Source organism: Mirounga angustirostris, unplaced genomic scaffold, assembly GCF_029215605.1.
Source record: "Mirounga angustirostris isolate CCGP_5_RB_7025 unplaced genomic scaffold, mMirAng1.0.hap1 SCAF_15, whole genome shotgun sequence".
Taxonomy (NCBI): Eukaryota; Metazoa; Chordata; class Mammalia; order Carnivora; family Phocidae; genus Mirounga; species Mirounga angustirostris.
In genome coordinates this window covers 60,222,541-60,476,750 of record NW_026991723.1, presented here as the reverse complement: position 1 = coordinate 60,476,750, position 254,210 = coordinate 60,222,541, and the positions used below count along the sequence as shown (strand labels likewise).

Genomic DNA, 254,210 nt, shown 5'->3' with positions numbered 1-254,210 from the left:
AGGGTTCCTATTTTGGGAGATTAAGTGCTCAACACTGACACACGGCAATCTAAACCCTAAAGATCCGTTCTTATTACAAACACCATTCAGGCCCCAGGGAAATACACTATCACATTGCCCTATTTCCTTGAAACTCACTCAGTCTGGAAATGTTGTATTTCTGTACCTGATGATGCTGGAAATGGACACTGTTACAGAAATCAGGAAAGACTGAATGGCAGAAGAGCTTAGGTGATGGAAAAAGCCTGTTACCTTGTTAATTCCTTTCCAGCACAAAGCATGAATGTTATATTCTTACACAACAAAATATCATTTCCCTACTGAGCCAAGCATCCAACTTCCTGCTTCTCTTCTAGCTCCAGTCCCGTTCCTGGAGGTACTATTAGCAGGCCATTCACAACCACTGTACATGGTGGCTGAAGAACATGATGCCATACTCAACACTTCGTATTACTCTCAGATCTACACAGAATGTGCATGAAGCATGATATGAAGTATTTACCTTGGCAATCATGTGGATGTTCAGTGATAGCATGCCAAGTTTTATTTTCATAGAAATGTTTAGTAAGATTTAATTAAATTTTTAAAAATAAAATACATTTACTTAAATGGCGTTACTATACATGGGTTATAATTTGTATTTTATCTTTCATTTTGTTAGATAATTATGACTTCTTTAGAAGAAAAATAACTTCTAGAAAATGTATTTGAAAAATTTTTTAATTCTTTGGTTTTTATGTTCACTTTAACTTACGCTTATTTTTAACTTACACTGTTGGAAGGAAATATATTCAAATCCTGTATACTTTCACTACAATTACATTTCATGTTTTAATTCTTTAGAGTGGGGTTGACAAACTTTTACTTAAAGGGCCAGAGGGGTGCCTGGGTGGCTCAGTAGTTTGAGTGTCTGACTCTTGATTTTGGCTCAGGCCATGATCTCAGAGTCTGTTGGGCTCTGTACTAAGCACAGTCAGCTTGTTCCTCTCCCTCTGCTCCTCCCCACAATCTCTCTCTCTCTCTCTCATACATACATACATACATACATACATACATACATACATACATACATAAATAAAATCTTTAAAGGGCCAGAGAGGGGGCGCCTGGGTAGCCTAGTCAGTTGAGCGGCCAGCTCTTGATTTTGGTTCAGGTCATGATCTCATGGTCCTGGGATCAAGCTCCACTTTGGGCTCCACACTTAGCGGGAAGTCTGCTTGAGGATTCTCTCTCTCCTCCTCTCCCTCTGCCCCTCCTCCACACTCACACGAACACTTTCTCTCTCTCTCTCAAATGAATAAATAAATCTTTAAAGGGCCAGAGAGTAAATATTTTAGGCTTGTAGATCATACAATTTCTGTCACAAGTACTCCACCCTGATGCTCTAACATTAAAACAGTCATGGACAATATGTAAAAAAATGTGCATGGCTATGTGCGAATAAAGCTTTATTTGCAAAAACAGGCAGTGGGCCTGTAGGTCATAGTTTGCCAAACTCTGCTTCAAATCATCACTGTCAATGGATTCCAAATTTGTGAAAATCTTGATAACATAATTATTGAATTTCGCTGAGATGAAAGCAAAAAAAATAAATTTTATGAAATACATAACTTATGAATTATGTATACTTTGATTTTATTATTCATTCAGACATTGCCAGCTCATCAGCAGTATACCCAGATATATTTAGTCATAATTAAAGTCAATTGTTTTCGGTGATTTGTTGATTTTCAGTCATATAAAAATTATAGCTTGACATATATTCTTGATTTTGTCATTTCAAAGGTGTATTCCTGTCAAGGCGGGAAGATGAATATATGTCATTTAATAGTACGTTGGCTTGAATTACAACTTGTAAACAGATAAACATATGGTAGCTGGGTCTCCCTTTGTACTCATGTCCTGGACTCTGCAACAACTGGGAGTAGCCTGAGCCCTTCAGGAAGGTACAAGCTTGGCTGGCTTTCCCTTTCACCATTTTGACCTTCCTGCTTCCCTGAAACATAGACATGATACTGGGAGTTTGGCTACCATCTTGTGACCATGAGGAAGAGGCTAAGTAATGGTAGAAACTTAGGCCTAGGGGCGCCTGGGTGGCTCAGTCATCAAGTGTCTGCCTTTGGCTCCAGTCATGATCCCAGGGTCCTGGGATCAAGCCCCACGTCTGGCTCCCTGCTCCGCGGGAAGCCTGCTTCTCCCTCTCCCCCTCCCCCTGCTTGTGTTCCCTCTCTTGCTGTCTATCAAATAAATAAATAAAATCTTAAAAAAAAAAAAGAAAGAAAGAAAGAAGCTTAGGCCTGACACCACTGAACCACCAAACTCAGTTCAGAAACTACCCATCCCCAGACCCTCACCATGTGAAGAAAACCAATCACTATGTGGTTAAATCACTATTATTTGGGTTTCTGTTACAAGCAGCCAAACACAAATTCCAAAGACATAAATCCCAACTGGGAGGCAACTCTCCCTCCACAGCTTTTCTGATGCATCCATCACAGATCCCACCACAGTCTGGTTTGAAGCACAGCACATTCATTCACTCACTCATTCATTCATTCACTCATTCATTCATTCATTCACTCATTCATTCATTCATTCATTCAATAAGCATTTACAAGCACCTATTCTGTGCCAGTGCCCAGAGTAGTTCTGGGCTACCATAAGGAACTGGAGGGTAATACAGGGAGAGATCATCATAAGGAATTCACAGCTTGGTGATGGAGCTGAGCATGGAAATAATTACAATGGATCCTTGACTTCGTTAAGACATAGGTCCACATACACACACCAGAAGCCCAGACTAACGATGGCCTAAACAAAAAGAAGTTTATTTCTCTTGTACATAAAAGTCCCGGCTGGTATGGCAGCTCAGGCTGTGAAGCTGTCAGGGGCCCAGGCTTCCTCTTTCTTATTGTTCTGCTGTCATGGGGTTCCCTCGTGCACCTGGTCCAAGATGCCTAACCACCTGCCCATATGCTAGCCAGCTGGAAGGGGTAGGGGAGAACATGCCCCTACCCTTTAAGGGTACAACCTCCAAGGTGCACACATCCCTTATACCCCATTGGGCAGAACTTTATTACACAGCCATAACTAGTTGCAGGGAGGTCTGAAATACAGTCTTGCTTCTGGGCAGCCATGTGCTCAGAAAAAACTCAGGTTTCTATTATATGGAAGAAAGGGAAGTCAGCCATTTCTGCCATACTTTCCAAAATGGTGCCAAACCACAAAAATGATGAACTCAAACAGGTAGGCTTGTGACTTCTGGAATCACATTCCCAATAATACACTGGTATTTCCTCTACTCACTCCCCACTACTACTATTTAACTGTCTTTTGAAGATTTCATTAAAGTTTTGTTTATCTGCATTTATTACACCAAGAGTGCTCACACATACACACAAAACAGGCAAAAAATAAGACGGTTTTTGTTTTTGGGGGGTTTTTTTGAAAGAGAGAAAGAGCATGCCTGAGGGGGGTGGGGTGGGGGGACGCAGGGCTTGATTTCACAACCCTGAGATCATGACCTGAGCTGAAATCAAGAGCTGGATGCTTAACCGACTGAGCCACCCAGGCGCCTCAAAAATAAGAGTTTCTATCACTTAAGTAGAGGCATTCCCGATGTGATGAATTGAGAACACCAAACTTCAGGGACAATTGGACAATTGGACAGCAGGCAGTCTGCTAGGTTCAGTCACTAGCTCAGTATCTTGGTTCAGCATGCTGGCCCTCACAACTCAGGATTCCAATCCGTGGCTTTCATGGTCTTCAGAAAAAGCCAACACAGTGAGTGTTATGCCTGTGAGTGCCACAAATCCTGTGAACTGAGGTGAGGGTAATGATAAGTCAAACAGTCCATTTTAATGTTGCTATTTTCATTAAAAGGACTTTTTAATGTGGTATTTTTACCAGCTCATTCTGAGCTGTATCAAGATGTAAAAGCTGTTTGTTTTCGGTGCAAGCCCACCTTTAATCCCACCCGATTTCTCAGCCTCAATCCACTTCTTGCTTCACTCCTTCCTCACTCATCACTCAACCGCAAAATTTATGACCATAGCAAATGGCCCATAATAAATGGGCCCTAGTAAAATATCTGTAAATCCACCAGTCCTCTCCCAAGGGAGATTTAATAAAAAGGAACTCAGATAAAAATACTCATTAAGATTGAAACAGACTGATAGACAGTGCTTAATTTATAATTAATACATGAGAAAATTATGGTCTTTCTCAAGGGTATTTGAAAATATTTTAGTCTCACAATTTTTGGCCAGTATCAAAATTGTTCCATTAGTTCTCATATTTTAGTAATGCCTGTGGTAGGTTTTTCTTTATACACAGAGATCATATTCTAGGTCTCTTTGGGGTTGGTCCTCACACTGGCAAATTTTCAGATGGCTTTGCTGGGTTGACATTTTTAGTCACTACTTTTCATTTTCCTTTCATGACCTGACCTAACATGGGTAGAAATAATGAGGTTTAGTGGAGTTTATTTTTGACAACTTTGGTGGCTTTAAATAAGTGTCTTTGACCTAATTTAAAATGGTTGCAGATTTTTTTAAAAAAAATTTTTTTTTTTTTTTTTTTTGAGAGAGAATGAGAGAGAGAGAGAGAGCATGAGGGGGGGAGGGTCAGAGGGAGAAGCGGACTCCTCGCTGAGCAAGGAGCCCGATGCGGGACTCGATCCCGGGTCTCCCGGATCATAACCCAAGCCGAAGGCAGTCGCTCAACCAACTGAGCCACCCAGGCGTCCAAAATGGTTGCAGATTTTAAGGTGCATTATCTACTAAAGCATCAAATGGAACCACTGGGTCATTAGTTGCCACAACAGAATCATTTGAGCTGCAAAAGAAAAATACAAACCACTTCTGTTCACTGCTTTTAACTCTTCCTTGGCTAATGTCTTTTATAGTTCTTTTGCACTAACTATAAAAGATTTTCAGTATTTAAGAAGACTGAATAGGTGGATCTAATTGTCCTACTCCAAAACTATCACCAGAGATACTCAGTTTCTTCATCTATAAAAGGGACTAATAATGGCACCTAATGCACAGTGTTTGAGAATTATATTAAGATATGTAAAGTGCTTAGCATGGTGCCTGGTACATAAATGCTCATTAAGATGACAGCTATTGTTGGGGCGCCTGGGTGGCTCAGGCGTTAAGCATCTGCCTTCGGTCATGATCCTGGGGTCCTGGGATTGAGCCCAGCATCAGGCTCCCTGCTTGGCGGGAAGCCTGCTTCTCCCTCTCCCACTCCCCCTGCTTGTGTTCCCTCTCTTGCTGTGTCTCTCTCTGTCAAATAAATAAATAAAAATCTTAAAAAAAAAAAAAAAAAAGATGACAGCTATTGTTATATTGTTGTTATTCTATAGGGCAAAGGGCCTGAGTCTGGACACAAGGAAATATTAGACTGACCCAGACTAAGAAATCCACCCCAGAAAGAAAGGCCTGTCCCCTCTAAAACTGTCAGAGACATGCATGAATAGTAAGGACTGGGGGAACTGCTCTAGACTGAAGGAGACTAAATGCAACATGTCAGCCTGGATTGGTCCTGGACCAGAGAGGGAACAGAGACTTTGTTGGGTCAGTTGACAACAATGGGAGTTCTTTGTGCAACTAGTCTTGCAACTTTTCACTGAATCTAAAATTATTTCAAAGTGAATTATTGTCATTAAAAGGTGTCTGCATATTTCTTCATGCCTTGAGGAGGCAATGGGTTAATGTACAATTCCCTCAAGGGAGTGACCACCAGCCTCCACATACCTGAAGCACTTTCTTCTGGGGACTCCAGGTAACATGAGATCATCAGACAAACTGCAAAATATGAGTGAGAACACTTCCACTTCTGTTCGTAAGGATTAACTGCCACAGAAACTGCCCTCCTAACCTAAACAACTAAAATCTTTTTTAAAGATTTATTTATTTAATTGAGAGAGTGCAAGCAGAGGGAGGAGCAGAGAGAGAGGGAGAGAATCCCAAGCCGACTCCCCAGAGCATGGAGCCTGATGTGGGACTCGATCCCAGGACCCTGAGATCATGACCCAAGCCGAACTCAAGAGTCAGACACTCAACCGACTCAGCCACCCAAGCGCCCCTTGCTGCTCCAGTTTTTAGCAATTTCCTTTTCTAGGTCTTTGGAGCACCTTGATAGGCCCCATTAAGAACTACAAATGAAGCCTAAAGAGTTTCTCAAATGCAAGTCTTGTCACCTTGAAATTCAGGACTGTCTTATACACTCAAGAAACTGCTCCCCCAGGGCTGAAATTCCTCTGCTGCTACAGAATGATTTTTATTTTGACCTGTTGCTGTGATAAATTACATTAACACATTTACTAATGTGAGCCATCTTTTTATTCCTGAAATAAAAAACCAACTTGGTCATAATATATTATTCTTTTAACATATTACTGGATTGAACACTATTTCATTTGGGACTTCTGCCTCTATGTTCTTAAGTGTGTAACCAGTTTTTTGAACAGTCTAAAGTCAGCAGAGTATAAACATAAAATGGTTTTATGTTGGCTACCTGGGTGGCTCATTCGGTTAAGCGCCTGCCTTTGGCTCAGGTCATGATCCCAGCATCCTGGGATCAAGACCCACTTCAGGTTCCTTGCTCAGCGGGCAGCCTGCTTCTCTCTCTCCCTCTGCCCCTTCCCCTGCTTGTGTTCTCACTCTCACTATCTCTCTCCCTCTGTCAAATAAATAAATCAAATCTATTTAAAAAATTATTTAAAAAATGGTTTTATGTTTTGGTCCAGTTGCTTACCTTCAAACAAATTCTGTTAAATCTCTCCTTTCTGCCCCATAATGACATTTGAACAGACCACAGGGCTTTCTGGTCACTTTCTGTTACCAAAAAGTCCAGGCCAACCTATTACCGGTTTTAAACTCCAGTTGCAGCATGGGTACTCTGCATGTGCAGGTCAAAGCATGTCTAGAACATTTTCTTAACCAAGCTAAGAAAAATGCAAAATTTAGATAAAACCCCACAGAAAAGCTTCAGAAATGTGCAGACACCTACAAATACCTTTTGATCCTCTCCATGGCCAACATGAGTTACAGAAAGTTGAGCCCATCCAGAATGCCTAGAAACAGCAGATGTCCTCTGTCAAGAACAAGGTGGTGACGGTGGCCTTGGGTAGGTGCCTATCTATAGAGTACAAGGACAATCCACACCAGGTCAGCAAGAAGTTATCAGAAGTTATAGGTCTCTCTAGTCCACCAACCACCTAAGGAGGAAGCAAGTGATATGCTCTGAAATAATCCATGCCCTGGCTGGAAACAAAGCAAAAGTATTCACCATGAGCCTGGACTTGGGGGTCTCCACTCCATGGAAACACATTTGGCCTGCTCAGCCCTCCAGAGAGGTGACAAAGAAAGGAAATACTCCTACATGCTTATAGCAAGGACTATCCTTGAAAACATACTAAGTGAAAGAAACCAGTCACAAAAGAGACCACATATTATATGATTCCATTCATACGAGAGTCCAGAATAGAGAAATCTATAGCAACAAAGAGTAGGTTAGTGGTTGCTTAGGGCTGGGGGACAAGGGGATAGGGGAAAAAAGAGGAATGAGAGGTAAAGGGTACAGGGTTTCTTTTTTTGAGGTGACAAAAATGTTCTAATATTTCCTATGGCGAGGGTCACACATATCTGTGAATTTACTAAAAACCACTGGATTGTACATGCTTTAAATGGGTGAAGTGGATGATATGTAAATAATATGTCATTAAAGCTATTAAAAAGAAAGAGAGAAAGAGAGAGAGAGACTGCCAACTAGACTGTGCAAGAAACACAATGCGTTAGGTACAACAGGCCTCTATTTGTAGTTCCTTAGGTGAGATGTCTGAATTCAAAATGGCCATCAGATCCATGCAGTAGGCACAGATGGGAAGGTTTGAATCAATGGCCATAGACAAGAAGCACAACCAAATCCTCAAAAGTATGGGAGGAGGGGATAACTCCTGGGGTACCCATGCATGAAGACACCTCCCTCACCCCAGGTGACAGGCTTTCTCTTTCTGTCCTCTTCTCTCTGGGAAGAACTTACTTTGTTCTGGTCTGGGGACAAGGAAGGGAGACAGAAGGACTGACCATCTCTATAAAAACCAGTAACCTTGTCGGCAAGTAACTCCCTGTGGTAACAAAAGGGCCCTTTCTTAGAAAAGGACTCTGAAGTCATGCTTTTTTGAGGATTTTCAATATCAGAGCTTCTTCCCAGTCCTGGCTGTGCTGCAGGCCCCCAGACTCCAGCAGTTTCTCTGCACTGGGAGTGAGTACCCAAAACTTCAGAGCTGGAATTTCTTTCTTTTCTTTGTCCCTGGTTGGAATGGAGACTTGCTGAGGAACATGAGGTCCCTGGTGACCCTCACCCTTGCTCCACTTCCCTATGCCCACTGGGAGGAGGCCTGGGTCCTGCCATGCTTTAGTCCTATGAATGGCAACCACAAGAGAAAAGAGTTTATCCAACACAAGAATAAGGTCACTGCTGGAAGAGTAAAATAGTGTGAGTAGAATAGTCAAATGATGGGTTTTTAAAAAATATTTATTTATCTATTTTAGAGAGAGAGTGAGAGCATGGGGATAAGAGTAGAGGGAGAGGGAGACAATCTCAAGCAGACTGCCGCTGAGCACAAAGCCCAACGTACGGCTGAATCTCATGACCCTGAGATCATGACCTGAGCCAAAATCAAGAGTTGTACACTTAACTGACTTAGCCACCCAGGCACCCCTCAAATGATGTTTTTAATAGCCAATGGTGATCTAGGAGGTTTTAGTCTTCTCCTGTCCTTCCATTTCTATCATATTCAGCCCCACTGCAGACCCTACTGTTAAGAGGCCAGGCTAATTCCCTAGTCCTAAAAGGCCTGGGAGCAGCAATACCCCAATAGCAATGAGCATACCTAGCGTCCGGATCTTGGCTTCTAAATACTATTCTCTGCTGAAAGGAATAAGACTCCTTGGAGAAATAGCTGACTCCAGGTTTTATTTAATTTTTTTAAAGATTTTATTTGAGAGAGAGAGACAGACAGAGAGAGCAAGCAGAGGAAGGGGCAGAGGGAGAGGGAGAAGCAGACTCCCTGCTGAACAGGGAACCCAACACGGGGCTCGATCCCAGGACCCTGAGATCATGACCTGAGCCAAAGGCAGACGCCTAACCGACTGAGCCACCCAGGCACCCCAGTTATATTTAATTTTTTTAAAGTATTAACTCACATTTTTTCTAATATCAGTCAAGAGTAAATCAGTACTTCCTGAGTCCTCTTTGCCTCTTCTTTGAGAATATTTTTAACTTTTCATTGTTTTGGACCACTTCTACAACTTCTAAGATTTTTCTCTGTTTAACAGGTACTTGCCCCCTGTCCTTTGGTACCAGGGCTTCCCCACTCAGTTCCTAAGTTTGCTTCATCTCGTGACAATCTTGAATACTTCTCCAAGTTCCTTATTCAAAAGGGTAATAGGTGGTATGTTTTTAAACCCTTGCATATTTGAGGGTATCTTTTTGAAACTTCAAACATTCAGTGTAACTTTGTGGGACATCAGATTATTGGATTACAATCTTTTTCTTTATTCTTCTGGAAACTCTGTAAACATTCTCTATTGAAATTGAGGGCAACAAGAATTGGAGGTCAGTCTGATTTCTCTTCCTTTGTAGGTTTCCTTTTTAGTCTGTGTGTATACTTGCAGGATTTTAAAAATCCCAATTCAAATATTTTTGTGAGGTGTCAGGTATAAGTGCGTTTTCAGCGATTTTTGCCTGGCACATATTGATCTCTTCCAAGTGGCACTCTCTGGATTGTGTAGTATTCTCTTATCTATTGGATGATGGCTCTCTCTGGTACCACTCTCAGAAGCATGGAGTATCTGCACGGTGCCTCTTTATTCTCTGGTCTCCATACCTATAAACTTTCCTCTTGTCATTTTAATTTCCCCTTTTCCCTGTGTTTTTGATGAGATGTTTCGACCTTGACCTCTATAGCACTGATTTAATCATTTTACAGCACCAATTCTATTCTTTAATCTCACTAAGGGATTAATGGTGAGTTTGAATTTTGTGATTACATTTTTAGTTTCTCTTACAATGTTTCCTTTTCTCATTAATTCTCTTTTCATTTAATCTTTTTTTTTTTTTTTTAGTCTCATTCTGTGGCTTTTTAAACAATGTCTGTCCCTCTACTCCTGTGGCTTTCTGCCTTTATTTCATAGGGGCTATATATTCTGACATATGTGAATGTTGAGTAGGATTTTCCCTATTGATCCAAAGTTGATGTGAAGACCCATTTTAGGACAAAGGGCTAGGTGCCCATGTTCTAGTTCAAGGGATGCGGCCCGCATAAACCTCATGATTTGATCCTGTGAATTCGACAGTTTGGGGGCTACAGGCCACTCCTAGGGTTCCTGAGCAGACAGCTGGACCTGCATTCCTGAGAATGCTCCTCCAGAAGAATGACAAAGCCCCAACTCCCAGCTTCCCCCCCTTCCCTTGAACCTGGCAAAAGCAGACCTGTCCAGAGCCCAGGAGGCTCCTTTTATAGGAAAAAGCTCTAGGGCTTCACCTAGTCAACACTGTCCCTGGAGGGGAACTCAGTCTTTTCCCCAGCTTCAAACTCCTCCCGTTTCCTCTTCCTCCCCAGCACGTCTTCCTTGTCTCAGCCTAGGAACAAAGACATTTGAACAAATCCACAGGAACATGCTAATTGACAGACAGGCCAGGTTCCTGTTGCCCTGAGGGGGTCATAGGCTTGTTGAGTACTGCCAGGGGAAGAGGAGAAATGAACAACTTAGCAATAACACTGGCTCCTGTATTTTAATGTATTCAAATATGTCCCCTCAAGGAGTTTGCAGGCCCTCCAGGGTACAGGGAGTCTGAGCTGAAACAATTTCTCTTAATTGCTGAAGCAGACACCCAAATAGAATCCTGGATTTGAGATTCCCATATGGAGATTGGCTCACTCTGGTTCCAGGGTTGACGAAAACTCCATTGTAAATCAGGGTCTGACAAAGTGGGTCTTTCAGAGCACTATTTCCACAGAATGTTAATAGGTATTTCTGAAAATAAGGTTCCAGTGAAAATAAATTTGAGATATTCATAGTAAACAGTAGCAGTTTCCTTTCTGCAGGACTACTTGGCGTCGTGCATACTAATTGCTTATTATTCAGTCACTCATCCTGCATACACTGAGCATCTATTGTGTACAAAGTGTTGTGGAAACAGGTGAGATTTCCACATGGTCCATGCCTGCAAGAAGCTCACAGCTGAGCATTCCAACACCGTATTACTCAAATCGTGGTCTGGGCCAGTAGCTGCAAAACCAACTGAAAATTTGTTAGAAATGCAGACTCTCTAGCCCCACCGCCAGAACCACAGAATCAGAATCTGCATTTTAACAAGTTCCCCAGTGATGTTCATGAAGTTAAAGTATGAGAAGCCCTGGTGTCATGCATTGTTAGGAGCGAAAAAGAACACAAGTAGAGAGAAAGCTGGAGGCCTTTTACTGTGGAGTCCAAGTACAATAGTGGCAGCAGAATTCAGGAGGGGCATATTGTCCTCACTTCAGAATGGACACAGTAAGGCTCTGGACAGGAAGACTAAGGAGGACACAATTCTATTTTGGCATCAGTATTGGCTGAGGTGGGGTTCCACTTTGAGGAAAAGAAAAACCCGAAGTAACAGGGACTTACATAAGATAAAAATTTATTCTTCTCTTACTTTTGAGAAGTCCAGCAATAGGAAATACTGGGCTGCTATGGCATACCACAAGATCAAAGACCCATGTTCCTTCTATCTTGTTAGATAGATATCCTTCTACCATGCATTCCAAAAGTCAGCTTACGGTCCAACATGGCTCCAGGGCCTCCAGCCACCACAGCTGCATTCCAGCAAGCAGGATATGAGAAAGAGGAGCATTTCTTCCTACTTTTAAAGACACTTCTGGGGCACCTGGCTGGCTCAGTCAGTAGAGCATGTGACTCTTTATCTCAGAGTTGAGTTCAAGCCCCATGTTGTGTACAGAGATTACTTAAAAACAATATGTTAAAAGAAATAATAATAAAAGTAAAGGCACTTCGTTAAGGTTTATACACCATCTCTATTTACATTCCATTGTGTGAATACATGAGGGACACTCTCAAGGAACAACTTGGAGAGAATGTGAATGGTGGCTGAAAACCTAGCAGAATTTAAGTTATTATTGTTAATATAACCTCCTTTTACCCACAATGAATGAGGACCAGGAAATTCAGGTTACACTTGTTTCTAGAATCAGAGAGAATGAAGGAGTTGGAAAGTTCTCCAACTCGGGTGCTTTGGGAATTGGATGGGGTCATCCTACTCAATGGTGCCAGTCATTTCTCAATTTCCAAATAATGTAATAACATTAAATTCATGGAAAGAATTTTCTGAATTTAAATCTTATTTGATACATTTTCCTTAAAACTCTAGTGCTTGTAACTGCTTATCTACTTTTGAGTGGAGATGTTTACAAAATAAGTGAACACATGGCAAATGGTGAAATGAATATTAATAAGAGAATAAAATTGCAAGTTCAACAACTTTTCCATGAGCATATGGTTTTTACTCTATTTTGCATGGAGAAAAGAGCCATATTTCCCTCAGGTAAACTGTTTCTCTGGTTCTCATTTGCATGTTGAGATTTCCCAGTGAACTACAAAAGGTATAATGATGTCCAGACACTCCATCCCTGAATGGAGTTGAGGTCCCCTCTCTAGGAAAAGGCCAAAGATGACCTTTGATGATAAAATGACCCCATTGTCCTCTGTGGCCCAAACCAGACACCTGAATTCATGTCAGCATTGCCCTCAGTTCCTACCCCAGACCTGCTAAATCAGATCTGCATTTTACCCCAACATGGTTCATGTGCACATTAAAATTTGAGAAGCACTGTTCAAGGAAAGGAGGGATTTAAGAATGGGGTTGATCACAAGCACGGGGTAGGGGTGCATTAGGCAGGAATGTTTCTTGAAGCTGATTCCTGGAAGCTCTGTGTATGTATGTGTGTGTGTGCAAACGTGTGTGTCTGCACACAGGTATGTGAAATAAACAAAGAAACACCAGGTCTTGATTTGCCTGAAACAGCCAAGCTAAATAAAATGCTTTTTCCTCAATACACATGTAAATACTTTCTGATTCATTCATTTACATACCACAACATTCTCACATGCATGCAGTAGCATACATTCACACGCAGGCACACGGTCCCAGGCACACCTGCCCACTCACCTGCATGTACATGTTCACATGCATTCACACACAGACACCCAGGCCTGGGGTAACAGTGACGGTGCAGCTACTCACCGGTCCATTTCTCAGGTGTGATAGTGTGCCGCATGTTGGTACCCTGGCTGGTATGTGGCTATCTCCAGATCCTTCTGTCCAGATTGCTGGAATTGTGATGAGCTCTGTCTCCATCTGTAACAACCCATTTCCAGAACAGCCTCAGGATGAGTGAATCGCCGCAATATTTATCATCTTGCCATGGGATGGCTTCTGTCTCTACCCTATCTCCCAGCATGTGAGTCGTAGGACCTCCTTTTTGACTTGAAAGGTATCTTAAAGATCATCCCTTCTGACCTCCTTAATGTACAGGAGACTGACGCCCAGAGAAGGATAGGGATTTGCTCAAGGCCACCCACAAATTAGAGGCAGAGCTGAGCTTGAACCCTAATCTAGGGCCAGGGCCCCTTCTACCCTATGCCCCCCTCTTCCCAAGCCCTGATCTTACTACCAGTCCTTCCTGGCAAACTAGGTCAGGAACAGCACAAGATAGTGGCTATAAGTGGCCATGAGCACCCAGTGACACGTTGGCCACATAGTTAAGAGGGGCCAAGAGGTGCTTCTGCCCAGCCTGTGAGAAATGCTCCCACCCCATTGCCCTCATTTCCCCATGCAGGCCCTTCAAATGAATCAACATTCCTAGATCCCCTGGAGGTCAGGGAAATGGAGCCAGGAGAGGAGAGGGATAGACAGGCGAGGCAGTTAGAGCCCCAGCAACTCCTTTTTCTAGAAAGTAAATATGGCTCAGTCATTCCATAAATATCTTCTTTTCTCCTCATGCCTACTGTCTCCTGCCAGGTCTCATTCTCTCTGCCTGGTGTTCAGATCCATGACAGGCAGAGGGGTACCAAGAGGAATCAGACCTGAGGCTACAACAACCTCCCAAACCCACCACTGCAACCCAGTGTGGGAAGAGCTGACAGAACTCATGGGGGGGGGGGGGGGGTAATTTCCAAAGTAGTGGATACCCAAGCAAGTCTGGCAGAATTAGCCCCAGGAGGAGGGGCATTCTAGAAAGAGGGAGAGTAGGCACAAAGGCCTGTAGGGGAGAGTGCTTTGATCCATCATTTAGCATGCGTGGGGCAGAAATGCAAAAAGAGGGGTCAGAAGAAAAGACCACAGGGACCATCCCGGCAGGAGGAGGGCAGCACTGAGTAAGGGCAGCCTGGGTCCCAGGAGCCATCTGGAAGTACTCAGGCTGCCGAAACAAAACACACTAAGAAACATGCATGACCAGTCCTCTTAGAACCAAAGGGGAAACTGAGGCCCAAAGAGAGGTGGAGACAGCCAAAATCACATTGTGGGCAGAAGCAGTATGAATGCCAGGAACTCAACCCCTTAACTAACAATCTGATTATTAGGTCAAATCCTTCCTCATTGCTTGCAAGTTCTGCCCATCCCAAGCTTGGGTATCAAAACATTCCTAGAAAGAGTAGTAAAGACACAAGGTTGTGGGAGAAGCTTTTCTTGCTGGAAAGAGCCTGACAAAAGCAGAGATGGGGGCCCAGAGAGACCGACAGCTGAGCAGATGTTGCATGACCAGGTGGGGGCTGGATGCCTTGAATGCCCAGGCATCTGCAAGGAGCCCTGTGACCCTGGGGTAACATGCCACCAGGAGCAGCTTCAGTAGGACACCTCCTCTGGCCTGCCTCCCTTTTGCATAGTCAGGGGAGACCCCACAGGCCCTCCAGCTCTGAGACTAGGTCAGACACTGAGCTAGACGAAGCCTCCGGAGACAGAACAAGCAGCTTCAGGTCCTGCTGAGTGTGTACTTACCAGGAGAGTTATCTCAAGAGAGAGGAAGCAATTATATTTAGTATTTTCTGCCCCATACATGATTCAGTTGAATAAAGAATGTCACCTTTGCTGTAAAAATCAATTGTAATAAGGAAAACACTTCTACATTCAACAAAATCCTCGGGATGGGCAAGCATTAATTAATAATGCTCCATCTTTTCTATCACCGCTAACCCCTATTCAACAGGACATAGGGTCAAAGAATTCCCAAGGTGGGAGAAACAGGAAATACCCCTTGGGGAGGGAGCCCTGTGCTCTGGTATCAAACCACCGGCTAACCTGGGGCGGCACCAGCAGTAGCACAAAGAGGAGGAAGGGAGCAGGTTATCCCAGAAGAAAGGCAGAAGAGACCATGCCAAGGTCCAGGCGAAGCCCTCAGCTGCCCAGCTCAGCAGAGGTATCAGCAAGGGGACCCAACACAGAGCTCTGCCCCCTGGGACTCAGTTCCTCCATCTGTATAATAATGAGGTTGTTGACCCTTTCAGCTAACGTGTTCTGTGACTCGGAATCTAGTCTGGGGCTGACAAACTACAGCCTGCACACCAAATCAGGCCCACGGCCATTGCTGCATAGTTGGTGAGCTAAGAATTGTTTTTACATTATTAAAGGGCTATAAGAAGAATAGAAAATTGCAAGGAAAGCTATGTGACAGGAACTGTATGTGGTGGGCAAGGCTTAAAATATTTATTATCTAGCCTTTTACAGAAAGTGTGCTGATTCTTGATCTGGATAATTTTGGATCTGTGCTCCTGCCCCATTAGAGTTCATAGAACTCTCTGAAACTCTTTGGGATAAGCCAGAATTTCTCACTGGCTATGAAATCATTGTTTAATACTCTCTCCTCCGCGGTCCTGTAGCTCCAGGAAGGCTTGCTCCAGGGCACTCCTAGGCCTTGGCATGTAACAGATCTTCAGTCTGAATGAAGCCCGCGTTTCTCGCATCCCTATAACCTATACACAGCACCTCTTAACCTGCACAATTACTTTTACATAACGTAGACCGGAACCATAAGCTTATTTTATCCAATTAACCATCACTGAGGGCTTTACTAGGACAAGGTTCCATACTAGGTTGGTGCCCAGGCCTGGCTCTTTCCACCAGGAGCTTACAATCTCATAAGAAAAATCAGACATGGACACAAATAACTATAATACAAGCTAGACCATGATTCATGCCCCAGAAGAAAGTTAGAGAAAGTGAAATGCACACACAAAAGGGAGAGGCAATTATATCTGAACAGGAATTAACACTCCACTAGATAAATGGGCAAAAAACAAGGAAAAGAGAATTCACAAAAGGGAATACATTCTAATAAAACAAATATATGGGAAAATCTTCAGCATTACTAGTAACCAGAAAAATACTAATAAAAAGTACAATGAGATCTCTTTTTATGATTATTAAAATAGTAAAATATCTATTTCAAGTCATAATGCCCAGTGCTCTCAATGGTACAATGAAACGACTCTCACACACTGCTATGAGGTAGGGGTAAAATTGAATAACTCTTTGAAATCAATTTGGTAATAATATCAAATATAAAAATGTATAAACTTTATGATCCAGACATCCCATTTCTAACAATTTGACCAAAGAAAATAATTCAAAATAAGGAAAACTTTATATGCTAATATATGAGACTACTACCTTAGCAGTTATTTGGAAGCAATATAAAACCTCACGATGGAATTCTCTTCCCTGGGTCCCTTTTCTATACCAGCTACGTGACTATTTAAGGATGACTCACATTAGTAGAATAGGACCCTGTCCCTAGAAACACAAGAGGAGTCTCCTCCTGAGAAAGAGGGACCAGTGTCTCGTGGGTGGCTGGACTATCCCAGGTAAAGTTTGGGCACGGTCAGTGGGTGTTTTCTGCCACATGGACAGGAAAAGCAGAGGAGGCTGATCAGCTGAGGGAGGAAGGAAAGAATGAAGTTCACACAGACACAAGATACACCTTATAGCATTTGCATCCCTGTCCCAGGGGTCCCCAAAGCCGAGCCACTTGCCTACCGTTGGCCTCTGTGAGATGCCCCAATACCCTCTGCACAAAAATCTTTTTTCTGCTTAAGCTACTTTAGGTTAAGTTTCTGTATGTAAATATTAAATATTGCAGTGAAGACTATAGACGCAACATGGGAGAAAAGCATTTTGACTTAATAAGGGTTAAAAAATAAATCGTTTACATTACAAATGTGTCGCAAACTCAAAATTTGTGGACCGAAAAGGTAGAAAGGAATACATTAACATGATAAAAGTTTGCCAGCAGTGGGATAGAAGTGATTATTTTCTCTATTCTCATACTGCTGGATTGCTTTTCCTAAACTTCAAACAAATTCTGAGGAGATGAGTCATAGACCAACACAACTGTGATGTTGACTGAACAGTGCTTGTTGCCTGGACAGAGGGCAGATATGGGGCCTTGGAAACCAAGGGAAGGATATTTTTATTATCTCCACTGAGAGATCAGAGAAAACACCATGAAGGAAGCCGTATGTGAAATGGGCTTTTAGGTGAGAGGGAAAATTGAGATGGAGAGAAAGTAGAATTGAAAGCTTGGAGGCGGAGAGCACCTCGTTTGGGGAAAGATGTACCAATCTCTATGGCAAGAGCAAGCCAAAGCCAAGATCAGTAGGAAATCAAGCTACAGTGCATAAGTTTTAAAGGGGTGACCTTCAGCCCACATCGGCCCAGTTGTTTTTTATTTGGTCAACAGTGATCATGCGTTTCTAAATTAGTTGCTATGCCTCTCATCTCTAACCCAACTCCTCTAAGTTCTGTTTTGTGATGCCAGACCTAGGATGCCTATTTGGCTTGGCCAGTTGGCACCTTCGAAGCCCCTGCCGATAGGGGGCGCCAAAGAAAGACCACATGGTGGAGAAGTAAGGGATACACACACCACAGGTGGGAGCCGTCACTGATTTAGCTTTAACTTATAAGGTTGACTGTTCACATACCATGTGATCCAGCACTCCCACTCCAAGGTATGTCTTTGAGAAACCCATGTGCATTGGGAGACATGCCTGAGGATGTTCACAGTGGCATTATTCATGATAGCAAAATATCCTTCCCATAGCAGGAGATGTGGAAAGGGGAACAGGACAGACAATGCTGGACACTCCCTTCTTCAACCCCCAGACCCCAGAGCACAAAGCCGCATGCCCTCCCCTCCGGCCACTCAGAATAACCATCGCTGCTCAAGGAGGGTCTCAGTTTACTGCCAGAGGATTCCAGAAAATCTGCTTCCTTTCCCTAATGAAAAATTAAACAAAACAAAAGTGTGTCTTTAGAAACACAGGCAGGTTCCTCCCTAGGTAGGGAGCTATGCAGGCTATAGTGAAGCCTGGGAAGAAAATGCTTTTGTTCCTTCTGGAAAGCCCACAGGAGCCAACAAAACAAGACACCAATTAATTTTTCAATAATATAGTCTGTTAGATATCCAGTTTTAGCTAAATCCAATCTAGCCTGCTTTAAAAGAATAAGTCTTATCTCCCCATTGCTTAAATGCAAACTAAAAGGATAGAAATCTGCATACAGCAGGTAAGTAATGATCTTCAGGGTGGCCGGAAGAAGTCTGTCTCATCAGTGAGAGAGCTGTTGAAATGCATCACAGGGTTTTGTTTTGAGTCCTGTGGTTGGCTCAGGAATGACCCCAAAGATATCCAGGTCCTAATCCCTAGAACCGGGGAATGTCACTTGATAGGGCAAATGGGGCTTTGCATATATGCCAGGGAGGCTATCCTGGATTATCTGGGTGGGCCCTCAACGTGATCACAAGTGTCCTTATAGGAGGGAGGCCGAGGCAGACTTGGCACAGAAGAGGGGAAGGCAATGTGACCGTGGAGGTGAGCTTGCAATGATGTAGCCACAGGCCAAGAGATGTCCGCAGCCACCAGAAGTTGAAAGAGGCAGAGAGCTGGGGCCTCCCCTGGACCGTTCTAGGGAATGTGACTTAGCCCTCTAAGACTCAGTTTGAATTTCTGACCTCCAGAAATTTAAGAGAATAAATTTCTGTTGTCTTGACCCGCTAAGTTTATTAGAGCAGCTATATGAAACTAATACAAGCCAGGACACTATGACTTCACTGGCAGCAACCTTCTTTGCCTAAGAGACTTGAATAATTGGGTGCCCCCTGACTTTTCTGTAGGGTATAAATAATTTGTGTCTTGGAAGAAGGAAAGATGTGAAACTGAATAGGTGAACGGAGGTCAGATCATGAAAGACCTTAAATGACAAGTTAAGGACCTTGGCTTACCCCCAAATTCTGTAAAGCAAGAGGTCTGGAATAGGGAAAAGGTGTGAGCAGATTTTTAAAAAAATTTTTTAAAGATTTTATTTATTTATTTGTCAGGAGAGAGAGAGACAGAGCATAAACAGAGGGAGCAGCAGACTGAGGGAGACGGAGAAGCAGGCTCCCCGCTGAGCAAGGAACCTGATGTGGGGCTCCATCCCAGGACCCTGAGATCATGACCCAAACCAAAGGCAGACACTTAACTGACTGAGCCACCCAGGCATCCCCAGATTTTTTTTTTTTTTAATATACCTTAGCTCTGTAAAGAAAGAAATGGGAGGCAGCAAAATTATAAGCCAAGACACAGAGAAGCAGCTGTTTCTGTCACACAGGAAAGAGAGGAGGATGGCAGGTCAGGTGAAGGGACACTCATGAAGGCCTTAGACCCTGGCAGAGAAGAGAAGAGTGGCTTTTATAAGAAGGGAGGTAGTGGCCGCAGGTCATTTTCAAAAAGGACAATCCAGGTTCTGTCTGGTTTGGGTGACAAATACAAGAAAAGGAAGGCATTTGATCACACCTCCCTGCATGTATTTTTAAATGGCAAAAACCAACCAAATTATTCACTTACAAAGAGAAAGTCTTTTAAATTCCAAAAAGACCAGTGCAACTCTGGTTGGTGCCATGATCAGTGAAAGCCAGCTTGCACCCTCCCTTTGAGCCAAATTTTGAGAAGCATTTCACATGGGGCCTTTGTGTGATCAATGCAAGTGGGACACAGATGTGGGGCTTTTATAAGGGAGGTGGCCTGGTAAAGAGAAAGATCCTTGAGGCTGGAAGGCAGGAACTCCTGGGTTCAGTCCTGGCTATTTTCATTAGCTGTGTGGCTTCAGACAAGTCCTTGCCCCTCTCTGGGCATGTCTTCTCCTAGGTCAGCAGTGTTCAAATGGGTGGCAGAGCTCTGGAATTCTGAAGAGGTGCCTAGGGCCCATAGAGGCCTGGGAGTGGGTAGGGGGTCCCTCTCCTGACTCCTGGAGGGGCTGGTCAAATGTGATAATATTTTGTTTTCTTCCTTCAGCTGACATTTACTGACCCCTCACTATCTGCCAAGCACTGTTCTAAGTTCCTATCTGTATTACTTATTTTACAGATGAGGAAACTGAGTCACAAAGAGCTAAAATGGCTTGTTTGAGGTTGCAGTGCTCCCAGAGGACAGAGCTGGGATTTAAGCCCACGCAGTTTGACTCCAGGGCCTGTGGTTTCAGAAGCTTGCTTCACGTCCCCAGTTATTCTCTCCCTCCTCTGTGCTCCCACAGTCCCCTGGTTTGTCCTCCATCGCCCCTGTGGTAACCCTGTCAGACTCTTCCAGGGCACACTGGGAGCAAATTGAAGTTCAGGACTGAGTCAGGTTTATCTCTGTCCCCCCAGAGCACACAGTCTGGCCCCATAGGCTTGGCTCTTGGTGACCACTACTGAGAGGCTGTCCAAATGAAGATTTAAATAGGGAAGGAGGAAGCCCAGCAATGAGGTGGCTCCTCTGCCCACTCACTGGGCACCAACTCTGTGCCAGACCCTGTGGACACAAAGAGGAATCTGACTGGGCCCCTGACCTCCGGAAGCCCAGCCTGGCCAAGCAGACAGATCCAGAAGCTGATAACAGAAGCCCTGTATACTATTGTCTAGCGTCACCCAGACAAACCCTGCATTTCACTGGCGAAAATAATAACGAGATCACAGGAAACCTGCCTGTGCCCCTGACAGCCAGCCTTCTCCCCAGACCCGGAGCCCGGCTAGTCGTGGGGGAGGGCAGGTAGATGGCTACGCTGGCCAGCAGCCTCCACCCAAAGGGCCCTTCATTCCTCCATTCAGCCAGACGCAGGCTGAGCAGAGCCAGAGCTGGTCCTGGAGGGCTCAGATGAGAGAGATCAGACACGGTCCCTGCCCTTGAGGACTTCATGGGCCAGTGGGCATGGTGAGCTGCAGACATATAACCATCCTACTAACACACAGGACTCAGACACAGGCAAAGCACCTCCAGGTGCTAGGTGGGGGTCACGGACTGGCAGATCACAACTGTTAAGCATGCACTGAACCAAACCTTGATTTTACAGAGATAGACACTAAAGGTCAAACTGGGGAAGGGGCTTGTCCGCAGTCACACAGTGGTCAGTGACAGAAGGAGGACAGGAGTCCATGCATTCTCTCTTCACACCCCACCCTTTTCACCAGTTTGGAAAGTAGAATTCTTAACGACTCAATACATGCTCTCCCCAGCAGTTGCTGAGATTTTGGAACAACAGACAAAAGAATTCAATGCTCCCATTCCCCACACCCACCCCCTTAGCCCACAGGGACAGTGGACACACTCCTGGGGTATTGCTGCTCTCATACCCAGCTTAGACCAGGCCATGTCTGGGGAATCACATCCTGCTCCCAGAGCCCCAGAGGCTTGCCATCTGCTTGGGTGCTGACTGCCCCCAACCCACACTGCTTGCCTAAGCCCCTGGGCTGCAGTTCAAACCTCTGGGGTAGGCCCAGAGAAGCTGGGATTGTGAGGCACTTTTGTCCAGGGCAGGGAGTGGCGGGGAGAAAGAGGAGGTAAAGGGGAAGAGAGGGAAGGAGGAGGAGAAGGGGACTCCTAATTGCTGAGCACCTACTGGGTACCAGGGGTAGCACTAACACCTTCCCAAGTGTTCTCAATTCATCCCTACAACTCCTGTCTGGGAAGGTAGGATGACCTATCCTTCAGACAAGGAAACCAAGTCAAAGAGGGCCTGCAAGAGTCACTCCTGGCCAATCACCAAGCTCTGGAAGGCAGAAGGGCATTCGGCATCACCAATAGGGCCTGTAGGACTCACAGTCCATTTGTGAATACCATTTCCTGTAGCTTCATTCCGTAAATCATGGCCAGGCTTCCTTCTCCAAGTGAATGACAGCTGCTGATAATAGTAATAGCATGAGCAGTATAAACAGTGGTATCACTGGAATGGACAGAGGCTTCAGGTTTCAGACTGAACCTGAAAGCCCTGGGGCTCTGGGGAGCTACCTCAGGGCTCAGGGGCCACTAGACATGGTGGAATCAGGCAGGCTATCCCTGGAACAGAGCAGAGTCTGGAGCAATTCAACTAATGCAGGGACCATCCTAACAAGTATATACTTAGTGAATGTCATAAAAAGGTGGTTCTTTGATTATATCAATATCAATTCAGTCAGCTGTCCCCCATGGTATTCTAAATACCCACCCCCATGCAAAGGGTCTAAGGGGTCTGAGTGTAGGGAAATGCCAAATATTTTTGCTCATTCTCTGTATCCAGCACCCCTAGCACAGAGCTAGCCACATGGTAGGTCCTCAATAATTTTGCTGGATGAAAAAGTACAATCAGGCAGGGCTCTGACCCCGCCAAAGGAGCTCCTCTCTTTTCTGGTCTACATCACTGGCTTCTATGTAGGTTTTCCTTTGAACAAAAAAGGTTTTTTAAAAATATAATTGAAATCCAATGACCTAGTTCATGCTCCTCCTTTTATAGAAGGGGAAACCGAGGCACAGAAAGGCAGAGGGACTTGCCCAAAGGCACAGAGCTCAGCGGTACAATCGAGTTCCCACAGACTCGAGCTTTCTTCTCCATGCTGTTAGATCATCTTCCAGGATCCTGAGACTATGGAGCCAAGAGAGGGGCTGGGCTGGGCTCTGCTGGAGCTGCAGCCTCCGGCTGCCTGGTGCCAGAAATGCAGGGAGGGTGAGGCTCCTCTGATCGCTCCCGCTACTGGGAACAGATCTTAAATGCAGTCAGAGGTGGTGCCCAAGATTTATGCACCAGGATGTTTATCACTGTGTTATTTATAATATTGGAAAATTGGAAATGACCTAGAAACAGGTTAATAAATTTGCTACAACCTTTTAATGGAATATAATGCAGCTAAATTCATCTCTTTGGAGACTGGTAAATGGTAAGTTAGAATCCAGGCAAAATACAGTCCTCTAAATACAGCTGACACCAATTTTAAAAAATATATATATTCAGGGGGGAAAAAGGCTTGTCAGACTATATATCCTAATACTAAGAATGGTTATTTCTAGGGATGTTAAAGGGGTGGTTAATGGGTGATTTTTTCCCTCTTCTACATATTTTTCTGTACCTAACAAATTTTTTTAATAAATAAATTTTACCCTTAAAATCTGAAAGGAAAAAAAAAATTAAGATTCTCTGACCAGGGCCAGACTCTCATCCTTTGATTCACAAATACCACTCAACATTTTGTTTCAGACCATTGTGTTTCCAGACAATAGAAAACGTCTCAGCTTTAAAGCACACAGATGCCATTTTTAATCCATTTCACGAGGCAGTCATCATGTATTAATAGGATCCTTCTTAATTGCTGAACCAATTATTAGAAATTCTGAAAATGTTGTAATACATATGGTGCATTTAGAAAAGCGATTTAAATGTTCAAGCTTTAAAACCCCAGAAGGTACTATTTATTTCTTTTGCACTCTGTAGATTGTCCATTGCCTTCTAAGAAGGAATCATGTTAGTTCTGTCCCCTGCATAGACCTAACGGTTCTTTTTTCTTCTAGCTGACCTTATGACTGGTGCTAATGGTCCCTGGTACACTGTGTGACTTTGAACAAGTCACTTGACCTCTCTAGGCTTCAGCTTCTCCCTCTGTAAGAGCTTTTCCAGCTTGAGATTCTTAGCCTCTCAGTTCCTTGGCAATAGCCAGGGGAAAGTGACAAGATAGAGATTTTCAGCCTCCAGACTGACTCCTTGGCCAGGTCCTTATATGGTAACCCTCAAATGCTGGGTCATTGATTTCTGCATCCAGATTTCCAAGCATTTCAGAGAAGCAGCATCCGTCAGGAGCGTTGCTAAGATAGATTAGGCATCCTAAATGGGGAAATCATTCTGATCTAAATCTTTATGGGCTCCCAGTGCCTCATTAAACGTCCAAGCCCCGGAGGCTCTGAACCACAGCTCCTCCTCCCTCACAGCCCTTCAGGAGGAGTTCTGATTACCCCATAAATTACATGGTGTCAGAGGGTATCTGCAGGCCCTTCATCTTCCAATCCAGCTGCCAACATTTTTATGGGATATGGATCCTGCCAGGCTCAGGCTCTCCTCCATCCCCATGGTTACCAGGGAGGGCCCAACAGAACGTCTTCCTTGGAGCACTAGCTCAATCTCCACCGATGTTTCTCCCCTCCCAGGAACATACTAAATTCTCCTGAATGGAGAGTTCTTTCTACCAGAAGCCTTTGTTGTCAGCTCTCCTGCCAAAATGAGGTCTAGGTGGCTCGTGGATCCTGAAGCCTCAATGAAACTGAGCAAGCCACTTTCCAGACTTGTGAAAAGCCTCACTTCTCATCCTCTTAGGATCTCAAAGGGGCTTGCCCAGCAGCCAGAATCCCTATTAGGATCCCAGTCTCAGAGCCAGACACCAACCAGCCAAGCACTATAATGGTGGAGCCATAAAAACACAAAGTATAAAGAAGGCCAAAATCTCAGGTCACCCTTGCCTAGGCTCAAAAATCTTTGTCTCTCAGCTCAGTGAGGCCTGCTATTGATCCCCATGCCTGGAATGCCTCCATCTCACTCCTCTGGCCATTTAAGTCCATTGCCTACTGTCTTATTTGGGTTTTTCTAGATGTAGACCCTGAGACAAGGATTCAGGTGTAAATATACATTTGGAAGGTGACTCCAGGAAACATGTGTTGAAGAGCAGGAGGTAAGGCAGAGAAGGGAAAGCAGCCAATAAAGGTGTGTGGTCAAGCTTCAACCCACTGGGGAGCTCTGGGGCTCACAGTTCTCTATCCTCCTCCTCCCTGGGCAAGGTTGCTGGGGTATGCACACATTATTGGTCACTGGTTGGAGGTTGCTGGGGAGGACACTTTTAGTTCTCTGGCACTTCTGGCCTGCTGTGGGCTCTGGCCAGCAGGATAAGCCTTTGGGCAAAGAGCTGCAGATACTGACACTTGGAGACCAGGTGTTCATCGCAATGGGAAGGGTGATACAGCTACTACAGCTGCTAGAGGTGATTTAGCTGCTATAGCTACTCAGTTGGCAGGCAGCTCACCTCCTCTAGGAAGCTGTTCTGGCCGCTGCATCCTGGGCAGAGTTAGACCAGCTTCATCCCCTTTTGTAACCTTGCCTTCCTGTGAAGAGGCAGGGAACATGTGGACACTGGGCCCCAGGGAAGGAAGTGAGTGCCCTCACAGCCAGTGGCTACGGAGACAGGACTCGCCTGCTGATGACACCAGGTCTGATGGTCTTTCTCCACCTGGCTGCCCTTTCGTTCCCAATACTGAGGTGATACATTTGCTCCCTCAAGAAGATTTGGGGGAAGCCAGAGATGCATGCTTCATGATGCACCTTTATTGGCTGCCTTCTCTTCCCTACCTTACTTTCTCACCCTGCACATGTGTTCGCTGGGGTCACCTTCCAAATAAACTACTTGCACTCAAACCCTTGCCCCAGGTCAACCTCTGGAGACCCCAAACTAAGAAAGCAGGCAATGGGCAGAAATGGTCAGAGAGGTGAGAGGGGGGCACTTTTCTGAAGAAGTCTAGATAGCAAGACTGAATAATATAAAAATGTCAGTTCTTCCCAAATTAAATGCTCTGCTTAATACAATCCAATCACAAACATGTGGGACATTTGGAACTTAGTTTTAAAAAGGAATTTTTAAGCCAGTGTATCAGTTTCTTGTTGCTGCTATAACAAATTACCACAAACTTAATGGCTTAAAACAGCATGAATTTATTCTCCTATGGTTCTGGAGGGTCAGAAGTCTGAGATGAGTCTTAAGGAGCTAAAATCAAGGTGTTGGCAGGGCTTCTTCTTTCTGAAGTCTCCAGGAGATAATTTGCTCTTTGCCTCCTCCAATTTCTAGAGGCTGCCTGTATTCCTTGATTTGTGGCTCCATGGCCCCAATCTCTGCTACCATCATCTTCTCTCTCTGCTATTCCTGCCTCCCTCTTATAGGGAGCCTCATGATTACATTGGGCCCATCTGGATAATCCAGGATAATCTCCCCATATCAAAATCCTTAACTTTATCACAACTGCAAAATCCTTTCATCAGGCAGGTAACATTCATGGGTTCCAGGGATTAGGACATGGACTTGGGGGATGGGGGTACATTATTCATCTTACGACTATTAGATTAGACAAACAGATGAATCAGAATTGCTAAGAAACTTTTGAAGAAATAACAAGTAATGAAGGTAAACTTGCTTACCTGATAAACTATAAAACTCTAATAATTAAAACAGTATACCATTGGTAGAAAAACCAATAGTAATACAGTGATATAGAAACAAATCTAAATATGTTAAAGGTTGGTTTAAGAAAAATATGGTAAATCAAGTGGAAAAAGAAAGAAGTGATTATTAACTATATAGTTCAGTTGGTTAATTATGGGAGGACAGATGGTTTCCTTATAACTTAAACTGAAGGTAGATTAAAGAATATAAGGACACCTGGGTGGCTCAGTCAATTGGGTGTTGGACTCTTGATTTTGGTCAGGTCATGACTGCAGGGTCCTGGAATCGAGCCCCATGTGGACTCTGTGCTCAGGGGGGAGTCTGCTGGAGAGTCTCTCTCACCCCTTCCCTTTACCCCTCCCCCAGCACACACAAGCATGCACAGTCTATCTCTCTCTCTCTCAAATAAATAAATCTTTTTTTTGAAGATTTTATTTATTTATTTGAGAGAGAGACAGAGAGAGAGAGTACGGGGGAGGGCGCAGAGTGAGAGAGAGAAGCAGAATCCCCGCTGAACTGGGAGCCCGTCATGGGGCTCCATTCCAGGACCCTGGGATCATGACCTGAGCTGAAGGCAGACGCTTAACCAACTGAGCCACTCAGGAGCCCCAGTAAATAAATCTTAAAAAAAAAAAAAAAGAGTGTAACGTTTAAGAGTTCAACCAAATAAAGTAGTAGAAGGAAATATAAATAAAAGATATTTACTAGCTTTCAGTATTAGAAAGGATTTTTCAGTATAAAAAGAATAAAATTCCTAAAAGAAAAGATTAATGAATTTGACTACATAAAATTTAGTCTCTAAGTCAAATATACTATTATATGAATAGCCAATAAACACATGAAAAAGTTTTTGATGTACTAAGTCATCAGGAAAATGAAAGTTATTATTATGAGATACCACTACAAGCCACTAGAATGACTAAAATTTATAAAACTTCATCAAATGTTGGCGAGAATATGGAGAAATTGCTGATGGGAGTGTAAAATGGTATAATCACTTGAGAAAATAGTTTGGCAGTTTCTAAAAAAAAAAGTAAACATACACTTACTCTATAATCCAGCAATGCCATTCTTAGATATTAATCTAAGAAAAATAAAAGCATGTCTACAAAAAGACTCATAGAAGAATGCATTATTCATAATAGCTAAACACTAGATACAACCCAAATGTCATTGGACAGGAGAATGAAGAAACAAACTGCGCTATATTCATACAAAGGAATACCACTAAGCAATAAAAGGAACAAAGTGCAATCTCGCCTAAGAGATTGACTTGATAATCTGGTATCAGTTCCCCAAAATTCCCAGTACCTTAGAAAATAGGGGTTATTCTGATAAAACATTGCCTTATTTTCTTTGTGTAAGAATGTGCTGTCAAGGGCGCCTGGGTGGCTCAGTTGGTTAAGCGACTGCCTTCGGCTCAGGTCATGATCCTGGAGTCCCTGAATCGAGTCCCACATCGGGCTCCCTGCTCAGCAGGGAGTCTGCTTCTCCCTCTGACCCTCCCCCCTCTCATGTGCTCTCTCTCATTCTCTCTCAAATAAATAAATAAAATCTTTAAAAAAAAAAAAAGAATGTGCTGTCAAATGAGTGGAAGAGAGGAACAGGCAGTCCAGAAAAGTAGAAATGCAGTTAATTAACAAACATATATTAAAACATTCAATGTCACTGCTAATAAAAAATACAAACAAATTAAGGTCCTATTTTTTAACCTATAAAGTTAGCAAAAAAGTTTTTATTAACAATACCCAATGCTGGTTAAGAGTATAATGAAATTGGGGGTACTATATATTGTACTGTCCTTTGAGAAAGCAATTTGACAGGATGCATCAAGTCATAAAAACATCCACACTACTGACCTAGCAATTCATCTTCTGAAAGGGAACATTAAAAAAAAAAGTCTAAAAGAAGAAGAGAAAAAGGATCTATGTACAAAGATGTGCACAGTCATTTGGAAGCAGCAAAAATAATCCATAAGAATATAGTTAAGTAATTAGGGCACACACATAAGATGAAATATCCTGTAGGCTTTAAAGAAGTGTGACTCCATCAAAATGGAAAAAGCAATTCACCAACAAAATGATCAGCCATCCTCATGATTAAATAAACGCAATTAGAGCAATAGAGATACACCATTTTTTACCATCCAGATTGGCAAAGATTTAAAATTACATTAATGTCCTGTTGGTGTGGGGCACGCTATTTACTGTTCATGGGAGTGTAAATATTGTAACCTCTTGTGCATGTGTGCTAGCTATCCAAGCATACAGAAAAATATGGGCAGTAATAAAATAAATATCTGTGTATCTCCTACCCAAGTTCTGAAATATTAACATTTAGGGGACTTCTTTGAAGAGCAACTTGTCTTTATCTCATTTGAAAATGTATATACTCTTATATACCATAATAATTTGATTTAATACTATGTATCCTCTTTAAATGTATATTCTGTGGTATACACCAAGAATTCCATTGCTAGGAATTTAATGTACAAAAATAGTTCCACCTGTGCACAGATGAATGTACTAAAAGGTACAATGAACTATTCTTATTATCTAACGATAATAGATTGGAAATAGCAGTTAAGTCCACAGAGTAGAGAAGTGGTTGAACAAACCCCACCCCATCTCCCCTACAGAACTCCATCCTGCTCTTGAAACAGAATGAGCAATCTCTACATATGCTAATAAAAAAGTATCTCCAAGATACAGCATCGAGTGAAAAAAGCAAGGTATAGAACAATATGCACTGTACCATCCCACGTGTCTATTTAAAAATATATGCATATACACAATTATATATGCATTACAAGTTTTTGGAAGAATTCCCAAGAAAACTGTAAAAAGCAGTTACATCAAGGAAGGCAGCCTGGGGGAAGATGGAGATTTACTTTTCATCTTTTATTCCTTTTTGAGTTGTTTGCATTTTGTTTTACTATATACATGTGTCACTTTTGTAATTTAAAAACTAATTTTAAAAGATAAGTATAAATACTACAGCCAGATGAGAAATGTTTATAATATTAAGTGACCAAAGCAAAAAACCAAGCTAGAATGTGGACTCTGAGGCTCCAGAGCCTTGTCATAAGTCTTGCCACCTGCTACCTGCCTCATGCACTAGAAGTTCACAGTTCCCTCCAAGCTTTTGTGCATTCTGTTCTCTCTAGCTGATCCTAAAACCACTCTCATCCCAGTGCAATGTCTCTCTCTTTTAGTCCTAGAACACTTCTGCCTTGTGCTTTGCTCCCCTGTTCAACTGTGATTGCCCAAACTCCCAGGCTGCTCGCAGCTCAGCCCTCACAGGCCAAGGCATGCAGGAAACATCAATGCGCATTCTAAAGAAGTCCCTGGCTCACTGTTTTCTGGAGATAGTTCCCAACACCCTGTAATCTGGGCCATGGGTGGGCACCTGACCCAACTCAGGCCATATGGAATCCTTCTAGGGATGTCCCCAATTGAACCTGGAGAAAGGGGAACCATCACATCTCTTGGAGCAAAGCTTTGAGCTGTGGGACACTCAGTAGTGGTCAGCACTGTGTCCGCTAATAAGAAAGAAGCCATTAAACAGTGGGGCTGACACATAGATAAGCAGAGATGAAAGATGGAAGGAGGTTCTTGGCTGTATTCAAGTCCCCATATTCCTGAATTCAATGGGGACATGATTTGTTGACATGAGAAAGGTCTTTCCACAATTTAGTGACATGGAAAAGCCCAGTGTCTTCCCAATAACCTCCTTTCTCCTTTGGCCTTAGCTTGTTTAAGTTGAGTTTCTGTGATAACCAAAAGCATCCTAATTGAATGAACCAAATGCTGTCTGATATTACCTCTTGCTGTAAGGAATCCTGAAGTCAAGCTTGGTAGACCCCCTGTAGGATGAGGCCCCATTATACCCCCTCATCTGCCTGGGGCAACAAGAGGCCCCAGCCATTGCCCCTGTTCCAATCTCTCTCCACCTTCCCTTCTAGAGACTTCCATGAAATCCCAAAGGATCCGTACTGACAGGGGGCTGCCTGTCCACCCTCCTTGGTTCCAGGAGCACAAGCCCAAAGGGGTGGTGTACTCACTACTACTCACTCCTTCCCTGCCCAGACTTTGTCTTGGGACCTCGCACAGACAGCCTGACCAGCAGAAGGGCAACTGGGAGGGAGGCCTGGGGTGGTTTCCATGCCTAAGCTTGGGTGAGGGTTATGGCTTTGGGGAAAGCTTTGTCTCAGAAGATACACTGTACAAGCCAAGAACTGCTCTAAAGTCAATTTGAGGATTCCATCTCAGGGCTGCCTCTCTAGCCCCTTATCCTTAATGAGATGAGACAAGATAAGATAATGGCCAAGAGATAGCCTGAAGCCCTGGAAAACCCCTGGCTGGTTCAGAAGCCTCAGCCTCTAGTCCCAGCTCTGTACCGACTGGCTGACCGGCTGTGTGACCAAGCTTCTTCCCCTCCCTGGACCTCTCTCTCCAGGCTGTAAAATGACGGGGTTGGGCAATTTCTAAGGACACTTCCAAATCTGATGTTGGTGGACGCCCTGTTAGATGGAAAGGGAGAGGGTACAGGGAATCCCCAGGGGTGGAAGAAGAGAGTGCAGTACAAATATCAGGGGTGTGTAGACTAATGGCAGCCTGGGACCCCCATCCTAGGCATAGCCTGAGACCTGCACCTGCCACCCTGCCCAAGCCCCTCAGCTCAGACAGCAGAGTGCCATGGGATGAGATGACACCCAGAGATGAGGACTCATGGACAAGTTCTCTAGCTCCAGCCACAGAATGCGGGTCCCTGCAACCTAAAAAGGCATCTTTTCACATGCCACCGTCTCTCCTCCTCCTACGTCATCTTGGCCCCTTTGATGGTAGAGAAAAGGGCAGGATGACAGGGGACAAGTCCAAGAACAAGCACCCTTGAGGGAGGTTTGGGAATGGGGGAGGGGGCAGAATCCTTGTCTGTGAGTCAGGAGACCCTGGTTCAAGGCCCAGCTCTGCCGCTGTTCTGTGTGTCCCAGACAGTCCCTTTTTCTCCAAGCCCAGGTCTGTCCTCTGCACAACAAGGGGTGAGACCATATGACTACTAAGGACCCTTAATATCTGACATTTTGTCTTTTTGGGAGCTTCTACTCTAGTAATGATTCTGGGTCCTCATCCTCCCAGGAATGGTGCAGCTCAATAAGCTCATAATCTCATTTACCAGGGGCATTTGATGACCAGCCTGAGTAGAGACAGAAACAGTCCTTTACATTCAACTTAGAATCTTTAGCCATCCAAGGGTAGCCAAGGAGCCTTACAGATGAAACCCTGGCCTCTTCCCAATGCCAACCCTGCCACCATTCCTATCTTTAGGAGACAGGCCACATCTTTTATAGGGCCTGGAAAAGTGGGCTCAGAGGGCTTTGGGCAAAAATAACCACCTCCCTGCCCCTGGGAAGTTGTGACCCAACGGAGTAGGCACCTGTGCTATGGAAAGATGCTGGGAACTAAGAGTCAGCTGTGTGGCACCCAGGGATAAAGGAATACTTGGGGTCAGGAAGGCAGGGCATAAAGAAGGGGAGTAAAATAAATCACTGACACATCCCACTGGATGTTTGCTTGTGGTCTCCTGGCTTCTCTGGACCCAGAGCAGGAGAGCTTCCTGGTGGACCCCACGTAAATTCTCTGAGTAAACAACCCCGCATTTAAACATAGGCCCCAAGGCAGCCCACACACAGATGAAAATGGTTTGTGGATTGTCTCTACTGCACCTTCACTCTATATAAATAGATGAAGAGTTGGTTTTACCCCCACTAGGCCCTGTCCTCTAAGACTGTGACCCTGCCTGGGAACTTACTATGTTCAACCACCAAGATTATAGGACAAACTGTTACTGCAAGTTGTCTACCCTAATACATTACCAAAGCAAACAAGTAGATCCATCTTTGCTTAACTTTGGGGGGCCTGAGGTTCTCCCTGGTATTTTGAGGTCCCACTCCTCTAGGAAGTTCTCTGTCCACTCTGGCCATACATGTCTATACCCAGCATAATCCTCCCTCACCCCCAGCATTTCATCACCATCCTCCAGGCCCAGTCTTCCCTCTGCAACTCTTCACCCCCCAACCCCGCCCCTGAACCATTAACTAGAGCCATGTACATTCACTGAAAGTCTGAAGTCCCAGCAGGGAATTACCTTACAGAATAAGAAAACCATTTAAAATGAAATATCAGGTTTCACTCTAGCTAAAGCTCATCAGCCAGACTTAACCATGGGGAGAGCCTTATTGCTTTGGTTTTTGGTAAGACTCCAGCCTCCCTGTGCTTATTTATTCATTCAACAGTTATTGACTGTGCACCTGCCATGCCCCAGGCATCCCTTTGAAGTGCTGGGGAGATGCAGAAAATAATGAAAAGTCCTTGCCATTACAAAGCTGCCTTTTTAGTAGGGACAAAAGACAACAAGCAAACAAATAAACATACAATATGATGTCAGAATTAAGAAAAATTATTCAAAACACGAAAGTAAGTCCTTTTCCACTATAGCATCGTCTAACGAGCTGCCTAATGTCCTCTAACTTCTGAGGACGTGTTGTCCAATAGGGTAGCTGCTAAAATTTATGGTGGCCATTTAAATTGAAAAGTTCACTTATTAACTTGATATGAATTAATGAAATATATTTAATATAAAAATTATATATTTACAAATAACATTTATGTCATATTAAATTATATTTCATTTATTTCTACTCTATTACATAGTATATTAGTATATACAGAAATATAATATATATCTAATATTTCAATTATATTTATTGAAACTTAATTTAAATAAATATTAAAATTCTGGGGGTGTCTGGGTGGCCCTGTCAGTTGAGTGTTTGATTCTTGGTTTCGGCTCGGGTCATGGTCTCAGGGTTATGGGATCAAGCCCCAAGTTGGGCTCCATGCTCAGCAGGAAGTCTGCTTGAGGATTCTTTCTCTCCCTCTCCCTCTGTTCCCCTCCCCTGCAAGTGCTCTTTCTCTCTAAAATAAATCTTAAAAAAAAAAAAATTCTATTTCCCAGTCACACTGACCATATTTCAAGAACTTCCTAGCCACATGAGGCTAGGAACTATCATGGTGGATGGCCCAAATATAGAACATTTCCTTCATTGTAGAAAGTTCTTTTGGACAGTGCTGTTCTAAGAGAGTAACTTTTGTTTGACTATTTGCTATTGATTAGGGCCCAGACTCTAAAAGGTGAAATGTTGACTTAAAGAAGATGGATAAGCTGCAAGTGATTTTTGTCCAGCAGAGATGCAAACGATTTCTGTCTGGAAGAAAAGATAACCCCAAAGGCTAGTTTTATTTTGCTATGGGACATTAACCAATTTGGTATCGAACTCTGCAATCTTATTCTGGCACTCTTTTTCCATTGATTATATGTATCAGTTTCTCATACCCCCTTTGAACCAGCTTTGTCATCCTGCTGATACCCTCACTAATGAGTTAAATAAATCACTGACACATCCCACTGGATGTTTGCTTGTGTGAGAGCCAGGTTTTTGACTCTGTAAATTATACTTTGTTTGATACCAGGTAACGATTAGGGCTCGAAGAAAAAAAGCAGAGTGAGGAGATAGAGAGCAACAGTGTGCAATTTTAGCTAGGCGGGTCAGGGGAGGCCTTCTGCGGAGGTGACATTTGAACAAAGACTGAGTGAAATGAAGGAGCAGGCTGCTTGGAGATCTAGGGGTGTGTGTTGCCGCAGGGGGAACATAAGTGCAAAGGCAGGTGTTGAAGCTGCACTGTACTTGGTGTTTGAGGTGAGTGGGAAGCTAGTGTGTGTGGAGCAGTGTGATCCTGATGGGTGAAGAGCTATGGGAGAGTCCAAGGTAAGGATTCTGGATTGCATTGTACAGGTGGGGGAGGATTTTAAGGTGGGACTATAACTACTCCCTCTCATACTCCAGGGGGAGTGTTGAACAATGTCCTTTGTGATCCACCCTGCTGAGACCCTTCCTGGGTGGGAGGGATGGAAACTCTTCACAACATGCTAAGCCACAGAAGGCTCACTAGTAACAATGTGGGTGGACACCCAGAGGTGTGTGAGGCTGTGACCTGGGAGTAATCTCCCCTCACCACTCCCGCTCTCCTGCTTTAGCCCCGCACACCTCTGTGTCTCACCTAAAGGCTCTAGAAGGAGCTTCTCTAAACAAAGGAACAATTTTCTTTAGAAGACTTTGACAGACCTCCAGAAGTTTCCAGCTTTCAAAAGAGCAATTTTTCTTTTCATTCCCAATCGGTAAAGCTGGGTTTTCATCAGACATAGTTGCAGGTCTATGGCTTCAGAGAGCTGGTGAGTTTGTTAGTACACGCCCAAGGATTTGGGATGATAAGGAAATAAAGACAGGAGGATCAAAGGGACCCAGTGCAAATGGGAGATTACAAAAAGACATCTAGATGTCTCTGTAAGGTGGAAGAGCAGGGGCAGAGGGAAGTTGTGGTTGGGGAGTGAGTGAGATGTCACAGCTAAGATTTCAGGGGTGGGGAAAGCACTGGTGAGTGTAGGTCCCAGCACACACGCACCTGCATCAAATCCTAGCTCTGCTACTTAGGACCTGCACGTCCTTGGGGTTTAGCTGGTGACAGCCCTCGCCGACTCCTGCCTCTGGCAGGCAAATAATCTACCCTCCCTATGCTAGTTTCCCTGAGTACAAAACGGTAGAAGAGTGTTCCCTCAGAAGGCTTGCTGGAGCATCAAATGAGATAACATGTGTGGAGGCCTTAGAACAGTGCTTGGCGTGAGGCAAATGTGCCCTAAACACTAGCTGCTCCTATTGTTATAAAAGATGATCCCAGGGGTGCCTGGTTGGCTCAGTTGGAAGAACATATGACTCTTGACCTCAGGATTGTGAGTTCCAGCCCCACGTTGGGAGTAGAGATTACTTACATACATACATACATACATAAAATAAAAGATGATCCTGGTACTGTGTGGCTGAAGTGGAGTGTAAATCCGGGGACACTGAGGTCACCTAGGATGGTGGTGGGAGTTAGTTGGAGAGTAAGAGTATTGAATTGAGTGTTGCCTGCCAGAAGCGAGAGTTGGCTAAGACTATCACCAGCTAGACCTGAAGACCTGACCTTTAAAACTCTTCTTTCCAGCTCATCTTTTAACTCAGGCAAAAGACCCTATGGGCATGACATCCTGTGATGAAAATTGAAACTACCCCTCAAGCAATTATAGCCTGAAGGAAGAGCTCTGATGGCCCAGACCATCTAGACCAGTTTGAGCTAAACCCGTGACTCACGCCTGTGTAGATGGACCATGGAGTGACCTTCTATCTCTTCCAACATTACCAACAATACCTTTACCTCATTAAACAAGCTTCATTTACATAACATACAATTTATATGTAGGCATGATTTCTTAAGGTGTGTGGGTGACCTTATGCCCACCTCTTCATAAAATGACAGGGCTTCCCTATCTAAATATTCATCCTAATGATGAAGGATAGTTAGAAGGCAGGCAGGCAGGGACAAGGGGCCCCCTGCCCTAAGAGGAAACCACCCTTAAAAGGATTTTACACCACCCTGGAAGGAGCCCTCCACCCCTTCCCATGTGATAGGTAGGTGACAAAAACCTGATTGGATGACAGGTGCATGGAGGGTTAATCAGATTAAAACAGCCTAATAAGCCCATAAAACCCCCTAGATTTAGAAACTCTGGTGGCAACCCCCTGGGATCCTTTCCCTCCTCAGGAGCTTTGTACTATCACTTTGCTATGGCTCAATAAACCTTGCTTTGCTGCCTACCACTCTGTCTGGTCTACCTCTTCATTCTTCGAAGTGGCGTGACCAAGAACCGTGGGCACCAACAGAGAAAAAAATCCTGTAACACTAATCCTAAATAAAAGGAACCCATTCACCCTTGCTCAGGGGTCACAGCTGTGGAAGTTATTCTCCATGATTTCCTTATTATATATATAAACTATAAATAAAGTTTACTTTGTGTGACAATTCCACCTAGTATAGTTTTTATCTGTGACTCACCTTAGTTTGGCTACAAGGACTGTGTCAGAATGGCAACCTGCCTGCCTGGGCACTCCCCAGGGTCATCGTCCAAGCTCCAACTCCTGCTCCCCTCCTCCTCAGCAGAGCCCAGAGTGAACCCTAAGCCTCTAAGAAGCCCTCAGGGCCTCCCAGGTTTATGGAGTCCCAAGAGCTTTACATGTATCACCACCTTTGGTCCTAATAGTCCTGAATGACAAGTATGACCATCCCCTTTTCACCTCAATCCAAGGCCCAGGGGCAAGTTGACCAAAGGCTCAACAGGCGAATTTTCTTCCCTTGTTTTAATCAGAACAGCCTCCTTTTTGTTGGTGTCGATATTGGACTTTCTTTGAAGATGTTGCTTGACAAAAGGATGCCTAGTTTAAAAAGTAAACAAGGAAGGAAGAACTGACAAGACCTAGGCTTGATTATCTTAAAAGGGGTCTTAAAATTCTGACATTTTTGGCCCCCAAACTGTGCTGAAACCTTCCAGGTAACCCTCAGTTTCAGTGGGACCCAAAGAGGTCTTTTCCCCCAAGGTCACTGCTAACTATGCTCCTTCTGCCTCACATAGATCATCCTCAAGTAAGCAGAAATGCTGGGTTTCTGGGAAGAGAGAAGGGGTGGAGCCAGAGGGAGCAGAGAAAAGGAACCTGATCTTGTTCCTCTCCAGATCACTCTTACTCATTGAGATTCCACAGCAGGCTGCATGATACACTTCAATAGCTCTACTCAGGAATTACACACAGAACACAAAGATCCAGCAAAGTTTATCTGCCCACCCAGGAGAGTCACAGGACAAAGGGCAGGCAGAGGGCGAGCCCATTCTGCTCCACCCCACCTCACCCCACCCCAGGTGCCACTTCCCTTCCTCCCAGAGAGGGCAGGGCCCTCATCTCTGCTGATGAAACAATCTCCACCCTGAGGCACCTTCATTCCATCCTCAAACAGCTTCCTCCATCTGGAAGGAACTGTCCTTCTGAGCTGGAATCCTCTCAATTGCTATCTCTGAGTATAAAGATGACCTTACTCTCCCATGTTTATGTCTAAGACGTAAGATTGGGTTAATTTAAATCTTTTCTTCTTTGTACTTTTTTGTACTTCTTGGTTCTGTTTAATTAGGAGGCATTGCAAATACAAAAGCAATAAAACTATTAATTTTATGTTGATTTTGTTTCTTATCACTACCTACCTACAGGGTTCAGGAAGAGGTTGCTAATCCCCGGCCAAGGAGAACTTCTATCTCTTCCGAACCCCCAGAGCTCTTAACTTTCCTTCTTCCACATCCCTGAGCATTGTCTGTCTGCAGCTTTAGTGTTGAGTCCAGATCATACCTCCTTCCCAACCAGACTGTAAGTGCACTGAGGACCAAATTGAGTGATTTGTCTCCACTGCCCAACTCCCTACCTCAAATCCCTCCATCAACCCCACACCATTTCGCCTTTCAACAACACAACTATCACCACCCACCACCATCCATCAACATTATCACCACTACTTCCACCACCATCACTACACTCACCATCACTAACATAACCACCACCACCCATCACCAGTCATCACCACCACCATCAATACCACCAGCACCACAACTCCACCATCACCATCACTACCACTATTACTCCATCAACATCACAATCACTACTGTCCACCAATACCACCCAACAAAAACAAAAACACCCATCACTACCACCTATCACCACCAATACTACCAACTCATCATCACCACCCATGACCATTATAGCACCATCATCACCAGCACTCATCAACACCACCCACCACAAACAAACATACCCCCAACTACCACCATCAATGCCACCCACCTCTACTACCATGACCGCTCCTAAGCATGTGCACCATGAATGGTTGGTTGGTTACATGAGTGAACTGAACAAGTGTGTATATGAATGAATAAGTAAAGGGATAAAGAAAAGACAGCCTCAGAATGTTCGTGAAAGGACCATTTGGTGATTTGTGGTATGTAATGTAGGTAGATTTATACATCTCAGCTTTGTCTTTTTTTTTTTTTAAGATTTTATTTATTATTTATTTGAGAGAGAGAGACTGAGAGAGAGAGCACATGAGAGGGGGGAGGGTCAGAGGGAGAAGCAGACTCCCCGCTGAGCAGGGAGCCCGATGCGGGACTCGATCCAGGGACTCCAGGATCATGACCTGAGCCGAAGGCAGTCGCTTAACCAACTGAGCCACCCAGGCACCCCTCAGCTTTGTCTTTTTAACATCCCTTTCATCTCCCTGATTTGCCCCTCTCTGCTACCTTCTTCAGCCACTGTCCAGTATCTTCTAAAGCCCAGGCATGGGGCAGCCTCATCTAAGATAGTTCTGAGGTGGCTGTCAAGGCTTTGAGATAAAGGAGCTTAATGTCTGAGTTCCTGGTGAATGAAGTGAAGTGTACACCACCATCACCACCATGGGAAGATGGTGATAAAATGTGTCACCAGCTGCCTCTCAGCTCCTGGGGTGATGAGGTGGGGCTGTCCAAGTAGCTCTGGATAACAGCCTAATTTAAAGCAGGGGAGGGGCACCTGGGTGGCTCAGTTGGTTGAGCATCTGACTCTTGATTTCGGCTCAGATCATGATCCTGGGGTCATGGGATCAAGCCCTGCATCGGGCTTCACACTCAGTGCAGAGTCTGCTTGAGATTCTCTCTCTCCCTCTCCCTCTGCCCCTCTCCCATTCACATGGGTGTGCTCCCCCCCCAAATAAATAAAATCTTTTTTAAAAATAAAAAAATTAGGGGCGCTTGGGTGGCTCAGTTGTTAAGAGTCTGCCTTCGGCTCAGGTCATGATCCCAGGGTCCTGGGATCGAGCCCCACATCGGGCCCCCTGCTCAGCGGGAAGCCTGCTTCTCCCTCTCTCACTCCCCCTGCTTGTGTTCCCTCTCTCGTGCTGTCTCTGTCTGTCAAATAAATAAAATCATTAAAAAAAAAAATTAAACTGACCTAAGATTCACAGAAAAGCAGACATATTTTTAAAAAATAATAAAAAATAAAAATTAAAAAATTAAATTAAATTAAAAAGTGGGGGAGAAGAAGAGAGAAGTAGTATCATCCAAAATCAAATTCTGGGGATGCTTCTGGGGCATTAGTTATTCTTACTGGCTAAGAAACCTCAGTCTTGTCTTCCCAACTTCCCTCCCTGCCACTCAGCATGCAGCCTGATGCCCCAGGACATTGCCAGAAGCCAGAAAATCTTGGTTCTACCTTCTAGCTCCTGTTCTAGCAATGACTTTCTGGATCTCTGTCTCCCCATTTGAGCAATGAGGAACTTAGGAAAAATGTGTCTGGTGTCCCTCCGGTTTTGATGGTCTGTGATTAAACATTTCTACCAAGAAGGTTTCTTTGCTGGACAAATCAATAGGTGGAGTTATTCCCTTGATGGATAATCCCTTTCTGTTCACATCTTTGACAGCAGACATGATACCAAAGTAAGATTGGGGGGTGCCTGCGTGGCTCAGTCATTAAGCATCTGCTTTGGGCTCAGGTCATGATCACAGGGCCCTGGGATCGAGCCGCACATCGGGCTCCCTGCTTGGTGGGGAGCCTGCTTCTCCCTCTACTGCTCCCCCTGCTTGTGCTCTCTCACTCTGTCAAATAAATGAAATCTTTAAAAAAAAAAAAAAAAAACCAAAGTAAGGATTGGGAGTGAACATCAAAGAAAAAGGGATAGAAACCTTTATCTTTAGGTCCAATTGCTCCATTGGTCATGAAGTTCAAAACTAGAAGGGACTCGGGGATCATATGATCCAAACCCTGGCGTGAAAACCTGCTCAAGACCCCTAACCAGGCAGCTGGGGGGTTGGGCTCAACCCCCCAAACCAGGGCTAGAGTTCCTGCAGCCCCAGGAAACCTGGATGAAACTACCAGATCAACCTCAACACTTTCTCAAATCCTTCCTCCTATACACATAGCTGCTGTAGCCCATACACCACCGGAAAAGCTGAAGCCCCAGCTCCCAGAAAGAAGTCTTGGGACAAAGGCCTCTGGGGCCAAGTCATCCTATAAGCCTCAGAGAACTCAAGGAGAGCAACAGCTATCCTCACCTTTGAAGCATTCAAAGAAGAGAGAGAGAAAAGTGAGAGTGTGGCAACCCCTGAGCTATATGATAAGCCCAGTAAGGAGTCAGGAGCAAATGGAGGCAGAGGGAGAATAGAGTCCTTGTCACAGAAGTCAAAGGTGGAGAAAGTTTCCAATCACATGTCAAGGTGAGCCTTGAAGTCGATCCAGAGTGTCTTGTGTGTTAAATTCTTTTGTTTCTATATTTTATATATATATATATATAATATATATAATATATATATGGTTTTGGGATTTTTTTGAGAGAGAGAGAACAAGCGGGGGGGGGGGAGGGGTTGCACAGAGAGAGAAACAGACTCCCCACTAAGCAGTAAGCCCGATGCAGGGCTCGATCCCAGGACCCTGGGATCATACCTGAGCCGAAGGCAGATGCTTAACCGACTGAGCCACCCAGGTGCCCCTCAGCTGTTAAATTCTTTTGAATTTATTATTCTGAAGGTCAGCTTGTGTTGCATTTCGTAGTACTTTCTTATAAAGTTATATATTAATTATAGCTGGATTTATAAGTGAAATGTCTGGAAGGTTGTTATCTGAAATGTTAACAGTGGTTGGCCTCTTGGGGATGGTGTCTTATGGTGTTTTAAATTTATTCTTATGCTTTTATATATCACTTACATTTTCTACATGCATATTTATCAACTTTATAATCAGTAAAATCCATAAAGCTTTTTTTTGACAAAAAATAAAACAAAACAAAACAAAAAAACCAGGCTATGTTGAGAAAATGCTGATAAATAATTTCTTAAATATTTTCTGCTTACATGAAACCAATATCATTTTGCTAGTTGCTCCCAAGGGGGGAAAAATGTCCAATTAGCCAAGTGATCACAATTCAACAGTTATTTTTTGAACACTGAACAGGGCCCTGTGCTAAGTAAGCCATGCTGTGTGAAAGAGAAGGACATTTAGGGCACAGTTCCTGCGTTCAAGGTTCTTTTGATGTAGCAAAGGATCTCAGATGTGTAAATAAATAACTGAAAGCAAGGCAGAACAGAAGTCTAGCACAGAGGCACCTGCAAGACGCTGCACAATCCCCAAGGAAGCTGTGATTCGCCATTGAGGGATTCAAAAAGACAGGACAGCTTTGGAGTTTGGTGTTGAAGCTAAGTTGGATTTCACTGTGTGGAAGAAAGGAGGAAGGGGCACGTGCAAAGGCAAAGGAGGCACTTGTGAGCCCTGCCCCCCTTTACATCCCTCTCCACCTCACCTTCCTTGCCCTAGCCTTCCTGAGCTGCTACTTCTGGGCACAGGCCCACAGTTTCACACCTTCGTGCTGTCGTTCACCTGGAATGCCCCTCTCTCCCTCACTCCTGCTATTCTGAGCCTCCTGTTCCTGTCACTCTTCCAAGAATTCTCCTAGACTGAGCAGGCTGAGTTCAAGGCCTCCTGCCTGTGCTCTGACAGCATTCTGAGTCTGTCTCTATTGTCACACTCTGTACCCTGCATTGTAATGATCTGTTGGGTATTTGTTTCCTTCACCAGACTGTGAGCTCAGGTGAAGGAGGGGCTGGGAGCCTGGCGCAGAGCACTAGTGCTCAGTAAGCACTTAACTGAATGGAGCACACGCTGTAGCTAGTCTGGGAAGCAGGGATGAGAGGCATAGCTCCGTGTGCCCAGCACACTCCCCCACGCTCTTCTTCTAGGAGCCCACCCTGCCCTCCTGGCCACGGAGTTGGGTCAGCGATGGCAGCTGGGCCATTTATCACTCACCATGCCCCAGATACCAAGGATGCAGGTGGCCCAAGCCAGACCAATCAGGGCCCTTCCCCAGTGCAGTCAGGAGGAGGCACACTTTCCCCACTGGGGAGTTAAGCTGACAGTGCCCATATTCTTCACCATGGAGAGAAAACCTGTCTGCAGGAGAGAATGAAGCCATCACACCAGACAAGCAGGAATGGGTGGAAAGCAAAAATGGTGTGATGGGAGTTACTGATGGAGACCCTGGTTCCAGTGCTTGAGATACCTAGAGCTAGCCTGGTCCAGGCAGGTCTTTCTTCCTTATGTGTCCTATCCTGGGATCTTTCAGTAAATATCTTTGTGGGTATAAGCTAATTAGGTTGGGTTTCTGTCACAAGAGTTTCTCTGTTCAGTGCTGGAGTCCTCAGCAATACATACAGCTGGAAAGATTAGCTAAAGCCAAATTAAGAAGGATTCAAGTATTATACAAGGGGGTTTGGAGTTTACACTGTAGATACAGTAATGCGTAGTCAGAGACTCATGAGAAAACACCAGCAACATGTAAGTTTTGAATTAGAGGGAGAGACGAGACAGGAGGCCAGTTGGAAATGCAAAACAAAACAACCCCCATATATCACAGAGGTCAAGGAGAGAGAAGATTGAATAAAACCCTGGTTTTGCTATGTAGGGAAGAGCAGCGAGGCTTGTGATAAATGGGGAAATAGGGAGAAAGGTGGTCATGTTGAATAAATAGTCATTTCTGAAACACTGCAAATAGCCCCGTGTGCAAACATTAGTCACTAATACAAATGGGATCTCAGGGGTTTTATAAACAAGTGAGCCATTGCCAACACTCACATCTGGCAGACGATACATCCATCATGTGTAAATACTTCACGTAGCATCGATTACCCTGATCAGTTTTAGGCATCTATCATCTTCCAGGCCAACAACCCAGCACAGAGAAATTACAAAGAAATAGAATGTCCTGTTCATTCTACAGCTACAGCTGGCTCACAGGAAAACAGCGAATAAATCCGTGGCAAAACTCAGGTGGTTTCACGGCATAAAGAAAAAAGCTGCTATTTTGTTTGTCCGTAGAATTATTTCTTAAACTAGATCAAGATCTTAAACTGGATCATCATTTTCAAAATTCACTATGAAAACCACCCTCATCGTGGGAGGAAGAAAGATCAGTAATGATATACAAGAAATATCGACAACAAATGCCTAAAACCAGGAACCATGGTCATCAAATCTGATACTCCAGCCTTCTTAAAGAAAGAGAAAGTAAGACAGGAAAGATAGAAGGCAATAAGCAGTTTAGGTTTGATCTTATAGGCAAAGGGTATTCATAAGAGGTTTTTTTTTTTTTAAAGATTTTTATTTATTTATTCATGAGAGACAGAGAGAGAGAGGCAGAGGGAGAAGCAGGCTCCCAAGGAGCCGGGAGCCCGATGCGGGGCTCGATCCCAGAACCCTGGGATCATGACCTGAGCCGAAGGCAGACGCTTAACCATCTGAGCCACCTAGGCGCCCCCATAAGAGGTTTTTTAAGCAAGAAGATGACATGGTCAATATGGTTCAGAAAGAGCCTTTTCTAGAGGTCCTGGCTCAGTCGGGAAGAGCATGAGACTCTTAATCATGGGGTCATGAGTTCGAGCCCCATGTTGGGGGTAGAGATTAAACAAATAAAACTTTAAAAAAAAGAAAGAGACTTTTCTAGGTGGGCATGGAAGGCAATGAAGTCCCTGCAAGCAGGGAAAAATGTCTGCAAACTCATGATTGTCAGTCAAGAGAGATGATGGGGGTTGGAGTGGAATATGAGTGAGGAGCCATCAAGACAGAGGTGGTTGCTAAGGCCCTGAAATGGGGCAGGAGAGAGTGACACCGGCATGTGCTAAGGAGGTGATAGGAAGGAGCCACTGATCACTGAGTCCTGACTGGGCGCCAGGTACTACACTGGGCATTTTCTGTACATTATTTCACTTAGGTCCTCAAGCAATCCTGCAGGGTAGCTGTGGTTGCTGTTACTATTTCCAAATTTACAAATGACAGGAGACTCAGAGAGTTTAAGTAGCTTGCCTGAAGCCACGCAGGTCTTTTGGACACAAAAGCCTGTGTTGTTTTCAATTTAAGATATCACCTCCTGGGATACAGTATTTATCTATCTCAACTTCATGGGTAGGAGCCGAGTTTAAGATTTAAAAATTGACTAACACTCCCAGCTGGTGAGTGCCCAGTTTTGGAAATGCTCTCATTCTCCCTCACCGCCCTACCCAGCTGATCTGTTAAATGAGCCTTTGTTCTGCCACTTTGTGTAGCTCTCATCCTGTTCAGTGTTAAACCAGAAAGTCTTATTGGTTGTGCTTTAAAAGGGACCCTAAGAAGGGCTGGGGGGAAGTGGAGCTCGCGGGGTGAGGATGGCTCTTCCTTCTGCCAGGAGGAGCCTCACCACCTTTGAAAATAATTCTCCCAAAGTCTCCTAAAACCCCAAGTCTCTACCTAGCAGCCCCAGCCTGCCGAGGTAATTTCCAAAGCCCCAGCCTTGAAGGCTCACAAATCCTCCGTTCATGCTCAGACATATAAATTGCATTAGTGGAGAGGAGAACTATGCGTCTGGTGGTATGATCTATGAAGAAGAGAAGGCTCTGGAGCTCAAGTGCACACACGTGAGCACACTAGAGGCCTGGCCCATATCCAGCAGAGCCCAACAGGAAAGCTGGGCCTCTCCAGCCCTCTCCAGGCTGAGATTAAAAAGGAGCCCATTTCACTCTACAGTGTCCTAGTTGTGGGGGAGACAGATCTCCCACACTAGCAGGCACACGCACATACACTCTAGGTCATTGTCACTGGAATTAACAAGTTTGCTCAACAGGCCTGGCTCAGAGGGTCTGCTGGATCATATGGGGCAAATATCTTTTCCTGCAGACAGTCCAAAGAATCCTGCTTTTTATCTTCAGCACTTCCAGCTAGTAGTTTATAAGAATTCCAAAGAACGAAATATTTTTCAATCCATTCACATTTATCTTGAACTCCTGATCTGTTTTAGATCCTGTGCTGGGTTCTAAAGACCCAGAGATGAACTGAAAATGGTGCCTACCTCAAGTTCTCAGTCTACAGGGGAAAGCAGACAGTGAAAGAGGTCAAGGTCTTAACAAAAGGCCTCTGGGAAGATTTGGAGGCAGACAGACCTGGGATCACATCTCAGTTTTCAAGCTTGCTAGTTGTGTAGCCTTTGGCAAGTCATTTGAATAAATGAGCCTCTGTTTCTTCATCTGTAAGTTAAAATCTATCCAGCAGAGTTGGTATACAGAATACAGGATTGACATAGTATCCATGTGTGTACCATAGTACCCATGTGAGAGTTATCCTGAGGTTTTCTTGGACAGGACCTGGTGATTGACTGATTGATTGATTGATTGGCTTAACAAGGCAAGGGGAGGAGTCTAGGAGAAAACCTGTGTTCAAATTTATGCTAGATTGGGGCAGGGCCTTCCCTGCAGAGGTTGAAATAAAGGAGGGCTAGATCTGAAGATACAAGACCTTGCCAGCTCCAACATATTTTTGAGAGAACATCATTTTGGATGTTGTGCAAAACACTTTGGAATTCTCCGTACTTGGCCCTTTAGGACTGAGTGGGGAATCACTACCTATAGACATGGGCCCAAGCTTGCCTACATGGACACTCAGCCTATTATAGAGGTTTTGTCAATGCTGAGCTGAAGGCTACCTCCTTGTAGCTTCCCCCAATGGGCCCAGCTCTTCCTTTGAAGGACTCACAGACCTGCTCTCTCTGCTTGCAGACAACCCATGTCCCTTGAGTCTGTCCCTCTTCGGCTGAACAGCCCCCAAATCCTTCACTTGTTCTAACACAAGTTTCCTGGCTGCCCTCCCAACCCAGACATACTCCAGGACACAAAACCCCAGGAGGGTCTGGTGCAGTCCAGGGTGCATGGAGCACTTACCTCCCTCCATCTAGACATTGCTCCACCATTAGTGCAGCCTAAGATCCTCTCAGCTTGAGATCCACCGAGGGTGGCCCCTCATGCTTCTCATCCATTGCCATCAACTCAGTCCCCTGAGCCCTCCTTTCATTTACCTCTCTTGAGCCAGGGTTCTGCACTTGGATTTTTAGCTCCAAGAGCAAGACTTGAAATTGAACCTGGATAAAACCTACCCTGCTATGGGGCCATCTAGAAGACAAACCAGTTGGAAACTGGAATGCAAAGAGCTCCAGCCAAGTTCTTCTGAGAATTTAGAGGCAGGTAAAGGGGAGCTGAGATGGTTCTGGCCCCACTCTAGCCTCAGCTCCTCTACCTTCCATATGGGCATGATTAACATCTGTTTCCTGCCAACCCTGAAGAAGGTATCATACCTCATGCCTCAGGAGCGACAGACTCTGAGACATCAACTCATACATCCCTCTGCTGTTGGACGACACCTTCCCCAACCTATCTGAATGGAAAATCCTGCAGAAGCTATGATGTGCAAGCGTCTCCATCACATGGCTCTATGGCCTTCTCAGGGCAGAGCACCCTGGTGGCTGCTGGGGAACTCTGGCCATGACAAATTATAAACCTGGGGATTCAAGGCCTGGAAGAAGATCCCTGAGCCAGTCAGAGACACAAATTGGCCACCTCCCACCCGCAACACCTCAAAGTCTTCCCCCATCTCAGCAGCTTGCTCTGTAGAAACTCTGCCATCTCTCTAAGAAACACAATTGCACTGTTCACAGCCCCAAAGCCCTATCCAGAAGATGATTAAAGGTCTAACTTGCTTAGTTGGCCCCTTATTTTATTTAACATTTGGCCCACCGGAAAAATAAATTCTAAAAACAGAGGCAGGTGATGTTGCTGACCATAGCAGTGATCTAGAAGACAAATCTCAGGGTTATTTTTCTTTAAAATTCAATTCATTCTGATTCACCAAATACCAAATACAGAGTTCAAAATAAAGTGAGATCCAGGTGTGCCTGGGTGGCTCAGTCAGTTAAGCGTCTGCCTTTGGCTCAGGTCATGATCCCAGGGTCCTGGGATTAAGCCCCATGTCGGGCTCCCTGCTCGGCGGGAGCCTGCTTCTCCTTCTCCTCCTTGCTTGTGCTCTTTGTCACTATCAGTCTCTCTCTCTCTCTCTCAAATAAATAAAATCTTAAAAAATAAATAAATAAAGTGATCCAGAGTGACATTAGCAAAACGACACAGTAAGGATCTCCAAAAATCCTCTCCATACGAGCAATGAAAATCCTGGCAAAAATTGTCAGAATCAACTTTTTCTGTACTCTGACAATTAGCCAAAGGCTTGCAGCAATCCAGGGAGTATGTATCCAAGAAAACATATGTCCATTCAAAGACTTGTACATGAGTGCTCATAGCAGTATTCCTCATAATAACCCAAATGTGGAAACAACCCAAATGTCCATCAACTGAGGAAAAGATAAATAAAATGTGGTAAATCCATACAACATAATATTATTTGGCCTTAAAGAGGAATGATACATGCCACAAAAGGATGGAGTTGAAAACATGTTAAGTGCAAGAAGCTAGTCACAAAGGCCACATGGTATATGATTCCACTTCTATGAAATATCCAGAATAGGCAAATTCATAGGGACAAAAAGTGGATTCGTGGTTGCTAGGGGCTGAGGAGTGTGGGAAATGGGGAGTGATGCCAATGGGTATGGAGTTTCTTTTTAGGGTGATAAAGATGTACTAGAAATAGATCGTGATGATGGCTATATAATCTTTTGAATTTAATAAAAACCACTGACTTGGACACTTTTAAAGGGTGAATTTTATATCAATAATACCTCCATCTTTAAAAATACCCAGTAAACTAGAAATACAAGCAAACAATAAACATCAACAATAGAAAACAAAGTATATGCGTTCCTCTTCTGTTTAAAACTCTTTAATAGGAGTGCTTGGCTGGCTCAGTCGGTAGAGCATGCAACACTTGATCTTGGGGTGAGTCCCATGTTGGGCATAGAGATTACTCAAAACTCTTCAATAATTCCCAGTTGCACTTAGATTGAACCAGACCCTAATGACCCTCAGCCCACATCAGTCTCCCTGCTATGAACTAAAGCCACCCCTGTTCTGTTCTGGTACTTGTGCCCTCTACCCAGAGCACTCTTCCCGGCAGGGCTACTCATTCTCAGTCATCAGGCCTCAGCTCACAATCCCCTCCACCAAGAGACCTTCCCTCCCTCGTCACTGCCTCACCAGCCTGTTTGCCTACTCCACAGCCTTCGGGTTAATCCATACCCACCATTTACGACTTGCTTCCTTGTTTGTGATCTTTCTACCCAGCCTAAAAGACAAACTCCATGAGGGACTCTGCCTGCCTCAGTCACCACACCACAGGGTGGGCACTCACTACATGCTATTTATAATAAATAAGTGACATGTCCTCTAAAGCTCATTGTCATTTGGAATTAAATATTTTCTAATATTTTTTTATTCTTAGCAATATATCTCTTTCTGAGAGAGAAATTTAGTCCGACTGGTCCCTTGACTAGGATTTTTTTTTTTATTGAAGTATAATTAACATGCAGTGTTATACTAGTTTCAGGTGTAGAACATAATGATTCAACAATTCTATACATTACTCAGCGTTCATCAAGGTAAGTGTACTCTTAATCCCCTTTATCTATTTTCTGAATCACATGAAAGATACTGATTCTCTATTGGAATGTCTCAGTAACTGCTGTCCTACCGGCCACATTAGTAGCTTGCGAGGCACCAGGAGGGGCTGCTGTTTGACAGGACCCTCACCTTCCTGGCAGAATGACTTATTTTTCATGTGAGTGGCACAGATTGAAGTGAGTAGGCCTGGGACCCTTCCCACATTGCTGGATGCCCGGGTTGGGCACAAGCCATGCTTTGCCTTGCAGGCTGCCGATACCGAACGTGGGCTGGGAGGAAGGGCTTCTGCTGTGTGCTGGTCAGGGAAATCCTCCCAGGTAGTCTCCAAAGAGTTTTTTCTTAGCTGGAATTGGCCCCTTCCTCAACCCAAAATTCCATGAAATTTCTATACAAATGTCTATTTCTCAAGCATGTAGAAGATACCCACTTAGATTATTTCCATATTTTTTCACTAATATCAAAAATACTTCTTTCTGTACACCTCCTGAGGCACATGTTTTTGCATTCTTATTTATTTCCTCTGATACATTTTTTAAATAAAGTACTGAATTAAAGAGTAGTCATACTTTACAATTTAAGACATATTACCCAGTTGCCCTCCAAAAAGGTTGAACCAATTTATGCTCCTTCTAGTGTATATAAAGTCTTATTTTTGAAGGCATTTCTCAAGAATTTTTTATTTCCAATTCCTACTTCCCCATTTTTCGCTTTTTATGGGTATTGAAAGTAGACTCCCTCTCTCACCAGGGAAATTTAGTGGAGGAGAATCTGCCCTGGAGAGTAGCAGAGTGGGTGAGACTAAGGGTTCTCACCTCCCAGGCACATCCTGGGGTATACAGAACCGTATCTCAGGGGCCCTCCCCAGGGGTGGAAGTATCCTGAGTCACGCACGGCTACTCCAAGTGTCCACGAGAGAGGGGAGGCATTCCCACTGACATGAGGCAGCCTTTGTGCAATCCCCTTAAACATTCCAGACTCCTCCACAGAGCTGCCTGGGGAGGAGTCATGCCAGGTCTTTCTTCCAACTGTTCTCTCTGTGTCCTTCCCCACCTCCCCATGCCCCCAGCTCTGTGGTTATGGTTAAAATTGGGCTCATCCTTAATCAAAGGCGGACTCAAGCAACAAGAGAGTATTGCTCTTCTGCATCAAAATGGCCAAGATTTAAAAAAGAAAATAGTGTTGGCAAGATAGGAGAGCTGCTCTGGTGCTAGTGGGAGTGTGATGATGGGTCAACGGTATCCAAAGCCATAGCAGTGTTTACACTCTTTCCCCAGGAATTACACTCCCCAGAATCTGCCCTCAGGGAAGACACATACATACAAAGATGCTCACCCTAGCGTTATTCATAGTAGCAACAAATCTGCAAACTACCAAGATATCTGATGATAGTGAAGTGGTCTGAAGAAGAACAAATCTGAAGAACAGAAAACTGAACAGCCATTCATTATTATGTTTTTGAAGAATATTTAATGATAAGGGAAAAAACTCTTGACATATGAAAGGAAAAGAAGAGAGTGCTGCCAAATTGCATCTATACAATGATTTCAGTGTCATTAAACTTAGGTAAGAAGCCAGGAAGGTTATTCACTAAAATGTTCACAGTGGTTTCTCTGGATTAAGTGTGGCTATATAATTATCTTCCTTATCTTTTTGTGTATTTACCAAATTTTCTTTTAGGAGAATACATTATTTTTTTAAAACATTTTATTTATTTATTTGACAGAGAGAGACACAGCAAGAAAGGGAACACAAGCAGAGGGAGTGGGAGAGGGAAAAGCAGGCTTCCCGCTGAGCAGGGAGCCCGATGCGGGGCTCAATCCCAGGACCCTGGGATCATGACCTGAGCCGAAGGCAGACACCCAACGACTGAGCCACCCAGGTGCCCCGAGAATACATTATTTTTAAATTGGAAAAATATTAAAAATAAAAAATCCTATCATTGTCCAAGGCTCAGCTTAAATTATACTTTTTTCTGGAAACACTCCCAATGGATGTGACAAGTGTTTCAAAGATGTGGCTCTTAACATGACAAGTTCCTGTAACTATCAGATCTGGTCACTGAACCTTAGCCCTTGCATTTCTTTTGCAGACTCATCTCAGTCTGTCTTGCTTTAGAATTACTTAATAAAGTGCTCACCTGCTGCCCTCTCCCCAGCTTGTCTTCCAGATGGGGAGCAGAGGGACAGGGACAAAGTCTCTTTTTAGGTCCTGTTTTTCTTTTTTTTTTTTTAAGATTTTATTTATTTATTTGAGAGAGAGAGAATGAGAGACAGATGGCAGGAGAGGGAAGAGGGTCAGAGGGAGAAGCAGAACCCCCACTGAGCAGGGAGCCCGATGTGGGACTTGATCCCAGGACTCCAGGATATGACCTGAGCTGAAGGCAGTCGCTTAACCAACTGAGCCACCAGGCGCCCTAGGTCCTGTTTTTCTAGGGCCAGGCACAGTGAATGTTTACTGTATTTATTGAATGTGATCACATCAGATTATCCATAAAATAAGAAATTCTAATTGGATTCAGAAGATCGAGGCCACTGGAGCTCATACTCCAAGATAAAAAGATGCCAAGATTAGGGTCAAGACCTGTGCTTCTCACCTTGGCCTATAAAAAGGGCTCAGCCAGCCTCTGGGCATCTGTACCAACAACAGGCCAGCCCTTGCTCACCACTCCTTGTACACACTTGCTGTCTTCCTCAGTCTCTGGGCCACACCAACTTCCAGCTTCGGGGCCTTCACACCTACTCCCTTTGCATGAAAGCTTTGTCCCCTTCTAACCAGCCACCTCCTTGTTACCTGGCAAGCTTCAACTCTATATAGGCTGGTTTGGTCCCTCCTAATAGCACTTTCTTCTTTTCCTTCTTGCCCTTTTCCACAATTGTCATTCTGTATTTGTGTGAACATTTGCGTTATGTTTCTCTTTCCTGCTTCACTAGAATCTCCAGAAAGCCAGGTCTATCTTGATCATGCCTGGTCCCAGCATCTGGCACAGAGCTTGGCACAATCACGAGCTGAATGAATGAAAGGAAATAAATGGCACGGGACGGGCCTGGCCCTTAGTAGGCATATTCCCCATTTCCCTCCTTTCCCAGATCCCAGAGCTGATCCAGCGCCCTGCACTTAAGCTGCCGATGTGGCATCAGCATTAGAGCCAGCTGCGGTGCAGAGAGGCTAAGAGGCACACAGGGTACACAGTCTGTTGGTGGGAGCGTGGGCTCCAGAGCCCAGGCTCCTGATCCTTGACACAGTGCTCCAAAGAGCTAACACGTGGGGTTGGAGGCAACCCCAGGCCGGGATCTGTTTTCCTACCACCCAAACCCCTTTCAGGAACAAGTCTTGCTTTGGCAGGAGGGAGCAAAGAAAGGCATTCATACCACCATTTATCACCAAGGCAGGGAAACCAGAGCTGCGTGGGTTTGGATCTAGCTCAGTGCAATAACAGTAATCCCTTGCATCTTTACACTGCATTGTCATTTCCAAAGCACATTCACTTTTGTTCTCTTGTTTCAGCCTCACATGAGTCCTGTGAAGACAGGAAAGCAGCTGATCAATCCATTTTATGCATGAGAAACACAGAGGTGTGTCAATTTGCGTAAGGCCACAAAGCTGGTCAGTGGAAGAGCCAAGCCTGGAAGCCAGGCCTCCTGATTCCTAGTCCAGAGCTCTTTCAGTATTTCCAAATCTTTGTTTGTTTCATATAGCACTTTTTAAATCAACAGCATCAGGAGGGTGGGGGGATGGGGTATCTGAGCGATGGGTATTAAGGAGGGCACAAGTTGTGATGAGCACTGGGTATTATACACAACTAATGAATCATTGAACACTACATCAAAGACTAATGATCTACTGTATGGGGGCTAACTTAACATAATAAAAAAAAGAAATGTATTAGCATAAAAAAATAAATAAATAAATAAATCAGGGGCATCTCAGCGTTGTTGGTGATTTGTTAAATGGCTGAGGGAGGAGCTCCTGGGGTGGTGGGTGTGGCTCCCATAACCCACTGTGGCCAGGCCCCAGTTTCCATCACCCCAATCATGTGGTCTGGATCTCCGGCTCAACATTCCTTTCCTAGTCCCTCTGCTCTGATGAAGAGCAAATACAAATCCCGTATTCTTGCCTCCATGCACAGCCCCAGCAAAGCAGGCAAAACAGGGATGGGGAAGTCCAGGGAGTATTTCTGATGGAATCAGGACCAGGGATTATGTGTATCACAGAGGAAAGTGCAAACACTTTCCAGTTGAGAAGAACTGGGGCTGTGAAACAAACAGAGAGAGAAAAGAGGGTGAGGGTTGGGATTCAGAACTCCAAGAATCGGATATAGAGTTCATCAGGAAGAAAGAATGGGGCCACCTGGGTGGCTCAGTGGGTTAAGTGGCCAACTCCTGATTTCAGCTCAGGTCATGATCTCAGGGTCATGGGATCGAGCCCTGTGACAGGATCCGTGCTCAGTGCAGAGTCTGCTTGAGATTCTCCTCCTCTCCCTTTCCCTCTGCCCCTCACCCCATCTGCGTGTTCTCTCTCTCTCACAAATAAATTTTTTTTAATTTAAAAAAAAAAAGAACAAAGAATGATATGTTGGGAAAAGCCCAGTGTGGACATTAACTTCTGACTTCCAGTTAGGTTTTCACGCTATAACCTTAGAGGAGTCACTATACCTCTCTGGGCTTTAATTTTCTCATTGTGTGGGAAGAGGGTAGGGTCAAGATGTCAAGCTTCCAGTCTTCCCAATTTGTTCTGACTGACCCCCAAACTCTCACTGTGACAGTTCCCACAAATACCTTACATGAATGAACAATCACTTAGTAAAATATCTAAAGAAAGTAAATTCTCACTATTTGGGACACCTTAGAACACAGTGCTTAAGAACATAGGCTCAGAAGCCAGATCCCTGGATTCAAATCTAAGTTTTGCCCTCCCTGGGTTCAAATCTAAGTTTTGTCATATCTGTGTGACCTTGGATAAGTTACTAATAAACCTCTCTGTGTATCAGTTTTCCCATATTTAAAGCAAAAATAGTATTTGTACCATTGCATAGGGTTGTTAATGCAGATAAAAGGAGTTAATATAAGTAAAGCACTTAGACTAGGGCCTGAAATAGAGAAAACATTCATTAAGTGTAATTTTTTTTTTTTTAAGATTTTATTTGTTTATTTGACAGAGACATAGCAAGAGAGGGAACACAAGCAGGAGTGGGAGAGGGAGAAGCAGGCTTCCCACCGAGCAGGGAGCCCGATGCAGGGCTCAATCCCAGGACCCTGGGATCATGACCTGAGCCGAAGGCAGCCGCTTAACAACTGAGCCACCCAGGTGCCCCCACTAAGTGTGATTCTTATCATTACCCAGCAAAATCTGGTACTCTTCATTCCACTTAAGTAAAATTTACTGATAACTAAAGCTTTCCCTGGGCCAAAATGTTAAAAACTATAATTATTTTGGATATAAATTAAGAACTACAATAATTTTCAATGTAAATCTTTCTAAAATACACTTTAAAATATTTTGCTTTCTTAAACAGTATCTATTAATTATGTTTCGTCTCCTCTCTTGACACAAGCTCAGCAAAAATAGATCATTTGTAGACTAGCTCACTTCTCAAGACCTTTCTAGTCTAAGTTCTAAGATCTCACATGTAAAATACCTGAAGAAAGCTCACCTCCATACTGGGATGGCTTGTGATATGCCCTGTCCCAGCCCAGCCCGCTAAGGTGAGATGGTACTTGGCATTCCCCCATGGAGGGCCGTGTTCTAGGAGCCCAGTGCCTATACCTGTCCCCTTCCAGCTGTGGCACCGCTAGACTCTCTAGGGTCTTCTTTGGCCCAGCTCCAGGATTGATAGCAAAGTTATGCTCCCAGGCTCCTGGGCTCTCTCAACGTGTTGAAACCCAAGCCCGTTTGGCAAGAAATTTGGCCCCAGTGGTGCCAAGGATGGCAATTTGCCCACTGCCCCACTGTGTGCTGGGCTTGGCCTGAAGGTTGGAGCTTGCTTCCCTTCTACCTAGTGTTTAGGTCACACCAGGAAGGGACCACGAGGCCTCCTGGCTTCCCCTGTGGCCTTAGAGAAAGTTTCTGGCAAGCCCATGCCAGCACCCTCAGTCCCTTTGAGGAGAGGTCCTGACTGATAATGGGGAACCAGTGATGGTGTGGTTCCTGTCACTGGCAGAAAACCCTTTAACACCCAAAAGGGAGAATCTATGATTTTTCTTAATTGGGAAAACTCTGCCTCTTGAAGCCCTACCTGAAGTAAGGTTGGACTTGAACTCTTGAAACTTGATGGATGAAATCTCCCTATAGGTCCACAGAAAATGCAGGGGGATGTCCCTGCTGAGGCTTTAGGATAGGCAGAGAAATGTGGTCCAGATGTTTGTCCAAGTTTCCTAACCTCTTTCGCGTGATTGGTTTTGTTTTGCTTTTTAAATGCTCAACATGGTATCTGGTATATAGCAGGTGCGTAATAAATATTGTGGATTCTTCCTCCTCCCTGAGCCTTCCCCACCCTATGTGCCCCAACACACACACACACACACACACACGTACGGACACATGCATACTTGTGCCTTTCCCAACCAGGGCCTTGGAAGCCTAGATTCAGTAGGAATTAGGAAGTATATAAAGGGACCAATCCACTCGCCACCATTGCCCCCATTCCAAGTGGGACTCCCAACCCCCACCACACTACCAAGAAGAGCCAAGAGCCCACTCCCTTCTCCACCCCAGATAAAGCAATTATTCTGAACAATTATTGAGCACTTCCTCTGTACCAGGTGTTGTGCTAAACACCTTTCATGCGTTATTCCACCAGCACAGAAGCCAGGTCAGGCCATCCTCAGGGGTCCAGATGAGGGGGAGCTATAAAGACTAAACTAGTCTCCACAGCCCCAAAGTCCAGTTCCTTTAGACAAGACTGGCCCCAAACATCCCCAGGCATCTCTTGCTGAGCCCGGAAATTACTGAGAGGGTGCCTTTACATTCACTGCTCTCCCACACTCCACCTTTCTTTAATCTTCAGATTATCATTTAGATTTTTTTTTTCCTGAACTGATATAACAGTGGGGTTTGTTTGTTTTTTTTTAATTATACAACATTTACCAAAGTCATTCTTTTGTTGCCTTTTGCTGGTTTATCAACTTTGCTTTTGAGTTGAGTTTTACTGATTTTGACAAATTGGAAACACAATAATAGCTTTCTAGTTCTTTCATATAGAGACCCTCAACTAGGGAACTTGAAAGGAAAGGAAATTATCCATTTAAATAGACCAGTTGTTTCACCCATCAGCTCCCCTTCCCCTTCTTTTTTGTGTCTCTATACATATTAACATAATTTCATAAGACGTCTCTAAGCAGCGTTTCCATTGTAATTAACTGCTTTTCACTCAAAGTGACACATCTAAGAAGTGAACTAGCACAAAAAAAGATATATTTAAGAAATTGAGAGCTCAGTTAACTTTGCTACTGATTGTTGTGGAAATGAAGAGCTCTTCTTCAGAAAAAGAGGGACTCTCAAGTATTAAAGTTTACCTCACAGAAGGGGAAAACTACAAGAAACAGACCAAAATGTTATCAGTGGTTGCCTCCAGGTGATGGAATAAGGGATAAATACTTCCTTACTTCTAATGCTTTTCTGAGCTTTCTCATTTTTTTTTTTTTAAAGCATGATTTGTTTTAATAACAAAAAAAAAAAAAGGAAAAACACACTCAGTGTGATGACTGCTGAGGGGCAGGCATACCTAACAAGTCATTCCTCGGCTCTCATTTCCTGTCTTTTCCTGGAGAAAATGTCAGGATGGAGCAGGGAGGAGGGTATGTCACCAAGAAGTCCTTGTCCCCAGTGAGCTGATGGAAACTCGGAAGTTGCACAACTTGGCCAGAGTCACAAAGTCATTGGCAAAATTAGAAGAGTTCTCAGTCTCTAGGTTATCAGGTTATCTGCCCACAGCGTAGTGGTGTACTTTCCCCATTGCTTGATTCCAGTGAATGATTAGAGGTTATGTTAAACCATTCCAGAACCACAGCTTCCTCATAAGCAACAGGTTTGAGGCACCCTCACACCCATTAGAATGGCTATGATAAAAAATAAATAAATAACAGAAAATAATGTATACTGATGAAAATGTGGAGAAACTTGCTGGGATTGCAAAATGGTGCCATGGCTATGAAAAACAGTAGAGTCTTAGTGCGCCCGGGTGGCTCAGTTGTTAAGCGTCTGCCTTTGGCTCAGGTCATGATCCCGGGGTCCTGGGGTCGAGCCCTACATTGGGCTCCCTGCTCCGTGGGAAGCCTGCTTCTCCCTCTCCCACTCCCCCTGCTTGTGTTCCCTCTCTCGCTGTGTCTTCCTCTGTTAAATAAATAAATAAAATCTTTAAAAAAAAAAAAAAAAAGTAGAGTCTTCAAAAAATTAAAGACAGAAATACCACATGATCCAGCAATCCAACCTCTAGGTATATATCCCAAAGAAATGAAAGCAGAGACTTGAAGGAATATTTGACCACTCATTATTCATTAGTATTCATAAAAGCCAAAATATGAAGCAACCCAAATGTCCGTTGACAACAATGGGTAAACAAAATGTGGTATATACATACAATGGAATATTCTGCAGTCTTAAAAAGGAAAGAAATTCTGCCACATGTTGCAACAACGGATGAAACTTGAGGACATTATGCTAAGTGAAATAAGCCAGTCACAGAAAAATTCTGTATGATTCCACTTACATGAGGTACCCAGAGAAGTAAAATTCATAGAGAAATAGAAAGGTGGTGACCAGAGACTGGGGAGAGGGAAAGGGAGACACAGAGTTTCAGTTTTACAAGATGAAAAAGTTCTGGAGATCTGTTTCACAATAATGTGAATATACTCAACACTAATGAACTGTACACTTAAAAATGGTTATGATGGTAAATTTTATGTGTTTCCTACCACAATTAAAAAAGAAGACGACGACTAGGTTGATGGTATGAGCAGGCCACTGTCTGCTGTTTCCACAGACTTGAAGAGGAAGTATTATGTTACTATAATAATCTCGGCAGTGCTCCAACTTGGGTCTATAATCACCCTCCCATGGAGCACATTGGTTCCTTTGTGCAACACACGTGTCACACACCCATGGCAAGAGCCAGGCAGAAGTGCACCATAGAAGAACGGGAGCCCAGGAACCAAGAGGATACCGGCACCCAGCCCATTGACTCCTAGCTGAGAGCCCTGGGGAAAAGGCAGGATTGGCCTTAGAGTCCCACTAGTCTGAGCCTCTTAAGAGAGCAGAGGGTGGATTCTGCCCCTGGAAGAGGAGGGCTGTGGGGGCAGGAAGCTAGGAAGAGAGTTACAGTGAAGCCCCTGCAGAGATGTAGAGGGTTTGCAACATATGGATTGATTTCCAAAGCAGAAACCCGGAGAAATCAGTCCCTTCCACTGCTGAGCTGCCTTTTGTTTTTAAGTCACTGATGTGCCTAGGTGCGTCTCTCAGCTTGCCTCCTTAATATCTCCCTGACTCCTCCAGCTTCTGCTCTCCTAACATCTACCTTGGGTTCCCCTTCTTATGTCCTCCTATCATAATACCTTCTTATGTCCTTCTATCATAATACCTCCTATCATTTACTACCTCTGCTCATGCATTCCTCCATTTGTTTCTCTACTCTTTCTTCTCTTCATCTATTCCTTCAATGTATTACAGAGATGAAGAGCCATACTGCCTGGGTTCAAATCCCAGCTTTGCCCCTTACTTGTTGTGTGATCATGGGCAAGTTACTTAGTTTCTCTGTGCCTCCATTTCTCCATCTCTGAAATGGAAATAAAAATGGTACCTACCTCAGATAGTTAGTCAAAGATTAAATCCATGAAAAGTGCTGAGAACCATGTCTGGCACATAGTCAGGACTCAAAGCAAGTTACCTATGATCATTCATTCGCTCATTCATTCAGCAAACATTCAGAATACATACTATACATGAGTGCAAGCGAAACTACACTGTGGGCCATGGGAAAAATAATCTAGATACTGCCCTTGAGTTGCCCGCAGCCTGGAGGGGGAATCAGGCTCATAAGCAACTAAATATAAACCAAAATGGTAAATAAAATGTAAGGGGCAAGGGGACAGAAAGGAAGGAGGAACTGATTGAGAGGGAAAGTCTTCTAAAAATGTGGCATTTGAACTGGACCCGTAAGACAGTGTAGGATTCAAAAGGTGAGACTGGAGGGAGTCTCTTTCTGGTGCAGCTTGAACCTAGAAATGTGTAAGTACTTGGGAAATGAAGAGAAGTGCTGGTGTCTCTGGGGTAGGGTTGCCAGAGAAAATACAGGACACCCTGTTAAATTTGAATTTCAAATAAACAACATATCTAAATTTTTAGTACAAGTATGTCCTAAATATACCAAAAATTTATTTGCTATCTGAAATTCAAATATTAACTTGGGGTCCTACAGTTTCATTTGCTGAATCTTGCATCCCTACCTTGGGGTGGGAATAAACCTTTTCCAAACCCTATGCCCTGGGCCTGAGCTCTGTGTCACCTACCACCCCCTCCCGTCACTTATGTATGGCCCACCACCTTCATGACTCATTTGTTATTGTTGACTCCAGGCTTTAGAGGGACCCTGATGAGCTGTCAGCAAGCCATTCAGTACCACTTTGTTATTAACAATCAACGGCCCCATCCCCCAGACAGAGATGAATGGAAAAATCCCACATTTGTTCATTTTGTTGAAGGTCACTGTGTCTGCCGTTCTTATGTTCTCTTCTTTATTTTTCTGAGATCACATCTCTTTTTTTTTCTTTTGAGATTCGTGATGGAAAGGAATTCATTCCCTTCATGGTTGTTGTAAAGATAGAGAAATAAAAAAATGCCAGCCTAATGAAGTATCTGAAGACTGTGGCACTAACTGTGAAATGCACCTAGGGGACCTAGGTCTTCACGGTGGGCCCAGAGTGTTACAGGCCAGTGGCAATTTGTGCCAACTCTTTGGGAGTCTCTCTCTGTAGCTTCTGCCCAAGTGGGGCCTTTAAAGCTTCAGGTGAGCAGCAGTGGGTGAAGCGGATGGTCCCCTGCAGAAGAGGAACCTGGTGATCTGCATCCAGGTCAGAGGCTGGGGAAATAAAAGGCGGTCCTCAGGCCCCTCCCCTCATCCATAAAACATGCCGCACAAAGTCATTTCACGCCCCAGCATCTGCCTGCTGTTCCAGAAAAGTACACCGATTCATCTCTCTCAAAAATGTTTATGGAGAGAAATTATCAGCAAGAGAAAACAAATTCTCCGGTGAGATATTGTCCTTTGTAAGATACCTGTTTCTGTGGAAACATTGACAATGGGTATGGTGTCTGGCTTGAATGTGGTATGCCTGAGAGAGCTGGGAGGAGCCCGTCCTTACAAAATGTCCGGAGTAGGGGGATTCTGCCACCTCAGTGCCTGCCTGTATGACCTGGCTTCCAGATATGGCTACAGTGAATTTTCGGAGATTAAAGGAAAGTTGGAGGGGGCATCTTTTTCTTATTGATGCACTCAAAGCTTGCTCAGGCTCCCAGACCAGGAGACATGAAACAAAATATAATAACTGAAAGAAACACCCCCCCCACCCCCGCAACTCTGTCTCAGCTGCCTCAGGCAGGAGGGTTTTATTCATCAGGTACCACACACACAGGACTGAGGATATACAAGCCTTTCAAGAGCCTAGAAAAATGCTCGCACCTCGCATACATTCTTGTTGACTCCAAGATAAAAATGAAAATTCCAAAATCAAAATTTAACTAAATGCCCACAAAATACAGTATTATGTCAACTCCCTAAATTGTTCAATTTGGTAGCCATAAAAAGTTTATTATATTTAAAAACAATTAGTGGGTCCTTTCATTTCAAGGAATTCCTAACTATGTACTATGATTTCTGAGAAATCATAGCCACTGAAAATTAAATTAGCAAAATTATAAAAACACCCTTAAGATTATTTTAAAGCAAAAAATAATTGCATTTACAGTGGAATGTGTGCTATGACATGGGGGGGTACATCCCAAAATTAGCCTGTTTAGCTCTTACAATGGTCTTTGAACAGCCCTGGTCCCAGAGGTCAGGACCCATCAAAAGTTTTAAAGAGAGCAGGTGTACACAAACAGGAGTAAATGAAGTGTCTTTATGGCCAACTGAGCTGCTTTGTTCACAGAACCCAAGAGACCATTCAAGCTGGAAGGATTCCTGGCCACCATGGAGCCCACTACAAAGACAGGGTTGGTCTCTGAGTCTCCAGATACCAATTCTCTTTGTATAAGATGAGACACCCAAGGCTCAGAGAGGAGAAAGTCATCCCCTAGTCATGCAGCAAAAGCATTTATCAGGGCTGAGGACCTACAACCTTAGAGATGGAACTCCAAGACTCCTTCTTTCCAGACTTTACCCTTACCACTCTACCATGTTTGGATTTCCTGCTTCCTTTGCCAAGGCACTGAGGCACCCCCTTGTCGTTAAGAGAATATCTAGATCTCTTAAAATTTCACTCACTGCTTTGATTTTGGAGGTTCTGATCATTCTTAGATGCCTGTTGATGTCCACCATCCACCTGTTCATCTCTTGGCTTTCCCATCTCTGGTCCAGGCACCCCCCTTTCCAGGACCTCTGCTGGGGGGCCCACCTCATCCTGTACAAGTTACTTAGACCAAGAGCTCCTTTCCAGCGGGGCTCAGCCAGCTGACTGGTTGGCTAATCGAGCTGCCATATCTATAGCTTGACACCTGGGCCGTACCCTCTGCCGCCCTCCTGTGGCCGCTAGGAGAGGTGCACTGCTTGGGACTCGGTCCATCCTTTTGTGCCAAGCAATTTGAGCCAGCTTGATTACTCTTTCTGGAAAGGCTTCCTTATTCCTGGATGGCTAGTACCTGGACAGCATTCCTCTCCTCCCCTCCTACTCCTCCAGTTAACTGCCCATGGCAACTTCAGCCTCTCCACTGAGCAAATCAATCCATCAATTCCCAAGTATCAACTGAGCACCATAGGGTGATAAACCCGGGGATGGGGGATGCAGAGAGGATCTAAGATGTAATCCATGGCCTTGAGGAATTAGTTTGCAGTTAATAAAAGGAGTCAAAACACACACAAAAAAAACTAAAAATAATTTTATATTCAACTGTTCTGTGCCAAGAACTTGAAGAATTCAGAAATGGGGTGAAGTAGTTATGGAGGCCCCTGGAAAGAGCAGATTTGAACTGGTATTTGGAAGACAGGAAGTATCTTGAAAACAGAAAAGTATACGGGCACCTGGGTGGCTCGGTCGTTAAGTGTCTGCCTTTGGCTCAGCTCATGATGCCAGGGTCCTGGGACAGAGCCCGCATCGGGCTCCCTGCTCAGCGGGAAGCCTGCTTCTCCCCGTCCCATTCCCCCTGCTTGTCTCCCCCTGCTTGTGTTCCCTCTCTCGCTGTGTCTTTCTCTGTCAAGAAAATAAATAAAATCTTAAAAAAAAAAAATTCCTATATGTCTTCTTTACTCTCATTGTACTACCACACAACTCCTGACACGAGATGTGTGGGTTTTCCACATATCAAGAAATTCTGTGACACCAGCTGAATATCCCACAATTTAACTCAATTCTGACACTACCTGGAGATAGCATCAGATCTTACAGGTTAAGTGTTCAATCCCACAAGACTGCCTCCCCTGCCCCACTTCGGATGCCAATTCCAAGTCCAAGTTACCTGTGCTTCTGACTCACCAGTTATAACTTGGAGGTTCCCACAACCCCCTCCTCAGGTTTGATTAATTTGCTAGAGCAGCTCACAGAACTCAGCAAAAGTTAATTTATTAGATTACAGGTTTATTACAAAAGGATATAATTCAGGAACAGCCAGATAGAAGACATGCTTAAGGCAAAGTAAGTGGGAATGGGTGAGGGGCTTTCATGCCTCTCTCCCCACATTTCCACATTCACCAACCTGGAAGCTCTCTGAATTCCATCTTTTTGGGCTTTTATGGAAGCTTCATTACTTAGGCATGATTGATTAAATCATTGGCCATTGGTGACTAATTCAACTCCAGCCCCTCTCCCCTTCCAGAAGGGAGGGTGGATCCCGACGGTTTCAGGGCTCTAATCACTAGGTTGGTTCCCCTGGCAACCAACCCCCATTTTTAGGGGCTTTCCAAAAGCACCTCATTAACATAAACAGGTGTGGTTGAAAAGAGCTCACTGTGAATAACAAAAGACAACACTGCACTTTTATGCTCTGAACACTTAAGAAATTCCAAGGGTCTTGGGAGCTCTGTGCTAGGAACAGGATGAAGACCAAGCATATATTTCTTATTATAAATCACAATACCACAAGAAGAAAAGGAAGAGGAGTATTCTAGAAGGAAGCAAAGGACATGAGAAATAACAAACTAAGATAAAAGTTATGGCTAAAATAACATTTCTGAGACAAAATGGAGATGCACTCCCTTCTTACGTCATCTCTGGGTATGCGTACCACTTTGTTAGTCCTCTTTGTATAGCTCATACCACATTCTGAGTGTGTAATGTTCACATGTCTCCCCCTGCTATTCATTAGGACCCTTTTGGTTTTAACACAAATCAACTTAAATTGGCTTAAGCAAAAAAAGAAATGTATGGATTAAAATAACTGAGAAAGACATGGATAGTACTGGCAAAAGGTCATATAACCAAATCCAGGGCTGACACAATCTTATCATCAGCTTGCTATCTCTCTCTGTCTCCTTCTCCATCTCCAGCTCTGTTTTTCACTCTGTTCTCATCTTTTGAGGTCCTCATTCTCTCCTACCGTATCTGAGTTTCCTCCAAGTCAGGAAAGATGGCCTCTACAGTAAGCAGTTTCATATACTTCCAGCTGTGACCACAGAAACCAGAGAGTCCTCCTCACTGGCTCCATCAGAAGAGTCCCAAGGAAAGACATTCACCAACCCAGCATTCCTTCTACGCTCTTTCCTATATCGCAGGGTTTAGAACCCTGGGAAGTACATGTCCCAGAATCCCTATCTACAGATCCTAGAGTAGAACACTTGAATAAGAAACACTTGACAAGATGTGGAAGGCAGAATAAGGCAGAAGCCAGATTTTTGCCCCTCTGGCAATGTCAAACTTTAAGCTTAGGCAGACGTGACATTTTGCAGTGGCTTCTGAGTATTTTCCTGAAAATCCTGGGCCTTGGGATTGAAGGCAGCTGTGATCATCTCTACTGGTTTCCCAAGTTTCTTCAAATTCCTATCTATGAAAGCTAGTGACAAATCTGGTGATCTTCGTTGATCTTTGTCCAGATTTTCCAATGATTTTGTAAGTATGTAATTCCCTTTATTTTGTTCGGTAAGATTTTATTTACAAGTAATCTCTACATACAACACTGGGCTCCAACTTACAACCCTGAGATCAGGAGTTGCATGCTCTTCTGAGCCAGCCAGGTGCCCCTTAATTCCCTTTATTAAATACTTCCCTACTTTAAATTCCAGTGGTTCCTGTTTGTGACCCTACCCTAACTGATACATGTGTATATACCCAGCAGTGGAGGAGAGGGAAGGGTCACCACTCTAATGAGGGAAAAGAAAAGATGTGTTAGCAGCCAAATCAAAAGCAATCACACTTCCCCATGGAAAACAGTGGGATGCTAAGTTCAGGTAGGTGGGATGAGATCAGACTATGGAAGGTGTTGAATATCAGGCATTCAGCCTTGATGTATTGAGGAAGGAGGCCAGGTGAATATGATAGCAAGGAACACATTTTAGGGCAACCAGTAGTAGGCAGTATGTATGGGACAGATTAGGGAGTGGGCAACAGAAAGGAAGCAGTAACCATAGAAGTGCCCTAGAATGAAAGAAATGTGAAAGCATGGAAAAAGGTGCATCTCAGAGATGTGCTGGAAAAAAAACAGGATATTTTGAGTTACATTTAAGGTATTTTGGTAGATTGTATTTAAGGTCAATCAGCTAGAGATCAGAGTCAGGACTTCAACTTGCTTCTCTTGCTCTTCAAAACCTGCATTCATTCCTCAAAGTTATGCTGCTTTTCTTCCTACCACTAGTCCTTTTAACAAGTCAAATGGTCAAACTGTATCCTCTCACCTGGCAAGAGACTGTAGAGGACAACCAAATGGCATATCTTTTGTCCCTCTGACATGAAGCCCTGAGAAGAATACAGTCATGAGGAAACAATCTGACATAATAATACTCATTAGAAAAGTGGGGGAAAAAAAAAAAGGAAAGAAACAATTCGACAAATCCAAATTGAGGGATATTCTGCAAAACAATAGGCCGGGTCTCTTAAAAAAAATGTCAATGTTATGAAAGACAAAAAACAAAAAACTGGAATACCATTCTAGATGAAAAGACACTAAAGAGATGTAATAAGTAAATGCAGTGAGTGATCTGGATTGGATGCTGAAAAAAAAAAGCTATAACAGACATTGTATAAACAATTGGTACAGGGTGCCCGGGTGGCTCAGTCAATTAAGCATCTGCCTTCGGTTTGGGTCACGATCCCAGGGTCCTGGGATTGAGCCCTGCTTTGGGCTCCCTGCTCAGCAGGGAGCCTGCTTCTCCCTCTCCCTCTGCTTCTCCATGTTGGCTCATGCCACAGATTGGAGCTCAGAGACGAGCCAGAGCTTCTTGTGCTCTGTCTCTCAAATAAATGAATAAAATCTTTATTAAAAGAACAATTGTTACAGTAAACCAGATATTACATAATAACGTATGTGGTAAAATGTGGGGTGATGATCAGGTGGAAGCCAGTGGTGAGGGCGGTAAAATGATTTACCCAAGGCAGAACAAAGGAGATAGAAGTTTACTGAATGCACTGTAAGGGAGTGGGGGCAGGGTAGCAGAGGAGAGACTGTCTGCAATGAGGCCATGGGTGGGGGCTATATTTAAAGAGGGAAGGTGAGTGGGGCATCTGGGTGGCTCAGTCAGTTGAGCGTCTGCCTTGGGCTCAGGTTGTGATCTCGGGGTTCTGGGATCAAGCCCTGCTTTGGACTCCCTGCTCGGCGGGCAATCTGCTTCTCCCTCTCCCTCTACCCCTCCCCCTGCTTGTATTCTCTCTCTCTCTCTCAAATAAAGAAATAAAATTTTTTTTAAAATAAAAATAAAAAAATAAATAAAGAGGGAAGGTGAGGAGGTATGGGGATGGAATTCTCCCTTTTTCAGTAACTGTGCCTGGTTGTAAGTAGCCCATTGGTTAGTTAGGGCCTATGGATATTTTGACGTGGGTCGCATGATGGGCCTGTCTTCAGCCAGGTGGTCGCTGTGGGCCCTTCTACCTTTATCGAATTTCCATTGCTCAAGCCTGTTGTCTAAAAGCGGCCTCTACAGTGTTTTAACGTTAAACTTACCAAGTATGATAATTTTATTGTGGTTTTATGAAGAATGTCCTTTTTCTTTAGAGGTGGGCTGAAATATTTAGGAGTAATTCAACACAATGCTTCAAAATTCTCAAATGGATTAGTAAAATCAGATAAGGGTGCAGAGGTGGCAAAATGTTAACAAAGAGTCTATAAGGTTGATTGTATTATTCTTGCAATTTTTCTGTAGTTATGAAATTTTCAAAAACAAAAAGGGAAAAATTATAAATGCAGTCACTCCTCCCAACCCCCAAGAAGACAAGTAAAGAGGAAGGCCTTTAAGTTGAAAGACCTGAGTCTACCACAACTAGCTGTGTGACCTCTGAGTTCTCATCTTCTCAGCTGGAAAATGGCAGTCACCACCTATTGTGAGCGTTTCTGCAGGACGCTGGCAGATACCATTGGTGGGATGCCCAGAACACAGTTAGTGTTCACATTTGTTCTCCCCCCCTTTCTTCTGCCTAATCTCCACTTCTCAGAACCCAGTAGATTTGCTCAGGATAAATAAGAACAACCACGTGTGCTGCTGAGTGCACAACTGAGGCTACACGTCGCCTTGCAGGGACACACCACAGCCAGCCTGCCTACCTGCCTGAGATGCAGGCTGGCTGACCCTCTGAACATCAGACCACAGGAGCAAAAGTCAGAAATGCCGCCACCACAACTTGTTGGCTCATGCCACAGATTGGAGCTCAGAGATGAGCCAGAGCTTCTCAAAGTGGGGCCCCTGGCCCATCTCAGCCGAATCAGCTGTGGCTCATGTAAAAACGCTAATTCCTGGGCCCCACCGCTAGGATCTAAGTCAGCTTCTCTGCAGTGGTGTTGGCAATGTACGTTCTAAACACTGTTTTCTAAGTGATTCTCAAGTCTGAGCACCACGACCCACACAGTGGCCATGGTGGATGTGCTACTATACAGCAAAAGTCGTCCACTGGAGAAGTGAATCCTTGTGTTTAGAGCCTAAGTCCACAAATGGGAGCAAATGGAAATACAAATAGAATTATACATAGAGATAAAAGCGGGAAACTCTCTGGGTTTTGCTAGGTCCAGACCCCAAGAATATGAATGAAATGCTGCTCCAGCCTTGGAGGTGAAGTAAACCCACAGTCCAGAGCCCCCAAATTCATCACTGTCTTAACTTTAGGACCAAAGGGATCAGAGTGGGCTCTGAGGACTGGTCAGAAGGATCTCTTTCATTCACCATGACTCAGGGAAGCTGAAAAACCAACAGTTCCCTCCTCTGCACAAGTACAATAAGCAATGATTCTACAGCATCTTGTAAACTCCAAGAACTCCAGAAATTCTAGTGACCTGGGGCTCACTTAGATTCTGCCCCCATTCTGCCAGTGCCTCTCCAAGCTGTGCCCACAGGCCTTACAGGACTCTGTCTGGGTATGATAGTTCTGTAGGATGCTACGTGGGTGAAAGAAGCTGGCACCTGGTTTCCCTGTGACCTGGTGAGGACTGGTTAGTGGATGTTTAGAGTTTAGAAGGTGGCTGGGCTCCTCTCTCTTTCAGCCCAGGAGATCAGATCTTTTGGCCTCGAAAAGTTCCCCTCTGATCTGGAGAATCCTCTATTCCAAACCAGCTCCCAGCAAGCATTTACCCTCAGGGTCTGAGTTATTTTGGGAGACTTAACATCCTGCACTCAGCCCTAGGGAAGGGAAGAAATGGACAGACAATTGGGCAGTCTCCACCCCCACCCCACCCCCAAACCCAGACAGATGACAGACGGCCATTTGCAACTTTAACTCTTTCCTGGCTTTGGCTAAGACCAATGCATCCACTCAGGAAAGCCTCAGATGACAGCATGGTGACCATTTTAATTCAAGAAAAAAATTGTAGTGGGAGAAAATTATGCATGGAAAGTGACTTTTAAAAATTGTCTTTAAATGTTACAGCTAAAGTGAGAGGATGGAAATTGCATCAAAAGAACATTTTCTGTGTAGGTTCTAAATCACTTTCCCAACCATAGGGCTTAAAGTAATATTTCACCTTTTCAGGAACTCCGAAGTTTATTTTGGAGATGAGGAGAATCAGATTAAACTCCCCAGATTTACAGTTTTACACACTAGCACAAAGTCATTCACATTAGAACCCAGGTAAGTGAGATCTTGGAGGTTTCAATGTTTGCTGCCTCTACGCCTTCTTTTTCAGTTCTTCCCTACAGAGCGCAAAGCTCTCATGGCAGAGCTGGTCAGTCTAATATCCAGCCTTGCACAGGAGAGGTGTTCAGTGGAAGGAAGGGAGAAAGAAAGACAGGAAGGAGAGAGTCTGGAATGATTCTCAAAGGGTGACAAGTGCCGTTTTGCATATAGAATGTCTGGACTTTCTCAGTGGTGTGCTTTATTAGGGTCTGAGGTGATAACTCATACTTAAGAACGGTGATTTGTGGGATTTCTATTGGATTCGATTCCACACACAGTCACTCAGGGCCTAGCATTTGGCAGGCACTGAGCAAAGCCTGGGGGTGGACAGAAATGAATAATGCACAGCTCCTGCTACCTGCCCTCCAGATGTCTCTCAAGGACAAGACAGTCACATATCCTGGGTACCTGGCATCCCAGAAACAAATAAACCTGACTGTGAGACCCCCAGAGAAAACCTGGTGGTGCTAGTAGGTTTGCATTTAAGTCCTCCTCAATTGCAGAAAAATGATGCTCTGTTCTTGAACACTACTTGCCTCTTACAAAACAAAGCAAGGATAGACTCCCTTCTCCATCTCTGACACCCGCCTCCTCCAGTCTACATCAGCTCTGGCCTGCCCTGGTCCCGGTTCCTCACAGAAGCAGTGTGACTTGGCCTAACCAACCCTGGAGGTATCCCTGATTTCTCACTGCCCCCAGCCTCTTTGGGACCTGGACTGACCTAATGTACCACCCACCTGTGGTTTCTTCCTGCCACACTTTCCACTTTCCCCTTGCCCATGGGCTCCACAGCCTCTTCGGCTGGGCCTTTACGTTGCCTGACCCAGAACTTTATGCCCTCAGACATTTCTGGTCCACATCTGGCTCTTCCTGGCCTAATTTGTCTTACTGGCAATAAGCTCCAGGTGCCAATGTAGCCTTCAAGACTGCCATCAGACTGATAGTTGGGACTGAAAAAGTTACTGCACCCAGTAGGTTCACAACCTCCATAACTTATGCTGCAATCACCACAGGACAGGTGATTTGCATCACTGCAAAGCAATTAGCTGGAAAGCAAATTAGTTGAAAATTTTCTAAGGAATTTTCAAACTGGCTTTCAAACTTCAGCTATAGCAGAATTACCTGGAAACAGGCTTGCTGGGCCACAACCCCCAGTTTCTTTCTTTTCTTTTTTTTTTTTTTAAAGATTTTTTATTTATTTATTTGACAGAGAGAGACACAGCGAGAGAGGGAACATAAGCAGGGGGAGTGGGAGAGGGAGAAGCAGGCTTCCCGCCGATCAGGGAACCCGATGTGGGACTCGATCCCAGAATCCTGGGATCATGACCTGAGCCGAAGGCAGACGCTCAACGACAGAGCCACCCAGGTGCCCCAACCCCCAGTTTCTAATTCTGAAGGTCAGGAAGTCAGAATGACAATTTGTATTTCTAACAAGTTCTCAGGTGAGGCTGATGCTCTGGCCCAGGGACCTCACTTTGAGAATCTCTGCTCTAGTCCAGTGGTTTTCAAGTTTGGCTGCACACTGGACTCACCTAGGGAGATTGTTTTTCTTTAAAGATTGATCTGGGGTGCCTGGGTGGCTCAGTCAGTTAGGCGTCTGCTTTAGGCTCACGTCGTGATCCTAGAGTCCTGGTATTGAGCCCTGAGTCTAGTTCCCTGCTCAGAGGGGAGTCTATGTCCCCTCTTCCTCTGCCGCTCCTGCCCCCCCACCACTGGTGCACACGCTCTCTCTCGCGCTCTCTCTCTCAAATAAATAAATAAATAACCTTTAAAAAAAAAAAAAGGTTTTATTTATTTATTTACAGCGCTTGCATGAGCAGGGGAGGGGCAGAGGGAGAGGGAGGAGAGAATCCCAAGCAGACTTCCCACTGAGCGCAGAGCCTGATGCAGGGCTCAATCTCACAACCCTGAGATCATGACCTGAGTCAGAAGCCCAACCAATTGAGCCACCCAGGCACCGCTGGGAGTTTTTTTTTTATTAAAAAAAAATACAATGCCTGAATCCATCAGAAATTCTGATTTAACTGGTCTGGAATTCAGACTGGTCACTGGGTACTGTATAAGTTCTGTAGGTGATTATAATGTTCAGCCAGGGTTAAGAACATCTGCTCTTGTCCATTTCATTAGCAGAGGCTGGGTTAGGGGTTGGGAGCCTTTTTTATCTCGCACATGGACAGATAAATATAGGACACCCAGTTAAATTGGAATTTCAGATAAACAACGAATAATATTTCACTGTATGTCCCAATTATTGCATGGATGTCCTTTTTTGCTATTGTTTTGTTTTTTCTAGATCTGGCAACCCTACCCTTAGACACTTCCATAACACAGAATGGGAAACAATGATCTGCCAGCTCCTATTTTATAAATAGTAACACCAAGTCACATAGGAAGTCAGAAGAGGGCCGGGATAAGAACTCAGGAGTCTTGACCTCAGTCCAGAGCTCTTTTCCTTCCATCACACTTAACTGTGCTAAAGACACTTGTACCCTTTTCTTGTTAGGGGGTTATTGTCAGTTGCCTGGAGGTGACTTCAAAGGAGTCAGTATGATTTACACCCTCTCTGCTCCTGTGCCAATCCTCACCTCCACCCCCCTTTCTACTGTTGCAGGTATCACAGAGGTTGTCCTAGGATACGGCCATTCTCAGAGCCATATCTTAATGGCCACCTCAGGGAGGAAGTGGACTGGAAGTGGCACTGGTCAGAGACAGCTGTGAGCGAGAGCCCATAATTGGGTAACACAAGGACAGGTGGGATTTGGCACAGGCAAACTACAAGTAAAGCATGTTGGGAGAGGCCCACTTAATTCGCAGAGACACTCGGAATTAGTTGTAAATTCTCTGGGAAGAGATCAAGGCAGCGGCATAAACAGTTCAATTAAACTGTCGGCTCAATGCTCAATGTGTGGTAATGGTCAAAACACAGCCTTTAATCTAGATATAGAGGATTATCTTTGGACCCATAATGAGATTCTTAAGATTAGTTGTACCTGAGGTGGAGAGAACAGAGCTGGCTCAGTGACGCACAGATAGCCTCGAATGTCAGCATGACCAGGACTCTTGTGAAAGGGCTACCTGGATGCCACAACCTTCCTGGAACCCGCTCTGGATGCTGGGAAGACATGCATAAACCTCATTCGGCTTCCTCTGCTTAAGAGAACAGCCTGGGAACAGAACACCAGAACACATCTGCTTCAAAAACTCAGCAAGTCTGCGATGTTCCCACCTCCAGACCAAAGTTAATAGCCACTAGCACCAGGTCCAAGGCAGAGATGCCAAGCTTTAGCCCTCTGCCATTCTGCCCTCCATGATTAACTATTCACGTTCACTTGTTCATTTGACAAATACTTATCGTGTGCCTACTAGGTGTCAGGCAGTGTGCTGAACACTGTAGATATGCAGTGACCAAAAGCAAAGATCTCTTTCCCATTGTGGGGCAAGACAATAAACAAGAAAAATAAGTAAAATATGCTGTGCATGAAATGGGTCTGGGTAACATTCAGAAAAATAAAGCTGGGAAGGATAGAAAGTGTTGAGTGGGAACAACCATCCTAGATATGGTGCCCAGGGGAGGCCTCACTAAGCATGTAACATTTAAATACAGACCTGGGGCACCTAGGTGGCTCAGTCGGTTCAATGTCTGACTTCAGATCAGGTCATGATCTCAGGGTCCTGGGATCGAGCCCACGTAGGGTTCCCTGCTCAGGGGGGAGTCTGCTTGTCCCTTTCCCTCTCCCTCTGCCCCTCCCCCTGTGTAAAATCTTAAAAAAAAAATAAATGAATAAATACAGACCTGAAGGGAGTGAAGGATGAGCCATGCGGACAGCTGAGGGAAAGCATTCCAGGCAGAGGAAATACAGTGCAAAGGCTCCAAGGCGAGAGTGTTCAAGGAATACCAGGAAGAGGCAGCCTGGCTAGAGCAGGAGAGAGGACAATACAAAATGAAGTTAGGAATTTGAGGGGACTAGGTCATATAAGGCCTTGTGGGCCTCTATAAGAATTTTGGCATTTATTATTAGGGACATGGGGATTTAATGGGAGATTTGAGCAGAAGAGGGACGTAATCAGATTGAGTTTGTTTTTTTTTTTAAAGATTTTATTTATTTATTTGAGAGAGAATGAGAGATAGCATGAGAGGGAAGAAGGTCAGAGGGAGAAGCAGACCCCCTGCTGAGCAGGGAGCCTGATGTGGGACTTGATCCCAGGACTCCAAGATCATGACCTGAGCCGAAGGCAGTCGCTTAACCAACTGAGCCACCCAGGCGCCCTCAGATTGAGTTTTAATAGGATCACTGGCTGCTGTGTTGAGACAGAAGCAGGAAAATGGGTAACAGATGCCTGTGATGATCCAGGCAAGAGATGAAGGAGTGTTGGGCTGGCGTGGAAGCAGTGGAGGTGGTGAGAAGTGGTAAGATTTTGCTTATTCCTTGCTGAAGGGTTGGATGGAGCAGGAATGAAAGAAGGATGTCAAGGATGACTGAGAGTTTTGCCTCAGATCTTCTTGGAGCACTAAGGACTCCCAAATCTATGATTCCAGTCCAGATTCCTGCCCTGGGGCCCAGCACACAGCAGGAGACTGACATTACCATTTGATGACCTGAACTGAAAGAAGTAGAGGAGTCTGTTGTTTCTCCAGGCCTCTATCAATGACATAGCCTACCTCCAGATACTGGAAGGAGGATGCAGGAAAAAGAGCTGCCATGTCCCCACCTTGGTCTAAAGTGAGAAGTTGAGACAGGGCAGAAACAGAAACAGGGCCATATGGAACCCTTCCAATAAGAAAATCAGGGACAAGGGCCGGGGCAACAGGGGGGTGTGGAGCTAAAAGTAAAAAATGGCAGTGATGGGCATAATGTTGGATTTGTGGTATCAAGAGACCGGGTACCAATCCCAGCTGTGCCTCTTGATTTAATCTCTTCCTTTCAGTCATCCATTTTCCCTCTGTGAAGTGGGGTGACTGGCTCTGTGAAAGGACAGTCTGTTCAGCTCTGACTGCCTGTAGTGCTCTGATCCTTTCCCTACAAGTTCCTGTCTTCTTCAACCATTTGACATACTACTTTTCCAATATTGTCTTTAGGAAACTTTTCTGTTTCCTTTTAGAATGATTATTTCTGAATCTGTCTTGTAAGGTGTGTCTCCACCAGCTCCCAGAGGAAAACACCTGTGTGTTTTTGCCTGCTTGAAGTAAATACTACCTTAGTCCAGTTACCCCATCTGTAAACTGCGAATAACACCAACTTGCAGGGCTGATGAGTAGGGTTAATAATATACGGAATGTGTTGGGGTTGAGCAGACACACAAGTGCTCTGGAAGTTCTTGGCATAATACTATAGCATTACAATAATTTTGGCTTGCAAATTATACCCCAGCAGAGGCATCACATGGAAAAGTGGGTCTAACCCCATGGTCTGCTGAAAGTGAAATGGAAAAAATAAGTTGTGAAATATAACTTCTCTTCCTAAACCTTTGGAAAAGGCAGAGATAATTCTTCCATGTGCAACCCACATGCAGGGAACAAGCTTCCAGACCCTGGAGAGGACTTTCTTGTCCTGAGTGGCCTGGCCTATGGCCAGTGTCTAGCTGCTCCTCCTTACTGGGCCTACAAGCAGAAATGGAAGAGAGGGAGCCAGAGAGGATTTGAGGTTGGTTGAGAAATAGGGCTTACAATGAGGATGTACTTGCCTTTTGGGTTTTCTTCTATTTGGGCCTCCCTTACTTGCAGAATAATTGTTTATACAGCAGAGGAGTGATTTAAAGGGTAATTTGAGATATTTAAGTTTAAGGTTACCCAAAATAAACACCTTAGCCCAAGTCAATTTCTGGTTCTTCCACCATTCCCCAGACACATCACTCACATGCACACACACACACACACACACACACCCTAGATTATTTCCTGAGAAATGCCAAGTACGTAGATCTCAGGCAATGAAGGGGCTGCGTAGATGGTGTCTGTGACTGTGGGGGTTATAATGGTGGGTTTAAAAAACTTAACTTGCTCATAGAGGATGACAGTCCTGTCTGACCAAAGAGGGAAAGAGCAAATGGCTTGATTCTAAAAGGACAATTTGCAGTCAATTCCATTACATCAGTGTGTGCGGCTGAGTGGACGGAGCACAACCTTCAGAGGAAGACCCAAGTTGGAGTCTGGGTTCTGCCCCTTCCCCACTGTGGCCTCAGGCAGTGAAGAGGCGACAGCTCTCAGGCGCTTCTTGTCTGGCTCTCAGACTGAGAATGTGACCTCCACCACCAGCGAGGCTAGGGCTGTGTCCCCTCCGAGAGCCTCTGCCCTTCTGCCTGCCCTAACAGGTCCCACTTTTCCTACGGGGATACAGAAAAAGACTCCCGCCAAAGCCCATCTCTTAAGACACAGGTAGCAAGTGGAGATAATTAAGGACGCGGGCTGTCGTCCTATAAGTCAGCCTTCCTAGAGAATTCCTGCGACTTCGGGTCTCAGTTCTCACACCTTAGGGTAAAGCATATTCTGGGGTTTGGCGGCCAAACTCAAAGGAGGACCGGCTCTAGTGGCAGTTACCTCTTTTCCAGGCAGCTCTTCCGGCTCCACCGGGAGCCTTGCGCCTCCCAGGAAAAGCTTCACTGGGTAAGCTGCGCCCCTGCCTCGGTCTCAGTTTCCTCAGCTTTGGTTAATAATCAAAGCACGATCTTAAATTGCAAAGTAGAAACTGGTGGAAATGACATCATTTCGGCTCCACCTGACCGGGAAGTGGCAGCCCGGCCCACCTGGGTGGCCGGCCCTCCTTTGGGCCTCAGGTCGGCGGTGCGCGGGGTTAAAGCCCCGACTTCCTCAGAGGTGAGAAGGTGAGCCAACGTCCTGCCTCCTCTCAGCCGGGCGCTGAGACTGGTGCCGGGCCGGCCCGCCGCCCCTCCAGGCCGCTTCCGTCAGCCGGACTGCTAACACGCTCATTGGCAGAGAGACTCCTCCGAAGATCAGGCACGCGGGGGCTGAACCGGAGTCTCCGTCCCTTCAAGAGGGGTCGATAAGGCACCCTGTCCCGGAGGGGCCCCAGGGCCGCACTTTCTTCGCGCGAGTCACACTGTAAACTAGCAATGTCCCGGGATAATTCACCCCCGCGCCCCGCCCCCAACAGTGGGTCCCTGAAGTGCACAGCGCGCGGGCACCAGGAGATGCGCACGGGTCTGGCCCCTGCGCGCGGCGGGCTCACGCTGGCAACCTCACGCCCCAGGCGCCGGCGGGCTGCGAGCGAGGCGGGGCCAGGAGGGCCGCCGGACCCCGGTGCCCTCAGGCGCCACCCCGGGGCTGGCGCCGAGGTGGCCGCGGGTGGTGGCGCGTGCTGAGGTGGAGAGTTGCGCCAGCTGAAGACCCAGGCACGAGGAGGGCGGGGCTTAGGCCGCGGTCTGGCGGCCGGGCTCGTGGGGGGCGGGGCGGGGCCTGCGGGGGCGGGCTGGGGGCGGGGCGCGCGCGCGAGCCCAGGGAGGGCGGGGCCGCGGCGCGGGGCGGGTTCTGGCGGCCCGGGTGTCACACACGCGGCGGTTCGGGAGGCGGCGGCAGCGGCAGCGGCAGCTGCAGGCGCCGCCGGGACGGGCACGGGCGCGCGGCTCGGGCGGGCGCCGGCTGCCTCCCTCCGTCGCTCGCTCGCTCTCCCTCCTGCTTGCTCGCCGGCTGCGGGGCCGGGCTCTCCCAGCGCTCTCAGGAAGGAAGAAGGGGGGCCAAAGACGCCGACAAGTTCCCGCAGCAGCCGCAGATCCCGGCCCAGGCGGAGGCTGCGGCTCAGACGGGGCAGGAGAGCGCTCCGCGGCGGAGCGCACGGCCAGAGCGTCCCAGGCGGGGGGCGCCCGGGCCTTTCGCTCTCCGCGGGGCCGCGGTCCGGGATCCCATGAGACGCGCCCGTGAGGGGCGAGAGATCCGAAGCCCGGGCGGCGAGAGGCAGAGGCGGAGGGCGGTGCTGCAGCTGCTGGAAGCCGGGATCGGCCGGCAGGAGGCGGCGGAGAGAACTTGAACTTGGCGTCGAGAGCGGGCGCCCCGGACGCCCCCCGCCGGGGCCGGGGCGCCGAGAGACCTGGGCCGCAGCGCTGCTCCCCGAATGGCCGCGGCGGCGGACCGGGCTTCCGCGCCGCGGCCCTAGGCGGCCTCTCGCCATGGCCAAGTGGCTGAACAAGTACTTCAGCTTGGGCAACAGCAAGACCAAGAGCCCCCCGCAGCCGCCGCGGCCGGACTACCGCGAGCAGCGGCGCCGGGGCGAGCGGCCCTCGCAGCCCCCCCAGGCTGTGCCGCAGGCCCCGGCGGGCGCCTCGGCGTCCTGCGGTCCGGCTACCGCCTCCTGCTTCTCAACCTCGTCGGGATCGCTGCCCGACGACAGCGGCAGCACCAGCGACCTCATCCGCGCCTACCGCGCACAGAAGGAGCGCGACTTTGAGGACCCCTACAACGGGCCCGGTTCGTCGTTGCGCAAACTGCGCGCCATGTGCCGCCTGGACTACTGCGGCGGCGGCGGGGAGCCGGGCGGGGGCCAGCGAGCCTTCTCAGCCTCGTCCGCGTCGGGCGCCGCCGGCTGCTGCTGTGCCTCCTCCGGTGCAGGCGCCGCCGCGTCCTCGTCGTCGTCCTCCGGCTCCCCGCACCTCTACCGCAGCAGCAGCGAGCGGCGGCCAGCCACCCCGGCCGAGGTGCGCTACATCTCCCCGAAGCACCGCCTCATCAAGGTGGAGAGCGCCGCGGGCGGTGCGGGAGACCTCCCGGGGGGTGCCTGCTCGGGCGGCCGCACCTGGAGCCCGACGGCCTGCGGTGGCAAGAAACTGCTCAACAAGTGTGCCGCCTCGGCCGCGGAGGAGAGCGGGGCCGGCAAAAAGGACAAGGTAAGGCACCCCTTGTTCTCACCCCAGGTTCCTGAGCCACTGCGCGCACGGGGAGACTGAGGCAACGCTCTGGTTTCTTCATTAGCTTCGGGCTAGGACCCTGGGGTAAGGGCTCCCACGCTGCTTCCCAGTTCTTCCCTCTCGCACGCTCTTTCCTCTGGATCCTCGGCCTCTGACACAGACTCTTTTACCTGCTGCTCCTAAAACGTCCTTTCTCTGAGCCCACAGCCAGGTGCCTCCTTCGGAAGTAACCTGACCAGAGCGTCCTACCAACCTTGTCCAAGAAAGACCCAGCCAGCCCGTCCGTCCCCCAAGACCTAAAGTCTGAAAGTCAGAGCTGGCAGGGATTTAGAGGAGCGTGTTTTGTTTTTTGTTTTCTCCCTCCCACCATGCTATAGATGGGAAACTGAGGTCCAGAGCTGGGAAGGGACTCGCCCGATATTACACAGCATTCTCAGCGGCAGATCCGGACCGGCTGTCTTTAAACGTATATATGTAAATCCCTCTAAAAGCCCTGCCCTGCCCCACCCCTCGCGCCAGGTTTCCAAATCCGAGCGGCCTTTTGTACTGGAGCTGCCCTGGGAACCCCCACGCATGCTTTTCCGGTTGAAATACGCTGCCTCCAGGAGCTTTACACTTGGACAAGTCAGTTCCCACCGCCGCGCGCACAAGGGGGTCCGGTCCGCCAGTCCATCAGTTGGAAGGAGACTCACCCTTCCAATCCTCACCTCTTCCTGATCGCACCCCCCACCCCATACAGTCCCAGGAATGAGGGGGACCACTTTGTGACAACCCCCCTAACATATTAGGCCATTTTGATCCCCCTCTTTGAAGCACGCCAATTACAGCTAGACTGGACCCCTCTCTTCCCCCTTCACACTCCTGTTGCACCCTCCCTTCCCCCATAAAATAATACTTGTTCTGTCTACTTATGGTGGAAGGCAGTGTTTTGATTACATCTGAGGCCCAGCGCCCTGTCAGGCTCATGTCCCTCTTGTTCTCCCCATCACCCCCACCTTTTCCCAAAGGTAAACTTTTGCCCAGGCGTGGGCTGGGGAAGACTGAGAGCCTGAGCTCCCTTTAGGACTGGATGTCCAGACAGGAGACAGGCAGGCTCCTACCTGCCAGCTGGTGCTTGGAAAGGGATGTTTTATTTTCTAGGCAGGAGAAGTAAGGGGATGCCCTTCTTTTTATTTTTCTGCCTGGATTTTTCTCTGAGGTCCCACCCAAGAGTATCCCCTCCTCTCTGGATCTGCTAAAGGCAAGGTGGGCGGTCCCTGGAGCCAGTTTGGGGGCACACCTTGGAAGCATGGACTCAGGGTTTCCTACAAGAACCTGGGAGCCAGGTGGCCTCCCAGGTGCTTGCTGCCTTGGAGGAGGGGGATATCTCTCTGGGAGCCCCCAGGATCAAGGGCTTGTGGTTGATCTGTGAGGGAAACACCAAAGAGGCTCCCTGCTGCCTTATATGTGGCTCAGGTTTGGCTAGGGGCTGGCTTGGGAGAATCTGAAGTTCCTGCATATGGTTGGTTTGAGCAAGGCCCTGCCTCTGAAGATGGAGAGATTCCCAGCAAATGGTGCTAGACTCCTGGGCCCCCCTTGTTACTCCACAGCTACCTTCCTGGTGGGCAAATCTTTCCCTCCCACTGCTTTGTAAAGTTTTCTTTTCTGGCTTTCAAAACTTTAGTAGACTTTTTTTTTTTTCCAATTACAATTAAGAGTATTTCAAATACTGAGGAATAAAATGTCTTATAGCTAGAATGTCAAGTGTATTTGAGAGTTGGCTTTGTTCACCATCAAGTTTGTTTTTTTAAGATTTTATTTTTAAATAATCTCTACACCCAGTGTGGGGCTCAAACCTACAACCCCAAGATCAAGAGTTGCATGCTCCACTGACTTAGCCAGCCAGGCGCCTCTCACCATCAAGTATTTTTTATGGGTCTTTCCTGTGCCCTCCCCTGCTGGGTGCTGGAGCAGTCCCTCATGAATTTTGTGGCCCAGTCTGCAGTGTGGATGATGAGTGTTGTGATGGGGGTGCTGTTACAGGAGGGCTGAGGTGGGAGTGGTCAGGGAGGGCTCTTATTGTGGGGGAGGGGCAGTGACTGTGGTTGGCTCCCGAAAGAAAGCCTGGCACTTGAGGAGATGCAGATAAAGTGCCTGTGGCTGGCATTGAGAGGTTAGAGTTGTGCAGGACCCCAGGGGAACAGCAGGGCCCAGGTTAGGGAGGACCTTATAAGCTAAGCACAGTGAGGGCAAATGAAGGGATTTATGGGGTTTTTTTTTTGTTTTTTTGTTTTTTATCTCTCTTGGCTGCATTTCACTTACTGGGTTGTGACTTTGAGCCCTTTGATCTTTTGAGAAATTGTTCTGATCCAGAGACAGGAGTTTCAGCTACCAGATGTTCTTTCTAAAGAGGAAGAGGGGAGGCAGCCACAGAGGGTCACACTGTGCAGTGGTTCTCAAACCAGAACTTGGAGGGCTCTTTAAAACCGATTCATCAAGCCTGCTGTGGGTCCTGAAAATGTGCATTTCTAACAAGTTCCTAGGTGATCTTTTGCTGCTGATTCTGCTATCACACTTTTGAGGGCCGTTATGTAAGTGACTTCTCCTTAACCCTTCCCCTGGGTCTTCTGGTTGGAACTGCTTTGGGATGCAGAGACTCTAGGTCCTCTCCTCTCTGCCCTGTGTGGGGCTGTCTCCTCATCTGGGGCCAACACCCACCCCCCATTCCTGGTCAGGCAGTCTGAATGCAGCCTGGTTTTCACATTATTTTCGGCCAGACAGCTTTTGGAAGGCCAGGCATACTGTATAGATCCAGGCCTGAACACCTCGGAGCCTTCCTTCTACCACTCACCCATGGATCCAGGAAAACCCACTTCTAGTACCCCGCTTAATCTCAGACCCAGCTTCCTTTTGTCAATTGTCAGAGATAAGACAAGAACCCATAAGGCTGGGCGCCTGGGTGGCTCAGTTGGTTGGGCGACTGCCTTCGGCTCAGGTCTTGATCCTGGAGTCCCGGGATCGAGTCCCGCATCGGGCTCCCTGCTCGGCAGGGAGTCTTCTTCTCCCTCTGACCCTCCCCCCTCTCATGTGCTCTCTCTCATTCTCTCTCTCTCAAATAAATAAATAAAATCTTTAAAAAAAAAAAAAAGAACCCATAAGGCTGATGAATGCCTCGGCCACACTCCCACTCTATGTGCCAGGCCCTGTATTTGTTTTTAACATCAGGCCTGAGTTGGGAGTTACTGTGGTGTGGGGTAGAAGCTGTTGGTCCACAGATCGTCTTTTCACTGCCTCCAGTGCCACCTCCCACTGTGGTTTATCTTTGGGGGCCCTGCCTCGTGCCTCCCTATGTCACACTGAGGCATTATTTTATTCTCCCAGTGAGTACACCCCCTCCTCCCGAGCATCCAGTCTTGGGCATTATCCCTTTCAGAATCATGTGAAAGAGGGGGAAGGAATGAAGGCTGCAGAAGACTAGTCAGTAATCTCTGGCCTAAGTCTCTGGACGAGATTGTCACACACTATCTTCATCATTTGTTTCCCCGGGGTTTTGTCTTGGGGAATTTTGTGAGGTCTTTACCGAGGAGGCAGCTTTGAGCTGGATCTAGAGATGGAAATGGAATTTCAGTGCCGGGGAAGGGGCCGCTACAGCCTGCAGCAGCACTTCTGTGTCAGGGCTCTGTGTACATGTGCGGATGTAAGTTTGCGTGCATGTACATGTGTGGGTATGTATGTGTGTACATGTACATACAGAACTTCAGTATGGAGTGTGTTCTTGGAAACCAGAGCTTTCTTGCAGTGGGCCTCCATTGGGGAATGAGAGATGACATCAAATAGGTGGGGGGCTGAGTTTGGACCCCACAGGGAGTCCTTGGAACTGGTGAGCCGAGAAAGGGACGGACTCAGCCATGATTGAGCTGCCACAGTGGGGGATGGGGTCAGTGTTAGGGGACAATTAGAGTCCAGGTGAGAGACTGTGAGGACCTGAGCTCCCAGGAAGAGAGAACAAAACTGGTCAGTAGAAATATCATTCCTTCGGGTTGTCTTTATAAAAAGTAACCATGACAGAAGAAGCCAGTAACTTACTTGGTTGGTCTCCCTTTGTGCAGCCGAACAGGTCTCATCCCGTTACGTTTTCTGCTGAAGTCTTGTTTCTTTTATCATAATTAAGTAAATGTTTCCACCACAACTGAGAAAGTCAAGATGCATGATGACATCAGTTTCCCGAGTTTTAAATACATGCTAATGTGTACCAACACTTTATATTTTGTCAGCATCCACAGGGTTGAGTTAAATAACATGTTTCCTAAAGAATAATATCATGTCTAACCTTTTTTTTTTTTTTTTAAACATTCAGCAAACAGTTTCTGAGCAGCCTGCTAGACAGGGGATATTCAGAGAATAAATGGTGGCCAGCTTCAGCTTTCCAAGAAGGAAGATTCTCTTTTGCAGTTGAACACTAGCTTCTCAAGGTCTAGTCTGGGAGACAGATAACCGCCAAGGAGACCTAAGGAATGCCAAAACAGAAGTGTGTGCAAGGGGCTGGTAAGGCCTCGACTCTGGGAAGTCCAAGAGAGCTTTCAGGAGAAGGCGACATTTGAGCTGACTCTGGAAGGATGAGTGGGAATTTCCTAGGCAGGGATGAGGGGGGAGGGCTGTCCATGCAGAAGGGATAGAACAGCTTGTGCCAGGGCCTGGAGGCTTGGGAGGGAATGGCTGGAGGCTCAGCAGAGTAGGTGTGGTGGGGGCATTACAGAGGGAGGTTGGAGTCAGAAAGGGAAAAGAGTGTCTTATGTGCCTTGCTGGGGAGTTGTAACTGGTCTTTTGGGCCTTTTCACATGCAATCATTGATGTATGGCTTGATTGAAGCCCGAGTCAAACATGAGTTGTCAATTTCCATTTGGTTAATGGACATATTCTCAAGTTCTTAGAAAGTAATTGATGGAAAAGGTAAGAGCCAAAGTTGGTATCTGTGGTTTGGCTTGGGATACTTTCTCCTTTGAAGTCCTGTCCCTTGAAAGTTGTGCGAGAGAAATGCCTATCAAACTCGGTTTTTTCCATTGATTCCCCAGTAGAGAAATATTCTCTAGGCTTCATGCTAACCACTTAATTGGTCATTTAATCCTCACGGTCACTCTAGAAGAGGTTTAGATACTGTATCCGTTAGCTATTGCTGCATAACAAATCACCTCAAACTCAGTGATTTTAAACAAGGGGTTGGCAAACTTTTCTTAAAGGGCCAGATAATGAATAATTTTAGGCTTGAAAGCCAGACAGTCTTCATCACAACTGTTCAACTTTGTCCTTGCAGCTGGAAAGCAGCCATAGACAATATATTAAATAAAGGGCATAGCTGTGTCTGAATAAAACTTTATTTACAAAAACAGGCAGCCAACCTATGGTCTGTAGTTTCCAACCCCTGCTTAAAATGATAAGCCTTTATTATTGTCCACAAGCCCACGCATCTCAGTTTTCTGGTTTTTCTAGTCTCAGCTGGGCTCACACATGCATCTGTGGTCCATTCAGGGTGGATGTGCAGCCCTGCTGATCCTTGCTGGGCTCTCTTACCTGTTTGCAGGTAGCTGGGTTAGGATGGTCTTGACTGAGACAATTGGATTCTGTTCCATATGGTCTCTCAGTCTCCAGCAGGCTAGCCTTGTTCATATGATCATGGCAGTGTTTTAAAAGAACAGAAGCCCATAAGGTTTCTTGAGGCTGGAAACTGGCACACTGTCCCTTCTGCTCCCTTTGTGTTGACCAAAGCAAGTCACAAGGCCAACCAGGATTCAAGGAGAGAGGAAGAGTTGCAGAGTCGCATGGCAAAGGGCAGGGATACAGGCAGGCCATTAATCAAGGCCTTCAGTTTAATCCCATCTACCACAGGTAGTATTGCCCTTACTTTATAGATAAAGAAACTGAGGTTTCAAGGTTAATGATTTGCTTGATGTCCCACAGCTACCAAGTGACAGAACCAGGATCATATCTGTGCGATCTGAATTCCAAGTTTATAGGCTTTTTTTTAATCAATTTTTCTATTTTCCATGATTTAAATGGAGATAGTAAGGCTCTGATATTTACTGGAATGTGCGTTATGTGTCTCCTCCCTTCACTTAATGTTCCTCTTCTTGCACCCCTCTGCCTGAATTCCCACCCCTTTCAGTCTGGGCTTTGGTGGTCCCCAGAAGAAGCACCAGAGCTGGCTTTTCTCTCTCCCTCCCCCATCTGCCTCTGAGTTCCATAAATGAGATGTTAATGCAGCCCTTGAATTATTTTATAGAGAAATTCTGCATGCAGAGTTGGCACTTCCCAAGGGACAGCTGCACAAAACGTGTGTCTTGTAACTGTCACGTCTTCTCATTGTAACACCAAGCATTCCCTCCTCCAAGGATTGGTGAGGCTGTGCATGCTGTTTTAAGAAAAAACGAAAAAACTAATGGCACCTTGGACTTATCAACAAGGAACCTAAGTTTCCTTAAAGGAGATCAGGTGACCGTCTTCTAATCTGACAATCTCGGAACAGGACTGATTTCCCCCAACTTAACCCCCAAGACTTGACCTCGTCCTCTCCCCACCCCCAAAGCATTTCTGACCCATAAAATAGGTGTTAAAGGGCAAATCTGAAACAGGTGTGGCTTCCTCTGGTCATTTAGCAAAGCTCAACTTAGCCTGTGTGAAACACTCCCCTGGGCAGTTTATCTTGGAGCTGACTTTTACATCTTGTGCTGGGAGAGCCAAGAGGTAGTGGCCTGTGGGAGAAGGGGGAGGTCAGGCTTGGCCCTAGAAAATAAATTGGGATTTATAGCTTTGAAGCGGAGAGCTGGGATGCTGGCTGGCTTGATGGTAGCACCTGTCGGCATTCTGAATGGTGGCCATGGGTTTCCTGTAGGATGGAGACAGAGGGTGCTGCGGTCTCTGCCGCCCTGACTTTATAACTTCTGTTTGGCCTGTGTTGACTGAGGAATTGCCATATACAGGCGACTCTCAGGAGCTGTATGGGTACAGGGATGAGCCAGGGGGTCTGTAGTGCCTGCCCATAAGGAGCTTATTGGTGAGGATACAGGAAGCAGGTGAGAACAGAGATCTGTATGGCAGAATTTATCAATAAACAAAGTGGTGTAGGTGGGCTGAGAGCCATCCTGGCACAGAGGCTGTTCTGGGCAGAACCTTGGTTCCATGGATCCAAAGGAGAAGCAGGGTAAGGAGGAGGAGGGTGGAGGTTTGTTGTTTTGTTTTGTTTTTAACAGAGAAGCAGAGAAGTCTTCTTGGAGGAGGAGGCATTTGAGTAAAGAAAACATCGTCATTTCAATTGAGGGAGCTTTCCACATAGTAGTATTAGCCAGTGCTTCCATTACACATACTCAGCCAGGCACTATTCATTGTGCTTTATATATGCATTAACTCTTACTCCACACCAAATCGTTGGAGGTAAGTGCTGCTGTCATTCCCATTTTACATACGAGAAAACTGAGGCACAGTGCTGTTAAGTAACTTGTCTAAGGTCATACCACCATACCACCTGGCAGAGGTGAGATTCAAAACTGGATCCAGAGCTTTGTTTTTGGCCACTGTACCATCCCCCCGTCAGGCTGCACAGTCTTCAGGCTCATGCCTGAATTTCCTCTGCCTTACTTGTGGCAAGACTTACTCTTTATATAGCCTTGTAGGAGCAACTGATTCCTACATTTATGTAAGTATTTTGTAACTTAAGGGCATTTTTATACCCCTAGTTAATTTGCTTCTTAGAGTCAGTCTGTAAGGAAGGTGCTATAACCCCCATTTTGCAGATGGAGAAACTGAGGCTCTGGGGAGGAATGGAGCCTGCCCTGCTTCACAGCAGGTACTGGCTGATCCACTGGCCAGACTGTGGACCTTCTGTTCTGAGCCCGGTGCCCTTTGTGCTGCGGCTGTGGAGGTAGCTTGGCCAAAGCTCCAGTCCACAGGAAGGGTGACAGCCTGATTGATTTCCGGTTCTTTCCATGTTTTGATTCTGAAATACTTTACTGAGACCATTAAGGAGCATCGACAGAGGACCTTGCTTCCACAATGGAATTTTCCTTCTCTTCCTGTTTGGTATTTTCCAGTAATATTTCTATTAATGTTTCACTTTCAGAGGCACTAGCTTCCTGAGAGTTTTTCGCTTTCTCAACTGCTGAGCCAGGAAGAATTGAATTTTCCTCTAAATCATTCAGTTCCTTTCCATTTTCTCCAAGGGGAGCCCTCTCTGGATTTCCCATTATGCTGTAGAGGAAGGATCCTGGAGGTGGATCCAAGGGATGGAGAGAGAATTAGTCAGGGCCCTGGGGAATGACTCACGCCCTGTGTTTTCCAAGCAGGACTTAAGAGTAATGGTCAGAAAGGGGCTTCCCAAGGTCCATGAGGGGAGAAGTGACTTGACAGGTGGGTGGAGTGGGGAGAAGTGGATATTGCTGGCCCACTGCTGGGCCTTCACTTGCAGTCTGGACCCTGAGTCTTCAGCTGGACCATAAGAGCTTATACCAAGACCTCTTCCCCATTCATTCATTCAACAGACATTACTGAGCACTGCTTTGGTGCCTGGGGATACAGCAGTGAACAAAACCAATAAAAATTTGTGCTCCCTAGGGGCACCTGGCTGGCTCATTCAGTAGAGCATGTAACTCTTGAGCTTGGGGTCATAAGTTTGTGCTCTCCTGAGTTTGCCCCCTCATGAGAGGAGTCAAGCAAATGTAGTGTGTTGGATAGAGAGTATGAAGAAAGGTAAAGCAGGATAAAGAGGCTAGGGTGGGCGTGAGTTTGGAGTGGTGCTGTTTTCGATGGGTTCTCAGAGGGCTTTGCTGAGGATGTGACAGCAGGATTCCCATGGCTCCAATGGAAGGGCATTCCATACAGGAGGAGCAGTGAGGGCAAAAGCCCGAGGCAGGAGCAGGCCCAGGTGCTTCAGGGAAATGAGCATGACTGGGCGGAGCAGGTGGGAAGTGGGCCAGGGAGGCTGAGTGTAGTGGGCCTTGGGGGCACTGGAAGGGTCTCTCACTTGAAGTCTGGGTGAGACAGTGAGATGAGAAGTCAGTGGAGGGTTCTGAGCAGAGGAATGACCGGCTCTGACTTCGGTTTTGAGAGGATGACTCTGGCTGCCTAGTGGAGAACAGCCTGAAGGGGGTGAGCGGGGAGGCCAGCTGGGGCACGTGTGGCTGCTGGAACAGGGGCACTAGTGGGGGGTGAAGAGAAGACACCGAGCTCAGGACGTGTTCTGGGTAGAGCTGCAGGCTTTCCTGACAGATGGATGCAATGTGAGGTGTTGGGGGGGTGGTCAAGGGTGACCCCAAAGTCTTGGCCTGAGCAATAGGGAGGATAACTCGTCATGAGCCAAGATGGGAGGACAACAGAGGAGCAGTCGTATAGTTCAGCCGGTGGGGTTGACCCAGCAGCTCCGTAGTCCTGGGGCGAAGAGCAGAACACACTCTGCCCTCCAGGGCCATGAGGTTCCTGAGAACCTGAAGGAGGCATGGGGGACCTCTGTCCCAGCTGGGGAAAACCACCCTACGGGAGGTGGGTTCAGAGGAAGGTGCAGATGGGGCATCCTGTCCACAGTGGTTGAGATCAGAAGGGGAGCACTGCTGCTGGGTGCACGCAGGTGTGGCCAGAGCCTGGGGCTCGCCTTGGTGTGACTGCTGGTGATGGAAGACGGTGGCAGGGGTTGTGTGTGAAGGGCCTTGGCTGCCACGGGTCTGAAATTGCCCCAGTTCTCCAAATTTAAAAGAGGCCACCTGCTATGTTGCATGCCTGAGCTGGGCACGACAGGAGGGTAAAGATGAGTGCCAAGGTTAAGTTTCCAGGGACAGGGCTGGAGCCTGCCTGCTTTGCTAAGCAGAGCGTTTCATTGCTGAGCACTTGTGATTGTTAGGAAAGTTCTCCCTTACATGGGGCCCAGCAGTATGTGGGCTACAGGGAGGAGACAGACAGAAGTAGGAGGAATGGGACTTTCCTGGTTTCTCAAAGCCATGACTAAATTCTGAAAATGAAAATGTCCAGAAAGTTCTTTACAGTGAAGCTTCACTGTTTTTTGGATGTGCACTCCCAGAAAGCCAGACAGCCCCATAATCCCTCTGGTGCATTCCAAAGCCATGCATGTGATTTGGAGCCTGGGTGGCATTTGGGGAACGGTGCAGCCTTTACCTGCCCTTCTGTGGGGGGCACTTGTGAGTTGGCTGTGTTCTCAGGTAGTTCCTCAGAACCGCAAGCTTGGATTTTTTGATATGTTTCAATGTTTATATCTGTGAACTACCCCCCCCTTTAACAAAACTAAGACAAGTTTGGTATAGAAAATGCAGATAAGCAAAACTAAAATAGAAACCAACTTTAATTCTATAATTCAAAGAAACCATCGTTAACATTTCACTGTTTTTCCCTTAGCCTTTTTTCAATGCATATATATACATTTTCCCCACAAAAATTAATAATATTGCATGTATTTATTCTTTTTGTTTAAAGACGTGGAAAAATGTCTCCATTATCTTAAACATTCAACAACAGTAATTTCATGTCTGTGTAGTGCTCTGTTCATACATTTAAGCTTTCCGTAGTTGTCCCTAATTTAACATTGCTCTAATGAACATCTTTGTTAACTGAATTCTTAGCCGAAGTCTGTGATGGTTTCCCTGGGACTGAGTCCCAGAAGGAGGATTGTCGGGTAAGAAGGGAAAAATTTTGGTACGTGCTTTCAAATTGTATCCTAGAAAGACTTCACACATTGGCGCCTGTTTTACTCTAAGCCAATTTAGTTTCATTTGCAATTTCTTGAGTTGCTGGTGCCTATGTGCTTTGACCATTTCTGTTTCTTTTCTAAAATTGTATACTTAAATCTTCTATCCAACTGCAGGATTTATCTTTTTATTGAATTGTAAGGGCTTTTTGTAGATTAAGGATGGCAGCCCCTTTACCTGCCATTGTGGGATACAGAATATTTCTTAGAGATGTATAATTTGCATTTCGGTTTTGTGTTTGGTGATTGTTGTTGCTTACAATGAATTGTTTTCTGTTGTTAAACAACTCTCAATGTTCTTCATGATTTCTTGAGTATGCTGCTTAGAAAAGTCTTCCTTACTCCAATGTTTACCTGTATTTTATTCTTCTTTTTTTTTTTTTAAAGATTTCATTTATTTGTTTGACAGAGAGAGAGACAGCAAGAGAGGGAACACAAGCAGGGGGAGTGGGAGAGGGAGAAGCAGGCTCCCTGCCGAGCAGGGAGCCCAATGCGGGGCTCGATCCCAGGACCCTGGGATCATGACCTGAGCCGAAGGCAGATGCTTAACGACTGAGCCACCCAGGCGCCCCCTGTATTTTCTTTTAATACTTTGATTTTTCTTTTTCTTTTTTTTTTTTTTAAGATATCATTTATTTGTTTGACACAGAGAGAGAGACAGCAAGAGAGGGAATACAAGCAGGGGGAGTGGGAGAGGGAGAAGCAGGCCTCCTGCCAGGAAGGGAAGCCCAATGTGGGGCTCCATGACCTGAGCCGAAGGCAGATGCTTAACGACTGAGCCACCCAGGCGCCCCCTGTATTTTCTTTTAATACTTTGATTTTTCTTTTTTTTTTTTTTAACGTAGGAATCTTAATCTGTTTGGAGTTTGATTTCAGGGTATGAGGTAGGGTTTTAATTTTGCTTTTCTGAATGACCAGTCTGTGTCTGGACATCCTCTCCTCGTTTCTTGCTCTGTGATCTATGTTTCTCCAGGTGCCTATTTAGGCTTAAATATTTTGACTGTCTCGCCATGACTGCGTTTAGGTCTTATCAGTTATTATGATAATGATGATTTCACCTTGTCTTTATAAAAATGACACCTTCCGTCTGCAAATACCCATGCGCTTATTACACATTCAATTCCTGACACCTGAGGGAAGTAACTGAGTATTAGCACTTCATCTTTGGATGCCAAGCGTGACGCCGTGGGTGGGGTGAGGCCAGGAGAGCCCCAGCTCACCTCTGATGGAGGCAGCGTCCCCGTCCAGGATCAGGGAGCTGGATATTTGTATGTATTTGGGTTGACCACTTTCTGTGTTCTGCCCTGCATGTGTGACCTTATCTGGGTGTGTCTGCTTCAGCATTCACACAGTGACTTGTGGAGAAAGGGATGCAACGTTTCATCCGTGCAGCAAACATTTTTCAGATACCTACCATGTTCCAGCGCTGAGCTGAGCCCCGCCGACATTGAGAGACGAGTAAGCCCTGGTGCTCTCCCTCAGAGCCCAGGAGGGACATTGGAAAGGCCAGGGCTCCCTCCAGTGCAAGACAGAGTTCAGGTGTGAGGATAGAGAGGCAGGTGTAATGAGCCCACAATGGGCGTAGGCACTAGTGGAGCTTGCTGTGAGTAAGAGAGCTCAGTCTTGGGGGAAGGCTAAGACTTGAAGGTGTGGCATGTGAGGACTACATTATTTTGGTCACTTGCATGTTTTTCATACCTGCCAAAATCCATTTCAAGCGGTATGAATTGACAGGGTTCTCCCCACACCCCCAACCTTTCCTGTCCCCTTCAGTCCAGGTGTCCTGTGTCTTTAATCAGCAAGAGACCCTTTCTGAACCCTTGCTGCATGTTCCCCTTTTTCTGGCTCAGGCCATGTCAGGGTAATCCATCTTGCAGTGTCTGCTGTGAGGTGACCTTAATGAATTGGTGTTAATGGTACAAATTAAGTCCAGGAGTATTCACAGGGAATAAATCAAGAAAAATGCAGATTTTTGAACACTGAACATTTTTATGGTTCTAAGAGGCTGAGGTTATCTACCTAATTCACTGTACTGTGTGTCACACCACATCACTGAACCCTAGCCCAGCCCTCATAATGCATTAGAATCACCTAGGGAGCGTTTTTGAAAAATTTCATTTCCCCGGACTAACTACCACCATGGCTCTTTGGGCATCAGTGTTTTGGGAAGGTCCCCAGGTATTCTGATATACAGCCAAGGTTGAGAGCTGCTGTCCTGGACGTTAGTTTGGCGTTCTGGGGGAGTCTGGAGGTCACTCAGTCCAACCCTCTGGCATCCACGCCTGAAAACTTTAAGTGATAAGGGGATTAGTCACCTCCCAGGCCACATAGCCTACCCACTCCTTCGCACAGCTGGGCTTGCAAGGGCTTTTTGCTGTTTGCTCCAGTTTAGCACAGGTTTGTTGAGTACTTGGTGTTATGGGACCTCTGCTCTGCTCTGCTTCTGGTTTAGTTGGACTCTTTGAGGTCAAGTAGAACCAGTCTAACCTTAGTTCTTCCACATGATGACCCTCCGATGTGTGAGACCCTCAGATGTGTGATTGTATCTTCAAAGGCAGAGGGAAGCTGCAGGTTTTAACAGTTCCCCATAGAGCCAGAATCCCAGCCAGGACACCAACTGCTAAGGGCAAGGACCCTCCAGTATCACGAGTGTGGAGGGCACTGATGGATCCCAAGTCTGGGAGATTTGTGGGCAGGAAGTGGCAGGCTAGACCAGGTTCTGAGCAGGTGGGCTGAGGTTAGCACTGAAGAGTTAACCGTGCCAATGCATGACCCAGTGGGGAGCAAGGTTGGATTCCCAGGTGGATTCGGGCGGGGGATCTCAAAGCAAAGAGAGTGGAGGAGTAGATTCCAGGGGAGGATGTAGGATCTTGCCACCCAGGACCTCAGGTCCTGAGCAGGCAGGAAGTAGAGTAGAAGTTGCCCAGCTGAGAGTAGCATGGTATAGGGGGCCAGGCATTCTCTGTCCTGGTTCTTTGCCCTTTGTGGGGGCTAGCCACCACAGATGCCCAGAGCTGTTGATTTAAACACTGTGGAATCCTAATGGTGTCCAACCTTGGTGGTGTGAAATGAGCATCCACTTTGGGGTCAGAAGTCTGGATTCAAACCCTAGCCCTGGTGCTTGGAAGCTTAGTAACTTGGGACAAGTGATTAACTTCTAGGCCTGGAATGCTGGGTTTAACAGTAGTAGAATGGCATCCTGATCGCTCAGTCTGTGCCTTGTAGCTGTATACCACTTTCCATGTATGTTCCTTATGGCAGGTCTTTGATGTGGCCCTGTTAGAATCCCCTTTTTAAATGTGAAATATTCTGGGGATGAGGTCCAGGGGTAGTATATAGATAGGGTCATTGTGGAGCTTTAACGAAATCATTTGTTTAAGTGGCTGAGCACAATGCCTGGCGTGTAGGAAGGGCTTTATGAATGTTTTTATATTCTTTTGGCCACAGTCTATCCTGGGCCTCAGCCCAGCCCAGAACTCTGGGCTTCCTGTAGTCACAGTCAAGCCAGTGGAGCTGCCCTTTCTAGTCTGAAGGGCGTCCTCAAAAAAGTGGCCCTGCCCTTATCTTGATGGTCACTTTGTGTTGACCCATGATTCCCTGCAGTGGGAGAATAAAAACTCCCTGGACCATCACCCAGTTGTAAGTGCTTTATGTAAATTAATTCACTGAACCCCACAGCACTCCACTGCTAGGAAGTAAGTTCTATTAAGAGTCTTATTTTACAGATGGGGAAACTGAGACAAGCAAGGTTTTGTTGTTTTTGTTTTTGGTACATTGTTGTAGGTCGTAGGTGACACAGCTAGTCAAACTGCAGATGGGGGCTACATAGTCTAGCTTCTGTCGACCCTTAACCTCTCTGCTACACAGCTATAGGGAACAGTGAAAGAGGTCACTTCCATAAAACCTGGTGGTCTCAAAACTGTGATGCCAGAGCCATTTAAAACCCATAAAGTTGGGCGCCTGGGTGGCTCAGTCGTTAAGCGTCTGCCTTCGGCTCAGGTCATGATCCCAGGGTCCTGGGATCGAGTCCCACATCGGGCTCCCTGCTCGGCAAGAAGCCTTCTTCTTCTTCTCCCACTCCCCCTGCTTGTGTTCCTGCTCTCGCTATCTCTCTCTGTCAAATAAATAAATAAAAATCTTTAAAAAAGAAAAAAAACCCATAAAGTTGATAAAGTGTCTGGTTTGGGCCAGGCACTCTTCTATATGTGTTCTCAAGATGATGCTGCCGAAGGAACAGTGAGAAGGCTCTATGAAGGAGGTGGCAGGAGCGGGGTCTTCATGGGAACGGAGCACTTGGATATTTAGACATTGGTGGATGTGAGGAGAGTGTCTTAGGAGGGGCACTGTGAGGGGTCTCAGGTGACTGAAGGAGAGGCTGTGAGAAGGTACAAGGGGAAAAATGCTGCAAATGGGAGCCAAGGCCAAGTGTCAGGAGTCCTGAGGGCCAGACCACAGAATTTGGTCTTTATTCTGTGGGTAATGAGAAGTGGTAGAGCAGGGGAATAACAGGGTCAGATCTGTGCTTTAAGAAAAACTGTGTGTCAGCAGCTTAAGAGGACTGGTTAGAGTGGGGAGGGGGATGCCTAAGCAGAGCCTGCAAGTGGGGACCCCAGTTAGGAGACCTGGAATGCCTTAGGCAGAGGCAGTTAAGAGCCTAACCCCTGTCTGCGTCCTTAAGCCATGAAATACTGTGACTGAATGCTCAGGCAGCTTGCAATGACACTGGTCAATGGAGGAAAATTGAGCCCTTGCCAAGGGGACAGGTTTTCCTGGATCACCTCATCAGCAGCTGAGATGCCTTGTGTGGGAGTTTGTGAGTTACATGGTCCGCCAGAGCATCTGTCCACACTCTGTCAGTCAGACAGATCTTGTGCCTGGGGTCCCTGGGCCTGGGCTGGGAATGGAGGTATATCTCCACGTGTGGTCCTACTGGTGAGCGAGTCAGGCAAGGAGGCCTCGAGTGAGTCCGACAGCACCTCAGCTGGTTGTTTCTGCAGAAACGTGGAGCAGGCAAGGGCAGAGCCACCACATGGGCAGCCTGTCCATGAGGGAAGCTGTGCAGGTGAGGGAGGGGGGGAGTGGGCAGTGTTTGCTCTGAGGGTCCACAGAGCTAGCCCCCCAGCCTGGGACTGAGGCTTAGCTCTGCCGTTGGATGGCAGCACCTCACAGAGTTGGAGGCATTCTGGGACATTGGGGCAGTCAGTCAGAAGGCAGAAAGAAGCTACGGTAGAGCTGCTGGTGGTGTGGCTAGAGCCTTCAGAAGAAGGGAACGCTGGGGCTCTGGACGCTGCTGGGATGCTGACCTTTAGAGGACGTCCTCCACAGGAGAAGCTCTTTGAGAAGCAGTAAGTGCTCAGGAGCCATCAGGTCCCCAGAGGGGAAGAAGCATTAGCCTTGATGAAGATGTTTGCTGGGCTCAGTCAAAGGGCCCCCTGAGGATCCCTGACCAATTCCTTCCACATTCAGTACTGAGTCAGAGAGCCCCCTGGCCAGCAAAGCGTGCTTCCCGAGCCCAGAAGAGATGCTTTGTAAATAAAGATCCAGGAATAATGTGCTATCCGTCCAGCTCAGGGGGCTCGTGCTGCACGCATGGGGCACATGCTTGGGGAATTGGACTGTCAGTCAACTCCTGCTTGCTGAGCTTCTGTGGGGCTCGGGATCCATGTGAAAGCCATCTGTGGTGTGACTGCAAAGTGACAAGATGGTGGGAACTGGTGTCATCACTTCCTAGTCACCCACAGGATGGCTGAGAACATTGTCAAGGCTCAGATCACACACACGGGCCTTGGGCCTGAATGTTGTCAGAGTGCAGACACCAAACCCAGGCATGCTTCTGGAGTCTTGCCTTCCTTCCCCTTGTCCTACCCCATTCTGATTTTTGTCTGCACCCTTGATTCTGATTCTTTATCACCCACACACTAGGATAGAAGTGGGCCTGGTTTTGAAAAAGCTGAGGAACTTCTCTCTATCCTTTGTTTTGAGGAGGCCTTAAAGATTACTAGACATGAAGCCTACAGAGGAAGCAGAAATTGCTGAATGTGACAGCTCACAGAGGGATGCTGATTAAGCAGTTTGGAAGTAAGAAGTTGCAGTCAATGGATAGGGGTGAGGACTCATTCTTGTGAGTTTTTTTTCTGTGTGTCTTTGTTTTTTTGTTTTCTTGTTTGTTTTTGCTTATGTCCTATTCAGAGAAGTTCCTCTCCTCAAATTAGAAATGCCCTTTTTATTCCTGTTTGATCCTTTGGGGAATGGTTATCCCAGAAAATCTAGTAACCCTGTGCTCTTTTTTTATTTTTTAAAGATTTTATTTATTTAGAGAGAGAGTGTGTGAGCAGGGAGAGGAACAGAGGGAGAGGGACAAGCACACTACATGCTGAGTGTGGAGCCCGGTGTGGGGCTCGATCTCACAACCCTGAGATCGTGACCTGAGTGAAAATCAAGAGTCAACCAACTGAGCCACCCAGGCGCCCCATAACCCTTTGTTCTTGATGGTTTCTTCTGGTTTTACCTTTTTCTCCACAACCTTGTAAGCACTGCAGAGTATTGCGTTCCTTCAACAGTTTGAGGTTCTGTTTGCACTCAAACATTTCTTACTCTGAAGGTAAATTTCAGTTGCACACTTTCATTTTATTTTAGACATTCCTGATGGCCACCTTATAGTTATGGATGGGAAAGGGACTCTGATACCTAAAGGGTACTGAAACAAAACAAGAAGTTTATACATTCTTGTCTTCCCCAACCTTTTCTTTAAAAATTCAAAAAGGGAAATTGGGTCTTTGCTTGTAGGAAGAAGCCAGGCTTCCTTAGAAGATATGTGTATTTGCATTTCAGAGGCTTGTTTGAATGTGAAATCTAAGAACATCTTGCCTTCACAGTCTAAAAATCAGAGACAAGTTAGTTAGATTGTCATTATCAAGTTTATTCCAATAGCCATTAGGGGCATGGCATGTTCTACTCCTTAGTTCTTTAGTGGTAGAAGAGAATCGTCCCCATTGCTGAATAAAAGAAAGAGCCCTTTTGCTGAAGGACTGTGGCATTTCCCTGCATTGGTCTGCGGCTGGATGGTCAAAACATTGACAGGCATTGACAGGTGGATCCAACCAAAATTATAGGGTGTGTCTTTTTTTTTTTTAAGATTTTATTTATTTGAGAGAGAGTGCGCGCTTGCGCGTGCACAGCAGGGGGAGGGCAGAAGGAGAGGGAGAAGCAGACTCCCTGCTGAGCAGGGAGCCCAACCTGGGACTCAGTCCCAGGACCCCAAGATCATGACCCGAGCCAAAGGCAGACACTTAACCAACTGAGCCACCCAGGTGCCCACATAGGGCGTGTCTTGGGGATTTATAGCAAGCTGTGTGTGTTACAGATTGTCATGCATCAATTTTATTTTTATTTTTTTAAAGATTTATTTATTTATTTTGGAGAGAGCGAAAGTGAGCACGAGCAGGGGGAGGGGCAGAGGGGGAGAAGCAGATTCCCTTCAGAGCCCGATGTGGGGCTCAGTCCCACGACCCTGAGATCATGACCTGAGCAGTAATCAAGAGTCACTCAACCAACTGCACCACCCAGGCGCCCCTCACGCCTCGATTTTAAAATACCTGCATAGTACCTGCTCAAACACTGCTATGAGAGAAGCAGTATAGGGCAGTGAAGGAGCACTGCTCAGGCTTAGTCTGGATTCAAAGTTGAGGGCCTGTGACCTTGGGCAAGTCGCTTAACCTCTCTGAGTCTATCTTCCCATCTTTAAAATGAGAGCGCTTATCCTTATCATGAGGTTAGCTCTTAAGGCTGCTGTGAAAGGACTCAATAAATTAGAGTTGCCCTAAAAATGTTGTTGACTTGGTTCCAGGTCAGAAAGAGTGACAGCAAACAGTGAGGGAACAACACGGAGAAGCTGAAAAGTTGCTGCTCTGTGACCCAGTGTTTCCCCTCATAGGAATTGATCCTAAGGATAAAGTGAAGAGAGTCACAGTGATTTAATTACCAGTAACCTACAGCAATTGGGAAAGCGAAAAACTGGAAATCCCCTAAATATCCAACCACAAGAAATGGCTAGCTTGGGGCCCGTGCACGTAGTGGAAAGGGACGCAGCCAACCAAAGCTGAGTTGAGTAACTCCTCTGCGGAATAATCAAGCGGGGAAAGGCTCAGAGAGAAAAAAACTAAGTATTTGTATTCTTCCACTACCCCATTCCCACATAATCTGTAGAAAAAAGGCTGTAAGTAAATAGATCCAAATGTGAACAGTGGTCGTCACTGGAAGACTGGGTATTTTTCAGTTTTTAAAAACAAACCTTATGGGGCGCCTGGGTGGCTCAGATGGTTGGGCATCTGCCTTCGGCTCGGGTCATGGTCCCAGGGTCCTGGGATCGAGTCCCACATCGGGCTCCCCGCTCGGTGGGGAGCCTGCTTCTCCCTCTGACCCTCTCCCCTCTCATGCTGTTTCTCTCTCGCTCACTCTCTAAAAAATAAATAAAATCTTTAAAAAAAATAAAAACAAACCTTATTTAATTACAGAGGACTTTTTTTTTTTTTTTTAACAAGCTAATGCTATGTCAAGCACAAAGGGGAATGGGAAGGTAAGCCAACGCAGGCTCTCTTCCTCTCAGCCCCTCGTCTGAATGAGTTGCTGAACGTCAAAGCCAGGGCTGAGAGTGTCTCATTGTGTTGGAATGTGGGCGATGAGGATCACAGGAAGTGGTGACAAGCCCTTTGTTCTGTAAGCTCACCAGGCTTGCTCGGTGCCAGAGCTGGCCCTTGGTGTTCCGTCGGGAGATCGTCTGTGCCCGTGGTCACAGCCTTAGCCCGGGCAGAGACCTGCTACCGGACTGTGTCGCCAGGCACAGGAAGCCACAGCTGCACACCTCTCACTTAACTCGCGCTGCTACACAGGGCTTTTCCACGAAGGGAGAAGGGCCGTTGTGGAGGGATTTACTGGCATTATTCCCAACTCGGGAAGGTGTGGGGATTTTCCCTTGCCCCTTTGGAGGAAATCTACCCTGACTGCCTCTGAAAGCCAGAACCTGCTTTTCGTCTGCTTCTGCTGCTCCCCTCCTATTTGTCTGTGCTGTGTTTACAACTGTGGTCAGCTGAAGGAGTTAGCCAGGAGAGGGGACTGTTCCCTCGGGCTGGGAATATTGCTACTCCAAAGGCAGATTGCAGTTTTTCCCCTCTGTTAATCTCCCTGTAGGAGGCAGGCAGAACTGGGCCTTGCACATGACAGGTGCCCAGTGAAGCCTTGCAATCTTGAAGGGTTTCCTGTATGGAAGGGTGGGCGTGCGTCCGTGCTTGTGGGTAAGGATCATGGAATATTGCAACAAGAAAACATCTCGCTTTCATGCCTTAAGATTGTGAGCTGCTTTTTTTTTTTTTAAGACTTTTATTTTTTATTTTTAAGTAATCTCTAACCCAGTGTGAGGCTTGAACTCACACCCCAAAATCAAAAGTTGAAGGCTCTACCAGCTGGGCCAGCCAGGCGCCCCAAGCTGCTTTTTATTGAGCACCCATTGTATGCTGTACTCTGCTGGGTGCTTTAGGTACATCAAATCACTAATCCTCCCAGGAGCTCACAGGGAGGATGTTGTCCACTTTTCACATAAGGAAACAGACATTCCCATCTTACTGGATACCAGGGACTCTACTACTTGAGAACATGTACTCATTTTGGATAGACCCCTGAAGCTCCTGGCTCAGAACCTGGAACACTAGCTGCTCTGGATGAATTGAATATCAAGGGTCCATGGCTGAGTGACTTTGGATAAGTCCCAGCCCCTCTCTGGGCCTAGTGTCTCCATGTATAAAGTAACCAGGTATTCTCTTCTGTCACAAGGCCCTGTATTTTTCAAAAACTTGCCAGGACAGCCATCCCCCTCCTGGCCCTCCCCCCCCCCCCCCCCCCCCCCCGCAGGTTCCTGTGGAATGCGGTTGGTCTTGTAAGCGGTAGTCACAAGCAACTGAGGCTTTTTTACTCTCAGGCTGAGGCCCAACCATCAGATGACTGTTGTCCCCAATTAATAAGACACATGAAATAAAGTTGAGCAACTTTATAATGAAACCACATGTCTCACTGGAGTTTCAATTCATCCAGCATTTAAGGCACGCGTCCTGCCCCTGGCAAGCTCGCATGTTTCATTCCTTGGCATGATGACCCACCTTTTCACCTGAATTGGTTTAGAAAAGCCTTGGGCAGTTTCCAGAAATTAAGTCTAGAGGATGGAAGGTTCACCACCCCAGGATGTTCAAAGAAATGTGTGGCCTCCTGTGAGGGCCCCACTCAGAGAGGAGCCCAGAGCAGCTTTGGGAATAAGTACGTTGCCTCCCATGGTGGTCACTTGTTCTTGGGTGTATAAGTTCCCATGTGTCTCATGTAGGAGCCAGTGAACTTTCTGTAGAGAGCCAGCCGGTAAGTATTTCAGGCTTTGGGGCAACACAGTTTCTGTTGCATCTGCTCATTTCTGGCCTGGTAGTGTACAAATGGCCAGAGACAGTGGATAAATGGCCAGGTGTGGCTGTGTTCTAATAAAACTTGACTACAAGGGGCACCTGGGTGGCTCAGTCATTAAGCGTCTGCCTTCAGCTCAGGTCATGATCCCAGAATCCTGGGATGGAGCCCAGCATCGGGCTCCTGGCTCAGTGGGAAGCCTGCTTCTCCCTCTCCCACTCCCCCTGCTTGTGTTCCCTCTCTCGCTGTGTCTCTCTCTGTCAAATAAATAAATAAATTCTTAAAAAAAAAAAAACTTGACTACAGAAATAAAACTTTGCAGACCTCTGGTCTAAAACCTTAGGCACTGGATGCCCGGATGGCTCAGTCAGTAGAGCATGTGACTCTTGATCTTGTGACTTTGAGCCCCACATTGGGTGTAGAGATTCCTTAACAATAAAATCTTAAAATAAAAAAATCCTAGGGACATCTCTTCATAATCACAGCCCATGTTCACTTATTCTGTGTTTGATACAAACCTGTTTTGACCTCCTGATTGTATGGAAGTCCCCTCCCACCGCTTTGCTCTTGCAAGCTGTCTCTGACCTAGACACACCATGAGGTCTTTGATCATTACTTAGTTGCACAGAAGTTGTCCGCATTCTCATGTCAACTTTTGGGGGTGCCTGGGTGGCTCAGTTGGTTAAGCGACTGCCTTTGGCTCGGGTCATGATCCCAGAGTCCTGGGATCGAGCCCCGCATCAGGCTCCTTGCTCAGCAGGGAGCCTGCTTCTCCCTCTCCCTCTGCCTGCTACTCCACCTGCTTGTGCTCTTTCTCTCTCTCTGTCAAATAAATAAATAAATAAATAAATAAATAGAAGTTTTTTAAAGATGCACCATGTTTTCCTACAACTGTGTTGTCCTTTGTAGGATCTCTTTTTGTATAGTCTGGCTCGTTATTAAGGTTTAGGAAATTAATACATTGTCAGATTGCTTACTGTTACGGCTTTTTCAAATGCTATCAGAAGAAAAACCCCATACCTGACATCCCACAGTGCTTAAGTCTTGACTCTTCTGGTTGATCCTTCCATCTCCTGTCTTTCAAAAGTGACTCAGGACATGTCATTACTTAAACACTCTGCATTGGCTTCTATCATCTCTAGACTCATAGCATGAAGTTCAGGCTGACCCTTACCTCCCTGAAAGGCTTCCCATTGCTCCATGTTTCCTGGCCTGCCAGTTGGAAGCTCTTGCCTTCCACCAGAATTTTACCTATGTGCCCCTCTATCTTCACATGTATTGTACCTTTATCCTCTTCATCCTTCCCCAACCAGCTCAGCTGTCATGCCTTTGAGGAGGCATTCCGATCTCCCACGCTTCCTTCCTTTATGTACCCGTGTCCATGCCCCTGGCAGGAGCAGTCACACATGTCACGGCTCCAGGAGAGCAGCAGTGAGAACACCTCATGAAGCCTGGAGTGGGCCCAGGAATGTGTGTCAGATGAGTGGCCTCACAGAAGCTGATTGAGGATCCAATGTATCAGGAAACCCCGGGTCCCCAGACCTCCACTAACTCCAGCGTAGGGCAACACCCCAAATCCCAGTGCCCTCTGGAGCAGCCAGCACACTCTAAATGATAGGCCTGCGGGGGACCTCCCAACAGGCAGAGTGACTTTGGTGCCCACCTTTCTAGTGTGGTGGTGAGATTTACAGGTGAGTGGGCAGGTGGGCCTCTGGGAAGAGCAGCTTCCTCCCACTTCAGGGGCAGGTGGGAGCGATAACAGCTACGAAGTATTGAGCAGCACCTCCTGTAGGCAGAGCTCTAAGCTAGGGGCTTGTGTGTGATCTGCACAGGCTTCGGGTGGTGGGACCTGGGGATCCTTCAGCTCCTTCAGCATCATGCCCAGCATATATATAGTAGGTGCTCAACAAAGATTTCTTGAATGAATAAATGAATTAGACCAGAAGGAGGTTTTCCTGGAAAGATTTGTGGCCCGATTGAAGGGCACAAATGCCATACAAAGGAGTTAGTTGAGCCTTCATCCTGTCGGGAGTGGGGGACTCAAGGACAGGTTTGTGCAGGGAGGGATGTCTGCACATGTGTCGCGCTTACCCCATTATCTCCCCTTTCCGGTGTGGCTGAGATGCCAGATAATGAGCTGTTGAGCTGCACAAAGCTTCCTTGTGCGGGAGAGAAGGCAGGGCTGGCCTTGAAGCCAGTTGGCCATCGGCCTCCTCCCTATAATTTATGTGCAGTGGCAGGTTGGAGTGGGCTGCCAGGCAGAGCCAGGGCTTGCCTGCCTCTCTGGGTCGCCGCCTCGGCTTGCTGGCTCCAGCGTGGGGGCCGTGGCCCTGACGCGAGGCCTGCCCCTCTGAGCTTTCCCTGCTGCCAGTGTGTTCGGGGAGGATTAAAGGCACCTGCCCCAGCTCTTCCCAGGACTTGCTGACTCAGTTGATGGTTCCTGTGGTACCAGGGGACCTTCCGTTTCTGTCCCCACCACCATTCCCACTACACAGTCCCAGCCTCGGTCACCTTGGGCTTCTCCTGCCTAAAGGCAGCTGGCCACTCGGCTAAGTGGTTTTGCCCCTCTGCCCCCAGAGACCACTTTTCCAGGGAGGACAGAACTCACTGTTTTCAGATGGAGAAATGCACAGTTAAGATGTCAGTCCCTGGAGTCAAAGTATGTAGAACAATTAGCTTGTTCATGGGGGTGGGGGGAGGGGGGAGGATCAGCAGCTGAGTTCCTGCACGTGTACTGGGTGAGCCCCCTGGCGCGGGGACAGTGGGGCCTGTAGAACAGGGCATTGTGGAGTAGGTGGAGAGGAAGAAGCTGGGAGGCAGGGCGGCAGACACAAGTCTTTCCGCCGCATGGCAGAATGGTCAGGGTTAGGGGGCATCTGATTGATTCTTGGAGTGGGATCTGGGCAGGCTCCTCTGAGGAGGTGGGAGTAGGTTTCAGTCTGTCCCTGAAAAGTGGCTGGGAAAAGAATGAGTACTCCAGGCAGAGGGCACAGCTTGGCGCAAATCATGGAACTGATGGGAAAGATGTGGGGTTGGAGGGGCGCCTGGGTGGCTCAGTCGTTAAGCGTCTGCCTTCGGCTCAGGTCATGATCCCAGGGTCCTGGGACCAAGCCCGCATCAGGCTCCCTGCTCAGTGGGAAGCCTGCTTCTCCCTCTCCCACTCCCCCTGCTTGTGTTCCCTTTCTCGCTGTCTCTCTATCAAATAAATAAATAAAATCTTAAAAAAAAAAAAAAAAGATGTGGGGTTGGAGCTCATAATGAGAACAGGTGGGGCTATGGGTGATCTGGCAGAGGGAGGCATTGGAGGGGCCCCAAGGGCCTGGCCAAAGAGTGGTGTGGTTCTAGAACATTTGTAATGGGTCTGAGGAGCTCCTGGTTGGGCCTCTGATATCACAGGGATGCAGGGAAAAGCTAGGGCCTGGCCCATAATGGGAATTAACAGGAATTTGATTTCTAGGCTGGGCTGTGTCACCCCAGGAAAGCCCATGCTTGGCCAGGCTGGAAATGAGCCCCTGCTGTTCTGGCTGTGGCATCTGCTTCCTTGGGCTGGCCTTGGAAGAGCCTGTCACAGTGATTTCTGAGGGAAGCCAACAGATGGGCAAGTTGGAAATGCCTCTCCCGCTGAGGCAGATCCTTTCTTCACTCCCAGCTGAAGTTGGAGACAGGGAAGCACTGACCCCTCACATGGGTACTTTATAGTTTGCCCTGGGCCCTCACGTTGGTATTGTCTCAGCTGCTCCAGGAGGCAGAGAGAGTGGGCCTCCTGGGTAGAGAAGAGAATTGTTGGAAGTCACCCAAAATCAGGGAGCCCCCCTGAGCAGGGCTGGGCCTCCCCTACTCCCAACGCAGTATATTAGTCATCACACAGCACAGTCCCTCAGTAATTAAAGGGCATGTGCACAGTTTGAAGTTGAGGTTTGCAGTTAAATGACAAGTGGAAGATAATGGGTGATTTCCCTGATACATCATACTAAGCTCCTACTTTGTGCCAGGTGCTGTGCTAAGCTCTTCTTTGCTTCATTCTGGCAACAACCCTTGTGCGTTGTTGTACTTTCATTATCCCCGGTGAGGAGACCCAGGCACAGGAGTGTAAGTAATTTGTGCAACACCCCAGCACAGGACAGATGTGGCATTTGAGCCCATGTGGTCCCACCAGTGGCCTGCTTTAACCCAACACCCTGCTGCCTTTGTGAGGCCAGACGTGGGCACGATCCCCTCGTCTGCCTCTGCACTCCTAGCATGCTTTATAATTAGAACAGACTGCAGCTCCTGCTAATGACTTCCTCATGAGATCCATACTCAGAAACTCAGGAGAAAATTGAAGAATGAGAAAGGAAATAGGTAGAGAATGAGGTTGTTTCCACTGAGACCCAAAGCACTATTCATAAAAAGTGTGTTTGAAAGCTTACTGCGGCTGGCTACGTTTTGGCAATCCATAGGCTCCTACTGTTAACTTTCTCCTCTGCTGTGCTTTGTGTGGCCCCACCTACAACCCTGTTATGAAGGACAGCCGACATTACATGCCTCCAGCAGAAGCACAACTCTGATCTGGTTCCTTGGCTTCTCAGAGTCTTCGGTGACTTCCCACTCACTGCCTTCTGGAGTAATGCTGAGTTGCTGTAACCTGGCTGTAACCTGGCATTCAAGGTGGTCCCTGTCTCCTTTTCTTGCCACTCACTGAATTTTCACTGCTCTGCAGCTTTGTCCATGCTCATTCCTGAGGCTGGCATGCCTGTCCTCCCTCCCACCACCTCGTCCTGCCTTGCCAACGCAGGTTCAGCCAGATCCTGTCCTTCAGCAAAACTCAGTCTCTCTCTTCTCCCCATCTGTGGGTATTGCTTTTGGGCCTTGCTTGTGTCTGCCTGCCCCACCTCATGTGTAGTGGTGTGGTGTCATGACTTTGTCCCACCCCCATACAGAGCTCCTTGCTGGGTGGTAGACCCATCTGTATGTGTGCATGATGGGAGCTCCTTGCTGGGTGGTAGATCCATCTGTATGTGTGCATGATGGTGGGAAAGGCAGCTCAAGCAGAGCCCTTCCAGGCAAAGGTAAAGTGATTAGTAGAAATGGCCTTCTAGGTATCAGGCATGAAGAGCCAGTTTCTGATTGTGTAGAAAAAGAACAGAGCACCCAGTGGTGCCTGCACTTTGGCCCTCTGTTCCTGGCTGGAAGAAATGAAGCTGTGGCCTTTTAGCCCGGGGAAGAGAGGACTTGAATCAGGACAAGTGTCCTAAGACCTCATCTGTTCTAGTCCCACCCGGTACCAGGTCCTTGAAGTAACTTCCCTATAAACATCTCTGGGGCAGGTGTCTTCTGTATCAGCCCTGTCCCCTTTCCCCAGTATGGCTGCATTCCCATCCCCCCCACCACTCCCCCCCCATTCCATCACCCCTTGTCCTGCTGAGCACGTGTTACCCCTCCACTTCAAAACACTCACATGTTCTCCATTTCCAGTAAAGCCCCAAAGCAGAGCCCTCAAAATCCACCCCCAACTCCATTTCTACATATCTTGGCTGTACACCCACCACACAATCTCTCCAGTACTCTGGCCTGGTCTCTTTACCGCTCCATCCCTCACTTGCACACCGGCCTCCAGGTGCCTTCCACTCTTGTTCCCACCAGAGCCCAGGGGAGAGCTGCCCGCCTGGCCACTCTCACTGGTATAGAGCACAGTGGCCAGGACCCCAGAGTGGTCAGAGCCCATGGACTTGTCCCTTCTCTGCAACCTGGCTTCGGTGATAACGGTCTCATCCATCTTTGTGTGGTTTCACACACATGGTCTCATTCCCTCCCAACAGCCTTCAGGTGACAGTCTCTCTCTTTTCCCCATGAGGCTGCTGAGATTTGCCCAGGGTCAGATACGCAGCCAGCCGGCGGCCCGGGCAGGACCATGACCTAGCCTTTCCTGGCTCTTCGTGCCTGAAGCTGGAAGCTGGAAGTTCAGCCGCTGTTTGCATTTCTCTGAGGGAACTGAGGCTCTGGGCAGGAACTGTGGGGGTGGTTTGCGAATTTCTGAGGACAAATCACAAGTCTTCAAGGAACAATTGCACGGTAAGAACGGGGCTGCTAATCAACACTGCTGTCTGTGGTACAGCTCTAGAGTGTGGCCTCAGAACCCGAACCAACAGTTCTGGCTTAAAATAGAACTGTGGCTCTGGGGATTTGCGGAGGGCAGGAATTCCTCCTGCTCACCCCTCTCCTTTCACTTGTAAGCCATCTTGGAGAGGGTTTGCCCTATCAGAACTGTGTCCCTGTGCACGGCCCCTGCCAGGGCTGGCGGTCGATGGCAGGCAGGCCCCAGGCTGGTAGGGGATGTCTCAGACTTAACAAGGTAGTTGAGCTTCCCTGAGCTATTCCTTACACCAGAGTTGTTTCCGGACAACTGTGGGTTGTGTGGTCAAATTAAAGAGGTTGCTCAGAAAGCCAGACTGGCATCTACAGGAAGTAGGGATTACAAGGGGACCTCGTGGCTTTGTGACCTCTGCTCTGTAGATGGGGGAGGGCGCCGGCAGGGAGGGGCAGAGGGTTGTAAAATCAGAGGGCTTGAGCCAAGAAGCATGGAATCCATTCCTTCACACACTGCTTTGCCACAAAATAGGATGCAGTCCTTGGCCCCGGGCCATGACCCGTTTTCTTTGGATCTAGCAACCTTGAAATCTGCTGTAGCACAAACAGGCGAATGACGGAGTAATAAAGTCTTACACTCCGCTTTCTCTTGGGCTTATCATTGAAAGTGACACTTTTTGTAAAAGAGCCCATTTTCTGTTTTCTTCTGATTGAGCTGCAATGACAAATCAGAGTAGAGTTTTGAATTTCTTTTTAAGACTCCAGTCACCTGGTTTGGGGACAGTCTTGCAGGCATGCAAGAGCAAGGTGACAGCAGCATTTGAGAGAGCACTTTATCTTAAGGATGCTTTTCATCATTCTAACAACAAACGATCTACATTTTTCGAGGGAAGCAAACCATCTGTGGCAAACCCCTTCCCGCGCTGCATTGTCCTGGGCTGTCGCGCCTTCCTGCCAGCCCTGCCCGATAAGCTTCAGGAGTTTAGAAACCTGTTCTTCACAGCTGACAGTCTGTCTCAAAAACTCCCATCTTCTCCCTCCCTCCAGCCCTTCTCCCTGTGCCTGGCTTTGTTCTCTCTTGGTCAGGCACTTCCTCCCTGGGGCTTCATCTGCCTTGCCCCCCTCTTCTTGTCACCTTCCAGTCCCCACTGCCCATGGTCCCTGCCCACTGTCACTCTCTACACCCAGGTTCTTCTTGTCCCCAGTCAGTTTCCCTTCACTGTGTGACCTTGGGCAAGTTTCTTAATCTTTCTGGGCCAGTTTTCTCACTTGTAAAGTGTATTTTCTCACTTTCTGAGCAACTTTTTGTGTGTTGGGCCCTGCATTAGACACAGGTACTAGAAAGATGCATGGACGTAGGCCCTGCCCTGGAACCCCAGTTTAGGAAGAGTTCATAATGATGGCATGATGACTTCTTGGATCTTTGGGAAGAGTAAGAGACCTCTGACCTGGAAAGAGTGTTGGTTACTGGGGCTCTTGGGTCCGTTGCTTTGACAACAGAACAAGGCCTGCCTCGAGGTGCTCTTCAGTCTGGCTATCCCTTCCAGCCTGGTGCCTGTGCACCCACCCCGTTCTGTGGCTGCTGAGCTCTGGCGTGCTTGGAATGCATGGGCGGGAGCGAGTGGGAGCCGGACAGCCAAACCCAGACTGCAGAGTAAGGGAGGGAGAAAATTCTGGGAGCCGTTTGGAGCTCTCCAAATGTGGTTTGACCCGATTTTTTAAAACTCTTAAACAACTTGTCAGGAGTTAGTGAAACTAACTTTAGTCAGTGGGACAAGAGCCAGATTTTTTAAAAAATCTTGTTAGAGTGTGACAGGATGTGAAATGTCACTTCTTAGCCCCTCGCAGCTATTTGTGAACCCGTGTCTCCCCCTGACTAGCCTGGAACTCCTGCAGGATCGCAGGAGTGTCTGATTCTGCTCCGTGTCCCAGAGCCCAGCATGGGATTTGCCCCAAGGGTGGTCCAGGGAGGCTGAGTGGAGGATAATACAGCTGAGCCCCTACTGTTGCCAGGCACTGAGGTGGGCTCTGTTACTATCCCTACTTTATAGATGAATAGACACTGAAGCACAGAGAAGTTGAGCAAGCTTCCCAAGGTGGCAGAGCTAGAATGTGAACTCAGATCTAACTCCAGAGCTCATGTTCTCAAGCACTGTCCCTTGGAGACTGGGTAGAACTTGAATGTGCAGTGATTAGAGAAGGGAGCACCCCAGGAGGGCACAGCTGGGCAAAGACCCATGGCGGGGTAAGCTGAGGGCCATCAACTCTGCATATGGGGGGGCAGGCAGTGAGGGGATCACACTGGAAACAAGCATGCAGCCTTCCCCACCCCAGAGATGAGGCAGGAAGTTCCTGAATGACATGGGGTCTCCTAGACAGGCTGGCAGACAGAGGTGGCTCGCCTTTCAGTAAAGCGGGCCCTCAGCACCTTGTGTGAGCCTGTTGTTCTGTGTCATAGGAGCTGGCAGGGCCCTTCTCAGTGAAGAGAGAGGGCTCTGTGAGGGGTGGCACATAGAATTGGTTTTGCCCAGCCCCTTACTCTCTCTGGGTCTGTTTCACCATCCCTGCAGGGGTGTTGCATTGGTAGATTCACTGCATTGAGCCACAGTCTGGGACAGAGCAGCTGAGCTTGAGTCCTCACTCTGACTCACCGCCTTGGTGACCCTGGGCAAGTTACCCAGCCACTCTGTGCCTCAGTTTGTTCATCTGTAAAATGGGGACACTGTAAGAACCCACTCCATAGCGTTGTTACGGAGTACTAAAAGAACCGAACATAGCCCCTAGTAGCTCCTTTTTTGTATTAGTACAGTAATAATTGGTCCAAGTCCTTGCTCTCTTGATCCCCTGACCATCCTGTGGCTCCATGGAGAGGAGGGAGGATCTGGGGCTCAGAGGCTCTCGGGCCACCCTCAGAGCTCAGGGATGCCTGGGTTTGCCCTGTCTGCCTGAGTGCGTTTGCTCTGTAGACGTTGAGATCATCACTGCCAGTGGCTGCCCAGCCTCAGCCAAGCTCTTGCAACATTCCCCAGGGCTCTGGGGGGTTCCTTGTGCCCAAGTCCTGTGTGGGCAGAGCTCCGGGCAGGCGGCACGTTTTGGCAGGTCTTTAGTGGTGTCATTGGTAAGGAGTTTCCTGTGGCTGCACTTCTTAGGACTGAGGAAATACACTTTTTACAGTCCTCTTTTGTTCCTCCCAGCTGCCAATAAACTGTTTAAACTTTGGTTAAAATGCTGTTTCTCAAAAGTAAGGGAGATGTTTTGGGATTCTGTTCCCGTGTTAGTATGAGGTCACTGAGGTTCAGTCTAGGGAGAGGCTAGGTCCTGTGTATTAGAGTGGGTTGGGTGAATGTGGTTGGTATTTTTCCGGGGTCCTCGTCGTCCTGGAACAAGGGGGCATGAGCTAGAAGGCACCTGCATCCCAAGCTCTGGGATGGGAGTGTGAGCCCATCTGTATGTCTGCTGTGGTGCAAGGGAATGCTCATTGGCTGGGAATCCTTGCCTCTTGACTCACCGTATGACCTTGAGCGAGTCACTTCCCCTGGGCTTGGTTTGTGAAATCCTGTGGATTATTGTGAGATAATAGTGGGATTGTAAGTGCCTCTCTTCTGCTGGAGACCAGTGATTCTCAGTCTTGGCTCCATAGTACAATCACCTGGGGGAGGTTTTAGAAAACACAGATTCCAGGCCCTTACCTCTGACCACTTAAATTGGAATTTGGGATGGAGCTCAGGCATTGCTGTTTGCAAGAGCTCCCCAGGTAACTCTAATGTGCAGCCTGTCGAGAACCATTGGACTAAATCAGAGGTGGGCAAACTGTGGCCCTTGGGCCAAATCCAGCTGTTGCCTATTTTTGTAAATAAAGTTTTATTGCCACAGAGCCACACCCATTTATTTAGTTGTGCAGTAAGGCTGATTTTGCATTACAGTGGCAGTTGAGTGGTTGCCATAGAGACTGCAAGCCAAAATATTTACTGTTTGGTTCTTTATAGAAGAAATTTGCTGACTTCCCTTACTAGACTTTTCCCTCCTCGAGGACAGACACTGAGCTATATTGGTTCTTCTGTCCCCGGTACCTGGCCCAGCATGGGCATTGTCGAATGTGATTCTGTGCTTCTTCTCCCACAGTACCCAACCTGTCAGATGTTGTTGGGAGGCCCTGTCTAGGGATGGGCTGAAACCTTCCCTCCCCTGAGTGGCCCAGGGTCCCCCACCTTGGAGGTGCTGGAGATGCTGGAGCTCACACTCACTTCCTGTGTCTCATCTTCACCTAGATGGTGATTCTGCCTCTCCTAAGGCAGGCTTATCTAACCTCCCACCCTCACGCACTTCTGGGGAATGAGCAAGTTGTACTGTAGAGCAGCACCCTTTGGGCCCTAAAGCCAAGAAGTCTTAGGGGCTTCTTGTGGAAGTAAGAGAAATGCACTTTTCTAAGTTTGGACCAGCTCCTTCAACACTGATTCCCATGTCCTGGGTCTAATGCTTTGGGGTACCATAAAAATCCCAGGAGAAGCATAGAGTTTCCAATGGCAAAGAATCTTAATCTAGGTCCTTCTGCTGGCTGAGTGCTCAACCAAGTTCTTCCTGGAGATTCCTGTGGCTGGGAGCTCACTATGTCTCAAAAGATCCTGTTCTAATTTTTTTTTTTTAAGATTGATTTATTTATTTTAGAGAATGAGAGAGAGCACACGCACAAACAGGGGAGGAGCAGAGGGAGAGGGAGAGAGAGAATCTCAAGTGTTCTCCTCGCTCAGCATGGAGCCCAATGCAGGGCTTGATCTCTTACTAGACTTTCCCCTCCTTGAGGACAGACACCCTGAGATCATGACCTGAGCCGAAATCCAGAGCCAGATGTTCAACCAACTGAGCCACCCAGGTGCCCCCAAATACCCTGTTCTATTTTGATGAGCTCTGTCTGATCAAACGTTGTTCCTAAAAGTGAGTTGAAATCTTTTCCATAACTTCTACTGCTTGGTCCTCATTTTGTCCTCTCTGACCCCACAGAACATATCTCCATCCTGTTCTAGGGATTAACCACCCATCCTGCACCGTGCACACATGCCCCTGAATATTCTCTAAAACATATGTATTCCTTGGTCTCTTCAACTGTGTTCATGAGACATGGAGGCTGGGCTCTTTGTCAGCCTTGGTGGCAGCTCTTGATCTAAAGTGCAGGGCCCAGAGCTGTACGTGATGATGAGTGGCCCTCGGTTTGTTCAGATTGAGGGAGACCATCTTCGTCCCTAGTAGCAGAAGTCATAATGTCACACCACTGTTTACACAGTCAGTGGGCAGGTTTGGCTTTTGGGAAGCTGGGTTAAACCATGTGACAGCATCACTTTAATAAAGGCTCCAGGCAACTGAGACCCCTGGGCTCTTGCATACCCGTGGCAAGTTATGGCATTGTATCTCCCTCCTGCCCCCCCGCACTTTGCTTTGTGGAGTGTCATTGGCCTTTCAAAAGGGCTCTCTCCTTTCCTGGCCTACCCCTGGGGTGTACCCACCCCCGTCACCAGGCAGATGGGAAGTGTGGTCATGAGAGCGCTTTGTGGGCCCTGGGTTTATGGGTTTATCATTGGTCCAGGAATGAGGTTAATATTTTTAATGATGAAGGGTGAACCCCATTATTACTCCAGCTCATTAATCAATGCCAGAACCCGTTTTACCTGTTAGATGCCCTTGGTATGGGGAGTTCATGAATGGGAATCCAGTTTCTCTTTAAAACCCAAGCTTCCTGTCCCCTTCTTAAATCTGGGAGGTGGTTCTGGGGAGGGTGATGGTATTTTACAGAAAATTTGTCTTGGGTGGAAAAGGTTGGGGGCAGCTTTGGAGGACCCTCCCTGCCTTACCATGCCAACTCTCCCAGCCAAGGGTCCAGGGAAGGTGGTGGGAGCTGTTCAGCCTGACCGAGCCAGTCCATAAGCCCAAGACGCCTGAGCTCTGATGGCTCCAGTTATGGGGTCCAGAGTGGATGGGGAGCTCAGGACCACCATCTGTTTGGACCTGTTGCCCACAGATTGGTTGGAGGATGGGCATGACAGAAATGTGGAGAGACAGGGAGTATAGCCAGACCACTTAGGTGGATCCAGTCCTGGTCAGCTGGGGCATTAGTTTAAATGTCTCTAGGGAGTGCATTCTTCTTGGGGGGGGGGGGGGGCATTGAAAGGACCCTTCCCTCCTCCCCAGGCAGGTAGCCCACATTACCTGTGTTATCCCCAAGAAATGGGCATGATGGGGCACCCATAAAGACGATGGGATGTCCACTTTTATCCCAGGAGAGTGCCACTTTGAGTTATTCCTGAATCCCCTTTTAGGCACCATCACCACCAGCACCTCTGGGCTTCGAGGGCCCGTAGGGATTTCAGGCTGGCTGCCCTGACCCAAGGCCTCTTCCATAGACGGAACACGTCCAGTGCCTCTGTGTGTGGACACTTGGTGTTTTCAAATCCAACTGGGCTTAACACTAACAAGATGAAAAATGAACCAACTCTACCATAAAATTCCCTCCCACTTTACCATGAGAAAAATGAGACTTACTTCACAGGCCTTCTTGAAAATAACAGTAACTTAGCGCATGCTGGGCACTGTCCAAGTATTAACTCTTATTAATGAAGCAAGAGGCGAGGTCATGGTCACCTTCCAGCTCTCCTTCCTCTCCTGCGCTGAGTGATGCTTCCATGTGCAAAGGTTTGGGGATGTGGGGAGAGAGGCCCCTGGGCCTCCCCACTGCCTCATTCCCTCTAATGTAAGGACTCCGCCTGTGCAGTTCTGCGCTATTTTTGCTGGTGGTTGTAGGGAGAAGGAGAAGGTGGGATTTTTCTGGCAGGAAGGATGAGGATGAGGCAGTAGGGGATGGAGGAGGAAATTACTGGAAGCGGAACACAGGGTTACAGGCTGCGGGCGGAAGTGGCTGCTTCCCCAGGTGTGGCCCAGGCAGGTTGCAGGTGTGCTGCAGTCATTGGGTGGCTGAGGTAGAGGAAGGGAGCCTTCCAGCTGACTGAGGGAGTGTCAGGGGTGGCCCTTGCCCGAGGTTGGCACATCAGAGCCAAATTGGCAGAGCTCCCTCCTCTTCCTTTCAAACCTCTCTTCAGAGATTTCCTCCTGCTGTCGAGAACGAATCCAGGATATTAGAAACTCATGCAATAGGCCGTGGGTGGCATAGAAGAGCCAAAGTTTTGGAGTGAGGCCTGCACTGCCTTGTGTGCTCTGTGGCCTTGCGGAAACGACCAAACCTCTCAGAGCTTTGATTTTGTCATCTGGAAATGATGTAATTAGCAAGATGAAATAAGACCATGTATGTGAAAGCACATAGTCAAGTGCCTGGCACATAGTAGGTACTTTCTTCATCATCAGCATCCCCTCTATAAGCCTCTTGCCAGTTCTAATCCTCCAGATTAGAGGATTCGCTCAGGCTCGTGGAGGGGCTCGTCTGAGGTTCTTAGGACCCTTGCCTCCAGGAGTCAGTCCCGTGAGCCATGCATGGCTTCAGCATGACTCCACAGAGAGATGTGTGAAGAGAGGAAGCCGGTGGAGGGTTGGGATGTCTCGTGGCAGCTATGCTATCAGCGAGGGGCTGGTCCTCCCTGATCACTTGATTAACACAGCAGCAGTGGATCAAAGTTTGCTCTTGAAATTGATAAGTCTGGGATTCAGTTCCAGATACCTTGGCCTCCCTTTAAGGATAGAACATTTCCGGTAGTGGGTGATTTATGACATTCCCTTTGGAAGGTCATTTTACCATGTGAACTGATAAATTAGGGCCAGTTCGTGCCTGATTCATGAGGCTACTGTCAAGTACCGTGTTGGTGTTTCCTAGAGGCCAGTCCTCAGTGGTGGTCTAGAATGTGCCCTTGGAATGAGCAGGGAGAGGAGGGGAGGGGAGCCGGAAAAGCCAGCGCCCTAAGTCATAGGTGTACATCAACCTAAAGGAGGGCCTGACTTTCAAAATAATGATGGAAGGACTGAAATGCCGCTGTGGTCCAGTGCTTTCCCCAAAAGCATAGTGACCTCCGCTGCAATTAGAAAAGTGAAACGTTAGGGAGTTTTTTGTGAAGTTAGATTCATTCCTTAAAGGATTGTGCTTTATTCTCAATTTCCTTTTTACTATTTAATGTTATTTTTCTTTCCTTTCAAAAATGTCAGTGAGGACAGATGGTAGTTGGGTTTCTTTTAGTGTTGTGATCCTGTGTCTTTTCCGCCTCCCTTTGTTGGTAATTATAGTGGTCTGTGAAATCCAGAATTCTGGCCCCGAGGGTCACTCTACCCTTCCAGTTTTACAGATCGGGAAACTAAGGTCCCGACAGGGAGCGTGACTTAACCAGTGTTGCCCATGTGGAGAGAGGAAGGGATTAGAGTTTGGGCCTCAAGTTCCCCATGGAAACTTCTGGATGTGAAAGACCATCAGGATCAGCAACGTAATTTGTGGGGCCCACCAGTGCAAAATAAGAATGCATGTGGCCCCTTGTTAAAAAATTATGAATAATTTCAAGAATGACAGCAGAGCAGGAAACCAAGTGCAGAGGCCACATGCCTACGTAGCTGGCGCTAGGCACCATAAACATCAGACTCCTGAAGGACTGGCCTGTAAAAATAAGAACGTGTCGTACTAAGCCCAACAAATAGAGTGTTTTGACTGGGCCCTGAAATCGCCGCCTAGAGCATCTCCTCCGCTCTCCCCAGCCCTCTGCTTGGAAGCTTGAGGTCAGAGAAGAAAGCCCGTGGAGGGATTCTAGAGGCGAGGTCTCATAGAACCTGCAGGAAGGAGGTAAGGTATTTATCTGGCTTTCTCTGCGGTTTCACCTGCCCGTGTTTGCTTTGGTAGCTCCGTATCTCCAGGGAGAGGTAATCGTGCATCACTGAGGTCCAGTGGGTCTGGGGCCACCTGTCCCCGGGTTGGGCGGGGGGCGGGTGTTCTCTGACTAGAGCAGCAGGCTGGCAGAGAAGAGCCCAGGCTGGGCAGATAACTGGAATGGTGCGAATGACCAGGGTTCGGCAGCCATGGCCCTCAGGGCCCTGGCTGGACTTGGCTCAGTGGGTTATTTTTGTTTAAGGCAGACTGTGGCCCTTTTCTATTTGCCCATTGGCTGTTCAGAGTGCACGTATCTGACCTCACAACACATCAGGAAAAAGCAAATCAAGGTCCCTGCTCTGTAGGAGCACGTGTGAGTGTGGGCAGATGTGCTTTCGTGGACATCCGTGTGCATGCGTATGGCTGCAAGTGCACCTGCTAGGCATGTATGTCTATGTTTACTTCAGTGATGCTTACCTTTGTTTGGTCTGTGCATGGTTCTAAGCGTTTGACAAATATTAAAACAAGTCTCATAATGACCTCGTAAGGGAAATCTTAGTATTATTCAAACTTTATCAATGAGGGAAACTAAGGACAGAGAGGTCAAGTAAGTCATGTGGCTTGCCTAAGTCATGCAAGCCAGGAAGTGGCCAAGCCAAGAAGTATACAGGTGCTTAGGTAAAAATGTGCTTATTTAGGGGCGCCTGGGTGGCTCAGTCGTTGGGCGTCTGCCTTCGGCTCGGGTCATGATCCCAGGGTCCTGGGATCGAGCCCCGCATCGGGCTCCCTGCTCTGCGGGAGGCCTGCTTCTCCCTCTCCCACTCCCCCTGCTTGTGTTCCCTCTCTCGCTGTCTCTCTTTCTGTCAAATAAATAAATAAAATCTTTAAAAAAAAAAAAATGTGCTTATTTATAGTGCCCTACCGTGAGAGGCCCCTTATGCGCATGGACATTGGGCTTCTGTGCAGAGAGAAATGGCCCAACAGACCCTCCCTGGATTCATTAACTCACTGACTCCTCCAGCATTTGCTTGTACCCCTTTATGCTGTGAGTAGACATGGGGGGTGGAGATGGACAGAGCCAATCAGACCGCCCTGGTGTCGAAAGCTTCGGGCGCTGTGGCAGCGCTCTGGGATTTTTAGGGCAAAGGCTACAGTGGTCTGAAATCATCACATGTTTACCAACTAGGCATCTCTGGGTAGGATACAGCAAGGGGGCCGGGACCATGGAGGGGAGGCTCTTGAGGCCAGAGTGTAGCTGTGGAACAATGTTCCCTGAGCCTGGAAAGCTCAGTGGTCCTGTGTCTACTAGTCCCCGCACTGGGGAGGGTGGCATCTGGGGATGGCCTGTTTCTTAGATTCTGTACAGTCCCTGTTGCATTTGCAAAGCCGTTGTCTGCTGGAAATCCCAGGAGGGAGATGAGATTTCCGCACAGATGTGGAAACTGAAACTCAGAGGAGACCGGTGAGCTGGGCAGGTTAGGGGCCAAGTAGCGCAGGAGCCCAGGTCCTGTTGCTTCACTTGGGTAAACTTGCCAGGTGGGACTTCTCAGCTCACCTCACTCTCTCTCCCTGAGGCTCTTCCCAGCCCTGGGCAGTTGATGCTGTCGGGCCCCACAAAGTCCCTCCAGCCCTCAGTTTGACCTTCTCCAGCTGGCTTGAACCCATATCTGGCCCAGGGCTTCATGCAGAACCAGGGGTGGGGATAGCCACCCTACACACACACAGTAGAGAGGCCAGGGACAGGGCCCCACGAGCAGCCTCCAGTGGTGACTCCAAGATTTAGTTGATGTCTGGCCTTCCCAGCTCCTTTGCCCTTGGTAAAGTAATTCTGATGGGTGCCTTGTGCATGATTTCCCAGTTTCCCTGTTGGATGAAGTTCTACTTGCCCACCTTGGTAGCTGGCTTGATTACCCCGCTTTTCTGCTGCCTTCCCTTCCCTGGCTCATTTCCACACCCCTCATAAGTTTTGGGTCCCAAATAAAGGGTTTGTACCTGAGTCCTGTCTTCAGGGTCTGTGTGGGGGGGGAACCCAAACTAAGGTATATGTGACCTGTGGCATCTCAAAGATGAGAATGGCATCTTTTCCATGTTTTCCAGTGCCTCTCACTCTTACCAGTACAGTGTGCCAGCCATTATGTTATCCTTTGGTCCATTGACTCAGTTTCCTCCTGCCCCAGGAGGAAGATGTTCTCCCAGTGAAGGTGGGCGAACTCAGTTTCAGAAAAGGTAGGAGACATCCTACCAGAGCTCCACAGCTGGTGAGAAGCCAGGAAGCACTGAAGCTCAGACCTCTGAATGCAGTACCACCCTCAACATCCCTGCCTGCCCTGGCTCCTCCCAGCACACCTTGCAGGGGCCCTGCTGCACACTGGAGCTGACTGTGGTATGCAGGGAACCAGCTCTGGAACCTGCCTCCCAGGTTTGGTGAAGCAGACAGGTGTCCACATAGCTGCAATTCAGGACAGGGTATGAAGGGGCCTCACTTAACTCCTCTGCCTGGCACATGCTGGCTGCGTCTCTCCTGCCCTCCCCAGGGAGGGGAACTGATTAACACTGCGCTCCCCAGGAGACCGGAAGCTCCACGAGGCAGGCCTTGTTGGCTGGCATGTTGTGAGGAGGGGGTGCAGGCGGTTGAACAAGCCGCTGACACCAGTACAGACAGGTATGTTGTTGCAAAGCTCTGTGCCCAGTAATTTTCCTGTACATTGGAAAGTGCTGAGTCCATACGAGAAGTGCTTGGGGGTTCAGGGACAGTTTCTTGGCCTAGAGGTCTGCATGTGAGAGTTAAGTGAGGCTTGGTTGCTTGAGGACTTCAGAAGATGGCATCATTTTAAAAAGTGAGTCACCATTTACCGAGCACCCATCATTAAGTGGAATATATGTAATTGGGAACCCTCAAATACGGTGGTGGTAATTATGGCCGATGCTGTGTGTCCTCAATAAAGAGGCAGTAACTCTTGGGGGAGGGCAGCTGTTTATTGCTGCTTGTGTTTTAAAGATGCTCTGGCCTGCCTTGCTGCTCTTGTGTTAGAAATGTGCACACACCATCCTAATGGGACCTACTCAGAGAGAAGCGCCCCTTCCCTTAGTATGGATCCTGGGCCACTGTCGCCCATCACCCGGGCTGCACCTGGGTTGAGCCCCTTCTCCTCTTGGTGTCAGCTCTGGGCACAGAGCTCATACAGGCTGAAGAGACCCCATCACCCAGCTACTCCTGCTCATCTCCATGGCCTGCATGGAGGCCTGACTTTAAAGGTACCGGAGCCCTCTGGACGGCCTTTGGCTTCTAGGCTTTGCTGTTTTGCTTTACATACTTTTCCTGTGAGAACACTGGAGAAGTTGTTCTTACTGTACAGAGTCTTCTATCACCGTGAGAAAGCCTCACGGGCATTCTGATCCTTTCTCGGGAAGGGAGCGGCAAAAGGGCCGGGCCTACCAGGAGTGGAAAAATGACTTGAATTCAGTTGTCCAAAACCAATTTTGGAAACAGGCAGGATAGGTTACCAAATGACAGGTTCTTCTATGGTTGGGATTTACTGGGAGTTTGGTTTTGTCACCCCAGTGACTCATTCTCTTCCTGGATTTCCAGACGACCTCCACAAGCCCTTTCCCTTTTCCAGGCCTCAGTTGCTTCCTCCATAAGACGGGGGAATCCATCAGTCTGGATGATGGGTTGAGATGATGATAGTCACAACTGATGTGTCTTGAGTGCTTGCTGTGTGCCAGGCCTGTTCTACCTCACTTAGTATTGGTTCATTTTGCCTTCATCCTGTTGTCATTTTATAAACAAGGCAGCTGAGGCATGGAGAGGTAAAGGGCTTTCAGGGCCATCCCGTGTCCCTGCTCCAGATGATAATTCTCCTACCCTTCCAGCCCTAAGTGTCCTGCAAAGAAGAAAATCCTGATCTTGATCTTATCCTTCTTTTTTTTTTTTTTTTTTTAAGATTTTATTTATTTATTTGAGAGAGAGAGAGAGTGCGCGCACACATGGGGAGAGGGGCAGAGGGAGAGGGAGAAGCTGACTCCCTACTGAACAAGGAGTCTGATGACTCAGGACTTGATCCCAGGACCCTGGGATCATGACCTGAGCCGAAAGCAGATGCTTAACTAACTGAGCCACCCAGCCACCCCGATCTTACCCTTCTTGATCCAGGGCTGGTCTGAGAGCATTTTCTAGGCAGTGACCCCAAGCCCCAGGAGGAACACTTGTCCCACTTGAGCAAGAAGCTTGCAAGAAAGGACTATCTGGGAAGCTGGGTGGAGGTTGATGGGGTTTGTCAGAGGGCTGGGCAGTGCTGAGCCAGAGCCCAGGGATGGATGATATGGGTGGTGGTCCTTGCAAGAGGCGCTAAGGGTCTTTTCCTGGGGGTGGGGAGAGTGATTGTGCAAATTGACAATGTTAGGAATGATTTTTTTTAAGTTTATTGATTTTTTTTTTTTTTTGGTAATTCTTATACTCAAAATGGGACTCGAACTCAGGACCCCGAGATCAAGAGTCATATGTTCTTCCTGCTGAGCTAGCCAGGTACCCCATGTTAGGAATGATTTTAAGAGAAAAATTAGGTAGCCATACAGGTACTGCAGAAACAGCGTGGGCCTGGGTGTTAGGAAATATTGAGTTACCTGTTTTTGGCATTGACCTTTACCACCCACCCACCCAGGGCCTCCTGCTCCCCAGTGAATTCATGATTTTGAGACTGTGGGCAGTGTGGCACATGTTAGGGTTCCATGTGAGATTTCCTTTACACAGTTACACACGTGGAATTCTGAAACCCACTGGACTACATTATCTCCCAGGGCTCTTTCTGTTCTGACCTCACATGTAATGACTCTGCAGACCCCTGGGAGCTTCTGTCCTCAGGAGGGATGCACTGAATTCTGGCTCTGGCCTTAGCTGAAAGCAATTAAGAAATTCTAGGACTGAGCTATTTTTGAGTTCAAAATAGAACCTTCCACTGCTTGAGAGATGCTGAGAAGCTAGTCCCTACCACTTAACAGCAAGCTTCTGGAGTAAACAGAGGGCTGGGCTGGGCTCCACTCCAGCAGCCTCCCACCCAGGACCCGGAGCCTTTTCCACAGGGTTAAACCGAGGGAGGGTGAGATGTGTGTGTGACTGTGTGTGAGAGAGAGAGGGGCTGAGCAAGCAGGGCCTAAGAGGAGCTGACAGAGGCTATAATTTGAAATGCGTTTTTCCTAACAAGTTGGAGCCTGCAGGTGTCTAGGCAAACAGCTGTGGCCGTGGGAGGGGCAGGACTGGAAAGACCAGTGGAGACCACTTGAAACACCCCTTGCCTCCTGACATGGGGTGGGGGGCAGGTAACTGGCTGGTCTTTAAAGAGGCATATACAATAGAGCACCCAAGGTCTGCACAAAGAAATGAATGATGCCTGCTGGAGGAAAACTGTCCCAAATAACTGAATTAGCAAGTTATGAACTCCCCATCACTAGAAGCACTTGACCTCCATGCATGAAAGAGGGGTTTAGAACTTGGAGGTAACTCCGCATGGCTGAGTCAGACCTCAGAGGAGAGAAAGGAAACCAGACCTAGGTCGGTGTGGAAAAGTGCCACCCACCCCCACCATCTGGTTTCCAGGAGTTATGCTGAATGCATGAATGTAGCTAATTAATCTTCCCCAAATTAATTTCCTTAGCACATCAGAAATGATTTATTGGCATGCCTGTAAGGAGAGCTGGTCTGTGATGGTCAAAGCCAGGGACAGGGAGAGGCGAGCAGGTGGTGCTTGCTAGTATCCCCACTTGGGGCATCCCCACAACCCCGTGTGTGTTACAGCCTAGTTCCCTGAGCCGCTCGAGCCCTAGGGACCAGGAACACACTACTGTCTCCCACCACACAGGTGGGGCAGCCCTGAGCATCCCAAGAGGTTCTCTTCTTCTTAGCAGATGCCCCCGACTAGGAGGTACACCTTTCCCAAAGCATAAAAGGACAGAAAAGGGTTGTTCCCACAAACATTTTTCTTCTTGTGGTTGAGAACAATGACAGCTGTTGTCATGCCCAAATGCGTTTCCTCTGTCACCACTGGGGCCTTGACAGCTTCTTGTCAGGTCTTTGTTTTGTCTTCACTAAATTTCTGCTTCTTGTGGGCAGAGGCCCTCCCCAGGACTTAGCTCCATCCCGGGCACCCAGAAGGTGCCACCGTAGCCTTTTCTTTATAAACTGCTGACGCATCCCCGAACCATCTCAGTGTTTGCTCCTCACAACATTCATGTGAAGCTGAGACGGCCAACGGTCTTGTTCCATGGTGCAGGTGAGTTGCTGAAACTGAGAGATGAAGCAGGTTGCCCAGTTACCCGGCAAGGCTGGGGCCGAGGCAGCTGCACTCCAGAACTCTGCTTGTCTGGGCTGTCCCTGCTTGCTGGCGTCCTTTCTGTGGTGCCTCTGCCTTTTCTGTGTGTTGGCGTGGCCCCCGGCAGCTGCCACAGCACACCCACCACTGGTCAGCCTCGGAGCTTTGGAAATACCGCCTGCCTTGGTCACGTTGGGGTTTCTGCAGACAGCCACCCACCGAGGCGTTTCTCAAAGCTGACCTTCTGCTGTGGGGCAGCTGAATCTGTGCTAAGAAAACTGCACAGACAGGTGATACCCAGTTAGCGGACTTCTGCCCAAAGCAGACACCCACCTTGGCACCTCTGCTCGGACACTGAAGTGATAAGAACTCTGGTTTCCAGGCAGTGTGTCCCTTTAGCGGCTGTTAATGTCCTTTCTGACTCACTGAGCTTGCTTCTGTATAGTTTCTGGGTCTATGCAGAACATTTGTCCACTGCCTCTTTCCTGGGCAGCGTGCTGGTCATTTAAAGCCCTCTCCAGACCCCCAAATCCCTGTTTCTTTAAGGTCAGCTCTTAGTTGGCAGGGCAACAGAGCCTCCATCGTGGGGATATCATGCCTGCCAGGGCCGTGTCATGGTGGATCTCAAAGGAGGACCAGGACTCCAGTCTATCTAATCCCCTGGTGGGGGACAGAGGCAAGGAGCCTTTGGCTCCCGCTGCCACCTCATGCCCTGCATGCCGTTTGATCACCTTCAGGGAGCCCTCTTGACCTCCAGAGTGGGAGAAAGGGCCAGGTTGCCTCGAGTGCTGTGTGGCTGTAAGCCACGACGCATCACCTCAGGCTGTTCTTTTCTGTGCCCCCACACTCTGCAGACAAATGACGGGCCAGGCATGCACCACACTGTATCTTCAGCCAGGTGAGTGGTGTGTGTTGAATTATGATAGTCGCACCCACTGCCACTGTAAGGCCTAGAGAGGACGTCTCGTCTTAGCTATTCCTTAGAGGAGCTCAAATGCATGTGGGCTGGGTCTTAACATAGTGCTCCTGACCTTTCTGAAATGTGCCCTCACTTTGCAGGCATATATAAAAGTGGTGGAGAGAGCCACAGCTTCATCACTTAGCAGATTTCTGAAGTGATGTGTGTCAAGTGAGCCCCAAACTGTTAAGAAAAATAACATATGGTCTTACTGCCAAAACTGATGAGGAAATGGTCCGGCTGGGACCATGTAAAACATTCCCAGGTGTGTTCATATGCAGTTTGCTCTGGGGTAGAGCAGAAAGAAGTCATGGGCCTGGAAAGGACCCAGGACCTCATGGGGTGCTGCCCCCTCACTTCCCAGGGAGGGGAGAGCAGCTTACAATGGGGGAGACTTATCTTGCCTCATCCAACAAGTGGTTGAGCAGGGCCAGTTCGATGCCGCTGGTTCCCACAGGCAGCAGAGCACATGGAGGTGACCTTATGACTCAGGATGTGCCCATGGGGCAGTGGGGACAGTGCGGGTCACCCACTCCTGGAAGGTGATGGCTGTTCCCCCTCTTGTCATTTTTTTTTTCTTTACAGCAGAGTTGGAGTGATTTTATCGGGGATGCTCCCTGCATTTCAGCAATGGCTGCTCTGCGCCGTCCTGTCAGCCCTTTCTGGGGCTGTGCCATCTTCCTGTGCCAAGAGCCCAAAAGCGTCTATGCTTCAGAATATAGAGCCTGGCACATGCTCATGGCCAGGACTGTCGTCGGGCCCAGGTTCCCCTCCTGAGGCGGGGTGGGGCAGGGCAGGGTCTTGCCTGGTGACCCTCTCCCCGCTGCCCAGGCTGTGTTGCTTCATCTGGGGCCAGCCCTCAGAATTGCACAGGGTTGCCATGACCTCCACGTCTTAGATTCTGGAGATGGACCAAGGCATGTTGGGTCATCTCTTACTCCACTTAACCCCCAGGGAAGAAAGCAAGCGAGAACTGCATTTAACATCGACTTCTTGCCTCAGTTTAATGAACATGGCTGAGAAATACCTGGGGAAAGTGAAATTCCAGAGTGATATCTGGAGGCTTAGCTTCAGATTGGTGGGGGAGGGTGCTGGCTCTCACTTAAGGCTTCTCAAACTTTCCTGGTAAGAATCACCTGGGTTACTTATTAAATACACAAATTATTGGGCTAGGAATCTGTTTTTTTAACAAGCGTTCCAGGCCATTCCTGTCTTCAGGCAAATTTGGGAAACAGTTTATCTACTGTACCAAAAATAGCCTATGGGGAGGAGTGCTTTTTTAAAAGTTTAGTTTTGCGTGTAAATACATTAATAAGTTTTCCTTATTTGAAAAATGTGTTAACATTACAGACAAGTCTCCTTTGATTTCCTCTAACCACCCGATCTCAGTCCTTCCCTCGTCCCAGAGGAGGTATCTTCTTAGTTTGTATCTCCCTAGGGATTCCTGGCTTGCTCATTCAGTAGAACGTGCAACTCTTGATCCAACCTTAAAAATTAAAAAAAAAAATAAAGTTTCTATGTCCCTAGACCTTTTCTTTACATTAGATAAAGGTTTCTGTTTTATGTTTCATGAAGAGGTATCATGTTTATCATTCCACAGCCTGCTTCTTTTCCATTCAAAGCTATGTTGTGGAGACATGTGAGTGCATAGAGAGCAACTGCTTTTTTTTTTTAAATCTCCTGAATAATATTTCATAGTGTGGAGCTAGCACGTTTTATTTAGCAGTTCTCCTATTGATGGATATAGCAGGTGCTTACAGTTTCTCATTATTACGTGCTCCAATGAGCATTCTTGCCCGTCTCCTTGCGTACATTTGGGAATAAATACTGAGAAGTGAAATTGCTGGGTCAATCCATGTGCATTTCTGGATTTTCATGGGTTTTGCCAAAAGCTGGCCTTCAAAGTGGCTCTGCCAATTTACCTTTCCGCTGAGAGCGTGTGGAGAGGACCCGTTCTCCCCACTGGGGCAGCTGTCTCACAAAAGCAAACGGCCCTGTATGGTCAAGTGGCAACACCCATCTTCCTCTAGTGCTTCCCTTTGGGCCTGAACAGGAAGACTGCTTCCTATCACAAAGCTAAATTCCCAAGATAAAAACACCCAGGCCTCAGCGTCCTGGAAGGGAGGAACCAGTTTCACAGAGCAGTATGTGCAAACCAGAAAGGAGGCTTGTGGAGCCCACTCCCAGTCTGCAGCTAGCTCACAGAGCCTTGTCAGAAAGGCAGCAGACATGGTGGCATTCTAGAGCCCTCTGGGCCGTGGTGGGCCATTATGAAAGGAGCGTTTGGAGCAGGGCTCTCAAGGACCCCCAGTTTCACAGCTCTTTAAGCCTATGAAAGTCCTTTGGGGCACTGGGCTGACCCAAGGTCTCCAGTTTCATTTGAAAGCAAGAAGAGCCATGCCTAGGGTTTAGCCATAACTCTCCTTTTTTGGAGATGGACCATTGCACCCATCCCAGGAAGCCAGGAAAGCAAACCTGACTCACTGGCTTGACAGGCTCCAACAGCCTGCCTTTCTGCTGCTACCTAGCTCCTTAGCGGAGTGGTGAGACCAGTGGCCTGGGACCCCCTCTCAGCTCTGCGCCTGCCCCGTGAGACCATGAGCAGGCCACGTTGAAGGGGTCCGATGCCTGTCAATCCAAGTTTGAAATCAAGGAAAGCTTCTTTTTTGTGTATGTGGCCTGACCTGCAGCCTGATGACTGGCTCCCTTTTGGTTGAATTGTTCAGTTAGATTGGAGGGCATTTTAAAGTACAGCGGAGTCAGCCCCCGCAGGAACCCAAACCCTCATCTGGGGAAACTCATTCCCTTTCTTTTAACTCAGAAAATCAGCAGCCTCCACTCAAGCCCCCTGCTGGCCCTCCTGACTTGCAGTGAGTCCTGGACAGCTTGGACAGCAGTCACACTGCCCAGTGCTGGTGGCTGGGGCCTGTGGCAAGCCGCTCGGCGCTCTGGTTAACTGCCTGCTCCACTCTCTTAGGACCTGGTTAAACTTTTACTCCAAAAACCAGGACATGATTTTGCGGAAAGGTCAGACAGCTCAGTGAGTGTTTGCCAAGTTTCAGGTTGCTCAAACCTCAAATTCCCTCCCCTCCACCAACCTCACTTTGAAGCTGGAAAGCAAATTGATTAAATATACATTTTAGGAACCTTCCGATTTGCTTCTTAAACTAACAGAATTGTAAACTTTTTTTTTTTTAATGGAAGGATTTTCAACTGTCAGCAGGTATAACTGGAACCATATGTCAGCAGGGACCAGGGGCTTTTCCTGGTTTTAGGATTTGTAAATTCTTATTGAAACGGAAGTAAGCAGGGCAGGCAGCTGGGGTCCCCCTTGACAACCTGAGCTCAGATCTCATTTTAATTAGAAAATACAGATAGTGTCTGCTGAACCGAAGGCCTCCCAGAGCTCCTGTCCCAGGGCGAACAAAGATTTGGTTTATATCCTGCAAGCCTTCCCTGTTTGCAAATTACAGAGCACTTCCGAGAGGAGCTGGAATGTTGATTTCTAGATTATGGAGACTGCAGCCCACTCCCTCCCCTGTCCTCCCCTTCCTCAGCTAATCCCCCCAAAATGATTTGCTTTTCTTGGAGAAATATTTGCTCCCTTCCTAGAATAGACGGAAGCCGTTCGTGTTGAAAAGAGAGTGTAAGGAAATCCAGGATGAGAGAAATGAGAGTAGAGGTCATCTCCAGTGGGCTCGTCGTTTTCTCCATTTGGACTTCTGGTTCCTTGAACTCTTGAGACACAAAACCCTAGATCAGATCAGCCTCTGAGCTCTTCTGATGGTGGTTCACGTGTATAATTTGCTCCCTAATGTGTTCTGCAAATGGTAGAGTAGAAATATCAAATGAAAGACATTGCCAGACCCAGTGCTCCCCCACCCCCATCTTTCCCCTGCCTGGTGTCATTTGAGCTCAGTGAGTCTCAGAAAGGCCACGATGACAATGTCAGCATCTGGAAGTGTCCCCTCTGGGACTCCGAGCCTGACCCACAGCCGTGATGAAGTGGTGGCAGGCGGTGGCAGGCGCTCTGGCCCCGGGTCGTTCACTGATAAGCTTGCTCTTGTTCGGGGAGCGGTGGCGGCTTGTGCCACGCCTCCCATCAACCCCCGGCCACACTCCTGTGACGGGGCTCCTGCCCGCTGTCCCTCCGTGGGCATCACATTCCTGGCAGCTGAAGGTCACTCGCTCACCCTGCCAGGGCTGCCGCCACAAGCTGCCATTTACCAGGCAGACAAAGGGGGATTTTCCCTTCCCCTGGGTTTATAGGCCCCTCAAATGCCTTACATTCCAGGAGCTGGGAGAGAGAGGAGGCTCCTGTGGTTTCTAATTAAACCTACAATTTAAATAACAATTCATGTAACCCCAAGGGTTGAGAGAAATGCTAACCTATCCCCTCCCAAGAGAGGCAGCTGGGTGGCCCAGACTGAGAGGCTGAGGACTTGCCCTTTGCCAGATGTGACCAAGGGGGCAAAGAACTCAACAGAGGTCACAGCGAGTTTGCGGTGGAGCTAGGGTGCTGTGGCAGGGAACGGGTTGGATGGGTTCCTGTCCTATCCCCACTGGTAAGTGTGCCCTTCATGAAGCTTAGGAAGTAAGAAATGGGAGGAAAAACTGCCATGTTTACTCTTAGCCCAAGAATTTTTATCCTCCTCCAGGGAAAATGTGGAACTTTGTCTCTGCAACGTTCAAATCTCAGATTCTGGCATAGTCCTAGGCCTCCCCTCCCTGCCCTGACTGCCTACCCCGAGGTAACCCTGTCTGTTTGCCATGGGACTTTGCTGTATTCTTAAATATGGACAAGTGAGGAGGCCAGGAGAATGACCCTGGGAGGCAGAGGATCTGCCTGAGGGTCTTAGTCAAGCCCCTTCTCTCTCTGGAACTCAGTTTCCCCATCTGTTATAGAAGGCCCTTTCTGGCCATGGCAGTCTATCCTTCCCTGAGCTGCTTTTGTGTTTTCATTGGGTCTGCCTGCAGCCATGGTCATGTTTGCAGTGCGCTGATCTCACCAAATTGTTGTCCGATTACCCAAGGCATGCTTGTGTTCCAGATTCGGGGAAGATGGAACGCTGAACATAATTATCTCTAGACAGACTAGTAGGACTCAGCCAGCACCAGGAGCCTGTCAGCATCTCTAGGCTTTCTGCTATCTCATTTCCAACTTTCCTCCATTTCCATTCCTTTAAATTGAGCAACTCACATTCCCCAAAGACACCCTCCAGGTTCTTGCCTTTGTGCTTCTCTACCCAGATGCCCTTCTGTTCTCACGGGGCTGTGCCTGGAGCAGCCAGGCTGCAGGCATAGGCTCAGAGGCAAGGAGCTCTGCCGGTGTGGGTCTCTCTGTTACCCCTCCGAGAATGGGAGCTCCCCAAGGAAGGGCACCAGCTCTGTTTCCTGTCTCCAACCCCTGCTCCTTGCTGGTATGATGCAGGCTCCATTTATGTTTGTTGGAGCGAAGCCTGGCTGTGAAAGAAGTGAAGCAGAAAGCCAGAGGTGGACTCATACTCCTGCCGTCTTGCTCCTTGCAGGTGACCATCGCTGATGACTATTCGGATCCCTTTGATGCCAAGAATGATCTCAGGGGCAAAGCAGGAAAGGGAGAGAGTGCTGGTTACATGGAGCCCTACGAGGCCCAGAGGATCATGACAGGTAAGCAGACTCGCAACTCAGCAGGGAGGCAGAGGAGACACTCTTGGGTGGTCCCCAGCCAGCATCAGCAGGGGAAGGTTTGTGCTTTCATCGTGGTGCTTGGAGGGCAGTGCTGTGTTGAATCTTCACCGCAGTTCACCAGTTCATGTTTCACCTACATCAGGAAGTACCTGGAAGTGCACAGTGGAAGTCCATGTACACGGTACCAAGTACAGTTAACGAAGTCACCCCCCCCCCAAAAAAAACATGGGGAATTTCTACTGAAGAAAAATACAGTATTTGAGATAGAAAACTTCCCTGGAGCTTCCTAGCAGCCAGGGCAATAAAAGAAGCATGCAGGGTCACCTTGCTTTCAGTATCTAGTAGAAGGAGGTGGGTTAGATCCCTGGGGACAGAATTATCCCTCGCCCCTTACCAGGAAATCTTTGGCAAGTGGCTGGAAGCAGCGTAAAGTCCCTTGGACTATGTGGCAGGTTTACAGAAAATACAGAGACTTTACCCCTGTGGCCGTTTTCCTATTGGCCCCTAACGACAAAACCTTGTCCAAGCAATTGTATGGGATCCAGAAGAAAGTGGCCGTGCGTGTAGTATCCTGAGGGTCTGTTTTCATCAGGATAATGCCTGGAGCATCTTTAAGGAGTGAATGGTTATTAGGTTATCTGCCATCTCAGACAGACCCTGGGCATGAGCAGGGCAGTGGGGAGAAACCACCCATGTGGGTCCTCCTGACTCAGGAGGACAGTCCAGAGACAGAAGAACAGTCGTGTGGGTTGGTCCCCTCTGACCCCACACAAGACAGGCACATGAACAGGAGCACCACATGGGTCTAGAGTGCAGGAAGGTGGCCAGGAGTAGATTGGGAGCCCCTCTGAATTTTGAGGCTTAGTGAATTGGTGCCCTGTGTGTCTTGGGACTTGGGGTACAGATGCCACTTTCTGTGGCCCTTTTACTCTTCACTTGGTGTTCATGTCTTTGAGTACATTCTCTTGATTCATCTTGAATTAGAAGAAAGGAAGCAAGATTGACTGAGTGCTTAGTGTATGCTGGGCCCGTGCTAAGTGCTAGCTCATGGGGCTACAGAGACCTCATAGGACACTTGCTGAAGGATATGGGTACACATTCAGACCCTGCCTCTAGGACTCTGCCTTGTGCTCTCCTGTTCCTGGAGGTTGATTGTCTGACCACCAGTGTGGCCTCCAGAACACTTGGCCACTTTGTAAGGGGCCGAGGCAGGGAGCAATGAGGCCAGACTTCTGTAGGGCCTCATGCTCTCTCCTGATCTCTCCTGGCAGAGTGGCCTCTGTGGGCAGCAAGAGGCAGAGAGCCGGGGCTGGGGTCAGTGCTCCTCCAGTGACTTAGGGAAGCAAGTCTGCTGGTGGGATGTTCTTCACCTCAGGACTGTAGTGACACCCACCCCCGCTGCCACATCCCATCACTTCTGCCAGGCTTGGTGAAACATCAGCTCTGTGGGAGCACTGGGGGGTGCCAGCCCGGGGCCCTGCTCCATCCAGTCTTGCAGTCGGCAGGTGTTGGCCTGGGGTTAAAGGACTGGTGGTTACAAGAGTGCCTTTGGGGCCCTCTGGCACGTTCAGATGTCAGGCAGCAAAGGATCTTCAAGGTCATTCGAACCCAACAGCCTTGTGTGATAGATGGGGAAACTGAGTCTATGGAGGGAGAGGGACTTCCCTGAAGACACATAGTAAGTTGGCAGAAAGGCAAGGTGGCCTGTGCCTGGCAGGGCAGTCTGTGGGGTGGGGCACCGGGGGAAGTGTATATTTGTGCTTGACGCTGGGGGATCCGGGACACGAGGAAATGGCAGGAGCCATCTGAGGCTGGAGCTCTTGCCAGGTTCCAGGCTCTGTACTGGGCCCTTTAACAGACATACTTTTTAAGCCTCACCATGTCCCTGCAAAGGAAGTGGTGTCTCATTTTCCACGTGAGAGAAACAGGACAAGTCACTTCTGGGGTCACACAAGTAGAAGTGAGGGGCTCAGACCTGCATCTGCAGAACGTGGGACCAGGGGGGAAGGGGACCTCTGGGAACCCAGATTTTGTGGACACCACCTGGTGTCTTCAGAATGCAGCTGGTTCCTCCTGGGTGCTGCCATGGACCTCAGTGTTGAGTAGCTGATTAGCCACTTGGCTGGATAGAACTGTCCTGTGGGACTTTGACTTTTTAATGAGACACACCCACAGTGGCCAGGTCCAAGGCAGGGCAGATTGATTTAAATAGAGATCTGTTAAGATCTCATGCATTCTGTCTCCAAAGAGGCATCCTTACGTTTGCTGTTCTGGACTTTCTTCTGAGCTTAGAGGCTATGCCCAAATTTACTCACATTTTCTGTTTCTCAGGAAATAGGTGGTTAAACAGAACATTTTCTGGCTGTAACGACCTCACTACAGCTCCCTTTGACTCAAAATTCTTTGTGTGTAACGTCACTGCGGTGACTGATGGCAGGACTGGGGGGCTGGGATGAGCCAGCGCCGTGTAAATGTTCCAGGAAGCAGCTCACTGAGCTGCCATGAAGGTCCTCGGGGAGAAGGGGGGCAGTGGAGCACGGGGGTGGCACAGAACAAGTTACGTTCCATCTTTAGGGTGACCTTTATTTGATGCCGTAACATTTATGTGTGCACGTAACTTCTAGGAACAGGGCAGGCATCTTTGGTAGATAAGAATAACTCTGCTGGGAAGAGCATGCCCTCTCTGCCCGAGATGGCATGCCTCTGTGTATGGTGCGGAAGGGGCCCAGGCTGGAGTCAAGCAGATCTGAGATGGCCACTTGCCACCTGAATGATCCTGGGCCTCAGTTCCCCTTACAAAGCAGTAGCCTTAGGGCAGGCAGTTGGTCATAATTCTAGCTACTTTGGGCTGCAAACTGGCTGTGTGACCTTGGGCAGCATAGTTCGTGCCTCTGTTTTTCCCTACGTGTGGCATGATGGGTCAGTAATGACAGCAACAGCAGTGGGGGCCACTGCTAGGCTCCCGCACCCGTTGGCAGCACTTGATGTGAATTCTTTTTGTATCCTCACCATCACCCTTTAAAGTGTAGTGCCTTTTTACTGATGCAGAAACTAAGGCACAGAGAAGTAGCCCAAGGCAACCAAGCTGGGTCGTGAATTGTGGGGCTGATTGCCAAGGTGGTGTTTCTGCACTGAGCCCTGGGGTGCCCCAGCTTGATTTTCAGACTGCCTCCCCCCTCCCCGCCCCCACCCCGGGTGGCTGACCTGGTCTGTGATTAACTGATAAGGTTTTGTTCTTGTGTCCTTGGTTCCATGCAGCAGGTGGGGCGTAGAGGGAGTGCTTGGGGAGGTGTGCTTTTGTGAACAGAGAACTCAGCCCAGCCCCATAGGCTGTGGCTACAAAGGAGGGTGGGGAGAAGCGTACCCATTTTCTCAGGTGCTCCTCTCATCTCTTCCCTCTGTCTGCCTCAATTTCCCTCTCCACAGACTCCCATTTGTGTCACCCACAGGAATTAGGTTCTGGCTCCAAGATGGAGGTATAGCTGTCCATAGAACCTCACAACCCAGATGCCCATGAATTGCCTGGGCCTCATTCTCTGCCCCCATTGCCTCTCTCATCCCAAAAGTAGCTTCAGAGTAGCTCCTGAAAACCCCAGGGCTCTATGGAACCCAGTGGGGAAGCTAGCGACCCAGTTCAAGCTTTCCATTTTATAGGTAGAGAAACAGGGGCTCAAAAAAGTCATAATCCTTTAGAGATGCTTTTTATTTTTTTATTTTTCAAAGATTTTATTTATCTTAGAGAGAGCAGGAGCAAGGGGAGGAGAGGAAGGGCCAGAAAGAGGAACAGAGGGAGAAGCAGACTCCCTGCTGAGCAGGGAGCCCGATGCGGGACTCGATCCCAGGACCCTGGGATCATGACCTGAGCCAAAGGCAGACGCTTAACAGACTGAGCCACCCAGGCATCCCTGAGATGTTTTTTTAACCCACTGATTAAATATGAAGCTGGCCCATGAGGCCATGTGTTGCCCATCTCTAGAGGTATCCAAGCCAAGGCAAGACAGCCTGCATTAGGAAATGACAAAAGTAGTTAGGTTACACATGGGTGGTTGGCTCAAGCCACCTCTGAAGTTTAGTCACTGTGCATTGTGTCATCATTAGACACCCAAGGCCAGCCCCACAAAAGGGAGTACCTGAGACCAACTTTGAATAGGAGAGGATCTGGTTGGGGCTGGCAGCTTCCCTTCTCAGACCAGCCTGGCTTGTGCTAATTGTTCAGCCCTAGTTCCCCTTTTCATCTTACTTGGCCCCTCCCTTGAGGTCACATTCTGGCCTTGGCCTTTTCCACGCTACCTGGGCCTCAGATTCCTCCTGTGTCGATTGAAGCGGAAGAATCAGAGGACTTCTAGTGTCTTTCGTGTCCCCAGGTTAACCCTCCCTCCAAAGCCCTACCTCACAGCCCATTCTTACCCTCTTCCCTGAGTCTTCATCTCAGGTTTGAGGGCCAGAGGTGCTTGGAAGCTGCTGATTTGGTGAGAAGGGCTCTGGGCTCCCAATCAGGCTGACTTTTGCTTAGCCTCTTGAGGGCCGCAGCATCCTCTTTGTAAAATAGGGCACGCAACCCTGATGTGAGTCTTGGGTGGAAGAACAGCTTTGCATGTGTGCGGGAGATTGTTACTGGGGCGTTCCGTGCTGTTGAATTCTCTGTAGGGCCCCTGCACACCTGGAGGTGGGCGGCCAAAGCCCAGGACCGTGGGGCAGGTGGAAATCAGGCCCTCTGCAGTGCACTTGGTCATCCAGCCTGGAGCCCTTGCCCCGCCCTATTGTGCCGAGGACTTGACCTTGTCACCTAGGTAGATATTGCCACTGCCTCCACCCATCCATGAAGCAAGGAGCCAGGCCTGGACCCGGGTGGTCAGTGGTGGGTGCACGGAGGAGATGAGTGGGTGAATCTCCAGGAGCTCGGAGGAGGGACGAGGGCTTCTGTGTGAGGTGGGTGGGGGGAGAGGTGGTAGGTGGTGGTGATGAGAGCCGGGGCTGGCAGCCCAGGCAGAGGGAAGGGCCAGAGCAAAGGCATTTGGAGGCGTGGGTTCTTTCTGCTGGAGAGGAGTGGCAGGAAATGAGGCTTTTGATAGGATAATGATTGAAAAACCACATGGGACAACAGCTTGTAAAGACTGATTGGATCATGAGGCCCTAGTGGACTTAAAGGCACAGAATATTTCTCAACCGGGACCCTTTCTCCCCAGGCCTTCAGCCCAGGCGCTCTCAGAGGTACCCAAGGCAGGGGTGGCGACTGGGATGGTGGTCGTTCATCTGTATGGAAGGTCTGGGTGCCAGGCACTGCTCCAAGGACGCAGCCGTGATTAGCTCATTTACTCCTTATAAGGAGCCTGTAAGGTAGAGGTACTTCTGTCATCCCCATTTTACAGACAAGTCTACTGAGTCTCAGAAAGGTTAAGTAAGTGGCAAAAGTAATGCTCTTAGCTGCAAATAAAACACATACATCTGTCCTGTACTCCCAGAGGGTCTGCAGAAGTAACTGGGGATTGTACACTCACTTAGGCCCCCCTTTTAGGTATGATTCCCCCATCATCCTTTATAAAATGTGCAAAGTATCATTTCACAGGATGAATCACATAAACATTAATTGAAAGCATTTTCCCATAATTTTTATTATTATAAGCAATTACACATTAAAAAGTCTTTAGCATGTTTTTATTATTAAATCAACTTTATAGCATAATAAGAGGAATTTAAAAGAAAGCCATTTCACACAGAACCCTGCTGCCTTGACATGGCCATTTTCCTTGCTCACAACTTGCCTGCTCCTCTTTCTTCTCCTATGTGCTAGCAGGTACGTCCAGGTAAAACCAGTCACTGATTTTAAAGGCAAGGTGGGGATAGCCTTCCGTATCTTCTCATCCTCTGGTACAGCCTCTTCTAGTGGCAGTGTGCTTTCTGAGAATGGGGGTATGTACCATGTTCAAGTCTCCCTCCAGCTGTGACCTGTTTTCCGGAGGAAGGAGGTGGGCAGTGGGGTCTGCCTCTGCCCTGGTCTGCTGTGTGACCTGAGGCAGGTTGCTTTCCCTCTCTGGGCCTCCATTACCTCCTCTGAAAAATCAGATTTTGCCTTCTTCCCTGGGTGCCTGCCTTCCCTGGGTGCCATGAGGGCCTTTGTAAGCCCTTCGATTCCCTGCTGCTGTGGTCATATTGGGCTTCTCCATCCTGGTCAGAACTGTACGTCCTCTCACCCCACTCCCATTACTTCCATGTGGCACCAGCCCAGGCCTTGCCAGATGGGAGGAAGAGCTGGTGCTAGCCGCCTCCCAGGAACATGCATGCTGTCCTCTCTACTCTCAGGACAGACAGGGCTGGGAGCTATAGGTCTGTACTCTGAAAGACCCGCAAACACTCCTCAGAGAAGGGGGCTTTTGAGTTTTGATTGGTGTCAGAGAGGCCGATTCTGGCTACCCTACCTCAATTTCCACCGTCCTCATGTGTTTGACGTCATATCTGCCCCCCTGATTCCGGGCAGCACTGTTCTCCCTCTCCTCCTGATAGCTGTGAAAGTAAAGGGCCTTTCTGCTGGGCCCCTGAGTCTGGGCCCTTCCCAGCTCTGCAGTACCTGTGGGCTCTGCTCCCAGAATGTCCATGCACTTGTCTCTTCTTCGCCTAGCCTGCTCTGCACAGCTCTGCTCCCCAAACGATTACTCCCTCCCACCCACCTGCCTCTCACCTTCTGCAGGCCCTTCACTCCCCCACCCCCAGCCCTTCTGCCCTCTCCCCATGCTGTCTCAGGCTTCAGCCTGCCCTGGTGGTTGCAGCAGCTCTCCCAGAGTTGAGAGTTCTCAGGATAGAACTGTCCTTGAAGAGCAGTCCTTTTTTCCCACCCAGAATCATTTTCCTGCTTGAGGCCCAGAGGAGCTTGAGCTGGTCAAGGTTACACATCAGCAGGCTACAGAATGGGTCTCCTGACTTCTAACCTAGGGCTTCTGGGCCTTGTTTTGAAATGTTTTGAAACCTGCCCTTCCACCCTCTCGCCTGGCTTGTCATGGATTGTGCAGAGTTCCCTAGCTGGTCTATCATTTACCAGAATGACTTACCTACTGGACAGGAAGGAGATAATCAAGTGTAAATAGATTTTGTATTAGTCACCCGATGACTTTCCTGTTCTTGAGAAACAGCAGGGCTCACACACCCAGCCCAGTGGTGCTCACCTGCTGAGCTTCCCAGTGGGGAGCGGGAATCGAGGACCCTGAAGCCTGGGTTTCCATGGTGACCACTGGGCCCACTTTGGCAGCCCCTTCCCTATTCTCTCACTCCACACGCACCTCTCCCTTTGACCGCACCCCTCCCCACCCGCCCTACCCCCGCACCCAGAACACACACACTCAGCTTGCCCACCTTTTTAGGAAAATTGGCAACAGGACTGGTACAGGCCTCAGAAAGCTAACAGTTACTGACAGCACACCTGTGTGCCAGACATTGGTTCCTGGTGCCCCCTGTCATGTGGGGGAGGTTGACAAGGACTGATGTCTGTAGTATAAAACAGGCAAAGAGGAGTGTCCCTGCTGGGAGACAGAGGAAGGGGTAGTACTGTCTCCCGAAGACCAGTGTAGACGGCACCGAGTGGTGGCATTGAGCAAGGCCACGCTTAAGGTCTTGACTCAAAATGGCCTTTCCACCAAGTCCTTCCCTGGCCACTTGTCTTAAATTTCAACCCATCCTCAACACTTCCCACCCCCTTTCCCTGTTTAATTTTGTTCCTTAACACTGGTCGCTATTTAGCACACTCTGTATTTTACTTATCTTTTATCTTGTTTATAGTCTCTCTACCACTAAGATGTGGGTTTAACAAGGGCAAAACATTGCTCCCTGCTGGAACCTCAGCACCTAAAGTAGTACCTGGCACAGAGTTGGTGCTCAGTAAGTAGTTGTTGAGTGCATGAGTGTGTTCATCAATGCCAGGGGCCCAGGGCTGGTGTACAGACATGCTGGGGCCCCCTCAGGATCCCAGGGAACTCCCACCCTCCTCAGAAGATTGCCAGATCTGGAAAGTCTGAGTTTAACCAGTTGCTAAATGGGTGGGGAGTTGGGAAGGGAGTCATTTGGCCTTTGGGTGGGAGTCAGGCACTGCTCTGTCTTAGAGACCAACTCTGTCTCCATGCTGGGGGACTGCATGGGGGTGTCTGGTAGTGCCTCTTCTCCCCGCCTCCCTCCCTGGGCGGAGAGCTCCTTGGAAGAAAGGACTGGGCCTCACCCATCTTCATATCTCCTCTGGGCCCAGTAAATATTCAACAGAATGACTGAGTATAGGAATAAAAGTCTATATGGAGAATAAAGAATATATAAAGAAAAGAAAAGGAACAAACAGTAAAAAACTACTCGCTGTTAACAACTTTTCCCATTTTGCCAAGAATCACTTGCATGAAGTCACAGGCCCTTAGTGAACAAGGTGTGATGCATTTAATCATTGAATGGGTGTTTGTGGACATCTGCTGTGTGTTTCTGGGTACATGTTCTGTGTTCTAGGGGTTGTGAACAAAACAAAGTCCCTGTTTTCATGAAGCTTACACTTGAGAATCAAGGAAGGGGGAAGTGTTAGCAAATTGTAATTCCCATAAACTCATTTCTGGAAATGGCTGGTATGGGAAGGTCTGTTTCTAAGGCACTGCTGCCTCTGGTCACAGCAGCGGTAGGTTACTGAGGCCTAGAAGTTAGAGGCTTGCTCAAAGTCAAGAGCAGAGTGGAGATTGTCCCCAGCGCCCTGGCCACCTTCAGGAGGCAGGATGGTCTCCATGGATGAGGGGCTCTGCTTTGGCCCAATGGCTCGCAACTGTATTCCTCTCTTACTGGCTTTGGTGCAGGCCAGGACTCTAGGGGTTGCCGTGGATTTTTCCAGAACAGTGAGTGTCGTCCTGTGCTGCTGGCACCCACCCTCATAGGTGTGAGGGCCCCTAATATCCTCCTGGGGACTTGGCAATGAGGGCCCAGGCCCCCAGGAAAATAGCCCATAACCCCTTTTCTTTCCTGGAAGCTCAGAAAAAAGCCAACATTCTCCCACAGAAAGAAAAAAAGGAGAAGGAACCTGAAATAGAGGAGCTTACCTCCCCACCCCTGCCCTTTGCCTTTCAGAATCCCAGAGAGACATTAAAAGATCTGAAGGCACAGAAACTGTTGGTAATGCCCGTCCGGAAATGGATTCAGGGAGACTCATGTGGGTCGGCAGCCAAGCTCCTGGCACCCTTTCCCCCAGCAGCACCCCGTGTGTGGGGCAGACTGTGGAGGCTGTGGGGAAGCACTTGCCTGTTCCTGAGCAGAGGTGTAAAAGCATTAGGAAGTTGTTCAGGAAGTCATCCCTCCCGGGGTGCATAGGGTGGATTAGAGCGGAGACAAGCAAGAGGCAGAGGGACTGGTTCTGTGGTTGTGTGGCTACAACAGTCATCTAGGCCAAGGGGTGGAGTGAAAGAGCTTGCCAGCCATTGGGGTACAGTGGGTAAGGGAGGGGCCGGGATCCTGGTGAGTGATGAGAGAGTCGGTTACCCCAGAAGGGGAGGACAGTTCTTGGGGAGAAGTCGCTGCATTCAGATGTGGGTACTTGTGCATTCAGGTATTCAAGAGGTCCCGGAGTCAGGTCAGAGAGGGGCCCTGAAGTGCTCCAGTGGCCTGAGAAGAGGAGCTGGTTGGCAAGGGCTGTCCAAGGAGACCACCGGCCCTGGTTCCTGTCCCTCCAGCAGTCTTGAAGAAGGAGATTCAGTGATTTGCCCCACACCCTATTATTTGGCTGATTAATTAGTACCCTCCTCTAACTCAGGCTCAGGCCGGCTTTCTGGAAGCGTATAGAGATGACAGAGGGCTGTATTTAAGGGCACCTTTTGTAGATTATGCCAAGAATCTCCCTAAGGCTCTGGGAGGAAACAGTGTGATTATTTCCATTTTGCAGATGAGAAAGCTGAGTCATGGATGCAGATTGGAACTGTGCCCCATTCTGAGCACCCCCTCTCCCTGCAGGGCCACTGCCTGGCTGTGTGAGGGAGGGATGCAGAGGATCAGCAGGTTTAGTACCCCCCCCTCCCCCGTAGCCCTGCCTTTCAGCTTCTTTCACCTGGCTTGGTCCAGGTGTTTTAATGTGGTATACTGCCTCAGGTTCTTTCCCCAAACAGGCAGCATGAGCATAAATAAAGAAAATGCCACTTCTCTGCCTTCCAGAACCCGGGCTTGTAATTATACCTGGCAACCTAAAAAATGATGCACTGGAAGAAGGTCATCTCCCGGGGCCCACGCTTCGTTGTGGGTCCTCCCTGTTTTAGCTGCCATGACCACTCTTTGTACAATCACGCTGATACAGCACTTAAACTGTGCGGCGGCATCATTCATCTGCCAGACTGGGGGCCCCTGGAGGGCAAGGACCACAGGGCTTAGAACTCTTGCCCCCAGACTGTCGGCGCCCAGTGTTTGAGATATTGGCCCGGACCTTTCCAGCAAAGAATGTCCCCAGGTCAGAACTTGCTGGTTCTGGTGGAGTGTTGTGCAAATGATCGTAAACTCTTCCCTGAAGATTAAAGGCTCTCAGGGACTTGAACTGGGTCTCATTGTCTCCCTAGCCTGCTCACCTCTCCGTCCTTGCCAGCAACTCCGCATGTTCCTCCCTTGGGTCCTGGCCTCACGCCCGCTGGCCTGTGCCTCTGTAGGTTCACACCTGTCACCTTGAGTCCCCATGAAGGGACTGGCACCTGACACTCATGTCCCTGAGCCCCAACCACTGAGCCCTCCATGAAGCCACCGTCTCTAGCATCCCGTTACCAGCCTGGGGGTCCTTTCAAGTCTTGGCACTGTCCTCACTGCCCTCCTGTGGCCCCCGGTGTCGCCACCTTCCCCTTCCTGTCCCCTTCTAGCCGAGTGCCTGAGCCCTGCTCATCCTCAGCTTTCACCAGGCCTTTCTTCAGACTAGCATCTTGCCTGCCAAAGCTGGAACAGCCTCTGCCCTGACCCCACCTGGCTTTCCCAGCCAACAATCGTGGCACATAGTGGGGTCACGGGGAGAGTTTCTCCTGTTGATGTCTTCCTCACTTGGCTCCATCCCCGTATCTTTGCTCACGTTCTGCCTTTCCCTTCTAAAACCCACCTGGCCTGCCAGCTCAGGGTCACCTTCCTTTGAAGTTCTTCTGCATGCTTCTGTCCTCCTGCCCTGTTTCCTCACACTCCTGCAACTCCAACCAGAACCAGCCCAGTTCGCATTCATTCAGGAACCCTGCCTTCATAGCACCTGTCCTCCACTTCCCTGAGGCCCAGAGGAGGCCATTTGTAGGACTGTTTCCATTTCGTTGATGAGAAAGCAGGAGTAGAGCCTCGAGCAACTGCTCTGGTCATGAGGGAGGATTTCTGGCATCCTGGGAACTGTGTTCTGAAAGCCAAGCAGGAGCAGGTCAGGCGGTCAGTGGGGTAGGAGGAGGATCAGAGGCTGAGGGAACTCTGTGGATCTGAGCATGGTGGTGACAGGGATAGGCAGCTGTGGGGTCAGATGGGCTAGATCCATGGGGGCCAGTCCTGCCCTCCCCAGTAACAAAAAGCAGAACCCTGAAGTGGGACAAGGGACCACACTAGCAGCAACTTCACAATCCAGCCAAACTGAAAAACAGCCAGTGGGTGACAGCCTCCCCACCACTCCACCCCATTCCAGCCCCAGCTTCCTCGGCCTCTTCTACAGCTTTATTCCAGTTCCCTTGCTCAGCTGCTTCTGCTGAGTCTTTGCTAAGGAAGAGTTAATGCTGAGCTACCACTGGGGGAAGGGGATGGGACTGGTTGGAGACCGTGTCAGAGCCTAGTCAAATAGAGAAGGGGCAGCCCACCCCAAGTTCCTCTCCCCGCCCTTCAAGGTAAAGCTGAGGAGGTAGCTTTGCCTAGCGTCTGTTGAGGCCCTGCTGTACTGGGAGCTGGAGCCCACCTGGGCCTTGCCCCCAGGAGGGTCATTCTAGTGGGAGGTGGCCATGTGATGTGTAATGGTAGTCAGTCTTTGAGGTAGGTCAGGTGTGGGCATGGAGGTCTGTACCTGGGGGCTAAAGGCGAGGGGATGGTCTGGTCCGCTTGGGTTGGGGGATGTAGGTTAGAACAGACTTCATCTGGAGACTGGGCTGGCAGGGGTGGTAAGAGCAGAGGCGGCAAAGGGGGTGGCCTAGCCCCATGATCTAAGGGTAGACCTGGAAGGAAGAGCTGATGGACTGTCCTCAGTAGGACCCAGGGAGACCCCTGTGTTGTGCTGAGGGGACCTTATCATTGAGAAAATTTTGCCCCAGGACAGGTGCTTCGACCGTTGGCTCACCCACCTCTGCCCCATCCCAGCCCCAGCCCCAGCTCAAGGAAAGGAGCCTTGCCGAATGGAGCCTCAGAGGAAACTAGGCCATGTTGCCTTTATTTTCATGATTTACACCCAGAGATTAGGAGGAAAGGTTTGTTTGTTATTAATGTACTAAGCCTGTTTACCCCCTAGCCTTGAAATTAGTTTTCATCTGGACCAAGATTTGTTATAAATTCCCAAGGCTCCTGGTGCTAATGAAAAGCCCTGGGCTGCCTTTATGGGCCCCAGCCCCATGCCTTGCTCTCGGTCCCAAACATTGGCAGAGGTGGTGAGTCTCTGGGACTAACGCTGAGGTGGGGTTGCCTTTGGTTCCCTCAAGCTCTCAGGCCTCACAGCCTCCGTGGGGGGACTTGATGCCGTGTCCTAGAGGCCCAGGAGCTGGTGCTGCTGACTGTGGCCCACACGGCCTATGGCGCTGTTTGGAAAGCTTGTACTCAGGTGGTAAGACCTTTCCACTCTCCAGGGCGCCTGGGTGGCTCAGTTGGTTAAGCGACTGCCTTCGGCTCAGGTCATGATCCTGGAGTCCCGGGATCGAGTCCCGCATCGGGCTCCCTGCTCGGCAGGGAGTCTGCTTCTCCCTCTGACCCTCCTCCCTCTCATGCTCTCTGTCTCTCATTCTCTCTCTCAAATAAATAAATAAAATCTTAAAAAAAAAAAAAAAAAAAGACCTTTCCACTCTCCAGAAATCTTCCTGCAGAGAGGGAGGGTTGTGGAGCCGGGACTGTGTGGTCACCCCCTTGTCTTATCATGAAGAAACAGAAGGCCTGGGGGCGTGGTGGGGGCTGCCCGGGGTTGCTGGGTGAGCAGTGGAGAGGGGAAGTCCTAGCCCAGGCCTCCCTCTGGTCCCCACCATGTGGTTCCGTAACTGATCAAGGCTTCCTGCAGCCAGTGTCCCCTTGCTTCTGGGGAGTTTGTTACCTATAAATCACTTGTCTTCTCTCCTTCATGCACCTGGGACTTTCATGCTCAGACCCTTGGGAGTTGTCACCTCTGTCCAGTCATGGGAGAGAATGAAGCAGGCCCTTCCCCCACTCCATCCTCTTCTGGGAGCCCTATCTAGGTGGGTCCATCGCTCTGCTACCAGAGCCCCTTCTGGTCTGCAGGGAGTGATGTCTTTTTCCTCTTCCAGGGCTTGAGAGTCGGAGGAAAGCATCTTTGTTTCAGCAAATCTGTCGGTCTATGTATATTTCTAATTAATGCTGTCAGATTAGTTGGCCTCTCTTTAATTTTTTTCAGGACCTCTTCTATCGGTTATATGTGTAGGGTTATTGTCATTACAGTTGATATTGACTTTAACTTTTACTGATGGCAGGGTGCTTTCTTAGACATTAACTCATTTCATCCTCAGAACCCTGGCAGCAGCCTGCCCAAGGTCACCCAGCAGCAGGACTGGGGTGTGACACCCCCCCACCCAAGTCCAGTGCTCGTTTTGCTGTATCACATCAGTCTCTGAGCCAGATCTTTTGGGGAGGGTTCAGAGGGGATTAAAGACAGTCACAGAAACTAAACTCCTGCCCTCCAGAACTCACAGAATGGATGGGAAGTGGTCCTCTTATCTACAGAGGCTTCAGTAGCTCTGTGTGGGGACCTGTTGAGTTGCTTGAGTCCTTGGTGGATGCTGAGGGAGAGAGAGCCCTGTGTGCCGGTGAGCATGTGGTGTTCAGTGGAGCTAACAACCCTCTGGAGCTGGCCAGTCCTTTTTCCTATTCTCAGGTCAGGGATTGCCTGTCGCCTCTGTGTCCCCAGCAAGGGAGGACTGCAGAGAACCCAGCTCAGAGCGTATCTAGCCCAACTCTCCTGGATGAGGCTTCCAGGTAAAAGCATCCAAAGGGCTTGGCCCCTAGAAGCCACCCTTGGCTGCAGGGTGGAGCTGTGCAGACTCTCCCCATCCACAAAGAGCCTTGTGTGTTCTCGAACACAGGGCGAGAAAACCGCAGTCGTGTCTGGAAAGAGCCCTGGGTTTGACACTAGACGCAGAGCTATAATTATCATCTTTAATTACATGACAGTGCCTCTGCCAGGGAAACGTGCTTGACGATTATCTCCTCTCCTGACATGGGTGGTTCTGTCTGCCTTTATAAGTACTGACATAAACATACATGCTCACTTGAGATTTCAGAATTATAAAGGGCCATTCAGAGTTGCCTACTGAGGACCCCTGGCTTCTTTTCCAGGAGAAATGGGCAAGCCAGTGAGCCACGCAGGTGCCTTCTTGCCTGCTGCGGGAAAATAATTACCTCTGAGTTGACTTGATCTCTAAAACTGGAAGAAAAGAATAAACCTTTTCCTGAAGCTTAAAAAAAAATACGTAAGGAGAGCAAAAATCTCTGTAATAGGGCGCCTGGGTGGCTCAGTCAGTTAAGTGTCTGCCTCCGGCTCAGGTCATGATCCCAGAGTCCCAGGATTGAATCCTGCATCGGCTCCCTGCTCAATGGGGAGCCTGCTTCTCCCTCTGACCCTCCCCCATCTCATGCACTCTCTCTCTCACTCTCTCTCTCTCAAACAAATAAAATCTTTTTAAAAAAAAATCTGTGTAATAGTAATATTGTCTTCACGTTGATACACGGAGTAAATCTGCTCTCCTTTGATTTTCACCCCACACCCACCCCCCGCCAGGAGGTAGGCCTGGCATGCGGTCCATCCCGGTTCCATAGCGGGAAGAGGAGGGCTCAGAGAGGGTAAGGGGCCCCCCTTTAGTCCCCGTAAGCCAGGCTTCCACACTCACAGGGCAGTTTTGTGTGGTTCCTTTTGTGAGCTGTACCCCCGATTACTCTGGGCCTCGAGTATGGTGAGTAAAGTTTGGAAGGCAAGTGGTGCCTGTGTCCCCATCCCCAGATGGACGGTACACGTTAGCTGCAAGTTACAGGCAGAGTGGTCTGCTCGGCTTCAGAGCAGGAGCACACAGTGCAGGGGTGTGGAGGCTCAGGGGGACACCTGCCTTTGCCATCTGCCCTCTTCCGCTCTGTCAGAGGCCCCTCACCCCTGCCAGTCTCTAAAACTTAAGGAGTGTCGGTCTGGCACCCTGTCCACCACCCTGAGTCAGGGTGAAGGTCAAGCTGCCCTGAAGATCCATGAGTGCAGGGCCTTCCAACACCCATTTGTACCATAGTCATATGGAGAAGCGAGGGTGAGGTAGGTGGGCAATGTGGAGAATACGAGTCCCTAGCTCTGCCCCTTACAGGCTCTCAGTGGAGCCTAGGGATCTGCATTTTAATACAGGGCTCCATGATTATGGGGCAGATGGTCTCATGGTTTAAGGGGCCCTGATTTAGCCTAGGGTCTCCTTAAATTCCTGATGCCTGGTCTGGTCTGCCAGCTACATCTTCTCCCTGACTTCTTGGCTCATTCTCTTTCTGCCTCCATTGCAGGGGCATGGACATGCATTCTGGTGTCTCCTTGACATTCCCCATGCACATCCTGAGCACCTGGGCCTGTGGAGAGGAGCAGAAACCCCCATCCTGGCAGTGTGGGAGTGAGGACCCAGCTTTGCAAGATCACCTTGTTAGCTTCTCAGAGCTGTGATCTTATAGCTAGAACCTTATAAATCTTTGAACGGACAAACAGAGCAGCCTGGGTGCAGGCTGTGTTATGGTTATGGGGAAGAATCTCACGATCTCAGCAGGTCATCCCAGCTCATCCATTGATTCCTGATTTGAGCGTGGATAAGGCATTTCCCCTCTTGGGCCTCAATGTCCCCATTTCTAACGTCAAGGCTCTGACCTGATCCTAAGGTGACTTTAGCGCTAACCTGTTCCAGTGGCAATGAGACACACTGAAGCACACAGATCCTACTCGGCTCAGAGACAGGAACTCCCACAAACAAAAGCCTTTCATGTGCTGACCGTTGGGTCTGGGTAAGTCCCTGGGTGCCTTTCTAATCAGACCTCTGCACAGCACGTGACACTTGGTGTTGGCAGCTTCCACCCAGCACCCTGGAAACCTGTTTCTGAGCTAAAGTCACACTAGACTCCCTGGGGGATGCCTTTCCACAGAAGACTGCTTCCAAATGGAGCATAATTTCGCTGTGCCTACTTAACAAAATTTTTTTTTCTTACGTATTTTAAAGAGCTGTCATTCTGCACGTGCATCATCCTCGTCAACAGGAACAGCCCTTGAGCTCCTGAGTACCCCATATGTATACCACTGTCTCTCATCTTCATGGGGGACGGCTCTCGGAGAGGGGAGCAAAGCCAGATGGGGGGTTCAAGGACCAAGGAAGGGGCCGTGTGCCATTGCTCCCCCTCATTGTCACCAGATGATTTTCCCAGGCGTGGCCTGCATTATTCTCCTGCTCAGAGACCTTCATTGGGTCCCACAGATCCAAGTGCAGACTTTCTAGGCCTTGCTCAAGCCACACCTCCCTCTGTTTCCCCCCCCTCGCGGGGCCCCAGGGTACCAGGCAGCACCTCCAATAGCTCTCTGCTCTCTGCTCTCTGTGTCAATTCTCAGTGTCGCCTCCTTCCAGGAGCCTTCCCCAGCTCCTCGCTCCCACGGCTCACTGAATACTTACCCTCCCTCTCTCTCATTCCTGTTCTTACTTCTAAGTCCCGAGCCAGCCTCTGTCTCCCCCAGCAGCATGGGCAGGGCCTGAGTCAGTTGGTTCCTCAGAGCCCAGCACAGGGCCTGACACTTGGGCAGAGCTTGTTGAAATGGGATGAAAATGCATCCACCTTAGCCTTGCCTTTGAAGTTGATTTAATGGCTGCAAACATAATAAGCAGTTGGACTTTTGGATCTCCTGTTTGTCCCTGAACAATGAGCCACACACACAGAAAAAGGAATGATGTTGAAGCTATCAGAGCACATGCTCTCCTGAATTTGAAAACAGGCAATGCAGAGATGGTTTGTCTCGCTCTGGGGGGAAATGTGAGTCTCTAGGGCGCCTGTGGTTCTGGGAAGTTTACAGTTTACAGTTTATGGAGCTATTCGTGGTTGGGAAGCTCAGGCCAGCAGGGTAATGGTCTGGTCTGGCCCTGTCCCTAGTGCTTCTCCCCCCCCCCCCCGCCCCCCCCTTCCCTCCTTCCTCCTCCCTCTTAGCTGGTCAGTGGTGCCTTGGAATTATAAATCTGAGATCTTAGAGCAGTAGGAATGCTGTAAATCCCCATCGCCTTCCTCTTTACGAGAAGGCAGGTGAGCAGGGTGTTGCTTTTCACACCTTTACAGGGTGAAGCTCTGCCACAGCAAAATACGAAGTGCCTGTCCCACAGCTTTCCCGCCTGCTGTTTCTCCTTGCTTTGTTGAATTCAGTGGGCACCATGAGCCAGGAAGAGGCATAGCTCATATTCGTCCTCACCCTTGTTTCAGGGCCCTCTGTTCCTCAGCAGGGTCTCCTGCTGTGACCTGGGGTCCCTAAGGCCCTGTTGTCTGTTCTCCCACTTGCCCTTGTCACAGCGAGAACCTTCTGTCCACTGTGGACAAACTGACTATCAGCTTTGGGGTGAAGGAGCAGAGATGCCTCTGTTTCTGTGTGTGGCGTGAAAGGCACAGGACTCCGGGCACTAGACAAGAGGAGGATGGAGCTGGACATCACTACTGGGGCTTCTCAGGTCAGCCACAAAGATGGATGATTTGGGGGGTGTCATGGCAGTACTCCAGGAGAGCCTGGTCCATTCAGTGGTCATTTTGCAGCCCCCATGTGCCAGGCACCAAGGGCACTAACATAAACGGGACCCTGGGAGGCAGCCGTGGACCAGGTCAGGCACCGAAGTGTCTCAGACTTCATTTTGTCGGGTGCAGGTCCCCACCCAGAGATGGCGTGATCATATAGGCTCCAAGGGAGAAGGCAGGAAAGGCTTCCCAGGAGTTGAAGCTTGACCTAAGTCTTGAAAGACAAGCAGGCGGGGAGGAGGGGACCAACATGGTGGCCCTGGGGACCCAGCAGCAGGTTTCCCAGAGGCAGGTGCTCTGGGGGGGTGGGGAGGGGGAGAAGGGGGGACGGCCTTGCCGGGGGAGAGGGAGACAGCTTGTGCCATGCCCAGAAGTGAAGAGGGCCACCCAAGTAGCTAATGTGCCTGCAGCATCGAGGCACATGGGGAGGGGTGCAGCTGCCAGGTTGTTTGACCCTCCATTCATGGAGGGCTGTGCTAGCCCCTGGAAGGAATTTGAGCTTTACCCCGGGGACCGTTGGGAGTTTTTGAACTGTAAACGGCCCCCACCCACTTCCGATCCATCAACTTATCTTTTCCCTAAATCAAATCATCGAGCTCATTAAGACCCCACTGGTACCATGTAAGCGCTGGGCCACTTGGGGCACACAGATGGATTCCATAGAGCCTCTGTTCTAAAACTGAGGTCAGGTTAGAAAGTTAGTCCAGGTAATGAGGTTGGAGACATAGAGTCACATGGCGGTTAAAGCCAGCACTGAAAGAAATGTCTTAAGGCCTCGTATGATTAATTGACATATGAATTGGACGAATAATCATTGCTAGAGTGGGCAGCAAAGGGGCAAAGCCTAGCCCTGAAGGCCTTTGGTATTGAAAGGAGGAGCTGAAAAGAAAGGTCATTGCTGGTCAGAGGGGTGGGGAAAGGGCTCTGCCCTTGGCCCAGGGCCTGGGCACAGAGTGACGTGCTGATGTTTGTGATTCCAATTCTGTATAGCATTCAAGGGATGCAGAGCTAGCCATTGTTGAAGAGATGAGAGTTTTATTTTTTTTTTTAATATTTTATTTATTTGAGAGAGAAAGAGAGCATGAGCTGGGGGTGGGGGAGAGGGAGAAGCAGACTCCCCACTGAGCAGGGAGCCTGACGTGGGGCTCGATGCCAGGGTCCCGAGATCACAACCCGAGCGGAAGGCAGATGCTTAACCGACTGAGCCACCCAGGTGTTAGTTGAATTAAAGAACTATTGCAGTACTTAAAATAAGGCTATGCAGTCAGGACACTGTATGCATTAATCACAATCATGGACTCTGCACACAACCCAGGCCTTGGGATCTGGTTTAGGGACCCTCCATTCCGGGCTGGCCAGGCTGCAAGGCCATCGTCCCAACATACTGCTGCTCCACCTTGAGCAGGCTTCCCCTGGGAGCCTCAACAGGGCTCAGAGGTTGTGAGGAGAACCAGAGGTGAGAGCCTGGGACAGAGGTGGGCTTCAGAGCCTCCTGAAAATCGAGATGGTCAACCAAGCCTGTGGATGGGAGGTCACCCTGTGTCTGCTCCCACTGGGAAACCATGGCTGGCCTTGGGCACACAGAATGGCAGCAGTCAATTCTAGCTTGGACACTTTTCAAAACAGCCATTTCAGGTTGTCCACCAGAAAGAAAAATCTTCATAAAGCACCCCAGTACGTATTTAAAACAGCAGGAGCTTTCTGGTGAACCCTGTAAAGAGAATTAGTTGCAAATTAAACCCCCCAGGAAACAGAATGATTTGACCTATTGTATAGAACTGTTGGATGTGAGCCAATTAGATGTTGAAAGACATCTGCCTAAGATGATGATTTGGCTCTTAGAGTAATTGATCTTAAGCCGTTCCCTCTGGTAGATGTAAGGGAGTGCAACTGAGGGTCCTGACAACAGCGACCTTCTCTCCACAGAGTAGATATGAATGACAGGAAATTAGCCGGCTCCCTTTCGGTGTATAACTAGAGCCCCTGCCTGTGCTGTGGGTTTTCTCAGTACATTTGTTCTCCTCTTGATTTGAGCGCCCCTCCTCTCTCTGCTACTCCTGCCCTGTCCCCCCACTCTATTATTCTGACCATTAATTGTACTCGACATTAAACCCGAGGAAGCCTTCTTTCTAGTGGAGACGAATGAGATTTTAGTGGAACTTTGGTGAGTGGAATCTCCTCTGCAGGCTCCCTGAGGTCCTGTCCTGCCTCAGGCTTGGAGCGCACTCTGACCGCTGCCTTTGGAGGGGCCTTCTCCCAGACCGCGGCCAGCGCCCAGCCCCTCTGAGTTGGTAGTGAGACTCAGCACAGCAGAGCCTTCTCCCAGGCAGCGGGGGCAGGTGGCTGACACATCCGGCCCAGAGGCCCACAGGTTTAAACACCAGAGGAGAGCTTGCACTAACGGGGAGTCGAGAGATTCCTTGAGAGGCTGGGACCTCTGGGGAGGCGCAGCCTCTTTGTCTCACTAGGAGGACGAGCGTGTGGAGTCCCCAGTCATGCGGCCTGTCGCTGGTGCCTCGTCAGGGGGACGTGAGTGAAATCTGAAGTGCGTGTCTGCGAGGCGCGGCTGTAACGTGACAGCTGCCGCCTCCCCCCACTCCTTCCCGGCTCTTGCCGCCCCCACCCCGTTTCCGAGCAAGGAAGCCTGTCTGGCAGCACCAACTCAGCTGTCATACCACATCAGTTTTTGTAGGTTCCCAGCTAGTGGGAGAGTGCCAAACGCGAGCAGATGATCTACTTAATGAAACGCTCAGGAAGAAAGCTTCAGTTCCAGTTATTAGGGGGTTTACACATGACATAAAGGCACTCCTTTTCCCAGAGCCTTTGCGAATTGTTTGTGGTAGGTGCCGTACAAAAACCGTGTCATGTTTCTGAACCCTGGAATCCGATCGTGCCTTCTCAGAACCCTGTCACATATTGCGGGGTCCTTCCTTTTGGGGGGCAAACATTGCAAATATTGAGTAGCGAAATGGAAGTTGATTCTATTTGTTCAGCCTCGGTGAAAGGCACAGTATACGACTGATACTACAAAAGAAAAATGAAATGAGACGTCTCCTTGTGGACATAAACCAATTGAATAGCGAGTCATTTATACCAGATGTCAGCTCAAAATCAGGCCATGTATCTATCTGTGCACATGTATGTGTATGCTGCTCTAATCTGTAACATCTGCATAGGGTTTTATGGTTTACAAGGCTCTTTTATATCCTTTGTCTGGTTTTATTTTATAACAGCCCCATGGAGTTGGTATTAGTATTCTCCCCACCGCACAGCTGAGGCCGCCAGGGCTCTGCTGGGACAAGGCACTCCTCACAGGGTGTGAGCTGGTAAATGGCAGGGCCAGGCTCAAAGTGAAATCTCCCAAGTCCGGTTCCAGAACGTGCACACCAGTATACAGAGCTGCTGATGTCTTCGGTACCTGGGACTGAAGCACGCTGTGTTCTCGGGCAACCTAAGAAGTTAATCATTTGCATTACATCTGCATTAACCCCAGATGGTCAAGGTGTGAAACATACTAGAGTGAGGGGTGGGGCAGAAGACGCTTGCACAGTGCTCTTCGTTTGTTATTCTTACTTGGTGAGGTCTAAGCACATCATTTGGCTGTTGAGAAGCTGGAGGCCCAGAGGGGTTGGAGGACTCACTGAGGTCACCCAGGTCAGAAGGAGCCATCCGATCCCGTGGACACTGTACTCTTCCGTGGTATTGGGTTGCCACAACCATATAGAAGTATAAAATGGAAATACATTTTATATGAAGAAACAAAATGGAAAGGGGGTGATTCAGTAAGTAAATGAACTGAGATCAGTGGGCCATTTTCCAGATGAGAAAGCAGTGAGGAGAGGCCCGCTTGGGGTCTGCTAGCAGTGAGCTTGAGACAGGCTCCTACCCGCCCTGCGTGGGCCCCCCCCTCCCCTCCCCGCCCTGCCTGAGTTGGACCCGTTGCCTCCTGGGTCTCGGCTTCAGACAAACCTTTGGGTGCTGAGTTTTCTGTAGGTCTTTGAGCTGGCAGGTAGGAATGCTCCGGAGGTTGATCCTGTTCTCTATCGCCAGCTTCACAGTCGGAAGAGAACCTTCCATTCCATAGTGCAGCAACCCTCCCTACCAAGTGAGACTGCAATCTCAAGCTCATATCAAAAGTTCCATATTTCTCTTTTTTTTTTTTTTAAGATTTTATTTATTTATTTGACAGAGAAAGACACAGCGAGAGAGGGAACACAAGCAGGGGGAGAGGGAGAGGGAGAAGCAGACTCCCTGCCCAGCAGGGAGCCCGATGCGGGACTCGATCCAGGGACTCCAGGATCATGACCTGAGCCGAAGGCAGTCGCCCAACCAACTGAGCCACCCAGGCGCCCCAAAAGTTCCATATTTCTCAATGGTGAGTCCGCATTAGGACTCCCAGTTATTTTTAGACGGGAACTTGATATTTTCTGTTCTGTCCCACTTTGTTTTCCCGCCTAGCTGGGGTTATATTTTCTGTCTAGCAATAATTTGGAACTGCCTTATTTTTAGCTTTGTTTTTCTTCCCGTGATTTGCTTTCTCTTCCAATTTAGTACACACTCAAATAGGCTTCCTTTCCCACTCCACCTTCCCCAGTTCTCATTCACTGGGTCACAGAACCTAATCCAAAAGGCAAGTGCTCAGCCTCATCACACTGTAGGCAAAAGCAAGAGGAAGAATCTTCAGCAAGCCCTGAGTAGCTGCTTGTGACCTGGGCTTGCTGCTTATCACTTTATGAAAGCTGCTTCACCTGTCACTCACCCCATGTGTCCCTGACTCCCTACATGTGTATGCACCTGAGAAAAAATGCTTCCGGCCCCTGCATCCCACCCACCCCCACCCCACCCCCACAGAAAAACCTGCCGACCAGAGTGAAGGGGGTGGGTCCGAGGGGCTCCGGCATTAGGCTGCTAGAGCACCTCACGTGTGAGCATGTAATTCTGTGCATGCGTGTACGTACATAAATGTACACACAGCCACACACATACCTTTATATACTCTGGTGCTCCTTAGGCCTTGTCTGCATTCTCGAACCAGTAACATTTGACTCTGGCTCACGGCCACTTCCCTTGCCATAAGACCCGTGGTTGTTACAGCACATTGCCTCAGTTTCCTTCATTTACGCTGCCCTGGCCCGCGTGCAGTGGCAAGGCAGCACTGAGAATCCAGTTTAAAACTTGCGGAAACAGGCCCAGGGAGACCAGACTAGCCCAGCCCCAGGCATGAGATAAAGACCTGGGGCCTCTGCACACCACTTGGTGTCTCCCAAGCCTTTGACGGCGCCCTGTTGCCTCACCACTAAAATGCGAGCCTCTTAGGCTAGGAGTACTTTGAAAAGGTTGTGTTTTAGGCTGTGAGCTTCTTTAGGGCAGCCACCAGGGTTGATTGACCAACATTTCCCCATCATCCGGCAACACAAGTGCTCAGGAGGGTGAGGGAGTAAAAGAACGAACTAGTTAAACTAGTTGCCGTATCTGGTCCTCCTCCCTCGTGCCCTCTAGCCCCGGGGATTTCCAGAGTCTCAGCTCTCAGTCCATTTCCCAAAGTACGTTTCTTGTGTTGGAATCTGGAATCCTGTGGATAAGAACTCTTGTACTGCTTGTAATCCCTTCTGATCCCCTCGGCAAGGAGCCATCTTTTAGGAAGCAACCACTTCTGTAACTGGGCATCAAGGTGTAAACCCCATTCGTCCCTGAGCACACCCCCCTCCCCAAAGGGCAACCTGTATGCTTATCACCCATCGGGTTGATTCGGATTCACAGCTTGCTGATCACAACATTGGTTGACGGGAATTACCTTGACTTGTGACCTACAAGGATGGATAACAAACTCCCGGGAGAGTGGGGACCCCTTGCAGTGAAACCATGGGCCCCAAAAAGCGATCAGACCTACTCTCGCAGCTGTGTGTCTTGAGAAAGCTTTCATCTTTTGTGATGCCCAGACTGTAACTGCAGATCTTTCCTGCGTCTTTAAAACTCAAGTGCCTCCGTGGACGACCAGGGCTCCGTTTGGGGGTCACGTTATAATTAAAACACACATCTTAGAGTGAAAAACCGAGACAGAACTTCCTCTGAACTGTATTTCCTAAACTTCAAGTGTGTAAACATGACATGAAATGGAAATTGTTTAGAAACAGTCACAAAAGCAGAAGCTGTTGATCTAAAGCCTGTTCCACCGGAATGTTAAGTAGAAGATGAGGGAGTCCCACAGCCGGTGCTTCCCGAAAGCAGCAGGGAACGAGTGATAAGGACCATGTGCAGGGGCTCTGACGAAAGCAGATGTGGCAGATCCCAGCTCCCCGAGCAGCCCGAGTTACCTGCTCATCCCGATGCCCCCCGTTTCCTCATCTGTCCTGGAAAACTCCTGGCACGGTGCCCGGTGCAAAGCAGACCTCAACAAGTGTCATCCCCACCACCACTAACAATAAAGAGGACGGTTGCACGTGCCACATCGGCACATGAAACTTCCTTTTTCAATGTCTTCAATTTTTAAAAAACTTTAAATTAAAAAAATTTTATTACATTAAAGAAATAATATGCTCTGTGTGAGAAGATTCAGCATACAGGCAAAGAGGAAGTAAAAGGTGAAATCTCTCTCCAGAGACAAAGATTGTTGTTAGTAACCTATGTATTCGTTTGGCCTTCACCCATTCGCTTCCAGAACTACACATCTCTGCATATTACAAGCATGTTTTCTACATAAATGCTCTCCTACTAAACATTGTTCTGTGTCACAGACCTTGTCCAAGGTCATCCGTTGTTTTTGTCTTTTTTAAATATTTATTTATTTAGTTATTTGAGCGAGAAAGGGCGTGAGCGGGAGGGGCAGGGAGAATCTCAAGCAGATGCCAAACTGAGTGTGGAGCTGGACTTGGGGCTCGATCTCACGACGCTGAGATCATGACCTGAGCTGAAACCAGGAGTTGGATGCCTAACCAACTGCACCACCCAAGAGCCCCATGAGGTCGTCCTTTCTTTTGAGTGTGTTTCTATTGTGACTGTGGCACAGTGTATTCCATCATTCCCCTACTTGTAGACTTTTAACTTATTTCCAGTTGTTTGCTCTTATATTCTGAAGCAAACACCCATGTGTATATACTTCTGCACAAGTGTCTGGGTATTTCTGTAGGATCGATTTCCAGAAGTGGAACTTCAAGCTATGGGATCTTTAATTTTTGTTATGTCCACCGATTTTATCTCTGAGAAGGCCATTTCCAGTTTCTGCTCCCTCCACCGGTCTATGAATAACATTCCTTTCCTCAGGTAGACAAATATTTTTTAAAAATTTTTTTTCTGTGCTAAATTATGAATTTGCAAAAGGCGCTTTGTTTCTGTTCCTTCAAGCAGTATTTACAGAGCATCTGCAGAGCCAGATTCTGTGCTAGGAATTGCAGGGGATGTGTCTAGAGGGATTGGAGTTGAACTTGGCCCTCAGCAGCTGGGGCGGGCATGGGAGCCGAGCATGCAAATGGGTAGAACCATGGTAGAGAGTGCCAGCGTCCCTGGGCTGACTGCTGACGTTGAGGATGCGGGGCGGCAGGGGCGGGGGGAGTGCTAAGAGACCTCAGGGACCCCTTCCCAGCTTCTCGAAGGCAAGTGCTAGCGAGAGGGTTGGGTGCACGTTTTAGCTGCCGAGCCGCCACTAGCACCCTGAGGGGGTTCAGTACATAGTGCCCCAAACTGAGCAGACACCTGGGACTTGGGGCTGTGAGCAGCCGTTGCAGGCCTGGGCACCCCGGAGGGAGCCAGGTGGGAGAGGCAGCAGGGGTGAGGTGGCTGTCTCCACCAAGCATCTCAAGGTGCCTTTGCTCTCGTGTTCTCCGCGTCGATGGCACCTGTGTGAACACGGTATGGAGTCTCTGGGGACACCTTTCTCGGGTCCTGAGGAGGGGCTGTTCTTGTGCTTCCCAGCACAAAAACATTCATTCTGCAGATGTTCCTTTCCAAATACTTCTTGGGATGGCTGTATGGATGGTGTGGGCTGTAGTAGCTGCTCAGTGGAAATCAGTGCTTGAAAATAATCCTGGACAGTGGCGGTTTTCGGGTCGCCAAGTCTTGTGTGTAGCAGCACCCACACACCTTCCCCTGGCCCACTTTTCTTTCAGACAGAACAAAAAACACCTCCTTGGGTTGCTGTGCTGTGACACCAAGAAATACAAGATGTGACAGTAAAGTTGTGAAGACCAGTCAGGTGGGAATCATGCTGATTTCTCACTCTGACTTTGGCAAGTCCCTTCCATCCTGGGTCTCCCTTTGCCCTGTTAAACGGGGGCTCTGGCTCTGCCTACCAGGATCTGTCTGCAGTTCAGTGGTTATATGAACCCAATAACAAAGGGCTTGGACAGCCAGAAAGTGCTATATGGAAGGAGGGAGTCTTGCTGTTGGTTTTTTTTAAATTGAATTTGGGTTGACTCCTGGGCCGGGTAGGGATCCCTGCCAAAATTCCTGGTCTCACAGTGGCAGGATTCTCATTGCCTATTGTGGTTGAATTTTGGAGGAGTTTGCTGGAAGTTAGTTAGGATGCTAAGGTCAGGGACCCCACACACTGGTAGGATGGGTACTCTCGTTTATGTCCCCTTCTTGGCATGCTGAAGCCACAGCACTGGAACAAGAAGCATGTGTGAACATCCACGCTTACAGAAAAAGACCGAGGGACTCTGGGGCCAGAAAGGCCTCCAGGATCTCTGCATCACCCCCTCCCACCTCACCTGTAGGAATCTTAGCCCCTATGGATCAGGCAGCTGGCCAGGGTCACACAGTTGGTGAGCGGAGGCCAGGCTGGTCCCAGGCCGGCCGCCTTATCATCACCATCCAGAAGGCTGAGGTTGTCTAAGTCCCCAGGGGGATTAGTTCCTCTTGAAGCAGTTCCAGATTGACGAAGGCAGAGAGCTTGCCAGATCTCAGCAAGTTGCTTCCGGCCAGGCAGCTGCACCGGGCACGGGGCACAATGCCAGCAACACCCCTCAGCATGAGGCAGTGACCCCCATGGCTGGCTTCAGGGCTGCCACCACCACCAGATGGGTACGGGTGAGGTTTGACCAATTTGGCTACCAACCTGGCATGTGGCGAGGGGGGCTGTCAGGTAAAGGTGGAGGGAAGGGTTGTGCCTGGAAGAAGTCTCTGGCTCTGCCCTGGGAGGCCGGCACCCTGTACCTTGCTCAGGACCAACCGGACTGGAGCCAGCAGCCTGTGTTGGCCACCCCTCTAAAGATGAGGATGCACTTGAATACCTCTTTAATGGGCATTCTTCTTCCTCATGACACCTCTCTGTGCTTTCTTTTCTTTTCTTTTTTTAAAGATTTTAAGAGAGAGAGCGGGAGCGGTGGGGTGGGGGGTGCGACGGAAAAGGGAGAAGCAGGCTCCCCACTGAACAGGGAGCCTGATACAGGGCTCCATCCCAGGACCCTGGGATCATGACCTGAGCCAAAGGCAGACGCTTAACTGAGCCACCCAGGCGCCCCCGCCCTGTGCTTTCTGCTTAAAGTGCCTGACCACAATGATTACTTTAGGGACCTGTGTGTGGTCCTAGTCCGATAAAGCCACAGGGGACAGACTTTCTGAGATGATCCAGGTACCCTTCTTAGTGAGCAAACCAATGACCAGAGGGAGGAAGTGGCCTGCTGGCGTCACTCGGCCCCGGTGGAGCCAGGACTCCGCAGCTTCCCTTGCTGACCTGAACTCATTCATGCGATTGTGGACCCAGAGGAGTGCAGGGAGCCCCGGCTTGGCTTGGAAAAGCAGTGTAAACAGTTGCACAGTTCAGAACATGGACTTTGGACCCAGACTGCCTCCATCACTGGCTTGCTGTGTGACCGCCTTGAAGATGGTGATGTCATGTGGTAGAGCTCTTGTGGGAATGAAACAAGGAGCCAGATGCAGTGCACCTAGCCCAGACCCCACACACAGCACGCACCTCCGCACAGCCTGCACCCGGCACTCAGTCCTTCTCAGAATGCGTTGTGAAGAGTGGAGCCTTTGAGACCGAGGATGGACTGATCAGCTCGCCTGACCTGCAGATTTCTTACCAGTCAGGTGGGGAGGGAGCTTGGGTTTGGTCATGGTCCTTCCAAGACTTGCTCTCTGAGGTTCCATGAAAATGGGCCGGAGACACTGCTCAGCTGAGGGATGTAGCCGTGACTGGTCTGGCATGAAAGTCTGTCCCCTGTGGCTTTATCACATTAGTGTGTGGCTGGAGGCCTCTGTGGAAGCTGGGACCTCACTGCACCCAGCAGACTGGAAGATTGCACGGCGGAGGTGGGGGTGTCGGGCCCTCTTTATAAGTACTGTCCTTCAATACCCAGAGGACGTAAGATGGGGCTTGTGTCTGCCTCCATTTGCTGAGGCCCCAGGTGGTCCCTGCAGGGCCCTGGCCTCTGTCTGCAGCACAGGGGTCAAGGGAAACCTGCCCCTCTCAGGATTGACTTGAGAATGCTAGTGCCGCCCTCACCTCTGCCCCTCATCTGGTGGAAATGCTTGCGTTTGGGTTGTTTGCAGAAGCATGTCTGTCTTTCTGGAGCACTGGGCATCCTCTATCCACTTCTTGAAAGGGCGGAGCCCTAATTGTTTGCAGGGTCAGACCCTCAGATCATCAGCAGCTGATTGCCTCACCCTGGTATTTCCTGTCAGCTTCTGAAAAAGGCTTTTTGGGTAAAAGTGCAAACCTGCTCAGGGCGCCTGATCCACTTTTTCCAGTTTCCTGCCCTTTCAAGTATGCACCCCTCCTGGCATTTAGGGGCCCTCCGTAGCCCAGCTCCAGTCTCTTTATCTAGCCACTGCCTGTCCCTTCTTCCTCGTGAGCACCGAGCCCAGGGCAGCTCACAATATGTGGCTCTACCTCAGAACCCCTCGAGCTTTCCTCTGTCCACGACTGCTGGTGCTTGACATGCCTGGGATGCCCTTCTCCTGGTACCCCTCATCTTTACCTGTCTGTCCTTTCCTTGACTCTACCCAGGGCTCACATTCACTGTCTGTGAGACCAGGCAGATCCCTGGCCCTTGAGGGGCCTTCTTGCGCTAAGACTTGAAATGCCATCTCCCTGCAGGTTTGCAAAGTCCCTGGGACAGCATTTGCTTTCTGTCTCCACGAAGCTGCCACTGTCTGTACCAGTTTAGGGTACTTGGGGCCCGTTGGAATTGGGTTGGTCCCAGCTGGGCCTCTGAACCTGAGCCTCAGTTTCTGCATTGTAAAATACGGTAGCCCTTGCCTCTCTCTGCCGTGGGGATGAGGAATGATATACAGCCAATGCCCTGGTCTGTGCCTGGCCTAGGCAGGTGCTCAGTAACTCATAACTGTTCATCACTCAGTGCTTATGGATGTTGGCATCCTGATTCTCCTGCTAAACCATGAGGTCTGGTGGGGGACGGGAAGGAGCCTTGTCTCACACCCTGTGAGTGTTCAGCATTTGGCCTGGGGCCCACCTTAGTGCACAGTAAGGGCTCAGTGGATGCTAGAGAAAGAAAAGCAGACAGGCTTCCTTGATTGCCTGTGAATTTGGGTCTTGCAGTTAACGTGGAGTCAGAAAGCTGTCTCTTGAGGAAGTTGCCGCTCTAAATGGAGACTTGTTTATGCACTGCTTTGAGCCCAGGAGCAGCCAAGATCCTGGAGCAGCAAGTTCGCCTCAGTGAGTCTCCACAGGGGATGGCGACAGAACTCTGGCCTACAGCCTCTCCGAGGCCTCGGCACGCCAAAGCCGTCCCTGGAAGAGCGCAGGGTGACAGGCAGGGCTGAAGGACTCAGCCGTTATTGCAGAGAGGGCCTGAGAGCTCTGGGAGGAGGCCCACGTGGCTTTTGAAATCATGAGGGAAGCATATGTGGGTTACCAGGTGCACGTGCTTGTCTGCCCGCTGGTGCCATACAAGAGAGGGCCTCAAGGGAAGACCCCATCAACTGCAGCTGACCGAGGGGAGGGAGCAAACTGGGCGCCCTGGCTCAGACCAGGGCCTCGCCCTCGCCCTTGGGCTGAGCATAAAAGAGCAAGTGGTGCAGGTCCTGGCGGGCAGCGGGCAGCGGGCAGCGGGCCGCGACAGGCCCTCTCTGCTCCCTCCAACATGACCATTGTTCTTGTGCCCCGCCCCCTGCGTCCGCAAAGCGCATCCTCCGCGTCTTGGGTGTTTCTGTGCAGGTCTGGAAAAGATGGTAAGAGAACTCCAGTTAGTCAGCCTCCTGGCTTCTAGACAGCTCCGGAAACCAGACTAGATAGAGGAGGAGGAGGTGGGGCCTCCTGCATGTGTTGTGCTGGGTTTATCTCCAGGCTCCATCTCCGAGCCTCCCTGCCCCACCCTTGCTGGCCTGCCGCAGGACGACTCCTGCTGCCCCATTCCCCCACCTCAGCCTCAAAGGGCTACCTGAACTCCGACATCCGTTGAAGCACCTCAGTCGGGAGTCGGGCCTTTCTCCAGCAAATGTTTTAACAGTTCAGATGGGGATGAATGTCCCCTGTCTTCCCTTTGATGTGGTGCCCTGGAACTTGGCTGATTTTCAGCTGCATGCCTAATTAGGAACAGCCCCCCGCCACTCCTGTGCAGCTCCTCGCTCAGTCTGTGGTGCTGGGTGTGATTTTAACACCTCAGACCCGACTGAAATAGATGCCCCTGCCTCCAGAAGATTAAGAACTAGACAGTCTGATAAAAGAGATGTCAGGAAGTGTCTGGGAAAGGCAGGAGGAGGAGTCCTGGTCCAGGATTTAGAGGACCCCTGACCTCATCCCTGGTACTTTCTTCCCATCCCAGGTCTCAGTTTCCCCATCTGTAAAATGTAGTGATTAGACTGCTGATTGTTGAGACCTCCCCTGTGTGCTTCATGTGATGCACAAGAGTCGATCCGGAGCAGGGGTACCCCGTGGAGGCATGAGATTGCCAAAGCAGCAGCGAAAATCAGAAGTTTTGGATCCAGAAATGGAAGTAGGTTTGGAGGTTGGTGTTAAAACCCTTCCATTTCGAGTGCACGGTTGGCCTGTCTGATTTCAGGAAGCAGACCTTCCATGGTTTTGGGGGATGAAGAGCAATCTCCGAGGAGGAGGGGTCTTGGGCTGGTGTTCCAAGGAAGCCCAGTAGTAGTAATTTGAATAACAGCCACATCTCCAGAGTGCTTTCTGTGCGCCAGGCCCCATTCTAGACGCCGAATGCACATGAATTCATTGAACTCTCATAGTATCCTTCCAAGGTAGATACTGTCATTTCCCGCCCTCCAGAGATGTGGAAACAGGGGCGACTTGCCCTGGGTCCTCCCTCTGGAGCCAGGCCTCAGCCCCAAGCAGTCTGGCGGAATCTGTGTTTTCAGCCACTACACTGTGCTGTGGAACCTGTCACTCACCCGGACAGGGCTTTGCCTCCCTCCAGGTGGATGGTACAGGCAGTCAGTGGAAGGTTCATCATTCCAGTAATGCAGCCCCGAACTTCTGAGTCTAGTCTGCCCCCATCCCTGGCATCTCAGGCCTGGGTCCTGGTGGCTTCCACGCCGTGATGTGGGAGAGGTCTGGTGGCACAGCCAGGCACGCCCACCACTGGCTGAGTAGTTTTTTTGGCCTGGGAATGGAGGCCTCATGGGCCACACGTCCCTACTGAGCTCTGCCACCCTTATGCTTTGGGATCGAGTGTCAGTTCTCAAGCAAGCCCAGCGAGGAAAATGAGAGGTGAGGGGCCTGACGGCCAGCGTCTCTCGTTTCCAGTTAGGCTTCTGCATGCCTGTGCCTGCCTCTCTCCGCCCAGCTCCACCCTGCCCGGAGGGTCTGAGGCACCTCTGCTTAGACACTCTTGGGGGTGCCATCCCATGGCAGCCAAGAGCATCCAGAACACACTTCCACCTGCCTCCTGCTTCCTCTCCCACTGGGCCCCCTGGACAGTCCACCTCCCCCACATACACCTTGTGCTTCCAACTCCTGTGCCTTTGCTTCAGTCCTTCCCCCAGCAAATGTCCACTTTCCCTGCCGCACCACTGTGCTATGACCTCATGTCCAGATTCCTTAGAAGTCCCTCCCAGGCTTCTCCCAGCTGAGTGATAGTAATCACATCTGCTCTGGCCCTCCCTTGCCGAGGGCTTCTTGAAGACCAGGATCGTGTCTCCCTCTGGCTCTTGTGCCAGGCATTCGGTAGATGCCTGGCTGGGTGTGAGGAGGGGTGGATACCAGCTCTGCTGGAGGAGGCTGGGTGCACCAGGGATGCACACGGATTTCCTCGGCCTCCATCTCCCAGAGACCTCCTTTTCCTGTTCCTCAAGGGAAGGTAAAGAAGTAAAGGTTTCTTTTCTTCTAGTTTTTTTACTAGTAAAAGATATTTTACTAGTAAAAGATACCATGAAGTGTGTTACACATTTTTTCATTTAGATGTATATCTATCTGCTTCCAAAATAGAGATTTGAGGTTGTCCATCATTTTTTTAAATGTCTATAATGAGGCCATTATAATAGAAATCAAAGTCCATATAGAAGGAAGGGTGAATGAATCTATACAGTATCTAAGACAACATACTCACTGAAGTTAAGCAAAATTAACCCTGAGCTTCCTGGCAGCCAAAGCAAAGAAAAGGAGGGTGGGAAGGCAGTGGCACAGAGCTGGTGAACCCTGGAGTAAAGTGTCGCTTGTTGCTGTGGACTTAGGGAACTGTAAACCCTCATCCAGTCCCTTGGAGTTTGCACCAAGCTCTGTCCTGGGCCCCTCACTCAGACAATCCCCTGGCCCTTGCCTCTCCACCCGCCGCAGCCCTTTGTCAGCACATCTGCCTCACCTCCCAGCTCAATGCCTTTGGTGAGTGCTCCCAGGGTCCCTTCCAGATCTAACATACTCTGATTCTAGAGAAAGTGCTGATTAATTGATTAATTGATTGAGTGATTATTTTTTTCTTTCTCTATATGTAATTCCACTTGACAACCTTTCTATTCCAGAGGTCAACAGAAATCCCCACCCTGTCAATTTAATGTTTCTGCTCCCTGCCAAAGAGGCATGAAATCACAGCCTGCCACTGATATTAAAGGTCATTTTCCATGAATTTATAGATGGTAATGTCCAGATAACTTGTGACTTAAAACATATGGTCACCAGCTCCCCTATTAAATTAGTCTCTCGACCCTCACAGATCAGTCTGGGTAATAAGGAGGGTGCGCCAAGTCATTAGGCAGAAGACAGTGACGTCTGGTGAGCTGGCCGGGTGCAGTGGCCCTTGACTTCCTGGGGCCCTGGGTGAGCCTCTCTGGGGAGAGAAGATGCTCCCGAAATGAGCATTTTCTCAGGGAAGGGCAGCTGCTTCCGAAATGCACATAGCTCCTGGAAGCCCAATCTTGCTTCAAACCATATTTACTTTCACGGTCTCCTGTCTTAATTACATTTTTTCTTTCCTGGCGTCCCAATTCATTATTTAAAACAACTTTCAAAAATAATTACACAATAATTCCTTCCCCCGTGCACAGTAGCTGCTTACCTATGTCAGGTTGTCGGCTCTTTATTCATGCGTAGCTGTACTGAGAACATTGCTGTCATCAGAGTCTGCGTATTGTGGGCAAAGTATGTGATGACAGTGCTCAGTAATTCCTAAACAAGGAGTAGCATTCCCTTTGGGGCCTCATCCGCAGTGGCCAGGACTTGTTTAGAAAGCCCACATTATGCAGTTTGCTCAACACATAAACAATCTTGTATTTTACTTTTTAACTTAGCATAATTTCATGCACGCTTTTCCATGTAGCTACATAATCTTCCGATTTATCATTTTAATGGCTGCTTAATATTCCATCTAGTTAGCATGCCATAATTTACTTAACTGTTCCCTATTGTTGCAGCCTTAATGAAAATTTGAATTCACCATGTACTACAGGGGGAAGCTCATTTTAATGATTACCGTTATAACATTCCTTGCCCTAACTGCATGCCATTACTAACCCAGCTTTAGGAAGGCACAGATGCCTTTGGAACAATAAATTCTGTATGAGAGGTGTAGGCACAAGTCCCTCTGATTTAATAGCTAATCTGTTCACTGCACATGTTTTCCTTTTATGCTGGTGTTTATATAGAATATCCATCTCTTCTGCATATTGTGTAATACTAAACTATATGCATTTGGCATATTGCTCCACATACTTTATCACTGCTCTCAGGGACTTCCAAAAATTAACAGGAATTCGGGGTAAGGAGTGAGTTTCTGGCTGTCAGTTGTCGTTCATTTTTCCCACCCACACTCATTGAATATCTGCTTGCAGCCAGGCTCGATGAGGGAGAGAGCAAGGGCACACCTGATTATTGGCAGCCCACAGATGTGCATCTGTGAATTGCTTTGTGGTACCCAAGATTAAATGGTGATTCTCACGCAAAGTGCTTTGTAAACTGTAGAGCACATTACTGGTCGCTGGTCCTGCTTGTAAAGTAGGGTGAAGAGGAAGATGGTTTTCCTGGGTCAGTCAGTGCCCATCAGCTGCAGCCCCACTGTCCTCAGACGTCGGAATTTTCCAAGGACAGGAGGCTAGACTGCACTCGTAGAACCAGTGAGAGTAATGCAGATGACAACCCCACAGAACAGATAGTTTGGTCGGTTTAGTGAGTTACAGAGTCATCTATGGTGTCTTACAGTTGGTACTCACTTTAAAGTGACCAAGTCCTACCATTTACAGCTTTTCTCTTTTCTTCTCCCTCCCCCATAAAAAGGGAAACATCATCCTTAAAACTAATAAATGATCCCAGTTTACTCAGGGGACCCAGTAAAGCCATGTTTTGCCAAAGTATGGGACATCTTCTCGGAGGGGATGGGATTTTAAGAGCCCTGAGAACCATATAGCGAGAAGGCTTTTTCCATTTTGTTCCTCTGTCTTTCTAAAAAGAGAAAGTGACTATTTGCCAAAGAAAGTATCTCTGCGTGCTGCTTGCACCCCCACCGGCTCACTAGCACTTGCGTGTGTCCCTTCTCAGCGGAGGGAAAGCGGGCCTTGTGCTAGCTCCCCAGCGGGCCGGAGGACCTACCTGCTTGGTTTTGTTCTCATTCATTCTTTTTACGCTTATCAACTATTTGTAGTAAAGGATAACAACTCATGGGTGGTGATAATAAAATTTTTATCATAAATTTATTAACTCTAAAAAGTGAGGCAACATAAGTAAAAATAGAAAAGAATAACCCAAGCAGTAGTTGAAAACAGCAAAATCATGAAGTTGCTGTGTGAGTTAATGAGGTCTGGGAAACACTACCGTAATGTTAGTTAATGTCAACACTAAGCACTGGCACAGCGTCAGCTGGCTTCTGTAGTATCAGGGCGTGTGCATGGGGATTTTTGTCATCCCCGTGAGCTGGCCCTGGAACGTGAAGCCCAGCCTGAAAACAATGTTCTTGCTCAGATGGGCTGACCTCACCGGGTGTTTTGTCAGCTGCTCTTCAAGGTATATAAGTCCCGTGGGCTTCTACCATGTCTTTATGCCGTTGGAACTCTGATTTGGAGAATGCCTCAAGAGTCCTTTTAGGGGGCGCCTGGGTGGCTCAGTCAGTTAGCGTCTGCCTCCGGCTCAGGTCATGATCCCAGGGTCCTGGGATGGAGCCCCACATGAGGCTCCCTGCTCGGTGGGGAGCCTGCTTCTCCCTCTCCCTCTGCTTGTCGCTCCCCCCTGCTCATGCTTGCTCACTCTCTCTCTGTCAAATAAATAAAATCTTTTTTCTTTTAAATAGCTCACTCTCAACGACCCTCACCCCTTTAATGTCAAACCTTACCTCTCCCCTCTCACCTCCTTGGACCCAGTGCTCCAGCAAAAGTGGACAGTGAATAGACCTACAGTTTTATTCCGCCTCAAAAAGAAACAAAATTCTGACACATACTACAACATGGAAGAACCTTACAAACATTATGCTAAGTGAAATAAGCCTGTAACAGAAGGACAAGTACCGTATGATTCTCCTTATATAAGGTGTCAGATTCATGGAGACAGAAAGTAGCCTGGTGGCTGCCAGGGGCTGGGGGAGGGGGAAATGGGGAGTTAGTGTTTAATAGGTACAGAGTTTCAGTTTGGGAAGATGAAAAAGTTCTGGAGATGGGTTGTGATGATGGGTGCACAACAGTGTGAATGTACTTAATACCACTGAACTGTATAATTAAAAATGGTTAAAATGACAAAGTGATGTTATGTACATTACCACAGTGAAACTGAAAGGCAGTGAGCCTGTCCGTCCACTCCAGCCACACCGCCTTGGCTCCCCTCAGTCCCACCATAGAGAATACCAACCCTCCTATGTTCACTTGTCGGAGTTCACGTGTCGTCACTCTCCCCCTGCCTCATCCCTTCCAGGCCCTGCACTGAGCCCCTTTGCCAGGGGAATTACGGTGATTTAGGTGCCTGTTATACCTCTTCTGGAAGCAGTGGGCTTCCTGAGGGCAGCCGCTCCAGTGAACCCTCCCTTCCATATGTCCCACGCAGGCCCTTCACAAAGTCAAGCAGGTAAAGTGTCACTCTTTGACTCAGAAGCACCTGATTCTAGTATCCTGGCATCCATCTTTGAGCCACCACTGGCCTCTCAGAAATGAGCAGCAGCTGACGTGGATGCCCCCTGTGTGGGGCCTGGTCTAGACAGGCGGTCACCCCTCAGCCCACAGAGGGCCAGGCCTTGGCATCCTCTCCAGAGGATTAAGAGTTTCCCCCCCTTATTCAGCAGTGAAACTGGACACGTGCTCTCAGGTCCCTCAGATGTGCTCAGTGTGTTAGAAGACAGGTAGGCTCTTGGGGAGGCAGAAACACAGGGAAGGGGGTGCTCGTGGGGCTTTGTAGGGGAGAAGATGGTGGCCCTGGGAAGGCTCTTGACTTGTTAGCTGAAGGAAAACTTGAGGATTGTTTGGCCTAATTTCATTTTTCAGGTAGAGAATGGAAGTCCAGAGGATGGGGAACAGTCCTAGTGGGGAAGACCCTATTCATCTATAAAGCAAAGGGGTGAGGGCTCTTTGTGTTCCAAGCTGATGTCAGAACACACCTGGAAGATGATGTGCACATCTGGGCCCTGCCCTTGCAGACTACAATGAACGATGAACGAGCAGATGGCGGTGGCGGCGAACCTTCTGGTTCTCTCATTAGGTCCAAGAACCTGAGATCTGTGTGAGGAAGCCTTGCCCTGTGAGAGCAGAGACGCTGCCTTCAGGGGATGGGGAGGGACAGTTCAAGCTCAGAAACAGGGTTCTGTTCTTGTGCGGTTCTCCCCTCTTTGGCTGGTGACAACTCCTGTGGGTGTCACCTGGCAGATCCCAGGTGAGGAAGTACATGCTGCTCATCTGTTATATCTCTGCTTCCTTCCTTTTGGCCTGCAGAATTTCAGAGGCAAGAAAGTGTCCGGTCCCAGCACAAAGGCATCCAATTATACGACACCCCTTATGAACCTGAGGGCCAAAGCGTCGACTCGGACTCCGAGAGCACGGTCAGCCCCCGACTGCGGGAGAGCAAGCTGCCCCAGGATGACGACAGGCCTGCCGACGAGTACGACCAGCCATGGGAGTGGAACCGGGTCACCATCCCAGCTCTGGCAGGTAAGGAGCCAGTCGCCCCCCTCAGAGGGGGCTGCTGACCCCACACTCCATACTCATCTTTGGTAAAGGGCGTACATGCACCGTCCCTCCTGCTCAGGTAAACCACAGGACTTCGTTTGATAATCCATTTGGGCTGGGCTGTCCTCTCCTCTAGTCCAGCTGGGCCCCTCAAAGATGATGAGGGTCCTGGAAGGAAGGGAGGCCAGGTCAGGCCAAGGGGAAATCCAGGGCTGGCCCCTAGGGCCTCAGTTCCAGTCTCCCTAGTCTTCACAGACAGCCCAGATGATCTCATTGTCTGACTCTGTCTTTGTCCTGTTGGTAATGCTCTAATTCACTGAAGCCTGTTTCAGAAGGAATTTTCTTACAGACTAAAAGAAGACCAATCTGCAAAGCAGCTCGTGCTGGGCATGAGGGAGCCCAGTGCTTCCATCTAGCTGTACAGCTGTGATAGGCCTGCATGCACCCAGGGCCACCACGTCTCCTGTCCCAGCTCGGGCATGAAGCCATTCACGGAGCATAGGCATGGGCGCATCCTGACCTCAACCTGGCTCTTGCCCTGGCCAAGAATGACTGAGGTGCCCCCCTCTGCCTTGCTCTGAGACTGGTTCTGCAGAATCTGGATATCTGTCCCAGCACTAAAACTCCCCTCACACAGCCTTTTGGAAAGCTGCCTGCCACATGTGTTAATAGGTCTTAAGCTGATGTGCACACCTTTTGATTCTAAGCCCAGCCTTTAGGATCCATGCCAGGGTTTTGATGGAAAACTCAGAAAAGGCATTGTTTATGATCATGAAAGGTGGGGAACAACCTGAACGTCCAGTAGACAGGGATTAGTTAAATGGAATACATACAGCCACTAATAGGTGATGTTGACAAAGAGTTTATAATAACTGAGGAAAATGCTTCTGTTTAATGTTAAGAGGTGAAAAGCCCGGGGCACCTGGGTGGCTCAGTTGGTTAAGCGACTGCCTTCAGCTCAGGTCATGATCCTGGAGTCCCAGGATCGAGTCCCACATCGGGCTCCCTGCTCAGCAAGGGGTCTGTTTCTCCCTCTGACCCTCTTCCCACTCGTGCTCTGTCTCTCATTCTCTCTCTCAAATAAATAAATAAAATCTTAAAAAAAAAAAAAAAAAAGAGGTGAAAAGCCCGATGTAAAACTCCGATCTGAGAGTTAAGGCATATGAAAAAAGAGACATTGAATGACTCATTTAATTCTTGCCACATTGAAGGTCCAAAAGGGCGAGTTTTTCTTTTCTTTTTTTTAAGATTTTATTTATTTAGCGCACGCATGCAGGGGGGGCAGCAAAGGGAGAGGGAGAGAGAGAATCCCAAGCAAGACTCCATGCTGAGTGCACAGAGCCTGACACGGGGCTCAATCCCATGACCCAGAGATCATGACCTGTGCTGAAATCAGGAGTCAGATGCTTAACCAACTGAGCCACCCAGGTCCATAGGGGAGTTTTTATTTTTAATTTAAGATTCATTTTTGCCTGAGGTCTCCCCTTTTCATGCACAATTAGACCTTTCCTTTCTAGCCCCCAGCAGTGAGGCCTCTGCCCTACCTCCATCCTGATCCCCTCAGTTGATGTTCCAGCCACATACTACTCACAGTTCCCTGGACATAGTATGCAGTGTGCAAATCCCATTCCTTCTGCCTAAATGTCCTTCCCTGCCATGGCAAAAATCCTGTACCTCCTTCCAGACCCAGCTTAAATATTGTCATCTCTGTGAGCCCTCCCTGAGACACAGCCGTGTGTCCCAAGGGCTTTTTTACTGCCTCTCTGGGCCTGTTGAGCTTCTTGCACTCAACTCTGGTAGAACGTTTCTTTCATCATATGGTTAATTCTGTTAGATGCTGGTCTCTGCCTGCCAAGCTGTGAGCACCTGGCCAAGAGCCAGAGACAAACATAGTTGTGTGGTTGAAGGTCAGGTTGCCCCTGTGCATTTTATAGCCTCCTGTCTTGCCCTGGCACAAGGGAATCCAAGGACTGCCCCTGTCCCCTGGCGTGGCTAATAAGGGGCTTTACTCCTCCTGGGCGTGAGAGGAGCTGGAATGGGGCCAGTGCCATCCAAGAGCTTACTCTTTGCAAACACCATTTTGATTAAAGGGCTCATGTGGCAGCTCTCCCAGACATCTCGAGCCCTTGGCGTGAGATAGTGTGATGGGGCCTCACATTGGACTGACCACCTGCAGGTCAATCAAGGGTGATGTTACCTTTGATGCTCTAGTTTGGTCTGGTGCCATGCTGCTCAGAACGTGGTCCCTGGACCAACAGCGTTGCGTCACCTACGAGCTGGTAGGAAATGCAGGGTCTCGGGCCCCACCCCAGACCTACGGAGTCAGTCTGTTTTAACAAGGCCCCCAGGTGATTCACATGCATGTTAAAGTGAAATGCACTTAACCTATAGGACCTTAACTGTTCAAAAGGCTCTCGGACCAGAACCTGCCCGCTTCTGCCCAAAGGGGGTTTTAGAACTCCTGTACATTCTTTACAAAGGATCACAAGGTCTCAGCTAGAACAGTCTCCTTGTAAGTTTCTGGGCCACAGATATCCATTCTGGACTTGGCTTCATGTCACTGTGTTGCTGTCACAGGTGTCATTGTAGATCTGCTTCTTAGGCTGCCGAGAGAAGACAGACTCAGAATCAGGTCCCCGTCTGTGTCTCATCAAGTCACTTGGTTCTGTGTGGCCTGCTCCAAAGTATATCCTGGCCGTCCTCTTCCCAAGAAGCTTTTGGTTTGGTTCTGGTTTCTGGGGCATAGAAGGAAGCTCTTTCACTCGGGCTGGAGGGATGCTGTAAGCACCAGTCTTTAGTCATGACCGATGCCTCCCCATGTCTGTGGACAGAGCCTGTTGATGTAGTGTTAGTAGGCGAGGAGCACCCTCCGGTATCCTAGCCCAGAGTGAAAATGGAGTGAGAGGTGGATGGGCCACCTTCCAGGTCAGGAGCATGCGTTGAAACAGTACAGTTGGATAGCTCGAGTGCTGCCATGGACTCGCTTGTAAACCCAGAAGTGTGGCTGCCCGGGAATGAAGAACAATGTCCCACGTGCATCTGTAGTGTTTGTGCACGTGCATGGCTATGTCCGTACGCATGTTCTTTGTCATTGGTGTTGTCAGGGAGCAAGGCAGCGCTCGGCTAGGCCCTGTCCTCCATGCAGTACCTGTTTGAAATGTGCCACATGGTTTTTCTAGACTTTCAGGAGCTCTCTGATAGGCCCTGGGGAGTCTGGGGTGCAGGATCTGTAGCTGGGGAGCATCTGTATGGGATAAAATTGGCTGGGCAAAATCATTACTCTCTCTTTCCACCCTTTGTGTTCTCTGGTTTTGCATTTTTAGCCTGGATGAGGGAACCTGGGCAGTGTTTTCAAATGTCCAAAGGGTGTGGATTGTGAGGGAGCCCCAAAGGGCAGAGCTGGGCCCACCAAGAAGGAGCCACAGGGATTTAGGATCCAGGTGAGCGGTAAGAATGTCATTTATACCCAGAAGTATATGAGCTTCCCCTCACTGGGAATTTGCAAGCAGAAGCTCAGTTGAGGCAGGATTGCTGGCAGAGGCTTTGCCCAGAAGTGTGGGGGTGGCCTGTCACCTCCAGGATTGCTTCCATGTTTCAGCACCCCACCATGCTGATCATAGACTGGGAGAAGGGAGGGCCTCTGAATTATCTCCATGATTCAGTTATTGCATTCATGGCAAGAGGCATTTCTCAAAGGCGGGCTTTGGCATCTCCATAGAAGTAACCCTTTCCAGCCAGTGGCTCCAGACCAGCCTGTATGGAAGTCAGACCCTTCCCAGCTCAGCCATACTCTGAGGCTCTGGGGGCTGCTGCCTCGGGAAGGCTTGATTATCACTCCCTGGTTGTCATGAGAACAGCTATTGCATGGTGTGAGGTGGTTCTGGCTTCTTGGGAATGAAAGTCTTCCCACCTCCTAGAATTCTATGGCCAGGTGAGTGAGAAATACCACAAGGTCTCCAAAAAGCCTTGGGCCTTCATTGCCTGCTCTTCCTCCAGGAAGCCGACTGTGGCCTTAGCCAGAACCTCCAGTCACCCAGCACTGGAGTCCCTTCCCACACACGTGGCCTCTGTTGATCCCAGCCCCCTGGTCAGGTTTCTGGCACCTCCGACTACCAGGAACAGGCAGGCTGCAGCTGGGCCATGCACGGAGAGGTGGTATGGCTTCCATCAAGCTATCAGCCCCTTTCCCCCCTGGCAGAGACACCTGCCATCAGAGCTGGTGGTTTTAGGTCCTGGCTTGCTTCGACTCACCCCCTGGGAATCTTTACAGCAACAAATTGCAAGGTGGCAGGTGGGTCTAGAAATGGCCTTCCCGCCTAGCCCTAAGCCCCCAGGTGCAGCTCTGAGCCCACACAATGGCTCTTTGGAACTCTCTGCCCAGTAGTGGGGCAGGAAAAGCAGCCTCGGGTGATTCCACACTGTCTTAGGGAGGCATGGGTGGGTCTGGAGGGTCTAATCAGCCCTGGGCGTTGTGGCAGGGTCTGTGACATGGACAAAAGGAGCCTGCACAGGAGGTGGCCACACAGGGAAGGGCAGAGGAGCTAGGAGCATAACCTGGAGAAGCAGACATGGGCTCAGAGTGGCATGGGTTAGGTGTCTTCACATCTCTGAGGGGCCACTGGGAGGACAGGGATTGAACCTGTCGTAGGAACCTCGGTTTTCTCGCCTGGGAAACTGCAGATGGTCCCAGTGAGGCTTAAGGGAACCGCATCACGAAAGTGCTGGCCATTGACTAAGTACTTTCTGTCTGCATTGTCTCATGAAATCCTACAGCAACCTGCTGGGAAATGAGTTTCCTCATTTTACTGATAAAAAAGACTGAGGTCCAAAGAGAAGGGGCCCATGGCTAGTCAGCCACAGAGCCTAGATTTGAACTTGAGAAGTCCAACTCCAGATCCAAGCCCGAACCCTGGATGTCCAGGCTCCCTGCTGCTGTCAAACATGCTGCACAAAATATGGGTGGAGTCCATGGGAAATGTCACGTGCCTTTCATTTGTACAGATTTGTACAGATTTCTCCCTCTGGGAGGCTACCTTACTGGGATGTGTGTGCCCACCTAGAATGGTTCCAGCAGAGGATCCAGGAGGAGCCTAAGTTCTGGAAGTTCGCACCAGGATGGGGGGGTGACCATAGCCATCCTGCGGTTAGTCATGCTCTGCCACTATTCAGCACAGGGAGGGGCTCCCACACCATGGCATCCCACTCCTCCTTGTCCAGCTGGGGAAACCGAGGCCCGGAGAGGTGAGGAGAACTGCCCGGGGACCTCATAGCAGAGCTAGCGGACCCATACACAGAGGATAGATCAACGTTCCCTCTTAATCCAATGAGTAAACAGCCACATCCTTAATGATTTGTAATTGCCTCTGAGAAGCAAATGATCAGAGTGCCCAGGCGGCAGGGCATCCTTGAAATCTTTCAAAGGAGCAAAGGCTTCTCATTTTTTCATTTTCCACTCACTGAAGATTCGTCTCCGTTGAAGCTACTTTTCAGGCAAGACCCTGGATTCAGCCGGCAACAGGTCTACCTCCCAGCAAAGATAGAAGACAGACCTATGACTCAATGCCAAACATAGTTATTTTGGGAATTTGTCCGTCTTCCCCACTAGCCCCTCAGCGAGGTGCTCTGCCCTCGAAAGCCCTGGTCAGTGTTGTGCGTGCCGGGAGTCCGTGGCGCAGTAGAAGGAGTCAGACAATCCTAAGTCCACGTGCTGGCTTCACCACTCACCAGCCGTGGGGCCGCAGACAGGCTGTTCCATCTCCCTGAGACTTCGTTTTCCCATCTATAAAAGGGGGATACTCACGACTCTTGTCACGCTGTATCTCCACAATGATCAAGGGAAAAGACCTGGATGAAAAGACTTTATAAGCCCTAAAGGGTCACACATGAGAGAATGGTTATTGGTGTTCAGGGAAGGCTTACTGTATTAAATAAAATTTAATTTAATATGAAAACAGTACTCCCTGAAGAGGTACCTGGAAGGCACAGAGGCCCCACTTAGAGAGTTCATTCCTCATTGCGCCCGGCACCGAGCTGCATGGATGCCGTGGGAAGCAGTACTTACGTAGGGGGTCCTAGTCTCCGTTCCTGCAGTAGTTCTAACTGTGAGCCACTGAGTTCTCCCATTCTTTTTTCAGTCCTTCCCAAGGATTGGGCCACTGGTTCCTGGATGTGAGAGGGTTCCCTCTGTCGCCCTCCCCATTCTAGCCATGACACACTCGTGGATTGGTTGCTGGCCCAGAGCGAGTAGGGAAATCACCCAAAGGAAACATTAGATTGTTGGGTCCCACTCCTCAGAGTTCCTGATGCAGTAGGTTCTGGGCATGAGGCATGAGAATTTGCATTTTTAACAGGGTCCCAAGCATTGCTGATGCTGCTGACCTGAGGACTTTACATTGAGTACCTACTGTGTACCTTGTACATGTTATGTGTTAGGTATTAGGGTCAGGAGGTAGAGAGAGGGGATGTCACAGCTCAGCTCAGTGGTAGCAACACCACCTCCTCCAGGAAGCCCTTCCTGGACACGTGCAGTCCCTTCCCCACTCTCATCCCAGGTTGGGCTGGGACCCCTCTGTGCTCCTATCACCCCCTGTATGGGGGGGGGTGTTGGTTTATAATGGAACAGCCAGATACACACTAGCAGGGGAGATGCTAATGCTGTGTCAGTCCCCCCTTAGCCAGGCACCCTCTTGAGTTCTGACACCTTCCCAGCCTCATCAAGTAAAGCCGAAAGGGCAGAGAGAGGGCAAAGTCCTACTAGGTATGTCTATTTCCTAAACAATTGTGAGTCATCTCCAAAGCAGCTCAATTGGCTAATTTAAAATAATCCTATTAAGGTAAGGGGGGAAATGGGGAAAGGACAGGAAATTAACATTTAGTGAGCACCACTTGTGAAGTCCTGCAAGGTGGGTGTGGTTTTATTGTCATCACACAGATGCCAGTACTCGGGCTCCAAGAGGATGAGCCCCTTGCCCACAGTCTCCCAGCTAATGAGCCCAGGTCAGGCTGACTGCAAAATCTGGGCTCTTTCCACCGCTGCCTCGTCATCTCAAGTGAGGAAAGGGCAGGTCGGATCATTGCCTTTACCTTGTGCTGGTTCCGTGTGCCTTTGGTCACTGTGAAGGCAGAAGCAGTGGCACTCACTCCGTGCTGACCTCGTGACTTGTCACTGTCAAACGCACATGCTGTGGAGCGGGGAGCGCTGATGTTCTGCGCACCAGACACTTTTCTCTGGGCTTGCTGTTCCCACCGAGCCCCATGACTCATCCTCGTGCCCTCAGAACAAACAGGCTCAGCCTCTGCGGGAGGTTCCTCAGGGGGTCTTAAACCTGCCACCATCACCTGGTGCACCCAGACCCCCCTGCCCTCCCCACTGGCCCCAGTGGGGCTCCTGTGATGCTTCCTGTCTCTTGCACAGCTTCCCAGAATGCCTTGGGTCTGCGAGGAAATAACAATTTTGTTTGTATGGGGAGCTTTTTGCTATGTAATGAGTAACAGTTGTAATTAATGTTTAACACATACGAACAGCAGGTCTGCAGAGAAAAGGGGGGTTTAAGTGACTACGAAGAGAACCGGGATCACTCGCTTCCTTTGGCTAATATGTTACTGAGGGACAGGTTTTTCCAGTCGGTTTTTCTACTTGACATGTGGATGAATTTATTTAGTAGCCCCCCCCCTCAAAAAAAAGAAGAAAAGAGAAAGAAAAACACTAGTGTTTAATAGCTTTGGTTTGTCTACTAATTATATTGATAGATAGAAATGTTCCTTCTAGTGCCTTTGTCTCCTGTATGAAAAAAAACACAAAGATTTGATAGAATCTTTGCTGTTCTGTTTGGCAGGGCAGAAATCTTCATGTGGATAGAGATTGGTTAAGCTCTGTGAGGTCAGAGACTGCCTGCCTAGTTCACCCTGGGCCTGTACCTAGATCCGTGTCTGGCACATAATGAACATGCAGATATGTGTTAAATCATTGAGTAAATCCTGTCTCAGGAAAACCAACCCCATGATTTCTTCAGGACACTAGAATACCTAGGTAATGATGCAGCCTACTCACACAGGGATAGTTTATTTTCATATCATTCTTTCATGCCATACACCTGTCTTCTCTCCAAAGGAAGCTGAGGGACCTGCAGCTGGAGGGGCATTTTTTGCACAGCTGTTAACTGCCACAGTTGCCACCTCTGGTCTGAATTCCTAGGAAGAAGCTGCGAGTACGTCCCCGCCTGTCTGAGGATTGGCCCAGGCGTCCAGATGCCGTGTTGTAGGTGGAGAGAGTGGTGTGCTAGCGGGTGGCATGCAGCCCCCTGAGAGCCATCCACCTGGCTTGTCCCCTCTGGTCGCTCTTCCTTTCCCTCGCTGCCCTCTGCAGAGGGACGGCAGCAGAAACCTATACACAGCTTGGCTGGGCTTTGGGGCTCCTGGATGGGGAGACGCTTTTCCACAGATGCCCACCGTGCAGGTCCTCTGAGGCTTGTGGATGGGAGAAGAGTCTAGCCCTAGGATTCTAAGTGATTGTCTGTGGGTGTCTGTAGGTGTAAGCATCGGGAAACACGCTGCATCAGACCTGAGCAGGCATTCTCCACCTGACAGGTGAGCCCGGCCCAGAACTAGCAGAGTACACCTGAACTCAGATGCCAGAGCCACAGGATCTGTGTTTAAAGCCTTGTGCTGCCATTTACTAACAGGGTGACTTGGGGCAAATTGCCTCTGTTTCCTCGTCTTAAAATGAGGTGGAAATTGATCTGAGAGTCGGGACAGTGAGTGCTCAGTGGACACCGGCTTTTGGTACCACTGTCGTTGTGAACTACTGGTTTTTGACAACATATTGCACTACAGACAGGATTTGTGCTGAACTTGTTAAAGGCCTCTGGGAGGCAGAAGACTTGGGTTGAAGTCCAAGTTCAAATCTAGCTGTTGACTTGGGGCAAATCAGTCCCATTTCCAGCCCTCTGATTCTCATCTGTAAAATGAATTATGATAATAAAGATGGCTTGCTTCAGCAGCTGTAAAGGTCTCTGCATCTGGGTCATTTCACAATTTTCATCAGGATTTATCCTTCAATTTCCCATAGCGGAGCAGCAGCCCTTGGGGTGGGGTCTTTGTACCAGACAGTGGTGCCTGTTTCCTATGGTGGGTGCAGAATAAGGGGACGAAGACACACACCACCCCGCCCCGGCCTTGTTCCAGGGCCTCCTTCCCCAGCCCAGGCTTGGGTGTACATGCATGGACGCTGTTCCTGGAATCCAGATGGTGTTCTGGAACCCCAGCGGCATCCCGGCGCCTGCCTCACAGCCTGTCCAATGCCCTGCTTCTCGGGGAGTCACCGCTGCCTCCTTTCACAATGAAGACTTCTGTTCTCGGCACTGTCCACGAGATATGGCAGCGTGGTGCCCTGGGGCTTGCATGCGTCTGGGAGGTGAACACAGAGGCCTCTTGTTGGCAGTCCTGGAACACAGACCAAACATTTGCTGAGCCGCCTGTTGTCTTACAATACCTGGAGGTGCAGCTCTCACACACGGGACGGGTGGGGGGAGGCGGAGAGTGAGGCCTGCTTTTGAACTGGAAGGGAAAGGGGCCTCACCTCTCTGGGCTTGTTTCTCCATCTGTAAAATGGGAATTCTAATATTGATCTTGCATTGAGGAGCAGATGAGGTAACTCAGAATGTATGTTTAGAAAGTCGAAGCAGCAAAGCCGTTGTCATGGGAACAGTTTCAGTCAGTTGCAGGTGTTTGCACATTATCGTGAAAGTCTGTGGTGTTTCCAAAGACTCCGGGGATCACGTGGTCCACCCCAGCTTCCCAGACCACTGCACTGTCTCCCTCCTTGCTCCCCTTGGGGGCTCACAACTGCCTAGGCAGCAGCCCCTTATGTGCCCCTCCACCCCTGCCCTCCCTACTCCCTTCCCCCCCCCACACACACACACAGACGGAGGCATCAGTACCGAGGACTGTGCAGAAGGGGTGCCTTTGGCAACTTCATTTTGTTCTCTGTGCCCTTGTGTTCTCAGAGTATAGGGCATGCCCCTCCTGTGAGCCCCATGTGGTTTGCAAAGGCGCCCCGTATTCATTTCTGCCTTACCCGCAAAAGGCCTAAAGAAGCCTCTTCAGTGGGCTGAGAGCTCCTTGCATGCGTCCTGCTTTCAGTTGTCTAATCCTTCTTGCCTCTGCTTAAAGGACCCTGTCCTGTGGGGATAACTGGTGGGTCAGAGACTCCAGGCCAGCCAGAAAGCTGCAGCCACTGAGCTTGGAACACATCACAGGTCTCGCCTGGGGCCCAAAGCCCCTGGGCCCCCTTTGCTCCTTTCCAGCTGGCTTTGAATGGGCCCTGTCCTCTGGGGCCACCATCCACACCCTTGGTCAGCTGGGAGGACTGAAGGATGTTTGCCAGGTCACTGACTTCTTTCCCTGCCCCCCCCAGGCGAAGGTATTCCTAGGGTACCCCCCACCCCCAGGTGAGAGGAGGCCTTCCAGGGCTTAAATCCCAAAGCAGAAGGGGAGCAGGTAGGGGCTAAGACTGGCTGCCTGATGTGGCAGGCAGCTCCTATCAGCTTGGGCAGGTTACTTGACTGCATCAGGCCTTGTTTGTAAAACCTGGATAAATTGCCCTGACGTCTCCTAGGCTTGCTGTGGGGGTCAGAGGAGAATGTCCCATCAGGTCTCATGGATGCCTCCCCATGCACAGGAAGCATTCGGTAAATGTTAAGCCATCTACAAAATGTTTTAAAATAATTTGAAGAGATTGGGGCGCCTGGGTGGCTCAGTTGGTTAAGCGACTGCCTTCGGCTCGGGTCATGATCCTGGAGTCCCGGGATCGAGTCCCATATCGGGCTCCTTGCTCAGCAGGGGGTCTGCTTCTCCCTCTGACCCTCCCCCCTCTCATGTGCTCTCTCTCTCTCATTCTCTCTCTCAAATAAATAAATAAAATCTTTAAAAAAAATTTTTTTTGAAGAGAAAGTCCAGCTCCCAAGTTTCCTTTCTTGATGCATAGAGGTTCTATGGTCCTGCTGACCCAGGTGGAGATTTACTCACTCGGTAGATATTGAGCATCTACTATAAGTCAGGCACTGTTCTCAGCACCCATTCAGCTCTGAACAAAGCAGACTATGTCGTGCCTTTGGACCTTCCAGCTTAATCAGGAATCCCAGCAGAGGATACGGAAAAAGAATGTGGTTTCTGATGCAAGGCACTTTATCCTCCTCAGTACACGAGAGGGGAGTATTCAGAGCATTGGGTGTGACCGTGGGGAGGGAGTCACCACTTACAGGGACCTGCCTGGACTTTGATACGTCATCTGTTACTAACTACCTCCATAGTCATTTATGATATAAGAATAGACAACCCTGTTTTACGGAAGAGGTAGCTAAGATTCAGAGAGGTTTAGAAACTTGCCCAAAGTCACACAGTAATGGCAGAGGCAGGACTCAAACATGGGTTTTTCTAAGTCCAGAGTCCATACCCTTTCCATGATGCCAAGCTGCTGTGGTTCCTCCATTCCCTGGTCTTATTGCAGCCCATAGGCTCTTCTTGTCGGCTGCATGTTGGCCATGAGGAGAGGTTCAGTGGAGGCTGAGGTACAAGGCCCCATTTCCATCCGGTTCTGAAAAGACCTACCTACCATGCTACTGGAGACTGGGGTGGGATCAGACAATGGCATAGACCAGGGGATGCAGGGCACAGAAGAGAAGGGAATTCTACCTGGGGATCTAGGGCAAAACTTCCCCTAGGAGGTAACATTGGAGCTGAACCTTAAAGAATAGCAAGGATTTGTGCACCCAGAGATAGTGAAGAAGGATTCCAAAGGGCAGGCACCCAACGATAATGAAGGAGATTCCAGGGGGGCAGGCAAAGCAAAGCAGAGCCCTAGGGGCAGATGGTGGATTTGGGGACTGGCCATTCTTTGCGACTGGAGCCTAAGGCTGGGTGTGGACCCCAGAGGGGTTTTGTAAGGGAAGATGCGTCCAGAAAGTTGGGTTGGTGCCAAGTCACTGAGGATCTTGAACAGTAGAGTGAGGAGTTTGCCCTCCATCCAGGGGCACTGGGAGCCAGCAAGAGTTTGTGAGCCCAGCAAAGCTGTGCTTTAGAGGCCCATTGGCCTTTTGGAACTTGTTTTCTCTGGCCAGCCCTGAACGATAAACAAGAAGGAGCTGGACCCTGAAGGAACACATTTATTTCATCTAAGCAAACATTTACTAAACACCCGTCTCCATAACAAGCATTGCATTAGGTTTAGGGGCAAACAGATTGGAGAGGGGAAGAGAAAGAAAATCAATCACAGGCACTGCCCCCACAGAACACCCAGGCTGACTGGGGAGGAGTAGGATGTGGTGCCATGGAGCTGCAAGCCAAGTGCCAAGTGCTTCTGAGGAGGAAGGGGCTCTCAGCAGGCAGGATAGGGGAGGCTTTGTGGAGAGGTGGCTTTTTGCCAGGTCTTGGAAGCTTCTAGATGTCCTATGGATGGAGCGGGAGGGTGGTCATTCCAGGCCTAGAGGTGGGAAGCACACCACAGACTGAATGAGGGGTGCACAGCCCCTGCCTGACCACAGGGAAGAAGGACCTGAGGGGGCCGAGGGGGAGCTGACCCTGGTGACCCACGGCCTGGGCTCAAGCCTGGTCTCCCCCACCCCTTAGCTTTGAGACCCTTTGAGGTAAGTTCCTTCTCACCTCTGAGTCCCCATCCCTCACCCATCACCCATAGGGTGGCGGGGCTATTGTGAGAGTCCGAGCCAACGTGAGTACCTGGGATGCTGTCATCCATTATTGGTAGTGACTGAACGTCAGAACCGATTGGTATAAAATCTATCCTACAAGTAGGAAGGGGACCACCAAAGTTGGATGCTAATGTGGATGGAAAAAAGGCCTGGAAGGACAGCAGTGGGAGCACCTGAGTTGGGTCTTTAAAGGCTGAGGCCTGTCATTAGACCGGAATTTTTGGAAGGACATTTGGGGCATGGAGAAGGGGCCTCCTCACCTGCCCTGGAGACAGGCTGGTGGTACATCAGTGGGGCCATGTCTCCCACTGTCTCCCAGGGCCTGGTCCCGCCCCCTGAGCTTCCCCTCCCTCCTGCACAACTCTGATTCCATTTGTAATTGCCTATAGGTGCAGTTAATTAGGTTCTGTCATTCTAATGACTCACAGGGGTGACATATTTTTTCTCTAAATGCAGATATTCTTTTGAGGGTTTGTGTCTTTATCTTTTGCAGAAAATCACTAAATTAAAAGAATTGCCATTTTAAATTGCAGATTAAAGAGAAAATTAGAAGGAATGAAAGCAGTTGTGTTTGGAGCTTTTGTTCTTAAATTTTTTTTTTCTTTTGCTGCTGAATCACTGCACTTGGAGTTTGTGTTTTTTATTTTAGGTGAAATAATTTGCCTAATTAAGCCTGTCATTCATCACCACCTGTTCCCTCTGAAATATATGGCTATATTATTAAGCTTGCAAGTGAATGTATAAATTAATTCAGTGGGGAATTACAGTGTTGACTGGGATGTTATTAGGTTTTATCGAGTTTATCTGGTATGAAAACCAATATTTTTTTCCAATAAAGTGAAACAACAGCTCATTAATTTTCTTTATTCAGTCATTCATTGGGTACCTGGTAGGTTGTAGGCATGTGCTAGGGCAAGGGGCACAAAGGCATATGTGGTACCGGCCCCTGCTCTTGAGGGGTTCATGGGGCTCCAGACCAGGAAACTGGCCATTAGGAGGCCATAGACTGAAATCAAGGTGAGTCTGGGGAGGGGGTGAGGTCAGGGAAGGCTTCCTGGAAGAGGTGGCCCCTGAAGGGCAAGTGGAGTCAGTTAGGTGAGGAGACTGGTAGAAGGGGATGGGGTGGTGGTAGTTCAGGCAGAAGACATGGCCTTGAAGTGGCCGTGGTGAGGCCTGAGGCTGGACAGGCAGCTGGGTCATGGGCTGTGCTGAAGAGCTTGGGTTCCTTCTATAGATGGTGTTCCATGTTTCGTGTCTGTCCTCCCTCTTCTGTGCCAGGAGGTATGTGTGGGGTTTTATATTGGCAGAACTCTCCGAATTCTGATTTTAGTCAGAGGTGAACATGTCTTACAATTCATTTCATCTCTCCCTTTCCTTAGCCTATGGCAAAACCGAGCCTAGAACCTCGTCTCCCCCCAGCCCCTTCCCACATCATGCCTCTTCACTGCCCATCTCAGGACTCATAGACCCCAGGAGCCAGGGGCTTGCTCAGCAGCCTCCCTCCATTCCTGACAGAAAGTTAGCAGAGAGAGGGACCGAGGAAAAGTACACGCTGTTCCCATGGTCCCTGGCCCCCCTCTCCTACTGCACCCCGGATCTCCTCTCAGTGGAGCATCACACAGGGGCCTTCCCTGGCTCAGGCCGTGAGTAGTCGAGTCCTGTTGGCATCACCTCCTACATCCCTCCCATCACAGAGGGATTCAGCCTCTGTTACCTTCCCTAACTGGTTTCCCTGCCTCCCTGGTTGCCCCCCACATCCCATCTCCATCAGTAGTCAGAGACCTCTCTAAAACCCAATCTGAGAATGACATTCCCTGACCGACCCATCCATCGGATTAAGACCCAGCTCTTTAGAAAAGGGCTGTGTGACCGGGCCCTTACCTGTCCACCTGATCCCAGTGCTCACCCCTGCCCAAGGTTACCCATCTAGGACTCTGCGAGACAGATGGCTCACCTCTTCCTAACCCCCCTACCCAAGAACATATATGCCATTTGACTAGTTGCCGTGGGGCTACTAGTTGCCTAGATGAAGCCCAGGGCTGGTGTGGTTCAGCAGGAGGAGCCCTGGTGGGAGAGCCGGGATGCTGGGAAGCCAGGCAGGGGCCCACGGTGACATGTGTGCTGGGGCCCCAGCTCTAGGCTTCACCCTCTCACTACTACCATGCAAGCCCAGGTTATTGACCAGATGGAAGAGGGCTCTCTCAGACACCCAACCCCAGGACCTGTATGTTAGAGGGCCTTGTCATTGCTGTGTGTCCCGTGGTTGGGACCCAGGAAAGAACTGTAGCCCGAGAAGAGGGCAGAGCCCCCAGCGAGTCCTCACTCTGTCCCTGCTCTTTACTGCTGGTCCTGGCCTCACAGGCTGGGGGTGTCTCTAGGTTGGAGTTTGGCCTCCCTCCTGCTTCCTCACAGATTTTAAGTACAGTTTTCTGTGAACCTTCACCTCCTGAAGAATGCCAGCCCCATCCATCCAGTGCTCAGGCCATAGGCCTATAGCCTCTCCATCCTCTTTCCCAATGCACAGACAAAGCCTGCTCGACCATCCTCACTGCTCTTGTGCATCTCTCTCTCTCTTTTAATTAATAAACTTTTTAAAGAGCATTTGTAGGTTCACGGCGAAATTGAGCAGAAAGTGCAGAGAGTTCCCATCTACCCCCGTCCTCCCATCCCTTTTCAGCACAGCAGTCCTGTTCGAAAATGCCGGGTCAAAACCCTCCCCATCAAAACCTCAGCGTGGCTCCCCATTTCTCTCAGAATAAAATCAAAGACACAGCGCCCGATGACCTGATACTGTTTCCTCCCACTGCCCTCCATTCCCCCTGGGCTGTGTTGTTTCTGTCACCTGAGGCACGTTCCCACCTCAGGGCCCTTGAACTTGCTCTTCCCTCTGCCTGGAATGTCCTTCCCGCAGGTTTGTCCACGGCAGTTACTGCAGCTGGTGTGCATTTATTGTGTCTGTCCCCACTCAGACTCGGAGCTTCACAGGCAGGGATTTCTCTGTTTCTCCAGCCCTAGCTTGCCTGGCACATGTGAGGGAGTGTTGAGTGGGGCAGGTGCATGGACAGGCCGCCGGCCTTTGCCTCAGTCGTGAGAGTGAGCGCGCACACATGGGTCCAGCATGTCTAGAGCCTTCCGTTGGCAGGAACCTCCCTTCCCATTGCTTTCCATAGTGGTTAATGGAGAAGAGTGTCTTGGAGGGATGGAAATGCTTTGCGGTCCTGATGGATGATCTTGCTCAGCAGCTGAGACATAGAACAAGTTCATCCACATTCCAGAGTCCCATAGACAGCACACCACCTCAGTCGGGGCTGGGGTTTCCCGCCCTCTTCGTGAATGGGAGGTTGATTGCCGTGTGTCTGGCCAGGGTAGAGGACAGCTCACCACATCTGTGCTTGCTCTTTGGAGAGGAGACTCCTGCCAGTGTGTGTCTGTGGCCTGCAACCGGACCTGGCTTTGAGAGCCTTGTTCCGCAGGGCCTGGCCCATTCACTCGGCACTCTGTGTGCTGGGCCCTTACGATGTGTTCTCTCATCTGATCTTCGCAGTTACATGGTGAGGTAGGAAATGGAGCCTCAGAGAGGTTGAGTAGCTTAGCCAAGGCACACAGCAAGTTACTGGCAAGCTTGGAAGAGGAACTCAGGTTGGTTCGGAAGCTTATGTGAAGTACCTAGTGCCGTGTCCTCATTGAACAGAGACGATAATAAAAGTAAATATAATAACATGAGTTGAGCAGCGACTGCATGCCAGGCACTCTGCTAAGATCTGGGTGACATCACCTGATTGAATCCTCACAACAACCCCATGAGGTGGGTACAGTCATCAGAGAGAGAACTTGCAAGGTAGACTAACTGGTCTCTAGGAATGCTTCTGGCAACTCCAGGTTCAGCTCAGTATTTTCTGCTCTTTGTGGGCTAGCTTTGAGGTCCTGCCCTCGAGAGGTATCCTCCCCAGGCCTGTGGAGGTAAACGATGCTCTCACAGGCGCAGGGCGGGGCGGAGGCACATGGCAGGGCCTGCCCACTATGCTGCGCACTGCTTCAGCCTCACCTGGTGCTGGGACCAGGCTCGCTGCGTGTGGGGCCCATGCAGAGGGCACTGAATGAAGAGGAGCAGATGTGGGGGATGCAGCATGGCCCTTGATTGGAACTCTGTAGGGTCATCCCGAGAGAAAGGGGGCAGATGTGGCCAGTATGCCCTGGGGGGCGGTGGGAAGAATGGGAGCAGAGGAGCCACTTGGAGGCAGAAGATGGGGAACAGCTGCTTCCCTGAGAACTGTCCAGGGGACTGAGCCCCAGTGGGAGTGCCGTGCCCCGCCCCCTTGCTGGAGATTGCAGGGGGCATCCTTTGGGGATAAGGCTGAGCTCAGTGGCCTCTGGAGGGAGACTCAGCCAGCCCCTTGAATGCACCATCTGGCTGTGACAGCACCTGCTGCAGGAAACTCAAGCGTTTTAAGCCATGTTCATTAATTGCCAGGAGCTCTTCCCCCTGTGAATCGTAAAGCCCCAAGGGGAGCAATCGGCTATTACCCCACTCTGCACCACCCAGTAATCCGTCGGGCTGAGCTCTGGTGACCGCGTGCTTTTTCTCTCCCCCACAGCCCAGTTTAACGGCAACGAGAAACGGCAATCCTCTCCCTCGCCTTCCCGGGACCGGCGGCGCCAGCTTCGAGCTCCGGGAGGGGCCTTCAAGCCCATCAAGCATGGGAGCCCTGAGTTCTGTGGGATCTTGGGAGAAAGAGTGGATCCTGCTGTCCCACTGGAAAAGCAAATGTAAGTTCTAAGGGATCAAGGCCCAGCCTCAGCTCCAGTCTGTACAGTCACTGTTAAGCCTGAGAGAATGTCAAGGCCACCGTCAAGTCTCCTGATTCCTACCCCTGGGCTTTCTCCCTCCATGCCGTATCGCCGCCCCTACTTTTGACTGCTATAAATTAGATTTGTTTGTTAGCCACAGTGATAGTTTTGCCTCACATCTGCTTGGTATTTGTTGAGCAAGGCTTTGACACTTTTTTTTTTTTTAAGATTTATTTATTTGAGAGAAGAGGGGGGCAGAGGGAGAGTTTTTTTTAACTCAAATGTTCTGGGGGTTTTTAAGATTTTTTAAAAATTTATTTATTTGAGAGAGCATGAGAGATAGAGAGAGACTATGAATAGGGAGGGGCAGAGGGAGAGGGAGAAACAGGCTCCGCTCTGAACACAGAGCCCGACGTGGGGCTTGATCCCAGGACTCCAGGATCATGACCTGAGCTGAAGGCAGCTGCTTAACCAGCTGAGCCACCCAGACGCTCCTGGCTTTGATGCTCTTCATTTGGGTTTTCTCAGCCCCTTTCCCCTGAGATTTCCCACCTCCAGTCGGTGGCCCAGGCCCATCCCTGCTGCCCCCTTCCCTCCCTGCTCTTCCCCAACACTGTCAGTCAGGCCCTTTACCACCCCGCCCTTGACCTCCCTTCTCACTATGCGCAGGTCCCTGCTCAGCTCTGAAACCTTCATTGGCTCCCCATCACCTCCAGGATAAAGTCTCATCTCCCCAGCCTGCCGCTTGCTCTGTGAATTGCCCCCACACTGCTTTTTCAATTTCTCACCATTCCATACACCTGGACTCCAGCCAGCTTCTCTAGAGACTTGATGAAGCAGGTCCTAGGTCTTGTGCTGATACTTTCAGGTGTATTATCTTCTTAATAAGCAAATATGCGATAAATGGGGTTATCATCCCCGTCACTTAGATGAGAAGTTGGGACTCCAAGAGACACAGAGCCTTGGCCAGAATGTCACAGCTCCCAGTGCAGAGGTAGGATTGGAACTCCAGCCCTGTGACTTGGCCCCACACTCTCCCCTTCCTCCCCCTCCCCATACACACTCTTCTCCCCAAGCCTTCACACACGCCTGACAGAGTAGGCACGCCGTAAAGACAGGAGATGAGCTGACAGCAAGCCGATCCCTCCTGAGACTGTCCCATGTGTGTCATGTACTATATTAGTCTCCAGCGGGGGATTCTGGCCTCAGCATAGCCGGCAGTGCATCCCTCACAGGAAATGCTCACTCGGTGAGCAGGATGCAGGGTTTTCCGAATGATGTCATGTGCTGTGTGCCCCCTTTCAGCACGTGCTATCATCTGGGGAGGGCCTCAGCCTCCTTCGTGACACCGTGTGCCTGCTGTACTAAGCACGTGGGGGAGTGCTCCCAGCGGGCGTCTTTGCTAACCTTCTGTCACAGCTACCCAGACGGGGTGGTAGGTGTTGCTTATTTCTGATCACTATGTCCTTTTTAATCAACAAGCAAAATAATGATCCAGAAGTGGCTGGATCCAGCGTGCATCCTGCCCTTGTTGGAACATAAGCTCTGTGAGGGCAGAACCTTCTCTGGGTCACCACTGAATCCTCGGTGCTTTAGAATGGTGCCTGGCACGTAATAGGTGCTGTCCAGGAAATGGATGAAGTCCCCAAAGAGCTGTCAACACTCTTCTTCCATCACCTCCCATTCTCTCTGGCTGAGTGCAGTAGACAGCTCCCTCCTTTGGAGACCCACTCTGCTCCTGGTTTTTCCTTTGCCTCCTTGGCCACCTCTTCTGTCTCCCCTCCTGGCTCCTCACCTCAGCTTTACCTGGAAGTTGGACTGTGTGGGGCTCAGGTTCCAGCTACATGCTCTCACTGGGTAGTCTCCTCAGGATCCTGGTGGTGAGTCACCAGTGTGCATCCCCGGCCCACACCTCTCCTAGAACCCCCAACTCCTACATCCAGCTGCTGTCTTGGCATCTGCACTTGGCTGACGAATGGACATCTCAAATTTAGTGTGTTTAAAACTGGGCTCCTGATCTCCGGACAGTCGCTCCTCCTCCAGCTTCCCCACCTCCATAAATGGCATCACATGTACCTACTTGCTAAAGCCACCAATCTGGAGTCCTCTGGATTCCCTTTTTTTTGCCTTATACTAGCATCTAATGCATCTAAACTAGCAACTTCTGCTAGTTTTCCACCCAGAATATAGGCTGAGTCCATCTGTTCCTCTTGTCCCCGAACCAGCTCCCGTCTGTACCACCGCAGAAGCCCCCCTAGCTCGTCTCCCACTTCACTTCCCCTCTGGCCCCTCTTCAGGAGAACTTGGTTGGCCTTTGGCAAGACCATCGAGAGCAAGTAACATCCTTTTTTTAAAACACATTGCCCTCTGCTATGCTTAGAATGAAATCAGACTTCTTCCCTTGCTCACAGGCCTCAGGGAATTGGGCTCTGCCTCCCATTCCACCCTCATCCTGTAGCACTCCTCATGCTCACAGAGCTGGAGCATTGTTGCTGCCTTTCTGCTCTGTGAACATCCCCAGTGCATTCTACTTCAGATCCTTTGCAGTCGTTAGTTCCTCTGCAGAGAACGTGTTTTCTTGGGCTCTTTACATGATTGGCTCCTTCTCACGATGCAGATTCTCAGGTCAAATGTCATCTCCTTGCAGGCTCCTCTGTCTGTTCGTTCTAACATAGGCACTTTCCCTGCCCCGGTCACTGTCTAGCACAAACTCAGGATTCCTACATAGCACTTGTCACTTTCTGAAATTGTGTCCTAAATCTGTTCATTGACTCTCCCTCTTCCCTGCATCAGCTCCATGAGATCAAGGATGTAGTCAGCGGTGAGGAAACATTGGGTGAGCTAATGGGTACTGCATAGGCTGGATGGCAATGGTTGGGTCTTCTCAATCCCCACAATTCTGGCCTGACTGGCCAGCTCTGCAAAATCCAGCACATCCCCAGAGTGCCTCCTGCTTAGGTTCTGTTTTCAGTCTAGGTAGAGCCTGCTGGGGCCCAGCAGTTGGCCCTCAGCCCCCCACGGGACCACCCAGGCCCACCCTGTCTCCTGGTGCCCAACCTCATGCCAGCCAGCTGGCCAGTGGCTGGCCCCAGCCCCCTGATCATGTCCTTTGGCCCTTTTCTCCCAAACTAGCTTGGGTCTCCTGTGAATCTCGACCCAAGTCCCTGACTTTCTGTGTGCAGTAGCTGGGGCAGTAGGCAAGGAGCCAGCAGCTTATCCTGTTGACCCTCCAGGCATTACCTTCCACCAGGATCCCGAGCCTCTGGAGGCCATCTGCCACCAGCTCAGCTCCTGTGCTCAGGGAGAGGCGCAGGGCAGACAGCACTTCCCTGGAGACCTCTTCTAGGCCTTTCCCTGAGGATGGCTCTGCTTCAAATGGCTGGAACTTGTTTTCCTAATAAAATAACATGTTTGTCAGCTCACCGGGTGTGCGTTACACGGGTGAAATTTCCCAGAAAACAACCTTGCCAAATCTGTTAACTCTTAGTTCTGAAGTCCATTCCATCCTTGTCTAGCTGTTTCTCCAAACTCCAGTCGTGTATACCTTCTAACATGTGACTTCAGCCCTCACATCTCTGGAAGTGCTTTCACTATGGGATCCCTTGCAATCCCTAACTTCATATTCCTCTTCATTTCTACATACATTTAGAAAGGAAGGCGGGTCTGCACTCCTCCTATCCTTTCCCTTGGCGAGTCTCCCCTCCAGATGTCCAGCCCCAGGGCTCACCTGCTGTGAGTGATCACCTCCCAGGCAGTCAGCGACTCACTCCCATGCTCAGTGGGCAGGGACACTCATATCTACTCCCTAGTCCTTGCTTTCCTGAAGCAGGTTGGGTTCTGAGGTTATCATTATGTCATCACCACTGCTGCTAACTGTTCAGAACGCTGCCTTGTAAATGGCAGAAAGGGTGCAGGGTAAGGAGTGCCCTGTTTATCCCCATGCAGAATGTCTGTCACAGAACTCTCAGAGGCCCTGTCTGCAGGGCCCTCCTGGGCAGGGCCAGGAGGCGGCAGCACCCCTGCTTACACCTGGGAATTGGAAATGCAGCCTATGGGTGGCCAGCAGCCTGAATAATGACAGTTGGGGGAGTTACCCATGGCCATCAGCAAATTCACTCGATGCTCGGAGCTGCCGTTTGTTGAAACTCACCCATCCCAGGCTCTGCATAAGCCCTGCTATGCATCCTCCCATTTAATCCTCACACCCTAAAATGGGGGTGGAGTGACCCTAACTCGAGAGAGAACCGAGGTGCAGTCAGGTTCTGCTGCTTGCCCGTGACCGCCCGGTTGGCGAGTGTGGCAGGGCGGTCTGTGCCTCTGTGGCCATCCAGCGCCCATGGTTCTCTTCCTGGCCCCGTCTTGCCACCGTCCCACTGCCCCTGCACTGTAATGTAAACAAAAATGCATCCTGACTCGCATCTTGGGATCTTCAGTCTTCCTCCAGAATTCTACCTTCAGCTCTCCCAATCTTGAAGATCAGTGTTCCTCTTTTGTCCTGCAGCCAGGGGCCTTAGTCAGGTCATCTGCCACTGCACCCCTTCCTTCGGATTCTGCCGCTGACCGCGTGGTATCCAAGAACAGTGATGCCGGGCTTCCCGCCTTCCCAGCCGATGCCAGATTTGCTTGACAGGAGCATCGGTTGGCTTTCCCACCCAACTGCCTGCTTTCCTGAGTGATGAGCACCACCCACTTGTCCCGCAGATGTCACAGAGAGGCAGCACGTGTCCCTGCTGTCAGCACCCTCTGATGGCCTCTGTGTCACTCAGACGGAGAAAGCCAGGGTCGTCTCCCTGCGCATGAGGCACCCTGACCCAGCCCTGCCCGGTGGCCACATGGGTCACACTGCCCACCCCCACCCCGTTGGGCTCTCTGCCACTGTGCTGGCCTCCTAGCTGTTTCCCAGGCTCATCAGGCACTCCCTCCTGCCTCGGGCCTTGGCTGCCCCTCCCTCTGCCAGAACGCTCTGTCCCAGCTACCGGCCTTTGTGGCTTCCTCCCTCACCTCCTGCCGGTCCACACTGAAATGTCACTCCTTCAGGAAGGCTTCCCTGGCTACTGCTTAAAATAGCAGTCACTACCACGAGCTCCAAACCACACCCCACCCTGCTTCGTCTCCTCCGTAGCAGCTGGGATGTAAGCCCTATGAGGGAGGAGGCTGCCGGTTTGTTCACTGTGCTCTCCCCAGGATCGCACGTGAGCAGACATATAATTCTGTATTGAAGAATTGAATACATGCACACCCACACCCACGTGCCCTTGCCTCCTGACGAGGACACTGGGACAGGCCAGCTGCCCTCCGAGGGAGCCGAGCCTCCCCAAGGAGTTTGCAAGGGTATTGAGTGCCGTGGGGGTCAGGTCTGTGCTGGGTTCTGACCCTCTCCCTTCTCCCCAGCTGGTATCACGGAGCCATCAGCCGAGGAGACGCCGAGAACCTTCTGCGGCTCTGCAAGGAGTGCAGCTACCTTGTCCGGAACAGCCAGACCAGCAAGCACGACTATTCCCTCTCCCTGAAGTGAGTACAGCCTCATCTACCCTCTCAGCCCTCCTCGGCAGCCTGGCTCTTGTGTCTGTGGCAGCAAGATCGCCAGTGTCCCCTCCCCTGGGAACGTGCCGGCATGAGTTATTTCAAGCCTCAGTTTTTCAATTTGAACTTACTCTCCTGGGAGACAGAGGAGGTTTTTAATGTTCTCTGCCCCAGAAGAGGAGGGGCATTTTCCTAGGATTTAATATTACATACCCAAGAATAGCTTTCATATCTGCTGTAAGGCAGGACACAAATGAAGCTCTGAGCATACCTCATCCCTCTCTCAAACCTCACAACAGTCCTCTGATGAGAAACATATTGTCCCCATTTTGCAGGTGAGGAAACTGAGGCTCACAGGGGGGGATTGGCAGGCCCAAGGGGCAGGGCCAGGACTCAGGACCAGCTATTTGACTCTCCACGGCAGCCCACTGCCACTGTGGGAACAACCCTTCCCCTGTGTCCCAGGCTGCTGTTGGGGCAGGTCTGATTTTTATGTGTGTCACAGAGATCGTGAGGAGTGCTGCGAAGAGCCAGGAAGAATCCTGCTGGTGTCATCTATGGCTGCTTTGTAAACTGTTGGGTCTTTCTGACCCATGAAACATCGCTGTTGATAGGCAGCCCTGAAATAAGAGGGTTTTTTGCTTGAGCGCTTCATCATTCAGTGCTATTACTGAATGGGACCCAACAGATTGTCTAAAACCCATTTTACAGATAGGAATACTGAGGCCTAGAGAGGAGAGATTTCCCAAGGACACAAAGTTAGTGACAGAATTGGGGTTTAAGGACCCCAGGCCCTTTGGCCAGCACAGACCAGCAATGAAGCCCTCTGCCTGGCTTCCTCCCTGCTCTATCACCGTTCCTAGAGGCCATGTGATAGAGAAGGGGCCTGCTGGGATGTGGCTGCCGGCCGTGTAGACCGTAGCAGCAGTGTAGCCACGGAAGGAGAGACTGGCCTGCTCTCTCTGCTCAGGACTGGCCCCACCCTGTCTGCTGGGTTCTGCCCCGAGAGGGACCGTGACAAGCTGCAGTGCATGGGCAGCAAACAGAGGCACTGAAGTCTGCCTGGAGAACAGAGGACATGTGGAGACATGGTGGAAGCCACAGATTGCTCCAGGATGATCAGGGCAGAAGGAGCAGCTGTGGTTGGGGGTCCCCAGGTGGGAGTTTTGGGCGGGCAGATTCCAGCTCAGTGAGAGCAAAAGTTTTTTAACAAGCAGAACTGCTCCGGAATTAGAGCCATCCAAAGCTGCCTCAGGAGGTAGTGAGTGTCTCATCGCTGGGGGTGTACAACTGGGGCTGGATGGCCCTCGTCAGGGAGAACATGGAGGGCATTTCTAACCAGCTGGGAGGGCACTCAGGACAAGCAGCACTTGTACTTCGTTGTTCACTGTCAGACCGTTGGCTTGAAGAGTCAGTTCAGTTATCTCAGCTGAGAAGAATTCAATACTGAACTGCAGCTGGGCTGGGAGGCTGGGCTGGAAGTGAGCAGAGTTAGAAGCCCATCATGGATGGAGGAGAGGGCGCTGTGGGGGACAGGTGCACGCCGCGGGCCATGCTGACAGAGACCAGCGGGTCCTCAGCGGCTCACAGCTCACTGCTCCGTGCAGCCCTGCCTCCTCCCTCACTGTCCAAGGTAACCTAGCAACCCAGGAGCTCTTGAGCGATTCTTCCTGAGCTTCAAGATGCAATGTGCTGTCCAGGCTGGGAGAGGTTAAAGGAAGCAGGTGACATCAGAGACGGGATTCCCGCGTCACTGCCCTTCCACGCTGACTGAGGCAGCCTGCCCACCCCCTAGGCTTCCTCAGAGCGGCCCTCCTCGTGCTGGTACTCTAGGAGTTGCTCTGTGACTCTTTCCTCCTGGAATCCTGTTGTCTGGGGCCTGGCCAGAGGAGTGTTCCCAAAATGGCTAACTGGGTGCACCAAGGAAGGAGGGACGGAGCACCCCATACCAGGCCTGGCGATCCTCCATGAGGGCCCGGGCCCCACTAAGTTTCCTATTTATTTGCTGGGCAGACCTGGCTGGACACTGGGGCCCCACGGTGACCCCAACACAGATCTGCCTGCAAGGGAACTTGGCCTCCTGAGTACCCAGGATGTGTCACCGCTGAAGCAGCAACATGGGACCATATACGGAATTCTCCAGCCAGTTGCAGAAGTGACCATACCACGATACCTGCGGGATCCATTTCCCAGTTTCCTGTGAAACGTGCCCTTTGTGATGCAGATGGGCCTAAAGTCCACCTGAGATGGGTCTTCAGGAGAGTATTTCCATCACAGCCCCGAGAGTGCAATTCCTTTTCATCCCGGGTGTGCCACATTCCCTGGGTTGGACTGCTCTTGAGGGACCGACAGCACCTTGATTCTGTTTTCACAGTAACGGGCTTGGAGTCTAGGAGTCGGGGATGCGTGCAGTGGAGAAAGTAAGGGACAGGCCTCCCCACTCCATGGCCTTATGGCCTTGGCAGTCACAGCACCTTTTGGAGACTTTTCTGTGCACAGGGGCTGACGATGCTCTTCTTCCAGAGGGAAAGCACTTCTAGCCCAACCAGTGCAGTGTAAACCCTGTCTTATATCAGTCCCATCCTGCTTTCCCAGTTTCCCAACCTGGGAAACGGTAATGGTTTCATTAAAGGCCATTTTTAAGGGCAGCAGAGAGGACCTGTTGACCAGAGTTCTGGACAAGAGTCCTGACCTATTAATCACTGCTCGCTGTGTGACCTTGGGCAAGTTCCTTCCTTCTGGGACTCAGCATCCACATCTGTTCATGGGGACTTTGATGACTGCTAAGGATTCCTCCACCTCTGACATCAAGGTGTCTCTGACTCCCTGGATTTCCCGTGTCCTTGGACTCAGCCTCCCCCTGTCTGTGGAGCACTCTGGCCAGATCCCCTGCACCTCCCAAGCCAGGGAGGAGGTGGAGGAGACTGAGGGCCAGGGCCAGCAGCCTGTGCCAGAACCCCAGATAAGAACATCTGCCATCAGGCCTGAGTTAGGATGACTGGTCTCTGCCCACGGGTGCTGGAGGTTTAGTTTTGCATGTTTGTCTAAAGCCATGAGATCCCAAAGACCAGATGAGTGGTCTCACGTGGTCAGATTTCCCTTGAAGAAGCCCGGAATTGAGGAGGTGGGCTAGGCCATCCTATGGCTGGGCAGGGCAGTCTGTTAGGGGGAGGTGAGCTGGCTTCCCAGAGTGGCCCTAGTTCATGATGACCAGGTGCCAGCCAGGGAGTGATACCTGGCATTAATCACCTTGACCACAAAGGGAATGGCCCTGGTACTGAACGTCACGGCTGCTTGGACCGAGTGCCAACTTTGCCAGCCACCACGAGAGGTGCGAAGTCTCTCAGATCCCCGAGGCCTACGCGGTGGGGGCAGGGTAGGATTGGCATTCTCCACGCACGGTGTTGTCAGGAGCGTGGTGCAAATTGACATTGGAATTCCAGCTATGTTTTCATATGAACCCTGGGTCCTGCTGTGAGGATGTCCTAGGGTGGAGAAAGGATTTGGGGGAATCTGGCCTCAGAGGACGGGTCCTCCACCCCGTCTGTCCTTCTCTCAGCAGATATTTATCGGAGCCTCCCGTACCAGGCACTGGGCAGGGCAGCGTAGGGAGCTGAAATGAGAACAGCTCAGCTCAGGCCACAGGAGCTCACAGCCTGGCCCGTTCAGCCTGGTCTTCTTACACGCAGGTCTGCACGGGAGGCCTTGGGGACCCGGAGTTGGCACAGGGGTGGGCAGTCCCTGCCATGGAGGGTTAGGAGAAGCTCCTGGTGCACTTGAGCCTTAAAGAGAGGGTAAGTGGTCTCAGGCAGGGACCAGGTGGGGGGAATCTCAGGTGAAGGGGACAACCCAGGCAAAGCCCTGGAGATACAGAAGAGACATTGGTGGGTCCTGTGCCTCACAGAGGAGTTGAGACTCCATTTTTAGTGATGGAGCCACTAAATGCACTCTCAGGGACCTGCCTTTATGCTTAAGCCCCACTTCCTGACCCTGTCTCCCTGCGTATCTGCAGCACCTTACATTTTAGAAGGCCGATGTGTTTGCCCCAGGATAGCCCCACCAGGTGGCTAGGACAAAAAGCATCATCCTCTTCTTCATTTTAGGGTATAGGCAGCTGAATGAACTTCCAAGACTGGAGTGGAGGCCATGGACTCCCAGCCTGGTCTCTTCCCACCCCTCCCAATTATACCAGGTCAGAGGTCATCTGGAAGCGACCTTAGAGGCCCATCGAATCCAGCCTTTGCTTCATGGATGGGGAGACTAAGACCCAGACCACACTGACAAGAGCTGGCGACTGCTTCCCACTGTGGGGGGACAGGCCCACGCTGCCAGCCATCTGCCACCAAAAGCCCTCTGCACTCATGGCAATCCAAGATGGCACCTGCACTCCCCACCCCCCTGCCTCTAGATCCCCTCCCTGGCAGACACCCCCACCTATGGAGCAGTCTTACAGAGGTCCTGACTAGCTGCTTTGGAACATTGCCCTTATCTCCTCCTCCCTACAGAGCTCTCCCTCTTCCCATTCTCCAGCCTGACTACGCTCCCTCTCAGCTGCTAACAGACACGTTGGCCTTCAGAACACTCACTCCAGCCTCAGGGAAGCAAGGGGTTGAGCATTTAAATATTGGCAAGAAAACACCACACTCTAACAGCTTCCTGTCTGGAAAGGCAGGCAGTAGGGGAAAGGGATGAAAAGTCTTGAAAAATCTCATTAAAAGGGTTCTTCAGGCAGTTTGGACTACGAATGACTTTTTTGCAAGTTCCAGTTTCATGAGTTTTTGCAAAGGAATCTGGACATGAGGGAAATAGGACTTCAAAGATGAGGGTTTGCAGCTGGTGGGGGCAGGGAGGCAGGGTGAGTGCCAGGGCTCCCCTCCCCAGATGCGGGGCAGGCTCTGCCTGCATTGGGCCCATCCCTGGGAGCAGGCAGACAGAGTGGCACTTAAAGGCCTCGCAGGGGGCTCCCAGGTGGCGCAGTCAGTTAAGCATCCAGCTCTTTGATTTCAGCTCAGGTCCTGATCTCAGGATCGTGAGATCGAGCCCCACACTGGACTCTGTGGTGGGCGTGGAGCCTGCTTAAGATTCTCTCCCTCTGCCTCTGCCCCTCTCTCAAGAAAAAAAAAAAAGTCCTCGTAGGGACACCAATACTCCTTTGACAAGAGCCCAGGTCCAGCTTTCTTTAGGCAGTGAGAGTCCCAACCCTAGTGGGAGACATGGCCCCAGGAACCCCCACAAAGGGGCCTTCAGCTTTCAAATCCCCAGAGGCAAACTGCACAGCACCCTTGCAGATGTGGCCCAGATTCTGACCTCAGGAGATGCTTCTGGGGTCTGGCTTGTTTCCCTCAAGTTGCAACTCAGTCTTGATCATTTAGGATCCCCTCCCATAAGCTCTGCCCCATTCAGTACCCTTTGTGTACTGGATTCCAGCCCTTGAGGAGTTCACAGCCCAAGGGGAGAGCATATGTACACCAGAACTCATATACTCGCAGGAGTGCTGTAGGGTTACCCAAGGCAGAAAGGGCTCAGGGCTGTGAAAGAGGGAAGGCATCCGAAGAGGGGGTATTTGGAGGGTGAGCAGGTCATCCTATAGACAGGGCAGCCCAAGCAGAGGAATGCATGGAGGCAGGGAAGTGCAGACCCTATTTGTTGTGTAAGAACAACAAATAACACTTCCACGGGAGCTGAGGAGACGTGCGGCCCTACTGTCCAGGCTAAGGACTTGGGGCCCTCTCCTCTAAGGTAGCAGGGGTCCCTGAAGGTTTTGAGCAAGGTGCAGTCATGTCCTCAGAGCTGGATTCTAGAGCCATTAGTGAGCCAGGGTGCACCATGAGTATTATCCAGGAAAAAAACCACCACTTCTGCCTTCCCGAGCCCCCCTTCCCTCCCCCATGCCCACCAACAGCCACTCAAGCTAGCACAATCCAAGAGCCTGGGAGGCAGGCAGCCTGTGGGCAGGCATCCCAGGGGCAGGCAGTTCCAGGGCAGCCCTGTTTGAGATGTAAAGGGAAGAACATGGGCTCTGCAGTCAGAGATAACCTGAGTTTGAATCCTGGCTCCGTCTTTTACCTGCTATGTTATGCTAGGCCAGTGACTTTGCTTCCCTGATCATTGCCTGGAAAACAATGGGCCACTCTCATAAAGCTGTTGTAAGAAGTAATGTGACTCTGCGGGTTGGCCCGATGCGTGGCCCACAGCAGGTGCTCAGTGTAATGCCGGTGTCTGCTCCTCCCAGCTTTCCCAGAGCTTATTAGACATTAGAGGCAGACTGGGCAGAGTGCTGGGCCAGGTCAGAAGCCCTGGGAGCGTGGCCCGGCTGTTTCTGCTCCTGGGTGCTTGGGCCAGTGCCTGCCTCCTGCGTCCACAGAATGAAGGCCTGGGGTTTGATCAGTAAATCTGTTTCCAGGTAACGGGCTTCACACAGTTAGGATGAGGTGCCTTTCCCCTAGGTTCCAAGGATGGTGGGAAGACTAGGGCCCCATCTCCTCCTCCAAGTAGGGGAGGAGGGGGTCAGACCATTTATCCAGAACATGCCTCCTGCTCTGACTGCTTAAGGACACCCGGCTGGTTCTGGTTCATGCTCTGCTCGGAGCTGCAGGTTTGTGCTGCGTGCTGGCCAGCCAGTCGCCATCAACAAAGGCTTCCCGGGGCTCCAGCGGTGGGTGGTGGGTGTAGCCCAGCCAGGAGGAGCAGATGGGTTGCATTCCAGGGGTGCTGGGGGCACACTGCTGTTAGAGTTGTTTTTCTTCCTTCTCTCCCTTCATTGATTTATATAGTAAAGGAGAGAGTTTTCAAACAGAAGGCATGTCTGGGTCTGGGCAGGCAAGCGAGTGATTAATCTTAGTTTGTTGCTGCTGACAGCCAGGAGCAAGAAATATAAAGGTTTGCAGGGTGAGGAGGGGGCGGGGGGTGAGAAAAGGCTGCTCAGTCCTTGGCCTTCAGCGAGGAGCACACACTTCACTTCCCTCTACCATGGAAGCATCCCTTGTTGGGTCAACAACTGAGGCTCCGAATACTTCAGGGTAGCTGCCTGCTCCCAAGGGAGAGCCCCAGAACAGTCCCTCCGACCACACCAGGGCCTCCCCAGTGGTTGAGCTCTCTGCACTGCATGACCTCCAGCCCCAGAATGCCTGGACTTACTTCATCAGTGCCCTTTTCTCAGCCCTGCCCCTGAGGCCAAGGCCTAAAGGAAGGCAGGGTTGTGCACCCAGAGGACGGCCCGGCTCTAATGAGAGGGACCCTCTGACTCCGCACCTCTCCAAGCTGCCAGGTGGGTGTGAGGGCTGGAGGAGGAGGGGCCTACAGAAGAAAAAGAGGTGGTCAGGCAGATAGTGACCCCAGGAGGTGCTGGGCCGGGGGGTGGGGGTGTGAGGGTGTGAGGGAAGGGGGGCTTTGACCTGGTCCAAGGAGGATTCAGGCAGTTGTGGGTGGGCAGGGTAAGGCCCTACCCTTGCTGGGGAAACAGCACAGGAGAAAAAGCTTCCTACTTTTCAATGCACAGTTACTAATATATCCTGTCCACCAGCAAGCACCCTCTCCTGCCCCCGTGAGATGACGCTCTGTGCAGCAGAAGACATGGGCTCTTGAACCCCAGCTCTGCCTCTTTTTTCTTTTTTTTTTTTTTTAAGTAGACTCCACACCCAGTGCAGAGCCCAACACGGGGCTTGAACTCATGACCCTGAGATCAAGACGTGAGTTGAGATCACGGGTCAGATGTTTAATCGACTGAGGCACCCAGGCACCCCACCAGCTCTGCCTCTTAATAGCAAGGTGGTCTTGGACATAAGGGTCTTAACATATCTGAGCCTCAGTTTCCTCATCTGTAAAGTGGGTATTACAGATATATTAATGAAAAGACAGTATGTGTGAGACGCTTAGCATGTGCCTAGCATGTAGTAAGTGCTCAGTCCGTCCGTCAGTGGTAACTCACAGCCTTTGTTATAGACTTTGGAGAGCTATAGGTTGTTGAGGAAAGAGCTCAGTGTGGTTCAAAGCCTTGTGGATTATCTGGGTCTGGCCTAGAAGTCTCTGTCCACACCCACATCCACTTCCCGTTATTAGGGTGGGATTTTAGAGTTTATGCAGGCTGCAACTCGAAACCCTGCATTGCTGTGACTGAGACTTCAAATCACACAGAGCTAGAGTCAAAGCCTGGCTGTGTGACCTTGGGTAGGTCACTTAACCTCTCTGCTCTCCCAGCTGAAGATGTTGAGCACCTCAACAGGCATTTCCTCATTTTCTCATGGGAAAGCATTTTTGTGGCAAGCCGGGGCAGCAGCTCTGGTACACTGAGTACACTAAGCGGAAATCTTGGGATTTGGGGAACAGAAAGAGAGTTTTTTTAACTTAGGCTTATTTATCTATTTTAGAGTGCGTGGGGGTAGAAGGGGGCAAATCCCAAGCCGACCCCCCACTGAGCATGCAGGCCCACACGGGCCAATCTCACAGTCTCACGAGCCAAAGTTAAGAATCAGACACCCAACCGACTGAGCCACCCAGGTGCCCCCAGAAGATGTTTTAGATCACCTGGCCCAATGCCCTGTATAGATGGAGAAACTGGGACCCAGAAAGGGGAAGGAGTTGCCCACCTCCTGGCTTCCCGACCAGACCCTGTTTTCTGGCAGCATTTGCGTCAGGCTGAGACAGAGGGCAGCAGGGACAGGGCTGGAGTTGGGGGACGTCTGTGTCTTTGCTCTCACTATATAGAAGATTTCACTTCCTTTCTGGGCTGATGGAGGAAAAAGGAACTTTCTACTCAAATAGCATGCAGGGTGCTTTCTCCTTCTGGAAGGTTTAAAGGAAATGCCACAGTTAGAAGCTGCTACTGTAGGCCAGACAGAGGCTCCTCAAACGCTCCTTGCAGGGGACAAACCGACAACAGTAAACCTCCAAGTTCTACATATCAAACCCTCCCGCCCTGTAGTTAGCGTGAGGTGAGAAGAGCAGGAAGGATTACCTTCGTCTTACACATGCAGAAATGGGCTCACTCTGTTGCTGCAAGTGAAGAGCTGGGCTTTAATCCATCCCAGTGCCCTCTTTCTGTCCTCTGGGACCCTCTCTGAGCAGAAACCCCCAACCCTTCCCCTCTATCTGGGCCCAGATAGCCCAGCCAGGGCCCCGGGCAGGTATCTGTAGCCCCAGGACCACAGCTGGAGTTTCTGAGCAGGACCTGGGCCACAAAGCCATTGCCTGGCATTGCCTGGCAACTTGCCCAGGGTGACGTGTAGATGGCCAGAGACCCTAGGCTCCTTCCCTCGGCTTGTGGGAATCTGAAAACATTGGGGTTTTCTGGCTCTGAAGTGACAGTGTCAGGATACATGACCCAACTTTGGAGTCCACTTTCTTCTCTGGGTCTACTCTCAAGCAGCAGAAGCTGGGGGCATCTGGGGACCTGGTGGCAGAGAGGGAAGTTGTTGAGGCCAGCTCTCAAGGGACAGTGGTGGCCTCCGTAGCTGGCGAGACAGGTTTTCAGAAGCCCCATCTGACCATGGATGTGTCTGGAAGGCAGATCAGCGTGCAGGCTGGCTGCTGGGGGGCTGCAGTAAAGGACTACGGCAGCAGGAGGAGAGGGGAGCACGTGTCGTGGTGGGACTGATGGGGGTGAGAGAGGGCAGAGTCAGGACCTCATCCAGCTTGCTGAATGACTGACGAGCAGCGGTGTCACCAGTTGCAACATGGACCTGGGGTGGCCAGTTTTGAAAAGACCCTGGAAAACACGCCCCCCTAACTCAGCCGCACTCTGCATTGCTGCCCAGAACCCAGAGCGAGAGGCACCCGCATTCACACCTCCAGCCCATTCTCCAGCGCGCCTCCTGGCCTGCCAGTGCCGAGCATGCCCACTGACAGGCTGGGTGTCCCCCCCCACCCCAGCCACACATGCAGTTTTTGCTCCCCTGAGAGCTCCCTGGTCCCCCAATTCCATTTCCAGCTGATTTTTAATTATCTCATATCAGCCCACATAAATCTGCCCGTGTGGCTTGCCCACCAGGGGAGGCTTTCCAACTGCCCGTCGGTCGCCAGGAAACCTCTCATGCCCCGGAACAGCTTCTCTGAGGCACTGGGTGTCTCTCCAAATGAGAAAAACATTTCTATCCAATCATATTTCTGACATCTTGTTAATATGACTTGTTTAATAATATTTTTGCAAAAGCCATCTGGGAATGGCTTGGTTGGGGACTTGGGGAGGGCATATGGGTGCTGCAGGGACCATCCATGGTGACAGATACAGACCTCGCATCTGCCGTCAGTGAAAGGGCAGCAGCATGGAGAAGGATACAGCGGGGGCCCAGAAGCCCCGGGCCTGAATCCCCCACTGCTGCCCCTTGCATGAGGGTCACCCAGCAGGTGGCTTCACGGCTCCCAGCCTCCTGAGCCCAGAGGCTCAGGAACACAGTGGGAGGAAGGCAAGCTCTCTGTCAACTCAGAGGCTGTGCTAATGCAGGTGGGATTATTTGTAGAGCTTCTGTGCTTGCCCCAGGAAAGGATTGTGGTCTTACTTTGCTTCTAGCTAGGTAAATAACTCGAAGGCCCCCTGAGGAAATAACGATTAGCCCCCACTTAGAGGCATTTGGCAGGGCTTGAAGCAAATAGCTTCCTACAGTAAAATCCCAAGATGTGGGGTGGCTGTTCCCTAGACCTTCAGGCCCTTAAAGTCAGAAGGGTCTTGAATCATCAGGGTCAAGACCCTGGCTTTGGGATGGGAGAAATAGGCCCAGGGAGGGAAAAAGACCTCCCCAGAGTCCTGTGGCAAGTCGCTGGCAGAGCCCAGGTGCTGTCACCCTCTGAGCCCCACAGCGCTGTATTTTCTCCTCCCATTTTCTGCATAAGCGTTCTTGGTATTTGAGGCAGATTTATAAAAGCGGGTGTCAGATTTTATAGCTCTTGTCTTTGCTCCCACAGTTGAAAGGCTAAAACTATAAAACTGATGTTTTGCTGTGTACGAGTGTGTGTGGTGTCACACTCACTCACATGCACACCCTTCCACTTGCAAGGGCGGAGGCCTCCCCACCCTGGTTCTTAGTGCCTCAAACCTTTTGTCCTGGGAGCTTCCCGAGTGAGCGGCCACTGTCTACTTTCCAGCCAGGGGTGATTTCTGCCACTTTTAATGCCTTTTTAACTTTTTTTAATACTACTTCGCCCAGGAGGAATATCAGAAACAATTGGTTTGGCAAAGCCAGCTTATTAGAAATGCTTTAATTAGAACTTTTTTTTTTTTTTCCTATTTTCCTTTTGAACATGCACACGCTGCTCATGGTCCCAGGCAGCGTGGGAACCAGCCTGCCACGTTTCAGCAGACTTTCAGGGCAGGGCCAACAAACAAGTCAGCTAGGGCTGTCAGTGCTGTGATCCCACTGTGTGCCAGGCCTTTAACTGGGCAGGGAGACAAAGGCACGTCAGACTCTATGCTGGTAGTCTGGGCAAGGGGACAAGCAGGCAGGTGAATGCTGCGGTATAGGGAGATGTGGCAGATAATAAGTGGAGGAGGAAGGAAGTTAAGTTTGACCAGGGGCATCTTGGAAGGCTTTCTGGAGGAGTTGGCATTGGATCAGGGCTGTGGAGGATGATTTTTTATTGAGAAGTAACAGAAGGTAGAAGGATGGTTAATTAAGTTTTGGATTGGAGGAGAGGTCTCTGCAGTATCCCTTTTTCCTCTGGTCCCAGTTGGAGTTTTCAGTTGTCCCTACCATGTGAGCCCTCGGACTCCCCAACCCCCGCCCAGGTGATCAACACTATTATGGACAGAGACATGCCTTAGAAACTCTGAAGTCCCGTCAGCTCTCTCTGGCTAGTCACAGCATCCCCACTTCACCCTCAAGGAAGCGGGCTCAGCCAGACGTGGCACTTCTCTGTGGCCATGCCAGCGTTCCACATTCCCAGGTCTTTGTTCTTTTGATCTCCCACTTTGCCAAAGGGCAGGCCGTGTGCCTGTCCTCCGCACTTGACACTGAAGGTGTATACCGCACCCAAGCTGGACGTAGCGTCCCAGGGAGAAATGCGTTTACACAGTGCCCAGCAGGCTCTTTGCAGCCCCAGGGACCTAGGAGAAGCTGACTGGAACGGGCCTCTGCAGAGTGTCCTCTGAGGCAGGCAGAATTATACCAATAACTGATGAAAAATGCGGGGCGGGGTAGGAGTTCTGACACCATGAGAGCCAGCAATCTGGGCACACCCAGATTTCAGACCCACAGTCTTCAAATGTTAGCATAATCCTGCTTGGACTTCATACTTTTGGGCCTGAAAAATACCTTTTCTGTCTTGAATTGTTATAATCTTAACCAAAAAGTATTTATGAAGAAATAGGGTGGACTGTTTTGCTTTTGTGGGAGTTGTGCTTTTAAAAAGCAATCAGTTCCATATAGTAAGTAACTTTTTGGAACCCAATTACTTGCAGCCATGCTGAAAAAAACTGTAATTAATGTGGTCAAATCCTAGCCAAATAATAAAATGAAAGCTTTGTTGTGTATCAAGGCAGAAATCAATTTCATTAGGGAGCAAAGAGCTGGAGATTTAATTTTGAGAAAATTCTCCACCCCGTGGGCAGAGGTTGTCAAGAAGCTGCCAGAATGAATGCCCAACACCAGAGGACTCACCCTCCAGAGCCCATATTATTGAGGGATGACTGACCTTTCAAAATTGCATTTGCAAACCTTCCGAGTGTAGCCAAAGCCAGTGGGCTTTTGCTTCTTAATGTTCTTGGACCTGGTATCCTTTTGGTTTTGGTCAGGAAGTGAATGTTATCTTGACCTGATAACACTTGCATGTCTATAAGATCCTTTCCTTTGGAACTTGGAGGATGTGGCCTCAGGAGGTCAGCAGACACCAGAAAGGAGATTAGCAAAGACCTGGGGTGTCCACATTGATGGTGGGGTCATATTCAGACAGCAGGGCTGAGGCAAAGCTGGAAAGACCCACCAGGGACAAGGCCCAGTTGCAAGACCCCAGTGCATGAGAGATAGTGAAGAGCAGGTGTGACCAGGATGGGAAAGGACAGGAGATTCTGCCCTGTAAGGACAACTGGGGAGAGAGAGTAGCCCCGGGTCTGTTCCTGCTTCTTCTGTCTTCTGGTCTCTGAGGGGCTTTCCTGGGGCAGAAGGAATGGCCATGGCCTGCAGGAACCGGAGCTTGGAGCTGAGGCTACGGCCAGTGAGCTGCACTAAGTCCAAGAAAGACTTTCCCATGGTCAGAGCTATCAAAGTTTGGAAGGGGTTGTCTCGGTAGGGAGTAAGCTCCCCAGTGCTGAGGGTAAGGGACAAAAGCTGGACACTAAATGTTGTGAATATTACAAAGGTGTTTCCATCATGGGATAGAACTGGAATGGGGTGCTAAAACCTGAATGTACATCAGAATCTCTTAGCATATTAAAAGCAGATCTGGTTCTAGGGACGCCTGGGTGGCTCAGTCGGTCAAGCATCTGACTTTTGGATCAGGTCATGATCTCATGGGTCATGGGATCGAGCCCCACATCGGGCTTCATGCTCAGTGGGGAGTCTCCTTGAAAGAGTCTCTCCCTCTGCCCCTCCCCCCATCAAAACAAATAAGTAAATCTTAAAAAAAAAAAGACAGATCTGGTTGCAAAGAGGCCCAGGGAGCCTCAGGTTTAACAAGTCTCGAGGCACTGTGATGTGGGCATTCTGAGGCACATTTGAAGAAACTATGTTTGAGAAACATGCACTCCTCTTCCAGCCCTGGGATTCTGGGGCTTCTATAAGGAAGGTGAGTCCTTTTGTTTAATATCCAAGTAGTCATTCCTTCTTCATCATGAGGTGTGAGCATCTCCTACGTGCCAAGCTTCAAAGGTTTACAGGTTTGCAGGACCTCAGGGGTCCTCTAGTCCTGTCCCTTCATTGTAGAGATGGGGAAACTGAGGCCTGAGAGGGCAGGAGCCAGGGCTGGGACCAGGTTCCTGATGTCTAGTACCGAGCTCTTTTCACTTGCTTTCAGTGGACTTCAGGGAACATTGAAAACTACTCCCCATTTCACAGATGAAGAAACTGAGGCCTAGATTCCAAGGACTGTTGGGAGTTTTTCCACTGAGAAGCACTATCATTTATATGGTTTGCAAAGGCCCTTGGCCAGGATGTTTGGGTGGCTTGCAGTCAGCCGTGTGCCTTTGAAATTCCAGAGAGGAGAAAACTACTCTCAGGTTAGGTGCAGGGTCACTGAGCAGATGGATCTGTTTTAACTTGTAGTCTTTAAAGAACCCTCTGGATTTTCTTTCTTTACTTTTTTTTTTCTTTTTTGAAGCAAAACTGTAGGTTGGATCAGGTGCTTTGTGGGCAAGTCCCTTCCCTTGCTGTGCTAATGGATGCCCTCTGTCAGTAAGCAAGGGAAGCCCCCACCAGGACAGGAGTTGGGTTGGGAGGATAGTAGGGGCCAGCCCCATGATTTAAGGAGAAGGATGAGATTCAGGGTGTGGATGATTGCTGCTTCCCTCCTCCTCTCTGACGCCTCCCACATCCTCACCCTCCACTTTGCCATACCCTTTCCCTGCTGACGAGAGCCTATAAAGGCTACTGGTGGTGGCCAAGCATCCCCTACACCTGATGGCATGGGGGTGGGTATGGGGGAATTCCAGCCCCTGATTCACTGGGGACTTAGAGCAAACCCTCCACCCCCTCTGGGCCTCTAAATCATGTGTAAAATGAGGGCAGAGAACCAAATAGTCTCAAAAGCCTCTGCTTGGTATCTGTCTGCCTCAGAAATGGTGAATACAGAACAATACACATCATAGGTACTTAATAAATACCACAGATCATGTATGACCAGTATTTTTTTTTTTAAGATTTTATTTATTTTAGAGAGAGTGCTAAAGAGCACAAGCAGGGGGGAGGGGCAGAGAGAGAGGGAAAAGCAGACTCCCCGCTGAGCAGGGAGCCCAGTGTGGGGCCTGATCCCAGGACTCTGGGATCATGACCTGAGCCGAAGGCAGACGTTTAACCGACTGAGCCACCCAGGTGCCCCGGACCAGTGTTTTTTAAGCACAGAAATTTCCTCATCTTTCCTATTCTGTTTTCATGTGGAGCCCTGTGTGTAACAATGTGCTTTTGAGAGTGCTATGAAATACCACTTGATGTTTGGGGAAATTGATGTCAGGGAGGTATACCCTTCCCAGTGTCACCCAGTGACAGAGCCGGGGCCAGAACCTAGGCCTCCTACCCCAGCTGGGTGGGCTGCCCAGCTGGAGGAGGTGGTCCTGCAGCCAGGAGTCTGCCTGGCCATCCATGGCTTCTAGGCTGCCAACATGGCAATGAACGATAGACCAGACAGACGAGAAGACACATTCACTGCTCAGCCCAGACCGCGTGGAGCCAGCAAGACAAACCAGATGGGCAGTAACTTGTACGCAGCTCCTACAGAGCGGGTGGAAACAAAACCATGTCAGAACCCCGAGCCTCAGCACCTGCCAAACTTGCTCATGCACTGCCCAGCTCAGACCTCAGACAGCCCTTGCGGGGGGCTGGGGGATGAAAGCTCCATTCCACAGATGCAGAAGCTGAGGCCGAGGGAGCCACAGCTCGGTGTGGCAGGAGAGGGACTCAGACCCAGGTCTGGGGGACCCTGAGTCCACAAGCGGTGGTTCCTTCAGGAGCTCTCCTGCTTTCCTTGTGCCCCTCTGAGTCCTCTCCTCAGCCGCCGGTGCTCACAGCTGCCTTTGCCCACCACCTGCCTGGTCCCTGTTCCGGAGCTTCCTTCAGGCTGGCATGTCCCCCTGATCTGCTGGTTGGGGGGGGGGGTTGGGCCTTGAAACAGCTTGGAGCCCTTTGCAGCCAAGCTCTTTGGCCAGTTCTGTGTTGTGTCTCAAGCCCTCAAATGTGGAGCCAGACAACCTAACCTTTTTTATCAGGCGTTCACACTTCACTCACAAGGACGTTCTCACTTACCCTCATAACTACTGTGGGGGGGACTCTCGTTATTCCCATTTCATAGATGCAGATTTTTAGGCACTGGAAAACAGTGAGTGTTGGCTTTAACCTCTTGCCGCTGGAAGTTGGGGCTGGACGATTCTTTGTTGTAGGGGCTGTCCTATGTGTTGTAGGGTTTTGAGCAGCACCCTGGCTTCCACCCAGATGCCAGCAGCACCTGAGTTTCCAGGCATTGCTGGATACCCCCCAGAAGGGGTAAACTCACCTCGGTGGAGAAGCACTGCTCCGAGCAGAGTGTGGGCTGGGGAGGGCTTGTCCCGGCAGACGGAGACCACTCTGGGCCGAATGCATTCTGTCCATCTGTGGACACAGGCGTTAGGACTGCTTTTGTCATCGTGCCGTCCCTAAGCCTGAGGATCTGCTGTGCCCAGCACTCTACTGGTCTTTCTTCCTACATGAGGGTAGCCGTCCTGCCCTGCCTTAGTCCTCCTGCCTGCTGCTGGGCTGGCCCCCACCACCTAGAGATGTCCCTCACTGGCTTGAGAACTTTAGTGCCAGAGAGACCTCCTCCACCTTTTCCAAATGGGGACACTGGGACTTGCCCAGCCAATGACATCAGTGGGATCAGAGTTTGAACTCAGGCCGGTCTGACTTTGGTCCAGCCACCCTGCCAACCCCACCTGTCCTAAACACAGAAAGGCATTCAAGTTCCTAGAAAAGTCTTCACTTAGAAGTAAAAGGGGAAACCGAACAGAACAGGCTAGACAGTCTTGCCCCTTCCCAAAGCTCTCACATTTCATACATGTCAGCCCCACCCCTGCCTCCACCCCTCCTCCTACAGTCTTCATGTATGCTTGGCTGAGCCTGAGGACCGCTGGGAATACTGAACAAGGGGCCTGCAAAAGTCACCTGGCCTGACCCCCAGGCATCATTACCCTCCTGCTTTCACACCTCCAGTAACGGGAGGCTCACTCTCTTGTCAGCCTTGATCCTTCAGATCCTCCTGTCTAAACTTTGTTAGTCTTCTCCTGAGAAAATTGCCCAAAATGGATTCATTTTGGCCTACCTGCTGCTTTGTGTGGCACAAAGCAAACGTTATGCCTCTCCATGTTTGCTGGGAGAGGCACCTGCCACCTCTCCTGCTTGCAGATGGCTCTTTGTCATGATTTACTGAAGGGCCTCACCCTGAGCCACCCTCTTAGAGCTTGAGAAATGCCCAGGCGGCCCAGGAAGGCTAATCGCTGCTGATGCATTTATTGAAAGTCTAATTATTTGGTTGTAAATCAAGTCGTTGGGCTCAGCAGCATTTACATTTAGACGTTTGTTCGCCATAACTTGGCACGTGCATCTTAGGCTTATCACTGTGAAGGCTATTTCCGAAGGCAGTAGGCGGCATGCAGGTATTTGCCAGGTGACCTTTTAAGCTCCCAGCTCCCTTGACTCCTAGACCATGTCAGCTGGAGGGAGCCTCCAGTCCTCCAGCTCCATGCACTGCAGTTGGAGACCCCCATCACACGGGTAGAAGAGCTCACGTCCTGGCCCTTGGGCTCAGAACACCTTGATGTCCTGTTGCTGTGACCCAGACAGCTTGCTTCTCCCTCCTCCAGCCCTTGGTCCTCTCATCTGTGCCGTGGCTGTCATGCAGGTAATGGCAGCCCTCGCAGCATCTTGCTGAAGCCACGGGTTGGTCCAGTTGTGGACCGAGGGGCACTGCTAACACGGTCGTACATCTTGCGTGCCCGGCTCCGGGCCCCTTGCTGGAAGGTCCCAGCATCTGCGGATGCTAGCCTGCACACAGTAGGCCCTCGGGAGATGGCAGCCAGGTTTCTGTCCCCTGAGGCACTTGAGTTCTGACTATTTCTTTCCCACCTGGCCCAGGCCTCTCACAGCGTGTTTCTCTGGAGTGGCTACACACTGCTCACAGGTATGGTGACAAGAATTTCTGTGTAGACACATACCCAGCAACAGATCCAGTCTTGCTGGAGGTCAAAGAGAAGCTAGGAGGGGAGCAAACGTTCTGAATCAGAGCCATCTATCTGCTTGCAGAGGTAGCATTGCCAACTGCCAGGCGGAGTTAGGGCAGGAACAGCCTTTTTGCAGGCCCCTCGGAGGCCACGATGGTAGGAGGTACCTTGCCGTGGTCACCCTCCAGGCCGGCTCCCTCACCCAGGGTCACAACAGATCAGCGTTAGGGGCCAGGTGTTTTGTTTTGGGGTTTTTTTTAAAAAAGATTTTTATTTATTTGAGAGAGTGAGAGAGATCACAGAGGGAGAAGCAGACTTGCCGCTGAGCAGGGAGCCAGACGTGGGGCTCGATTCCAGGACCCTGGGATCATGACCCGAGCTGAAGGCAGACGCTTAACCAGCTGAGCCACCCAGGAGTACCACCTACCCCCGCACTGATTCAGCACAAACATCTGTGTCCGTCTCTGCCCCAACAGAGGCCTGGGCTCTGTGGCTGAACACTGGTTGGCGTTGTGCTCACAGAGGGCAGGGGAACTGCAACACTTCATCCCCTGAGAATCATCCTGCAACCAATTGTTGAGGGTATTTCAAATGCCCAGGAAGACCATGGCTTTAGGAGGGAACTTGTCTCCTATTTGTATCTCCTATTTCTTGAGGCCTGGGCAGGGGGCACTGGCTGGCTCAGTTGCCCCCGGAAGGATTTCTTATAGAAACTGCGGGAAAGAGGGGTTTGACCCATTCTTCCTTGTGACCTCCCTCAGGCAAGACTTCTCTTTCTGACCTCTGGGTGCCGCTCATGGCTCTGCCCCTCACTAAGCTTGCTCAGCTGGTCCTCACTGGCTGTCCTAGCTTTCCCAACAGAGCAGCTACTATATCCGGCCTTGGGGGCGGTGGTTTCTACCCTGGCTGGGCCACACTGAGGGACAGGGCAGGACAGCCACCGGCCTGCCCTCAGAAGCTTACAGTCCAGAGGGAAGGATATGTAGGGCCTCGTTGCTGGCTCAGGACAGACCCTCACTAGATAGCTGATGGCTGGATGGATAATGGACGGATGGACCAAGTACCCAACTGTGGGCCAGGTAGGTGCCGAGGGCCCAGAGGGAAGTAAAGCTTGGCCTACAGAGGAACGTCACAATGAACAGAGAGGATTCTTGACCTCAGGAGCTCATAGAGCTGCAGGGAACCCACGTCTCAAGGCAGAAGGAGTCCAAAGGCCCACGTAGACACCCGGATCCATCTGGTTTGGTGGCTGAGCAGGGGAAGATGAGGCTGCAGTGGTAGCTTCAGATCCCTGAACGCTTACCTCAGGCTAAGAAGAGAACATAGGCTTTAGAGTTGGATAGCCATAGTGAAATCCCAGCCTCACCATGTCCTGTGGAACTTGGCATCGGTTTTCCCATCTGTAAGCAGTGGTAGTTACACCAACTTCGCGTTGCTGTGGGCTTACATGAGCTAACACGTAGCACCAGCTCAGCTCCATGCCTGCTGCACACTGGGGGTGTGAGCAGCGTGGGTCACCTTCCTTATGTGGTGGCACTGGGGAGCCATGGTTAGCTCTGAGCCGAGGGACAGTGTTCTGAGCATCTCTGTCAAGGGAGCGGTTCCCCAACCACCTTTCAGCAGAGGGGAACCAGAGCTCCTCGCTGTGTGTAGATTCCTGTAACCAGGTCCTACATGCTAGTCCCAAAAGGCAGTTTCCTTGCCTTCTTCTGCATAAATATTATATGCAAGTATTTTTAAGTCATTTCATCATGAAAAGAAGCGATTTAACATAACTATTACTCAGAATTCTTCATGAAATATGCATCAAGCAATTAGGTCTAAAAGCGAGAGGTGAGGCCTTGTACCCTGCTCGGGCCGGCAGCTGCGGGCTGAGTGATGTTTTATTAAAGCCCGTGATTATGAGACGAGATGGGGCCTGTTATTAGGCCCGGCACACCAGGCACGTTTGATAATCCTGGTGATGAGGAGGTGCTTTTTGTGATGTTAATGAGCGATCTAAACGCGGTGACAGCCCCAGCACCCCCAGCCTCTGTCAGCCATACATGACTCATTAGACAGGTCAGCCACCAGAGACACCCCTAATTGTGACTTTGCTCTCGGAAGATGTCCTATCAAAGGAGGCAGGACTGATGCAGGAGCCTGGCGGGCGGTAGCAGCCTGTCCAAGCTCCCTGGATGCAAGGGCTCTGGGTTCTGGCTGCAGCTACAGCCCACCTTGCTGTATGCCTTGGGCCAGAGTGTTGCTCTCTCCAACCTCAGCTTCCTCCCAAGTTCCCCAAGAGGGTGAGAGGAGATGGTCCCCAGGTGGCTTCTAGCTCCAGAAGCTCTGTCCAGAGCAGGCACAGCATCCCCGGGCATGCTGGTCATCTGATGCACATTATGTTCTCCCTAGAAATTCTCATTTTTTTTCTCTTCTCATGCTAGACGTCTTCTGTGCTGAGTTGGGAGTCATTAAAGCCATCCCTTCCCAGCTGTTTTTAAAACTTTAGCTATTGCTGGGTAACATCTCACTCATGGGGACCTTGTGGCTCACTGATCAGGATGTATTATTATAACACATCTCTTAGGTGTGTGTTGACAAGGTTTTACCTGACCTTTTCGTGAGTCAGAGTTTGACAGATTGTCTCAAAAAGCAAGCCTGCTCACCCCTCAGGGCCTGCCAACCCCATGTAATGGATCACCACCCTGTCCCCATAGCTGGGAGCTTCAGCAGTCAGGACAGGCCATCCCCAATGCTTGGGATGACCTTTCCGTGCCAACCCTGTCCTGTCTGGCCCACCATCAGCTCTGTGGGGTAAGCACCTGGGGACTGAGGCCAGAGTCAAGGAGTCTCTTGTGCAGGTCTAATGTCTCTCCCCTACCACCTTGCCTGGCCTCATGTGGAGTGTAGAGGGCTAAGTAGGATTCTTGCTTAGAGCCGGATGGTACTGAGGTCAGGAGCATGGACCCTGGGAAAGGCCCAGCAAGGAGGGGAGCAGCCCCACTGCTGATTGCTGTGTGAGGCTGGGTTGGCCACCTTCTGCCTGAGCCTCGGGGCTCAGCATACAGCCTGGATCACAGAAGTGCTCAAGAAACATTGTGCTGACCATTCGGGCCAGTGTCCCGTGAGAATAAGACGGGGCCATGGGCAGCAGTGAAATGGGGCATGAGACTGCCTCCAGGCCCCTTCCTGCAGGACACCTTCACAGAGTGGGCAACAAATTATGCTTATACATGTGGGATCCAGGACCTTAGGCCCAGAAGCACTCTCAGAGGTCATCCAGTTAGCCTCTCCCACAGATCAGTGGATGCAGGGACAGAGCCCAGCACCCCCAAAGGACTGCCTCAGGTCCAGCGAACCATGCGGCTTCTGCCTCTGATTCTGTCAGCTGTTCTCACCATTCCTGCCCACTTCCCTTGCTGCATGTTTTAAGAACGGCCACTGTAAAAACGTCCCATTAAACCATATGAGTTACTTCCCTTAACCTCCTTAAAAATTAAATCCGCTCCTCCTGCAACTTCCTACCTGTGTTGCGGGCACAGCTGTGACATTCTGACTGGGCCCGCGGCGAACACATCCTACGCTTTGCACCCCAGCTCTAGATGTGTGACAGTCGTTAAAGCCCAGTGGTCTGGCACCCAAAACATCGCCCCGCGCGAGCCACTCACACAGAGACGCACGACCGTCCCCGGCCACACGCGCTCCGCTCCGCCGCTCACCTGCTCCAGCCCGTACTCTGCCCGTCACACCCCTTCTCCAGGTGAAGGAGCTGAGCGCTTTGTAACTAGTCCCAGTTTCCTTCGCCACACAATTTCAGCACTTCGTTCAAGCAATTCCCGTCCTTTCCAGGCTGGCCCAGCCCTGTGCTCTCTCCAGTGTGGTGGGTAGCTAGTCTTCGCCTAAGTGGGGTTGCACCTTTCTCACGTGGTGCACACCGCTTCCTTTTAACAGCTGAAGCAAGCGCGCCTCCTGCTTTGCAGACGTGTCGAGGCAATTCTCCAATGAAATGACCCTTCGCTGAGGAGCAGAACTTGCCACAGGCTCTGTAATTAGAACATTGTCAGCCTTAAAAAATCTTGATTTAAATTTTAGTTCTTTACAGGAATTATTCTCTCTTGAAACATAATTGCTCTTGGAACGATTTCCTTTAAGCTGAGGGTGATATCTCTAAATACATTATTATGAGCAGATGTATTGCTCAGTGCCCGCACTTCATTAAGCATTTGCTCTGCCATTTGAAAATGGTCCTGGAGTCCAAATTGACAGATTAATAGAGCAGGCGCTGGTGAGCGTGTGGAGCCCAGTCCTGCCTGGAAAAGATGCGTGTGAGCCTTCCACTGCCCCTGTGGGGGCTGCCGGAGCAAGAGAGCTGGAGCTGAGAAGCCTGCAAACTTGTGTCCACATGGAGCTCGGCCTTGCCAGCCTCTCGGCCTTGGTGTCCTGGAAGCCAGGCCCCCAGGGCTGGTCCCAAGTTCTCAGTGCCAAGGGACAGGGTCTAGAGAAGGCAGCAGGAGGTCAGAGTCCCAGCTCTCTCACTAAGTGACAAACATGAGGTAAATTGGACTGTGCTTTGGAAACCAAGCGTCAGCAGATGTGGCAGCAACATCATAAAAGGCCAGGCTTGGAGCTGAGTGGGCAGGGAAAAGGCGGCTCGGACAAAGGCAGATTGACAGAGGAGTGAGTGATCCGATGTGGCCAGAGACCTGGGTGAGAGGTGGGAGGGGTCTGCTCCGGCCAGGCGGAAGCAGTGTGGCCATTGCCATCCGAGAACTGTGCCACCCCAGTGTGCTGATACAGCTAGCAGGCTGCATCATGGGGCACAGGGACTGGGCCTGCTCTGGGGAACTCTCAGGAATTGGGAAGATAAGTAATTGCAGTTCAACCAAGTAAGTGCTGATGGAGGCATGAGTATGCTCAATGCAGTCAGAGGAAGAAAGGAGCCCTACTTGTGGGAGCCTGGAAGACTTCCTGGCAGAGGAAACACTCAGGTTGGGCCTTGGAGGAGGAGGCCGAGTTCACTGAGCAGACGCAGGAAGCCCAGAGAAGAGAGTGCCTGCATAGGGGCAGAGCTGGGGGAAGAACACAGGTTCTCACCACATTCCATTGGCTAAAACTAGTTACGTGTTTGCAATGGCTGCAAGGGAGGCTGGGAAATGTAGTCCCTGTCTGGGCCACCCCTTCCTAGTGACAGGAGAGTACTATGGAAAGGGGAGCATCCATTTCTGGAAAACAGCTCACCTGTCATCCCTGCGGCACTGTTTCCTCATCTGTAAACTGGGGGTGATGACCTGTCCTGCATGCTTGTCAGGGAATTGGGGACTTACACATACATTGCGCCTGTCATGCAAGCCTTAAATACTTGCGTGTATCAGCAATAGGAAGAGGAGCCGAGTCTGGGGGTTTGTTTTCCTGAGGAAGCTCTCGAGGTCCAGAAGACTCTCCAGCAGTGTGTGTTGCTGGTTCCTAGTCCATGCTGGGCTTGGGGGAGCTGAGGTGCAGCTACATTTCATCTGGGCTTGAGCAGCATGGCTGTTTCAGCCTTTGTCACTCTGCAGATCCTAGTAACCTCTGTGTTTTATTCACAGGAGCAACCAGGGCTTTATGCACATGAAACTGGCCAAAACCAAAGAGAAGTACGTTCTGGGTCAGAACAGCCCCCCGTTCGACAGTGTCCCGGAAGTCATCCACTACTATACCACCAGAAAGCTGCCCATCAAAGGGGCCGAGCACTTGTCCCTCCTCTACCCGGTGGCTGTGCGGACCCTCTGAGTGGACCGGCCCCACGCAGCTCTGTGACAGGGCCCAGACTTGGAGGAGCCAGAGGCCCCCGCCCACCAGCCCGGCCAGTTGCGGGCCGCGTCCGACTTGTCGTGTGTATGGTACTAGTACGCACACCACTGCATGTCTCTAGAATGCTGTTGCCACTCACGGGGGCTGGAGAAAGCCTGGAGAAAGCCAGAAGGACAGTCAGTGCGCCACCCCAGCCCCCACCCCCACCCCCTCCTCGAGTTTCTGTGAATTAAAATATTTGCAAATCCAAAGAGATGCCTTCCAGGATGAACAAAGGAGAGCAGCTCCAGAGGGGCGAGGGGCGAGGGGCGGGGCGGGAGCTCCCTGGGTTGCAGCTCTTTGTTCTCCAGCTGTCACGAGTTCACACCTGTGGGAGGGGGCACAGTTTCCCACCAGGGCCCTCCTGGTGCTGGGTGACAAATGTGGGTGCTCTGAGAGCCCAGAAGACCCCAGGAGTCCCGCCTCCCCTCTGGTGTGTGTGTGTACGTGTGAGTATGAGCACCTACGTGAGAGAACATGGTCACACACAGATGTGAGTAAGCCCACTAATCCACTTTTAGTCACTTCAGTGTAATCATTAGGAGATCTTCAAGGAATCATTGTGCAGTCACAAAGAGGATTCAATTATTTATGAATAGGGTGTGTAAATAAAATAGTCATTTAATATATATTCTTATCCTCTTTTTTTTGTTTTTAAATACACCACAGAGGGTCTGAGGGGGAGCACTGCTGGTTTCATTCCCAGAGCAAGGTATGTCTCTGGGTACGTGTGGTATGACAGGCCGTGGCGGCGGGGGGCAGAGCCCTCAGCTCAGGGCTGAGGTAGTCAGTGGAGCAGAGGGGTTTTCTTTGCCCCCTGAGAGCCAACCTGCGGGAAGGTGCAGCCATGCCCTGCATTCAGGCTCCAGCAGAGGTAGCCTCGGGTGCTGACCCACGGGCCAAGCTCTCCCTTCTGCCTACCACAGACCAGTGATGGCAGGTCTGCACAGCACCCAGCAGTCCACAAAGGGCTCCTCCATCATGTGCTCACTGCCACCCTGTGAGGCATTTAATGTGGGGAAAGGGTGGCACCGAGAGGGAAAGTAACCTGCGCAAGGTCACATAGCTCATAAGCAGAAGAGGCCCTTGAGCCCAGACTGGCAGGCTCCGAGGCCAGTGCTTGGCTCTCCACGGCCTCGCTGTTACCCTGCTCCTGGGGGAAGACAAATCCTGACCTCTCGGGGGACCTGGAGTTCTCTTGCTCATCTACACCGCTTCCCACAGATATGAACACACACATTGCCACACCCCACCTCTATCTTACCTCTGTCCTTGACTGGAGCAGGGGTTCTTCCCACACCTTCAGGTTCTTCCCACATTCTTTAGGGCAGACCCTCCTAAGGCTGTGAGGTTGCTGGCTCTTAGCTCCCCCTCCATCCGCTCCCACTCACGCACCTCCACGCTGTGGTTAAATGCTGGTGGAAGAAATAGAAGACTCCGGGGTGCCTGGGTGGCTCAGTCGGTTAAGCATCTGACTCAGTTTCGGCTCAGCTCATGGTCTCAGGGTCGTGAGATCGAGCCCTGCGTGAGGCTCTGCACTCAGCATAGAGTCTGCTTGTCTTTCTTCCTCTGCTTCTCCCCCCTGCTTGTGCGTGTGCTCTCTCAAATAAATAAAATCTTTTAAAAAGAGAAAGAAATAGAAGAATCCCACCCAGCAGCATGACAGACACAGCTTCCATCTACCGACAGAGGTACAAGGGTCCAAATAATGGCATGAGTTGCAGTGTCTTTCTACCTGCCTCCCTGCCACACAATATCTCGCCCTCAGCATTTTGTCTCAGAACACAACCTCCAGCCACTAACAGGCCGCGCCTTTCTACCTGCCCAGCTGATCTGAATGGAATGGAAGCTTGGTGACCATAGTCCCCAGCACAAGGGGCTGAGTTCGAACATCACCAGCAGTTCTAGACATTCAGTACCGCCCGGGGTTCAGAGATGCTTCTGGCACACTGTTCACATGCAGCCTCAGAGGCCCAGCGAAGAGAAAGGACTCGCTGCAGCCGCCTGTCAAACCAGGCAGAGCAGGACTGAGAGCCATGCCCCTTTAGGGGGCTGCCGTGGATTGCCAAGGTTTGTGGCCAAAGCTGTTTCCTTGGCAACCGGTCTTTCCGCCCAGTCCAGCCCTTGGGTCATCCTCCCCGGGGCTGTGGGTCTCGGCAGCCCCTCCCGCCTGCGGATCCCACAGGCCGAGCTGCCTCATGATTACCACTTAGGCCACGGCCTGGGTCTGGTCTCCAAAGACGCCATCCGGACTTTTGTCGTTTTGCATTTTCCCAGACATCCTTTGAGGCAAGAGAGTACCTGGAGTGATTCACATTTCTCTCTCCCTCTCTTTTTCTCTCTTTTTTAGTGAATGAGAAAATGAGTGAGGAATTGGCACTTGTCCAAACACGTGCCAAAGGAGACTGGATCCCAAGGATCCACTTAGAGGCTGGGGACATGGGAGCAGCCCCTCAAGCTGAGGTGGGGTGAGCCAGCATTAGCTTTCTCCCCCACCCACCGGCCCAGATGCCCCCGGGGCACTCCGAGGCTGCAGGCTGGGGCAGTACGGGAGCTGTGGGAACCTTCTTGGTAGACATTCTTCCACAACAAATTCCTCGTCAGAAAAGGCTCTGTGCCTGTCTGAGGAGGAGCTAGGTTGCTTTGCTGTTGACTTTGCTCTTTTAAGGGATTCCTGGGTCCTCCCGCCTTCCCCCCTTCCCCCTCCCCCCCCATCTTCCTGAAGTTTCCCTGGGAGGTCCAACCTCCAGTAGCCTTAGGGACAGAGGCCGGCAGAGGAGCCAGCTTACAGGATGGGAGCTGCCAAAAGGAATTTTTGCCTTAATTTTACGAACCTCTCCCTCTTCTTCCTCTAATTGTGACCATTTCCTCTGTCGGTGTGTATTCATGTTTTCTTGGATATCTAACAATTGAAACAGCTTTTCCCTTTCAGAAACGCTCACATTCAGGTTACTGGCATTGCTTTGGTTTTGGTTTTGGCTTTCTTTTTTTTTTTTCATCTGCTGCCAATTAATGGAAAAAATGAGCTGGATTTCTTTGAGAGGAAAAAAAAAAGCCTCCCTGCCACACAATATCTCGCCCTCAGCATTTTGTCTCAGAACACAACCTCCAGCCACTAACAGGCCGCGTTGCTCAGAGCCACAGGACTGGGTTGTTTTGTTTTGTTTTTTTCTTTCTTTCCCTTCTTTGCTGGCCTCATTATTGACCATAATGCCCTTACCACTTCAGCAGCTCTATCCTTGAGCCCTGAGGGGTCAAGGGCCTTTTTGGCAACCCCCAACCATAGATGGTGGCCACAGAAAGAAAGGAGGCTTTGTGGGGAGAAAGGGCCCACCTGCCTGTCAGGAGACAGCTTCATGGAGCAACCTTTCTAAGGAAAATGGTGAAAAGGGTCTGGGGTTTCGGGAAGGTGGGGCCAAAAGGAGCTGAGCTATGCATCCCCTCCCAGGGCAGCTCAGGGCTGGTGCCCCTCTGTGGCCAGTGAGCGAGCAAAGAGGAATCCTTATCTAGCTTCTAGCAAGGGCCTCATGTCAACAGGTAGAGCCCTTGGCAAGCATTCTGCTTCTACTGCGATCACAGGACCTGGAGATTCCCTTTTTAAGATTTTAACCTCAAGCTCTGGCAAGCTCTCCAGGACACTCTCTCAAAAGCGGTTGATGTCTCTTGTTCAAGGGCCTAGCAGGGACAGACGGCCAGGCTTGCCATTTGCTCTCACAGGCCCTAGGGAGACCTGGCAGACGGAGCAGGCTGACATTGGAGTTGGCCCGTAGATGCCCATGAAGCATCCCGGCTGGATCGGGCGGCCATCCAGCAAGCTGCCATGTCTGTCTCTTCACCCTTCCGGATTTAGTTACCAGCACAGACCGAATGGACCAAGATGTCCAGAAGGAGCCAGCTCAGCCCAGAACCTTAGCTGTCGGAGCAACCTTCCAGAACCCCATGGAGATCCACTCAGGTGCCTCTGGGGCACGGGTAGCAGCCCTCAGCCTATCCTTCCCCTCTCTTCAGGGCTGTGGGTCACTGCCAAGAGGCTGTGCCAGCCACCTACTGCTAAAAAAGTGTCCTGTAAAGCTCTAATTCTGTGTGATAAGCTGTATAATAATGTATATTTAATGTGAAGTTTTAACATACAGTTGTCTTGTTTAAATGGACCTCATTGAGCACACGTGTGTTATTTCTTTGTAATGCAACCGTGTGCCCTAGAAATCTAGTTTGATTGCCTTCTGCTTGCAGAAGCTGAGGTTCTGCCATCATCCCCCAAAGGTGAATTGTTATAGGAAAAACAGAACCTCCTGCTTCCTAATTAAGAGGAAGATAGAGCCCTAATGAGCTCGTTAAATGAAAACAAATTAATTTGTTCAGCAAACATTTGTTGAGTGCCTGCTAGTACTCGGACCTGGTGGATACACAGGAGAATGAGACCCAGACCCGACCCTCAGGAAGTTTCCACTGGGGGGCAAAAACAGGTAGCTACACATGGTGTAATAGGATGGGGCCAGGAGCTGAGGGGGCCCAGATGGGGGAATTGAATCTGCCTGCAGTGGTCAGCAAAAGGGCCTTGAAGGATGAGGGCTGGGTGTTCCAGGCAGAGTAACAGGTGCCGGGATCATCCTGGAGGGTGGAATGGGCCGGCAGGGTGCAGCCTGCCGCGGCAGGAAATGACAAGGCTGCTGGGTCTCTGAGGCTTCATCCTGTGGAGGCAGAAGAACAGAGCAGGGCAAGGGGAGGGGCCTTCCTTCGTCTTCTCTAGTCAGGAAGCAATTCCCTGAAGACTTGGGAGGTGCTGGCCTCCTGTTTTCTGGAGGGGGTGATTACCAAAGGAGAGGCACAGGGTCTCCCATCATTTGCCCTCACCCTAGCAGCATGATGACGTCATCATGCAGCCTGAGGTAGGAAGGGCGAGGGAGGGTCTGTGCCCAAGCCCACCCGACAACGATCAGCACCTGTGGAGTGGCCCCTGCCCCCCCCACCTCACCATGTAGGAACTCAGGCCTCTCCTGCCCCTCTCTCCCAAGGACACGGCCCTCTGCCCCCCAGCAGGCCCCGTCCTCCCCCACTGCCCCCAGGACTCAGGCTGTGGCCCTCCCCCCTCCCATTTCCAATAACCCCGAATCCACTCCTCCAACTCCCAATCCCAGGCCCCCAAGAGCACGTCCCACACCACAACCACACCACACCACACACACACAGGACCCACACCACAACCACACCACACACGCACACACACACACAGGACCCACACCACACACACACACACACAGGACCCACACCACACACACACACACACACAGGACCCACACCACAACCACACCACACATACACACAGGACCCACACCACACACACACACACACACATAGGACCCACACCACAACCACACCACACACACACACAGGACCTACACCACAACCACACCACACACGCACACACACACACACAGGACCCACACCACACACACACACACACACACACACACAGGACCCACACCACAACCACACCACACACGCACACACACACACAGGACCCACACCACACACACACACACACACACACACAGGACCCACACCACAACCACACCACACACGCACACACACACACAGGACCCACACCACACACACACACACACACAGGACCCACACCACAACCACACCACACATACACACAGGACCCACACCACACACACACACACACACATAGGACCCACACCACAACCACACCACACACACACACAGGACCTACACCACAACCACACCACACACGCACACACACACACACAGGACCCACACCACACACACACACACACACACACACAGGACCCACACCACAACCACACCACACACGCACACACACACACAGGACCCACACCACACACACACACACACACACACACAGGACCCACACCACAACCACACCAAACACGCACACACACACACAGGACCCACACCACACACACACACACACAGGACCCACACCACACACACACACACACACAGGACCCACACCACAACCACACCACACATACACACAGGACCCACACCACACACACACACACACACACAGGACCCACACCACACACACACACACACACAGGACCCACACCACAACCACACCACACATACACACAGGACCCACACCACACACACACACACACACATAGGACCCACACCACAACCACACCACACACACACACAGGACCTACACCACAACCACACCACACACGCACACACACACACACAGGACCCACACCACACACACACACACACACACACACAGGACCCACACCACAACCACACCACACACGCACACACACACACAGGACCCACACCACACACACACACACACAGGACCCACACCACACACACACACACACACAGGACCCACACCACAACCACACCACACATACACACAGGACCCACACCACACACACACACACACACACAGGACCCACACCACACACACACACACACACAGGACCCACACCACAACCACACCACACATACACACAGGACCCACACCACACACACACACACACACATAGGACCCACACCACAACCACACCACACACACACACAGGACCTACACCACAACCACACCACACACGCACACACACACACACAGGACCCACACACACACACACACACACACACACACAGGACCCACACCACAACCACACCACACACGCACACACACACACAGGACCCACACCACACACACACACACACAGGACCCACACCACACACACACACACACACAGGACCCACACCACAACCACACCACACATACACACAGGACCCACACCACACACACACACACACACACAGGACCCACACCACAACCACACCACACACACACACAGGACCCACACCACACACACACACACACAGGACCCACACCACAACCACACCACACACACACACATACACACACAGGACCCACACCACAACCACACCACACCACACACACAGGACCCACACCACACACACACACACACACAGGACCCACACCACAACCACACCACACACGCACACACACACACACAGGACCCACACCACAACCACACCACACACACACACACACAGGACCCACACCACAACCACACCACACACACACAGGACCCACACCACAACCACACCACACACACACACAGGACCCACACCACACACACACACACACATAGGACCCACACCACAACCATACCACACACACACACAAGACCTACACCACAACCACACCACACACGCACACACACACACAGGACCCACACCACACACACACACACACAGGACCCACACCACACACACACACACACACAGGACCCACACCACAACCACACCACACACACACACAGGACCCACACCACACACACACACACACACACACATAGGACCCACACCACAACCACACCACACACACACACAGGACCTACACCACAACCACACCACACACGCACACACACACACAGGACCCACACCACACACACACACACACACACAGGACCCACACCACAACCACACCACACACACACACACACACACACAGGACCCACACCACAACCACACCACACCACACACACAGGACCCACACCACACACACACACACACACAGGACCCACACCACACACACACACACACACAGGACCCACACCACAACCACACCACACACGCACACACACACACACAGGACCCACACCACAACCACACCACACACACACACACAGGACCCACACCACACACACACACACACACATAGGACCCACACCACAACCATACCACACACACACACAAGACCTACACCACAACCACACCACACACGCACACACACACACAGGACCCACACCACACACACACACACACAGGACCCACACCACAACCACACCACACACACACACAGGACCCACACCACACACACACACACACACACACATAGGACCCACACCACAACCACACCACACACACACACAGGACCTACACCACAACCACACCACACACGCACACACACACACAGGACCTACACCACAACCACACCACACACAGGACCCACACCACACACACACACACACACACAGGACCCACACCACACACACACACACACACACACACACAGGACCCACACCACAACCACACCACACACACACACAGGACCCACACCACAACCACACCACACACACACACACACACACACAGGACCCACACCACAACCACACCACACCACACACACAGGACCCACACCACACACACACACACACACAGGACCCACACCACACACACACACACACACAGGACCCACACCACAACCACACCACACACGCACACACACACACACACAGGATCCACACCACAACCACACCACACACACACACACACAGGACCCACACCACAACCACACCACACACACACAGGACCCACACCACAACCACACCACACACACACACAGGACCCACACCACACACACACACACACATAGGACCCACACCACAACCACACCACACACACACACAAGACCTACACCACAACCACACCACACACGCACACACACACACAGGACCCACACCACACACACACACACACACACAGGACCCACACCACACACACACACACACACACACAGGACCCACACCACACCACACACACAGGACCCACACCACAACCACACCACACACACACACACAGGATCCACACCACAACCACACCACACACACACACACACACAGGACCCACACCACACACACACACACACACATAGGACCCACACCACAACCACACCACACACACACACACACAGGACCCACACCACACACACACACAGGACCCACACCACAACCACACCACACACACAGAACCCACACCACACACACACACACACACACAGGACCCACACCACAACCACACCACACACACAGGACCCACACCACACACACACACCACACACACACACCACACACACAGGACCCACACCACACACACACACCACACACACAGGACCCACACCACAACCACACCACACACACACACACAGGACCCACACCACAACCACACCACACACACACACACAGGACCCACACCACAACCACACCACACACACACACACAGGACCCACACCACAACCACACCACACACACACACAGGACCCACACTACACACACACACAGGACCCATACCACAACCACACCACACACACACACACAGGACCCACACCACAACCACACCACACACACACACACAGGACCCACACCACAACCACACCACACACACACACAGGACCCACACTACACACACACACAGGACCCACACCACACACACACACACAAACAGGACCCACACCACAACCACACCACACACACAGGACCCACACCACACACACACACACACACACACACAGGACCCACACCACAACCACACCACACACACACACAAATACAGGACCCACACCACAACCACACCACACACACACACACACACACAGGACCCACACCACAACCACACCACACACGCACACACACACAGGACCCACACCACACACACACACACACAGGACCCACACCACAACCACACCACACACACACACACATACACACACAGGACCCACACCACAACCACACCACACACACACACACACAGGACCCACACCACAACCACACCACACACACACAGGACCCACACCACAACCACACCACACCACACACACACACAGGACCCACACCACAATCACACCACACACACACACAGGACCCACACCACACACACACACCACACACACACACCACACACACAGGACCCACACCACAACCACACCACACCACACACACACAGGACCCACACCACAACCACACCACACACACAGGACCCACACCACACACACACACCACACACACACCACACACACAGGACCCACACCACAACCACACCACACACACACACACACAGGACCCACACCACAACCACACCACACACACACAGGACCCACACCACAACCACACCACACCACACACACACACAGGACCCGGCCAAGGGCAATGCCAGTGTGCTCTGCAACCAGGAATTTCCTAAAGGACAAGGAGAAAAGGTCTCTGGTGGTCACCTCTAAACTCCCGTTTTATGTTCTAGGGAGGGTTTTATTTCTGTTTCAGTTCAATCTAACAAACACGGAGCAGGCAGCAGGGCCTGTGACAAACTGGGGACCTGGAGCAGGAAGTTGGGCGCAGGAAACATCCTCAACCAGAGCCGACAGGAAGCAGTCAGTGAGCAGCCACATGCCCGCCCCACGGCATCTCTGCACGGAAACGCAGCAGTGCAGCCTGGAAACTGAGGCCCAGCGAGGGACAGGGGCTTGCTCAAAGCCACACAGCAATTCCATCTCAACATGCTGCAGATGCTTGAGAGGGGCCTGTTCGGAGGGTCACCTTGGCCAGCGTAGCTCTGCGAAGATTGGGATGGGGTGGGGATTCTTCTCGGAGAGTTTATAATCCAGTTCTTTCTCGCTGGCTCCCTCCTGAGTGGCAGCATCCCAGGCCTGCAGTGACTGGTGTCCTCTCTCGTTGGGGGGGGGGGGGGCACAATTTTGAAGGGACCTTGGTCCGACTGGGCGGCAGGCTGTCACCAGTGTGGTTCTGGCGCCCTCACGTGGTTCTCTTTGGCATTGCAGCCAGGTCCAGGGCGGGGGTACGGCAGCTCCAAGTCACTGGGCCTGTTACAGAAAGAGAAACAGGCCTAGAAAAGGAATAGGCAGGCATGTAAATAGATAAACAGCAGGCCAGTGAAGTGGTGGGTGATGGGAGCTGTAGCAGAAGTATGGCCAGCAGAGGAAGGGACAACTGAACCAGGCATTACATGCAGGGGTAGGGCCATCTCAAGGAGAGGAACTGGGAGTAAGCAAGAGGGGGACAGGAGGCTTCCTCTGACTCCCAATCCAGTGCTCTCTCAACTGCCTTCTATTCTAAAGCCCCACTAATTCATGCCACCTGAGAAAGAAGGTCAGGCAGAATTAGAATAGCTCAGCACAGAATACTTTGATGCAGTATTTTTTTTAATTACTTTCTGATGATAAAATTAATATTTACTCATGGAACTAGGCTTGTATTTCAGGAAAATGTAAGGAAGAAAATGAAAATTATTCTAAACTCAAAGAAAAGCACTGTTAACATTCTGTAAGTATCTTCTCAGTCCTTTGTTTTCTGTGCATACATATAATTTTTTTCCAGCTTTATTGATGTACAGTTGACATATAACATTGTGTAAATTTAAAGTGTACAAATGTGATGATTTGATACACGTATATATTGGGAAGTGACTGCCCCAGTAAGATTAGTTAACACATCCATCACCTCACATAATGACAATTTTTTGTGTCATAAGAACATTTAAGATCTACTCTCTTAGCTACTTTCAAGTATAGAATACAGTATTGTTAACTATAGTCACTATGCTGAATATTATATCCCCAGAACTTATTCATTTTATAACTGTACCCTTCGTACCCTTTGACCAATACCTCCACATTTGGCTTCATCCCCCAGTCCCTGGCAACCACCATCTTCCCTCTGTTTCTATGAGTTGGCTTTTTTTAAATTTCCAAACATAAGTGAAATCGTACAGTATTTGTCTTTCTCTGCCTGACATTTCACTTAGCATAATGTCTTCAAGGTCCATCCATGTTGTGGAAATGGCAGAATTTTCTTCTTTTTATAGCTGAATAATATTCTTTGTATTTAAATACCACATTTTCTTTATCCATCCATCAAAGTATAAATCTAAACTTAGGTTGTAACATTATTTTATTTTTTTAAAAGATTTTATTTATTTACTTGACAGAGAGAGACACAGCAAGAGAGGGAACACGAGCAGGGGGAGTGGGAGAGGGAGAAGCAGGCTTCCTGCGGAGAAGGGAGCCTGACATGGAGCTCGATCCTAGGACGACATGGGGCTCAATCCTAGGACGCTGGGATCATGACCTGAGCTGAAGGCAGGCGCTTAACGACTGAGCCACCCAGGCGCCCCTGTTTTATTTTTTAAGGTTTTTGTTGTTGTTGTTCATTTAAGTACTCTTTACACCCAACATGGGGCTCGAACTCACGACCCCGAGATCAAAACTTGCATGCTCTTCCGACTGAGCCAGCTAGGCATCCCATAAATAAAATTGGGCTCATGCTGTTTTATATAGTTTTATATTTCATTTTCTACTTAAAAGTGTCTTCATGTTATTAAATCTATGATATGATTTTTTTTTCTTAGCAGCATGATATTCTACTTTAACTCATTCAAGTTTTTGTATAGCCAGCTCTGCAGGGAATATCTTTCTTCGGAAATCACTGTCAGAAAAGGGGTGGGGGAGAAAGAAAAAGAAATCACTGTCCATATTTCTGGGGTTTTTTTCTTAGGAGAAACTCATAGAAGTGGCATTCCTGGTCAGAGGCTAGGTACATCTTTAAGGTTTCTCATCTTCCAGAGAGACAAGTTTATATTCCACTGCTACGTCTGGGAGTCCCCCCAGAGTAGAGCCATTTGGCTACATTAGAGAACTTTCAGCAACTTAGACTTCGCCTAAAATGTGAGGCATGAGCTAAGCAGTTTCCTTTCATCAAAGACAGCCTGAGTTTTGGCATGGGGCCATAGGGACGGGACAGGAGGCTGCCTGGGGTCTGCTTAGAGGTGACCCATCATGTGCCTCTAGCCCAGGACTGCAGAGCTCTCCAGGATGCAGGACTCTCTGTGCCCAAACTGGGATGGTCTCAGGCAGACCAAAACAATTGGTCACCCTCACCACCAGCTCCTGGCATAACCCTCAGCCAGCCCCTAACCCTCTGCCCCTGTGAAGGTGACGTCCTGGGCTGGGGGCGGGAGATAGGGGCCCTGAGAGGCTGAGAAGGAGCCCTGCCCTCCTGGAGTTTGGGAGGCAGATGACAAGAGGAAAAGCTGTCACGCTAGGGGAGCACTGGGCGGGGGTGGGGGGGCAGGCTCACATCCGAACTCCATCCTTTCCAGCTGTGTGACCTGGGCAAGGTGAAAAAGCTTCCATTTCCTCCACTGTCCGATGGCAGAAGTGACCTCCCATGGTTATTACAAAGATTACAGTGTTGGATGAATGCCCTCGGCAGGCGTAGCTTCATCAGCCTCCAGAGGTCAGCTAGATCAGGTGAGTTTTATACAGGAAATCAGGGCCCATTACAGCCACAGAATTTCAAAGGAAAGAGGGTCTGGAAGGGCCTCCTTTACGAGCTGAGGAGGGAGTCCGTTTGAGAAATTAAAAACGTCGCAGCTCTACTAAACATCTGCAAAGTAAGGGGCAGAGTTTACGATCCTTTCCCTCTCTAGCTTGGAGTCCAGGGTGGTTCTCCCCATTCTCCTACTTGGACATCTTCTAACATCCCATCTTTGTGATTTACATTAATGCTAACACGTTATAGTTATAATTTAAATAACAAGCATCCGTTGTGTTTACCATATAAATAACTACCACATTTGTTGTTTGCTTCAATATTAAACCTATTTATTGTCTTTGTTATTTAAATATCAAATCTATGCAGTGTCTTTACTATTTAAATATTAAACATGTATCGTGTTCATGATCTACCCTCTGCACCCACTAGACTGTAACTAGAATGTAGACTCCACACAAGCAGGGATCTCAGAGAGCTTCTGGCACATAGTAGGTGCTCAATAAGTATGTGTTAAGTGATATAATGATGATAGAAGTCCCCACGGATGGCGGGCTTACTCTGTGTGCCTTCGCCTTGTGCACACACTGGTTTCTCCCGATGAAAACCCCACTGTACAGATGAGAAACGGAGGCTCAGAAGGTGAAGGGACTACGAGTAAAAGCAGAAATTAGATTTCGCAGTGGCTGTCCAGAGCTCGTGCTGTGAACCTCACACCCCAGAGGAGGGTCACAACCCACAGTGAGCAGGAGGTAGAAGGAACTACATAGTCCCTTCTCAGGAGCATGAGAGAAGGGTGACATTTAGGGCTTTGGGTGACCCAGTCCCTGAGCTCCACACCCACTCCATGAAGGAGAATGAGCCTGTGTCCTGCTGGATCTGCCATCCTGGGGAGTCCCTTCTCACGGGCTCAGAAGGTGGGCACCAGCCAGGCCCTACATTTTGAAGATGGGGATATCGAGGCTCGGAGAGGAGGAGAGCTTTGCCCCAGGAACACAACCAGGAAGTGGTGGGTCTAGGATTCAAACCCAGGTATGCTGACCTTGCAACATGCTGCATCTCTTGTAAAATGCAATTCCTAAGTTCTTCCTCCTGGAAATCTTGATTTAGTAGGTCTTGGGTGGGTGCCAGAAACCTCTATTTGTCACAAGTTCCTCAGGGAAGTCATATGATCAGAGAGTCCTGGGTAAAGGGCCAGTCTGTCCTCCAGTCACCATCCACAGATCTTTTTCCCAAGTGCTAAGCACCAACTGCTCAACTGTGCTTCTGTTCTCAAAAATGGTGGACTTGGTAGGGTCCCAGCCTCACCTTTCACTAGGTACTACACTCAAGCAGGTCACAGGGCTTCTGTGAGCACACAAATTATGTAAAAATCAGAGGAAGTAACTATCATGTAACTGCTTGGAAAGCCCCACAGAGTATTGTGCAAATGTTTGATGTTATTTTATTGACTCAGCCCTTGCTAGATAAAAATGTGTTTGTATTTCACAAGTATGTGTCACTTAAATACCAAGTAAGGTGTTCCATGATCCCACCCAGAGGTCAGCAACCGTTCTGAGCCCTGAGAGCTACTGGAGGTGTGCCTGGGACAAAGGCGAAGTTGGGGGATAGGAACAAAGTCAGGGAGAATAAGAAGCCTGGTGTCTCTTTCCTTACACACTCCTTCCCATCTTATATTTATTCTGGAGGGTACTTTATTTAAATTCTAGTCATGATTTGTAGGTCACCTCTCCCAGGTAGCTTTCCCTGATTGCAGCCAGTGCATTTTCGTTCTCCTGTGGACACTTATAGAACTTGGTATGTGCCTGTCTCAAGTGCTGAGTGTTTCTCCTTAAGGCCAGACCCCAGTTTCCTCTCTGGGTTGCATGCTCTTTCACTCACACCTACTTGAGCCCTGTGGGTCCCTGTGTTTCGAACTTTAGGTCACTGTTATGAGTCGGAATATCAATGCAGAGCTGTTGTTCCCCAAAATTGCCTGAGAAGAATCGCCCGGGACTTGTGTTAAATTCACACGGGTCAACTGGCCTCTCCCCTCGAGATTCTGATTTCGTAGGAGGTCTGACTTGGGACTAGGGATTTATTTACCAACCTTCCAGGACCTGGAATTTAGCTTTTCAATCAGTAAAGTGCATACAAATAATTTGATCTCAGTAACACAAATCCTCGTGTCCTAGGTCTGGGGCAGGCTAGGAAGAATAATTATGAAACCGCCCCCGGGGGGATGCGGAGGCTGCCGGTCCAGGATCACAGGTGATTCTTACCTTTAGGCCTGCTAGAGTAGCCAGGATTTGGTGCTGTTCTCAACCTCAGCACACCTGGGTAGCTTTTAAAACATACTGAGTTCAAAAAAAACAAAAACAAAACCAAAAACCACCCCACAAACTATACTAAGGTCCAGATCCCACTACAGACCAATTTAAATCAGAATCACTTAGGTTTTTTGGTTTGCTTTTTAAAGTTCTGAATGATCAGGTGTCGAGACTCACTGATTTAGTAGGTCCCCACCAGCACGGAAATAAATTAATGAATAAATGTAATAGAATAGACCATCCCATGGACTTGTGGGCTAGAAACTTTGACTCGATTATGTGCACCATATATGCAGCTCATGTGAGTTGCTAGATCAATGCGGGTCTGAAAATGAGTGGAGAAGCGACTACATCCTGGAGTTCACAGACCAGCCATGGGGACAGAAGGACTGAAGGAATTCAAGAACACCCTGGCTCTGCCCCCCCAACCCCCCACCACCCTGACAGCACAGTGGGGGAACTCTGCAGCGTCAGCAGTGAGGTCTCTGTCAGGGAAAGCAGCAACAAGCCTCTGCATAAGCTGAGCAATGAAGAGTGAACAGGACTGTCGCAAAGCGGGCAGGGCCTTGGGAGCATAGAGGACGAAAAGTACGAAGTTTGGAGGTGTGTGAAAGGTTCAGGGAAGGGAACTGGCAGAGGTTGGCCTTGACCCTGGAGCCTGGGGGTGTGAAGGGGAGTGGCAGAGGTAGGCCCAGACAATTGCAGAGGCCTGGGGAATGTGAGCCGAAGAGAAAGGAAGGTCACTGACCCCTCGCTAGGGAATGACTGCAGGTGACTTTATGTTGGCTCACAGTAGCCGGGACGCTACTGATAGATTGTGTAAAGCTTTTTTTGTGGACATAAGGGCCCACGGAGCCTAAGGGCACTAGACAACTTTCTAGAAAGCATTTGGCAGGAGTGGGGGTAGTAAAGGGTGCTTAAGCAAAGATCCATCAGCAACACTCCTTTGTCCCTTCTCCTAAGACCCCAGACCCTCTTGGGCAAACACCCTGTTTGCCAAGCACTGAGTTGGAGGGCCAGAAACAAGGCAGACAGCTCTGCCCTAGTGAGCTGGCAGTGGGAAAGGATTCACCCTCACCAATGACTATAACATAAGGCAGGGGCTCGGTACTGCCCCAAACTTTGTGCTATGGGAAGGCAGAGGCAAAAGCCATCAATTTTGTCTGGGTTGGTCAGAGAAGGCTCTTCCAAGAAGGCAAAGAGCCTTGAAGGGTTAACATGTTTAATTGGTGAAGAGTCGAGGCACCTGGGTGGCTCAGTTGGTTAAGCATCCAACTCGTGATTTCGGTCATGATCTCAGGGTGGTGAGATTGAGCCCTGTGTTGAGCTCTGCACTGGGCGTGGAACCTGCTTAAGATTCTCCCTCTCCGTCTCTCTCTGCCCCTCCCTACCCTCTCTCTCTCAAATAAATAAATCTTTATATTTTTATTTTATTTAAAAAAATTTTAAAGATCTTATTTGTCAGAGAGAGAGAGAGCATGAGCAGAGGGAGTGGCAGGCAGAGGGAGAAGCAGGCTGTCTACTGAGGCAGAAGCCTGACATGGGGCTCCATCCCAGGATGCTGGGATCACGACCCTAGCCAAAGGCAGCCACCTAACTGACTGAGCCACCCAGGTGTCCCAATAAATAAATCTTTAAAAAAAACTGGTAAAGAGTCAATGGTGAAAGGGGGGGAAGAGGCTTAAGGAACCAAGGACTTGCAAAACACTGAGAGACTGCATATGGCTGAAGCACAGAATGTCGTTGGTCATGAGGTAGACAAACTGGCAGAGAGGCCAGGACACAGATCAGCCCTCATGCCAAGTTAAGAAGTTTAGATTGACTGGGGAGGCAAAAGGAAACCACTGGAGGTTCTTACCTGGAGTGAGATGATCAAAGGTAGGTTCTAATATCCTCTAGGATCTTATCTGACAGCTGATATGGAGGCTAGAGGTATGGAGAAAAATTTAAGAGGCTGAAGAATGAAAGAATTGGTAGATGAGGACAGAAAAATGAAAGGCTAACTTTATGATGAATCCTGAATCAGAAAAGAGAAGGTTTTGAGTTCCAACCTTCATATGTCCAAGAAGAGCCAGTTAAGGGCCTAGGGGTTTCTGACCAGGAACTAAGAGCTGGAGGGGCAGAGGCCTGCACCATGGCCTGCAGCATGAGAGAAACAGACTGGCACAGCTCCAAACACGCGTGTTCCTGTTGGCCTGGGAGCTCCTCACTCCTTTGAGTCCATTGTGTCTCAACTGTATATTTTTTATTTTTTTAAAAGATTTTACTTATTTATTTGAGAGAGAGAGAGAATGAGAGAGAGCACATGAGAGGGGGGAGGGTCAGAGGGAGAAGCAGACTCCCTGCCAAGCAGGGAGCCCGATGTGGGACTCGATCCAGGGACTCCAGGATCATGACCTGAGCCGAAGGCAGTCACTTAACCAACTGAGCCACCCAGGCGCCCTCAACTGTATATTTAATTTCAATCTTTTCCTCCTCTTCAGGTTTTACCATAGGAGACTAAGTCTATTCTAATCTGGAATGAATTATTTATGCATCTGAACACTCTGGATGCCTGCCTGATTTATTTTTCAAATAATACATCTGAACAGGAATTCACACAAGACAGGGCAAACATAATTTTGAGGCAAATGCCCTTCCCCAACTGTTGCCCAATTTATCATTCCAAACCCCTGTGTGGCCTTGTCATCATCCTGTGGAGCCCTGAATCTATCCCTGCACACTAATTACATGCCAAGTGCCTCTGACAGTCGAGATTTGCATATCAGACCCCACTACCTGACCTTTACAATCTTATCTCCTGCTACTGTGACTTTCTCCACTGGTCCAAATTCCAGTCATTCAACCAAGGCCCAGTTCAAACACCTCCTACCCTATGAAGCCATCCCTGGTTCCCTCTCAAGGGGCAAGGCCCCTGATGCTTCTGAATTTCCAGTCTTCTGTTTTTATATCCCTCATTAGACTCTAAGATCTCCCAGGAGAACTTGGGCATGAACAACGACACACAGCAGGTACCTCAGGAGAGTTAGCTGAAATTAGGGGGCATGGTCTCCCACATCCCAAGCAGCAGTTAAACAGGCCTGCTCAAGCAGACCAAATTTTGGAGTCGATATCTATAAAGTGCTGTCTGGGCAAGTGGGCAGGGAAAGCCACCCACCTAGAGCTAATCTCTGACTAATGCCTCTTGGACTAACCCCAAGTGAAGTGCATGTCCTTCACACGTACTTCACGAGCCTCCTGAAGAGCTTCTCCTCTCCAGGCTGACCCGCTTCCTTCAACCCCTCACACCCGTTGTGTGCCTTTCAGTTTAGGAGTTAGAGTCACGTCATTATTCCTAGTGATGCTGACAAGGGCCAAAGGATGCATGCAAGGTAGGCATTATTTTTCAGATAGGGATTTGGGGCTTAGGAACCAGTGACTTGTCCAAGGTCACTCCCAGAATTGTCAGAGCTATTACTCCACCTAAGCCTTCCATTTCCGAGTGCGATAGAGTCCAAGACCTGCAAGTTGTCAGAGGTTGAAAGGAAAGACTTTAAAAGCGATTTGTATGTCCTACAGCATACAAAAGTGTTCCTCTGTGGCCTGCGGTACCAGTTGCTGACAAAAGGCCACTTTGAGGGTTTGATGAAATCAAGGGGGAACCAGGCGGGGCACTTTCAGGTTTCTGGCGTGTGCCACCCACGACTGTTCATTCCCACCGGCACTCCCTCAGGCTGCACGCTGGAGAACGCATTGACTAGCTGTGGCACGGCACGGCCACCGTACGGCGCCGAGGGAACGGTGCTCTGGTAGGTGGCGCCCCAGCGCCTTACGACAGGTGTGGGTGACCCTACACCTGCCCCGCCGGGGCCGAGAAAACCTGGTCGGGGTCACCTGACTCTGTGGGTCTAAGGGGAGGCGGCGCGGCGACGTCTGCCTCACGTGATCGGGCTCGGGCGGCGACGAGCGCGTCACGCTACGCCCCGCGCACCGGGTCGGTCAAGGTCTGCGCCTGCGCGGCCGCTGCTCGCCGGCTCGCCGACCTGCGGGTTGGCGGCTACCGGGCGCGGAGCCGGGCGCCCGCTGCGATGGGTGAGTGCGCGGGCTGGCGGCACGGGCTTTCCCCCGGCCTGTACGTTGGAGGAGCGGAAGCACGAAGGAGGGTCTGAGGAGGCCGCCCTGCCCCGGCCCTCTGGCGCAGCCGCTGGGGCCCACCCTCTCCGCGCGCCCGGTCGCTCCCCCGCGCGCGCCCTCCCGCGTGGGGCCCGCACCCGCGGGAACCGTAGGAGGCGGTGCTCCCGCACAGGGTCGGTTCTACGCCCCCGCGGCTCCCGGGCTCTCCCGCCAGCCGCCGGGTTTCGCGGGGCGTCGTGGGGCTTCGCGGGGCGGGGGGCGCCGTCTGGCGGGCGGGGTGGGCCTTTCCCGCGAAGAACGCTGTGCGTTTATTCGGACGCGCCCCTGCTGGGGAGGTGCCTCCCGCCGCGCACGAACCGGGGGGCGGGGAGGGCGGCGCTGGGACAGCGGAAGGGCCTCTGTCCCCCTGGGGTCTGGGATTCCGGGCCCCCTGAGCTTGTTCGCTGTCGGAGACGGAAGGGGCCTCGGTGATCCTACCCAACCCCTGCCCCTCTTTATCCCCGATTAGGGAAATGGACGCCCGGAGGGCGGTAAGTCGAGCCACAGCCGGGCAGTGCTTATTCTGCGACACCATGTTGCATCGCGTTGTGGGAAACTCAATTGTACAAGGCTTTTGGGGGCGCGCAGGCGGGCGGTGTTGTTCTTTGTAAGTCTCTGTACTGATTATTTAGCACCGAGCGTGCCTAGATCAAGCATGTCGATGTCTCCGCTATATTTACCCTTGGGGCATAACCTTTATTTTGCCCCGTCAGCTATACTCAGCTGGTCATAATTCCCACCCTCTGTTTCTCTACCTGTAAGCGGTGAAACAGCAGCCCTGAAAGTATGTGGGTAGTGACCTTGTCAGTTCGAGCCTCCTCCACCCTCGTTTCGAAAGGATTCAATAAAATCAAAGGGTGCTAGAACTGGTCAGGTGGGTCCCCTGGTGTTTCCAGAGCACAGGTTAGGCACTTTGGATCTGGAGTCCCCCTTAGTGCATCTAAAGAAAAAGTGATAAGCTTTTAGCTCTCAGTTGAGGTATCTGGTTTCTCCTTTGATAGATTAAACCCAGAGAATTGGATTTTTAAATTAAGGACCTTGCTTTGACTATAGTAACAAGATAGTGTCATAACTAGGCCTGGAACCCAGACTGATCTTGTTCTGATTGCTGACTTAGACCTGCTGACTTACGGGAGTTCACATCTTTGAGAATTACATTTGCCTTACCCCCAGTTTTTGCGCAAAGACCTTTGTGCTGGGATCACATCTAGGTCTTGCTCATCCGTGTAGGCTGTAAATTACAGCGAGTATTTAGACTTTACACTGTTTAATTATGCCACAAACGTTTGATACTTGTAGTTGCTTAAAAGTCAGCCTATTAACTGTGCTGCTTACTGTTTAGATAGCTTGAGTGTTTTAGGTAGCAAACAGTTTAAAATTATGGTAAATAAGTTTTGCAATAGCGAAGAATTACCCGTGTTAAGGAATTTATTTATTTATTTATTTTTTAAAGATTTTATTTATTTATTTGAGAGAGAGAGAATGAGAGACAGAGAGCATGAGAGGGAGGAGGGTCAGAGGGAGAAGCAGACTCCCCGCTGAGCAGGGAGCCCGATGCGAGACTCGATCCCGGGACTCCAGGATCACGACCTGAGCCGAAGGCAGTCGCTTAACCGACTGAGCCACCCAGGCGCCCCGTGTTAAGGAATTTAAATATACAGATCAGTTTAGTAAAGAAATTTAGCTGTGTTCACAGTATAAATAAACATAAAATTCTAAACTCCATTACCACAGAATACTGTGCACACAGTCCTTACTTCTGTTGCCAAATTAATCTATTCATACCATCCTGGTGTGTAGGATGAAACCAGAGGGAAAGCTTTATTTTTCTTCTTTTCACATGTGTATCGGTGGTTTCTTTGAAGACATCGTAAGTCTCAAGAGGTTAAAATTTAGAAGGAAAGTTTTAAATCTGTGAAGTCTAGGAGGGTTTCATGACCTTCCTTTTTCTATGCACAGGCCTGTTTTTTAAAATTTGAGACTCTAAATACACAGTGATGTTCTTTTTTTTTTTTTTAGATTTTATTTGAGAGCAAGAGTGCACAAGGTTGGGGGGGGCAGAGGGAGAGGGAGAAGCAGGCTCCCCGCTGAGCAGGGAGCCCAGTGCGGGGCTGGATCCCAGGACCTAAAGGCAGACACCCAGTCGACTGAGCCACCCAGGTACCCATACAGTGATATTCTTAAAATATCTTAAAATCATTAAATATAGGGGTCAATAAACGGTTAATTTCTGCTAGCCATAGTTTTCTGCTTAATAAGTCTCCATTATTACAAACAGCTGTGACAAACTAGTTGCAGTAACATTAATTTGTAAAATTTTGGGAAGTAAATCATTCCTGTAAAAATTTAAGGTGAACATGGACAAAATTTGGTTGGTAGGGTGTACAAATAACTTAGTTTGTATTATCAAGGAACAATAGATTGCTAAACAGTTTGCAGATGGTAACTTCAGAATTTAAAATGTATTGTTATGTATTCAGTATGTAAATGAAATTTCTTAACATTCATAAATTGTCACAACATGATATTATATAATCGTATATACATTAATCAGAGTATTCTTGTTATTTTATCATTCTTTCGTCCTGAGACTCTGAAGAAGAGCAAAGGATTACCTAGATATAAAGCATTTGTGTGCTAAGCTGTTTTGAAAATGTTGGTTAATCTTAGATGGGCAATTGTCCTAATAAGAGTTCTTAAATTTGTGTCTGTCAGCTGAAACAGCAAGAAGTAAGGATGTAGAAGACTAAGTGATTAATAATTATCAAACTCTACCCAGGCAAACTTCTTTTCAAGCATCTTCAAACTTTTTTTTTTTTTTTTTAACTAAAAATGCCATTGGTTTCTTTAACTGGTTAAGAGCACAAAATGTAACAGGCAAGGAGGTGTGTTTTAAACAAATTAAAGCTGTGGGTGGTTTTTTGTTTTTTTTTTTCCCCCAATTGTCCCCAAGTCAGATAAATACCCACAAAAATGATGGGGGAAGCAAGGCTGTCCTACATAAGAAGTGTATCCTGAATTAAGGGAAACTGCTATTGAAACAGGAATTAACATAATAAAGTCAGCAGTAGGTTAGCAGTTTTAAAAATTGAGTGTTCAGGGTGCTTGGCTGACTCAGTGGAGTGTGCAACTCTTGATCTTGGGGTTGTGGGTTCAAGCTTCATGTTGGGTGTAGCGATTAGTTAAAAAAAAATCTTAAAAATAATTGAGTCTTCATATGCTGCATGGCACGATGCTATACTATATAAACTACCGAAATACTGCTATGTAGGAAGGAGGAAGTCTGTATGGCTTTTAGCAAAAATGCTTTTCCAGAAAAGCAAATCAAAACAATGCAGTCAGCAGATCAAGGAGGCTATAGCTAGATACCAGAACTATGGCTTCTCATATCTGTGCTAGAGGATCCTTTGTATCCAGAATGGACTAAAATTTCAGGACGAAACAGGGACTTTTAAAAAACATTCCTTTATCCATTTTAAGTTCTCTGCCTCTTTCCCCCTCCCCCTGCATTTCAGCATGATCTAGCAGAAAGATGGCTGCCATTGGCTATTTTATTTGATTCTTTCTGTGGCAAGACCGTCATGGTGCCTGGATATTTCAGGTTTGTATACTTCTCTTACCATTGTCTTGTTGTGGTCAAAAAACTTAGTAATGGACTTAGTGTACTTGGCTTGCCGCTCCTGCTTTATTCTCCCACTAATGAAGGTCACCTTCAGGGTGTATTTATCAAATCTTTTGAGACTGGAGGACAGTTGCCAGATACTAGGATCCATCCTTGTATGATCTTCCTGTGGGCCACCAGAAAGATGCTCTTCTCCTGAGCATAAATAAAGGATATGATAAGACACACAAAGCCAAAACAGGTTTGGATTCTGGAGCTGGGCACATATAATCCCAAATCAAAGCTACTATGTCAAGATGATGCAGATGATGAGGCAACCATCAATTAGACCAAGATTCTCCACAGAGTATCTTAAAAAGTAATATTAAAAAGTTTTGCTCAAAGGAAAATACATCACCTTAAACACTCAAAATTATAAAACAGAATAAATAAAAATAAGCATCTAACTCAAGAAATTAGAATACTATAAACCTAGACAAAACAGGAGAAAAGAGATAAAGAGGAAAAGCAAATTTAAAAACTGAAAATAGTAAAACTGGTAACTTCAACAGCTGGTTTTTTTTTCTGGGATGAGAGGAATGTAAATTTGACAAACTGGCTACCCTGCTCAAGAAAAAAGGGAACGTAAGTACACAAGACTAGAAGTATTTTTTAAAAACAAGTACTGTATAAGACTATATAAGTCAACCAGAACTTTTTTTTTTTTAAAGGAAATCCAGTATCAAAATTGACTGCAGAAGAAAGAACCTAACAGACCAGTAACAATGGAAGAAATTGAGAAAGTTATCAAAAAGCTACCATCCCCCCAAACACCAGGCCCAGATGGTGTTACAGGTGAATTCCTTTAACTTTGAAGGAAAAGGTAATTTTGATAAGGTTTAAATTGTTTACCAGCATCAGGAAGGAAAAGTGATAGATTGTTTTTACAAAGTCAATAGAACATTGATGCCTGAACTTGGCATGAAGATAGTATTAAAATTGAAAATTTGGTATGTTCCAGTGATGTGAAATTTTAAAATATTAGCAAAATGGTATCTAGCGATATATTAAAAAAAAATATTTCACCATGGCCAAGGAGGATTCATACCCTTATTATAAGGGCAAGTAATTAACAAGAAATAATGCTAATGTATATACCAAATAAATACATTAGTGAATAATAATAGGTCATCCTTGTTGAGCACCTCTAGTGCTCTAGACTACTCTCCGGGATGGTATACTAGTAGTAACTCAAATAACTGAGCCAACCTATGAGGTAGGTAACATCCTTCCCGTATAAATGAGGAAATTAAGCCATAGAGACATTGAGGAACTTGAAGGTCACACAGTGGATAGTGGTGGAGCCAGGATTTGAATTGAGGGTATTAGCTGCAACTCGTAAATGTTACACTGGTTCTGTCTCCAGTATTCATGTGATCATCTCAGTAGCTCCTTAAAAGCATTTGACCAAAGTTCCTGATTTAGTGGTGGTAGGAGGGGTTGAAGGTGGTTGACTTGCAGTAAAACAGGAATAAATGTGTACTCCCTTCCCATGTTTGAAAACTCTCTAAGCCCTTATCAGTTGATCATTAGTATTAGAAAAATGGAATGCAGTTTTAATGGCAAACATAATTTCCTAGTAAATAGCAGGGGGATGGGGCTTACATTATAATTGAAGATATACTAATTCTTAGAATGAATGCAGAATGAAGTTTTGGGGTTTTTAATGTAATTTATCTGATGAAATTATGTGATAGTGCTGGAAAGACGTGCTTTACCTCGTATTTGCAGCACAATCCTAAAGGTGGGTAGGGATAGATGGTGAACAGGGAAGGTTACTTAAAGGAGTACAGATTTTCTAGGGGCCAGTTCAGTAAACATTTTTGTGTCATGATGATCTATTTCCCTGTGTAAACTTGAAACTACTAGGACTTGGATTATGAATACTCTGATGACAGCTTCCTGTTTCTCACCCCAAAAGCCAGTGTCATGCTTAATAGTAATTTCTAGCAAAGTTCCCATAAGTATCAAGAAAATTATAAGGATATTCACTATTATTTTATTTTTTTAATTTTTTTTTTTTAAGATTTTATTTATTTATTTGAGACAGAGAGCCTGAGAGGGAGGAGGGTCAGAGGGAGAAGCAGACTCCCCGCTGAGCAGGGAGCCCGATGCGGGACTCGATCCCGGGACTCCAGGATCATGACCTGAGCCGAAGGCAGTCACTTAACCAACTGAGCCACCCAGGCGCCCCGGATATTCACTATTATTATAATTTAGTTTTGTTCAGGAAATATTTGTGAATCTAATAAGATAGAAGAAAGATACGTATTATAGTGGAGAATTCAAAATTATTTGTGGTATTTTATATAGTGGAAGCTAAAGCAAAGCAGTCCAAAAAACTGAGAAATTACAAGAGGATTTGGTAAGTTGGCTGGTTCTAACCTTAATATACAAGAATTGGTAGCTTTTTCATATGCAGACAAAAGGCAGTTTGAAAATTAATTGGAAGGAAACGGCCCATTCATAATAGCAACTAAAAAGATAAAATACCTAGGCATAAGAAATATTCAAGATCTAAAAAAAAGAAAAGAAATATTCAAGATCTGGGGGTGCCTGGGTGGCTCAGTCAGTAAAGCCTCTGTCTCTTGATTTCTGCTCAGGTCATGATCTCAGAGTCCTGAGATCATGCCCTGTCTAGGGCTCTGCTTTCAGTGGGGAGTCTGCTTCTCTCCTTCTCCCTCTGCCGCTCCCCCTGCTGGTGCTGCATGCTCGCTCTCTCTCAAATCTTAAAAAAAATAAAAATAAAAATATTCAAGATCTGTATGAAAAATTTTTTAAATGCTACTGAGGTTTGTAAAAAGACAAGTAAATAGGAAGACATCATATTCCTGTAAAGTATGGTTTAATTTTGGAAAAGTGAGAGGTCTTTACATTTATCTATGAAGTTACTTTCTCTGTAAGATACCAACAAGATTTTGGGGAAGAATATGACAGAGATACACTAGAGTTTACCAGGAAAAGCGTAATAGCCAGGAAAACCACTGGTTCTCAGAAAAGTATGGGGAAGCCCTATGAGATGGTGACACACGTCATACCGCCGTAGCAGGTCAGAGCAGGTTGGCACTCGAGAAGCGCTGGGCTGCTGGCGGAGCAGAGCCCGTGTAGACATACATGCACACGGCCACGGGCATTTGGATGATGCTCACCGGTCACTTTCATAGGCAAGCTTTTCTCTTTGCCTCCTTATGCTGAAATTCCAGAGAGATTACAGTATGGCTGGTAAATGAAACTATGAAGGTTGTAGAGGGAAGCATGGATTACTCGTTCATACTTTTAGAGTAATGAGGGCCTTCTGAGGACATTATAAAGCCTAGAAGCCAAGATCATAGATTTACTATCCAAATTAAGAACTTCAGTATCACAAAAATGATAAAGTAGGGAAAGTATTTGCCACAGTTTGATTAAAAGAACCAGGAATGATTTTCTTCATATATGAAAAAATTTTACAAATCAGAAAAGGTTTTTCTGCCTATTAGAAATATGGGTAACATGAAAATTTATAGTAAAAGAAATTCAAATGGTCAAAAATGAAAAAATACTGTAGTTTTTTTTTTTTTAAGATTTTATTTATTTATTTGAGAGAGAGAATGAGATAGAGAATGAGGGGGGGAGGGTCAGAGAGAGAAGCAGACTCCCCGCCGAGCAGGGAGCCCGATGTGGGACTCGATCCCGGGACTCCAGGATCATGACCTGAGCCGAAGGCAGTTGCTTAACCAACTGAGCCACCCAGGCGTCCCTCTAGTTTATTTTTTTAAGCAGGCCCCTCCACTGAGCAGGGAGCCTGACATGGGGCTCGATCCCAGGACACTGGGATCATGACCTGAGCTGAAGGCAGATGCTTATTAACCAACTGAGCCACCCAGGTGCCCCAAAATGCTGTAGTTTAATCAAAAATTTTAAATGACAGAATGCAGTTTTTTACCCCTGAGATGGTGCAGGAAGTGATGGGGGACCTGGGTACTGGCATACACGTAATGGAAGTATAAATCCTCATTAGTTTTCTGGGGGCAGTTTGGAGTAGCTATCAAATTAAAATGTATTACTCTTTGAGCCAGCAATGCCATTCTAAAGATTTATCCTACAGATAAACTTGCCAGAGTTCACCCCAGCAAGGTGTAGGTACAAGGTTGCCCAATGCAGAATTCTTTGAGAAAAAAAGGAAAAAGCTAAACGTAAACAAAAAACAGGGACTAAAATAAGAGAATAAATTACATATAATATGTCCAATTGTTAGAATACTATACAATCATACAAAATACGGGGGTATCTCCATGCTGTTATTAGAAGGTTCCAGAATGCATTGTGAGTGTCACTGGTGGCAGGCTGACTGGTAAAGAGGCTTTCCCACAGTCAGGCTAGACACAGAGAGCCCTGAGCTAGGGCAGTGAGCTTGGAGAGGGGAGATGTCTGTATATTTAATTGATTTAGAATTTTGTTTTCGCTTAAAAAAAAAAATCTTTTTTAAATGTTTATTTTTAACGTGTCAGTTTTTTTCCTAAGAAAGTAATACGCTTCTTTTATGAATTTTTATTGAAATGACTCATTCGTTGTTTTATTGGATCTACAAGCAGCCCAACTCCAAGGAATCTGGCATCTCTGAGTCGAGCATCCAGGTGATTTCATATAACTATTCTAATACCTGCCAAGGTTAGAAATACTTCGTGTCTCTGAGCCAGGCCTTACTTTGATGATTTACATTGCAGAGGAACACATTTTCGGAACGCCGGGTAACAGTTTTTCCTGCCCCTTTAAACCGATTCATGATGGTGCTGAGCAGATTTCAGCTGTAAGTCCTGCTGCTTACCCAGTGCTCTGCCAAAGGGGAGAGCATGTTCTTCATGAACAGAGCGATGCCCAGAGGTGGTGTGGCTCCCCTGCCTGTGGGGGCTGGCAGTGAAAGAAAGCACCCCTGGCACATTCGGGTTCTGTCGGTACAACCAGGCAACTTAGTGGCGAGGAAAGTTTCCTGACCCCTTCAGGACCTTCCTTCCCACAGAGTTCGGGCTGCAGTGGTTTCCAAGTTTATCTTTTCTAATAGAAACATGGAGGAAGCCAGCTGGAACTCCAGCAAAACAGACTTCGGGCCAGAGTGTTCAATGTTGATTTTCCTGGTGTAGTCTGTCTTGTGGGAAGAGGACACACAGACCCTGGTGTGACATACTTAAGGAAAATAGCTTGTTTGCATTTGCTTCACATGAGAAAGGAAAAGAATAGTATGCAGTACATCAGAGTGTCTTGGGATCCTCCTGAGGGTCTCTCGTAACGCCGGTCCAAGCTTGGTTCCCCATCCTCCTCTGCCACCCACCCATCTTCCCCCCACATTCTGCTCGAGCGGAACGTATTCGAATAATTCCTCGAGAATGCGACCCTGCTGCTCTGACACAGGACCTACACCGCAGCCTGTGCCGCCGCCCTTAGCGGAATGTGCTTCACCCTGTTTGCCCACAGGTCCTATCCTGCTCTGTCATTGTCTCCAGACAGCTAGCTAATGACCCCTTTCTCTGCGGGGCCTTTATACACCTTGCGCGGAACGTGCGTGCATTTATCACCCTGTAGTCCAATTGTTTGCATGTCTTATCTCCCCTGAAGCCAGGGTTCCCGTTTATCTCTAATCTCTGACTTGTAGGGCAGTGCCTTTGAATAAGTGGGTTGAATTTAATTTTCTTAGTTTGCTAATAGGTCAGTGTAAAAGCAGGCAAAGAGGAAGAAATCCCCAACAAAAGTAAATGAAGGTCTTCTTGACAGTGTTATCCTATAAGTCTGAATGAAACAGAAAAAACATTTTTTTAAAGATTTTATTTATGTGGGGGAGAGAGAGAGAGGGAGGAGCAGACTCCGCACTGAGCAGGGAGCCTGACACGGGGCTCCATCCCAGGACCCTGAGATCATGACCTGAGCTGAAGGCAGACTAACCGACTGAGCCACCCAGGCACCCCAATACTCTTATTTTTGATATCTGTATGACATCCCATCAGGTGGATACATCTTCATTTATTCAGTGGGCCCTTTACTGTTGAGCACTTAATTTTTATTCAGTACTTCTCAAGAGCATTGTTGCGACTGTTGTAGTTCAGTCTTTGTGTACATCTTGTATGAGTAACTTTTTCCCTAGGCTGTACTCCCAAAAGGGAAAATTATTGTTGCAGATGTGTGTTCCATATTTGATGTTACATATCTATGGCTCCTGTAGATACAAGCTCCCCAGGAATTGATTCTTTCTGATTCTTTTCTGTGCTTCAGCTCTGCACTGTACTTTATAGTGATTACATTTTAACATCTTTTGTCCTGAATGCTCAGCAGTTCATACACCTATTAAGCAATAACTCCCTGTTCCTCCTTCCCCAAGCCCCTGGCAACTACCGTTCTACTTTCTGTCTCTGATTTTGACTACTTTATGTACTTTATATAAGTGAAATCATACAATATTTGTCCTTTTTGATTGGCTTCTTTTACTTAATGTCCTCGGGGTTCACCCACGTCCTAGCACGTGACAGGATTTCCTTCCTTTTTAAGGCCACATAGTATTCCATTGTATGTATCCATACCACGTCTTGTTTAACCATTCATCCGTCAGTGGACATTTGTGTCGCTTCCACCTCTTGGCTATTGTGAAAAGCACTGCTGTGGATGTGCACGTGCCTTTTGAGACCCTGCTTTCAATTCTTAACAGATACATACCTAGAAGTGGGACCGCTGAATCACATGTTTTTTCTATTGTAAGTTTTTGTAGAATTGCCATTCTGTGTTTAGTGGCTGCAGCATTGTGTATTCTCACCAACAGTGAGCAGGGATTCTCCTCCACATCTCCACCAACACTTGTTATTTTCTGTTTTTGTTTTGTTTTTTTTTTAAATAGTAACTATCCTAATGGGTGAGATGATCTCATTGTGGTTTTGATTTGTATTTCTCTTTTGATTGAAGTTGAGCATCTTTTCATATGCTTGTTGGCATCTGAGTGTGTTTTACAGTTTTTTTGGTGTTTTTTGTTTTTGTTTATTTTTATATTTTATTTATTTTATTTTTTATTTATTCGTGACAAAGAGGCAGAGGGAGAAGCAGGCTCCCAAGGAGAAGGGAGCCCGATGTGGGGCTCGATCCCAGGACCCTGGGATCATGACCTGAGCCGAAGGCAGACGCTTAACCATCTGAGCCACCCAGGCACCCTGTTTTTGTTGTTTTTTAGATTTCATTTATTTGAGAGAGAGAGAGAGGGAGAGAAAGCAAGAAGCGGGGGAGGGGGTGGAGGAGGGAGGGAGAAGCAGACTCCCCACTGAGCAGGGAGCCTGACGATGTGGGGCTTGACCCCAGGACCCCAGGATCATGACCTTTGTGACCTGAGCTGAAGCCAGCCACTTAACCAACTGAGCCACCCAGGCACTCCTGTTTTACAGTTTTGTAGGTTTCTTTCATGTCTGGCATAAAAGATAAGTAGAGTCCCATATCTTCTTGTATATCTCCTTTGGAGAAATGGCTGTTCAAGTCCTTTGCTCATTTTTAATCGGGTTATTTAATTTTTTGTTGAGTGGTCTCATGAATGTGGTGTTGTGCTATTGAGGAATTAAAATCAACTTAAAAATATTTAGCCTGTTGGGGCACCTAACCAGCTTAGTTGGTGGAACGTGTGATTCTTGATCTTGGGGTAGTGAGTTTGAGTGCCATGTTGGGTATAGAGATCCCTTAAAAAAAAAATTTAGCCTGTTATATCTAAGATACAATAAAATTGCCATGTAGTCCCCCAATAAAGGTTATTTCTGGGCTGTAGGATTGTCCTGGATGATCCAACTACTTGGATCCTTTGGAGAAAACCAGACTTAGTTGCCTGGCAAGGGGTAGCCTTTGTCATTTTAAGGATGCAGGTATGTTCTAGGGAAGGACTTTACCTTAGTGTTACTCGGTGGGCTAAGCCTGTATATTTAGGCTTCAAATCTTTAGCAGTCTCATGCAGCCACTTTGTCAAGGGCAGCCTCCCAAAGTCACTGCCATGCTTCGGTATGACCATGGGAACATGCGCCCTGCAGCCAGACAGACTTACAATGCCAGCCCCACCAGTTATTTTCTGTACCTCAGACAAAGGAGAGAGTGTTGTTTTTTTCATTGGTAAAACTGGGAAAACCGCATTTATTTGATGGAGTTGTTTTGAGAGTTAAATATGTGAAAATACAGTGTATAATACATACCTGCAGGCCTCCCTTGACCCTGTTCTTCCAGTCTCTACCTCCCAAAGTACATGCTCAGTGTCTCTTATCCATAGCACATATTTGTCATACAAGGTATTCACACTGAGGTGTTTTTGTTTACCTTGGCAGTCTCCTGTTAAATTGTGAGTTCCTTGCTTTTTTTTTTTTTTTTTTTAAGATTTTTATTTGAGAGAGCACGAGCTGGGGTGAGGGGCAGAGGGAAAGGGAGAAGCCAGACTCCCTGCTGAGCAGGAAGCCCAATGTTAGGCTCGATCCCAGGGTGCCAGGATCATGACCTGAGCTGAAGGCAGATGCTTAACTGACTGAGTCACCCAGATGCCCCATGAGTTCCTTGCTCTTGAATCTCTAGCACTTGGCAGAGGGCCTAGTCCAGAGTAGACACTGTTAGTGAACAGAATGAATGAATGCATGTTTTGCTCTTTTATTTCTCAAGGGAGGACTTTGAATCTTTTTTGGAAGGATAATGGTATATACCATTATGTAGTATAGTACGTATGAACTAGTCCAGTAGTTCTCAAATATTTTGGTCTCAGGACCCCTTTACACCTAAAAATTACTGTGGACCCTAAAGAGCCTTTATGTGAATTAGTATTTCTGGTCTTAGAAATCAAAATTTAAAAATATTAATTAACTATATTTATATATTTATTTTAAAGATAAATTGCATGGGAGAGGGGAGAAGGAGAGGGACAAGCAGATTGCACCCTGAACGCAGAGCTAGATGCAGGGACTGATTCCACGACCTTGAGATTGTGACACGAGCCGAAATCAAGAGTCAGACACTCAACCCGCTCAACTGACTGAGCCACCAGGCGCCCCTCACTTGCTTTAAAATAACACGTTAACGTAGATAACACATTTTCATGAAAAATAACTATTTTCCAAAAAATTACTGAGGAGAGCTTGTTTTCCAGTTTTGCAGGTCTTTGTAATGTCTGGCATAAAAGATCTGCGTCTGCATTGTGTCTGTGGTGAGAAGTTCTGGTTAAAGTAGATGCAGAAAATCCAGCTTCACACAGGTACGTGGCTGGAAAAGGAAGGACCTCCTGGACCCCTGCAAGGGTCTTGGGGACCTCAAGGGGCCCTCTGATAATACTGTAACAACTACTGATGTAGTCTAACGGGGAAAATGTAATAGTGTCCAGAAATTAAAGGGTTAAGGAAATAAGGAAAAATTCCACGTGTTTAGCCCTGTATATAATGGCTTAGCTACTACTGTCGTTTTGTTATTTGTAGGTTAAAAGTATCCTTCATGAAGAAGAAAGATCTTAAGCAACATGGTGGATTCAGAAGCTCATGAAAAGAGGCCGCCCATCCTGACCTCTTCAAAACAAGATCTGTCACCTCATATCGCGAATGTTGGTGAAATGAAGCATTACTTGTGCGGCTGCTGTGCAGCTTTCAACAACGTAGCAATCACATTTCCCATTCAGAAGGTGCTCTTTCGGCAGCAGCTGTATGGACTCAAAACCCGGGACGCGGTGCTCCAGTTGCGGAGGGATGGCTTTCGAAACTTGTACCGCGGGATCCTTCCCCCACTGATGCAGAAGACAACTACGTTGGCGCTTATGTTTGGGCTGTACGAGGACTTATCTTGCCTTCTCCGAAAGCACATCAGTACCCCTGAGTTTGCGACCCGCAGTGTGGCCGCAGTCCTTGCAGGGACAACAGAAGCAATTTTCACTCCATTGGAAAGAGTTCAGACATTGCTTCAAGACCACAAGCATCATGACAAATTTACAAACACTTACCATGCTTTCAAGGCACTCAGATGCCACGGAATTAGAGAGTATTATCGAGGCTTGGTACCTGTTCTTTTCCGTAATGGATTCAGCAATGTCCTTTTCTTTGGCCTTCGAGGTCCCATTAAGGAGCATCTGCCTACCGCAACAACTCACAGCGCGCATTTGGTCAATGATTTTATCTGTGGAGGTCTGTTGGGGGCCATGTTGGGAATCTTGTTTTTCCCAGTTAATGTTGTGAAAACTCGCATGCAGTCTCAGATTGGTGGGGAGTTTCAGTCTTTTCCCAAGGTTTTCCAGAAAATTTGGCTAGAGCGGGACAGGAAGCTGACGAATCTTTTTAGAGGTGCTCACCTGAATTACCATCGGTCCCTCATCTCTTGGGGCATAATCAATGCAACTTACGAGTTCTTGTTAAAGCTTGTATGAAAGAAACCCTCAGTTAAGTGCCATTTATTAACTGAATAGACCTAAGAAGAATGCAGTTTGGCCTTGTTCCTAATTGGCGAAATACAAGTTGGTGTCAGAAGTTCAGGGCACAGTGAATTATGGGCAAAGCTGTTTTCGTGAAGCACCAACAAATTCAGAATAAAAGGTTCTAATAGGAAGATGAAAGGGGTTTTTGGTTTTGTTTTTTCATTATTATCTGAGAACTTTAGGCTAATTGCCTCGTTAATAGCTGTCTATTTGACTGCTTTTGACAAGGGAAACTAATAGCCAAGGTATGATTCTTTTTCCCAAAAGTCTTCAATAAATCATCTGTATTGAAATGTCAGTGGCCATGACCAGCCAGAGAAAAGGCTCTTAGAGCTTCATGAATTCTCAGGCTTCCTTCTCTTGCTCCATTTCTTGCTTCTCTGCTTTTAGGAGTTGCAGAGGGTAGTCTTCGTTAAACATAAGCATGTACATGTAGGACAAAGAACAGAGGAGCAGAACAGCTTATTAAGTGTAGGCTTTTTATGGTAAATTGCTTGTATTAGTTTTGAAACTAAGTACCTGTTGGGATAGTCATTATCTAGACTATTCAGGCATGGTGTGGCAGAACCAAGCAGCTAGTCAAAGCTCCCATTTTGCTATCTAGGTTGCAAGGTTTTGTGTTTAGTTCTGAATGTGATCTTAAACCCTCCCCAAATGTCCTTATGTTAATTTCACTTATTTCATTGCCAAAACATAGGGAGACTTTTCATTGTAGGCATTTCTTCCTGTGAAATTTCACATTAATTGCAAACTGGTTAATTCAGTTTTTTTGATTAATTGTTGCCAACTTCAGGAAGAGCTTTGGGAGTTTGGGGAGTGTTTTTTCTTTGAGTCATAGTTTGTCATATTGAAGTATCCTGTTTTCTTAAAACTCTCCTTAAAAAAAAAAACACTTCCATAAAATTGTATTTTGGAAGTATATTAACAGGATTCTAGATTTCTCTCTCCTAAGCATTACAGAAGGGGAAAAAACAAATCTCAGGATAGCTTTCACCCCAGTGTTAGCTTTTTTATTTGACTCTTGGAAATAGAGACCTCTATTAGGATTTTTACATTTTGGGAACCCAGTTTTATCATTTTATCATTAAAACAGTAAGAGAGTTTGAGATAAAGATATTTGGAGGATTAATTTTAAATGCTACTAGTTCGTAAAAGCTGGATAGCATACTCATCCCTTAGGTAACAGAAAAACTTACTTGTCAAAGGAATCAGATTCTTAAAATATTTTTTCCAGATCAATGAAGCAAAATGCCTCTCTTTACTGATTGAATGATTAATAAAACTTGAAACATCCTAGAAAAGTAGTTTATCAATCTTTTAAAAATCCACATCTGTAAGTATGTAGTTAAGATTGCCAACATCTGACATGGCAGAGTAGTTAGGTTTCTTATTACCAGTTTTTCATCATTCTGGGTAATTGCATATGACTATATGCACACACTGACCAAAATAAAATCAGGGTCTCAGTTGGTAGTTTACTCAGTTTCTGGGCAGATAGTCCAAAAGAAATGTTTACCTCTAAATGCAGTATGACTGGTCAAATAAGCATCCTTCCAACCATAAAAGATTGGGAAGCTTTATCAAGCACTTGCCAGGCAGCAATGAGGCTCAGTAACTTTACAACAGTCCTGCTTGAAAATGTTGTGTTGGAAATGGCAGTTAACTTTGGAAACCAAGATGCAGAGGTGAGGATTTCAGAAAGAAAGGATTTGACACCAAATAAACGTGAGTAGCATCCTTTGGCTTATTGAATAGAGTCTGGCTTTGAAAAGGGTTGAGTTTTGGCGAAATGAATGACAAAGGCACTGTGGTCAGTGGCGGTGCTTGGCCCAGGGCCCACCACACCTTGCAGCAGGTGAGTTAGCCTGGGGTCATGCCCTGGGGATGGGCTTCCTTTTGTCTATTATACACTCCTGTGAGGTGACAGATAACCTAAGTTCTAAAGCACTTTCATGAAATACAAGTGAGAATTTGAAAGGGGATGCTTTGGTTTCTGCAATCTCAAACTTGTGGTGTTTAAAAACAAATATTTTTAATGTTTTTAACTCCTAATATATTTGGATTTCTTTGTCACTTTTTACAGCTTTTGGAGACCAAATTGTAAATACATGACCAGGGATGGTTTTTTGTTGTCCTATAGACTTCTTAAATTTGACAAAAAAATTCAACAGAACTTGCTTGTGCTAGTCAACAGCTTTGTCTGAACCTTAAAAGAAGTCAAAATGTGTTATTAATAAGAGATTCTAACCACTTGTTTTTATCTTCAGTGTGAACTAGTAATTTTGAAAAGGCAGACGTGATCGAATAACTATCTGAAGAGCTTTAAAAGTGGCCTTTCTGTTACATACGTGACACAGATGGTTTATGAGCACAGGGAGCTTCCGGCCCTGCCTCCCACACTTTATCTCTGATGCCACCAGAGATGTGTTACGGATTCTCTATTTAACACGCTTGGGGTGGTATGAACCCTCAGGACTGCATCACAGAGTAAACACAACCTTTCTGAGGTGGCAGATTTGTGTGTCTTTGTTCATTTGTGTTTGGAGACAGTGGATGTTTTTGTCTCAGTAGTCAATATTCATCTTACCTTATGGTTGGTTATGTAATCACCTGCTATATATTGTAAACTGTGCAATAAAACAGAATTGTGTATCTAGAATCATCTTTGGAGACCTGAAATTTCCTAGCTCGATTACAGTGGTAATACTCCATTCTCATGCTCTGCAAACACAGAATCATGGGCGGCAGACAGGGTGTGCAGAATGGGACCCAGAGGCCTTTGGGGCCACCGATCATGCCATGGGGGAAATGGCAGGTCAGTGCGGTTGAAGTTCTGGAGGGAGACGTGTGCGGTCCAAGTGAAGGCAAGACAGGAGATCACATGTGAAGGAAGGGTGAGCACTCAGATTTGATCTCCTTTAAGTTAAAATATTCTTTGTTTTCTTGTATGTATAAATGCCTATCAAAGACTTAACAGGCGTTCTCCTTAAATTTGAAGAGTTTTCATTTTTAATGCTGTCTTTTTGTTTAATAAGTATTTGCTTGCCTAAATGGCTCCCAGATTGTGGGGGAGTCTACATGTTTTTGGGGTTTTGGGTTTTTTTTTAAGTTTCATTATTAAAAGTGGTTAAGCACATAAAGCTGTTTTTGTTTAATATTTTTTGAGTTTTGTGACTGAGTTTAAATGAAACCTGTTAAATGTGTCATTAACATTCTTTTGCTAATTGTTTGGAATAAAGTTGGGTTTTTTTGTTTTTTTTTTTTAAGTCCATTCTATTTGGTCTTCTATTGTGGTTGGGTTAGGGTTACTAGCACTTTTTTGTGGCTTAAGTTTGTCTTTTTTGTTGAGCAAACATTTAGCATACTACTATGACTCTTTAGCACCTTCACCTGATAACTTTGTAGGTAGAACAGTCTTCATTTATTCATCTTATTTGGTCAAGAGGAGTTCCAGATAAGTTAACTTTCTAGATAGCTTAACTGCAAAGCATTTTGTGTTTTAATGGTTTTTCTCAAATGAAGTGAACTTTTCCCTACTGAGTATAAACTTAGTATAATCAGTTTATCAATAAATTTCTGTGGTATAGCATAACTTCAGGTCATGTTTACCCCCAACCTAAATGATCTGGATGTTTGTGTTTTTTGAGTTTGTTTATATCTACTTTTAACTTCACAGCTATTCCTTTCTGTTAGGAGATTGAAATTATATTAGCTACACACTTTCCACATGAAATTTTAAGGTGCTTCCTGTCTCAAGGGAGCGTTGAGGCGGTCTGATGAGGACCAGTAGGTAAGGGAGTGATTGCCATCATGCTTCTAAAACTCCAGTTTCGGGTTGGAATTCATCATAAAAGTGAATATCCTGAACTTCAGAATTGATGAAAGGGTGTCATACATGTGATCTGATGCGACGTCATTTTAGCCCCCTGCCGCAAGCTGTCCCACAGCTGTCGTAAAGCGCAGGGTGCGGGGAGTGTGGGGGGTGTGTTTCTCCAGGTGTGATGGGGAGCAGGCCCGGGGAGCCCTGCAGAGCTGCGGGGTGCTCTGGATCTCGGAGGCGGGTGCCCAACTTCATCCATTTAGCTTCTGATGTTTCCAAGGGGAACTTTTTTTCCAGTGAGCATAGCTGATTTTGAAGTAGAAATTGAGGCTAAAATAGGATTTCTCTAAATTCTCTCCCTTCGATCCATTCTGTGTATCGCTGTAAGATTAATTCTGTAGATACCGATCTGGGCCCTGCTTAGTCACTGCCCTCAGCTGCGGGGACCTCCCCGCTCTCACTCTGCCTCCCACCCTTGCCCCTGCACCCCCCCCAGCACAGCACCCCCCCCCCCATTTCACTTAGTCACCCCTGCGGAGGCCTTCAGTGTCACTTTCTCAGGGAAGCCAGCTTGCACTTTCAGGACTAAGGTTCCCCTCTTGTACATTCTTATGCCACCACATTCCTGTTTTTCATAGCCCTTCCCTGTTGTAATGGGGCTGATTATTCGATGTTTCCTGCCCCCTTTTGAATGCCAGCTCCATAAGGCAGGGGCTCTGCTGGAGTGTCCCCTCCTTCAAGTGCCTGGCCCCGTGCCTGACAGCAGGCTTGGTAAGGAGTCAGTCAGTGTGAAAGGACACATGGATATTCAGGATCATAGCATTCTGGAATAACCTGTCAGACCTCTATTCCCTGATGGGTCATGGAGGTTGTTTAAGGAAAAAACTTAACACTGCTTGGGCTGCCATAGTGAAATATCAGACTAAGTAAGAGGCTTAACCAACAAACATGTATTTCTCACACCGTTCTGGAAGCTAGGAAGGCCAAGATCAGGGTGCCAGCAGCTATGGTTCCTGGTGAGAAGCCTCTCCTTGGTGTGCAGACTTCTCACCGAAGGTCCTTCATGAGAAGGACCTCATGACCTCATCTAAACCTCATCGCTCGCAGAGGTCCCATCTCCACATCCCCTCACGTCGGGGTTAGGCCTTCAACATGCACATTTTGGAGGGGACACAAACATTCAGTCCGTAACATGGATGAGCCTAAATGATTGATGAGCCTAACGATTATTTCCTTAGAATAATTAGTGTCATTGACCGCCACTTTGTTAACTGTAGAAGTGTCACGAAGGCAGTGACTAGTTTTAGTTGTTAAGAGCAAACTGCTTCTATATTCGCCAGCAGGAATGAAAGTTTCAGTTCCGGCACTCTTTTTGGGGAACTGGTCATTATTAGCAGTTCCTTGTGGGTAAGGCAGTGACCACCTGATCTGAAGCACCCCCCAAAATGGGGAATGCGTTTAGTTCCATGGAGAGGCTTCTTGTCTCCTATGACACTGGGAAAATGAAACCAACTTCTCTTTCAAGGGTCATTGTGTCTACAGGTGCTAGGTGGCTCCTGGTATTTAAGCTTCCTCCCTTCCTGTGGGTGAAGAGCTGCTTTGGAACTTTCTTACTCCTCATACTTTTCTGGGAAGAGAGGAATTGAACAAGAAATTTCCAGGTTTTCTTGGGCTCCTCACTCCCTGCTAAGAATAGCCATAGAGTTTTGAGAAGGACAGAGAGTAGGAAAAAGTATGGGAACCAAGGACTTTTCATTTGTAATTTGTCTGTAAATGATGAAGGTGAAGTAGAGTAAAAAACTGGCAAGGGTCCTAGGTTTGATAGGCCTTGAGAAAGTGAAGGTGAAGCCCAAGATCAGAGGTTTGCTGTCGATGTTCAGAGCGCTTCAAAGCTTCTGCTACTTGTGGGCCAGGAACAGAAAAGCATGTTCTTATGTTTGAGGGCGATACTACATGTATATGAGTTTGTGTGAACTCGAACTAGAGAAAAACAGAATCGCTAATGATTTCAGTTTGTGCCTTTTATAGTTCTTTCCTGGTTTACTTTGTTCAGCAAATTTGCCATACATCCATCTGCTCAGTACTGGAAAGCTGCCCTTTTAAGGACAATAATTTTAAATTAGAAGATTCTAGGCTTGTGGAAAATACAGAGCATTGGCTGCCTGAGATAAATGCCAAAGTAAAAATGTAAGGTTCCCTTGATTCCCCGCTGGCTCCCAGGTTGGATGAGGTCTGCTTCTGTGGCATACGATGGCTGTTTCCCCTGGCGCGCTCTTCATGATGTTTGTGCTGTATCGATACTTCAGGACAGTGTAAACTCACTGAAGGCAGGGACTCTGATCTTTGTATCCTTAGACTGGAGGTTCTCCTAATCAGTATCTGTTCAATGAATGAATCATAATCTGATCCCAGATGTTGTCTTTATCGCTATTACTCTCCCTGTTTCTCCCTTTGAATCTCTTAGGAATGTCTTTTAAAAATCTTCATAGTGAATACATACTGTATGATTCCATTTACGTGACTTTCCAGAAAAGGCAAATAAATCTGTGCTGGGGGGAAAAAACTGGTTGCCTCTGGGAGGGAGGGGAAAGAGCTTGGAAGGGGTACAAGGGAACTTTCTGGGGTGATGGTAGTAATTTATATCTTGATAGGGGTTTGGGTAACATGGGTGTGTATGTTTGTCTAAACTTAGCAAACATACCATTAATACTTGTGTACTTCATCATGTGGAAAATTTAAAACAAAAAGATACTGAACTTTAATGATATGTATTGCTGAGGATTTTTAGGAGGATGGCTATAGCCATCTGCAATTTATTCAAAATATATCAAAGATTAAGATGGATTGATAGATGGATAGAGTATTAGATACGTGATAAAACAGGAAGACGATAATGGTAGAATCGTGGTCAACAGATGTTCACTGTAAAATTCAACTTTGCTCTGTGTTGAACATTTTCATAGTAAAATGCTGAGAGAAATCATCAGGGAGTTTATCACAGGATCTGCTGTCCGCGTTGTATTGACTCAGTTTAATTCTTTTACTTTTTATTTATTTTTTAAAGATTTTATTTATTTGACAGGGAGCACAAGCAAGGGGAGCAGCAGAGGCAGAGGGAGAAGCAGGCTCCCCCCTGAGCAGGGAGCCCCATGCAGGGATCATGACCTAAACCAAAAGCAGGCGCTTAACGGACTGAGCCACCCAGGTGCCCCCAGTTTAATTCTTTTAGTGTGTGAGTTCTTAGACTAAATGAAGTCACGGGATGCTAGAGAAATCCTTGCTGGAAGGGAATGGCAGCCGCCACCCTCACCACCCACAGATGGTGACAGGGCTAATCACCTTACCTCCTAAGACTGCCCCAGAGGCAAGGGCTCTGTCTACCTGCCCCTTGAAGGGACAAGGGGAGGGATCATGATTTTCCTGCCAGTGAACTGCAAAATTCAATAAATGGCAGGAAATCCTTCTTTTAATTACAGACATTCATTAAGTGCTTACACGCATGTGCGCGCACACAAAAGACTGGGTAATAACTGCTTCAGAATAAATACGGCGTTTCCAGAACAGATCCGATACTTTGTATTTCACTTTTAAAAAGTAATCCTTTGGGGCACCTTGGTGGCTCAGTCATTAAGCGTCTGCCTTTGGTTCAGGTCATTGTCCCAGGGTCCTGGGATCAAGCCCCACGTCGGGCTCCCTGCTCGGCAGGAAGCCTGCTTCTCCCTCTCCCACTCCCCCTGCTTGTGTTCCCTCTCTCACTGTTTCTCTCTGTCAAATAAATCTTTAAAAACAAAAAAAGATCCTTTCACAGTGAAAGTTGGATCCTTCATTTTACCTGAAAACTAATCTTTTATAATAGTGAAGGACTTTTGTGAATTACTGTCAGTGCAGCAGCCCAGCGCACCCGTAATTTAGATGGCTTTCAGTGGAGACCACTGTGTCCCCAGAAAAGGTTTTAGAAAATGTTTTGAGGGCGCCTGGGTGGCTCAGTTGGTTAAGCGACTGCCTTTGGCTCAGGTCATGATCCTGGAGTCCCGGGATCGAGTCCCGCATCGGGCTCCCTGCTCAGCAAGGAGCCTGCTTCTCCCTCTGGCCCTCCCTACTCTCATGTACTTTCTCTCTCTCTCATTCTCGCTCTCTCAAATAAATAAATAAATCTTTAAAAAAAAAAAATTCTCTCTTAAAAAAAAAAAAAGAATGTTTTGAGTTGTGTATGCCCTGGTAAAAGTTTCGGATGTTCCTTTTGTGGATTGGTTGTGAGCAACGGCTGCAGCTGTCTACAGCTCACCCCAGAGAGGGTTCCTCTGGGCTAGAAGAGAAACCACACAGCACCAAGTCTGTGCCTCAGAAGGTAAGATGGTCTTACTTACTGCCCACTAACTTACATATCGTGTTAAATTGGGGGCGTCTCAGCTCTCACTGGAGGGCCCCCTGACAGTGTACTGAGAATGGCGTGCTGACGGACAAACCGTTGTCCATCTGTAATAACCTCCAAAGTTACGATGTTCTCTTAAAAAAAATGTTCTCTAAATTGGCTTCCTTTATCTACATAGAGATTCCTAGGATCTGTCATCCATGAAAAATTAGACCCTAACTACATTTTCTTTTTTTTTTTTAATGTGTGTGCACACATGCATGGGGGCAGGGAAGTGGCAGAGGGAGAGAGAGAATCCCAAGCAGGCTCCACGTTCAGTGCGGGAGCCCAAGGTTCGATCCCACCACCGCAAGATGGTGACCTGAGCCGAAGCCAGGAGTCGGCCGTTCAACCGACTGAACCACCCAGGCACCCGCTAACTGCATTTTCTATACTCATAGGTCTCAAATCATGGTGTCCACACATACAGCTTCAACTAGGAACTGGTTAGAAGTGCAAAATGGGGGCTCCCACCCCAGACCTTTGAAATCAGAAACTCTGGGTATCAAACCAGCAGTCTGTGTGTTAACAAGTCCTCCAGGTGATTCCAGTGCATGCTGGACTTAGAGCACCACTTTTCATATACTGTGCTAGAAGGGAAGGGCCTGGAGGGAAACTCAGTGGACACGAATTTGTGTTTTATTTTATAAGTAAGCTCTCTGCCCAACATGGGGCTTGAAACTCATGACCTAGAGATCAAGAGTTGCATGCTGAACGAACTGAGCCAGATAGGTACCCCAAATTTGTGTTGTTTTGTTTTAAATTTGTGGGTGGTTTTTTTTTTTTAAGATTTTATTTCTTTATTTGTCAGAGCGGCAGGCAGAGGGAGAAGCGGGCTCCCGATGTGGGGCTCGATCCCAGGACCCTGGGATCATGACCTGAGCCCAAGGCAGACGCTTAACTGACGGAACCACCCAGGCGCCCCAAATTTGTGTTGTTTTAACCACTAAATTTGTGGTAGGTAATTTGTTACATCAGTAATAGGAAACTAAATCATTAATTTATTAGCATTAAAGCAACGCCAAATAATTGTTTCCTTAAAAAAAAATTTTTTTTTTAAATAGTCCAAAACAAGTCTGTCAGAGGAATAACTGAAATAGTGGTGATTAATGCTATGGTTAGCTAAATCAGTTTATCGAAATAATTTCACAAAATAATCTGAATTGAAAGGGATTCACTTTTTCTCTTCAGTGACTTATTTTAAAAAATGAGTATCCCAGGGGCGCCTGGGTGGCTCAGTCGTTAAGCGTCTGCCTTCGGCTCGGGTCATGATCCCGGGGTCCTGGGATCGGGTCCTGTGTTGGGCTCCCTACTTGGCGGGAAGCCTGCTTCTCCCTCTCCCACTCCCCCTGCTTGTGTTCCCTCTCTCACTGTCTCTCTGTGTCAAATAAATAAAATCTTAAAAAAAATAAAAATAAAATAAAAAATGAGTATCCCAAATATGATTGTCCTTTTTCTAGTGAATTAAAACAGTATCATAAAGTGAACCATCACCCTATTAAATTATTAATATAACAATTCATCCAAGGGAACACTGAAAAATAGCATGTTCTAAGTGTACCTATATGAAAACAAATCCGTGTGCAGCTTGACAAAAATTTATCCACTATGCTTCTTATTGATATGAATATACTTTTTACTTAAAACTCTATAAAACATGATTCATATTGAATAAACTTGTAAATGTCCAGAACATTAGTGAACAGATGTGAACGAACCAGATCTTAGTAAATGTGTTTTCAGTATAAAAATGCCAATTCTATGTTTTAGAATGGTGGCCTTCACAAAATGAAATGTGCATATACCTGTGGGAGCATAAGGTGATCCCTGGAAGTGCAGGAGGTAATGTAGAACTTTGATTTTTAAAACTTCTATCCTTTTAAAATTTCCTTTCTCTCTGTACATCTTTTATAATTTACATAGTAGAGCAGTACGATATTTTATATATATGTATGTGTGTGTATATATATGTGTGTATATATATATACACACACACAACATCAATTTGGAGCATGTGCTCTAATTTTTTTGGATAGGG

The 254,210-nt window shown here is 48.7% G+C and overlaps 2 protein-coding genes and 1 long non-coding RNA gene across 22 annotated transcripts; 2 read left to right on the top strand and 1 right to left on the bottom strand.

Annotated features, from left to right (window-relative positions):
• Positions 1–70,439: 70,439 nt before the first annotated feature.
• Positions 70,440–75,769, bottom strand: LOC123849389 (uncharacterized). The gene is made up of 3 exons (XR_006792041.3): positions 74,966–75,769; positions 72,224–72,344; positions 70,440–71,594 (listed from the first exon to the last, which is right to left on the bottom strand). It is a non-coding gene; the product is annotated as an uncharacterized LOC123849389 (long non-coding RNA).
• A 151-nt stretch (positions 75,770–75,920) lies between these two features.
• On the top strand, positions 75,921–210,891 carry SHB (SH2 domain containing adaptor protein B). 2 transcript variants are annotated; one of them, XM_064579633.1, is made up of 6 exons: positions 75,921–77,262; positions 126,077–126,197; positions 163,368–163,583; positions 180,901–181,072; positions 186,485–186,604; positions 188,630–190,345. In XM_064579633.1, exons 1-6 carry the CDS (start codon positions 76,549–76,551, stop codon positions 188,817–188,819), a joined length of 1,533 nt encoding a protein of 510 aa, XP_064435703.1. In that variant the 5' UTR covers positions 75,921–76,548; the 3' UTR covers positions 188,820–190,345. The 2 variants fall into 2 exon arrangements, with proteins under 2 accessions (XP_064435703.1, XP_045738683.1); XM_045882727.3 differs by lacking the exon at positions 188,630–190,345 and adding an exon at positions 210,008–210,891 and having other exon boundaries at positions 75,923–77,262.
• An 18,628-nt stretch (positions 210,892–229,519) lies between these two features.
• SLC25A51 (solute carrier family 25 member 51) lies at positions 229,520–246,600 on the top strand. Of its 19 annotated transcripts, none has more exons than XM_054509313.2 (7): positions 229,520–229,779; positions 233,376–233,461; positions 234,193–234,316; positions 238,096–238,137; positions 238,228–238,310; positions 242,637–242,741; positions 242,959–246,600. In XM_054509313.2, exon 7 carries the CDS (start codon positions 243,000–243,002, stop codon positions 243,891–243,893), a length of 894 nt encoding a protein of 297 aa, XP_054365288.1. In that variant the 5' UTR covers positions 229,520–229,779; positions 233,376–233,461; positions 234,193–234,316; positions 238,096–238,137; positions 238,228–238,310; positions 242,637–242,741; positions 242,959–242,999; the 3' UTR covers positions 243,894–246,600. The 19 variants fall into 19 exon arrangements, with proteins under 19 accessions (XP_054365288.1, XP_054365287.1, XP_064435287.1 ...); XM_054509312.2 differs by having other exon boundaries at positions 238,093–238,137; XM_064579217.1 differs by having other exon boundaries at positions 234,193–234,344.
• Positions 246,601–254,210: the final 7,610 nt, after the last annotated feature.

Excerpts from the sequence above, each read along its gene's own strand:
- SHB (XM_064579633.1), top strand. The coding sequence starts at position 76,549 with ATGGCCAAGTGGCTGAACAAGTACTTCAGCTTGGGCAACAGCAAGACC. Across the intron at positions 126,198-163,367 it reads GGCCCAGAGGATCATGACAG|AATTTCAGAGGCAAGAAAGT; the intron begins GTAAGCAGACTC and ends TTTGGCCTGCAG. Across the intron at positions 163,584-180,900 it reads CACCATCCCAGCTCTGGCAG|CCCAGTTTAACGGCAACGAG; the intron begins GTAAGGAGCCAG and ends TCTCCCCCACAG.
- SLC25A51 (XM_064579219.1), top strand. The coding sequence starts at position 243,000 with ATGGTGGATTCAGAAGCTCATGAAAAGAGGCCGCCCATCCTGACCTCT.